The sequence below is a fragment of the Aquarana catesbeiana genome, linkage group LG02, assembly GCF_042186555.1.
Source record: "Aquarana catesbeiana isolate 2022-GZ linkage group LG02, ASM4218655v1, whole genome shotgun sequence".
In the NCBI taxonomy this organism is placed as follows: Eukaryota; Metazoa; Chordata; class Amphibia; order Anura; family Ranidae; genus Aquarana; species Aquarana catesbeiana.
Genome location: NC_133325.1, coordinates 523,658,777 through 523,947,134, shown reverse-complemented (window position 1 = coordinate 523,947,134; position 288,358 = coordinate 523,658,777). Strand labels below are relative to the sequence as shown.

The 288,358-nt window shown below is 43.4% G+C and overlaps 1 protein-coding gene and 1 pseudogene across 2 annotated transcripts; both read left to right on the top strand.

The window, feature by feature from the left end:
• Positions 1-56,163: 56,163 nt before the first annotated feature.
• On the top strand, positions 56,164-249,080 carry MDM4 (MDM4 regulator of p53). 2 transcript variants are annotated; one of them, XM_073615828.1, is made up of 11 exons: positions 56,164-56,423; positions 89,293-89,400; positions 110,471-110,545; positions 165,418-165,551; positions 179,792-179,841; positions 206,590-206,651; positions 208,090-208,168; positions 208,359-208,510; positions 242,742-242,894; positions 246,093-246,176; positions 248,200-249,080. In XM_073615828.1, exons 1-11 carry the CDS (start codon positions 56,403-56,405, stop codon positions 248,728-248,730), a joined length of 1,449 nt encoding a protein of 482 aa, XP_073471929.1. In that variant the 5' UTR covers positions 56,164-56,402; the 3' UTR covers positions 248,731-249,080. The 2 variants fall into 2 exon arrangements, with proteins under 2 accessions (XP_073471929.1, XP_073471930.1); XM_073615829.1 differs by lacking the exon at positions 89,293-89,400.
• Positions 195,523-195,641, top strand: LOC141130794 (5S ribosomal RNA; annotated as a pseudogene).
• Positions 249,081-288,358: the final 39,278 nt, after the last annotated feature.

Below are 288,358 nucleotides of genomic sequence, written 5' to 3'. Positions count from 1 at the left end.
ATGATGTACAAGAAAGCCTAAAGATAGATTGCTGAAGACAAGCAGACTAAGGATGTGGATTACTGGAACCATGTCCTGTGGTCTGATGAGACCAAGATAAGCTTATTTGGTTCAGATGGTGTCAAGTGTGTGTGGTGGCAACCATGTGAGGAGTACAAAGACAAGTGTGTCTTGCCTACATATAAGCATGGTGGTGGGAGTGTCATGGTCTGGGGCTGCATGAGTGCTGCCAGCACTGGGGAGCTACAGTTCATTGAGGGAACCATGAATGCCAAAATGTACTGTGACATACTGACGCAAAACATGATCCCCTCCCTTCGGAGACTGGGCCGCAGGGCAGTATTACAACATGATAACGACCCCAAACACACCTCCAAGATGACCACTGTCTTGCTAAAGAAGCTGAGGGTAAAGGTGATGGACTGCCCAAGCATGTCTCCAGGCCTAAACCCTATTGAGTATCTGTGGGGCATCCTCAAACGGAAGGTGGGGGAGCGCAAGGTCTCTAACATCCACCAGCTCTGTGATGTCGTCATGGAGGAGTGGAAGAAGACTCCAGTGGCAACCCGTTAAGCTCTGGTGAACTCCATGCCCAAGAAGGTTAAGGCAGTGCTGGAAAATAATGATGGACACACAAAATATTGACACTTTGGGCCCAATTTGGACATTTTCACTTAGGGACGTACTCACTTTTGTTGCCAGCAGTTTAGATATTAATGGCTGTGTTGAGTTATTTTGAGGGGACAGCAAATTTACACTGTTATACAAGCTGTACACTCACTACTTTATATTGTAGCAAAGTGTCATGTCTTCAGTGTTGTCACATGACAAGATATAATAAAATAATTACAAAAATGGGGAGGGGTGTACTCACTTTTGTGAGATACTGTATAGACTCCACTTCTGTGATCCACAGGAGAAGTACAGCCAAAAGAGCTAGTGTGCTAGAAGGATAGTGCATGATTTGTGAGAGTAGGTAAATTTCCAGGCTTGGCTGGTGTGTTTTGATCTGGGTTGGGAGTGATACAGAGTACATAGCTCCCAACTGTCCCTGATTTCGAGGGACCGCCCCTGATTTGCAACAATGTCCCTCTGTCCCTCTTTCCTCCTCGTTTGTCCCTCATTTTTGTCTGATCTACAGTGGGGACGGAAAGTATTCAGACCCCCTTAAATTTTTCACTCTGTTATATTGCAGCCATTTGCTAAAATCATTTAAGTTCATTTTTTTTCCTCATTAATGTACACACAGCACCCCATATCGACAGAAAAACACAGAATTGTTGACATTTTTGCAGATTTATTAAAAAAGAAAAACTGAAATATCACATGGTCCTAAGTATTCAGACCCTTTGCTCAGTATTTAGTAGAAGTACCCTTTTGACCTAATACAGCCATGAGTCTTTTTGGGAAAGATGCAACAAGTTTTTCACACCTGGATTTGAGGATCCTCTGACATTCCTCCTTGCAGATCCTCTCCAGTTCTGTCAGTTTGGATGGTAAACGTTGGTGGACAGCCATTTTTAGGTCTCTCCAGAGATGCTCAATTGGGTTTAAGTCAGGGCTCTGGCTGGGCCATTCAAGAACAGTCACGGAGTTGTTGTGAAGCCACTCCGTCGTTATTTTAGCTGGTGTGCTTAGGGTTATTGTCTTGTTGCCCAGTCTGAGGTCCTGAGCACTCTGGAGAAGGTTTTTGTCCAGGATATCCCTGTACTTGGCCACATTCATCTTTCCCTCGATTGCAACCAGTCGTCCTGTTCCTGCAGCTGAAAAACACCCCACAGCATGATGCTGCCACCACCATGCTTCACTGTTGGGACTGTATTGGACAGGTGATGAGCAGTGCCTGGTTTTCTCCACACATACCTCTTAGAATTAAGGCCAGAAAGTTCTATCTTGGTCTCATCAGACCAAAGATTCTTATTTCTCACCATCTTGGAGTCCTTCAGGTGTTTTTTTAGCAAACTCCATGCGGGCTTCCATGTGTCTTGCACTGAGGAGAGGCTTCCGTCGGGCCACTCTGCCATACAGCCCCGACTCTTCTCCCCCGATAGCTCAGTTTGGCCGGACGGCCAGCTCTAGGAAGGGTTCTGGTCATCCCAAACGTCTTCCATTTAGGGATTATGGAGACCACTGTGCTCTTAGGAACCTTAAGTGCAGCAGATTTTTTTTGTAACCTTGGCCAGATCTGTGCCTTGCCACAATTCTGTCTCTGAGCTCTTCAGGCAGTTCCTTTGACCTCATGATTCTCATTTGCTCTGACATGCACTGTGAGCTGTAAGGTCTTATATAGACAGGTGTGTGGCTTTCCTAATCAAGTCCAATCAGTATAGTCAAACACAGCTGGATTTAAATGAAGGTGTAGAACCATCTCAAGGATGATCAGAAGAAATGGACAGCACCTGAGTTAAATATATGAGTGTCACAGCAAAGGGTTTGAATACTTAGGACTAGGACCATGTGATATTTCAGTTTTTCTTTTTTAATAAATCTGCAATAATGTCAACAATTCTGTGTTTTTCTGTCAATATGGGGTGCTGTGTGTACATTAATGAGGAAACAAATTAACATAAATGATTTTAGCAAATGGCTGCAATATAACAAAGAGTGAAAAATTTAAGGGGGTATGAATACTTTCCATCCCCACTGTAGATCAGACCAAAATGAGGGACAAATGAGGAGAAAAGAGGGACAGAGGGACATTGTTGCAAATCAGTGGAAAAAAAAGGAAGAGGAACCCAACCAATAAGGAAATCCTGACAGCTTTTACCACATCCCAATTGTGATTAGGGGATGGTGTGGGTAAAAGGGTGGACAGGATATTGGCAATAGAATCATAGAAGATGTATGTAAAAATATACATTTTATTGGATAAATGTATACAAAATAGAATAGAATATACAATAAAAATTTAAAATCATGAAATTGAAATACATGTACAATAGAAATCAGCAGCTAATTGGATGTTGAGAGTACACAACATTACTAGACTGGAAGTTGATTGAATATGGTGATCACAACAAGTCCCAACATGTTTCGGAAACAGAGAAAAGCCAAAAGGCTAAACAGACTCTGTATTAATTTCCTTCTTCAGGGTTTAGATGGAAGCATGCTAGACAGTGTTGCACAGCATTGTTCGGATAGATGGTCCCTCACGCCTCAGACGGAATGCTAAAATCGCATGGCAATATTCAGCAGATGAAAGCATAAAGGCATTTTATACTTTTAAAGGATTTTGGAAGATTCCCAGAGCACAAATAGTAGGTGGTTGAGGATGATGTTTTCCAGTGGGAGCAGCAAATCAGGGTACACAAGGACACCCTCAATCAGGCAAACCAACAAGTGCCTTAGACAACCGTTTAATAGCCAAGTGTCTGCAATTGCATGGATACCAAGGCTATACAGTATTGTTGCAAATCAGGGACGGTCCCTCGAAATCAAGGACAGTTGGGAGCTATGTACTCTGAATCACTCCCAACCCAGATCAAAACACACCAGCCAAGCCTGGAAATTTACCTACTCTTACAAAACATGCACTATCCTTCTAGCACATTAGAGGGTGCTACAAAGGAAAAGTACAGCCAAAGCTCGTTTGGCTGTACTTCTCCTGTGGATCACAGAAGTGGAGTCTGTTCTGCACTCCTGTGACCTGTTTTCAGCAGACAGCTTCCTGAAGCCCACTGTCGGCTGACATCACAGAGCTGGTCCAGGCTGGGGAAGATTGCCACCATATGGTCAGGATCCACCCAGAACCCTGGACCAGCACCTGGCTCAGCCTCTCAACGAGTCGCTGAGAGTCTGAGCCAGACACTCCCGCACTCTCCACAGCTCAGCTCTCCAGTGACACTGACAGTCACTAGCTCTATGCTCACGGAGCTCTGAAAACTGAGCAATCAGCTGTGTTTGATCGCTTGGTTCTCAGTGTTAGAGCCAGTGGGGGACAGATGCAGCATCAAACTGGTGCTGCATCCACCTAGGTAAGTATGATTCTTGGGAAAAAAAACCACTATACTTCTCTTTTAAATATGCATTTAAAGAGGAGCTTCACCTTAAAAAAATATTAAAAGCCAGTAGCTACAAATACTGCAGCTGCTGACTTTTAATAAATGCACACTTACCTGTCCCAGGGTCCAGCGATGTTGGCAGCCGAAGCCGATCAATCGCTCGTCTCTCGGCTGCCCCCGCCGCCATCCTCGGTCAGGAAATCAGGAAGTGAAGCATTGCGGCTTCACTGCCCGGTTCCCTACTGCGCATGTCTTCACTGGTCCCCATTGTGTTCTGGGAACGGTGTGTTTCTCAGAACACAACGGGGGGGGGGCGAATATCTATACCCGGAAGTGGGTGCAGATACGTGTATTAGACAGGTATCTGCACCCCCCTCCCCCCTGAAAGGTGCCAATTGTGGCACCGGAGGGGGGGAGGAATCTGATGAGCGGAAGTTCCACTTTAGGGTGGAGCTCCGCTTTAATTGTTGCAGAGCGGGGGAGGAGGGTTAGGGGCATTGCAAGGGGAATTTTTAAACTATTCTGGAGTTCAGTACATAGTTACATAGTTAGTCAGGTTGAAAAAAAGACACAAGTACATCCAGTTCAACCAAAAAAAAAATACAGCAAAAAATTCCTTCCTGATCCCCTAAGAGGCAATTGGATTTTCCCTAAATCAACTTTACCTATAAATGTTAGTACAGTACCCAGTTATATTATGTACGTTAAGAAAAGAATCCAAGCCTTTTTTTAAACACTCTACTGAGCTGGCCAGAGCCACCTCTGGAGGGAGTCTATTCCACATTTTTACAGCTCTTACTGTGAAGAAATCCTTCTGTATTTGGAGATGAAATCTTTTTTCCTCTAGACGAGTGCCCCCTTATCCTCTGTGATGACCTTAAAGTGAATAACTTAACACCAAGTTCACTATATGGACCACTTTTGTATTTGTATATGTTGATCATATCCCCCCTTAACCTCTTCAGCCTCGGAAGATTTTACCCCCTTCCTGACCAGAGCACTTTTTGAGATTCGGCACTACGTCGCTTTAACTGACAATTGCGCGGTCGTGTGATGTTGCACCCAAACAAAACTGACGTTCTTTTTTTCCCACAAATAGAGCTTTCTTTTGGTGGTATTTGATCGCCTCTGCGGTTTTTATTTTTTGCCCTATAAACAAAAAAAGATCCCCCAAAAATATATAAAAAAACTATTTTTTTCCTCAATTTAGGCCGATATGTATTCTTCTACAGATTTTTGGTAAAAAAAAAATCGCAATAAGCGTATATTGATTGGTTTGCGCAAAATTTATAGCGTCTAGGGGATAGATTTATAGCATTTTTATTATTAATGTTTTTATTAGTAATGGCGGGGTTCTGTGATTTTTATCAGGACTGCGACATTATAGCGGACAGATCGGACACTTTTGACACTATTTTGGGACCATTGTCATTTATACAGCGATCAGTGCTATAAAAATGCATTGATTACTGTTTAAATTACACTGGCAGTGAAAGGGTTAACCACTAGGGGCGCCCGCAAAACCACTTCTTAAAGGGTACGTACCTGTACGCCCTTTTGCCCACCAGTGCCATTCTGCCGATGTAAATCGCTTTGGAAACCGCAGCTTGACATTGCATGCTATCATTGAGCTTATGGTCTACTAAAAACAGCAGATCCTTCTCCACCATTGATTCCCCCAGTTGTACTCCTGCTAGTGTGTATGATGCATGCATATTCTTAGCCCTCAAGTGCATAACGTTTACATTTATCAACATTAAACCTCATTTGCCACACAGTTGCCCAATTAAACAGTGCATTGCCGGCTTGTAAATTGGAGACATCCTGTACGGACTTTATTCCACTGCATAGCTTGTCATCTGCAAATACTGAAATGGTACTTTTAATCCCAGACCCTATATCATTTATAAAGATATTAAAAAGTTTGGGTCCCAAGACGGAATAGTACATCCCATGGGATTTCAAATAAAAAATTTCAGAATCCACCACCTATAAATAAAAAGCATTAGCCAGTGATCTGCTAAATACAATGCTTACTTTACTAAACTCCATTTTACTGTCATTCACATTCAAGAACCACTGTGGAAGAGGCGGCACATTGGCGCCTATCTGCTCTGTCCAGCGCTTGTACTCTATGGTAAATTGTAACTTCTCTTATCCCGAGATGGGTCTGGCTGCAAAGTGGAGCTCCACTGATGACAGGAAGCATGTGGCCTCCACTCCACTTTTTTTTTATACTGAACTTTATTGTAAATCTCTGCAGCTGGAGCTCCACTACAGGAAGTGGAGGCCACATGATTCCTATACATGTAGTCTGCATCACATACTGAGCCATACTGTTGTTACTATTAAAGTAGAGTTGCAATTAAAAAAAATAAAAATAAAAGTCAGTAGCTAAAAATACTGCAGCTGCTGACTTTTAACCACTTCAGCTCTGGAAGATTTGGCTGCTTAATGACCAGGCCATTTTTTGCAATTCGGCACTGCGTCGCTTTAACTGACAATTGCGCAGTCGTGCGACGTTGTACCCAAACAAAATTGACATCCTTTTTTTTCCCACAAATAGAGCTTTCTTTTGGTGGTATTTGATCACCTCGACTTTTTTTGCGCTATAAACAAAAAAAGAGCGACCATTTTGAAAAAAAAAGCAATATTTTTTTACTTTTTGCTATAATAAATATCCCCCAAAAGTATATAAAAAAATATGTGTGTCCTAGGGAGTGATTCTAACTGTGGTGGGGGGGTGGGCTACAAGTGACACGACAGTGATCACTGCTCCGATGACAGGGAGCAGTAGATATCTGTCCTGTCACAAGGCAGAATGGGGAATGCCTTGTTTACAAAGGCATCTCCCCATTCTGCCTCTCTGTGAAATGATCACGGGTACCAGGCGGACGTCGAGTTCGTTGGACCCACGTGCGCGATCACGGAGCACGCACTGGCAAATTCAAAGGGACGTACAGGTACGCCCATTTGCACAGCCATGCCATTATGCCGATGTAAATGTGCATGTGGTGGTCATCAAGCAGTTAATAATTGGATACTTACCTATCCCAGGGTCCAGCGATGCGGGGGAACGAGGCCCCGCTCATCTCCCCCTCCTCTCTGCGGTGCCCCCATTGTCACTGTGGGCGCCCGGCTGTGGATTCACAGCTAGGCATGCACTGCGCATGCGTGAGCCACGCTGCACGCTGTGACTGGCCAGGCAATCATCTGGGACCTGTGACGTGTCCCAGATGATTGCCGAGAGAGGGGGGAGAGGTGATCTCCCTTCCGGCTCAGCGGAGCCCCGGGAGGAAGTGGGAGATGGAACCCTCTAAAAAGAGTCAGGGGGTCACCTTCCCTTAAAGCGGAAGTTCCATTATTGGGTGGAACTCCGCTTTAATTAAGCCTGGGATTTGCAGAAATACAAGATATTTTTGGGAGGTTTTGTACTCTGTTAAAGTGCTGTCCTTGTAAAAGCAATTGTTTATTATTTACCAATTTACATTTTTGGTGATGATGGAAGTTCATGTTTATGTTGGAAGAAGAATACAATCCATGTCTCTAATCACAATCTCATTGTCCTTGTTTGCTCCACCTTCATGCCAGCTAACAGGGCCAAGATTGAGACACACATAGATCTCCACGTAAAAAATGCTTTACGGTTCTGTCAGAAACCATGAATCGGACCGAGACAGAAGTATAGTTAATCACACTTGTTTAATAATAATAAAAAGGTAAACAGAGTAAGCGTAGTCAATACATAGCCAGAGTTCAGTAACCAGATTAGGTAGTCAATGTCAGAGAGCCAGAGATCAATGTAGTAGTACAGCAAGCAATATCAGGAGCCAGAAGGGACGTCTTAAACAGGAACGCAGGAGAAAGTCTCTGAGATGTGACCAAAGGCGAAGGCAGAGATGAAGTGAGCTGGACGGCTTTAAGTAGCCAGGACTGACGAGCAGATCATCAACAGCTGAGTCACTGTGGAGAGAAAGGAGCTGGCAATTAGCCGACAGCTGAGTGGCCAGCTCAGAGAAGGAAAGGCTGAGCCCAGCTCTGACAGTAGTTTCCCTTGAGAGACAAAACAATGCCACCTAAGGTTTGTCCGTGACAGGACCTCAAGGTTAGGGCCTTCCCTGGATTGGTAGTACAAGACTTCAAAAAGTGACCAGCCTGGCCACAATAAAGGCACAATCTCTCCCTCCTCCTAAGGGCTCTCTCATCTGCAGAGAGGCGTGAAGCCCAAGTGCATGGGTTCATTTTCACAGACCGACTCGGTACCAGGAGGTATGGGAGGTGAGGGAGGCAAGGGTGGGACTGCAAAGCTCGGAGACAAATGTACAGGAGGCTTGCGCCAGCGCTCCTTAAAAGAGAGTCTTTCTCTGAGTCTGGAGTCAATGAGGATGGCAAATGTGATCAACCTCTCCAGCTTAGTGGGTATATCTCGGGCTGCTATCTCATCCTTGATGTTATCTGAGAAACCATGAGAGAAGGCAGCCACGAGGTCCTCATTGTTCCAAGCAACCTCTGCTGCCAGAGTACGGAATTCAATGGCGTAATTGGCAACAGTTTGTCGTACTCTGTTTGATGCACATGAGGCTCTTGGCAGCAGAAGTGGAGCGTGCGGGAACGTCAAATACCCTTTTGAAGGAAGCCACAAATTCTGGGTAACTCAGGATCACGGGTTTTTGCGTCTCCCATGCCCAGGCCAAGGCTCTCTCAGAAAGCAAAGATATCACAAACCCTACTTTGCTTCTGTCCGTGGGAAATGCCTGGGGCAGCATCTCAAAGTATATCTCAACCTGGTTGAGAAACCCTCTGCATTGAACTGGATCGCCCCCAAATCACTGGGGAAGCGGAGCGGAACCAGACATGCCTCTTATAGAGATAATACACGAGGCGGGTGCCTGCACAGAGACTGGAGCAGCAGCAGGGACAGCCTGCAACACAGGTTGTACTGGAGCAGCCATAGTGGAAGATTCCAGGTGAGCCGTGCGACTCAGGAGCGTTTGTAACGCCAAGGCAAACTGATCCATGCGGTGATCCTGGTCATCCAATTCATGGCCTTCGCCTACTGTCAGAAACCATGAATCAGAACGAGACAGAAGTACAGTTAATCACATTTGTTTAATAATAATAAAAAGGTAAACAGAGTAAGCGTAATCAATACATAGCCAGAGTTCAGTAACCAGATCGGGTAGTCAGCCAATGCCAATGTCAGAGAGCCAGAGATCAACGTAGTAGTACATCAAGCAGGATCAGGAGCCAGAAGGGACGTCAGCCGAGCAAGTCTTCAACAGGAACGCAGGAGAAAGTCTCTGAGATGTGACCAAAGGCGAAGGCAGAGATGAAGTGAGCTGGACGGCTTTAAGTAGCCAGGACTGACAAGCAGATCAACAGCTGAGTCACTGTGGAGAGAAAGGAGCTGGCAATTAGCCGACAGATGAGCAGCCAGCTCAGAGAAGGAAGGGCTGAGCCCAGCCCTGACAGGTTCAAAGGTATGTCGGCATTATACCTCCATCTTCTTGAAAATCATATATGTTCTGGAGCAAATTTTATCCACTTAACGAACGCCCAGGCGCATTGTACTGAAGATGGGTGGACGCTGTAGGCAAATCGATGTGCTGGTCACTGCCACCTGTGTACAATGATTCACACCCGGGACCAGCTGATCGGCTGTGTCCAATCACAGCCCAGAGCTCTGTGTTGAAATTCCACACAGGCAGATGTGGCACAAGATATTACCCAGGCCTGTCATTTACAGAGTGTAAATGTCGATTAGACAAATGACATATTTGCTGTGCGGAGAAGTAAGCGTGGATTTTCCGTGCCAGTACATGTGTATAGGAAGAACGGGGGGAAGACTCATGCAATCCATGTATCATGTAAATTTTCTGTAAAGGTGAACTTACACTTTAAACTTTAAAATCCACCTAACTAATCCTGTAATAAAAAATAAAAACTATCCTGTCACAATTAATAATTGTATGTGAGGATGCTAACTTCAAGTGTGCTGTTTTATACTAATGATCACTGACAGATCACTCCCTCTGTACACATCCCAACACAGAGCTCTGGGCTGTGATTGAACACAGCCGATCAGCTGGTCTCAGGTGTGAATCATTGGCCGGAGCACTGTGTACAATCACAGCGGGAGCCGGGTGGGGGTGAACATGCACGCGTTCTAAACCTGGGAGTAGGCAGCGTCGTACCGGCACATCACTTTGCTTACAGCGGCCACCCATCCTCAGTTCAATGCGGTTGGACGGTTGTTAAGTGGATTATTTTTGCACCAGAACATATGTGATTTTCAAGAAGATGGAGGTTTAATGCCAACATACCATTGAACCGTCAAAAAAATTTGCGTGGAGATCCATGTGTGTCTTAAACTTGGTCCTGTTAGTTGGCATTGGGGATGAGCCAAACACCCCCCGGTTTGGTTCACACCAGAACCTGCGAATGGACCGAAAATTTGCATGAACGTTAGAACCCCATTGATGTCTATGGGACTCGAACGTTCAAAATCAAAAGTGCTCATTTTAAAGGCTAATTTGCATATTATTGTCCCAAAAATGGGTTTAGGGACCCGGGTCCTGCCCCAGGGGACATGTATCAATGCAAAAAAAACTTTTAAAAACGGCCTTTTTTTTCGGGAGCAGTGATGTTAATGATGCTTAAAGTAAAAAAAAAAAATATTCCTTTAAATATCATACCTGGGGGGTGTCTCTAGTATGCCTGTAAAGTGGTGCGTGTTTCCCATGCTTAGAACAGTCCCTGCACAAAATGTCATTTTTAAAGGAAAAAAAGTCATTTAAAACTGCTTGCGACTTTAATGTAATGTCGGGTCCTGGCAATATGGATGAAAATCAGTTAGACAAACGGTATGGGTACCCCCCAGTCCATTACCAGGCCCTTTGGGTCTTGTATGGATATTAAGGGGAACCCCGCACCCAAATTAAAAAAGGAAAGGTGTGGGGCCCCCAGGCCCTATATATTCTGAACAGCAGTAAACAAGACAGGGACTGTAGGTTTGTTGTTAAGTAGAATCTGTTTGTAATTTTGAACTGGTTTTTAACATGTTTAGCTCCAGCCAAAAAATCTATTTTAAGCTTTTTGGAAAACATAGGGAAGGGTTATCACCCCTGTGACATTTGTTTTGCTGTCTGTGCTCCTCTTCAGAAGATTTCACCTCACTTTTTGTCCCAATGACAAATGTTTTTTGAAAATTTGGGTTTTTTTGTGAAACAAGGATTGGTAATAAAGCATCAGTGGAAAGGAGAAAAGTTTTTCCCATATTAACTCTTACGCGAAGAGAATTTCCCTTCCTAGGGGTAGATTTCATCTCACTTCCTGTTGTCTTCTTCCGTTTGCAAGTAGGAGTCGTTTGTAAGTTGGATGTTTGAAAGTAGGGGCCTGCCCTATATACTCAGCAGAAATTTGGGCCTTAGGTGTTGTTGTGGCCACAACACTGTAAGCCCTCACAGGGCCCTGCTGTGAAATATTAGATCAAGAATTGTAATTACATGCCCCTGTCAAACAGGGGCAGAAAAATTGGGCCTTTGGTGGTGGTGGTGGTGCTGGTGCCACAACACTGTAAGTCCTCACAGATACTCTTGGAAGAAACTGGCCCTGATGTGAAATATTAGATCAAGAATTCTAATTACATGTCCCTGTTGAACAGGGGCTGAAAAATTGGGCCTTAGTCACTGGTGCTGGTGCCACAACACTGGAACCCCTCACAGATGCTCTAGTTGGAGCGCAGGAACTAGCCCTGCTGCAAAGAATTGCATGAAAAATTGTAATTACATGCCCCTGTTAAACAGGGGCTGAAAAATTGGGCTTTAGGCTATCATCATGATCATTGAGGAGGAAGAGGATAATTACTCAGTATAACAGGATAGTCACTCAACATCAGCATAGGCAGTCTTTGAAGGGATCTGACATTTCAAAAAAATGTATTCGGTTTCATCAGCATCAGGTGCTTGGTAGCTGGTGGTGATCCAAGACTGATTCATTTTTATGAAGGTCAGTCGATCGACCGAGTCGGTGGACAGACGCACCCTGTGATTGGTTACAAAGCCTCCAGCAGCACTGAATGTGCGTTCCGAAAGAACGCTGGATGCAGGACAGGCCAGTAGCTCAATTGCATACTGTGCAAGCTCTGGCCAGCGATCCATCCTCAAGACCCAGTAACCCAGAGGATTTTCAGTGGGAAAGGTGTCCAAGTCAGATCTTGCCCCTAGGTATTCCTGCACCATGTAAAACAGACGCTGGCGATGGTTGCTGGAACCGATCATACCTTGGGGCTGCAGACTAAAAAATTGTCTGAACGCATTGGTCAGACGGCCACCTTCTCCACCGCTCCTTCTTTGACTGACCGAAGCCTCAGCAACACGTTGTCCAGAAACAGGAGTTTGTAACCTCCCAGTCTCTGGGAACGCGTTGCACAGACCTTTCTGCAAGGCCTCCCGAAGATGTTTCATCCTCTGCTCCCTCTGTGACGGCAAGATAAGGTCCACAACCTTACCCTTGTAACGTGGATCAAGGAGGGTTGCCAGCCAGTATTGTTCCTTCTCCTTGATACCACGAATACGAGGATCCTTCCGCAGGCTTTGCAGGATCAGGGAGGCCACGCAGCGTAGGTTTGCTGAGGCATTCGGTCTGGAGTCCTCTGGGTCACTAAGGACGACATGATCCGCAGCCACCTCCTCCCAGCCACGTACAAGTCCATGTGTTTCTTGGGACTGTAAATGATCCTTTGAAGACTGCTGCTGATGCTGAGTGCCAGGCTCCACCTCCATACTGACACAATCCTCCTCCTCCTCGTCCTCTTTCTGTGTGATAGGCGGGCACGCAGGAACACTGTCTGGTTAAAGGGGGCCTTGAGAGCTAAGGAAGTCCTCCTCTTCCTGCCTCTGTTCTGCCTCAAGTGCCCTGTCTATTCTTCCATGCAGCGTGTGCTCCAACAGGTGGACAAGGGGGTCAGTGTCACTGATGCATGCACTGTCACTGCTCACCATCCTTGTGGCCTCCTCAAATGGTGACAGGACAGTGCATGCATCCCTGATCATGGCCCACTGGCGTGGGGAAAAAAAACAAGCTCCACTGACCCTGTCCTGGTGCCATAGTCGCACAGGTACTCATTGATGGCCCTCTGCTGCGTGTGCAGCCACTGCAGCATGGCCAACGTTGAGTTCCAACTGGTGGGCATGTCACAGATTAGACGGTTCTTGGGCAGGTTAAATTCCTTTTGGAGGTCTGCCAACCGAGCACTGGCATTATATGACCGGCGGAAATGCACACAGACTTTCCTGGCCTGCCTCAGGACAGCCTGTAAGCCTGGGTACCTGCCCAAGAACCACTGCACCACCAAGTTAAGGACGTGAGCCAAACAGGGCACATGGGTCATTTGTCCCTGTCGGAGGGCAGAGAGGAGGTTGGTGCCATTGTCGCAAACCACCATTCCTGCCTTAAGTTGGCGTGGCATCAACAACCTCTGAACCTGCCCCTGCAGAGCTGACAGAACCTCTGCCCCAGTGTGGCTCCTGTCCCCCAAGCACACCAGCTCAAGCACCGCATGGCATCTTTTGGCCTGCATACTTGCGTAGCCCCTTGAACGCCTACGGAGCACTGCTGGTTCCGAGGACAAAGCACAGGAAGAGGCCATGGAGGAAGAAGAAGAGGAGGGGGTGGAGGAGAGAGGTGTGTCAGTATCATTAGTAGTGGCATTTTGGAGGCGTGGTGGTGGAACAACCTCCAACACTACTGCACCCTGTCCTGCATCCTTCCCAGCTGCCAGCAGAGTCACCCAATGCGCCGTGAAACATAGGTAACGTCCCTGTCCATGCCTGCTGGACTATGAGTCAGCGGTAATATGCACCTTACCGCTGACCGCCCTGTCCAGCGAGGCATGGACATTGCCTTCCACATGCCGGTAGAGAGCCGGAATCGCCTTCCGTGAGAAAAAGTGGCATTTGGGTACCTGCCACTGAGGAACCACACATTCCACAAACTCACAGAAGGAGGCAGAGTCTACCAACTGAAAAGGTAGCAGTTGAAGTGCTAGCAATTTTGACAAGCTAGCATTCAACCGCTGGGCATGTGGATGGCTGGGAGCGAACTTCTTTCGGCGGTGCAGCAGCTGGGGCAGGGAAATTTGCCTGGTACAATCTGACGTCGGTGTACCGAAAGCAGATTGCCCACAAGTACTTGGCTGTGACACACCTAATTCTACACCTTCATTCCTCTCAATGCAGGTCTCAGAGAGGACTGAAGGTATAGTGGGGTTGGAGATCTCAGCTGATGAGGAGCAAGGAGAGGTCCTCTTTGTTCTTTGGTGTGGGTCTTTTAGATACGCTTGCCAACGAACTGCATGGCAGGTCAACATATGTCTGGTCAAGCATGTGGTGCCCAAGCGGGAGATGTTTTGGCCACGCGAGATAGGCTTGAGACATATGTTGCAAATAGCAGTGGTGCGATCTGATGCACTCATCTCAAAAAAGGCCCACACCAAAGAACTTTTTGAATAACGCACAGAGACAGCAGCGCCCTGCACATGCGGAGCTTTGCGGTGTGATGCAGTCAGTGTGCTGCCCTTAGGCTGGCCCCTGGAGGGCATCCTGCCTTGTTGGTGATGTGCCTCCTCCTCCTCTCTCCTATCAGGCACCCATGTTGAGTCAGTGACCTCATCATCCCCTCCCTCCTCATCACTGGAGCAAATCTGGCAGTATGCTGCAGCAGGGGGAGCATGACTGCCAGATTGCTGTCCTTTTTGGGCACCCCCTCTGTTTGTGCTCACGTTACTGCCTTCATCTAGCTCAGTATCATCTTCAGAGCCTTCTAAACTCTGGGCATCCTCCTGGAGCATGTACCCAACACTGTGGTCAAACAGTTTGAGCGAGACTCCTCAGGAGGACATGGTGGGGCTAGGGAAGGTGTCACTGATGCCATTGAGCCAAGAGAAGAGGCCGCGTTGGCAGCTGCTTTGCCAGACAAAGTACCCTGAGCATAAGTGAGAGAGGATGAGGAGGATGAGGACGGCTTGGTTATCCACTCGACCAAGTCTTCTGCATGTTGCGGCTCAACACGGCCAGCTGCCGAAAAAAAGGCAAAGCGTGTCCCACGGCCATGTGCTGATGAGGATGCACCGTCTCCATGACCAGCACTGTTGCCTGTAGACACAGAGCCTGCTTGCCCTCTTTTATTGGCTTGTGACTGTCTACCTCTCCTTGTTGGCCTTCCAGACATACTAATGGCCTGCAGTGAGATGTAGCTGCACTAAGCTGGGAGATATATATATATATATATATATACACATACTGATACTGCAGCTAGCAAAATCAACTGCCTGCCTGTAGTATGAGAACACCACCAATCTTCTACAGGTAGCTTTAGATGAACACTGTGCAGAGGTCGCACTACACTAACTTGTAGCTTTAGCTGAACACTGTGCAGAGGACGCACTAGACTAATGTGTAAATAATGTAGCTGCCTGCGGTCGTGATAGGATCAGGAAAACACCACCAACCTTCTACAGATAGCTGTAGCTGAACACTGTGCAGAGGACGCACTACACTGATGTTAAAATAATGTAGCTGCCTGCGGTAGTGATAGGATCAGGAAAACACCACCAACCTTCTACAGGTAGCTTTAGCTGAACACTGTGCAGAGGTCGTACTACACTAATGTGTAAATAATGTAGCTGCCTGCGGTAGTGATAGGATCAGGAAAACACCACCAACCTTCTACAGATAGCTTTAGCTGAACACTGTGAAGAGGACGCACTACACTAACGTTAAAATAATGTAGCTGCCTGCGGTAGTGATAGGATCAGGAAAACACCACCAACATTCTACAGGTAGCTTTAGCTGAACACTGTGCAGAGGTCGCACTACACTAACTTGTAGCTTTAGCTGAACACTGTGAGGAGGACGCATTACACTAACTTGTAGCTTTAGCTGAACACTGTGAGAAGGACGCACTACACTAACTTGTAGCTTTAGCTGAACACTGTGAGGAGGACGCACTACACTAACTTGTAGCTTTAGCTGAACATTGTGAGGAGGACGCACTACACTAACTTGTAGCTTTAACTGAACACTGTTCAGAGGACGCACTACACTAACTTGTAGCTTTAGCTGAACACTGTGCAGAGGTGGCACTACACTAACGTGTAAATATATAGCTGCCTGCGGTAGTGATAGGATCAGGATAACACCACCAACCTTCTACAGGTAGCTTTTGCTGAACACTGTGCAGAGGTTGCACTACACTAACTTGTAGCTTTAGCTGAACACTGTGCAGAGGTCGCACTACATTAACTTGTAGCTTTAGCTGAACACTGTGAGGAGGATGCACTACACTAACCTGTAGCTTTAGCTGAACACTGTGAGGAGGACGCACTACACTAACTTGTAGCTTTAGCTGAACACTGTGCACTACACTAACTTGTAGCTTTAGCTGAACACTGTTCAGAAGACGCACTACACTAACTTGTAGGTTTAGCTGAACACTAAGCAGAAGTCGCACTACACTAACTTGTAGCTTTAGCTGAACACTGTGAGGAGGACGCACTACACTAACTTGTAGCTTTAGCTGAACACTGTGAGGAGGACACACTACACTAACTTGTAGCTTTAGCTGAACACTGTGCACTACACTAACTTGTAGCTTTAGCTGAACACTGTTCAGAGGACGCACTACACTAACTTGTAGCTTTAGCTGAACACTGTGCAGAGGTCGCACTACACTAACGTGTAAATATATAGCTGCCTGCGGTAGTGATAGGATCAGGAAATGAATGGCCTCTATGGTAGGTAAAGGATAAACATATTGAAAGCTAGTACTATCATCCAGGAATCTATAATATAAAGAAAATGGGAGCCTGGTCCCCAATCAGGCCACCAAAAGAACATGAGGGCATTTGGACTATTGCGGTACAATAAAAAATTAGTACAAAAAATAGATAATCAGCAATGATATAAAATTTGTACAGTTGATTTTATTGATGCAGAAAATAATCAACAGTTACACGATAAAACATGATAACAATACAGATATCTAACCAACAAAATCATTTAGCCCCGAGGGGGAATTGTACAGTGGAACGATTGTTTACAGAATTAATAATCCTCAACTAGTTTCGCGGACCATAGCCGCTTCATCAGGAGGGATTCTGTAGATTGGTTTCAACTGTTTAATCAAAAAGAAAAACAAGACATGAGCAGTAAAACCTTGTAATAAAGCATCAATTTTAAACTAGGTATTGGTAAGAAATTATTAAAGGGGAAGAGAGCAATTCTGCTTACCCATGTCCCCGCAGATATCAGGCGGAGGACCATCCCACCGAAAATTGATCTCCCGCGGCGACCTAGGGGAGCTATAAACATGACGGATAAGGATCTGGATAATTAAAGTAAAAAATTGAGTATACTGGAATTGCCAGACTAGAAACAAGATGGTATGTGGGATGTGAATGGTGAAGGAAACGATTGTTGGGAAGGTGTGAGGTAATGATAAACATATTACACATAGGAAAAGAAGAGAAGAAGGGAGAAGAAAAGTGAAGGTGAAAGTGTATGAACAACGCTGAAAGCAATAAAAATGTAGAGTAGGTGTAGATTGTGAAAATAATCTAATAAGGTGTGTGAACAATGAAAGTGCAGGAAAACATGGAGGGAGGAAGAAAAGGGGGGGGAGAGGAGGGGAAGGAGAAAAGAGAAAGAAGGAAAGGCAAGGGAGCGAGGAAGCGGAGGGGGGGGGGAGAGGGAGGGGAAGGGGAAAGGGGAGGAAAAAGGGCAAAAGGAATGGGCTGCGGACATGGAAAGGAAAAGGGGGGGGGCGGGGAAAGGGGAGGAAAGGGAAGGGAAGAGAAGAAAAGGTTGTGAATAAAAGTGGGGTGAGTTGGAGGCAAGAAGATACCTGGTACTGGTATAGGAATAAAATGTTGCTGGGAGGACACCACTCGAAGAGCAGAAGCCGAAGTGTGGCCATCAATGGTAACGCTAGGGGCTACTGGCGGAGGGTGGGAACACATTAGAAGGTAACCACCCGACCCGGGGCACCTATAGGGAAGGAAACGGTAACAGGTAAACAATAGTAGCAGTACCTCAAATTGAGGGACTGCAAGGGTAAAGATAGTTACGCTAGTGGTTGATGGATAACTTACTAGAAGCTGGCTACCACATGTTATCCCGGGTATGAAAGTCCAGACCGTCACTGAACAGGCGATGCCTGTTATTTATAGCTCCCAACCGTGCGACGCTGACCAGACGCCAGAGGGGTGCCGGCGCATGATGTCACAGGGTCAGGGATACCACATGACACGAGCGCGAGGAATCGCGCGTGCATGCGCACCAGCCCTAAGGCTAAGGGGAGGGATTCCCTGCCAGAGCTAGTGCAAGAGGAGGGATCGGCCCCGTGTTAATAGGGAAGACCCGTCCGCCAGGGATCCCACCGGGCTGCCGCGGAAGAGCATAGGCGGAAGGTCCTGCGCCGGTGCCCAACATAGGGACAAGAAAGGGGGAGCAGAAGGCTCCGGTATAGAGAGTATTGAGAGGGTTATCAGCAATGTAAATATGTAAACATTGTTAGATAATAAAGGTAAAAGGTATCATATCAAAATTAATAATAAGTAATAAGGGACAAGTACCCTAAAGGACCAATACAAAAACATACATAACAGAGACCCATGGAGAACCTTGCAAACGCAAGGACTGTGTGTATATATACACACAATGGCTAAGGACATGGAACACATGATTGGGTAAATCATGTGTTAAAAAATTGGCGGGTAGCCTATATAGTAATGGATTATGTCCAGCCAAACCAAAGGGCATCTGAAATGAATGGTTGCGTAAGGACTTACTGTTGATACAGTAATATAATAGGGGTAATAATGTATAAAAAAGAAGCCGCCCCAACGGTAAAATAAACCAAAGGGGGTATAGACTGGGGGGTGGGAAAAAAAGGGGGGGTAACAGGGTGGAGCGATAAGCTAGCCGATCCACTCCAAGCGCTCCCTAATAGATCCCACTCAACAGAGTGCCGGGTGTGTTATCCACCTAATGAATATAGGAAGTGAATGGCCTCTAGTGACGGTCTGGACTTTCATACCTGGGATTACATGTGGCAGCCAGCTTCTAGTAAGTTATCCATCAACCACTAGCGTAACTATCTTTACCCTTGCAGTCCCTCAATTTGAGGAACTGCTACTATTGTTTACCTGTTACCGTTTCCTTCCCTATAGGTGCCCCGGGTCGGGTGGTTACCTTCTTATGTGTTCCCACCCTCCGCCGGTAGCCCCTAGCGTTACCCTTGATGGCCACACTTCGGCTTCTGCCCTTCGAGTGGTGTCCTCCCGGCAACATTTTATTCCTATACCAGTACCAGGTATCTCCTTGCCTCCTACTCACCCCACTTTTATTCACAACCTTTTCTTCCCTTCCCCCCCCCCCTTTTCCTTTCCCTGTCCACAGCCCATTCCTTTTCCCCTTTTTCCTCCCCTTTCCCCTTCCCCTCCCTCTCCCCCCCCTTCCCTTCCTCGCTCCCTTGCCTTTCCTTCTTTCTCTTTTCTCCTTCCCCTCCCCCCCCCCTTTTCTTCCTCCCTCCATGTTTTCCTGTACTTTCATTGTTCACACACCTTATTAGATTATTTTCACAATCTACACCTACTCTATATTTTTATTGCTTTCAGCGTTGTTCATACACTTTCACCTTCACTTTTCTTCTCCCTTCTTCTCTTCTTTTCCTATGTGTAATATGTTCATCATTACCACACACCTTCCCAACAATCGTTTCCTTCACCATTCACATCCCACATACCATCTTGTTTCTAGTCTGGCAATTCCAGTACACTCAATTTTTTACTTTAATTATCTAGATCCTTATCCGTCATGTTTATAGCTCCCCTGGGTTGCCGCGGGAGATCAATTTTCGGTGGCATGGTCCTGCGCCTGATGTCTGCGGGGACATGGGTAAGCAGAATTGTTCCCTTCCCCTTTAATAATTTCTTACCAATACCTAGTTTAAAATTGATGCTTTATTACAGGGTTTTACTGCTCATGTCTTGTTTTTCTTTTTGATTAAACAGTTGAAACCAATCTACAGAATCCCTCCTGATGAAGCGGCTATGGTCCGCGAAACTAGTTGAGGATTATTAATTTTGTAAACAATCGTTCCACTGTACAATCCCCCCTCGGGGCTAAATGATTTTGTTGGTTAGATATCTGTATTGTTATCATGTTTTATCGTGTAACTGTTGATTATTTTCTGCATCAATAAAATCAACTGTACAAATTTTATATCATTGCTGATTATCTATTTTTTGTACTAATTTTTTATTGTACCGCAATAGTCCAAATGCCCTCATGTGAGGAGGACACACTACACTAACTTGTAGCTTTAGCTGAACACTATGCAGAGGTCGCACTACACTAACTTGTAGCTTTAGCTGAACACTGTGAGGAGGACGCACTACACTAACTTGTAGCTTTAGCTGAACACTGTGAGGAGGACGCACTACACTAACTTGTAGCTTTAGCTGAACACTGTGAGGAGGACGCACTACACTAACTTGTAGCTTTAGCTGAACACTGTGAGGAGGACGCACTACACTAACTTGTAGCTTTAGCTGAACACTGTGAGGAGGACGCACTACACTAACTTGTAGCTTTAGCTGAACACTGTGAGGAGGACACACTACACTAACTTGTAGCTTTAGCTGAACACTGTACAGAGGATGCACTACACTAACTTGTAGCTTTAGCTGAACACTATGCATTGGTCGCACTACACTAACTTGTAGCTTTAGCTGAACACTGTGAGGAGGACGCACTACACTAACTTGTAGCTTTAGCTGAACACTGTGAGGAGGACGCACTACACTAACTTGTAGCTTTAGCTGAACACTGTGAGGAGGACGCACTACACTAACTTGTAGCTTTAGCTGAACACTGTGAGGAGGACGCACTACACTAACTTGTAGCTTTAGCTGAACACTGTGAGGAGGACGCACTACACTATCTTGTAGCTTTAGCTGAACACTGTGCACTACACTAACTTGTAGCTTTAGCTGAACACTGTTCAGAGAATGCACTACACTAACTTGTAGCTTTAGCTGAACACTGTGCAGAGGTCGCACTACACTAACTTGTAGCTTTAGCTGAACACTGTGAGGAGGACGCACTACACTAATTTGTAGCTTTAGCTGAACACTGTGAGGAGGACGCACCACACTAATTTGTAGCTTTAGCTGAACACTGTGCACTACATTAACTTGTAGCTTTAGCTGAACACTGTTCAGAGGACGCACTACACTAACTTGTAGCTTTAGCTGAACACTGTGCAGAGGTCACACTACACTAACTTGTAGCTTTATCTGAACACTGTGCAGACGTCACACCAAACTAACTTGTAGCTTTAGCTGAACACTGTGAGGAGGACGCACTACACTAACTTGTAGCTTTAGCTGAACACTGTGAGGAGGACACACTACACTAACTTGTAGCTGTAGCTGAACACTGTCAGGAGACCGCACTACACTAACTGTAAATAGTCTAGCTGCCTCACTGTGGTACTAATAGGATCAGAAGAACACCAGCAATTTTCTTCAGGTCGCTGTAAATACTGTAACAACACAAACCTGCCTGTCAGTAGGAAGATAATAACAGGAACTGATCTAGCTAAACTGAATATAGTGTATATATATATATATATATATATATATATATATACATACGACACCTGGGATGCATATATATATACACAATACACTGTAAGTGCAGCTAACTGACTGACTGTCCTGCCTAATCTATCTAACTTAGTAAATCAAATGACACTGTCTCTCTGTCTCTGTCTCTCAACGCCGGAACACACTACACAGGGCCGCCGTGCAGGCGGCCTTATATAGTGTGGGGCGTGTACTAAACCCCCTGAGCCATAATTGGCCAAAGCCACCTTGGCTTTGGCCAATTACAACTCTCTCTACAGATGGCGCTGTGATTGGTCAAGCATGCTGGTCATAGTGCATGCTTGGCCAATCATCAGCCAGCAATGCACTGCGATGCCGCAGTGAATTATGGGCTGTGATGCGCCACACGAATTTAGCGTGAATGGCCCATATCGTTCGCAATTCGGCGAACGATCGAACAGACCATGTTCCAGTGGAACATGGGTTCGACTCGAACACGAAGCTCATCCCTAGTTGGCATGGAGGTGGGTCAAACAAGGACAATAAGATTGTGATTAGAGACATGGATTGTATGGGATCATAGATAGAACTTCTATGTATTTCAATTAAATAATACACAAAACTCAATAACCTGTGGGTTGAATAGGCCGTAGCCTTTATTATAGGTATAATAATAATTTTTATTTATTTTATTAATCATTAAGATATTCAATTTTAATAATCAATAACTATATCATATCTTAAAATTATTATATAACATACGCATAGCTCAGCTATACAAGCTTGAGCTAATACTTAAAACCAACATAGTGTGGGCGGCACAGTGGTGTAGTGGATAACACTTTCGCCTAGCGGTAAGAAGGGTCACTGGTTTGAATCCCAGCCACGACACTACCTGCCTGGAGTTTGCATGTTTTTCCTGTGCCTGCGTGGGTTTCCTCCGGGTACTTCGGTTTCCTCCCACACTCCAAAGACATGCTGGTAGGTTAATTGGATCCTGTCTAAATTGTCCCTAGTATGTATGAATGTGAGTTAGGGACCTTAGATTGTAAGCTCCTTGAGGGTAGGGACTGATGTGAATGTACAATGTATATGTAAAGCGCTGCGTAAATTGACAGCGCTATATAAGTACCTGAAATAAATAAATAAACATAAATTTCCCCACACGCCAGGCTCACATTAATGAGACTGGCACACCCCCCCCCCCCCCCCGAGCCACAGCCAACTCCACACAGGTTTGAACGTCCAGATTAAGTATATCCAGAGCTATGCCCAACAAATGAACCTTATCAGGTCTATACAAACCCGGTAAGCCTCCTTCAAGTTCAATATGTCAGAAGAAAAAAACATTAATGGTAGACATAAATTTCATTAAAGACCTATTAACCCGCTTGCGAATTTTATCAAAAAACTAAGCTCAGCAGACATTGACCAAAGTAATCGAGGAATAATTTCTGAAAAAACAAAAATAGTATTAGGCAGTACTGTATGAAAACATGACAAATCCAATTTCATTTGAGCTATCAAACCCAATTACAATGACCAATATCATTACCAGACAAGTGCAAAATGACAACATGTGGAACCGGCCATTGTCCATGTAGAAAAGATAAAGTGTCATGTAAATCTTTCCAGTGCATACAACGTTTTCCGAACCAATGCACTTTATACACATCATATGGCAAAACCAGATTGAAACTGGTCAGCACGTTTCTTAGCCCAAAATACAAACGAATGGCCGACAATCCACACATTACATAAGTTATCTGTAATTTAAAGGAAAAATTAGGTCGCACATAAGATCTAAAACAATTAGATTTCCATCTACCAATGTTTTTTATAACAGTCTAATTAAAACCCAGCATGGCCGCTTCAGTGGCTGCTCCAATTCTGAAGGAGTGCAAGGTAATATTCAGTTTTTCCAATTTTAATCTGATCAAACACTTCTTCAAAACAGCCGAAAACTGGTACACCGTCACAGGCTTCCCATCTATATAAATTAGAACATGAGACGAAAATTACGTCCGAAAAGCCAAATAACGTGGCAGAAGAGTAAACACACAAAATCAAGAACCCAAGTTCTTTCGTAAAGTGATCCATTGGCCACGACCAAACGGATCAGTCTTACTCTAATGCCGCGTACACACGGTCGGACTTTTCGTCTACAAAAGTCCGACAGCCTGTCCGACATACTTCCGACGTACCTTCGGCGGACTTGCGGCAGACTTTCTTACGAACGGACTTGCCTACACACGACCACACAAAAGTACGACAGCCTAGTACGCGGTGACGTACACCAAGTCCGACGAGACTATAAAACGGAAGTTCAATAGCCCGTACGACACCCTTTGGGCTCCTTCTGCTAATCTCGTGTTTATCTCGTGTTAGTAGAAGTTTGGTGAGAGACGATTCGCGCTTGTGAGACTCGTATTTTTCAGTTCGTTTTAACTGTTGTTCAGTCTGTGCTTGTGAGGTTTGTATCTGCTTTTCAGTGCGTTTGGTCAGTTGGCATTGAGAAATCTTTGTTTTATTGGCCGCTCGTTCCTGATTTTCAGGTCGCTCTTCACAGGCCTTGCTGTTCTTCAGTGCGTTCTGTTTAGTGCGTTCTGACCAGCCGACCGTTTTGAAACCATGTTACCTGTACGTACTCGTCGTCGAGCTCGTGCATTGTATGTGCTTGGTGCTGTAGTTTATTCTTCAGCCCAAGACCAGTCCATGAACAGGGCGAGGAGGAGTTCATGGACCAAGAATTGGTTGCTTCAGCGTGACCAGTTCTGTCACATGCCTTTGCTCCGTGAGATCCGTGAGAATAATCCTGAGGATTTCAGGAACTTTCTCCGGATGACGGACCCCGTTTTTGACCGTTTGTTGGCTTTGCTGACCCCCTATATCAGCAGGCAGGATACCTGCATGAGGCAAGCCATCACTCCGGAGCAGAGGCTGGTCGCTACCTTGCGGTATTTGGCCACAGGGAGAAGCCTGCAGGACCTTAAGTTCTCGACAGGCATCTCCCCCCAGGCTCTGGGGATCATTATCCCAGAGACCTGTTCTGCCATCATCCAGGTCCTGCAGAAGGACTATATTAAGGTAAGATATTTTTCTTTTATTAGCATCACATGTTCTTTTATGTAATCTTTGATAATGTAATGTATTTCTTGCTTCAAACACTACTTACCATCATTGCAATATAGTGTGAATGTCCCCTTTTTATCCTCACACATGCTGGATTTTTTTCCTGTTATTTTTTGTCATGCATGTATATTTTCCTTCAATAACCTCCCCAGCATGAAGTGATGGGAACATATCCACCTAGTCTACTCATTTTGAATGTATTTTGTTTGAGTGTATTTAGTGTGCTTATAATTAGCAATTAGCTAGATTTCCCAACCCCCCCCACCTAAACTCACTCCAAATAGTGTGCTGCTAATTAGCAATTATCTAGATTTCCCAATCCCCCCCCCCACCTAAACTCACTCCAAATAGTGTGCTGCTAATTAGCAATTATCTAGATTTCCCAACCCCCCCCCACCTAAACTCACTCCAAATAGTGTGCTGCTAATTAGCAATTATCTAGATTTCCCAACCCCCCCCCCCTAAACTCACTCCAAATAGTGTGCTGCTAATTAGCAATTATCTAGATTTCCCAACCCCCCCCCCCCCACCTAAACTCACTCCAAATAGTGTGCTGCTAATTAGCAATTATCTAGATTTCCCAACCCCCCCCCACCTAAACTCACTCCAAATAGTGTGCTGCTAATTAGCAATTATCTAGATTTCACACACCCCCCCCCACACCCTCGTAAAAATTAGCTTGAATGTTCTGTGGTGTTGATTTGTCTAAAGCAAATATATGTTGCACTTTGCAAAATGCATGTGCACTCTACAAGTGCATTTGTTCCAGTGCTTTAGTAAATGAGCAGAAGCTCTGCTGATTTCCATCATCAAATCATATGCAAGCCTCAAAGTGTTTTCATTAATTGCCCTTGCATGTGATTGTGTACTCCTTGCAACATGAATGCCTTTTTACATTACCTCATTTACTGTAAGCTGGTTAGCAACTGCACCTGCAGAGTGCGACAACTGCAGTCTTGTAGCCTTTTTAGTCCCTAAATTCCTGCGTGTCCTAAAAGTAATCTTTTTTAGGGATTTCACAACCCCCTAAAATGTAATCAATGTTCCATCAGAGGGGGTGAGCAATCTGATAAGTGTGCCTTTCCATATTAGTTATTCCAGAAGAATTAAATTATTGAATGTTATACTGATGCTGGGGAATAATGTTCTTAATTGTCTAATTTTCTTGCAATGTTAGCTTCCAAATTAATTGATTTTGGTTTTCTTGTTTGATTCCCCAGTTTCCTTCAACGCCACAGGAATGGCAGACTGTGGCATCCCATTTTGCCAGCCGTTGGGACTTTCCCAATTGTGGAGGGGCTATAGATGGGAAACATGTCCACATTGTGCCACCACCCCATTCGGGGTCATACTATTTCAATTATAAAGGGTTCCACAGTATTGTTTTAATGGCGGTGGTGTCGGCACACTATGATTTTTTATATGTGGACGTGGGGAAGAATGGCCGGATGTCGGATGGAGGAGTAGTTGCCCAGACGGAGTTCTACCAGCGTCTCCAGAGTGGTGGCCTGGGATTGCCACCTGATGCGGATAATGTGGAAGGACTCCCCTTTGTCTTCATTGCCGATGAAGCCTTCGCTCTCAGCAAGCACCTCATGAGGCCATTCCCCCAAAGAACCCTCACCCCGGAGAGGAGGGTTTTTAATTTCCGGCTGGCCAGAGCTAGAAGAGTGGTTGAGAATGCGTTTGGAATTCTGGCCAGCCGGTTCCGCCTGTTTCAAACAGCCATTCATTTGGCGGAATACAAACTTAATTTTATAATTTTATCGTGCTGCATTCTGCACAACTTTTTAAACAAACATTCTCAGAATTATATAGGCACAGTTGGGCCTGAGGCCGGACTTATTATAGATGCCAACCTTACGGGCCTGGATACTGTCCGTACTGGCTTGGCCCCCCCAAAGTGCCCGTCAAGTTAGACAGCAATATGTTAATTATTTTATGGGTAGGGGGGCCATTGCAATGGGCCAGGATATTTAATTTTTTACAATAAAAAAAATATTGATGAAATCTTGAATTATATTTATTGCTTGCCTTTCTTTTGGGCTTTCTCCTAGGTTATGGTCGAGCAGTTGTAGTGCCAACTGTATTTTCATTTTAAATGTCTAAATAAGCTCCATTGCCACTGTAAACAACTTTTTGACAATTATAACCAAACTGATACTGAGCATTGAAATAACAAACCACACATTTATTTAATTCCTATAAGGAGATGTTTTTATTAATGGTTGTTATGCATTCAGTTCTGCATTTAGTATAAAATGTTCATAGACAAAAATATAATGATATCTTAATAATGTAGAAAAATATAATTATATTTAAATATTTCTACCTAATCCACAAAAAAATATTTTTGGTCTTTTGATTTTCGCAAACAGGCTTTTTTTTAAATTTTTTTTGTTTTTTTGGTTTTTTAAAATCAAGTTTTTTACTTGTTTTGTTTTTTTGAAAATCAAGTTTTTTTTATTTTTTTTGGTTTTTTGAAAATCAAGTTTTTTATTTTTTTTGGTTTTTTGAAAATCAAGTTTTATTTTTTTTTTTTTGGTTTTTTGAAAGTCAAGTTTTGTTTTTTTTTTGTTTTTTTAAAATCAAGTTTTTTTTTTTTTTTGGTTTTTTAAAATCAAGTTTTATTTTTTTTTTGGGTTTTTTTAAAATCAAGTTTTGTTTTTTTTTTGGTTTTTTGAAAATCAAGTTTTTTATTTTTTTTGGTTTTTTGGTTTTTTAAAATCAAGTTTTTTACTTGTTTTGTTTTTTTGAAAATCAAGTTTTTTTATTTTTTTTGTTTTTTGAAAATCAAGTTTTTTATTTTTTTTGGTTTTTTGAAAATCAAGTTTTTTTATTTTTTTTGGTTTTTTGAAAATCAAGTTTTATTTTTTTTTTTTGGTTTTTTGAAAATCAAGTTTTGTTTTTTTTTTTGGTTTTTTAAAATCAAGTTTTTTTTATTTTTTTTTGTTTTTTTTTAAATCAAGTTTTGTTTTTTTTTTTGTCTTTTTAAAATCAATTTTTTTTTTTTTGGGTTTTTGAGAAAATCAAGTTTTATTTTTTTGTGGCTTTTTTATGTATTTTCGAGAAACAGCCCTCCTTTTTTAAATTAGGTTAAACAGCCATTTATGTTCAGCCAAAAAAATAAAGAGAAGGCCCAGAATGGGGTCAGCAAAACAGGAAATGAAGGACATGATTGATGTTTTGGGGTTTCAAAAAGGGCATTTAGATTCGACCCAAAACATCAATCATGTCCTTCATTTCCTGCTGCATACGATCCAGCCGATTACGCATTTCATCCATGTCCTTATTCCAGGCCATTATTTGACCAATTAGCCGTTGGGCACTTTCTGAGGTGAAATAGTCACTTCTTGTACCTAAAATGGAATGAAACCAAAAAATGTCTTTAGAAATATGCACACATACATAGTTTACCTTACCATAATAAAGCTGTTGTCTCAGACACTGACCTGGTGGGGTGCCCATGTAGCATAATTCCTCCACATCCTCGGGGGTGGCGCTGTTGCTTGAATCAAGCACAACAAGATCCCCTAAAATAGAGTAGAAAAATTACATTAAACAAAAGGCAGCCATGCATAGATTACCGTAAGCTGGTGTGTCAGACACTCACCTGGTGGGGTGCCCATGTCGCCCACCTCTCCTTCCTCCACATCCTCAGTGGGGCTTGGGCTGATTTCCCAATCATGTTTGGCTTGGGGTGGACTGTCTTCTTTTTGGCTGAGTGATTTTTCCCCTATGTGAAACAAAAAATTATTAATCTACTTAGCACACAGATATTTTAGTACATAGTAATTTTCCAACATTTGTAGTGAAGTGGTTTGTGTAGAGTTCCTATTTTACCTCAATATTTAAAATTATAAAGACATATCGGATAGATAGATATCTAGATATCAATATCTCAAAATATAGTTAATAATCTTTTGATCTCTCTCTCTCTCTCTCTCTCTCTATATCTGGAACAAAATCTATAAATATCTAACTAAATGTAAAGAAAAAAAAAAAGATAACTTAAAATATTCAAAAAGAATGTTTTACATTTCTATATCTATCTATCTACCTATCTCTATATTTCTCTCTCTCTATATATTTCTCTCTCTCTCTCTCTCTCTCTCTCTCTCTCTCTCTCTCTCTCTATATATATCTCTATATATATCTCTCTATATATATCTCTATATATATCTCTATATATATATATCTATATCTATATATATCTTTATCTATATATATCTATATATATCTATATCTATCTATATCTATCTATATCTATATATCTATATCTATATAATATATATATATATATATATATAGATAGATCTATCTATAGATATGTAACGAGGTTTATTAAAAGATCGTTTAAAACGATGAACAAAAAATCGTATAGGAAGGAAAAGCACATGGAGCAGTATACAAGGTAATAAACACAAGAGAAAAACACGACAAGTACTTACTTTTTTTAAGAACTTTCCGGATACGTCTGTATTGATCCGGCTCCCTGAGTTTCAGGTCAGACCATCTTTTTCGAAGTTGATCTCTGGAGCGCTGGACCCCAAAAGATGCCTGCAAAGTGTCCACGACCTTCGCCATTATTTTGGCCTTGCGCAAATTTGGCCGTGCGTACGGCCCATACTTCCCATCATAGTCGTCTTTGTGAAGAATGGCCACCATCTCCACCATCTCTTTAAAACTCATATTAGAGGCCTTAAATCTAGGCCTCACAGATTTTGTTGACGTTCCAGCCTCCGGGCTGTCTCCACTACCTGAGGTCGTCAACATGTCAGGTGTCTCCGCCATTATTTACTCCACTACGCGCTGTAACAAAAAATGGGCGGAGAACATGAGTTAAAATCGAACGTCAGGGGCGGGCGACGCAGGCGGAGTTTCACACATGCGTAGTGTATAAAGAGGGGCCTTGCGCACGTGTCGTACGTACGTTCTGTGCGTCGAATTAGGGGGCGGAGAACATGAGTTAATTTCGAACGTCAGGGGCGGGCGACGCAGGCGGAGTTTCACACATGCGTAGTGTGTAAAGAGGGCCCTTGCGCACGTGTCGTACGTACGTTCTGTGCGTCGAATTAGGGGGCGAAGAACATGAGTTAATTTCGAACGTCAGGGGCGGGCGACGCAGGCAGAGTTTCACACATGCGTAGTGTGTAAAGAGGGCCCTTGCGCACGTGTCGTACGTACGTTCTGTGCGTAGGTGATAGTGGACCAGGACGTTACAAAACGAAGGTAATTTTAGATATTTTTTTTTTGGGTTTTATGGTCATGACTTTGTAGCAAGCGGCCTATATGGCTTGATAGATTGATGAGGCCTACATAGGGAGAAGATGATGAGGGGTTAGCAGAAACCTATAATAAAAGTGTTTTTTGTCTTGTGACTTCATCTTTTCCAGATATAATGAATCCCCTATTTAAGGATCCAGAGTTCCTTACAGCTTTTATTTCTAAATATCGAGAGATGAGGAATTTGTGGGAGGTGAAACACCCTCAGTATTATGCAAAGCATGTGAGGAAGTCAACACTGGAGAGACTTCTGTCCTTTGTCCAGGCGACCATCCCGGAAGCAACAATGGAGACATTGCTCAAGAAAATTGGGGTCTTGAGGAACATGTATAAGAGGGAGCATAAGAAGATCCAGGAATCAAGGAGATCAGGAGCATCAGCAGATGATGTTTATGTACCCAGGCTGTGGTACTACAATCAACTCCGTTTTCTTGATGACCAGAATGAAGCCAGGCCATCACTTTCAACCCTTCCCTCCACCCTTCCCTCCACCCTTCCCTCCACCCCAGCAAAGGCTGATGAGGAGCAAGCTGGGTCTTCCATCCTGGATGAACCAGATATGACCATCTGGAGTCAGGTAAATTATTTTAACAAATATTTACTGTACTAATATTAATGATGTTAACTGGATGTTATAATTGTCTAAAATAATTTTGCACTCAAAATTGTGTATACATATCAATTGACAGTAGTGGCTAAATATGTTTGGCACCTGCTTGAAATAATTAGGGTGTCTGATTAGACTCTTTTATTAAAGAGATGTATTCACATTGAATTTGCTATTCATGAGAAGCAAACTGTGTGTCATTGATGAACCCAAAAAAATATACTAAAACTATTGTCCTTTTTTTATACACAGGATGAGTCCATCCAGGAGGAATGTGGGGAAAGTGGCAGGCAGGAGGAGACCGGGCCCATGGACAGCCTGGAGGAGGCCGGATTCACCATCATCCTGGAGGAGGCTGGGCCCAGTGTCAGGCAGGAGGTGGCTGCTCCCAGTGAGGTGGCTGCTCCCAGTGAGGTGGCTGGGCCAAGTGAGGTGGCTGGGCCAAGTGAGGTGGCTGGGCCCAGTAGGAGCCTGACCGAATCCCAAGTGCCTCCCCTCCACCTTCCCAAAAAAAGGGCCAGGAAGGGGATGGTCACACAGGACGCATCCCTGCGCCTCATGCAAGAGGCCACCCGTTTTTTAAGGAGCCCCCCCGAAGCGGAAGAATCCTATGGCTGCTACTTAGCCAGCAGGCTTCTTCAGATGGATTGGGAGCAGCGCCTCATTTGTGAGCGCCTATTTGGGGAAACAATCCATAAGGGGCTGCAGGGCACGCTAACACAAAACACCCAACTACATGAGGCAGCCCCCCCTCCTCCTCCTCCTCCTCCTCCTCCTCCTCCTCCTGCCACAACTGAAACACCAGAGCCACAGCCTCAAAAGAAGGCTACAGGGAAGGCTGCAGGGCAGCGTGGAGGAAAGGCTGCAGGGAAGAGAAGAAAGTGATGACCTGGGTTCAGTCTGGTCTGACAGAAGACGCAGGCTGTTGTAGGACCACAGTCTGGGGACATCTAGATCATCTGCTGGTGCTGTTGATCTCTGGGATTCTTGGACCAGATTGTGCTCCCTCTTATATGGACTCCGCAAGATCCCAATTTTCTTGTACACCGACTTTTTCCAGCGTTGACTTCCTCTTTATTTTATTTTGACCATGAATAAATGGATCTTTTTTGAGTTTAGCAAAAGACTTTATGTGTTTTCTTTTAAATCATTGATTTTACACACAATGTTAAATTAACAAGGGACAACAATCTCATTGAGTTTGGAAAAAACACACCAAAAATACATTACTAATGTTAATAATGTTCAAGTGGTAAGTCTTGAAAATAAAAAAATTTACATAACCAAAAACGGTGCTTTGGGTTAACTTTATCTAAAAACTAAAAAATAATCACTATAAAAAAAAAAATAGAATAATGGGTTCTTTGTGGTAACTTTACAAACCTAAAAAAAAAAAAAAAAAGGGGAAAAAGTATTATTAGTATGGAAACATTGTTTTTAAAATGCATACTATATCATTCATGAGATCAAAGAGAAAAAGAATCCAGAAATCAGTTTGGGAGAACTCTGATTATGAACAGCAAAACACCTTCGTTCTTTAGAGCATTCGTAAAGAAGAAATAAAATGCGCTGCATTCAACGATCACAGATTTTGCAGCGTGATGAATGTGCTACCTACAATACGAACACTAGTTTTACTAGACCGAGTGCTTCCGTTTAGTTTTTGCTTATGAGCATGCGTCGTTTTTTTGTCCGTCGGACTAGCATACAGACGAGCGGACTTCGGGGTCCATCGTAGTTACGACGTAAAGATTTGAAGCATGTTTCAAATCTAAAGTCCGTCGGATTTGAGGCTAAAAAAGTACGTTGAAAGTCCGGAGAAGCCCACACACGATCGGATTACCAGCCAGCTTTAGTCCGTCAGCGTCCGTTGGACTTTTGTAGACGAAAAGTCCGACCGTGTGTACGCGGCATAATAGGGCGTACACATGGTCGGACTTTGTTCGGACATTCCGACAACAAAATCCTAGGATTTTTTCCGACGGATGTTGGCTCAAACTTGTTTTGCCTACACACGGTCGCACAAAGTTGTTGGAATTTCCGATCGACAACCACGCGGTCACGTACACCACGTACGACGAGACTAGAAAAGGCCGGTTCAGAACCAAGCGCGGCACCCTTTGGGCTCCTTTTGCTAATCTCGTGTTAGTAAAAGTTTGGTGAGAGACGATTCGCGCTTTTTCAGACTCGTGGCTTTCAGATCGTTTTCTGCCGTTCAGTTTGTGCTTGTGGGTTTGTGTCTGCTCTTCAGTGCGTGCAAGCAAGTTCCGCGTGACTTTAGTCATTGTATTCTTGTTCGTTCGTTACTGGTTTTCAGGTCGCTCTTCACAGGCCTTGCTGTTCTTCAGTGCGTTCTGTTACTTCGTTCTGAGCAGCCGACCATTTTCTAGCCATGTTTCGTATGCGTACTCCTCGTAGAGTTCGTGCTGTGCGGGGGCTTGGTGTTGGGGTCCTGACCTTGACACAAGTCCAGTCCATGAACAGGGTGGGGAGGAGTTCATGGACCAAGAATTGGTTGCTTCAGCGTGACCAGTTCTCTCATATGCCTTTGCTACGTGAGATCCGTGAGAATAATCCTGATGATTTCAGGAACTTTCTCAGGATGACGGACCCCGTGTTTCACAGTTTGTTGGCTTCGCTGACCCCTTATATTAGCAGGCAGGATACCTGCTCCGGAGCAGAGGTTGGTCGCTACCCTGCGGTATTTGGCCACAGGGAGAAGTCTGCAGGACCTCAAGTTCTCGACAGGCATCTCTCCCCAGGCTCTTCTTTGTGGACATTTACTGCTTGTGTTTGTTTGAGCTGACCCTGACAGAAATGTGTTGAGTGCAGAAAATAGCGTGATTGTGTAACCTTATACAAAGCACTGTTGGCTGTTATTTACTAAATGCAAAGACACTTTGCACTACCAGTGCACTTGCAACTGCACTGAAACTGCACTTGTAGTGCAAAGAGTATTTGCCCTTAGGAAATTACCCCCATTTTCTCATAAAACAACAATTACATCACCCCAAAAATGTTGTAGCGTTGAGACAATAATCCACACATTCTTGATAAACAATCTTTTTAATACCAGCACAATCACATGTGCATTTACCCAAGGTTTTTCTGACAAACCAACATGTTTGTTGTATAACAATTTTTGTGGTGTCATTATCCAAAATGAAAATGTCCATTTTATAGAAAACAGGCCTGTGTAAAACCAACAAGAAAGACACAAATCTTGATCTTACAAAGTTCACATTTGGTAGAACTGGAAGGCAATATCAGACATGAGTATTTAGGAACTGTGTTTGATATAGCGTTCAGATGGGGTGAAATCACCCCAGGAAAAGCCAAATTTGGAAGATGCACACAAATTTCACAATGTCAACATGTGCTAGCTGCCATCAGGGGGGATCAAGGGACGTGTTTTGGGGGAGAAAGTCCTTCCTCACCGCTACTTTATTATTGAGGAAGGGGTTGTACCCCCAAAACGCGTCCATTGATCTCCCGTGATGGCAGATAGCACATGTTGGCACACTGTGTGCATCCTCCAAATTTGGCTTTGGGAAAAATCACAAAAACATTTCGCACATTGTAGCACACAAAAGAAGAAAGTGATTTGGAGGGGCTTTAAACTCGCCCCAAAACATCAATGATGTTTTTATATTTTGGAATAACATCATTGATGTTTTGCTTGATGTTTTCCAATTGTAAATTACACCCCATGATCGCGCCGATCAGGATCTGGGCACTTTCGGATGTGAAAGGATCTTCATCCACAACCTCACGATCACCTAAAAAGAGAGGAAACCCAAAATAAATTTGGTTTGAAAAAAATGCCGCCATCCATCTCTTATCTGAGCCTGTGGTTGCAGACACTCACCTGTTGTGGTGACTAGTTCCACCACATCTTCATCCTCCTGCTCATCTTGTGTTGGGGGTATTTCACCTTCTTCCAGGGGGGGGGGGCTGTGGTCTCCTCGGATGAGGGGTGTCCTTCGAGTCTTTTCTCCCCTATGTCAAACAAAAATGGTATACTTAGCACACAGATATTTAATGTCAGAACTATAAAGATGAAACATTGCTTGGAAGTGGGGTACAATGATCTATTTTAGCCGAGTTCCAAGATGTAGCTTTTTTAGTGTCCTTTGTCAAGCTGCAATACTTTACCTGTTTAGCACAAGCTTCACAGATGTAGCCCCCCCTATAGTATACACTGGAGCACCTGTGTGGCCCCCCTAATAAAAATGGTGTTCTTTTGTCCCACACTAGTGCTCCAGTGTCCAGATGTGAAAACAGCTGCTCAGGGTCCTCTCCTTACACACAATCTAGTTTGCATTTCATTCTAGTAACAAAGCCATCTACACAACCCAATTCTTTGAAAACAAGTATAGGGCCTCAAAATGGTGGCCAAATGCATATGGGCTAAACAATGGTATTTTATAGTCCGAAAGAAAAATGTGTGATCCGAACGAATAATGTGCCCATGAACATGAAAGTTGCCATTTTAAACTGTACAACAGTTCCTAAAAGCACATGGAGCAGCACGAACGTAATAAACACAAAAAGAATAGGAACACAGCACAACTACTTACTTTTTTGCAGCACTCTCCGGATCTTTCTGTACTGCTCATGTTCTCGTAATTTCAGGTCCGACCACCGCTTCCTGAGCTGATCTTTCGATCGTCGTACCCCAAATTTCCGGTGCAGACTCCTGACTACTTTCGCCATGATCTTGGCCTTTCGGATACTGGGGTTGGGGTAAGGCCCATACTTTCCATCATAGTCGGCCTTCTTCAGGATGTCCACCATTTCCAACATCTCCCCAAAGGACATATTTGAGTCCTTTAATCTCCTTCTGGATCGGGACGTTTCAGGCTCCGGCCTTTCCTCCCCCTCCTCCTCGTTGCTACAATTAGCACGATCCTGCTGTCTATCCGCCATGTGCTCTTCCCCAACTGCGCCGAACGAAAAGGGGCGGGGAATAGACTAGAAAGAACGTCAGGGGCGGGCGGAGTTATACGCATGCGCAGTGTGTATAAATCGTAACGCGCGCGTCTTACGTACGATCTGTGAGCGGAGGAAGGAGCATCGGAGACGCCAATCGTGCTAACGAAGGTAGGATCTAAACTTGGGCCTATACTGCTTCGAAATGGAAGCCTATATTGTAACCAGATTAGGGGAGTTTGGCCTGACATTAGGGTTTGTCTTGTGTTGTGTCTTGCAGAGAAAATGGATGGGTTCAACGACCACAATTTCCTGCCCCTGTTTATTGACAAGTACAGGGAGCTGCCCTGTCTGTGGCAGGTGCAGGGGCGGACTGATAACTCATGGGGCCCCCGGGCAATAGGAGATTATGGGGCCCCCAGGCAATCAGAGAATATGGGGCCACACAGTATACACACACAGTATACAATCACACAGTATACACATACATGTACACACAGTATACACAGACAGATGTAAAAAAAACACAGATTTATACATACTGTCCCTGGTTTTACTGAGGCTGACAACACTGATGGGGCCCCCTAGTGGCCCAGGGCCCTCGGACAGTGCCCGAGTGGCTCAATGGTCAGTCCGCCCCTGGGCAGGTGAGACACCCCCACTATAATCACAAACAAAAGAGGCAGGCAGGGCTGGAGAAACTGCTGGAGTGGGTGAAGCCGGTGGTCCCCACAGCAACCATCCCCTATTTAAAAGCTAAAATTGGTGGCCTGAGGAGCACATATCTTAGGGAGCGCAAGAAGGTCACGGATTCCCAGAGATCAGGAGCTGGAGCAGATGACGTTTATGTCCCCAGGCTGTGGTACTATGAGAGACTGCGATTTCTGTCAGACCACACTGAAGTCAGGGAATCCCTCTCCACTCTTCCTTCCACTCTTCCTTCCACCCCAGCTGAGGCTTCCGATGTCCAACCTGGGCCTTCCAGCCAGGAAGAAGTGGAGGAGCCCAGCTGGAGTCAGGTATAGCATTCTTCTACAGATTTCTGGGCAATAAATAAATGATGTTTACTAGATGTTATTATTGATTATTAATTGCAGATTAAAAAAAGTGTTTTACATATCAATAGACAGTAGTGGGCACCCAAAATTGGGACAAGAATGCAAAATGCTGGGCTCAGAATGATAGTCTGTTATATTTGTTAACATTCAATTTGCAGCAGTCAGGAGGTGAAAATTGTGTGTGATTGATGAAAACAATACTAAAACTATGTCCCTTTTTCATACACAGGAAGACCTCAGCCAGGAGGAGGTTGTGGAATGTGGCAGCCAGGAGGAGGCGGGGATTAGTGGCAGCCAGAAGGAGGCGGGGATTAGTGTCAGCCAGGAGGAGGCGGGGCTAAGTGTCAGCCAAGAGAAGCCTGGGACAAGTCGCAGCCTGACTGAGTCTCAGGTTCCTCCCCTCCGCCTGCCACATAAACGAGCCAGGAAGATGACTCCCAGTCCTGTGCAGGATTCAGCATACAGGCTGATCCAGGAGGCTTCGGCGTCCCTCCGAGCCTTCCCCAGTCCTGCAGAGGCCTTTGCCTGCATGGCTGCCACCAAATTGCAGGGCATGCAGGAGGGCCAATGCAGGATCTCTGAGGACCTGATTTATAAAGTCCTACGTAAGGGGGAGAGTGGGGAACTGACACACAAGATGGATGTCATTGAGATCGACGATCCTCCTCCTCCTCCTGCTGCCACAACTCCACCACCACAGCCAAAGCCTGGAAGGAAGCGTGGAAGGAAGACCAAAGAGTGATTGCCCTGGGTTCAGTCTGGTCTGACAGAAGATGCAGTCTCTCGTATGACCACAGCCTGGGGACATAGATGTCATCTGCTGCTTTCCGGATCTCTGGGACTTCTGGACCAGACTGCCCTCCCTTAGATATGGACTCCTCAGGCCACCAATTTTGCTTTTAAATAATTGATGTCTGCCCTGGGGGTCCAAGGCTTCGCCCACTTCAGCAGTTTCTCCAGCGTTGCCTCCCTCTTTGTTTTTTTATAGTTGTGACCCCTTAATAAAATTTTTTTACGTAAATTCTACTCTCCTGTATGTGTTTTCATCCAAAAAGGACAGTTTGTTGGTGAGGATTCAGGTACATTTCTAACATAAAATGTGAAATTAACAAGGGACAACAACACCAAACAATCTCCTACAGATTAAATAGAACAACATATCAATGGTGTTGTGGTAACATGTCACAAAAAACACACAATCAAAATCACCAAAAAAAAAAAAAAAAAGAGAAACACAAAAAAAGATTCTACATTAAAGGCAAAAAAAAAAAAAAAAAAAAATGTTGTCAGATGTGAGAAATCAAAATATATTGAGGGAATCCCGATAAATAGTAACGAAATAAGTTTGTGAGAAGTGTGTGTGAATATGAGCAGCAAAACTACTTAATTCTTGTCACATTATAAAGAAGAAGAGAGTGCGCTGTATTAAACCATTTTGAACATTGCAACGTGACGAAAGTGCTGTATCCATTGCGAACGCTAAGTTTACCAGAACGAGCTGTCCCGTCTCGGAATTTCTTCAGAGCATACGTGGCACTTTGTGCGTCGGAACAGGCCACACACAGTCGGAATTGACGCGATCGGATTTTGTTGTCGGAAAATTTTATCTCCTGCTGTCCAACTTTGTGTGTCGGAAAATCCGATGGAAAATGTCCGATGGCGCCCACACACGGTCGGAATTTCCGACAACACGCTCCGATCGGACATTGTCCATCGGAAAATTGACCGTGTGTACGGGGCATTACGCAACAATACGTGGACACAATCCAGTTTTAACAAAACATCACTGAACAAAATACCAGAATCGTCTCCCAGTTTACGTGGAAGTAACTCAGGAACTCAAAACGCACAAAAATAAGGTAAAAAGTCACCTTAAATAATAACGCCTCATATGGCAAAAAACAGATTACATCAGTAGCATCACCAATTGAGGCTAACAACTCTCCAGAAATAGGTAACCTGGAATCGGGCACTTTCAATCGTTTGCGGTAACCTTTCAAAGCACTTTTTACAGCAAAGAACTGCATGCAAGATCCAAGCCCAGAGATACGAGTGAAAAAAGAAACACCCGCCAAAATTTTCACAATATAAGAGTAAGAATACGAACAAAACATAAGGTAGCAAAGGAAAGATAAAATCAAGCCTTCTAAGAAGGAAGCTTGTTGTAACCCAGACAACTGCAAATAGGAACACCATAACGACCACGCTGCTTTGTAGGATGCCCCCGTGGCAGGAGCTACAGAATTCCTAATTGCCAGAAGTAGAGGATCTACACAAGGTCCCATAAGTGTTGCGGGTAGGACGTGCAATTCGGATCTGCGTCTAGCACCAATTCCTTGAATTCCGAAGTCTGTAAACGGGACAAATGATCAGCGATCAAATTCTCAACGCCAGGCACATAACGGGCTTTAAGCCATATATTTAAAGACAAACATTTAAAAACAATTTGCCACAAAATAGTAATAACTGGAAGGGATTTAGACAAAAGACAGTTAACAGCAAATACCACGCCTTTGTTATCAGAGTGAAGCAGAATCCGCGATTAACAAAATGGATTCCCCACAGCTCTAATGCAACTAGAACAGGAAAGATTTCTAACAGAACAATATTAGAAGTTAAACCTGCTGCCAACCGCCGATCAGGCCAAACTTCAGCCGACCAATGACCTTTCCAAAATGCGCCATATCCACAAGAACCAGCTGCATCAGTATGCAATAAAGCGCCGATGCTGGACAAAACGGAGATTGCCACAGGGAACAACCATTAAAATCATGCCAAAATTGATACCAAACAAGCAAATCATCTTTGATGTCCTTAGTAATCCGGACGAAATGAAATGGTGAAGACAAACCAGAAATAGCTCTATAAAGACGCTTTGAAAAAACCCTACCAATGGGCATCACCCTAGAAGCTAAACCCAGCATTACCAATAATGATTGCAGAACCATCAACCAAACCTTATCTTTAGCCAATACAAATTCCAACAATTTCTGCTCGCGCACAACTTTATCGAACGGTAGGCGGAATTCCATGGAATAATTGTCAATCTGAATCCCGAAAAATTCAATACATGACGTTGGATAAACAGACTTCTCTTGGGCTAAAGGAATGCCGAATTCCCGACATACTATTTTGAATTAAGTAAAAAGATACAAACAATCTGCGGAGTCTGCCCTACCAATAAATAAAAAATCGTCAAGATAATGAAGTAAATTATCAGAACGAGCACGATGACTAATAACCCACTCAACAAAAGATGAAAAAAGCTCAAAATAATGGCATGAAAGGGAGCACCCCATAGGAAGACAGCGATCGAAATAGAATTCATTTTGAAAGTGAAAACCCAAAGAATTAAATGCATCAGGAATTATAGGCAATAACCTAAATGCAGATTTGATGTCCGCTTTTGCAAGAAAAGCGGACCTACCCACTTTTCTGATCTTCAACAAAGCATCATCAAAAGATGCATATTGAACAGAACAAAGATCGGGATCGATGTCGTCATTCAACGAAAAACCTTTTGGATAGGATAAGTGGTGTATTAACCTAAAGGCATGTGGATCCTTCTTCGGTATAATCCCCAAAGGAGAAATCCTAAAATTATAGAAAGGGGGAGCTGCAAAAGGACAGCAACTCTACCACCAGCAACTTCTTTATCAAACTTTTTTCTAACTTCAGCCATATGCAATGAAACAGAAGGCAGGTTAGCAACAACAGTACAACCAGAACCCGGCAGCAGAAAACCGTGCAAAAAACCATTATGCAAAATTAGTGCTTTCTGACGATCTGGATACCGCAGGAGCTATGGCAACATGTTTTGAAGAATCAGTGGTTGCTTTTGAGAAAAATCTCCTTGGCGACACTTGTTGAACCAGTGGACAATTTTTTAAAACATCGCGATGCTGGGTGTGGACCAACACAAAAATTGTACTCATGTTTGTATTTTCAAGAATCAGGCCATTTACATTGGCCATCATTAAATCGAAAACAAATACCTCTCCTATATACAGAAGGAGGAGCTGGATGTGGTTTGACAAATAGTCTTTGAGGCAACAAAAGATTCAGCCATAAGCCTACATCTTTAACTCCCCATTTCATGGACTTATGCACTGATAATAAAAAATGAACTCCCAAGAGTTGATGCGAAAAAATTGCCAGCATCCCTAAATATAGAAAATGGAAAAACCATATATATACACCACCCAACATCCACAAAGCTTGTATTGACCCTTCAACATGCAAAGGAACCCCTAGGATGTTGCAATCCAAAGTCTAAATAAAGTCTCTCTATAACAGCATACCACATGACTTAGGGGTGGCTGCTGTCAGCCGCATCTTACAACAAAAGGCAACTACTGAGTGGAAGTTCAACAAATTCATATTGGAGATGCTGGACTTCATTTTGAGACACAATGTCTTTCTTTTTAAGGGTACCCACTATCTCCAGGTACAGGGTGTTGCTATGGGGATGTGTTGCACCCCTCTTATGCAAACCTGTACCTGGGGGAGTGGGAAAAAGCTTTTCTATCTGATGACCAGCTGATCCCATACACACAATATATCATTCTTTGGCAAAGATATATTGATGATATCTTCTTGGTATGGAATGGTCCAGAAGACATTCTGAAGAGTTGCCTTAAAGCCATGAACCAGAATGCATTGAATTTATTTTTTACTATGTCCTATGATCATTCCATGATCAATTTCTTGGACATTACTATCTACAAGAATGAGGATGGGAGACTGGCCAGCAAGCTTTATAGGAAGGAAACTGCTGGCAACACTCTTTTGCATGCCGACAGCTTCCATCCTGAACCTCTTAAAAAATTCATACCTTTCAGCCAATTCCTACGCCTTAAACGAAATTGTACCACTATGGAAGCTTTCCAGAATGAAGCGGACAAATTAAGCGAGAGATTACTCATAAGGGGATACACAAAATCTTCCCGGAAAAAAGCCTTTAATCGGGTCAAGGACCAAGACAGACATGATTTAATTTTTAAAACCAAAACCAAAAAACAAGATGATACAACAAGAATTATCATTTGATACTCCAATAAACACGAAACTGTGAGGAAGATCCTTACCAAACATTGGTCGATCCTCACGGAAGACCCCATTTTGGGTGGTCTTCTTACCCCTAAACCCCAGATTACCTTTAGGAAGGCAGGTTCGCTTGGGGACATGCTCACCCAGAGTGAATATAAGGGAAATCAGAGACAGGACCCATGTAAAGCATGGGGAACTTACCCCTGTGGATCCTGTTCATTTTGTGGGGTTATTCGTAAGAGGACTTTTTCAGTTACCTAACGGAGAACGTTTCCGCTTAAAACACTTTGCTAACTGTAAGACTCAGGGAGTTGTGTATTTGGTACAATGCCAGTGTGGTGCGTTTTATGTAGGGAAGACACAACAAGAATTTGGACAGCGAGTCAGTAAACATTTACAAAGTATGTAAATTGTAATATGTAATTGGTAATCTATATCTTCCACATGGATACAGGATGCCATCTGTGAATTTTACTGTATTGGATCAAGTGCATGTTCCAATTAGAGGTGGGGATTGGAACAAAATTCTATTACAGCGTGAAATGCGCTGGATTAGATTTTTAGATGCTACTACCCCACCTGGCTTTAATGAAGCTGAAAGTTTTAGGCCTTTTTTGGAAGGCTTTAATTCAGGAAAAAGGACTAAATTGATCAGATTTATATTTTGTTTCCTTTCTTCCCCTTTGTCTTTTCTCCTTTTGTCTTTCTCACTCCGTCTCTTCGCTAACAACTGGTTTAAATGACACTATCTATTTGGGGTGCTACACACAGTATTTGTTATTTAACTATTCAATGATATTTTGGGTTTTTTGGTTGCTCCACCTATCTGGTGGTTAATGTATTCATGATTTTTCATGTTGTATTATACGTGATGAGACTATATCCCTGTATCCCATCTGACATCCTTTTTCTAGGATTGTGGCCACCGACATGCACCCGGCACACGTAGGCTCCCAGGAGAAGTGGGGGCCACTTCTCCTCCCTAACTGTGGTTTTGGTCGCTATTGGCACCAGTCCAACAGTTTTGAGAGGATATTTTCTGTGTCGGGGGTGATTTAATTTCTCCTTCATTGAGAGAAAGCTTTCCCGCAAGGGCTTTCCCTTTCTCTCCTATGTCCCAGCCTCATTTGGTTCCCTTTCTTTGTACTCTTTTTTATTTCTAGGGATGAGTACAATTAAGGTGTCCCCTATATGCTACTCTATATTTGCAGGCTACTATATATTTATTTGAGGCAGTTCCAACCCTTGGATCACAGAGTTGCTCTGAATCTCTGTCATCCTCGGGTTGGTCCGGTCCAGCAATATGTGACAGGTGGCGGCATTCTCACATATTTGCTTCAATTGTACTGGACCTACGGCGGCATTCACTGTTAGCAGTGTTGCCTCCGCCCTTATGTCTGGGATTTGTTGACGGGATCCAGAGGGTGGGGCTCCTCTGTTCAGCCACGCTCTCCCTGGATCATTATCGTCAGCTGTTTGAATGTTTCCTTTTTTTTGTTTTGTTTTTTCAATCATTCCTCCCTACAGCGGCGCCTAGGGGATGACGTCATGGCTCCTGCGCTATGCAGTGTCAGTCTCCACGAGGCTTTGCTTTGTTTTAGCATGGGCTATATAAGGAGAATGCCGGGAACTCTTGAGCTGCCATTCCTAATCTCTGACAACCTAGTTGGATATCTGCTTTTGTGATATGTAAGGCAGAAGATTGATTTCTCTCCCTTACTTAGTTACCTTCATTACCTTGTGGTCATCTTAGGTGGAATCTTTTGAAAATTTGGCAACGTTGGTAAGAATAGCTTCTATTGATATAATCTGTTTAGCGCTTGTTATTCTCTGGGGTCTGATGCTTAGGGCTTTGCAGCCTCCATGCTTGGAGGGGGGCTTATACCCATTATTTGCTTTATCTTTGTGGAATTTCTGTTTAATTAATATTGTTTATAATTATTTTTGGACTCCCTATTGTTGCATTGATATTTCTCCCTGTCCAATTTTTTCAGACGGATGTTTTCTTTGTTCCCCCTATTATCGCTTAGGGTTGGGACTTTCTATTTCTGTCCTCCTGGGTGGCTTGGATCACCCCATTTGGAGCACCCCTTCGCTGAAGGTTACGGCTTGGATTTATCATCCTGTAAGTGTCACCTTTATTAACATCTTTTTTAAGGATTTTGCAGTGGCCGCCCCCACTTTTGTGGCATTGGGGGTTTTTTAGCCTCCTTGAATCCCTTTGTTTTGGAGGGGTTTGTGGAGGATTTGCCCCAGTTTTTGTTCAAGTCTGGAGTGCAGACCCACTTGTTGAACCAACATATATATATGTTGAACCAGCATATATATCTTCTAAATATTTTTTTTTCCCTCCAGTTGAATTGGGAGCCTTATCCTCTGTCTTGATTTTTCTTTCAGATTCCCCTTGCCTTGTTACCTTTGGTCTTTGTTTTTAAGGTGTCACTACGCCTCCATCATTTTGGTGCCTCTATTGGATTGCAACATCCTGGGGTTCCTTTGCATGTTGAAGGGTCAATACAAGCTTTGTGGATGTCGGGTGGTATATAGGAATTCTCTGTTCAAATCACTATTTTCTTGACATGTAAGTTTCTGCATATTCTGAGGGGAATTATATATAACCTGTCAGCCTTGTAGTTCATGAATTGTTTTTGTATTTTACTTATTGACACTGTATTTTACAGTGATGGCAAACTGTCCCTGATGAAGATTATATTTATGCATTTTGAAACGCGTCGGACTCACGCATGGATGATGACCATTTATGTAGTGGGATGTTTTTTCCACCACTGTTAATAATTGTATACAATTAATTCTGTTACTAATGCATTTGTATTTTGCTCTAAATTTGTTTTTGTTTTTTTTTGTATATCAATAAATTGAATTTTACTTTTTATACAATCTATCTCTAATTGCCCTTAAAATCCCACTATCTGAGGTTTTTCCATTTTTTATGCACTGATAATTTCTGACAAAACGATTTGTCATAAGCGAACCAGGAAAGGCCAGGGAAATTCTTGTATGCCTCTAGAATTATTTCCACATGCTGAAACAAACCACAGCACAAATCAGGTCTCTTTTCCCCTAAAACGCTAGCAAAAACACAGAAAGCTTGCAACCAGTTATTAAAAGACCGTGGTGAATTTCTGCGTTTATCATCTCTAAAATCTTCCACTTCTGTCTTATCAGATCTATATTCTTTAGACAAAGGAATCAAAGAGAGAAGATCAATATAATCGCCCCTTCATATTTTTTCTTTCATATTGCTACTCAAGTGAAAACCTAAAGGCGATAATTCGCATGTAATGACCTCTTTCAAGCAAACTTCAGGGACATTCAATAAAGAATTGTCAACAGAAGGAGCATCAGTAACATTGGCAGCCATAGCAACCAAAGTACAAACAGGAGTACCCATAGTCGGCTGAGCAAGCCATACAGGGGCAACACTCGGATTTAACAGGGGTAATGAATCAACATTTTGAAGGTTAGATGAAAATTTCGACATTAAATCAGACATGGAAGAAAAAAATTGTTTAAATTGTAACAATTCACTAGACTCACCCTGGGCAGTCATAACAACAAGGATGGATGCATTATTAGCGTCAGCAGGTTGATCCCGCAATACCATCCCATCCGTGTCTTCTGAGCGACGGTCGGCATCTGCAACAAGAGCAACCTTAGAGCGATTAACTCCATCATTAGACACCATCGATCGATCAGTAAATGAAAAATCATTCGATTTATAAACAAACTCATCTTCAAGATTACAAATCAATTGTTCATCAGGCTTAGATAACCCAGACCGATCATGCCCTTTTTTATTCACTTTACCTCTCTTTGCAGGCACTCGCTGGACTGGGGAGTCTAACCTGCGAGGTCTCTTCAATGATCTAGTAGAATGTCGTCCAGAATTCCTTTGTGCGTCATCAGTCTCTTCACATGGAGCCGAGGGCTGAACGGAATCCAAAGCCGAAGGCGGGTCTGCTATGACATTGGCAGGAGGCGGGACTAAAAGAGGAAACACACTCTGAACCGAAGAGCAGGAACATACAGGAGCAGCCTGGGGGAACTGAATGGCATCTGAACCGGCACCAGAAGAAGAGAAACGAGCCTTAGGATCAGCCACAGACATCCCGGAGAAATGTGGGGAAATTACCCGATCCTCTGGAGCCTCAGAAGGGGAAGACAAAGCCAGGCAGCAGTACATCCACTCGTCCCCGTCTTCCGCAGCAGCACGCTCCATCATCATGTGTAGTAAGCTTTCTTTAGTCAGTGATGCAGAGTAATGCCCCGTACACACGGTCGGATTTTCCGATGGAAAATGTCCGATCGGAGCGTGTTGTCGGAAATTCCGACCGTGTGTGGGCTCCATCGGACATTTTCCATCGGATTTTCCGACACACAAAGTTGTAGAGCAGGAGATAAAATTTTCCGACAACAAAATCTGATCGCGTCAATTCCGAACATGTGTGGCCTGTTCCGACGCACAAAGTGCCACGCATGCTCAGAAGAAATTCCAAGACGGAACAGCTCGTTCTGGTAAACTTAGCGTTCGCAATGGATACAGCACTTTCGTCACGCTGCAATGTTAAAAATGGTTTAATACAGCGCACTCTCTTCTTCTTCATAATGTGACAAGAATTAAGTAGTTTTGCTGCTCATATTCACACACACTTCTCACAAAGTTTTATTTTTGTTTTTTTATTGGGATTCCCTGAATATATTGTTATTAGTTGTCACATCTGACAGAATTTTTTTTTTTATTTAATTTTTTGGGGGATTTTAAGCCTTTTTTTTTTTTTTTTAATGTTTGAATTTTTTCAAAGGCTGATCTTTGTTCAATGTTATTTTTATTTTTACTCCAGAATATTTTTGTGTGTGTTTTGTGTGTCAAGTTACCCCAACACCATTGATATCTTTTATTATTTAATCTCAAGGAGATTGTTTGGTGTTGGTGTCCCTTGTTCATTTCACATTGTATATTTTAAATGTACCTGAATCCTCACAAACCAACTGTCCTTTTTGAAGTAAAACACATAGGAGAGTATATTACAAAACAAAAATCCTTTATTAAGGGCTCAGAACCAAACAAAGAGGAAGGCAACACTGGATCAACAGGAGAAATTAGAGAAATTAGCGAAGCCTGGGACCCCCACGGCAGACATCAATTCTTGAACATCAAAATTGGTGGCCTGAGGAGTCCATATGTAAGGGAGTGCAGTCTGGTCCAGAATTCGCAGAGATCCGGATAGCAGCAGATGACATGTGTGTCCCCAGGCTGTGGTACCACAAGAGGCTGCATTTTTTGGCCGACCAGACTGGATCCAGGGTCCTCACTTTCTGGTCTTCCTTTCACGCTTCCTTCCGGGCTGTGGCTGTGCAGTTGGAGATGTGTTAGGAGGAGGAGTAGGACCTGGAGGAGGACTGGGAGGACCTGGAGGAGAAGGAGGAGGAGGAGGAGGACCTGCAGGAGGAGGAGGAGGACCATCGCAAAGGTGTGTCTGAGCTGTCATTTGGCCCCTCATACCTTTGTTAAGAGCCTCCAATATGAGCGCCTCACACAAGACTTGTTGGCCCTCCTCCATCCTCTGCATTTTATATGCAATGACGGCAGCAATGTCCTCCTCCACAGTCTGTCGTGCTCCCAGGACCTCTGTAGCCCTCCAAAAGAGTCCTCCGGTAGCCTCCTCTAGGGCACTCCTCCTACTGCCACTTTCTCTTTTCAGGGGGGGTGGAGGGACCTGCAGATCAGCCAGCCGGCTCGGCCCGGCCACCTCCTGGCTGAGACTTCCCTGTGTATGAAAAAGGGACATGGTTGTAATGTTTTGCTTCATCATAGGTGTGCGCAGGGGGTGTGCCAGGTGTGCCTGGGCACACCCTAATCTACCGATGCCACGCAGATTCCCCTGCTGATATTTCACCAAAGCCCCCCAATGCAACTCCTAAAAAAATTGTAAGAAGTAATAAAAAAATAATAATTAATTAAAAACTACTGACACCAACTTCTGACCTACTGACAAGTCCACTGCTCTACTGACGCCATCCACTGCCCTATTAACACCATCCATGTTTTAATACATTTTGGGGTGCATATCCTAATGCAATAGGCTGCGCACACCTATGTGCTTCATCAACCACAATCCTAAATTAGTACTCCAAACTAACATCTAGTTAACATCATTGATTGGACAAGCAGAAATATTTAGAGGAATGCTATACCTGGCTCAATCTGGGCTCCTCCACATGTTGCCTGGAAGGCCCAGGTTGGGCGTCAGAAGCCTCAGCCGGGGGGGAAGGAAGCGTGGAAGGAAGACTGGAGAGGGATGGCCTGGGTTCAGTCTGGCCTGCTAGAAAATGCAGCCTGTCGTAGTACAACATCCTGGGGACATAGATGTCATCTGCTGCTCCGGATCTCTGTGAATCCAGGACTTTCTTGCGCTCCCTTAGATATGTGCTCCTCAGGCCACCAATGAAGATCTTTAAATAGGTGATGTCTGCCGTGGGGATCACCTGCTTCACAATTTCACACAATTGCACCAGTGCTGCCTTCCTCTTTGCTTGGTTCTTGTAATGGGTGTGTTTAATCTCCCACAGACAGGGCAGCTCCCTTAAGATATCTATGAATACTGACATGAAGTCATTGTTTTTCACTAAGATATCCATGTTCAATGCAAGACACAACACAAGACAAAGCCAAATGTCAGACAAAACTCTCCTAATCTTGTTACAATAAAGGCTTCAATGTAGAAGCAGTATAGGCACAAGTTTGTCTCTTACCTTCGTTCTTACGATCGGCGCATCCAATGCTCCTTCCTCCTTCACAGATCGTACGTAATACGCACGCGTGTTACGCTTTATACACACTGGGCATGCGTGTAACTCCGCCCGCCCCTGACATTCTTTCTAGTCTATTCCCCGCCCCTTTTCGTTTAGCGCAGTGGGGGAAGAGCACATGGCGGAGCCACAGCAGGTGCGTGCTAATTGCAGGAACGAGGAGGAAGAGGAGGAAAGCCCAGATCCGGACACGTCCCGATCCAGAAGGAGACGTTTTAAGGCCACAAATATGTCCTTTGGGGAGATGTTGGAGATGGTCGACATCATGAAGAAGTCCGACTATGACGGAAAGTATGGGCCTTACCCCAACCCCAATATCAGAAAGGCCAAGATCATGGCGAAAGTGATCAAAAGTCTGCAGAAGAATTTTGGGGTACGACGATCGAAAGATCAGCTCAGGAAGCGGTGGTCGGACCTGAAATTGAGAGAGCCCGAGCAGTACCGAAAGATCCGGAGAGTGCTGCAAAAAAGTAAGTAGTTGTGCTGTGTTCCTATTCTTTCTGTCTTTATTGCGTTCGTGCTGCTCCATATGCTTTTCTTAATTGTACAGTTTAAAAGGGCAACTTTAATGTTCATGGGCCCATTATTCGTTCGTATCAAACATTTTTCTTTCGGCCTCTAAAACACCATTGTTTAGGCCATATGCATTTTCCCACATTTTTTTGGGGCCTACTTGGATGCCAAATAGTTGTTTGTGTAGATGGGTTTGTTACTAGAATGAAATGCCAACTAGATTGTGTGTAAGGAGAGGACACTGAGCAGCTGTTTTCACATCTGGACACTGGAGCACTAGTGTGGGACACAAGAACACCATTTTTATTAGGGGGCCACACAGGTGCTCCAGTGTATACTATAGGGGGGTCTCCATCTGTGAAGCTTGTACTAAACAGGTAAAGTATTGCAGCTTGACAAAGGCCAATAAAAAAAATACATCTTGGAACTCGGCTAAAATAGACAATTGTACCCCACTTCCAAGCAATGTTTCCTATTTCTAGTTCTGCCATCAAATATCTGCGTGCTAATTATACCATTTTTGTTTTACATAGGGGAGAAAAGACTCGGAGGACACCCCTCATCCGAGGAGACCACAGATCCTCCACCTCTGGAAGAAGGGGAACTAACACCAACCCAAGAAGAGCAGGAGGAAGAAGAAGATGTGGTGGAGATTGGCACCACAACAGGTGAGTGTCTGCGACCACAGGCTCAGGTAAAAGAGATGGATGGTGGCAGATTTTTGAGACCTGTTTTTGTTTTCTTTCTCTCTTTTTAGGTGATAGTGATGTGAGGGATCCAGAACGTTTCACATCAGAAAGTGCCCAGATCCTGATCGGGGAGATCATGGGGTGTAATGTCGAACTGCAAAACATACAGCAAAAAATCAATGATGTTATTAAAAAAAATAATAACATCATTGATGTTTTGGGGTGAATTTAAAACCCCACAAAATCACTTTTTGGATTGTGGTCCAATCTTTTAAATATTTTTGCAATGTTTTGAAAAGCCAAATTTGGAGGATGCACACAGTGTGCCAACATGTGCTATCTGCCATCACGGGAGATCAATGGACGCGTTTTGGGGGTGCAACCCCTTCCTCAATTATAAAGTAGCGTTGAGGAAGGGCTTGCTCCCCCAAAACATGTCCCTTGATCCCCCCTGATGGCAGATAGCACACGTTGACATTCGTAAATTTGTGTGCATCTTCCAAATTTGGCTTTTCCAGGGGTGATTTCCCCCCATTTGAACACTATATCAAACCCAGTTCCTAAATACTGATGTCTGATATAGCCTTCAGGTTTTACCTAATGTGAACTTTGTAAGTTCAAGTTTTTTGGCTTTCTTGTTGGTTTTACACATGCCTGTTTTATCTGAAATGGACATTTCGATTTTTGATAATGCTACTGCAAAAAATATTATACAACAAACATGTTGGTTTGTTTTAAAAACCTTTGGTAAATGCACATGTGATTGTGCAGGTATAAAAAAGTTGCTTACTCAAGAATGTGTGGATTATTGTCTCAACACTACAATACAACACTTTTGGGGTGATGTAATTGCTGTTTTCTGCAAAAATGGGTGTTATTTCCTAAGGGCAAATCCTCTTTGCACTACAAGTGCAGTTTCAGTGCAGTTGCAAGTGCACTTGTAGTGAAATGTGTTTTTGCATTTAGGAAATAACAGCCAACAGTGCTTTGTATAAGGTTACACAATCACGACATTTTCTAGACTCAAAACATTTCTGTCAGGGTCAGCTAAAACAAACACAAGCAGTAAATGTCCACCAAGAATTTCTTTTTTTTTATTATAAAAAGGCTTCACAGATTGTCTGGCATATTGATAGCCCCCCTACCAGCAAAGAACTCCAGGTAGCGTAACCGGACATCACGGGCACTCAGGGAGGGCAAGCCAGGACGGCCACTTTCAAGCGCCGTCAGTGTGGTTTGATGTAGGATTGCGGCCTCAGGCCCAACTGAGCCAGCATAGTTGGCCGAATGTTTCCTTAAAAAGTTATGGAGAACACAGCACGCCAGTATAATATGGTTCAGTTTATACTCCGCCATATGGATGGGTGTCAGAAATAGTCGGAACCGGCTGGCCAGGATTCCAAATGTGTTCTCCACCACTCTTCGGGCTCTGGCCAGCCGGTAATTAAAAACCCTCTGTTTCGGGGTGAGGGTCCTCATTGGGAATGGCCGCATCAGGTGGTCCCCCAGCGCAAACGCTTCATCAGCAACGAACACAAATGGGAGTCCTTCAACATTGTCCTCTGGAGCTGGCAAGTCCAAGCTGCCATTCTGGAGACGCCTGTAAAACTCCGTCTGGGCGATGACTCCACCATCGGACATCCGGCCATTCTTCCCCACGTCCACATACAGGAAGTCGTAATTAGCCGACACCACCGCCAACATCACTATACTATTGAACCCCTTGTAATTATAATAGTACGACCCCGAGTTGGGTGGTGGGACGATGTGGACGTGTTTCCCATCAATTGCCCCACCGCAGTTAGGAAAGTCCCACCGCTGGGCAAAGTGGGAGGCCACAGTCTGCCATTCCTGTGGCGTGGAAGGAAACTGTTGAGGAAAAAACAATAAACATTACTATTTTTTCACAGAAACATGGCAAGCAGATTAGGCACAAACATTATGTGGCAACCTCCAGATAGCATTTAGTAAGGGGAATTTAACAAGCCAAAGTATAAGGTACACCTATCATATTCCCCCTCCCCCCCTCTCATGGGCCATTTCTAACATTATAGGGGGGGGGGGAATCTTGGACAGGTAACCCTCTTCACTTCATTGAGAGCTGAATGCCTAAATAATGGGTATTACTTGGAACAGCCCCTCCTTAGTTACGCTATTGGCAGACCACTGGACAGGTAAGAAGTGTCATAATACAAAGATATAAATACACATTGTACACATTTGAGGACATTTGGACATTCTGCTATTACCTATCAAGATAATAATAGAATACAAAAACTTGAAACAGTACCATTGGAAAGTATACAGGCAGGCCCTTGCACTACATGCTTTGGGCAATTCATCCATAAATCTGACCAGTAAAGAGGTGGGTGTAGTGTGTATGGGTTTGGCAAAGTCAGCAGATAGATGATTGAGGATACATAGAGAATTGGGATCAGCTGACTTAGCAGTTGGGGGAGGGAGGGTTACAAAAAATTATTTGGGGACACCAACAAAAAAAAGCCTCTGGCACTCTGCCAGAATTTAAATCAAAAATAACATTTCCAAACATTTTAGGGGGTGTTTGGGGTAAAGCACTATTATAGAGCTGATAAAATACATTGTTAAGTGACTACATGAGGTGAATATAGGGCCAGGAGACACCATGCTGGGGAGGTTATTGAAGGGCAAATATGTATGAAGGACCTACAATAATAATTACATAAAAATCCAGCATGCATGAGAACAAAGGGGACATTCACAGCATATTACAATCATGGTAATTAGGGAATGAGGAAAGAAATACAATATATTAGCAAACATTAAATAATATAAAATGTGATATAAAAGGATAAAAATCTTACCTTCATATACTCCTTCTGCAGGACCTGTATGATGGCAGAACAGTTCTCTGGGATGATGATACCCAGAGCCTGGGGGGAGATGCCTGTCGAGAACTTCAAGTCCTGCAGACTTCTCCCTGTCGCCAAGTACCGCAGGGTAGCGACCAACCTCTGCTCCGGAGTGATGGCTTGCCTCATGCAGGTATCCTGCCTGCTGATATAGGGGGTCAGCGAAGCCAACAAACGGTGAAATACGGGGTCCGTCATCCTGAGAAAGTTCCTGAAATCGTCAGGATTATTCTCACGGATCTCACGGAGCAAAGGCATATGAGAGAACTGGTCACGCTGAAGCAACCAATTCTTGGTCCATGAACTCCTCCCCACCCTGTTCATGGACTGGACTTGTGTCAAGGTCAGGACCCCAACACCAAGCCCCCGCACAGCACGAACTCTACGAGGAGTACGCATACGAAACATGGCTAGAAAACGGTCGGCTGCTCAGAACGAAGTAACAGAACGCACTGAAGAACAGCAAGGCCTGTGAAGAGCGACCTGAAAACCAGTAACGAACTAACAAGAATACAATGACTACTTAAAGTCACGCGGAACTTGCTTGCACGCACTGAAGAGCAGATACAAACCCACAAGCACAAACTGAACGGCACAAAACGATCTGAAAGCCACGAGTCTAAAAAAGCACGAACCGTCGCTCACCAAACTTTTACTAACACGAGATTAGCAAAAGGAGCCCAAAGGGTGCCGCACTTGGTTCTGAACCGGCCTTTTCTAGTCTCATCGTACGTGGTGTACGTGACCGCGTGGTTGGCGATCGGAAATTCCGACAACTTTGTGCGACCGTGTGTAGACAAAAAAAGTTTGAGCCAACATCCGTTGGAAAAAATCCTAGGATTTTGTTGTCGGAATGTCCGAACAAAGTCCGACCGTGTGTACGCCCTATAACACAGAGTAACAAGCTTCTTTCCGTTGTCTTCTTTCTTCTGCCTGCGTAATGATGCATCCTCTGTCTTATATAGGAACCTGCTCATGCCAGAGGACTGTTTATTGGCTAACTGACATTAATTTAAACAAATCTCAGGTAAGTATAGAATTTTTTAATTTATTTTAATAATTATTAATAAAACTTTATACAAAACAATTTTGTCTCTCATGATCCCATATGTGGTGGGGGTGGGGACATGTTATGCCCCACCCCTCTCTTTTATTCTTCTTCCAACATAAACATGAACTTCCATCATCACCAAAAATGTACATTGGTAAGTGTTAACCACTTGACGACCTGCTCACGCAGATATAGTGCGGCAGGTCGGCTCTCCTGCGCGAACTGACCTACCTGTACATTAGTCTGTAAAAGCAGGATAGCGGTCCATGCGCACACCCGCCCACGTGTCCCGCGTACTCAGTGTCCGCCGGCGGACCGCGATTGCGATGAGGAGAGGCAGAACGGGGAACTGCCTATGTAAACAAGGCATTTCCCCATTCTACCTAGTGACATGACAGAGATCTACTGTTCCCAGTGATGGGGAACGGTGATCTCTGTTATGTTTCAGTAAGCCTATCCCCCTACAGTTAAAAGATGCTGAGGGAACACACTTAACCCGTTGATTGACCCCTAGTGTTAACCCCTTCCCTCCCAGTGTCATTTTTACATTGATTAGTGCATATTTTTATAGCACTGATCAATGTAATAATGTCACTGGTCCCCAAAGAGTGTCATTTGGGGGTCAGATTTGTCTGCCGCAATGTCGCAGTCCCGCTAAAAATCGCAGATCGCCGCCATTACCAGTAAAAACAATAAAAATAAATAAAAGTCCCTAAATCTATCCCGTAGTTTTTAGATGCAATAACTTTTGCGCAAACTAATCAATATATGCCTATTGTGATTTTTTTTTTTACCAAAAATATGTAGAAGGATACATATTGGCCTAAACTGATGAATAAATTTGTTTTTTTATTTTATTTTTTGGATATGTATTATAGCATAAAGTAAAAAAAAATGTTTTTTTTTGTTTTGTTTTTTTCAAAATTGTCACTCTTATTTTGTTTATAGCGCAAAAAATCAAATGATCAAATACCACCAAAAGAAAACTCTATTTGTGGGAAAAAAAAAAGGATGTCGATTTTGTTTGGGTACAACGTTGCACGACCGTGCAATTGTCAGTTAGGGCGAAACAGTGTTGTATCGCAGAAAATGCTCTGGTCATTAAAACCCCTTCCCGCCGACCGTACGCAGATATGCGTACTCGGCTTTCCGGGGTTATACCGGGATGATGCCTGCAGCTGCAGGCATCATCCCGGTACCGTTGTTTACAGCGGGCGATCGGCTACCCGTGTATAACAACCGATGCGGCTAAAAGCCGCTCGGCTGTTATACCGGAGGAGCGGGAGGGGACATCCCCCCCCTCCCGCAGCCTCCCGCCGCTGTTACCGGGCCTCCCGTGCGATCGGGAGGCCCGGTGTCTGTTCGGCTGCCTTCAGCGGCTGTGGGCGGGCTGGAACGAAGCTGCGAGCGGCTTCGTTCCAGCCTTCTTGTTGTAAACGCGGAAGCGACATCATGACGTCACTTCCCGTTTACTCGGCTCCCAATGGCGCCGAATTTAAAAAAGTACACAGTATTCAGAATCGCCGTTTTCGGTGATCTGAATACTTTGAAGTGTAAAGGAGGGATAGGGGGTCTTTTAGACCCCCCATCCCTCCATAAAGAGTACCTGTCACCACCTATTACTGTCACAAGGGATGTTTACATTGCTTGTGACAGCAATAAAAGTAAAAAAAAAAAAAAAAATTTTTAAACACAATTTATAAAGTAAAAAAATAAATAAAATAAATAAAAAAAAAAAAAAAAATTTTAAAAGTGCCCCTGTCCCCGCGAGCTCGCGCAGCGAAGAAAACGCATACGGAAGTCGCGCCCGCATATGTAAACGGTGTTCAAACCACACATGTGAGGTATCGCCGCGATCGTCAGAGCGAGAGCAATAATTCTAGCCCTAGACCTCCTCTGTAGCTCAAACCTGGTAACCGTAAAAAAATTTTAAAACGTCGCCTATGGAAATTCATAGGTACCGTAGTTCGTCGCCATTCCACGAGTGCGTGCAATTATAAAGGGTGACATGTTTGGTATCTATTTACTCGGCGTAACATCATCTTTCACATTATACAAAAAAATTGGGGTAACTTTACTGTTTGGATTTTTTAAAATTCATGAAAGTGTCACTTTTCCAAAAATTTGCGTTTAAAACACCGCTGCACAAATACCGTGTGATAAAAAATATTGCAACAATCGCCATTTTATTCTCTAGATTCTCTGCTAAAAAATATATATATATAATGTTTGGGGGTTCTAAGTAATTTTCTAGCAAAAAATACGGATTTTAACTTGTAAACACCAAATTTCAAAAATAGGCTTAGTCATGAAAGGGTTAAGGGACAAAACCTTCCAGGGCTGAAGTGGTTATAAAAAAGTGTGGAGTTGTGGAGGTCACATGTTTCTTGTGACAGCGGAGCTCCAGCTGCAGAGATTTACAATAAAGTTCAGTTAAAAAAAAAAAAAAAAAAAAAAAAAAGTGGAGGCCACATGATTCCTGTCATCGATGGAGCTCCATTCTGCAGCCAGACTCCCTTGCTTATCCCCGCCCAGTGTGTAACGGCCTGGTTTGAACGTTTCCCCTTTACGGACGGAAGTACACTTTGCCGTCGTGTTACGGAGACAGGTCGGGGGTAATGTTCCGGCACCTCTAGTTGCAGAAATTGAGGCAAGAGGCGAGTGTCAGTGGAACAATGCGTTGGTTAGGGGATGTTGTTGGACACGTTTAGGGTAAGACCAAACATCTTAAGTATGTTATTTAAACTTTGACCTGGGATGTGAATCTGACCTGTAAAAGCTGGGCGGATTGCGAGAAAAGGTGGATAGAGGCTGCTGAGTCAAAAAGATTTGGCGAAAGTCGTAAAGTGAACCTTTCGGTATTGTTTACCAGCACGTGGTTTTCTTTACCATGTGAGCTCAGGTGTGTGCTCTGACAGGGTGATCTAGTCACCACAACCAGCGTAAAGCTAAATTTACACTCGTGTCCAAGGCAGGTGTGTTTTTGAAGCCTCATGAACTGTCAATTCCTTGCATTGCAGCAGATGGTGTTCACATGATCGTGTTTGCTTTGCGTCAAAATTAATCTGGCGTGTAATCTTCAGCTGGCTTTCCCGCTACCCAAATGCACCCATTCATGTCAATGTAAATACACGGCAGACATGCCACAAATGCCCTTGTGGTGTTTACAGTTTGTTTGAGATGCGCATAGAAACCATTACTAGCCGAGATGATAAAACAAGAATCCATACAATAGAAAACTAACACATAGGAATCATCTGGAAAGTTCCCCACTTCCGCCGGAGCTCGCCGTGGCGAGGTAATCAGAGGTCCCACTTCCCCTTCCTCCTTCCCCTGCTGCCGAGCCAGCAAGAGAGTGCTTCGCGCATGCGCAGTAGGGACCCAGCCATGAAACCACAATGCTCCATTGCCAGGTTCCCTTATCGGCAGTGGCGGCGGCAGCACCCAACAGCTGATGGAAACATCAGCTGTGGTGCCGACGTCGCTGGGCTCCAGGATAGGTAAGTGTCCTAATATTAATGGTCAACAGCTACAATATGTATAGTTGCTGGCTTTTCATTTTTGGAGGAGGGGGGGTGGAACTCCGCTTTAATGCTATATGCACTTTCGTGGACATCCATGGTATCTAAAATTTCAAAACTTGTCTAAGGGCAGATTCACACTACTCACGGAGAAAAATGTTCATTTTTCTCTTTGGGTAGTGATCACAGCTGCTAGTAAAAGGGACAGGAGGTGGTCCGGTGTCTTGTGTTTTTACAAGTAAGGCACGGTTTCCTCCTTTTTTTTTTTTCTCCCTAAATTTTAATTCAATGTCACGTTCCATTCATCTCTATGCATGGCAGCTCAGTTGCTGTGCAAAAAGAGCAGTGTCATACAGAGACTTTTTGAGCGATGCTAAAAAATACAGACAGCTTTTCTTATGTGGCTGTCTTGTCGATTAGTGCCTCCCGTCGAATAATGCATCCACTACGTCACACCAGCTGATTCCCCTATCAGCTAGCATGATGTAAGACTGCACATGCGCAGTTCGTCGGATGCATTTTCTGACGGGAGTCACAGAAAACATTGGAGAGGCACAGTGTAGGGTTCCGGTTGGGGTACCAGACCCTGGGTGTGGGGGTACCCATAGAGTGTCTCTACATCACCCCCAAGCTTTGTAATTTTGTAACCCATGGTCAGGGAGCACCGGTACCGTGAAGACGTTCAACATTGTGGCCCCGGTAAATCCCCGGTAAAAGGTCCCCAAACCACCACATTTTTATGAGGTGTAGCTGTGATATCTGGGCAAAAGGGGTGCAAGTTTGGTGTCGCTAGGCCATTCGGTCGTCGAATGGTTGAGCGATAAGTGAAATCCGTCACAATTTTGCCTGGTTTCCCCATAGACTCCCATGTTAAGTGAGGGGCTTATTTTGGGTAGTCGGTACTGGCCTTCCTTCAGTTCCCTGGACCCGAAATTTCTTGCATGTTTAGTCATGGCTCTCCCCTACAAGTGTGCCAAATTTGGTGGGATTTGACCTGGTGGGTCCCCAGAAACTGGAGCTCAAATTTGCCCGTTTTTTCCCCCAGGCGGAAAAATGAAGCGAGTGGCCCATTTTGGGGAGTCGGTACCGGCTGCCGTTCGGTTCCCTGGACTCGAAATTTCTATCACACGCAGCCATGGGTGTTCCCTAAAAGTGTGCCAAGTTTGGTGGGTTTTCACTGAGTGGTCCCCGGGAATCGGAGCTCAAAGTATCTCCTCTAGCCTCTCCTACACCGGGGCCTCTCCACTGTTTTCTGTGACTCCCGTCGGAAAATGCATCCGACGAACTGCGCATGTGCAGTCTTACGTCATGCCAGCTGATAGGGGAATCAGCTGGTGTGACGTAGTGGATGCATTATTCGACGGGAGGCACTAATCGACAAGACACTGACCCCCGAAGGATCCCTAATTGTATAATGACAGCAATCGTGTAAGGGCAGGTTCACACTTGTGTGCACAAATAAAAATGCAGATAAATGCTTTCACTTGCGTTTTAAATGCTGCATGTTTTTTATGTTTTTTTTTTTGGGGAAGCTGTCTCTGTACAGGTCAATTATCTGCCAGTTATTTTTCCTTTTTTTTTTTTTTTTTCTTTGCAGCTCTCTGCACCCACAGCTGACAGCTGTGTCGAAGTGTGACCTGAACAGATGAAACCATTGTTTTCTGTGTTCCCTTGGGGAGAGCTGCATTTTTCTTATGCAGAAAAATGCAGCTCTCCGCACAAGTCCGATCCTGCCCTTAGTCATAGTACACACTGGCCAAATGTTGGACAGCATTGAATCGGCCGACATTAAGCCCGTGTATGCTGAAGTCAGGCCAGCTTCTGTTGAAGGAGCATGACCAAAAATGATTTGCCGATCGGTGCTCTCAGCCAATGGCCGTTTCCCCTTTCAAAACACAATAGAACAGCAGGGGAGATCACTGTACTAACATTGTATAGTTAGTACAGTGGCTCCTCCTGAGTTGTCAATCTTTTATTTTGTTCTGCCCTTCTGGGTTGAACAATAAAAAACTATTAGTGTGTACTAGGCTTTGGGCTAGGTTCACAACTGTGCATGTGGGTGCTGCTGCAGGATCCACACAAATTCCCGCAGCTGCAACCACCCGCTCAGTAAAACCTGTAATCCTAATCGTACGCCGCCTACACTGGAAATTGCACCTGCACTGGGAACCACGCTGTAGTTATGGTTCCTGTGCGGGCTGTGATTTCCAAAGTATTGCAGGGACTTCTTTCCTGCTTTTCATGGGGCATGGCAGCCCATTCAAATGTTTGGGCTGTCATGCCCGAGCCAATGCTGGCTACATGAGTGTGAACCTAGCCTTAGGGCTTGTTCACACAGTGCGGTGACTGGTGTTTTTTTGTATTGCGTGTTTTGCCAGTCACCACTAGGGCACATAGCAAACAGTTGCTGTGCATTTAGCCGTGGTAAAATACAGACATGCTGCATTTTACAGCAGTGAACAGGTAAACACTGCATGTTGCTGTGTGGAGACATGAATGAAGTGTCACTTTGTGCACTTGAAATAAAGATAAATAAAAAGAAACGTAAGCTGTGAATGCTGAAACGCCCTCCTACTGTGACTCACTGCAGTCCAAAACTCACAGCTGTCCACAAGCTATAAAGGAACGCTTAGCATGTAGGCAGTGTGAAAGGGCTCAAAATGAACATGGTAAGGGCTCGTTCACACTGTGTGCGGTGACCTGCCTTTCAATGTTTGTGTGATGTGCAGTGTGGGAAGAAAGCAGCATGTCTGCATTTTTTTCCGCAGCACACAAAATGTTACCTCACTAAAGCGCAATGCATCATGCCATTGAGCATAATTCACATTAATAGATGCCTACATGCTAAATCACTGCATTTTACCTTGTGGTCAATGTGCCTCCTAGTCTAAGAATAAAGGACCATTCACACCGGCCATGCATTAACCACTTGACAACTGGGCACTTAAACCCCCTTCCTAACCAGACCAATTTTCAGCTTTTGGTGCTCTCACATTTTGAATGACAATTACTCAGTCACGCAACACTGTATCTATATGAAATTTTTGTCCTTTTTTTCACACAAATGGAGCTTTCTTTTGGTGGTATTTAATCACCGCTGGGTTCTTTATTTTTTGCGCCGTAAAAGAAAAAAAGACCGAAAAATCTGTAAAAAAAATACATTTTTCTTCATTTCTGTTATAATATTTTGCAAATTAGTAATTTTTCTTCATATATTTTGGCCAAAATTTATACCGCTACATATCTTTGGTAAAATTAACCCAAATCGGTGGATATTATTTGGTCTTTGTGAAAGTTAGAGTCCAAAAGCTATGGTGCGAATATCTGAAAATTGATCACACCTGAAGTACTGACGGCCTATCTAATTTCTTGAGACCCTAACATTCCAGAAAAGTACAAATACCCCCCAAATGACCCCTTTTTGGAAAGAAGACATTCCAAGGTATTTAGAAAGATGCATGGCGAGTTTTTTGAAGTTGTCATTTTTTCCCACAATTCTTTGCAAAATCAAGGTGTTTTTTTTTTAATTTTTTTTTTTTTTTTCCCACAAAATTGTCATATTAGCAGGTTATTTCTCACACACCGCATATGCATACCACAAATTACACCCCAAAACACATTGTGCTATTACTCCCGAGTATAGTGATACCACATGTGTGAGACTTTTACACAGCGTGGCCACATACAGAGGCCCAACATGCAGGGGAGCACCTTCAGGCGTTCTGGAGCACCCAGGCCAATTCTGACATTTCTCTCCTACATGAAAAATCATCATTTATTAGCTAGAAAATTACATAGAACCCCAAAACATTATATATGTTTTTTTAGCAAAGACCCTAGAGAATACAATGGCGGTCGTTGCAACTTTTTATCTCGCACGGTATTTGCGCAGCAATTTTTTTAATGCGTTTTTTTTTTTTTAAAAAACTGTTTTGTGCTTTACAAAAACCAAAACAGTAAAGTTAGCCTAATGTTTTTGCATAATGTGAAAGATGAAGTTACGCCGAGTAAATAGATACCCAACATGTCACCTTTCAAAATTGCACGCGCTTGTGGAATGGCGCCAAACTTTGCTACTCCAAAATCCCCATAGGCGACGCTTTAAAATTTTTTACTGGTTACATGTTTTGAGTTACAGAGAAGGTCTAGGGCCAAAATTATTGCTCTCGCTCTACTGATCGCAGCCATACCTCACATGTGTGGTTTGAACACTGTTTTCATATGTGGGCGGGACTTACATATGCGTTCGCTTCTGCATGCGAACACACAGGGACAGGGGCGCTTTAAAAATTTTTTTTTTTTTTTTATTGTTCATTTTACTTTATTTATTTTAGTTTGATGCCTTTTTACAAAAAAAAAAAAAAAAATTTTGACCACTTTTATTCCTATTACAAGTAATATAAACATCCTTGTAATAGGAATATGGCATGACAGGTCCTCTTTACAGTGAGATATGGGGTCAATAAGACCCCACATCTCACCTCTAGGCAGGGAAGCCTGAAATTAAAAAAAAAAAAAAAAAACGATCCTGGCTTCGATCGTAGCGGTGAGTCGGTAGAAGCGCGGGAGGGGGGGACATCCCCTCTCGCCTCCCGTAAGAACGATCAAGCAGTGGAACAGCTGCTATGATCATTCTCATGGTGTAGGGAATCGCCGGCTGAAAAAGCTGATATCTGAATGATGTCTGTAGCTGCAACCATCATTCAGATATCTCCGCACAAAGTCAAGGATGTTGTATGACGGCCGGCGGGCGGGAAGCGGTTAAAACGCTTTTTTTTTTTTTTTTTTTTTTTTTTTTTTTTTAACACAAAGTTGTCCATTTATACAATATTTCTACCACATAATATGTACATACCAAAAATGACACCCCAAAATAGATTCTCCTGCTCCTCCTGAGTACGGCGATACCACATGTGTGAGACTTCCACAGCCTGGCCACATACAGGGGGCGAGTACAGCGGGGTATGGCGGGGGCATGGCGGAGTATGGCGGGGGCATGGCAGAGTATTGCACAGCAGAAGGGATGGCTGGATGTCTCTGTGCAGCGCTGTGGGCACTACACATACAGCCCACAGCGCTGCAGACATCCATCCATCCCCCTCCCCGCTCACTGTGTACCGATCCGTACACAGGAGGGGAGGAGAGGAACCGGCGTCATCAGATGACGCCGGTCTGTTTACATGTGATCGCGCCGTCATTTGACGGCGCGATCGCATGGTAAACGGCCGCGAATAGCGGCCATTTACCGGGATCCGTGATGCGCCGGGTCCTCCGGACCCGGCGGTCACGGATGTGTTCGGGTGCGCGCCCCAGGGGGCGCGCGAGAGGGGAATTCTGAGAGGACGTCATAGTACGTCCTCCCAGAGTTATCCAACCTCCCTGCAGCCGTCATTCGGCTATGGGCCGGTTGGTAAGTGGTTAAAGCAGAACTAAGCCCATTGATTTCACAATTTCCGAAAAAAATATTACATTCAAGGCTTGCCATGAATAACTGTCAGTTCTTAATCGACCTGTCAAGCCCTCAAATGGCTGGTATCATAGCTGATTACATGTACAAAACAATAGCAGCTGCAGATCAAAGAGAGGCAAAGATGACAGCTTCCTTGGCTGTGAAGGATAGGAGAGTTCTGCCTTAAGACCGCATTCTCACCTCTGCAACCGCATAAGGCAGCCCATTCACTTGAATAGTCACCCCTAAACATGACAAATTCACCAGAGTAGCTCATGTACTTTTTTTGGCACGGAGCTAAATGCATTTTCCCCCTTCATCTTCCAGGACAGCTTACTTGGAAGAGATGATTTGCTGCGCCCTCTACAGGAAGCGCAAATCAGAAAAGGTTTAAAAGTCCTCTCCCCTCCCTTGTACCTCAGTTGTTTTGTGTTTCCAGACCCTCCAGGAATACACACAGCAATGTTTGTTGTGATGCTCAGACTAGGTGTACCTATGCTCTGTGCATTTATGCTGCAAGGTTTCCCCATTTTGTCTTTGTTAGATTTGAAGCTAATTACCACAGCTCGTCTGGTAGCCTTGACCTCTGGAGGTGGTTCTACTGAGGTTTTTTAGGGTGGCAGTGGTTGTCCCTCTGCCTTCAGCAGCAGCTTTTTTGAGACTCGTGCTGTCTGCCAGTCCCCAGGTGTACCAAGATGGCGTTGGATGACGCAATTCCGGTTACATGGCAAGATGGTGCCGAAACCGGAAGTGACATGTAGCACTTCCTTGCACAAGGATTTAAAGTGATTGTAAAGATTTGTGTGATTTTTTTTTTTTTTTTATAACCAACATGTTATACTTGCCTGCTCTGCGCAAGGGTTTTGCACAGAGTGACCCAATCCTCCTTTTTTTTGGGGTCCCCCAGCGGTGCTCCTCCTCTTCATTGAGTGCCCCCACAAAGAGCTGATTTCCATGGGGGCACTCCCGAATCCTGCTGCGGCATCCATGGACACAGACAGCAGGACTCAGCCCCGCCCCTGGATCCTGTGTAGCTGGATTTGATTGACAGCAGTGGGAGCCAATGACTCCTGCTGCTATTTATCCAATGAGAACCAGAGACAGAGGTTTCAGCTGCTGGGCTCATCCTCGACGCTGGAGTGATCAGGTTCAGGTAAGAGAAAGGGGGCCTCTGGGGGGATGCAGCAGCACAGGTTTTTCACCTTAACCAGTTCCCGACCGGCTCATGTGTATTTACAGGGACAGAATGGCTCCCCTGCACAAAACCTTGTACGGGGTTCCTTTAAGAGCTGCCAGAGAGCACGCGCCGGCTGCATGGCAGGGGACCCGATGCGCGTGGCTGGCGGTCGCAATTGCTGTCTGCCTTGTGCAATCGCATGCATGAGCACCAGCACGCGGATTTGTGTGTGTAAACACATAAATCCCTGTGCTGTCAGAGGAGACGTGTCGTTTGTTCCTAGTAAGTAGGAACAGCGATATGTCTCCTCTCCTACTTAGTCCTATCCCTATACAGTGGGAACACACATTTTACCGCTTGATCGCCCCCCCCCTAGTGTTAAGCCCTTCCCTACCAGAGTAATTTACACAGTAATAAGTGCATTTTTTAGCACTGATTATTGTATAAATGTCAATGGTACCAAAAATGTGTCAAGTGTCCGATCTGTCCATCGCAATAACGCTAAAAATTGCAGATTACCAGAAAAAAAAAAAAAAAATGCCACAAATCTTTCCCATAGTTTGTAGATGCTATAACTTTTGCGGAAACCAATCAATATAGATTTATTGCGATTTTTACCAAAAATACATAAAAGTGTGTAAAATATATATATTGCCTAAACTGATGAATATGTTTTTAAAAACATTTTTGGGGATATTTATTATAGCAAAAAGTAAAAAAAAAAAAAAAAAAAAAAAAAATATATATATATATTTCAAAATTGTGGCTCTTTTTGTGTATAGAAAAAAAAATAAAAACCGCAGAGGTGATCAAATAAAACCAAAAGAAAACTCTATTTGTGGGAAAAAAAAGGATGCAAATTTCATTTGGGTACAGCATTGCATTACTGCGCAATTACCAGATAAAGCGACCCCACGCTAAATTGTAAAAAGTGCTCTGGTCAGGAAGGGGGTAAAACCTTCCGGGGCTGAAGTGGTTAATGCATAGAATGCATTAAGGTGGAAAACCTTGAGACTTGACTACTTTAATTCCTGGCATGAGGCATTATTTAAAACTTGCAGACTGGTTGACCGCTGCTGCTGGCCATGCGGTTTGCGGGTTGTGGCCTGGCTTTCCCCCATCACGTCTCGATGATAGTGCAGTTCCTCTGGCAGTGGCTAATTGGCCATCCCAGAGGAAGAAAGTACTGGGCACGATGGATCCCAACAGCAACCCAGGAGGGGACGCAGCTCCTGCTTTAGCAGAGCCAGCATCTGCCTCTACTTCCAATCCAGTTCACAAGGTATGTGACCTCTGCATTTTGACAAGGGTTACAGGACTCTGTATTTATAGTTTGTCAGTCCAAGAAATGTTTTGTTCTTCTTTTCCAGCCTTACATGCCCCCTAAGAAAAGATGTGGGAATTGCAGGAACAAACTGCCTGACGCCTCAGTTTGCAGGCAGTCTCTGACTTGGAAGAGGGCGAGAATTTAGCCTTAGACCCCATGCACACTATACAACTTTTGTTGTCTGATTTCCTTTAGATTTGCCAAAACCATGTAGTGCAAAGGCCTGCCTGCTTGCACACAAATTGAAACTCTTCAGGTTTGACCTCATGTTATATGGTTTTGGTAAATCTGAAGACAAAAATCTGCAGAAAATCTAATGTGTTTGGGGCCTTAGAGTCTGGGGGAGGTTCCCCCTCAGAGACTCAAGAGGTTGGTAGCTTTGCTAGGTACCTTTTTCTGACAGAGGAGGTCAATGAACTTTTGAATGTTATCTACACTTCTGAGCAGATAGAAGAACCTGTTCAGTTCGGGACAGGATGTATAGAGGTTTAAGGCGCATAAACAGAACCTTTCCAGTCCATCAGTCCTTACATGAGATGATCTTTAATGAATGGAGGGAACCTGAAAGGAAACTTTTTTTTTTTTTTTTTTTTTTTTTTATCTTTCTAGAGGTCATGCGATTTAAATGCCCTAAAGTGGATGCTCCCCACCCCAGATTTCTAAATTCAGATCTCTCATTTGAGGACTTTGGGGGTCCTTAAGGAAAGCCGATTCCTTGCAGCGTAAGGCTTTGGATTCCTTGGATTTTTCCCTAGGTCCAGCTCTTGCCTCCACATGTGTAGTGATGAACTTTGACGTCTGGGTTCAGAGGCTGCATAGTTTGCTATCCACTGAAACTCCAATAGAAGAAATTGGGGAATCTCTCCCGTTGGTAGCTAAATCCGTGACTTTTATGGCCAACGCCACAGCAGACTCTGTTAACCACTTAAGGACCGGGCCTATTATTTACACTTGGTGTTTACAAGTTTAAAAACTGTTTTTTCTCAAGTCGTCTTCCAGGACGGCACCCTGAGAAATGACTGGTCCACCTGACAGGAAACACAATCCATCAAAGAGGTTAAAGCCCCTGCCTCTCCCCGTGCTCCTCAGTTTTTGATTGTGTTTCCCCACAGCGAAACCGTTTGTTATTTTATCTATAGACCTGGGGCTGGTGGTCTCCCCCCCCCCCCCCCCCCGGGAGCTGGACCAAATGCCTGGGTGGCCTCTGGGTCCAGCCGGATATTTTTTATCCTTCCTGGGTGGGGTTCCCTTATATTTTCCTCAGGGGGGCAACGCAAGCTGAAGAAACCCCCTCTGAGAGCTGAAGGCCCCTGGGTACAGTGGTGTACCCAGAACTTCAGGGGCCTGTCTTCCTGCCTCCTCTCCCTACCTGCACAGTGGCTGTGCAGAAAAGGAGCCTGGTTCTCCTCCCTTCTTGGGCGGTGAGTTTGTCTTACCTTTTCCCCTAGTGCAGAGGTGCTGGTCAGGGTGGGCAGACAGCTGCCTTGGTCGGCAGGGAGATGAAGGTGGTTTGCTTCATGCTCCACGGCGTCGGCACTCTCCGCCCACCCTCCCCGAGCTTGCGCGGTTCTTATCCCCCTAGCTGTGCAGAGTGCCAGCATAGGGGGAAGGTGCCTGCACTTCTCAGTGACCTGTGGGCGCTCGGCGCCATTTTGTTGAGGATAGGGGAGGAGTGGTGTGGTGTTACATCACTTCCTCAACTACACAGGACGTAAGCTCAGCGTGGCCCGTGTCACTTCCGGTCTACGGCAAGATGGTGGCGGCATCAGCATGGTGAAAGGGGGGAAAAGGCACAGCTCATCATAACAAGGAGATATAAATCCAGCTGGAGCAGGCACCCATTTCTCCTACAGACCAGGCTATTTGTGCAGCATGGAACATGAGGAGCGACCTACAGGGTCCACGGCTATAGAGGAGACCACGGGGGGTGAGTCTGACCTGCCGCCAGAGGTTTAGATGGGGGAGGGTATCCCAAATCTTCTCCTCTGAGTATTACAGTGCTGTATTCCTGTGTATTTTGTTTCAGGGGACGATGCCATTACCCGTGAGGTTGCCAGCCGTCCCATTAAGACTACCCGTTCTAAAAGATGCGGGAATTGTAACGATAGGTTACCCCCAAGTCACCCTAAACCTTTCTGTTTTAAATGTATACAGAAGCTAACAGGGAAGGAGACATCCCAGATCATGAAGGATTTCCTCATGGTTCAAACTGAGATGCTCTCCACCTTAAAGGCGTTTCAATCCTCCTTTATGGCAAGGGAGTCAGAGGCCCAAACCAGTAAGGACGCCTGCTCCCAGGAGGGCTCCGCTTCCTCTAGAGGATCTAAATGTGTCAGGGATATACCAAAGTACTCCTTTTCCCAGGATTTGGAAGAGGAACTAGAATCCAAATCTCTTGAGCAGAGATCTTCGGATGAGGGGGTAGCAGACAGCCAGGAGGAGGGTGAGGACTCCAGGTCTAGTAGGCATATTTTTTTCAGCCAACGACATGGAGGGCCTTCTGAGGGCCATTTATGCTTCCGAGGAGATTCAGGAGCCCACTGAGCAGGTCCCTGCCCAGGACAGGATGTACAGCGACTTAATTAGGCCACAAGCTCGGGTTCTTCCGGTACATTCAGCCCTCAAAGATGTTATCTTGAGGAAATGGAAGGAACCAGAGAAGAGGCTCCTGAAATACAAAAGGAAGTGTGGAAGCGTAGATGCCCCTTTTCGGAAGAAAATGAGGAGAAGTTTTTTAAGACCCCTAGATTAGACGCCTCCTTAGCTCTAGTGTCTAAACAGTCCGATCTCTCCTTTGAGGACACGGGCAACATAAAGGATCAGATGGATCGGAAGGCAGAAACCAATTTACGCAGGGCCTGGGAAGCTAACGCTGCGGCTATGAGCCCTGCATTGGCCTCAGCTTGCATCGCAAGAAATGCGGACATGTGGGTATGTAAACTCATGGACCATGTGTCCCAAACCACGAAGTCTAAGGAGGTCTTAGATTCATTGGAAGTCATAGGTAGTGCAGTCGCATACCTAGCGGATGCTGCGGTTGAGACAGTTTCTTCCACCGCTAAATCTGGTGCCTTATTGAACTCAGCCAGGCGAGCCCTCTGGGTTAAAACCTGGGATGGGGATAGTTCATCAAAGACCCGGCTTTGTGGCCTCCCCTTTGAGGGTTCGCTCTTTTTTGGTACTGGGTTAGATCAAGCTTTGGCTAGATCTACAGAAAAAGGGAAAAAGTTCCCTGTTAAACCAAGAAGAGACAGGAAGAGTTTTTTTCGTGGCCCCCAAGCAAAGAACCACTTCTCCAGATAAAAAAAAGTCTCCCCTAATGGGCGTTGGGGAGCTGGAAAGGACAAGCAGAAATCAGGTATTCTCTTTTCCAGCCAGAAGGGGGGTGACAAGTCCACCAAATGACTTGCCAGTAGGGGGAAGGCCTTCCCACTTTATCCCTCAGTGGGAAAGAGTCACGCAGAGCCCCCACATTCTCCAGATAGTAAGAGAGGGTTACAAGTTAGAATTTCTCTCCCCTCCTCTCCAGAAGTTTCTTTTGACCCACCTTCCCAAGGATCCCTGCAAGGCAGGAGGCATCCTACGGAACATAAAAGAGCTGGCCAGTCAGGAGGTCATAGTATCGGTCCCAGTAGACAAACAGGGTCGGGGGTTTTACTCCCACATTTTTGTGGTGCCCAAGCCCTTGGGAAAATATCGTCTTATAATAAATCTAAGGAACCCCAATGTTTTCTTGCGGTACAAGAAGTTCCGCATGGAGAGTGTTTACTCCCTCAGATGACACCTCCTCAAGGATTTGTTGATGGTAACCTTAGATTTAAAAGACGCTTACCTCCACATCCCTATTTTTCAGGGTCATCAGATTTTTCTGAGGTTCGCAATTGCCTCCTCACAGGGAATTCAGCATTGGCAGTTTGCGGCCCTCCCCTTTGGACTGGCATCCAGTCCAAGGGTCTTCACGAAGGTCCTGGCAGAGGTAGTGGCCTTTCTACATCTCCAGGAAATAACGTTGAACCCCTATTTAGACGACATTCTGATTTTACAATCAGAATCTGGACCAGCTGCTTCTGAACCTAGCCAAGGTGATGGAGACCTTAGAATCTTTGGGATGGATCATCAGCAGGGAAAAATCCTCCCTGGTTCCGGCCCAAGTGAAGATGTACCTGGGATTCCTGGTGGATTCAGCGAAACAAAGGTTAATTCTTCCTCAGAGCAAGGTAGAGGCCCTAATTTCAGCTGCCACTTCTCTGCTAGAAGCAAGGACAGCCTCATACAGGAGTATTAAAGGTCGTCATTCCGGTCGAAGTGAAAGAATCTCTTCACTGGTGGCGTCTTCCTCAGAGGCTTCAGGGGGGTCTCCTTTGGGGTCAGCTTCAGCCTCTCAGAATAACGACAGACACAAGTTCCTGGGGGTGGGGGGCACACCTAGAGGATCTAAAAGCTCAGGGGTCCTGGGACTCGAGTCAGAGAAGATCCTCCTCAAACTTTTGAGAGCTTTTGGACGTCGGAAAGGCGTTAAAAGCGTTCGAGGGGAGAATCAAGAAGTTCAGATCCTTTCAGACAATGCCACAGCTGTGGCTTTTCTGAATCGTCAAGGGGGCGCCAGATCCATGGCCCTCCTGGCTCTGTCTCTAGAGATCCTGGGTTGGGCAGAGCACAGGGTTCTCTCTATTTCCGCAGTTCACATAAAGGGAACTCTGAATATAGAGGCTGATTATCTCATTCGCCATCCGATTCTGCACGGAGAATGGATGTTGAATCCAGAGGTTTTCTCCTTGGTATGCCAGCAATTCTGCGTTCCAGAGGTAGATCTCTTCGCCCGCAGGGAGAACAGAAGGGTAAAGAGGTTCTTTTCCCTTGCTCGAGAAATGGGCGTGGAGGGGATAGATGCATTGGCCCAGGTTTGGAAGTTCCGGTTGGCTTATGCTTTCCCCCCTGGGGCTTATCCCGAGAGTTCTGCAAAAGTTATTTCTCTCGGAGGGCAATCTAATTCTGATAGCCCCATGGTGGCCCAAGAGAGCTTGGTTTCCAACCTTACAGCGTTGTTCCATAGCCCCGCCTCTTCACCTTCCTATTCGGCGCGACCTTCTCCTTCAGGGTCCAGTCTGCCACCCAGACCCCGGCTTCTTCAAGCTGACGGCCTGGCTCTTGAAAGGCGGAACCTGCAGAAAAAGGGCCTGTCGGACAGAGTAGTGAATACTCTTCTTAGCAGGAAGCAGGTCACAAGGCGTATTTACGCTAAGACTTGGGGAGTTTTCTCTCGCTGATGTCAAGTGAGAGGAACTTCTCAACAAGAGATCCCCGCCATTCTGGAATTTCTCCAAGATGGAGCAGATCAGGGTTTAGCAACCAAGACGCTTAAAGTACAAGTCGCAGCCCTATCCTGTTTTTTGGAAAGACGTTTGGCATTGGACTCCCTGATCAAGAGATTCCTTTTGGTCAGAGAGAGGTTGTTCCCTGTCAAGATATCTAGCTTTCCACCTTGGGATCTTACCTTGGTGTTGGAAAGTCTAACTAAGGCTCCCTTTGAACCTATAGACCAAATTCCCCTTAGGCTCCTCACCTTTAAGTTGACTTTTCTACTAGCAATCAGGCCTTCTCGATTAAGGAGCCATTTTTTCGTTTATTAGAGGACAGGGTGATACTTAGGCAGGGCCCCCTGTACCTCCCTAAAGTAGCATCTAAGTTCCACAGAACTTTGGCAGTAGTGCTGCATTCCTTTTGCAACAATCCCAAGAATGAAAGGGAAGTTTATTTTCACTGTCTGGACGTCAGACGTTGTTTATTATCCTACTTAGATAAAGTTAAGGTGTTTAGAAGGTCCAGCCATCTTTTAGTTAACTTTTCCGGTCAAAAGAAGGGCCAACAAGCAAGTAAAGCATCCATAGCTAGATGGATTAAGCACACTATTTCTTTGGCCTATGAGCTTTCCGGTAAGGCAGCCCCTAGGAACCTCAAGGCACATTCCACGCGATCTCTGGCAACCTCTTGGGTGGAAAGGGCCGGAGCTTCGGTAAAGCAGATATGTAAAGCTGCTACTTGGACAAGCCAGAACACCTTCCTGAAGCATTACCGGGTGGAGCTACTGTCTCCTCAAGATCTGGTTTTTGGCTGGAAAGTCCTGCAAGCGGTTGTCCCGCCCTAAGGTAGGCCTGAGCTACTTGCTCCTCTCTCAGGGTGCCGTCCTGGAAGACGACTTGTGAAAATGACCAGTTACTTACCGGTAACTGTGTTTCTGGGAAGTCTTCCAGGACGGGAGGCCTACTTCCCACCCGTTCTGTTTAGGTATGTCTAATATATAGAGTGTAGTGGTGTTAGTCTTTTTTTCTTCACTCTCGTCCACTGGTGTGGGTCAACACTTTGTCACAACTGAGGAGCACGGGGAGAGGCGGGTGCTTTAACCTCTTTGGTTGTGTTTCCTGTCAGGTGGACCAGTCATCTCTCAGGGTACCGTCCTGGAAGACTTCCTAGAAACACAGTTACCGGTAAGTAACTGGTCATTTTCTCACCTCGTCTTTCAGGACAGCACCTGGAGAGAGCGCAGCTCCACCCACTTTCCCAGGAAACACTGCAGTCAGTTTCTTTAAAGACCAGTACCACTTCCACCATGACCTCAATTGTAGTGTTTCCTCCACCATGGTAAAAGCGCTGCAGGAAACCAAGGGTGTGCTACGCTCTCTCCAGGTGGGTATAGTAAGGGGCATACCTGTGTGTAGTCTGTGTGTGTGTTGCAGGCCAGCCCAGCATCCCCCCTGACGTCGTCTCTTCTTCATGCCTGGCGAGGGTTCAGGCTGCTGGGGGTCCCCGTTCTCTTTAGACTGGCGGCTGCGGGCTGGAAAGGGGACAGCGAGCTGCACAAGTGGTGGGATTTCTGACCTCCATGCTTTCCGGGTCCCGGGTGGCGAGTGCGTCATTTCCGGCCAGGGGCAGGACTTTCAGCGGTGCGCGCGGCATCGGGTTCTGGCTGCTGGAACACTAGGGGAGGAGGCGGCCTCAGCTGGTGTCATTTTCAGTCCTCGCAGCGGCGAAAGGACCGTGAAAATCAAATAAAGGAGCTGGGTGTCACTGGAGCCTCGGCAACATGGATCCAGAGGACCAAGTGGCAGGAGCAGGAGCCACCAACACCAGCTAGGGGCAGAGGTCCCTGTATCTTATCCTCTATGGGTGTTGAGCTTCCCTCACTCCCCGAGGGGGGGGGGGGGGGTTCCTGCATCACTCTCCTTGGATCATAGCACTAAGGAGAGTGTGTTTTTTGTTTTCTTTAGCATGGTGACTCAGTGGGGTTGTCACTAGGTAAAGCTGCGGTAACAACACAGGGGCTAAAGGGTTAACTCTTCTGCTTGGCAGCCTGGTATTCCCTTGGAGGTACAAGGGCTTTGTTTGACATGTTTGTTACAATAACGGTATATGTATTTATTGAAGTGGGCTTTTGGTGTATTTCAGACAAAAGCCAAGGAAAAAACCAAGCATTCCTCCCCTCCCCTAAGAGAAAATGCTGTCTTGCAAAAACACGTTTGGACCAAAGTGTTATGCAGGACCTGTATAGCGGATTTAATTGAAGAGGAGACGTCCTCCGCTACATCTGCTATCCAGCCTGCAGAACTACTCAGCTACTTCCGGAAAGAACTTTCGGACACGTTTGAAACGTTCTGTTCTTATCTGGACGAGGGCCCGGTTTCACAGCCTAACAGTAGAGACAGTTTGCCATCCTGTTCTCATCCAAGTATTTCTGCACCCAGAGGGGTCAGGGATTCAAAGGATAAAGGGGGAAGTATTTCTCCAGGTTCTGAGGAAGAAGAGGATGAGGAAAAAGAAGCTGCTTTTTTAAGCTACAGATTATCTCTAGAAAAGGTGGTTGATCCATTAAAGACCATCCATACGACTTTGAACATCAGAGGACAAAGCCCAGTTATCTTTACATGACAAAATGTTTCAGGGCTAGGGGGAAGTTAAACATAGTGTATTCCCCGGTCATAAAGTTCTGTCAAACAGTGAAGAGAGAGTGGAAAGAACTATAAAGGCCCCCCCCCCCCTTTTTTTTTCTTCTTCACCAAATCGCTCAAACGGAGAATTCTATTTCGAAGAGAATAGCCCTCAAGTATGGAATAAAAAAAACAAAACTTGATGCAGCCTTTTCACAGGTGTCATGGTACAGACCTGGAATTTGAAGATATGGGCATCCAGGGTGGATTCGATTTAAATCAACTTGTTTTAAAAAATCATTTTTAAAGAGCAACTGTCATGTTTGTCCCTCAGCGGCTTCTCCTCTGACACGCTGTTGACTCACCGACAGTCCAATTTTTAATGAGATGGCTGGTGATGTGCGGCAGTGACACAAAAAGATGAAGGATGTGGCTGCAGCAGGTGAGTGGAATGCTCGCTAACAGGCGCTGCCATAAAGGGTCTGAAATGACAAGTGCTCTTTAAATGTAAGGACTTATTCTTGCTGGTAGTTAGAATCTTTAATATTTGCAAACAAAATGAAGGTTTCCTATTTAAAATAATAAGTTGTCAGGTTATTAAAACAGCAATCTCAGAAGCGATTAAATCATACAGTTTGTAGTGTACATAGATTTGCAAAACAATGGGATAAAGGAATATTTCTGAACTTTGTCTTATCTCATAGTTACTGTAATATTGTGTGAATGTCTCAATGCAGTAAATGTCATCTCAGTTTGCAGAGCTTGGATTCGTTGAATGAGTTTACCAAAAATCTAAATATTGCAGAATATACACCCTCATGCTACATAACTAAGCTCCATTTCATGCTGAATAAACTCAATTATTAATGTATCTTAAACAGAAAACTATCTTTAGATATCTTTAGACTTCAAAAGCATTTTATTAAAATAAATTTGATAAAAAATCAAACCCGATTTTTTTTTTTTTTTTTTTTTTTTTTTTTTAAATCATTGATTTATATCCACCCTGTGGGTGTCCTAAAACGACGCCACAGATAAAAGGGCAGATTCCCTGTTGAAAAAGGCCTGGGACTCGACCTTAGTCAATTTAAAACCAGCTATGGCTTCAACTGTGGTGGCCAGGAACCTAGAGCACTGGCTTGAGCAGTTGAAAAGCCATATTGAAGCAGGGAACCTCCCGCAAAGATCTGTTGGGCACTCTGCCAGTATTACAGAAAGTGGGAGGGTTCATGGCAGATGCCCCTGCAGAATCTATAAAGATGTCTTCAAGATCCTCGGCCCTGGTAAACTCAGCACGTAGAGCACTATGGGTTAAAACATGGTCAGGAGATACTGCCTCAAAGGCCAAGTTATGTGGTCTTCAATTCAAAGGGGATTTAGGGCTCTTTCACATGGGGCGGATCAGTGATGATCCGCCCCGTGAACATCCGATTGCTCAGCGGGGATCGCTCCGCCGATCCCCGCTGAGCAGGAAAATGACAGGTCCATCGCTGTACACTGTGCAGCGACGGACCTGTCAGAGCGACGCTCTCCCCTATGGGGGATCGGGTGATGACGGACCGTAGAGTCCGTCGTCACCCGATCCGATCCGAAAACGGATGGAAAAGTAGGTTTTTCCTCCGTTACACTTTTTCGGATCGGAGCGGGTCGGATGTCAGCGGACATGTCACCACTGACATCCAACGCTCCATAGACCTCCATGGAGTGTCCGTTCAGGTCCAAAAAACCTGAACGGACAGTCCGTGTGAAAGAGGCCTTAGTGTTTGGCTTGGATCTTGAAGCCATGTTGGATAGGACAGCAGATAAAAAGGAGGCCTTCCCAGTAAAAAAGAAGGTAACCCCTCAGTTTAAGAGACATTTTCGTACTTTTCGCCAAACCCTGGACACAAAGGAGACCGGATACAAGAGACCCTGGAGGTTCCACAGAGGGCGGGGCATGTCTGGGGTGCTATTCCGACCTCTTAACCAAACCACTAAAAATCAGTGACAGTCCTCCAGCTGTGGGAGGAAGGCTTCAGTCCTTTTTCCCACAGTGGAAGACAGCAACAACCAGTCCGTTTGTCCTCAAGACAATATCAGAGCTACAGACTGGAGTTCTCAGTCCCCACCTAGTCCGTTTTACATAACTCGGACTCCCCGAGACCAAGAAAAGTCCCTAGCAATGTTCTCTCCTGCAAGAATTTATTCAGCAGAGAGTGATCATCTGTGTTCTCTGGGAAGAGGAAGGACAAGGATGCTATTCGCAGTTCCTAGTCTAGAAGCCATCAGGGAAATTTCGATTAATTTTGAATCTGAAAATATTAAACAAGTCCAATCGAAACAAGAGGTTCAGAATGGACACATTTTTTTTCAGTGAAAAGTATTCTGACGCCAGGCTGCTTTCTAGCGTCCATAGACTTGAGGAAATGCGTACCTTCATGTGCCCATAGCACCAGCATCACAAAAATACCTATGGTTAGTGGTCAGGATTGGAGAGGTAGTCTCGCACATACAGTTCAAAGCTCTTCCATTCGGGCTGTCTTCCTCTCCAAGGATCTTCACAAAAATTATGGCAGAAGCCTTAGCACCCCCTCAGATTAATGGGAATATTGATTTACCATATTTGGATGACCTCCTGCTATTTGCCAAATCAGGGGATCTTTTGGGGAAAGATCTGAAGGAGACAGAGACTTGGAGAATCTCGGTTGGATCATTAACAGAAAAATCAAACATGATCCCGTCCCAAACAATAATGTTTCTGGGGTATACCATCAACTCTATACAGGACAGAATCTTTCCCCCAGATGAAAAAATAGAACGTCCAAGATGCAGTAAAAAAGGCCCAAATAAATCTGCCAATCTTGATCAGGGCAGCCATGTCAGTACTAGGACTCCTCACAGCATCAATCCCAGCAGTGCAATGGGCAAGTATCAATTCAAGAAATCTTCAGCAGGCAATTCTGAGGAATTGGTCCTACGGGGGGTCATTGGAAAGGTTTGTCAAGATTCCCTCTCAGGTTCAGAGGAAGTTGTGGTGGACGAGACAATCAAACCTGGACAAAGGTCTGCTCTGGACATTCCCAGTAGACTAGAGGTTGACAACAGATGCGAGTTCTTGGGGTTGGGGCGCCCATCTGGAAGGGCAGATGGCCCAAGGAACTTGGTCAAACAGAGGCTTAGAGATCCTCCAGTTGGAGGGAGCTAAAGGCCATTAATCTGGGACTGCAGGTCTTCAAGGATTGGGTCACCACATTTAAGTGTTGTCCAACAATGCCACGGCAGTGGCCTACATAACAAAACAGGGAGGCACGAAAAGCAAAAGTGTTGCTGCCCTCGGCTCTTTAGATTCTGTCTTGAGCAGAAGGCATCTTAGCATCCCTGATGGCGGTACACCGTATTTGCGCAGTGGTCTTACAAACACAATTTTTCTTTTTTGAAAAAAGTACACTGTTATTTTTATGGGGAAAAAAACATGTTCTACTTGCCTGCTCTCTGCAGTGGTTTTGCAGATGACTTCTGTCTGGCCACTCTACCATACAGGCCTGATTGGTGGAGTGCTGCAGAGATGTTGTTCTTCTGGAAGTTTCTCCTCTCTTCACACAGAAATGCAGGAGCTCTGTCAGAGTGACCATCGGGTTCTTGGTCACCTTCCTGATTAGGGCCCTTCTCCCCCCAATCGCTCAGTTTGGCCAGGCGGCCCCCCTCCAGGAAGAGTCCTGGTTTTTCCAAACTTCTTCCATTTACGGATGATGGAGGTCACTGTGATCTGTGCCTCGATACAATTCTGTGTCGGAGGTCTACAGACAATTCCTTTTACTTCATGGCTTGTGCCTGTCCAAATCATGTCCAATAAACTGAATTTTCCACAGGTGAACTACAATCAAGCTATGGAAACATCTCAAGGATGATTATGGAAACAGGATGCACCTGGGCTCAATTTTGAGTGCTGTGGCTGTGATTCTATGTGTGTACATTAATGAGGAAAATGAACTTAAATGATTTTAGCACATGGCTGCAATATAACAAAGAGTGAAAAATATAAGGGGGTCTGAATACTTTCCGCCCCCACTGTGTGTGTGTAATATATAAAATTACACATACACAGTGGGGGGCGTAAAGTATTCAGAAAAACACAGAATTGTTGACATTTTTGAAGATTTATTAAAAAAGAAAATCTGAAATATGACATGGTCCTAAGTATTCAAACCCTTTGCTGTGACACTCATGCTGTCTATTTCTTCTGATCATCCTTGAGATGGTTCTACACCTTCATTTGAGTCCAGCTGTGTTTGATTATACTGATTGGACTTGATTAGGAAAGTCACACACCTGTCTATATAAGACATTACAGCTCACAGTGCATGTCAGAGCAAATGAGAATCATGAGGTCAAAGGAACTGCCTGAAGAGCTCAGAGACAGAATTGCGGCAGGGCACAGATCTGGCCAAGGTTACAAAAAATTTCTGCTGCACTTGAGGTTCCTAAGAGCACAGTGGCCTCCATAATCCTTAAATGGAAGACGTTTGGGACGACCAAAACCCTTCCTGGAGCTGGCCATCCAGCCAAACTGGGCTTTCGAGGGAGAAGAGCCTTGGTGAGAGAGGTAAAGAAAAACCCAAAGATCACTGTGGCTGAGCTCCAGAGATGCAGTCGGGAGATGGGAGAAAGTTGTTGAAAGTCAACCATCATTGCAGCCCTCCACCAGTCGGGGCTTTATGGCAGAGTGGCCCGACGGAAGCCTCTCCTCAGTGCAAGACACATGAAAGCCCGCATGGAGTTTGCTTAAAAACACCTGAAGGACTCCAAGATGGTGAGAAATATGATTCTTTGGTCTGATGAGACCAAGATAGAACTTTTTAGCCTTAATTCTAAGCGGTATGTGTGGAGAAAACCAGGCACTGCTTATCACCTGTCCAATACAGTCCCAACAGTGAAGCATGGTGGTGGCAGTATCATGCTGTTGGGGTGTTTTTCAGCTGCAGGGACAGGACGACTGGTTGCAATTGAGGGAAAGATGAATGCGGCCAAGTACAGGGATATCCTTGACGAAAACCTTCTCCAGAGTGCTCAGGACCTCAGACTGGGCCGACTGGTCATTGTCTTCCAACAAGACAATGACCCTAAGCACACAGCTAAAATATCGAAGGAGTGGCCTCACAACAACTCCGTGACTGTTCTTGAATGGCTCCGCCAGAGCCCTGACTTAAACCCAATTGAGCATCTCTGGAGAGACCTAAAAATGGCTGTCCACCAAGGTTTACTATCCAACCTGACAGAACCGGAGAGGATCTGCAAGGAGGAATGGCAGAGGATCCCCAAATCCAGGTGTGAAAAACTTGTTGCATCTTTCCCAAAAAGACTCATGGCTGTATTGGATCAAAAAGGTGCTTCTACTAAATACCGAGCAAAGCGTCTGAATACTTAGGACCATGTGATATATCAGTTTTTATTTTTTAATAAATCTGCAAAAATGTCAACAATTCTGTGTTTTTCTGTCAATATGGGGTGCTGTTTGTACATTAATGAGGAAAAAAAATGAACTTGAATGATTTTAGCAAATGGCTGCAATATAACAGAGTGAAAAATTTAAGGGGGTCTGAATACTTTCCGTCCCCACTGTGTGTGTGTATGTATGTATGTATGTGTGTGTATATGTAAAATATATGTATATTATATATATTATTTTTTTTATTTATTTTAGTTTTATAAAAAAAAAAAAAAAAAAAATTTGCAAAAATTTCAAACCTCTTTCAGGCTGTCATTATGGGGTATTTTTTATAATTTTGAGGAAAATAATTTAATCCATTTTGGAATAAGGCTGTAACATAACAATGTAGAAAAAGTGAAGCGCTGTGAATACTTTCCGGATGCATTGTGTAACTAGTTTGAGACAGCCTAGGTGTCTAAAATGTGATTTTTATCTGTGCCATTAAAAGCTGTCTCTAACACTACACTTAGGTGGCGCTTTCGTATCTACCACCTTCTTGCCAAAACACAGAGCCAACTCTCTGAGGACAGCAGCCACCATTGATCTGCCACGATTAACCCTTGAACTATTTATGGACTTATTGTTTATTTAACGGAACATTTCAGCCAGTGTGTGCACTTACGTACTTGCGCTTACAGTTAATACCACCTTGTTATTGGTACCTGGCTCGTGCTGTTGTGTTTCTATGAATTAAATTGCTCTTCTCCTGCTGCAGTTATGTGCAGTACAAGCTGAACATTTTCAATTTCTTCCTGCCCTGAATAGCAGGCTGCAGGTTCAGACTCTGTGTAAACTAGAGAGGAGAGGTAAGGAGACATATGTCTGGCAGCTTAGGAGGATAGGGATGGGTTTTGTGTGCACACTGTCTGGTCACACCCCCTCTCCTCTTGAGCTGCCACTTAGTAAAACCATTTTCTTTTTTTTTTTGTCCTGTGTTGTCTGATAGCTAGGTGATTGGGCCAGGCTAGGTATCTGACACCACAGCTCAACAACGCCTACCAAGGTTTTGACAGGGACAGATGCTATGTGCATGGGATCCCCTAGGTATTTTAATAAGTTTATTCTTTTTCTGGAGATGGATCTTATTTAAAGAAAATACTTCATGTACCTACACATTAGAGCTGCACGATTAATCGTTAAATTGCGATCTCCTATCAACAACATAAAAAAAAAGTATCATTCTGTTCGTTTACCAGATCAAAGGCATGACCTTTGTCTGTAAATGAGGTCAGTTTAACTACTTAAAGACTAAGCCTTTTGGTGATGCTTGTTGCTTACAAGTTAAAATCAGTATTTCTTATCGTACGTCACGGGACACAGAGCCATAGTAGTTACTATGTGGGTTATAGGCCACCTTCAGGTGATGGACACTGGCAAACCCTAAGACAAGAAGTCCACTCCCTATATAACCCCTCCCACTACTGGCAGTACCTCAGTTTTTTTGCCAGTGTCTAAAGTAAGGATGATCTCCGCCGTGTTCGCGCACTCCACATGCAGAGCCCGCCAGGAAGTCGGCACGGCGCTGCGCTAATCACAGGCAGTGAGACATTTTCCCAATGTGCGGCTGCAGAGATTGGGAAATGTCTCACTGCCTGTGATTAGCGCAGCGCTGTGCTGACTTCCTGGCAGGCTCTGCACGTGGAGTGTGCGAACACGCCGGAGCTCATACTTAGTCTAAAGTGTAGATCATGAGTGAAGATGGGCTGTGCTGATCTCCAGTGGAGCAAACCTTGCTGGGGCTAGCTATGCAGCCGGATCCATTCAAGGTGTCCTTTAGGCCAAATGAAATAGTGCCCGGGCCTCGTATCCGAAGAAACAAGGTTTTGCTTGTAAACGCTACTCTTAGAGAGCTGGGCCCCGGGATCCAGTACTTTTGGTATTTAAGGCCATAAAGTTTTACTGGCGGGGTGCTATTACAGGTCCAGGTTTGTGGGTTCCCTGAGGGTCCCTGGTTCCTGAAGGTTTGTTAACGGAACCCACAGTGAAGGGTGAAGATTGGGTCTGTTGGTTTTACCACAGAAAACCCTGCGATGGGAAAGGTAAGTGGAATTTTCTAAGAAATTTTAGAATTTTCTTAAGAAATGTCTCCTTTTAAGAAGTAAATGTTGTCATGCGTAAGTGTCACCACTGGGGGCTGTATGGAGAACGTACCTTCTCATGCTTGCTAAGGCCTCATGCACACGAGACGCCGGTGAAAACTCTGCGTTTGCGCCTAGAAGCGTCTGCAGAGCAGAGAATCACATTTTGCGATTTGGTATGCTAACACAGTTGGACTAACACTATAACATACCCAAATTTGGGGTTCCTAGCACTATGTTATAGTGTTAGTCCAACTGTGTTAGCATACCAAATTTGGGGTTCCCAGCACCAAGTGGCCCTGAGATATGGGGCCCCAAAGTCGGGTCACAAAATGTCTGTCATTCTCTGCTGCAGAAAAGTGCTTGACATTTTGCGACCCGATTTGGGGCCCCCAAATCGGGTTGTAAAATGTTCCTTTAAAAGCACTTATAAACGCAAACGCCGGTACCGGGGTTTAGCCCCGTTTGGCGTCTGAAACGTGGAAAACTTTTGCGTCTGAACCCATTTCTTTTGCTTCTGGAAAAACGAGGTTAAAAGCAACTGCCTAAAAACACCAAAAAACGAGACTGTGTACATGGACACATAGGATAACATTGAATGGGTTCAGGGGCAATTGAAAAAAGTTTCCAACTGCCTCTGAACGCAAATTTAATAGCGTCTCGTGTGCATGAGGCCTTAAGAGATCACGCTGTGTCAGGAGCAGCAGGCTACTTTTCTCCAGCTAGCAGGCAGACCTCCGGTAAGTCGGGGGGGGGGGGGTTTCTTCACCAGACACCCCCCACCTGGGCTGTACTCTTCCCCTCTTCATGAGGCTGAGCGTTAGGAAAGAGCTGGAAAAAAAAAAAAAATCAGCGATTTTTTTTCTTTTGCCGCCCCTACTCGGTGGCTTCCAAGTCCCCTCCTCGCCATTCCTCCCTCACTAAACGATCCCGAAGGATCAGAGGCCCGCGCTCGCGCGGGAAAACTTTTTAAAAGAAAGAAGCGGGGGGGCTGAATGCGGAGAGGGAGAGGCTTAGCGTTTCGTTGGCGTCCAGCGCGGGAACACTAAAGCTCCATTTGTGCTGCTGCAAGCTGACAGGGGGACGAGCAAAGAGGAGCATGACAGTGGTTTGGTGACACAGGCATTTCCTTTTGACACATTTACTATTACATCAGGCTGAGCATTAATAGCAGCGGCAGGGCTGGACTATTGCTCAAGCAGTGGATGTGTTCCTACCTCTGCTTTGTGCATCGGGCTATGGTCGGAAGGGGGGGTAAAAACACCTCAAAAAAGGACTATAGAAACAGTTCTACAGCCACAAAAAAGCCTAGAACCATCTCAAAAAAGATGGCATCCTCCCCTGAGAGCTCTAAAGTGGCTGGTCAGAGTGAGCCATCAGGGCCGTCGGATGTTGCAGCTGCTCTTAACACTGCAGCTCCCTTTTTTCTTCAACCATTTTAGGCTTGCAACAAAAGATTGATGCTTTAATCGCATCCCAGAGTGGGACTAAGCGCGACAGGTCCCCTTCCATTACCCAGGACCCTCAAACTGAGGAACAGGGGGCGAGAGATGATGAGTTTCTCTCAGGGGACCAGGCTGTTTGGGGCCGGTCTGGATGAATACATCCAAAGAATTTCTAATGGGAAAAGTTCCCTTTTACTAGTTAAGAAGTTTAAGCATTTTGTTTTTAAACACTTACTGCCCAGCCCATAGCAGATGACGGCCGGGCGGTGGTTCAGTTATCTTGACTGGGCGTCATATGACGTCCAGCAGGATAACATGCCGCCGCACGCCCGCGCATCGCAGCGATCGATGTGTCAGTCTGACACACCGCTACACCGACCTTGGTAAAGAGCCTCCGGCGGACCAACAGGGAAAGGGGGCAACATGTGGATGGCCAGGTATGTACCCCATGGCCATCCACATGTGCCAATCAGTGCCCACAAATGGGCACTGATTGGCACAATTATATAGCACTGATGCCAGCAATGCCACCCTTAGGGGCATCAGTGCCATCAGTGTCCATCGGTGCCACCTGTCAGTGCTCATCCGTGCCACCCATCAATGCCACCTACAAATGCCCATCAGTGCCGCCTATGAGTGCCCATCATCAGTGCCGTCAGTGCCACCTCATCAGTGCCATGTCATTGAAGAAGAAAACGTAATAAGAAGGGAAGTTTGGGACATTATATGAAGCAATTGAGTAGTGGAGGTAGATTACAATATAAACATATTTATTTAGTAGCATGAATTTACATACAAAAAAAAATAAGAGAATATTTCATATCATATATACACGAGAGACGTGCACAAAGGCTGAGTATGTAAAATGAAAAAATACATGCATAACATCATATGGTCGAAACAATGAATACATATATGCATAAGAATAATATGTATGTGCCAATAGCAGCAGGCCTACCACCGGCACATGCGCCCACATGGTACATCTGTATCCACCAGATGGTATAAAAAACATCATATATTAAAAATAGATAAATCTCAATCCGTATGGGGTATGTGGCTGCAGCATCATATAAAGCTCTACGCGTTTCGTGGGTATTCCCACTCGTCAGGAGTGGATGTTTGGACATGGCTGGGCTTCACCTCTATCGCAGGAGCTGCAATGCGCTCACTGGACTCTCCCCCTCCTCCCCCTGCACCTTCTGTTTGGGAGAACGGGGCGTCTGCCGCTTTGCGCATCGGCGCCACGCTTGTTACGCTGTTCTGTGTGGCGGCTTCACTCCGTGCGTGTGATGTCAGAAATGAGGTCATTGCGCCGGCGTCTAGCCATAACATCTTGTGTCGCGGTATGGGGAGGTCTCCGCCTCGGTTGTTGTGTCACTCACTCCCAGGTGCGGCTCCCTCGCCTCCATTGGCTCATTAGTGTGGCGTTGGCGGCATAACTACATCCCCCATCCAGGTGAACTGCTCAATCCATCAGGTATGCGATCTGCTTGGGTTTGTTTCGTTGCGGCATTAGGGTAGGCATTCTCCTTTTGCTTTCTTAATCTTTACCTTCTTTTCTTTTCTCTCTCTTGGTGGATTCGCTTTCTGTTCACTCTATTTGCTCTTGATTCCACTTGGTATTCTTATCAGTACTCCTACCACAATCTGTTGTATGTTCATGTTCATCACTTTTACACTCAGATACTTTCACATCTTTGGGCACTATGTGTATCTTCCTCACCTTTTTCATATTATTTATACACCTCTTATATGGAGCTATATTGGGTTCATTTATTTGTATCACCATCTCCTACTATATACTATCATTATGACGAATATATTATAATTACACATATATCTAATTTTGTTCCCAGATATTCTTGCCCCATTGAACACACACTACTTTCTTGGCTACATGGAGCTCTTATCCATACTTCTTGCCCTATCCGATGCTGCAATTCTGTATTATGCCGCCTCAGCTCCCGCGTTGAGGCCATGTTCTCGGCCAGCCCTGCTCCGATCACTCCACTTTGCGGTCTATCTCTGGGTTGGTGAGTGTCAGTGGTCAACCACCCATACTAATAGAAACAAAAAATCTTTTGAACTTTTTTGAGAAGTACGGTTCCTTAAATCAAATCTTTTTATTCCATAGAAATGTCTGACGCATCCGCTCCTGACGAGTGGGAATACCCACGAAACGCGTAGAGCTTTATATGATGCTGCAGCCATATACCCCATACGGATTGAGAATTATCTATTTTTTAATATATGATGTTTTTTATACCATCTGGTAGATACAGATGTACCATGTGGGCGCATGTGCCGGTGGTAGGCCTGCTACTATTGGCACGTACATATTATTCTTATGCATATATGTATTCATTGTTTCGACCATATGATGTTATGCATGTATTTTTTCATTTTACATACTCAGCCTTTGTGCACGTCTCTCGTGTATATATGATATGAAATATTCTCTTATTTTTTTGTATGTAAATTCATGCTACTAAATAAATATGTTTATATTGTAATCTACCTTCTTATTACGTATTACAGGGATGGAGGCACCTTAGGGTGCTTCTTACAAAGTCCCGCGGGATGGAGGCACTTATGGTGCTTCATACAAAGTCCCAAACTCCCCCCATTTTCATATGAAGAAGAAAACGTACTTATTTCCAAAAGTTAACACAAACAAAGAAAAACGAAAATTTTGAAAAAAAAAAAAAATCTTTTTTTATTTGTTGCGCAAAAAATAAAAACCCCAGAGGTGATCAAATACCACCAAAAGCTCTATTTGTGGGAACAAAATGATAAAAAAAAAATATTTTGGGTACAGTGTTGTATGACCGCAATTGTCATTCAAATTGCGACAGCGCTGAAAGCTGAAAATTGGCCTCGGCGGGAAGGTGTCTAAATGTCTGGTATTGAAGTGGTTAAGCAAGCTTCTTCAGTGCCAGGAGCATCAGCCTCCAGGCAGTCACGACGGCCTCCACCGTCAAGTTCAAGAGGTAAACCTCAGGGTCAACCCCAGGGGCAAAAGAGGACCTGGGGAAGGAAACCCACAAAACAAGTTACTAAAACCTCCTTATGAAGGGGCGCCCCCCCTCGCTCAAGTGGGGGGAAGACTTCTGCAGTTCTCAGGGGTCTGGCAGGAACAGTGTCAAGACAAATGGGTGGCTTCCTCAATATCTCTAGGATACAGACTAGAGTTCCGAGAGTTCCTGTCTGCTCGTTTTCTCAGATCAAACGTTCCCAGAGATCCAGAAAAAAAAGAAGTCTCTCTCTTTCTGGCTTTGGATCATCTCTTGTCTCAAAAGGTGATATCGGTGGTCCCCATGGAAGAGCGAGGGTTGGGGTTTTATTCAAACCTTTTCACGGTACCAAAACCAAACGGGGATGTCAGACCCATTTTAGATCTCAAAGATCTAAACCGTTTTTTTGAATATCCGCTCTTTTCGCATAGTCAATCAGATCAGTGGTCTCCATTCTACAAGGTGGAGAACTGCTAGCGCCAATCGACATCAAGGATGCTTACCTCCATGTATCTATTTTTCCCGCTCACCAGAAATAGCTACGCTTCGAGATAGAAAATCTTCATTTTCAGTTTGTTGCTCTGCCTTTTGGTCTAGCTACTGCACCTTGAGTGTTTACAAAGGTCTTGGCTCCCCCTTTAGTCAGATTAAGGGCTCAGGGTATAACGATTCTAGCTTACTTGAACGATCTACTCTTTTTATAGATCAATCGGTAGCCCGCTTAAACCAGAATTTGGTCACCACGGTCAGCTACCTGGTATACCTAGGTTGGATTCTCAACCTAGAGAAATCTTCCTTAAAACCATCAAGGAGATTGGAATACTTGGGTCTGATCATAGATACAGCTCAGAGGAGAGTGTTTTTGCCCAAGGCAAAGATCAGTTCTATAAAGGAACTGATTCAGGTGGTCAAAGCAAAGAAGAATCCTTCTATTTGACTTTGCATGAGATTGTTGGGAAACATGGTGGCTTCATTCGAGGCCGTTCTTTATGCTCAGTTTCATTTGAGACTGCTGCAAAACAGTATCCTATCAACTAGAAACAAGAAGTTCCAAGCTCTGGACTTCCCAATGCGTTTATCCCCAAATGTACATCAAAGCCTCATTTGGTTTTAGAATCTTCAAAAAGGAAAATCCTTTCTACCAGTTAACTGGAAAGTAGTAACAACAGATGCCAGCCTTCTGGGCTGGGGAGCAGTCCTAGAAGAAGCGCCTGCCCAAGGAAAAAATGGTCTAAATCCGAAATGACCTTGTCCATCAATATTCTAGAGATTTGGGCAGCACGCCTGTCCCTGAAGGCCTGGACGCTCAGATTACGGAATTGTACCGTCAGAATCCAATCCGACAATGTCACAGCGGTGGCCTATATCAATCACCAAGGGGGCACGAGAAGTCATGCGGCCCAGAGAGAGGTGAATCATATACTAACTTAGGCAAGGTATGTTGTTTTCTGCCCATCGGCAGTCTTCATCCCAGGAATAGAGAACTGGCAGGCAGACTACTTGAGTCGCCAGCAGTTGTTCATGGGAGAATGGTCTCTTCACCCTGACATCTTTCTATCAATAAGTCAAAGATGAGGAATTCCGGACATGGATCTGTATGCGTCCAGGTTCAACAAAAAGATTGACAACTTTGTGTCAAGGACAAAGGATCCGCTGACATGCGGAACAGATGCCTTTGGTTTTCCCGTGGGATCAGTTTTCACTGATTTATGCATTCTCTCCTGTTCTGTTGCTTCCGCGACTTCTTCGCAGGATCAAGCAGGAAGGGAAGGCGGTGATTCTTTTGGCCCAGTAGATCTTGGTATGCAGAGATTGTAAAGATGGCGATAGGAGTCCCATGGACCCTACCACCACGGCCAGACCTTCTCTCGCAAGGTCCGGTATTCTATCCTACCTTACAAATGCTAAAATTAATGGTTTGGCTACTGAGACCCACATTATGAAGAAGTGTGGGCTGTCAGGTTCAGCAGCATCTACTTTGGTTAATGCTAGGAAGCCGACCTCCAGTGTCATATGTTATAGAATCTGAAAGGCATATGTCTCCTGGTGTGAATCCAGGGGTTGGCACCCCTGCAAATATGTCATAGGTAGAATCCTTTACTTTCTACGAATGGGATTAGAAATGAAGCTGGCCTTGAGTACTATCAAAGGCCAGGTGTCGGCCTTATCAGTATTTTTTTAATGCTCTCTCTGGTTCGTATCTTTATTCAGTGGGTTACGCGGATTAATCCTCCGGTTAGGTCACCCCTGAACCCATGGGACTTGAATTTAGTCCTGTCGGCATTACAGAAACAGCCTTTTGAGACAATACGACTTTCTCCCTTGGTCCTTTTGAAAAGGAAATTAGTTTTTCTGATTGCCATATCTTCTGCAAGAAGAGTATCAGAGTTAGCTGCTCTTTCTTGTAAAGAGCCATATTTAAGGTTGTATTACGTCCTCATTAGGGCTGGGAGATTTTCTTTAAAAAAAAAAATCTTCGATTCTCTTGAAAAAAACTCGATTCACGATTTGAATCGAGTTTTTTTTTTTGGAAACCGCGCCGGTCCTGAGGCGCTGCGGGCATGAACTTTTAGGCGAGGCCGCGGCTTCGGCCTAGTCCGCGGCTACGGCCGGATGCCGCGGACTAGGCCGAAGCCGCAGCCTTGCCTAAAAACTCCGTGCCCGAAGCTCTTCAGGCCTGGCGCGGTGTCAGCGCCGGTCCGGAGGCGCTGCGGGCATGAGTTTTTAGGCGAGGCCGCGGCTTCGGCCTAGTCCGTGGCGTCCGGCCATAGCCGCGGACTAGGCCGAAGCCGCGGCCTCGCCTAAAAACTCATGCCCGCAGCGCCTCGGGACCGGCGCGGTGGAAAAAAAAAAAATCTAAAAAAATCGATTTGCTTAAATTTTGAATCGATTTGACCTCTCAACTCGATTCAAGATTTAAATCGATTTTTTTTCCCAGCCCTAGTCCTCATCCTAATTTCCTACCGAAGGTAGTGTCAGGTTTTCATTTAAACCAGGATATTGTTCTGCCTTCATTTTTTCCAGAACCTCGTTCTGCGGAAGAAAGGTCACTACATTTTCTTGATGTGGTGAGAGCGGTCAAGGCCTACTTGAAGCGACTGCTCAGATTGTTTGTTGCCAGAAGGTCCTAAGAGAGGACAGGCAGCATCAAAGTCTACTATTTCTAAATGGATTCATCAAGTGATTGCTCAAGCTTATTGTTTAAAGAGGAAAATTCCACCTTTTCATATTTAAGCACACTCCACCAGGGCTGTTAGTACCTCCTTGGCAGTGCATCACCAAGCCTCCATCTGCAAGGCCGCAACTTGGTCTTCAGCCCATACATTTACCAGATTCTATCAAGTAGATGTAAAAGGTCATGAGGATATCTCCTTTGGGCACAGTGTACTGCAGGCAGCAGTATAAGTCTTCTAGTCTCTTGGTGCCCTACTTTTTGTTGTCTCCCTCCCTTCAGTTGGCATTGCTATGGGACATCCCATATAGTAACTACTATGGCTCTATGTCCCGTGATGCACGATAAGAAAATAGGATTTTTAAAACGGCTCACCTGTAAAATCCTTTTCTTTTGAAGTACATCACGGGACACAGAGGTCCCTCCCTTCTTTCTGGTATACACGTGTATTGCTTTGCTACAAAAACTGAGGTACTCCCAGTGGTGGGAGGGGTTATATTGGGAGTGGACTCCTTGTCTTCGGGTGTTCCAGTGTCCATCACTTGAAGGTGGCCTATAACCCACATAGTAACAACTATGCTCTGTGTCCCGTGATGTACTTCAAAGAAAAGGATTTTACAGGTAAGCTGTTTTAAAAATCCTATATTTTTTTTTTTTTTTGGCTAGAAAAATTACTTAGAGCCCCCATACGTTATATATATTTTTAGTAGAGACCCTAGAGAATAAAAAGGCGGTTGTTGCAATATTTTATGTCGCACTGTATTTGCGCAACAGTCTTTCAAACGTAATTTTTTTGTTGAAAAAAATACACTTCAGTAAATTAAAAAAAAAAACGGTAAAGTTAGCCCAATTTTTTTGTATAGTTTTCTTAGCAAATTGTGATTCTCATTTTATCCCGACTCCTCCAGCTCTACTACACATAATTTTATATTTTAATTTGTTGGTTGTAAATCATGGTAATAAATGCTGTACTTTTTCATTGTTTTTTTTTTTTTTTTCCTTGTAGGTATTGTTACAATCAGTTATCACTGCCACAATGTCAACTTCTACCTCTTCGCAGCAGTTGCTAGGGCTTCATTCTGCTCATAGCAGGATAGACAGCGATGGGAATGCGGTATGTTACCTAATCTCCCTTTTTAAAATTTATAAAACATTCAAATAAAATTAAGGTGGGGTGTATTATTATTTTTTTTTTTTTTTGCAAATCCGTGCATTATGTTATGTCTGTCCTGTATAATTGTACAATTTTAATCATAATAGCTATCTGGTGTAGGAGATAGTGAGATTCAGAAGGTCATACATAAAGCTAACCAGGAAACATTGCAACAGTGCTCAGCTCTCTGCAATTCACTGCAGCCACAGTACAAACCCATTTACTGAGTTACTAGTAGTATACTTTTTTAAGGGCTGTGCTCTATATAGTTTCCCCTCTCTTTCTATATATAAACAGTCACATTAAGGCCTCCTGCACACAGGGCTTAACTGGCTCCCTAACGGCTCATGTCTATTTACGGGGGCAGAATGGCACCCCTGTGCTAAACTCAGTACTGGATTCCCTTCAAGCCGCCAGAGAGCGCACGTGCCCGCTGCACAGCAGGGGGACCCTAGGTGCGTGGCCGGCTATCGCCAGCATGGGGATATGTATGTGTGTGTGTGTGTGTAAACACGCAAATCCCTGTGCTGTCAGAGGAGAGGAGACATGTCATTTGTTTCTCCGTAAGTAGGAACAACGATATGTCTCCTCTCCTACTCAGTCCTATCCCCCATACAGTTAGAACACACATTTAACCCCTTGATCGCCCCCTAGTATCAACCCCTTCCCTACCAGTGACATTTACACAGTAATCGGTGCATTTTTATAGCACTGTTCGCTGTATAAATGTCAATGGTCCCAAAAATTTTTTTTAAAGTGTCCGATGTGGTGTTCGCAATACTGCTAAAAATCGCAGATCACTGCTATTACTAGTAATAAAAAAAAAAAAATTCCAAAAATCTTTCCCATGGACGCTATAACTTTTGCACAAACCAAGCAATATATGCTTATTGCGATTCCTTATTTTTTGAAGAAAAAAAATGTAAAAGAATATATATTGGCCTAAACTGATAAGGAATTTGTTTTTTAAAAACATTTTTGGGGATATTATAGCAAAAAGTAAATTTATTTATTTTTTTTCAAAATTGTCGCTTTTTTTTTGTTTATAGCGTGAACAATAAAAACCACAGAGGTGATCAAATGGCACCAAAACAAAGCTCTATTTGTGGGAAAAAAAGGACGCAAATTTAGTTACGAACACAATAAGGACTGTATAAGGACTGTAGGTTTGTTCGTAAGTCGGAACACTGCATTTGTAAGTGTAGCTTCTGCTTGTGCATGGAGGTGGAATGTTCCAGGCACTTGTTATGTTACCTGGGACTCTTCTGGCCATGTAGTACTGCAGTGTGGGATGTGTCCGGAGGTGCTTGGAGGTATCCAAGACCAGTGTGCAGCACAAGTGGCCGGCGTTTGAGGCCGTTCGTAAGTAGGAGTCCTTTGGAACTCGGGTACTGCCTGTACTTTTATTAGATCGTTTAAGCTGTGGCTGTATCCCATTGTAATATTGTTTGTGTCTGCCTTGGGGGCAACCTATTATGGGATGTATATGTTGATTATCTATTAGGGGGGGGGGGATTTCTCCAGCAGCCCCTCCCAAAAGGTCTACTATTGGAAAAAAGTTGAATACACCTGTGTCATGCTACTGGTGGAGGTAAAGTTTACCCCTCCCTGTGTCATTATGCAAAGAAGAACTTCCGTATTTATTTTTACTAGTAATGGCGGCGATCGGTGACTTTTAGCGGGACTGCAACCTTGCCATGGACAAATCGGACATGGACCATCACGGACTGTGGAAAATTTTGCATGTAATTTGGAAATCAAGGTCCCAGAGTCTGGAGGAATAGTGGAGAGGCACAGAATCAAAGTTGCATGAGGTACAGTGTGAAGTTTCCAGTGTCAGTGATGGTTTGGAAAGCCACGTCATCTGCTGGTGTTGGTCCACTGTGTTTTATCAAGTCCAAAGTCAGCACAGACCTCCTACCAGAAAATTCTGGAGCACTTCATGCTTCACTCTGCTGACCAGCTTTCATGGAAGTGCTGTTCTCATTTTCCAGCAGGACTTGGCACCTACCCACACTGCCAAAAATACCAATACCTGGTTTAATAATCATAGTATAACTGTGCTTGATTGGCCAGCAAACTCGCCTGAACTAAACCCCATAGAGAATCAGTGGAGTATTGTCAACAGGAATAAAAGACACCGGACCCAACAATGCAGACGAGCTGAAGTCTGCTATCAAAGCAACCTGGGCTTCTATAACACCTCAGCAGTGCCACAGGCTGATCGCCTCCATGTCATACCGTATTGATTCAGTAATTCATGCAAAAGGAGCTCCGACCAAGTATTGAGTGCATACTATACATGGACCTACTTTTCAGTAAGCCAACATTTCTGTATTAAAAATCCCCCTTTTTTTTATTGGTCTTATATAATAATCAAATGTTCTGAGATAGTGAATTTTGGGTTTTCACTAGCTGTAAGCCACAATCAAAATTAAATATATCACTCTGTGTGTAATCTCTATACAGTATCTCACAAAAGTGAATTACACCCCTCCCTATTTTTTCATGTGACACCACTGAAGAAATTACACTTTGCTACAATGTAAAGTAGTGAGTGTACAGCTTGTATAACAGTGCACATTTGCTGTCCCCTAAAAATAACTCCACTCGCAGCCATTAATGTCTAAACTGCTGGCAACAAAAGTGAGTACACCCCCTAAGTGAAAATGTCCAAAGTTCGCCCAAAGTGTCAATATTTTGTGTGGTTACCATTATTTTCCTGCACTGCCTTAACCCTCTTGGGCATGGAGTTCACCAGAGCTTTACAGGTTGCCACTGAAATAATTTTCCACTCCTCTATGACATTATAGAGCTGGTGGATGTTAGAGACCCTGCGCTTCTCCACCTTCCATTTTGAGGATGCCCCACAGATATTCAACTAGGGTTTAGGTTTGGAGACATGCGTGGCCAGGCCATCACCTTTTACCCTCGGCTTCTTTAGTATGTCAGTGGTCGTCTTGAAGGTGTGTTTGGGGTCGTCCTGTTGGAATACTGCCCTGCAGCCCAGTACCCTGAGGGAGGGGATCATGCTCTGCTTCAGTATGTGACAGTACATGTTGACATTCATGGTTTCCTCAATGAACTGTAGCTCCCCAGTTCCCGCAGCACTCATGCAGCCCCATACCATGACACTCCCACCACCATGCTTGACTGTAGGCAAGACACACTTGTCTTTGTACTCCTCACCTGGTTGCCGCCACACGCTCTTGACACCATTTAAACCAAATAAGTTTCTTGGTCTCATCAGACTAGAGGACATGGTTCCATTAATCCATGTCCTTATTCTGCTTGCCTTCAGCAAACTGTTTGCGGGCTTTCTTGTGCATCATCTTTAGAAGAGGCTTCTTTCTGGGACGACGGCCATGCAGACTAATTTGATGCAGTGTGCAGCCTATGGTCTAAGCCCTGACAGGAGCACTCATACGTCTATTTCCCAGCGACAACCTCTGGATATGATGCTGAGTGGAACCTGTCCGTTTAAACCTCTGGTCTTGGCCACTGTACTGCAGTTCAGTTTCAGGGTCTTGACAATCATCTTTATAGCCTAGGCCAGTGATGGCGAACCTTGGCACCCCAGATGTTTTGGAACTACATTTCCCGTGATGCTCTACTACACTGCAGAGTGCATGAGCTTCATGGGAAATGTAGTTAAACATCTGGGGCTGCCAAGGTTCGCCATCACTGGCCTAAGCCATCTTTATGTAGAGCAACAATTTTTTTTTTTTTTTTTCAGATCCTCAGAGTTCTTTGCCATGAGGTGCCACTGAACTTTCAGTGAACAGTATGAGAGAGAGAGAGCGATAACACCAAATTTAACACACCTAAGACCTTGTAACACTAACGAGTCACATGAAATCGGGGAGGGAAAATGGCTAATTGGGCCCAGTTTGGACATTTTCACTTAGGGGTGTACTCGCTTTTGTTGCCAGCGGTTTAGAAATGAAATAAGTATGGGAATGCAAAAATAGGTGGTAAATGCTACCCTCATACCTGCATTGCATTTCTTTCCTCAGCCCTTTCGTTTTTGCAGAATAGTCTTTTGAAATGTCCAGCATCAGCCTCTAACGGTTCTTTCTCAGTGCAAAAGTTTCCTGGGGGTGGATACAGCTTCACAATCAAGCCTATCCTTCACTCCCTCCCTCTGGAGGACATGTGGGTGTGTTTAGTGAAGTGGTGCACACCCAGGCTGCTTTTTAACAACAAGGTTGGTCTTTATTGAAAAGAAAGAAAAGAATATACATGCATTTGGTGCGAGACAATTGTTTGGACAGAAGATAAATATAATCATATTTATATTTATACAGGAATAGAATCATACAGGGGTATTGGCACACATTATTAGGCATCACGGGTGTCAAAAAAAAAAAAAAATTACTCAAAAAATTATTCCTGAGTTCCTAGTAAACATAAGGAGAAGGACTGGAAGAGGAAGGGGAAGGGTAGGAGGGGAGGGGAGGGAAATGAGGAACTCACCTAAGTATTTCCCAAAAAATGACAATTACAATTGCAAACCTCATCAATCGGGGTCTATACTGTGTGTGGGATCTGTCCATGGCCTCCAAATCCGCTCATACTTCAAAGGGCACCCTCTGCTCATATATGTTAACTTGGATAATGGTAATATTGCATTTACGGAGTCCTCCCATGATCTTATCGTGGGGGGCAAAGATGAAGTCCATTTCAGCAAAATCTCTTTTTTAGCGTAAAAAAACAGTAATGAGATCAGTATCTTAGTATATCTTGGTCTCTGCTCATCATCTTGAATACCCAGTAGGGCCAATTCGGGTGTCGCATCAATAGTCAACTGAAGGCGAATATTAATTGCCTCACCCACCTCAGCCCAATACCTCGATAATCGAGGGCAGGTCCAAAACATGTGAAAAAAGATACTGTCTGTTGACTGACACCGTGGGCGGTTCGGGGAGCGTAGTGGATACATTCCATGCAGTCTCTGGGGCGTGTAGTAAACCCTATGTAGAAACTTAGTTTGGATCAACTTGTCCCTAGAGGAGATGACTAATTTAGAGCTATCCTCAAAACATTCCTCCCAGGCCTCTCTATCTAATTCAGGCAAATCTGCTTTCCATTTATTCCACAAAGTCTCCATTTTGGGTGACTCCTTGCGAATAAGAGTGAAGTACATGATCTTATCAAGGGATTCCTGTGTCAGCAATTCCTCAATAAGATCCATTGTAAGACTGGGGAGTAGTGGAAACTGTGCCTTAACTGCATGACGCAACTGATAATACCTAAATTGCATCCAAACTGGGAGGGAAAATCTATCCATAAGAGTTTTAAATGAAAGAATAGACCCTTCTTGGAGCACATCTTTTAACAGCTTAATCCCAAAACGGGCCCAAAGTTGTGGATCTGGGATAGTCCTTAGGTGATGAAGAGAGGGATTCCCCCATAGGGGACAAAAAGGGGACCGCTGATTAGGGTGCATAAACCGTCGCCTAGCCATAGCCCACACCCGCAGGGTCACCACAGTTGGGGCTGGCAGTGATGGACACGCTGATGATTCCCTATACACTAAGTTGCTCAGTTCTGTAAGAGATCCTACTATGGCCGCCTCTAAACACACCGCAGCATTGGCTCTAGACTGCTGAAACCACCACCTCACTGTAACCAGCATAGCCGCCCAATAATACACCAATAAATTAGGCAAGGCCAGGCCACCACTACACACAGGAAGCTGGAGAGTCTGTCTAGCCAACCAAGGGGAAGTACCCTTCCACAGAAAAGAGCCAACGCTACTGTCTATCTCTCTAAAAAAAGAGAGGGGTAACCATACGGGACAATTCCGGAAGAGATAGGTGAACTTAGAGAGATAAATCATCTTCAGAATGTTAATGCGACCCAAAAGATTAAGCGGGAGGTTAGCCCACCGCGAGCAATGATCTCTAAGGTGCCGGACCACTGGCTGGAGATTAAGACGTTGAAAGGAGCCCATGTCCCTCGCTATTCTAATTCCTAAATAGGTGAATTCCTCCACCCACTGCAAGGGAGTACGTGTCCCATTCACCCTGGCTCGCTCATCCAGGGGGAATAAGGTGGATTTGGCCCAATTAATTTGGATCCCTGAAAATTTCCCAAGTTCATCAAAGGCAGCCAGGGCCGCTTCCAATGATGATTCAGCATCCTGCAGGTAGAGTGTCATCTGCATATAAAGATATTTTCTCCTCCAAAGGGCCGACCCGAAGTCCAACAATCTGGTCCGAATTTCTAATCAAAACCGCCAGCGGTTCCAATGCCAAAGCAAAAAGGCTGGGTGATAAAGGACACCCTTGACGGGTCCCCCTTTGGAGGAGAAAATATTCCGACAGGTCATTGTTTATATGTATCCTAGCTCTAGGGGCACGGTATAGCAGATTTAGCCAAAGGAGGAATTTTGGACCAAACCCAAACCTTTTCAGAACTTCCCAAAGATAGCCCCGCTCCACGGAGTCAAAAGCCTTCTCCGCGTCCAGAGAGGCTATGACTCTTGTCCCCGTGTTACTATGAGAATTAGACAGGTTAAGAAACAAGCGGCAGATATTAATATCGGTGCCCTTACCCACCATGAACCCTGTCTGATCTGCATGGACAAGATCGTCCATGATCCATCTAAGTCTGGTGGCTAATATTTTTGCCAACAATTTGGCATCTGCATTAATTAGCGAGATCGGCCTAAAGGAGGCGCACTCCTCAGGGTCCTTGCCAGGCTTGGGCACCAACACCACTATCGCGTCCTACATTGATTCAGGCAGCCTGTCCGAATTCGTGAACTGCTTCAACATTGCCCTAAGCCTGGGTGCCAGCAATTCCTGATATGTGGAGTAGAATTCTATAGGAATTCCATCTGGTCCCAGGGCCTTGCCAGATTGCATAGAGCCTAATGCCTCCTTCACCTCCTCCAAGGAAATGTCTTCCTCCAATTGCTCACTTTTCGCTGCTGCAAGGGTAGGGAGTTGTATCTGGTCTAAATAATGAGACAAATCTGCATTACTATAGGAGACTCTAGAGGAGTACAGGGTCTGATAAAATCTTAGGAACCTCTCATTGATATCAGTTTGTAATGTCAGAAGGCAACCATCAGGTCCCCTTAGATGCCCTATGTGAGTCACTGAATGCTATCCCCTGGCTAGCCAGGCCAGTAGCCTACCATTTTTGTCCCCGAACTCGAACACCCGTTGGGCACCCTCGATCATCTATTTCTTGGTGAGATCCAATCTGCGCAAGGATAGGTCCCTCAGTGTGTCCTGCCAAACTATATAGCTACTTTGCCCCGGGCTTCTCACATACTCCGCCTCCCTCAGCTTTGCCTGTTCCTCCATTTGCCGCAGAGACTGCACGGACTGCCGCTTCAGTCGGGCGATCCTGGTAATAAACTCCCTCCTAAGCCATGCTTTAAATAAATCCCACAACACCCTGGGCTCCGCAGAGTCCAAGTTGTCTATCCAAAAATTGCATAAAGCCTCGGGCATTACCTCCTGAATCTCCGGGTCCGCAATCCATCCCCGGGACAGCCTCCACAACCGCACACCCACCTCCACTGAGGTTCTAATGGTGACCGATAGTGGAGCATGATCGGAGATGCCTCTAGACAGGATCTCCGTAGATATCACTCTCCGTAACATTGCTGAAGAGGCAAAGGCCAGATCTATGCGCGACATAGTCCGGTAAGATGTAGAGAGGCAGGTGTATTCTCTGTCCGAGGGATGAAAATGCCTCCACACATCAGTCAATTGAAAGGCGGCAGCCCAATGAGAGAGACAATGTCGCGGGGGGCCAGAAACCTGGAGCCTTTCCAGGTCCCTGGACGGCGCTAAGTTAAAGTCACCCACCAATAACACATCTACATTATACATCGTGACCTGCTGCATCATCCGATGAAGCACATCACCATCTGCAGAGGGGGGCAGATAGACCCCAACAATCATAGGGGGTCTCAGAGATCAGTGCATGTATAATAACATAGCGACCGTCAGGGTCTAATTTAACATCTTCTAGATGAAAAGGCAAGGATCGATGGATCAAGACACTGACCCCCCTGGCATAATTAGAATAGGGAGCGTGATAGTGAGCACCGACCCATGCCCTCTTAAGACACATAACTCTTGAGCCCACTAGCTGTGTTTCCTGCAGTATGCAGATCTTTGGGTGAATTTTCCGTAAGTAGCTAAGTACTAGTGAGCGTTTAATAGCTGAGTTAAGCCCCTGTACGTTCCAAGAGACTATTAGACATTCAGCCATCTAGAGACAGTACAATGACATATCGTAGAGAAAACCCTGGTCTCCCTCGGGGTCCCTGGACCAAGGGGGTAAAACCACTCCCCCAGGTACAGCAGAGCCCGACAGAACACCTCCTCCCTCGAGTAGTATGATACCCACACCAATACCACTATGGGTAAATATCTTTTGCAATAGACCACCTGAACCTGAACATTAATACAGAAAAATAAAAAAACAAAAAAAAAAGAACATAACCTTGTACAACAACGGTTAACCTTCCCCACCCCCCATCCCGTGCAACTCTAAACAGTGAGTTACACTTAGATCTCATAACCCCTCAGTCCGGAGACTATAATCCGCACAGGATGGGGGCGTGCGAGCAAAATAGGACAGAGTCCAGACTACGTTGAGCTCTAGAGCTCGTGGTAAAAAAAAATATCAACGTTACAGTCCCGAGCTATCGTCCTGGAGTGAAAAAATAGAAAAATTAAACTTAAAACATGTTTTTTTAAGGAAAAATCTCAGCAAAGCAACTGCTATCTCCTGCCAAGCAGGGGCACATACTTAAAGGTCAGTTACAGGAATGGAACAGTACCGTGGAAGCCTGTACATCGGGACCTATGGCTACCGCAGGATCCAATTCCTGATGGAGAAAATCTGCCAAAGAGACAGGCAAGTATACTAAATCATGGGCACAATGTTCAGGGAACACCAGCAGTTTGTATACCGTCCAGCCATTTCTTGCAAACTTGTCGGCACTCAGGTGGGAGATGGAAAGTCATATACTCTTGAAATATATATATATATATGCTGAGTGTCTTACCCGCATCCACGGTAGCTAGAAGGGGAATAACAGCGGCCCTCCTCTCTGAGGGAACTAGTTTCAGTTCAGCGGCAGCGCCTCCAACCATGCAGCAGCATCTTTGGGGGAAGTGAAAAAAACAGTCTCACCATCCACTACCCTCAGCTTGGCCGGGAACATGACACTATATTTAATTCCTTTGGTGCGCAGAGCTGCCTTCACACTGTCGAATGATCGGCGCTGTCGCTGAGTTTCGATCGTGTAGTCCGGGAATATTAGCAGCTTGCCATTGCGGTAGGGGAGAACTCCAGCCACCCGGGCAGCCCCAAGTATCTCATCTCGATCTCTGAAATTAAGGAGCCGCAGTATGAGCGTGCGGGGTGGGGCTCCCTCCGGTCCCGGTCTAGGTGGAACACGATGGGCCCGTTCTACTGCAAAGTACGGGGAGAGCTGGGCCGCTGGTAGCAGGGTGCGCAGGAGCTCCTCAGTGAACAACGTGAGGATCTTCCTTCCACCCCTTCCGGGAGTCCTACAATCCTCAAATTGTTCCGGCGGCTCCTGTTCTCCGCATCCTCCGCTCTATATTCCAACGCCCGTACTTTAGTTTGCAGAGTTCTAATGGATGCCGCATGGTCGGTAACTGTATCTTCCACCTCCCCCACACGCCGCTCCGCTTCTGTCACTCTGGACCGGATTTTATCCAAATCCTGCCAAATCAATCCCACGTCCATCTGTACCTCTTCAATCTTTGATTTGAGGACGGATTGACAGGAGCTGATAGCTGCCATAACTTCTGGTATGCCCGGGGTTGGGTGAGCTGCATCCTCCCAGTGGTCAGTTTGAGACGCCATATTGTGAAGGCGTACAGGGGAAGCAGGGCCGTCAAGAGCTAAAGCGGACTCCGCTAAGGCCTTCGGAGGAAATTTCCGCTTCTTACCCCTCTTCTGACTTCCAAAGGATTTAGAAGGCCTCCAGATACACCAGGATCGTGTCGATCTATGCAGTTACAAGGTACGGATGTATTAATCGGATCACACTCCAGGAGAGCTCAAGAAGCACGTCTGCTCAGTTCGCCATCTTGGCCACGCCCCCCCGGCTGCTTTTTAGAACAAGCACGCTCCTCACATGCCTCTGTTTCCATGGCAGCGGGTCCCCAGTTTAAACCTGGAAGCAGAGAGAGTGTAATACAAGCAGTGACATCCTCACCTTTCCCTGGATTGTATTTGCAAGCTCTCCTCTCCCCTGGGCTTTGATGTTCCTTCCTGTATCCTCTGAATTCCCTCCCCCTCAGTCGTTCAAAGTTCATGTCATTGTCTCCTCCAGCCGATTGGGGGGAGGGGGGATTGTCACTGAAAACTTCTATGAGCACAGGTAATCTCTCTACACAAAGCATGGTGTTAAATCAGAAGAAGAGACATGGTAAGGAGCATGGTGACCTGTTCTCTGAAATGTACACAGTGCTATGTGTTTATATTACATACATGTGTACAGTACATAGGAGAGGGAGACTGACATCTCCCCCACATCTAAAGTGATCCCCGATCTGTCCCCAGGGTCTCCTTTATTGTACATACAAATCATCCCTCTGTCACTGATCCTATCCCCCCACCATCCCTCTGTCACTGATCCCATCCCCAGAGCCACCACGTGCCATGATATAAAGTCCCGTCATCCCCATCCCCTGTATCACTGTACAGTCCCATCATCCCCATCCCTGTACGGCATGCGATGGCACTGTACGGCATGTGATCCTGTAATACTCTATTTACAATGAAGGGAACATTATTGGTATATGGGTACTAGGCAATACACCAATTATGGTGGAGCGGAGCTCTGTGCTTTAGTAAGAAAATAAAAGTAGATGTGAATGGAAGGTTTCATTGTCTGTCTCATTTAAAAATCCAGATAGTCAATAAAAGGATTTATTCACAATGTTAGCTCTGATTTTATTTCATTTTACTATACCAGTAATCCATGAAATCCCTGTGTGCTGTCTCATCCATATGTGTATTCTGCTTTACAAATATATTATTTTCACTCTGGTAGTGCTGTGTAATGTAAACCGCCTCTATATATTAATATCAGTGACTTCCCATAGTCACCGACTGAAGTGCTCTTATCTTTGCTGGATTTGTCTGACCATAGGAACATGCTGCAGGGGGGAAGGGAGGAGAGAGAAGAGGGGGGGGGCAGCTACACTCTGTCAAGTCTTAGGAGCGAGCAGAGAGAGGATATCAATCAAGCAAAATAACAGGAAAGTGGGTGGATCCAGACCATTGTCGGTATTACACTGTATGAAAGTCTGTAATGTCTCCCACGGGTGTTTAGCTTGATTTGAACCACTTGCCGACCGCTGCACGCTGATATACGTTGGCACAATGGCAGCGGTGGGCAAAAATGGGTGTACCTGTACGTCCCCTTTAATTGGGGCTAGCGCGCCGCTGCGTACATTGTGACTGTACCTGCGGACTCAATCCGCCGGTGTCCCGGCGATCGTGTCACGGAGCCACAGAACGGATAAGTGCCTATGTAAACAAGGCATTTCCACGTTCTGCCTTGTGAGATGAAAGATCACTGCTCCCTGTCAGCGGGAGCAGTGATCGCTGTCATGTGAGTGGAAGCCCATTCCCCCCACAGTTAGAATCACTCCCTAGGACACACTTAACCCCTTCATTGCCCCCTAGTGTTTAACCTCTTCCCTGCCAGTGTCATTTACACAGTAATCCATGCATTTTATAGCGCTGATTGCTGTATAAATGACAACGATCCCAAAATAGTGTCAAAAGTGTTCGATGTGTGTGCCATGTCGGTCAGGATAAAAATCGCAGATCGCCGCCATTACCAATTAGAAAAAAATAATAAAAATGCCATAAAACTATCCCCTATTTTGTAGTCGCTATAACATTTGCACAAACCAATCATACGCTTATTGCGATTGTTCTTTTTGATAAAAAAAAAAAAGGAGAAATATACATATCGGCCTAAACTGAGGAAAAATTTTGTTTTGTTTTTTTTTGTGTTTTGTTTTTTTTTTATATTTTTGGAGGATATTTATTATAGCAAAAAGTTAAAAATATTGCTTTTTTTTTTTCCAAAATTATCGATTTTTTTTTTTTTTTTTTTTTTTTGTTTATAGTGCAAAAAATAATCGCAGAGGTGATCAAATACCACCAAAAGAAAGCTCTATCTGTGGGGGAAAAAAAGACGTCAATTTTGTTTGGGTGCAACGTCGCACAACCGTGCAATTGTCAGTTAAAGCAACACAGTGCCGAATCGCAAAAAGTACTCTGGTCAGGAAGGGGGTAAAATCTTCCGGGGCTGAAGCGGTTAACAGAATGGGGAAACTTCTGAGAGGGCTGGAAAGATGTTTAAATATCAGCAGCTCACATAGAATAGATGTAAGCAAAAAAAAAGGAAACCTGTACTTCTCTTTTAATGGCTGTGTGTGGAGTTATTTTGAGGGGACAGCAAATTTACACTTGTAAATTTATGCAATTTATTAAAGTTATACAAGCTGTACACTCACTACTTTTATATTGTAGCAAAGTGTCATTTCCTTAGTGTCGTCACATAAAAAGATATAATCAAATATTTACAAAAATGTGAGATACTGTGTGTGTGTATATAATATTAATATATATATATATATATATATATATATGTATATGTATGTATGTATGTATGTATGTATTACACTTAATACCACGTATTGCCCCCTTTAGTGGTTGTAAACCCATACAAGATACTTTTTGCTACAGGTAAGCCTATAATAAGGCTTACCTGTAGCTACCCTGGATATCGCCTAAACCTGAACAGAGATATCCCCTGTATTTGCATATGCTGACTTCATCGGCACATGCACACTGAAGCCACAGCATGTAAGTGCCGTGGCTTCAGTGAGTGTGCCGTTACCGGCGGCTCCTGCACGCATACGTGGGAGTGACGTCATCGTAGCTCCGGCCAATCACCGCGCCGGAATCCATGATACCCAGAAGTAACTCCGGGAGCTATGTCAGCCGCCGGAGCGGTGTACGAGGATGGCTGCAGGGGCTTCGATCTCAGGTAAGTAATTCATAATGAGCTAGTATGCTATGCATACTAGCTCATTATGCCTTTTTGTCTTGCAAGGGTTTTTTTTTTTTGTCCCAGGGTTTACAACCACTTTAACATCAATGACAGCTTGAAGTCTTTTGTGGTATTTGTGGATGAGGCTCTTTATCTTCTCAAATCGTCAAGCTGCCCATTCCTCTTGGCAAAAAGCCTCCCAGTTCCTGTAAATTCTTTGGCTGTCTTGCATGAACTGCTCGTTTGAAATCTCCCCAGAGTGACTCAATAATATTAGGGTCAGGAAACAGACTGAGATGGCCACTCCAGAGCCTTCACTTTATTCTGCTGTAGCCAAGGACAGGTCGACTTGACCTTGTGTTTTGGATCATTGTCATGGAAGTAGGTCCCATGCGCAGCTTCCTGGCTGATGAATGCAAATGTTCCTCCCAGTATTTTTTGATAACATACTGCATTCATCTTGCCATCAATTTTGACCAAATTTCCTGTGCCTGTTCCTAGCTCACACATCCCCAAAACATCAGCAATCCTCCTCCATACATTTCATCATAGGCCTTGTTGAATCCTCTCCAAATGTACCGTTTATGGTTGTGGCCAAAAAGCTCAATTTTGGTCCCTTCACTCCAAATGACTTTGTGCCAGAAGGTTTGAGGCTTGTCTCTTTGCCGTTTTGGCGTATTGAAAGTGGGATACTTTGTGGCATTTGCGTAGTAATGGCTTTCTTCTGGCGACTTGACCATGTAGCCCATATTTCTTCAAGTGCCTCCTTATTGTGCAGCTTGAAACAGACACCACATGTTTTCAGAGTCCTGTATTTCACCTGAAGTTATTTGTGGGTTTTTCTTTGCATCCCTAACAATTTTCCTGGCAGTTGTGGCTGAAATTCTACTTGGTCTACCTGACCGTGGTTTGGTTTCAACAGAACCCCTCATTTTCCACTTCTTGATTAGAGTTTGAACACTGCTGTTTGGCATTCTCAATTCCTTGGATATCTTTTTATATCCCTTTCCTGTTTTATACAGTTCAACTACCTTTTACTGCAGATCCTTTGACAATTCTTTTGCTTTCCCCATGACTCAGAATCCAGAGACATCAGTGCAGCACTGAATGAAAGATGCAAGAGTAAGAGTCTGTCAGGAGTCCAGAAATGCATTTACCTTTTATACACACTCTAATTACACACACTAATTACAAGCAAACAGATCACAGGGGAGGATAGTTACCTTTTTAATAGCCATTCAAACCGCTTTGTGTCATCTTTTGTGCAAGTTATCAGGCCAAAATCACCAAGGTATGTAAACTTTTGATCAGGGTCATTTGGGTAGTTTCTGTTGCTTTTATGGTTTGAAAAGAGTAAACACAATTGATAATAAATGGCTTCAGCCAAACACTAACAATGAGTGAAAGAAATGTTTGTGTTATCATTCATATTCCCTGTTAACCACTTCAGCCCCGGAAGATTTTAAATCCTTCCTGACCAGAGCACTTTTTACAGTTTGACACTGCGTCTCTATAAAATTGCGAAATTTGCATCCTTTTTCCCCTAATCGTCTTTCTGGACAGCCACCTGAGACCTTGGCTCCTCCCCTCTGTTGGAAACACCGCGCCAGCCTTCTATAAAATTTCCTCCTCCCCTGCTGACTCTTCAGTTATTTGTGTTTCCTCCAGAGGGGAGACACCAGTGGAACCAAGCAGGAGAGTCAGGAGGCTCAGGCAGATGTCCTAAAAGGGAGCAGAGGCTCCTCGGGCAGACCAGGGAAAAAAACTAACCTGGAAGAAAATCTTGTCACCCCCGCATCTGAGTGCAGGCGGAGTTCGGGGGGGCTCCCTTTCAGCACAGAGCACGGTAGCAGGGAGGTACATGGCCAGACGTCTCATACCCTCAGCAGCGTGTAGCACTGGCAGTTCAAACCACACCAGGTATTGAGACCGCACGACGCGGGTGATGTCATGTCCAGCGAAAGGGGCGTGTACTTCCGGGTTCGCAGCTTCCGGTTCCAGCCGCAAATCATGAAAAGGAGCCAGGCATGGCTGGAGAGGAGCCGCACATGGTGTAGAGACAGCAAAGGCTCCGGTGGTGACACCATAATGTCGGACGCAGAAGGAAGAGACCAGACTGGTCCAGCAGAGACCAGCTCCAGCCATGTTAAGGTAGGGGGAACCTAGGGTGGAACTCCCCTGGCCTGAACCCACCACCATCCCCCCTTTTTTTCTTCAAGGGAGTACATGGACGGGGGGGGGGGTAGTTAAAGGTCCCTCTGGTGTCAGAGGCTGGTTCATGGGGCCCCTGGTGAAGTAAGCCCACATGAAGACGCTGTGCACCTGCAGTTTTGCAGGAAAGGATTATGGTAGTGTTAATACTTTGGGGTTTTCTTTTTTACGTCTTTTCAAAAAACAGACAAAACCAGTCCCTCTCAACTCAAAGAGGAGGTGCCCTTCTTGTAAAACTACACTTAAAGATTCCTGCAGGAAAGCATTATGTAAGGAATGTATTAACAAACTAGTACAGGAACATTTGAATGAGCAGGGCAGTGATTTAGCGGCATCTGTTAAGGAACTATCCAGCACCTTTTGAATCCTTTAAGACCTTTTTTGAAGGGTTTCAGATCCCACAACTGCAGACTGCTCCTCATTCAGTACAGACTGCACTACCAAAAGCACAAGCACTACCCTCCACTAGTGCAGGCCCTTTTAGTAGCCCCTAGGGAGGAGGCAGAAGAGGAGCCTGACAGCGCAGTGTCTGGCTCCCAAGAATCAGAGGGTGAAGCTCTGGAAGAGGATTCCAGAAAACCCTCCCAATACAAGCTCTCTTTAGAAGAGGTCGACCATCTCCTGGGAGCAATTCATACCACATTAGGTATACAAGCTGAAAAGAAACCATTATCCCCGCATGATCAAATGTATGAGGGTGTAGGAGAACAGGAAAAGAAGAGTTTTCCTGTTCATGAGGTTCTAGTAGAGGCAATTAAAAAGGAATGGCAGGAACCAGAAAGAAAGCCATTTTTTTTTTTCTAAAGCCTTAAAAAGACTCTTTCCATTTTCAGATGACGAATCATCAGTATGGAACAAAACCCCAAAGCTAGATGCGTCCTTCTCACATGTCTTGAGGCACACGGATTTAGCGTTTGAGGATATGGGGGTCTTATCTGAAGCAATGGATAAGAGGACGGACTCCCTATTAAAAAAGTCATGTGACTCCACAGTGGGAAGCCTAAAGCCAGCCATGGCAGTCACGGTAGTGGCCAGAAATGTAGAGTTCTGGTTGAACCATATTCAGGCACACATCGAGGAAGGAACTGCAAAAGAGCAGAATTTATCCTCTTTTCCCACTCTTCTGCGAGGCATTGTGTATATCGTGGATGCATCAGCAGAGCTGGTACGCATGGCAGCCACATCCTCGGCACTAGCCAACTCTACAAGAATTGCCCTATGGCTAAAGACATGGCAGGGGGACTGCGCATCTAAAGCCAAACTTTGCGGGATCCCTTTTACAGGGGACCTGCTGTTTGGGCCAGGGTTAGAGAAAGTGCTGAACCGTACAGCGGACAAAAAGAAAGCGTTCCCGCTGAAACACAAAGCAACCTGGCGTCAGCCACAGTAGAATAAAAGGAAGCAAAGAGGGGACACAAAATCCAGTTTTTAGCAGCCAAGACAGAGAACCAGAAAAGACCTTGGGTCCAGAGAGGGAAAGACCAGGAACGAGTGGTTTTTCGTCGTCCTGAGCAAACCAGAAATAAACAATGACAAAATAGTCTCAGTGGGAGGAAGACTGGAGGCCTTCCTCTCGCAATGGGAAAGGATATCCTCCAATCAGTTTATTTTGAGAACAATAGGAGAGGGGTATTACCTAGAGTTCTCAAGATCACCCCCAAGCAGGTTTTACACCACCAAGCTTCCAAAGAACAGAGAAAAGGCCAGAGGGTTAATGAGGTCCATAAAGGATCTCGGGAAACAAGGTGTAAGCATCAAGGTACCAAAGGAAGAAAGAGGACAGGGCTTCTACTCCCATATATTCGGAGTACAAAAACCCTCGGGAAAGGTCAGACCAATCCTCAAACTCAAACCCTTGAATATATCCATAGCTTACAAAAGATTCAGAATGGATTCCATATACTCAGTGAAGGCTCTGTTACCCCCAAACTGTTATATAGTTTCCCTAGATTTAAGACGCGTACCTACACATACCGATACAACCAAGTTGTCAAGTTTCTAAGGTTAGCAATAGAAACAGGAAAAGAAACCATATACCTTCAATTCCGAGCTCTACCCTTCGGCTTCTCTCTTTCACCCAGAATGTTTACAAAAATTCTGGCGGAAGCTCTGGCACCATTATGACTAAAAGGCATATCCATCATTTAGTAGACCTTCTCCTTTTTTGCAGAATCTCCCGGGAGATTGCTAGAAAACCTCAAATACACACGGACATTCTTAGAAAATCTAGGTTGGTTGATAAATGTAGAAAAATCCAATCTACAACCCACGCAACAGACAAAGTATTTGGGATATATGATAGACTCAGTTCAACAAAGAATGTTCCTACCCAAGGAGAAGATAGAAAAAAATCAAAAAGAAATAAAAACAATACAGGCCAATCTACCATGTTCAATAAGAAAAATGGCAACGCTTGGGTTGCTAACGTCTGCAATCCCAGCGGTACAATGGGCAAGCCTACATTTTTGGCCACTGCAGATGTTCCTATTAAAGATATGGGATTAGAAGCAGGAGTCACTGGATACACAGGTATTAATACCAGCAAGGGTAAAAAGGACCCTATGGCGGTGAAGAGCAGAAAATATAAACAAAGGACGGCTATGGATCCTACCCATTTCACGAACCCTAACCACAGACGCAAACGGCGTACGGTGGGGAGCACATTTAGACCCCCAAATAACACAAGGGACTTGGGAGAAGGAGGAGAGGACGAGGTCGTCCAATTGGAAAGAGTTGAAGGCAGTATGGCTTGCGCTTCAGTCCTTCCAGAGAGAGTTGAGAGGACATCATGTACAGGTCAGGTTCGACAACAGACAAGGGGGAACCAGAAGTGGAGCCCTGTGGTCTTTAGCAAAGAATCTTGAACTGGGGAGAGGAAAACATACTCTCTTTATCAGCAGTCCACTTAAAAGGGGATTTAAACAAAGTGGCAGATTTCCTCGGCAGGAAGAAAGTGAGGGAAGGCGATTGGGTACTAAAACAGGAGGTATTCGAGCAGATTACAAAAAAAGGGGAACACCTCAGGTGGACTTATTTGCTTTGAGAAAAAGCAGGAAGGTTTGAGCGTTCTTCTCCCTGAGAAGAAAGGATGGAGAGCTCGGTGGTAGATGCGTTAGCACAAAAGTGGCCGTTCAACAAATGTTATACCTTTCCCCCACGAGTACTACTACCAGCGGTTCTAATAAAATTGTGTACAGAGAACACATCACTGATTCTCATAGCACCTCACTGGCCCAGGAGACCGTGGTTCTCTATGCTCAAAGAACTCTCCATAGAGCCCCCCTGGTTGCTACCAATCCAGGAAGATCTACTCTCCTAGGGCCCAGTGTGCTGTCCCCAGGTGGAAAGGTGGAATTTAGCCGTCTGGTATCTGAAGAGCAGCTGCTAAAAGCAAAAGGGATCTCAAGCCGTTTAATAGAGACACTGCTGAAAAGCAGGAAGGTTGAGACATGTAATATCTACCAAAGAGTATGGAAATGTTTTAGCAGATGGTGCACAGAAAAAAACTTCAAAACACAAAGCTCAGTGGCAGTCTTATGCCCTGTACACACGGTCGGATTTTCCGGCGGAAAATGTGTGATAGGACCTTGTTGTCGGAAATTCCGACCGTGTTTGTGTTCCTCACACATTTTCCATCGGAATTTCCGACACACAGTTTGAGAGCATGCTATAAATTTTTCAGACAACAAAATCCGTTGTCGGAAATTCCGATCGTGTGTACACAAATCTGACGCACAAAGTGCCACGCGTGCTCAGAATAAATTAAGAGACCAAAGCTATTGGCTACTGCCCCGTTTATAGTCCCGGCGTACTTGTTTTACGTCACCGCGTTCAGAACGATAGGATTTTCCGCCAACTTTGTGCCACCGTGTGTATGCAAGACAAGTTTGAGCCAACATCCGTCAGAAAAAATGCATGGATTTTGTTGTCGGAATGTCCGATCAATGTCTGACCCTGTGTACAGGGCATTAGAGTTTCTACAGAGTGGCGTAGATAAATTACTAAGCCTCAGTACTTTAAAGAGTCAAGTGTCAGCACTGTCGGTTTACCAGGAAAGAAGTTTAGCATAAAATCCATGGATAATCAGACTCCTTAAATCCGTGAGCAGGCAGGACGATACAGAGTACAGCCTTTCCAAAGTGGGACCTCTCATTAGTGTTAGAAACTATGACAGCAGAACCCTGTGAACCATTAAAAAATTGCAGCCTGAAGATGCTGACGCTTAAAGCAATCTTCTTGGTAGCAATTACTACAGCCAAAAGGGTCTGTGAGATAGAGGCCCTATCAATTAGACCCCCCTTTTGTCAGATTTTCCCGGATCGCATAGTCTTTAAAATGGATACGGTATTTCTGACTAAAGTGGCCTCAATTTCACAGAGGTCAAGAGATTGTGTTACCATCATTTTGTCCAAATCCTTCTAAAGAACAAGAAATAAAATTCCATAATTTAGACGTCAGGAGATAAGTCTTACATTATTTAGAGGTAACAAAAACACTTAAACGGATTCTTTATTCTATTTACTGGAGCTAGGCAAGGGCACAAGGCTTCAAGAGGCACCATAGCCAGATGGTTAAGAGACGCCATTGAACAGGCGTACAAGTTAGGAGGCATGCAGATCTCAGCGGGTATCGGGGCACACTCCACGAGTTCAATGGCAGCGTCACAGGCAGAGAGACTTGTAAAGCTGCAAAATGGTCCAGCTTTGCCACTTTTGTAAGACACTATAGAGTGGACCTGTGGTCAGCCAAAGATCAGACCTTTGGACGCAAGGTCTTACAAGCCGTGGTCCCGCCCTAGGGGTAAGTGCTCGGTTATCCTCTCAGGTGGCTGTCCTGAAAGACGATTAGGGGAAAAACGAAGTTACTTACTGGTAACGTTCTTTCCCGGAGTCTTTCAGGACAGCTGGGTACCCACCAAGATGTATATTAAGACATAAAGATTTCCTTACAGGAAATGTGATTTAGTTAACTATGTGTATCGTATGTTCTTGTGTCTCCCCAGCGGACTGGAGGTGCTCTTTAAAGAACTGAGGAGACAGCAGGGGAGGAGGAAATTATAGAAGGCTGGTGCAGTGTTTCCTACAGAGGGGAGGAGCCAACGTCTCTCAGGTGGCTGTCCTGAAAGACTCCGGGAAAGAACGTTACCAGTAAGTAACTTCGTTTTTTTTTCTTTTTGGTGGTATTTGATCACCTCCTGTGGTTTTTATTTTTTGCGCTATACACCAAAAAAAGCGACAATTTTGTGCTATAAGTATACACTGATTACTGTATAAATATCACTGGCAGGGAAGGGGTTAAATATGTGTTCTAATTGTATGGGGATAGGACTAACTAGGGGAGCAGACATATTTGTGTTCCTACTTAGTAGGAGCAAACGACATGTCTCCTCTCCCCTGACAGAACAGAGATTTGAGTGTTAACACACGCAAATCCCTGTGCTGGATCTCGTGCACGCGATTGCCGGACACGCGCATCAGTTCCCCTGCTGTGCAGCGGGCTCTTGAAGGGAACCCCATACGGAGTTTCGGGCAGGGGTGCCGTTCTGCCCCAGAAAAGAAGACACGAGCCGATCGGGAAACGAGTATAATAGCCAAGAAATCATAAATTCTTGCAGGGTATGTAAACTTATGTGTACAAATGTAATTGTGTGTGTATATATTATTGTATATATTTATGGATATAGATTGTATTATTTAAAAAATAATCTCGTGTATATTTTTTTTACCCATCCATCAGGTACGACCTCAGCCTGCATTACTGAAGCTCCTTCACACAGCAGGAGCAAACGGAGACACATTTACCATAAAACAGGTAAAGTCTTTATCACGTTGCTTTGAGTGTCCTTGTCATTTTTATACTGTATATGCACCTGTGGGATGAGATCAGTATGATTTCTGTGTAGTGGTTTTTTTTTTTTTTTCTTCCCCCTTTTTTGTACTAAAAACTTCAGCTTAGATTTTGCAGATACCATGGTAATCTTTTTTAAGCATTACTAAAATTCAATAAACAGTAGAAGATGGTTGTTTTTAGTTGCACGTGAGTGAAGAGATTTGCGCTTGTACAAAATTTTAAAGATTTGATAGGCAGATCCCTCTTAGCTTAACTAGTTTTATTTTATTTTTCCTTTGGATTCTTCTTCAATCAACTCACCATATGTCTTTTAATACAACAATAGAATGAGTGCATGCCGATCAGTGCAACCTCTGTAAAAACTTGAACTGTACCTTGACCCTACGCCATAGGTAATGTCTGTAATGTTGCTTTGGGTACTGGATCCTAAGTGGGCACTCAACGTGGCACTTTTATTAATGTGTGTGTAGTTAACCACAGACTCTGGAGACCCTTTTGGGGGTATGCCAACCATGATCGGTGAAGCCTGGACCCTATATTGGGACCAGCGATGTGAAGAGGTAAGGCAGGATAACCCTTTATCTCTCACCATATTGTAGCCCCACAATCTTGCATAGTATGTGTTTTTATATATGTCAGAAATATGGGAGTGTAGAAAAGAGCAGAGGGCGTCTCCGCCTGAGTGGAGGCCTTTGCAAATCAGAAAATAATGTAAATATAATAATGCACTCACATGTAGTAGAGGAGGAGCCAGCATGTCATCCATGGAGGACTTTTCATCCCTGCCACAGATTGGCATGCAAGCAGCTGGTGTTATGCAGCGTTTGGCCAGGAATCTGCTGGGTGGATGTGGAGGGAGGCACTGTGGTTTAGGGAGGTGGAACGCAAGCAGCGCGGTGTATGTGCAGCGGCTTCCAGTTGTCAGCTGGCTTGGATTGGTGATGTCACTCCCCAAGTGGACGTGTCTACAAATTTTGGGGTCTCCTCTTTGTCTAACCATAGCTCTATACATGGCATAGAAGATTTCCCTGGCCTGATCAGAAGATAGGAGACGTACAGATTCCAGCTTATCTCTGGCATGCTCTGATGTGCTTACCGAATGATTGGTAATTTAATGACTATTTTGAAAAGGAGTCCCTATTTGTTTTTGATCAGTTAAGCAAGTAGAAAAGACCTGTGCTCTTTTGTTTGGATTCCTTAGAATGAGTAATGACACAACTCTCATTAATGGTTCTAATTTCTATTCACCTGCAGAGATTTGTGGCTCAAAGCCTGGTCCGCAGAAGTTGACTCTCACATATACCACTTGAAGATGTCACACGAGGAATGGCTCTGCTTCCCCAGAGTAAAGTTCTAAAATTCCCTTTCCTCTGGAGTCTGTACCTCCTCAAAACGCAGTTTCTCTGCACTCTACCCAGGCCTCAACTTCAACAAAGTCTTGCCTGAAGATCTCTTCTTGGATCCATACGCATCCAAGATACCTAGCTGCATGTTCTCATTTATCAATTTCATCAGTGATTTTTGCAGTAGGGGACAATAGAGTTGATTTACTAAAGGCAAATATAATGTGCACTTTGCAAGCTCAGTTGCCCTAATTTTCCCCCAGTAGTTGGGGTCCTCTCACACGGGGCGGACACTGCCTGGGATCTGTCTTCTGATCCCTGCTGAGCAGGCTGATGACCGGTCTGTGTCTGCTCTGCTTATTCAGCCCATAAAGCCCGCTGTCCTCTATGGGCGGTCAGATATAAACGGATCGCCTGTCCGTTTGCACCCGACTGCCATCCGATCCTATCCACTTAGACAGAAGGGGGTTTGGATTGGATGTAGACGGGCGTAAACGGACACGTCAGTTCCACCCCCCCCCCTCTGCTTCATAGAGGATAATGCAGGTTCCAACCAGAGCCACCTGGAGAACGTTTACCTGGTGGACCGATTGGCACATCTTGTCCTTCTAAGAACTTGGGGAATCCAGGTCACAGATTATCAAGACCAGAGGTTCCCAACCCCTGGGTCACTGACCGGTACCAGTCCATGGCCTGTTGGCAACTGTGCCATATAGCCGGAAGTGAGTGGCAGGCGCATGAGGCTTACTCTGTACTTACGCTTGCATTACTGCCCGAGCTCCACCACCTCCTCTCAGATCAGCGGTGGCATTAGAAACTCATAGAAGCGCAAACCAGTACTGTAAAGTACACATGCGCGGGATTTAGGTTTTGATGCTTTTTTAAAATTTTTTTTTTTTTTTTTTGATGCTTCAGGCGGGTGATCAACTTCGAAAAATATGCTCTCTGACCTTGCCTGGAGTACTTGGGCTCGATGTCTATATACAGCCCAAGCAAAAGTCTTCCTTCCAGAGAAACTGCTTTCACAACTTGCGATTGGGACTCAGACACCCCTCTGAGATTCTACATAAGTTTTGAGTGTCTTGGTGGCCTTTTTTGAGACTTATTTGCCCAATTTCATTTGGGACTTCCCCCTTCTGCTCAACCCCCCCCCCCGCCTCAGTTTATAGTTGTACACTCAACAAACTCAACTGAATGCCGAACACCCCTATCGGTACTTTGATAGGATTAGCTGAATCTAACCCCAATACACGCCTCCATATCTTCCTAAAACCATCAACTTGCAAGTCCTGATCTTAGACATCTGTTGTATGAGTCAAAAATTGCTCAGCTGGTGGAATTGCCAATGCATGTTCCAGACTGGTTATTAGCAAAAAAAAATGAAAAACTTCAGTAATATGTCTGCATATGTAATATTCAGTTGATGTCATAACTTCTGAAATAACCGTATAGCCAGAAAAAGGTAAGAATATATTTACCCCTTACCGTTAATCAGCAGTGTTTTTAAGTCCAAACTAGGGCTGAAATTAATCGATTATGAAATGAATCGATTACTATTTTTATAATCGATTAATCGGCCAGTAACCTAATGGGGTAAAATAAATTAAATAAAGTTAGTCCTTTATAGTACAAAAAGAGCAAATAATTGCTACTGTAAATATTACTTTCACAGTTCTACAGTAAAAAAATAAACCCCTTACAGTAGCGATTATCTGCTTTTTTTTTTTTTTTTTGTACTATAAAGGGCTAATTTTAGTTTTTTTAACCCCATTATGTTACTAAATGTCTTAGACCTTGTTCGTAGCTATGTGTTTTTTGGTGCTTTTTGAAGAAACGCACTACAGTTCAGTTACATGGTTTCCTATGGGACACGTTCATATCTATGCTTTTTTTTTTTCCGCCGCTGTGTATTTGGAAACAGGGACTTTTTTAACGCAGAGCGGTGCTTTTTTGGTTCAATATACAGTGGCTTGCGAAAGTATTCGGCCCCCTTGAACTTTTCAACCTTTTGCCACATTTCAGGCTTCAAACATAAAGATATAAAATTTTAATTTTTTGTGAAGAATCACCAACAAGTGGGACACAATTGTGAAGTGGAACGAAATCTATTGGATATTTTAAACTTTTTTAGCAATTAAAAAACTGAAAAGTGGTGCGTGCAAAATTATTCGGCCCCTTTACTTTCAGTGCAGCAAACTCACTCCAGAAGTTCACCGAGGATCTCTGAATGGTCCAATGTTGTCCTAAATGACTGATGGTGATAAATAGAATCCACCTGTGTGTAATCAAGTCTCTGTATAAATGCACCTGCTCTGTGATAGTCTCAGGGTTCTGTTGAAAGCGCAGAGAGCATCATGAAGACCAAGGAACACACCAGGCAGGTCCGTAATACTGTTGTGGAGAAGTTTAAAGCCGGATTTGGATACAAAAAGATTTCCCAAGCTTTAAACATCCCAAGGAGCACTGTGCAAGCGATCATTTTGAAATGGAAGGAGTATCAGACCACTACAAATCTACCAAGACCTGGCTGTCCCTCTAAACTTTCAGCTCAGACAAGGAGAAGACTGATCAGAGATGCAGCCAAGAGGCCCATGATCACTCTGGATGAACTGCAGAGAACTACAGCTGAGGTGGGAGAGTCTGTCCATAGGACAACAATCAGTCGTACACTGCACAAATCTGGCCTTTATGGAAGAGTGGCAAGAAGAAAGCCATTTCTCAAAGATATCCATAAAAAGTCTCGTCTAAAGTTTGCCACAAGCCACCTGGGAGACACACCAAACATGTGGAAGAAGGTGCTCTGGCCCGATGAAACCAAAATCGAACTTTTTGGCCACAATGCAAAACGATATGTTTGGCGTAAAAGCAACACAGCTCATCACACTCAACACACCATCCCCACTGTCAAACGTGGTGGCAGCATCATGGTTTGGGCCTGCTTTTCTTCAGCAGGGACAGGGAAGATGGTTAAAATTGAGGGGAAGATGGATGCAGCCAAATACAGGACCATTCTGGATGAAAACCTGTTGGAGTCTGCAAAAAGACCTGAAACTGGGACGGAGATTTATCTTCCAACAAGACAATTATCCCAAACATACAGCAAAATCTACAAAGGAATGGTTCACAAATAAACGTATCCAGGTGTTAGAATGGCCAAGTCAAAGTCCAGACCTGAATCCAATTGAGAATCTGTGGAAAGAGCTGAAAACTGCTGTTCACAAACGCTCTCCATCCAACCTCACTGAGCTTGAGCTGTTTTGCAAGGAAGAATGGGCAAGAATTTCAGTCTCTCGATGTGCAAAACTGATAGAGACATACCCCAAGCGACATGCAGCTGTAATCGCAGCAAAAGGTGGCTCTACAAAGTATTAACGCAAGGGGGCCATATAATTTTGCACGCCCCACTTTTCATTTTTTTATTAGTTAAAGTTTCAAAAATCCAAAAGATTTCGTTCCACTTCACAATTGTGTCCCACTTGTTGGAGATTCTTCACAAAAAATAAAAATTTTATATCTTTGTTTGAAGCCTGAAATGTGGCAAAAGGTTGAAAAGCTCAAGGGGGCCGAATACTTTTGCAGGCCACTGTACTTCAATGGAGAACTGCAGGAAAGCATGCAATGAGTTTTTGCAGCAATTTGTGTTTTTTAATTTGCCCCTAAAAAATGCAAAAGCGCAAATCGCAGCAAAATCACGTGTGCAAAAATCAAAACGCACAGCAAAAAGCACTGCAGAAACAGATTAGAAGCAAACTGCATAGGTCTGTATCGAGCCTTATGCTGGTGACACGGATCAATTTTCAGGCGAGAATATTCAGACGATAAATCTTTGTACATTCGCTGAATGAAAGAATGTTGTTAGAAATTTTCACTTGTTTTTTAACATTCTGTTTTTAAAATGAATTTCATTTCTTAACGAAAACCACATACACTGTCTGAAAATTCCTTTGACCAAGAAGTTTTCTATTTCCAAATTTTCCCCTCACTGTGTTTGAAAATGAACGTCGATTTGACCCCAACGATTAGAAAATCAAACGTTCTTAATTCATTTTTTTGAAGGAAGACATTGTTTTTTTAAGTAAAAAAATATTGCTCCTCCAAAATAGAGGTAAATAAGAAACTGGTAATTCTCACTTCACCAAACTGGCCCAGAAAAACCTGGTGCACAGACGTTCTCGGTCTATTAAAAAATGAACTTTTGTCCCCAACAGGCCAGACCTTCTTTCTCAGGACCCCCTATTGTATCCTGCTTCTCAGTCACTAGCTTTAATGACCTGACTGTTGAAACCCAGGTTTTAGGAGACAGATGGGTCTAATTTCTACTTTACTAAGAGAAAGAAAAGTCACTACCTGAATGATCTACTATCGTACCTGGAATTCCTCTTTTGCTTAGTGTTAACACAGGCACTAGAGATTACGCAGTCATTGAGATTGTTCTCTGCCTCATAATCTGGCCTTTCCACAATTGGGACCTGACCATAACTTGGCTTTAAGCACCCTGAAAGGTCAGGTTTCGACCTTTTTCCATTCTTTTCCAAAAACCTTTGGCCTTGCTTTCTCATGTCAAAAGCCCCTTACCCCCGTTTTGCTTACAGCACCTTGTTCTTCTTTGGAACCTTTAGTTTCTTTGCCCTGCATCCTCATCAGGGATATCTCCTTAGATTTCTTCTGTAAAGTGAGCTTTGCTGTCAGATGCGTCTGAGGTAGTGGCTCTCGTTCTTCAAGGACAAGGTAGTCTTAAGCCCATAAGACCATCCTTTCTTTATGAGGTGGTATCAGTCTTCCACCTCAATGAAGACATTGTACTTAAAGAGATCCAAAGGAAATTTTTCTTCACTGCCTTAATGTAATAGAGCTACCAGAGTCTACCTGAAAATAACAGATTTTATCAAAAAGATGGGACCTCACAAGGATCATCCTGTTTCCAAGTACACCACTGCTAGATCGATAAGACCGCCCTTTAGCAGAGGTTACACTCTAAAGAACCAAGCTCCTTCTATGCTTTTATGTGCTCACTCCACCAGCTTAGTAGGTGTTTCTTGGGCATTTAGCTTTTTCTAACCAGCTGTTTGAGGGTATTGTCTAGTTCTGTCCTCCACACCTTTTTCAAAGTTTACCTTTTTTTTTTTTTTTTTTACATTATTTTATTTAGTCATAGGACACAGTCAAGGACATAGAGCTGGGCATTCCAGAAAAAGTGCAAACAGAGCATTGAGATTAAACATTGCAGATTAGAACCCCAGTATTGGATCGCCAGCCATAGTGTCAACTATTCTGCAATAATGATCTAGAGACAATGTGTTAACTCCTGGCGTACTCAACATATAAAGAAAAGCAAACCATGTATGCTGCCCCACATTCAGTCCCAGGCCAGTCCTAATCAATTTTATGACTTTATATATTAAAGAAAGATTTTGGACCCCAGGAGCCCGGATCCAAGGAGCCAAAAAGGAAAATATACAGGGGGGATAGAAAAAATGCTGAGGAGGTGGGAAAGGGAGAAGGGGTGGGGGGGCAGGTATGCGGCGGTAAACGCTGTGTGAGCTCGCAGAACGCAGGGAGGGATAAGATGAACCCCTTGGGTACCCCAGGAACGAAAGGGCCGTCCTGAAAAAAAAAAAGGGTGAGTTGAGTTTTAGCTATTCAGGTTACTGTCAAGGAGGGTTCTTCCCTCATCCGAAACCAGAAAAACATTCCAGAGTGACCAGATCTTGGCGTAGCGTTCCTGCTGGTGTCGTGCAGAGAGAGCCAATTCTTCCATTTTGCTGATTTTTTACATTACGTAGCCACATCCCTACTGTCAGGGGTAGTGGCTATTTCCACGCCAGAGGAATACATGCCTTAGCGGCATCTAGAAGGTAACGGATAATAGATTCCTTGTATACCTTTTCTGGCATGTGGGATGCATGGAGGAGGAAAAAGGCCGGGTCCTCCGGTATCGTACGGTCTGTAAAAATTTGAAAAATGCGTCTTACCTCTGTCCAGAAGTGCTTTAATTTGGGACAGTTCCAAAAAATGTGTAAAATGGTGCCTCTATATCCCTGGCATCTCCAACACAAATCAGAGGAGTCGGAAGATTCTCTTCAGTCTCACTGGCGTTCTGTACCACCGGGTGAGAAGTTGGTCTCTTGTGTTTTTTGTGCAAATCGATGATTTGTACGTAAGCCTAAGGATACGTTGTTGCTGTATTGTACTAAAGGATTTACTAGATCCCGTTCCCGAACGCAGTTCAGGGAGTGGGTTTCTGCAGGCGTGATTAGTAGTTCATAATTGGCCGATAGCGTGTGGGGCATTGCCCCTGTCTCTGAGCAAAATTCCTCAAAGGTGGTAAGGGGCCTGGTAAACAATCCACGGATCCGGGAGGGTGAAAAAGAAATTAATGATCTGAAGAGCACTCCAAAATCTTAATCTAAACTGGTCCGACTGCCATCAGCTCTGAGATTATCGGCCACGCCCCCGCCTTTATGTAGCGGGATGCTTGTGTACAGCCCGCTCTCAGTAAATGCAGAAAGGCTGCATCACCAAACTCCGGTGGAAAAGGAGGATTTCCCGGTATTGGGTACAGGGGTGAGGTCTCAGATGATATGCCAATCGAGGAGAGCAGGTCCGAACAGTTTGGCAGTGTTACCTATTATAGGGTGGTTGGTAACCTCTCTAGGGAGGGAGGCAAAGCACCAAGGGGCTCTGCCCAAAGGCACGGGCGATTGGGCATGTTCAATCTGCACCCATAATTTAAAGTCTGTGTCTGTTCCAGTCAATTACTCTACTCAAATGTATAGCTTGGTAGAACTTGTGCATATCCAGCACTGCCAGTCCCCCATGTCTCTTAGGAAGCATTGGTTGCGTTGCAGCCGAGGGTGCTTATGGGCCCAAATGAAGTCACAAAATAACTTCTGGCTCTGTTGGAAGTAGGTAGATGGGATACGAACCGGCAGTGTCTGTAGGAGATAGAGAAATTTGGGGAGAATGCTCATCTTAATAATATTGCCACGCCCGAACCAAGAATGGAGACCTGTGTTCCATCTGTCCTGTAGTATCTTAACTTTTTGCAATAATGGGGGGAAATTTAGCTCAAAGATCTTGGCTATGTTGGGTGGAATCAGGGTACCCAAATACGTTTAACGCTTTGTCAGTCCATTTACACTTAAAATTTTGCTTGAGTTGCGCAATTGATATGAGGAAAATTAACCCCCATTGCCTCCGACTTGGTAAAGTTGATGCGAAGGTTAGAGAGCGAGCCATACCTCTCGAACTCCCTCATCAAATTAGGGAGCGTGATCAGAGGGTTCGTGAGAGAAAATAACATATCGGCATAAGACGAGATTTTATGCTGGGTGTCTCGTATCTGTGCTCCAGTAATGTCCTGATTTAGGTGGACTGTGCAGAGAAACTGTTCCAATGACAGGGCGAAAAGGAGGGGAGACGAGGGACACCCCTGACGTGTCCCGTTAGTGATTTGAAGCATATCTGACAATACTCCGTTGGCCCGAACCCGGGCTACCGGGCGAGAGTAAATGGAGGTGATCCACTGCAGCATTTTACTGCCGAAGCCTCATGACGTAAAACTGCCAGCATAAAACTCCAATTCACCCTGTCAAAGGCTTTCTCTGCATCTGTACTAAGAAACCCGCATTGCGTCCGGGATGTTTTAACTGCCTGTAATAGGTTCAAAACCTTTGTAGTGTTAACTCGTGCTTCTCATGTGGAAACAAATCCCACCTGATCCAGATGGATCAGGTTCGGCATAAGATGTTGAATCCTGTTTGCCAATATTTTGGTAAAGAGATCGGCCGATAGCTTCCACGGGAAGCCAAGTCTTTACCCTCTTTAGGTATCACTGCAATGTGAGCTAGCAAGTTGTCAGCTGCGAAAGTTGCAGAAGAGCCGAGTGCATTAAATAGTTTGACCATTTATTAAGCAAGAGAGGGAAGCAAGGTCTCATAATATTGGGCCGCTAGACCGTCAGGACCGGGTGCTTTGCCCATTTTAGTGGCACCTACCGCTCCCTGGAGTTCTTCCATGGTTATGGGGTCTTCGAGGGTATCCCTATCTGCGTCCGATAGTTGGGGCATTAGTGACAATGAAAGATACGAGTCTATCTGAGCTTGGGTGAGGGGACTTACTCTGCAGTTTATTTAGTGATTTATAGAATTCTTGAAATTCACGCGCTATGTCGTGTGGCTTTGTGACCTTGGGCCTATTGGGTGGGACCAGATGTGGAGTATAAGTCATTAATTTCTGCTCTCGCAGGGTTCTGGCTAATTATTTCCCGCATTTATCCCCAGATTCATAGGAAAACTTCCTGCAAAACTGTAATGCCGGCTTGGCCCTAAATTGAAGGAGATCCGAGATGTGTCCATTTTTGACAGGGAGGTCTCTCTCTAAGGAGGGGGATTATGCCTGTTTATGACGGAGCTCCAGGGTGGCCAGGTCTTCAAGTAGTGACTTAAGCTGTTTAGAGCGTTTCCGCTTGATCCTGGCTTAATCAGCATGCCTCAGATTAACCGCCTTATGTGCCTCCCAGACAATTCTGGGGTCACAATCTGGGGTGTCATTAGTGCTAAAGTAAAAATCTAGCTCCTCAATTACATCCCCTAGGACTTCTTTATCCTGTATGAGGCTTTCGTTCAATCTCCAATAGGTAGGCCTGGTCGTCGGAGTCGTGTAAGGCATAGAGCCTATAGCAGCGTCTCGTACTGCGTTTGAGTTCGGCATGTGGGATGAGGAAGTAATCAATGCAGGAATAGGATTTGTGGTTAGGAGAATAGAAGGTATAATCTTTTTCCGTAGGATGGAGTAGTAGGCGCCATGTGTCAATCAATTGACTATTGTGCAGCGATTGAGCAATGCGATTACGAGCACTGAAAGAGATAGTGGACAGTCCAGAGGACGTGTCCTCTACTGGTACTAGTGGGAAATTTAGGTCTCCCCCCTACAATCAGGTGTCCCGCCTGTAAACTCAATCAGCCGCCCAAGCGTCTTACCTATGAAGACCTCTTGGTGGTTGTTAGGGGCGTACAATGTCGTCAGCGTGACCCTAACGTCACCCACCATGCCCTTCACGAACAGGAAACACCGTCCAGGGTCAATAATAGTCTATATGGGACCATGGTACCCTGCCCGAGAGAAGGATGGAAACCCCCCTTGACTTTGCCGATTGGTTGGTAGAATTGTAAACCGTCGTAATTGACCGACCGTTTAGGAAGGACACTTTGTCATCCCTAAAATGTGTCTCCTGTATAAGGGTCCCATCTAACTTGAGAGGTTGCAGGTTGTGTAGGAGCATCTGCCATTTCTTCGGCGTGTTTAAACCTTTAGCATTAAGCAAGATCACACTGAGGACCTCCATAACAGGGATTGGGGTAAGGGAGAATGTGGGAGAGAAAGAAGGGGAAGGGAAAGGAAGAGAAGAGGCAAGGGTAAAGTGAAAAAGAATAGAAATAAAAGAGAAAGCAGGTAATAGAAAAAAAGAGAGGTAGAGAACGGGTAGAAAGATATCCACCCAAAATAAAGACGCAAAATATTGCTAAAACTCTCACCTGTTTAAGACCGGTATTCGGGCCTCAACCTATGTGGGAATATGGACGGAAACAGCCAGAGGTAGAGCTCCGGGCATGTCTGCCCCCCGACTACATAAAATAGTGTAAACAATAGAGCTGACATTCTGAAATATAGAAATCAACAAATGATACTGTGACCTAATAACCTGGAAACAAACCCCCCCCCCCCCTCCATTCCAGGGAGGGACACCTGCCTGTGTTACAGAACACCATTTGGTCGCCCATTTCCCAAGCCCCATGGGGAATCATGATTGAGGAAGGAGGCACGCAGGGTGATTACACTCAAGCAATCTATCCATTAAAGTACTAACTTAAGGAGAGTAAAGTAACTGTCCCCAACATCCAATCACAGAAATGCAATAAACATAAGTACAAGGAGAAAACATAAATGGAACAAAACAGGTAACCGTTGCCCATCTCCAGAAGGCAGGGCAAGGATCAGGTCTCAGTGAGGCTGTCTCTGAGCTGCAGTACTCCCCCTTTCCCCCCGCCCCCTAGCAGCCATATCACCCGGGGATAGTAAGGGATTAGGGGGGATCTTCCACACAGGGGGACAAGTCTAGGAATGCAAATGCTGAGTGTGACAGAAAAAATCAGGTGCCAAAAATCAAAACAAAAAGAGGGGGGATTGAACTTTGTAAAGTGTTGACAAAGAGTAAGACTCCTAAAATGACAGATATGGTGTCAAAGGTGAAAACAAGTGATAAAAGTGAACAATATACGAGCTGCAAAAAAACGCAACAGCGAGAAATGAGTGCTATAAACGTGCAACAGAAAAAAATCAGATTCTAGGGAAAAGGTGAGCGAGTGATAGAAGTGTAAAAAACAAAAAAAACCAAAATAAAAGCAATACAAAAACTGGGGGGCAAATCACTATTACAAATAAGGAAAGGGCACATCAGAGGAAAAGAGAAGAAAAAAAAATTACTATAAAAGTGCAATAACTAGTGCTAAAAAAATGCAAGAGGGAGAAACAAATCCCTAGAAGTGGAACAGAGTAAAATAAATGCTATAGAAAACAAAAAGAATAGGAACAGGTAAAAAATAAATGCTATAGCCAGGAAATAAACATGCGTCTTCTGGCTCCAAACTGACTTATGCAACAAGGGGAAATGCTGAGCAAAGAAAAAAGCAGGAACAAATGAAAAATGTAAAAAGCATAAACCCCTAAATGAAGAGCTGGCAGCTTTCTAATCCCTCAAGTAGTTCTGTTCATTTGGTTCCCCCAAGAAACTAAGGTCAAGTGCCTATAGCTTCACGTCAGGAACTGCAGGGTGAATGTCTCAGTGTGTGAGGCAGGGACTGGAGTTAAGATCCCCCAGGATACCCAGGGGTAGCAGGACTACTAAGGACGTCCGTCGGGGAATGGGGTGTGACCGGATGCTGAGGTGAGAGATCGTTGTGAAGCCCGGACCCTGCGCCCACTCCCATGCTTGAAACGCCTGATACACGTCTGATACAGCAAAGCAGAGTGCGGAAGGAGACGCTGAGGAAACAGAGCAGCTGATTGGTGTGATGGACCTTGTGGTTAGACGATGTATTGACAGCAAGCTCTCCTGTGTCTCTCCTGTGGTATTTTCCAGTGATGTGCGCCTCAGTGAGGAAAGGGGAGGAGGCGCATACCCGGGAGAGAGAAGCCGCCCATGAGATCCATGAACCCCGAGCGGACGCTCCCTCCAGTATGACCAGGAGACGGGTAACGGAGGAGGCGGCCGTGCAGGATGGAGCCGGAGCCCAAATACAACGTGCGCCTAAAGAAAAAGCGAGTGGGGCCGCTGCAAAGCTGGAGCGATTCGCCCACACGCCAAATCGGACACCCAAGAAGGGTGGACAGGCAGGGGGGACGCAACATCAGGGTCTCCAGGCCGGCCACCCTATGGGAAGAAATCAAGGCCCAGCAGCAGAAGCACCATCATCGACAGCAACAGCGGCATCTGTGGTCCTGGAGGGTGAGCATGGATTAAATAATCAAATAGTGGAAGGAATTTCTGTGCCAGTTGTAGTAACAGAGAAGGAGCCATCTTTGAAAGATATCCTTTTAGCAATTAATAACGAAGTCATCATTATTTGAATTATCTGACCAGCTTAAATGTATTAGAGAAGACCTACTATCCTTAAAACATGATGTGCAAGAGGTATGTACACGGACAACTGCTCTTGAGGGGAGACTTAGCCAGGTAGAAGACGATGTGAACCCGATTAGACAAGAGGTACAGCTAATTAGGGAACAACTAAATATGTGTATGCATAAAATGGACGATATGGAGAATAGAATACGTAGGAAAAATATTAGGGTTCCTGGTCTTCCCGAGAGAAGTGATGGTAATAACCCCACAGAATATATGGAAGCTTGGCTTCAGGAAATGTTTGGTAAAGATTCTCTATCAAGTTTTTTCGCAATTGAGTGTGCGCATAGAGACTCCTCTAAGACACCATCTTCATGGGGTCATCCATGGCCCCTTATTATCAAGCTCTTGTACTATAAGGATGAGGTCACTATTCTCCAGAAAGCGAGAGAGATGAAAAGCATACAGTATAAAGGTGTAAGAATCTCAATATACCTGTACTTCTCCCCTGAATTACAGAGACAAAGAGCAAAGTTTATAGAGTGAAAGCGTAGACTGCAACAGCTTAAAATCAATTATGCACAACTCTTATCTGGCACGCTTACGGATAACAGTATTTTGGGAAGTCAGGTTTTTTAATATGCCTGCAGAAGTAACAACATGGCTGGAAAAGAATGAAGGAAGGATTCAGCGGGGTGAAGGAATATGAGAAAAACTGAAAATTGGATAAGTTTATTTAACCCAATGTTTTTCTTCTTTTTGTTAAGTTTTTTTTGTTTGAGACTCCGGGACTTGTTTTTTTTTTTTTTTTCTTCCCTTTTTCTCTTTTCCATCTCAGGACATATATTTATTATTATTATTCAGGATTTATATAGTGCCAACAGTTTACGTAGTGCTTTACAACTTGAGGGTAGACAGTACAAATACAATACAATTTGATACAGTAGGAATCAGAGGGCCCTGCTCCTTAGAGCTTACAATCTAAGAGGGAAGGTCAAGAGATACAAGAGGTAATAACTGTGGGTGATGTGCTGATTGAGAAGATAAATGTACAGTTGTTAGGTGAGGGCCAGATAGGCGTCTCTGAAGAGATGAGTTTTCAGGGATCGTCTGAAAGTGGATAAAGTAGGAGAAAATCGGACGGATTGGGGTAGAGCATTCCAGAGGATGGGAGAGGCTCTGGAGAAGTCCTGAAGGCGAGCATGGCATGAGGTGACAAGGGAGTTTGAGAGCAGGAGGTCTTGGGAGGAGCGAAGAGAACGATTAGGTTGGTATTTTGTGACTAGGTTAGAGATGTAGCTGGGGGCCCGGTTGTGGATGGCTTTGTAAGTTATAGTTAGTATCTTGAATTTAATTCAGGGACTGAGTGGCAGCCAATGGAGGGATTGGCAGAGGGGTGTAGCAGACGCTGAGCAGTTTGTGAGGTGGATGAGCCTGGCAGCCGCGTTCATGATGGACTGAAGTGGGGATAGCCTATTTAGAGGTAAACCAATGAGGAGGGAGTTGCAGTAGTCGAGGCGGGAGATGGCCAGGGATTGGATTAGAAGCTTTGTGGCGACATTGGTTAGGAAGGGCGTATCTTGGAGATGTTGTGGAGGTTGAGGCGGCAAGTTTTGGATAGTGATAGAATGTGGGGTCGAAAGGTTAGTTCAGAGTCCAGGATTACACCTAGGACCTTGGCGTGGGGGGATGGGTTGATAGTTGAGCCGTTGATATTGACAGAGAAATCAGGGGAAGTGGCACTTGAGGGAGGAAATATCATGAGCTCGGTTTTGGATAGGTTGAGTTTGAGGAAGTGATGTGACATCCAGGCTGATATGTCTGCTAGTAAGTTGGTAATGCGTGAGGAGACAGAAGGAGAGAGCTGGGGGGTGGAGAGATAGATTTGGGTGTCATCAGCGTAGAGATGATATTTAAAGCCGTGGGAGGCAATCAACTGACCCAAGGAGGCTGTGTAGATTGAGAAAAGGAGAGGTCCAAGAACAGAACCTTGGGGGACCCCAATGGAGAAAGGAAGAGGAGAGGTGGAAGTAGAGTTGTAAGTGACACTGAAGGAGCGGGTGGGATAGGTAGGATGAGAACCAGCGAAGAGTACAGTCACGGAGACCAAAGGAGTGGAGTTTTTTGAGGAGAAGGGGGTGGTCCACTGTGTCAAAGGCAGCAGAGAGATCCAGGAGAAGTAGTACAGAATAGTGTCCATTGGTTTTAGGCATTAGGTCATTTGAGAGTTTGAGAGCAGTTTCCGTGGAGTGTTGAGGGCGAAAACCGGACTGAAGGGGATCAAGAAGTTTATTCATGGTCAGATGGTCGCTTAGTCGGTTGTAGACCAGTCTTTCAATAAGTTAGGAGGAGAAGGCGAGTAAGGAGATGGGACGTAAGTTGTTGAGATTGGTGGGGTCCAGTGAGGGCTTTTTAAGTATGCGGGTGACTAGCGCATGTTTTAGAGCGTTTGGGAAGGTGCCACAAGAGAGGGAGAGGTTGAAAATGTGAGTTAGAGAGTGTAGAATCGAGTCAGAGGGTGAGCGTAGCATTTGCGAGGGAGCAGAATTCGGGGGCAGGTGGTTAGATGAGTGTTAGATAAAAGTTTAGCAACCTCAGTAATAGTAGCAGGGTTGAATGAGGGAAGTAATGATTGTATCTCTGGACATGGGGTGTTGCATGGGGGAGGTTTTTGCGCATTGGCGATCTCATGAATTGTATCAATCTTAGTTTTGAAGTGATTGTCAATCTCCTGGGCAATGAGTGAGTTGGTGGGTGGAGGCAGTGGAGGACAGAGTAGAGTGTTGAAGGTAGAGAAGAGTTGACGTGGACTGGATGAGAATGTATTAATGAGTGTGATAACGTAGTTCTGTTTGGCAGTGTGAAGGCAGGAATAGTATTTTAGGAGGGCAGATTTATATTGTGTGAAGCGCGGCTACCTTTTCTGAGACTTCTGGTGTCATCCGTTTGCCAGGGTTGTAGCAGTCGGGGCCTAATTCTGCGTGTGGTGAGGGGGGCAAGCTTGTCTAGGGAGGAAGACAGTGAGCTGTTGTAGATTAAGGTGGCTAGGTTGGGGCAGGACAGGGGTGAGATTTTGTCATAGAGGTGATCAGTAGCAGAGTAGAGAAGGGTTGAGGTGGAGAAGGTTTCTACGTGTAACTATTAGGCGGTTGGAGGGAGAAGAGGTGGAAGACAGGGAGAGAGCAAAACTAATAAGGTGGTGATCAGAGAGTGGGAGTGGATTGTTGGAAAGGTTGCACGGAGTGCAAAGATAGGAGAAGACAAGGTCAAGGGTGTTGCCGTTGGAGTGGGTAGGAGCCTGTATCCATTGCTTCAGGTCAATCGATGAGGTTAGATTGAGAAGTTTAGAAGTAATAGTAATGTTAGTGTTAACGGGGATGTTGAAGTCCCCAAGAATAATTGTGGGGATTTCAGAAGAGAGAAAGTAGGGTAGCCAGGCAGAGAAGTCATCAAGGAAGGCTGATGCTAGTCCAGGGGGCCGGTAGATGACAGCAATTCTTAGAGAAATGGGAGAGAATAGACAAATGCAGTGTGCCTCAAAAGAGGAGAGTGTCAGAGAGGGAGGTGGGTGAAGTACCTGATAGGTGCTGCATGGGGCTTGAAGGGTTCCCACTCCACCTCCCTTCCGTCCACTTGGTCTGGGGGAGTGAGTCCAGAGAAGGCCCCCATGGGAGAGGGAAGCAGGAGAAGTAGTATCTGATTCATGAAGCCAGGTTTCAGTAATGGCAAGTAGGTTAAAGGAATTTGTGATAAAGAGGTCGTGAAGGGCGGTGAGTTTGTTGCAGACAGAACTTGCATTCCAAAGGGCACAGGAAAAGGGGGGGCTGGTTTTGGAAAGAGGAATAGAGACCAAGTTCTGTGGGTTGCGGCTCCTGCCAGAGGGTGTAGGGGGATGGGAGCATTGGGCAAAGACAGATGATGGTGGCCCAGGGTTTGGGATATGTCACCAAAGATTAGGAGAAGCAGGTGGGTGAGGGAGGTGATGTGGGAATGTGATTTATGTGAAGGGGCATGTCTCAGAGTATTGGAGATTTTATCAGTATATGGATGTAGAATGAGCAAGAGTTGGTAGGAGCAGTAGTAGGGAGAGGACAGAAGGCAGGGTGATATGTATAAGCAGGCAGGTGGAGAGGGGGGGTGAAGGTAAGAGTTTGAGGAGAGAGGACACAAGTGTCAGAAGCAGTGGTAGAGAGTGCATGTTACAGAGTGGAAGGAGAGCTTAATAGAGAGACAGGGTCACCTGCAGTCTGTTAGGTGCTTTCCAGTGCAGATTGCTGTATTTTTTTGCTTCGTGCAATCGCTGAAGTGCAGAGATTGAAGTGCATATCACTTGTAGAAAGAATCACTTAGAGATAGAAGCCTTAAGGATAGAAGCCACTGCAATGTGCTCCCCCCAGCAATGTGCTGACCCCTTAAGGATGCTCAAATTTATACTCTAAGGGTGGGGTTGAAGTTCGTTAATTAATCATGAGTGAATATAAGAATGCCTAACAATCAAAGTGGACTTTTTGCTTCTAAAGTCAGAATAGTAAGAGGCTAGAGGCCAAATAAGATCAACACATAAAACTTAGGTATGATAGTCCAGAGCAGCAAAAAACAACGTCATGGTTATGCACACAGGGCAACAGATAGAGAAGGCCACATACCAAAAACACACACACAGAGACAGCAAGCAGATCCCAATTTCATTTAACGGTGGAAGATGTGGTTGAGCTGACACATACCAAAGACACACACACAGAGACAGCAAGCAGATCCCAATTTCATTTAACGGTGGAAGATGTGGTTGAGCTGACACATACCAAAGACACACACACAGAGACAGCAAGCAGATCCCAATTTCATTTAACGATGGAAGATGTGGTTGAGCTGACACATACCTGTAAAGAGACAGAGAAGGAATATTCAGGTGAAGCAGAGATTGAAGTGCATATCACTTGTAGAAAGAATCACTTAGAGATAGAAGCCTTAAGGATAGAAGCCACTGCAATGTGCTCCCCAGCAATATATATATATATGTATGTGTATATATGTATGTATGTGTGTATGTGTGTGTGTATGTAATGAGGAAGCTTTGAACATAACGGAGGAAGTGGATTACCAACCAAGGGGGATCTCGGACCACTCACCCGTAGTCTTTTCAATAAAAACAAGGACTAGTTACAGTGGAGGAGGTTGGAAAGTAAATCCCTTTTGGCTTGAAATAGTAGAAAACACAGGGGGAATTGCAGCCAGCCTAGAGGAATTTATAAACCTAAATTTAGGGTCAGCACCACTGGGAATAACTTGGGAAACCTTGAAGGCGTTTCTTTGGGGTGTGTTGATGCAGAAAATTTCCCATGATAAGAGACCATCACAGGCTAAGGAGATCAAAGCAAGAGAGAAAGTGAGACAGGCAGAAGTGCGGTATGTGGAGGAACCAACCCTAGACAGATATGGGAAGTGGGTAGAGAGACCAGAAGAATATAGGAAACTAATGTTGGAGAAAGCAGAAAATAAAAGAATGTTCCAGAGACAGACAGAATTTTTTTGGGGAGGGAGAACGAGTAGGAAGAACCCTGGCCCTGAAGGCAAATAGACCCTCAGCCACCATACCAGCAATATGGGATAAAGTAGGGAAAATCAGAACCACTCTGGAAATAGTGAATGAGTTTAAAAGTTATTATGAAAACCTGTATAGTACATCACAAATTAATGTAGAAGGGGAAATGTGGGATTTCTTTGAAAGGCTGAAAATTCCCTCACTGTCAAGAAAAGACAGGGAGGAACTGGAAGCCCCACTGACATTGGAAGAGTTACAAAAGGCAACGGCAGACATGGCGAATCAGAAACATCCGGGGCCAGATAGTCTGCCAATAGAAATTTACAAGAGGTATGGTGGCGTATTGCTCCCTAAACTCTTGGAGGTGTTTAACAAAGCCGCCGAGGAAGGGAAACGGCCCATATCTATGACGGAAGCTACAATAATTGTATTACAAAAAGAGGGGAAAAACCCGCTAGAGGCGGCTTCGTACAGGCCTATATCACTTTTGTGTTCAGATGTAAAAATTTTGGCAAAAGTGTTGGCAGCAAGGCTAAATAGAATAATTTTTAAGGTGGTACATCCAGATCAAACTGGTTTTATACATGGATAGGTCTACAAGTGTGAATATAAGGCGAGTATATTTAAACATGCAGTTTCCAATAGTAAAATGGAGGGAATAGAGCTGTTCTATCATTAGATGCGGCTAAAGCTTTTGACAGTCTTGAATGGCACTGTGGAAGGTACTGGCAGAATTTCAATTCGGCCCTAACTTCGTCCAGTGGTTAAGAATACTGTACGAGAGACCTAGGGCCAAGGTGAGAATAAATGGTGAGTGCTCTGAATGGATCCAGTTGGAGAGGAGAATGAGACAGTTATCGCCCCTGCTCTTCGCCCTCGCAATGGAGCCATTGGCTATCACATTAAGAACCTCCCAAAAGGTACACGGATTCATAAGAAAGATGGGGGAGAAGAAGGTTGCTATGTATGCAGATGATGTTCTGCTGTTCTTGTGGAACACGCAGTCCTCTTTGAGGGTAGCCATGGAAATAGTCAAGGATTTTGGATATTTCTCTGGGTTGGTAATTATCTGGGAAAAATCCGTACTTTTGCCGATAGACCTCCTTATAGAACCCCTTTCGCAACAGGTTACCCAAATAAGAGTAGTAAGTCAAATGATATATCTGGGTATTAATATAACAAGAGACCCGGGCCAATACATAACAGGAAATGTAGTTCCACTTATGACAAAATTAAAACAGAAATGTCGGGTTTGGAGCCATCTCCCTCTCTCGGTGGGGGCGGTGTAATTTAATCAAGATGGTATGGATGCCACAGATATTATATGTAATACAAAATTCCCCAGTGTGGATCCCAAAATATTGGTTTAAAAAACTGAACAGTGTGTTCAGAGAGTTATTTTGGAAAAATGGAGTGGCAAGGATCCGGTTGCAGGCGCTGCAGCGGCCGACAAAGTTGGAGGGGCCTAGCATTGCCAAATCCAGGGCATTATTTCCTGGCGGCACAAATACGGTATATGAGAGGAAGCAATTTTCCAGCAGAAAGGGCTACAGGAAATAATCTACTGTTGAATGACAATAGCCACAATACGGTGGACTCCTTCGGTTCCAGATGTCCTACAGTCCAGTTAATAGTATAAAGTTGGGAATCCGTTAAGACCATGTTAGGTTATGGCGGATTTTTCCCCTTTATTTTTCCCCTTTATTTTTCCCCTTTATTTTTCCCCTTTATTTTTCCCCTTTATGGGACAACAAAATCTAAAAAGAGCTTAAAGTGATGGGGAAAATAGAGGAATGGGACCGGAGGGCTATCCACTGCCTCGCACAATTGTATAGGGCAGGCAGATTGAAATCCTTTCAGGAGATGAGGGAAGAATATGCGGTCCCAAACTGGTCATTCTATAGGTATTTGCAAGTCAGGCATGCCCTGGATGTACAATTTAGAGGGAAAGAGCCAGAATGGAGTGAAATGTCCTCTCTCAGGAAACTGGTTAATCTCTGACATATATGGGTGTATAAATAAAATGGAACAGGAAAGAGAGGTAGAACCCAAAAACAGGATTAAATGGGAGAGGGACGTTGGGCCAATAATGGAGGAGCAATGGAATTACGTTTTGGCACAGGGGCCTAGGGTTTCGCTCTCCCCTTCACAGATTGTATCTCATTTGTATTTGATACACAGGTCATATTACACGCCTTTGAAGTTGTTTGTTTGGAAGGAGGTCGGATGCACAATGTCAAAGGTGTGGAGCCAGGAGGGGCGACCTGTTACATATGATCTGGTGATGTCCCAGATTGTATAGGTATTGGAAGGGAATTACAGATAAATTCTGTTTTTGGGACATCGTTAGATATGGAGGCCAGGATTTGCCTCCTGAGCCTGATGGAGGAGAATGGTATGTCAGGAGATATACAGACTGCAATAATTAGATGTTTGTTTCAAGGGAAAAAGTTAAAGTGGTGGTCTGGCCGAAATTATACTTTTTAAATAAAAATACCCTTATAATACACAAGCTTAATGTATTCTAGTAAAGTTAGTCTGTAAACTAAGGTCTGTTTTGTTAGTTTATAGCAGTAGTTTGTTATTTTATAAACTTACAGCAGGCTGTGGCCATCTTAAGTGTGGGCATCTGAAACCAGACTGTATTTCTTCCTGGATCTCATCCTTGCAGATCTCGCACATGCTCAGTGCAGCACAAGCAGTGTAATAGGTTTCAGGTCAGGTTTCCATAGCAACGGCAGTGTCAGAGGAAGTTGCCGCCCCTTCCCAGAAGGCATTGCAAACAGGAAATGATGCAATGGGCCACGGCCAGGGAGGAGGAAGTGAAAAAAGAATACAGCAGATATACAGTAGGTGCTGGGAAAAAACTTTAAAAATATCCAATTCGTTTACAGTGCACAGTTTAGTGAGGGATGCTGAAGAGTTGTAAAAGTGGGTGGAACTCCACTTTAATTGCAGGAAATGGCAAGCAAAAGATCCCCCGACGGTAACAGAATGGATGAAAGAGGTAAATGATACGATTGGGAAGGAGAAATACATATATAAGAAGAGGGGTAATGATAAGAAATTTCAGAGAATATGGAAGCAATGGTTGGAAGCGGAACAACCCAGTGATTGAATGATGAATGTGAAGGGGGGTGGGAGGGAAGGAAGAGAGGTTGGGGTATGTAGTGTGAATGAGAAGAGAGATTGGGTAGATAGGACGGGGAAAGGGGAGGGAAGGGAGAGGGGTGGAGGGATAAAGAGGGAATATGGTTGTTTTTTTGTTTTTTTTTGTTTGTTTTTTTTATTCTTTCGGTTATTTGCTAGTTTGTAAATTGGCTAATTATTGTTTAAGAATTTGAAAATAAGTGTACTTTCTTAATAAAAAGTAATTGATTTAAAAAAACGTCCGCCTATATCTCCACTGTCACCTACCTCACTCGTTGAAGATGCCGGTAAGGATTGTTCATGAGTCCCAGTTCTGATCCAAAGGGGGGCCTTGGGATCCATGTCGGGACTGTTGTTGGCGTGCTTGAGAGCGACTCCGGTGCCCTTGCGCGCTCGAGGGGCCCGGGCGACCCCCCCGTGCGTGGGATAAACGAAAGCCACTTAAGGATCTGGATGGGTGCCGCGCCTAGGAATGCAAATAGTCCTGAGAGGTCTGCAGGTGTGTGGAGGAAAAATAAGGATGACGCCCTGTGGAACGTCACCGCTAGCGGGTATCCCCATCTGTATGTGCAGCCCTGATCACTGGCTAGGTCTAAGACTGGGCGCAGACGGGCTCTGCGCTGGAGAGTGGCCCGGGATAAATCTGGTAAGATCTTGTTGAGGGCCCTATCGAAAACAGTGTCACCTGCTTCCCATGCCTCCCTGAGTATCTGCTCCTTCAGTGGGTAACGGTGGAGGTGGCAAACATCCCTGGGTCTCTCTGCGTCACTTGATCTAGGGCCTAGGGCTCTATGCACCCTATCCAGTTTTACCGTCATATGAGGGGACTTCAGAACCGCCTGAAAGATGGCACTCACCGTTGCCTGGAGGTCCTCCACACCATTCGCTTCAGGAAGGCCCCTGGAGCTGTAGGTTGTTCTGACGGCTTTAATCCTCGAGGTCCTCCATGTGAAGCTGGAGGTCCACCGCTGTGGCTGCATGGGAAGTCTGTGCTCTATCAAGGGCCCTCTCCCGCGTCACCCTCTCTGCAATTAAATTAATGTCCGTCCTTACTGCCTGGATGTCTTGACGATGCTTCTCCTCCACCTGAAAGATCAAGGCCTCGATATCCTGGCGTGTAAAGCAGTGCCCTCAGTAGTGCTCGGATGTCTCCCTCCAGTCTGCCTGTAACCTCGGCTTGCGATTGGTCGGCTGCTTCCGACGATTCAGGGTGAGAGAGCGCCGAGGTTTCTGACAGGGAGTTTGACCTGGAGGATAAGGTAGGAGATGCTGGAGGGGCTGGCCTGGTGCTTGCAGCACGGCCCGAGCCACGTGGTGCCGCCACTATGGCCCCTGGGGATGTTTGTGGGGGTAGTGTGAAATATTGCTGGCTATCCCTCTGAGAGGTACGAGGATGGGGTGGTCTTGTTGAGGATCGGGTCTTGTACCTTCTGCCTGCGCTCATGCCGCGGTATCGGCTACAAGTCGGCGATTACTAGCTGGGGCAGGCATGGGAATCCCGGAGCTCTTTTAAAACATGTCTTCACGCCACCATGTTCCCAGCCCCCTCCCCTAAAATATTGCATGTATGTTTGGAATTTACTGTTAAACTGGTAATAAAGCCAAAGCAGATGTTATACATTGTAACTTTCCAATTCTTTGTTGTCCTTATTGCATTTGTATGTGTGTGTGTATATGTGTGTGTGTATATGTATATATATATATATATATATATATATATATATATATATATATATATATATATATATATATATATATATATATATATATATATATATATATATACACATACAGTGGGGACAGAAAGTATTCAGACCCCCATACACTCTGTTATATTGCAGCCATTTGCTAAAATCATTTAATTTTTTTTTCCTCATTAATGTACACACAGCACCCCATATTGACAGAAAAACACAGAATTGTTGACATTTTTGCAGATTTATTAAAAAAGAAAAACTGAAATATCACATGGTCCTAAGTATTCAGACCCTTTGCTGTGACACTCATATATTTAACTCAGGTGCTGTCCATTTCTTCTGATCATCCTTGAGATGGTTCTACACCTTCATTTGATTCCAGCTGTGTTTTATTATACCGATTGGACTTGATTAGGAAAGCCACACACCTGTCTATATAAGACCTTACAGCTCACAGTGCATGTCAGAGCAAATGAGAATCATGAGGTCAAAGGAACTGCCTGAAGAGCTCAGACAGAATTGTGGCAAGGCACAGATCTGGCCAAGTTTACAAAAACATTTCTGCTGCATTTAAGGTTCCTAAGAGCGCAGTGGCCTCCATAATCCTTAAATGGAAAACGTTTGGGATGACCAGAACCCTTCCTAGAGCTGGCCGTCCAGCCAAACTGAGCTATCCGGGGAGAAGAGCCTTGGTGAAAGGTAAAGAAGAACCCAAAGATCACTGTGGCTGAGCTCCAGAGATGCAGTTGGGAGATGGGAGAAAGTTGTAGAAAGTCAACCATCACTGCAGCCCTCCACCAGTCGGGGCTTTATGGCAGAGTGGCCCGACGGAAGCCTCTCGTCAGTGCAAGACACATGAAAGCCAGCATGGAGTTTGCTAAAAAAAACACCTGAAGGACTCCAAGATGGTGAGAAATAAGATTCTTTGGTCTGATGAGACCAAGATAGAACTTTTTGGCCATAATTCTAAGCGATATGGAGAAAACTAGGCACTGCTCATCACCTGTCCAATACAGTCCCAACAGTGAAGCATGGTGGTGGCAGCATCATGCTGCGGGGGTGTATTTTCAGCTGCAGGGACAGGATGACTGGTTGCAATCGAGGGAAAGATGAATGCGGACAAGTACAGGGATATCCAGGAAAACCTTCTCCAGAGTGCTCAGGACCTCAGACTGGGCCAAAGGTTTACCTTCCAACAAGACAATGACCCTAAGCACACAGCTAAAATAACGAAGGAGTGGCTTTACAACAACTCCGTGACTGTTCTTGAATGGCCCAGCTAGAGCCCTGACTTAAACCCAATTGAGCATCTCTGGAGAGACCTAAAAATGGCTGTCCACCAAGGTTTACCATCCAACCTGACAGAACTGGAGAGGATCTGCAAGGAGGAATGGCAGAGGATCCCCAAATCCAGGTGTGAAAAACTTATTGCATCTTTCCCAAAAAGGCTCATGGCTGTATTAGGTCAAAAGGATGCTTCTACTAAATACTGAGCAAAGGGTCTGAATACTTATGACCATGTGATATTTCAGTTGACCTTTTTTGGATTTATTAAAAAAGAAAAACAATTCTGTGTTTTTCTGTCAATATGGGGTGCTGTGTGTACATTGAGGGGAAAAGAATGAACTTAAATTTTTCCTTCTTTGTTATATTGCAGCCATTTGCGATAATCATTTAAGGGGGTCTGAATACTTTCCGTCCCCACTGTATGTATGTATGTATGTATGTATGTGTGTAGATATAGATAGATAGATATATAGATATATAGTGGCTTGCAAAAGTATTCGGCCCCCTTGAACTTTTCAACCTTTTGCCATATTTCAGGCTTCAAACATAAAGATATAAAATTTTTATTTTTTGTGAAGATTCACCAACAAGTGGAACACAATTGTGAAGTGGAACAAAATCTTTTGGATTTTTGAAACTTTTTTTAACTAATAAAAAAATGAAAAGTGGGGCGTGCAAAATTATTCGGCCACCTTTTGCTGCGATTACAGCTGCAAGTCGCTTGGGGTATGTCTCTATCAGTTTTGCACATCAAGAGACTGAAATTCTTGCCAATTCTTCCTTGCAAAACAGCTCGAGCTCAGTGAGGTTGGATGGAGAGCGTTTGTGAACAGCAGTTTTCAGCTCTTTCCACAGATTCTCGATTGGATTCAGGTCTGGACTTTGACTTGGCCATTCTAACACCTGGATATGTTTATTTGTGAACCATTCCTTTGTAGATTTTGCTGTATGTTTGGGATCATTGTCTTGTTGGAAGATAAATCTCCGTCCCAGTTTCAGGTCTTTTGCAGACTCCAACAGGTTTTCATCCAGAATGGTCCTGTATTTGGCTGCATCCATCTTCCCCTCAATTTTAACCATCTTCCCTGTCCCTATTGAATAAAAGCAGGCCCAAACCATGATGCTGCCACCACCATGTTTGACAGTGGGGATGGTGTGTTGAGTGTGATGAGCTGTGTTGCTTTTATGCCAAACATATTGTTTTGCATTGTGGCCAAAAAGTTCGATTTTGGTTTCATCGGACCAGAGCACTTTCTTCCACATATTTGGTGTGTCTCCCAGGTGGCTTGTGGCAAACTTTAGACGAGACTTTTTATGGATGTCTTTGAGAAATGGCTTTCTTCTTGCCACTCTTCCATAAAGGCCAGATTTGTGCAGTGTACGACTAATTGTTGTCCTATGGACAGACTCTCCCACCTCAGCTGTAGTTCTCTGCAGTTCATCCAGAGTGATCATGGGCCTCTTGGCTGCATCTCTGATCAGTCTTCTCCTTGTCTGAGCTGAAAGTTTAGAGGGACAGCCAGGTCTTGGTAGATTTCCAGTGGTCTGATATATAGATATATATATATATAGAGAGAGAGATATATAGATATAGATATATAGATATATAGATATATAGATATATAGATATATATATATATATATATATATATATATATATATATATATATATATATATATATATATATATATATATATATATATATATAGATCTATATATATATATAGATCTATATATATATATAGATCTATATATATCTATAGATCTATATATATCTATAGATCTATATATATATATATATATATATATATATATATATATATATATATATATATATATATATATATATATATATATATATATATTATAAAATATATTTTTTCGCTTTATTTTTACTTATCGATTCTGCTGGGTAAGTTTGTTCATTTCCAACAGACTACGGTGTCCAGCAAAATTGGCCGATGGAGGGTTGAGAGAAACCATTTCACACAGATAGGGTTGCTTGCAATGGTCCATGTTCATTTATGTAAGCCTAATTAAGTGTTCTTGCATAGCAAGACCACTTACTGTTATCTCACATATATATTATTCTTATTATAGCCAAATTTACCACCCTAACTCCTCCCACAGTTTTTACACTACATAGACAAGTAATATACCGAAACGTGCGGATTGTTCCCGAATGGTGTGCTATTACTTTGTGGAACGTTTCACCAAATGGTTCACGAAATATCGTCATTTTTGCGGCGAAATTGGTCCCATAGGAATGAATGGGGAAACTAGAGTGGGAGATGACAAAAGCTGGAAAATCAGAACATGATTTCTAAACTGCCGCCACTCCCTCATTTTCAAGCCCACCTACACAAATCTTATATCAAAACGTTCAGCTATCCCTGCTGCCACTAAACATGTCCACGGCTAAACCATAGTCCTGATAGTTTTCACAATATGACCATTTGTTTGCAACTCACGCCGTCCATTGACATTCATTGAAACTACACTCTAGCCCCCTCTAAATTTGAAGGGCAATTTCTAAACTGCGACTGTGCCTTCATTTTTAATATTTCAGAGACTATACATCAAAATCTAGGTCTGGGTCTTGTGATTCTCACAATATAAAGATCTTCGCTGTAGGATGTATAGTTTTTAAAATACGGCCATTTGTTTAGAGGTCATTTCAGGAAATTTTAGCCATTAATCAGAGTGTACTGTTAGTGTTTGTTTTGTTGCCATGGTTACCAAAGCTTCTGTTATACACAGGGGGTGGAGGTGGCTGGAGCATCTCAGCTGATTACAGAGCCCGGGGGAGGGGACAGACACACCATGTACTGATTTATAATAGAGGAATATGATGGGGCAGTTTTGATGGGGTAATTCTGATGGGGCAGTTTTGATGAAGTAGTATTTGGGAAGCATAAACAGGGCATGAGCGTTGCTAGGAAACAGTGGTTGTAAACACAAGATGCTGAGACACCCCAAATGCATGTGACTTCATCTGCTAGACTTGATAATGCTTGTAGACTCCTCCCACATTTTCCACACTACAGAGACAAGTAATATACCGAAACGTGCGGATTTTTCCCGATTGGTGTGCTATTACTTTGTGGAACGTTTCGCCGAATGGTCCACGAAATATCGTTGTTTTTGCGGCAAAATTGGTCCCATAGTAATGAATGGCGAAATGTTCAAAACTAGAGTGGGAGGTGACAAAAGCTGACAACCCCATGATCAGCCAAAACATTATGACCACCCCATGATCAGCCAAAACATTATGACCGGCCCATGTAAAAAAAAAAAAATATTTTTGAAAAAAATAAAAATTAAAAAAAAAATCATTTTTGAAAAAAACAAAATTCATTTTTGAAAAAAAAAATTTCATTTTTGAAAAAAAAAATCATTTAAAAAAATCATTTTTGAAAAAACAAAAAAACAAAATCATTTTTGAAAAAACAAAAAAAACAAAATCATTTTTGAAAAAAAAAAATCACAAAGCTCTGAGGGGAATTATAGCTCCTCTCACACAGCTCTAAGGACAATTATAACATTATAGCTCCTCCCACACAGCTTGGAGGGAAGTTATAGCTCCTCCAATACAGCTTTGAGGGGAATTATAGCTCCTCCCACACAGCTCAAAGGGGAATTATAGCATTATAGCTTAGCATTATAGCTCCTCCCACACAACTCTGAGGGGAATTATAGTTTCTCCCACACCGCTGTGAGGGGAATTATAGCTCCTCCTACACAGCTCTGAGGGGAATTACAGCTTAGCATTATAGCTCCTCCCACACAGCTGAGGAGAATTAGAGCTCCTCCCACACAACTCTGAGAGGAATTATAGTTTCTTCCACACCGCTGTGAGGGGAATTATAGCTCCTTTTAAACAGCTCTGAGGGGAATTATAGCTTCTCCCACACAACTCTGATGGGAAATGTAGCTTCTCCCACACAGCTCTGAGGGGAAATATAGCTTCTCCCACACAGCTCTAAGGGGAATTATAGCTCCTCCCACACAACACTAAGGGGAATTGTATCTCCTCCCACACAGCTCTGAGGGGAATTATAGCATTATTGCTCCTCCCACACAGCTCAGAGGGGAGTTATAGCTCCTCCCACACAGCTCTGAGGCGAATTATAGCTCCTCCTCCAACACAACTCTGAGGGGAATTATAGCTCTTCGAACAAAGCTCTGAGGAGAATTATAGCTCCTTCCACAAATATCATCATGCCATCTAAAGGAAAGAGATCTAAAGCTGCAAAGATACGCTGGACTAAACTGGATCCGGAGCCCCACAGCAGCATAGTGGATATGGAGGTTTGTGACAGTGAATGTGCCCAGGAGGTACATAGTGAACCTGTGGTGTCATTTTCATGTTCAACTCAGTGTCAAGTTCAAGAGCACAGTGACAGTGTGATGGGCACTTCTGAAAACCATGGCATGCAAGAACCATGTGTACCAAGTGAGATTTCTGTGCAGGCATCATTTCATCAGGGTCATCATGGCTATGGAAGGTTAAGGAACAAACAGTGTACATGCATGGCTCTGACATTTTTGGCATACCACAGTGAGCTTGATGATGTGAGAAAGGGTGATCTTGATCAAATACTGAAGAAGGGCAACAGCTTGTATGGCTCAACAATAAAACCGCTAAAACAAAGAAATGTCTATCAGCATCAACACTTGACAATGGAAGAAGTGCCCCTCAGAGTCAACACTGACAAATATGAGTATAACGTTGTTAAATCTCCAGTGTTATCGGGATGTATGAGAGACACGGTAGACGGTGACTACCAAGGTTGGTTTGTTGACCTCTCCACAAGACTTCAGTGCCTCAATGCAGATGTTACACATGCACTTTTTATAGTAGTGCCATATTGCATTGCATTGTTCAGAGACAAGTCTGGGAGATATGGACTGTTTGATTCTCATAGTCGAAATAAGGATGGACTTCCTGCCACTGGAAAAGGAAAAGCTGTTATGATCACTTTTACACATTTGAGTGATATGGGGGCAAGGATTTATAAGTTGTATGAATTGCTCCTTACAGACACCAGAGGCCCTATTGATGGACTGCAGTATGACTTCATGCCAGTCTCATTTCATCGTGCAAGACGTCTGTCAGATGGTTTGCTGTCCCCACTGGTGCAATCTGACAAACCACATAATGCAAAGCATGTGGAGAACAAAGTGACACAGATGACCAAAGATGTAACACACACTGGATTCCCAGCCAGCAAGCATTCTCCACGGTCAGTTGATGCGAAATCCTCACAGGGCATATGGAAGGACAGTAAAGCATTGTCCAAATTAAATGCACAGAGACGACAAACTGAAGACAAGACACAGAAATGAAAGAAGGCGTGATTTCAAGGCTACAAAGATGTCTGTCACCAATAAGAAAAGGACATACATCACCAGCCGATACAGAGCAGATGCTGATTTTAAGTTGAAGCAGAAGCAATATATCATTCGCAAATATGCAACAGATGCCAATTTCAACTTGAAGCAGAAGCAATACATCACCAGAAAATATGCGACAAATGCAGATTTCAACTTGAAACAGAAGCAGTACACCACCAGAAAATATGCGACAAATGCAGATTACAACTTGAAGAAGAAACAATACATCACCAGAAAATATGCCACAAATGTCGATTTCAAGTTGAAGCAGAAGCAATACATCACCAGAAAATATCATAATGATCCTGCTTTCAGAAAACGTCACTTGCAACATTGCATGAGTTACATGAAAATGAAGCGTCAAACTCAAGCAGATTTTCGCATAACCCATAAGATGCAATGTGCCTTCAAAATAAGAATGAAATACAGACGATGGACTCGTGTCATGCGGGAATGCAGTCAACCAGTGGACAACAGCCTAATGCAGACAGCTATATCCACTTTCCATGAATGCATTAAAGCTGGGCCAACATTTGTGTGCACGATGTGTCATCGCACCCTTTTCCCTAACCAAGTGTAACATTGCATTCACAGCAATTACAAGAAGAATCTACACATTGTTGCTGCCTGTTTGACAGGGAAATATGTCCATGTGTGCAACAATCACTGTCAAGGACCTGAACAATGCACCGTACCAGATGAAAGGACCAAAGAATGGATTTGTCACAACTGTGATTTACATTTAAAAGCAGGACACAAATCATCCATCGCTGTAGCTAACAACATGGAGCTGGCGCCCATTCCCCCAGAGCTCTGCGATTTGAATGTGCTGGAAAGACAACTTTTGGCCAAAATACTGCCATTTGCCAAGATCATCACACTTCCCAAAGGTTGACAGGCAGCTATACATGGCGCTGTAGTGTGTGTGCCATCCGAGGTGGAAACCACGGTCAATACTCTACCAAGATCGCACAGCAAATCCCAGTTACACAGAGTCAAGCTGAAAAGACGTCTGACTTACAAAGGCCACCAGCTGTTTCATTATGTCAACATGGGAAATGTAGTAGCAGGTCTGTCAAAACTCATTGACACACACCCCGACTACAGGGACATTTCAATTAGAGTGGATGAGACAGTCGCTGATGATGATGATAATGATGATGGGATGGAACTCGACAGTTGTGACGAAACTGAAATGATGGAGATACTTGAACGCATCGAAAATTGTGATCCATCAGAGGTACAGTCTGCATGTTTACCGGCTGCTTCTGAGCAACAGGAAGGCCATGACCAACAACCTCCCAATGCAGAGGATGAGAAGGATACACTAAGACCTGGAATTGGCCTAGACAGTTGTTTGCAGCCATCTGACCTTGGAGAGGAAGCACTGACACACGGTGATGGAATATTCAGCATTGCACCTGCACAAGGAAACACACCTGTGAGCTTCTTTAACCACTTGCCGACCGCCTAACGTATATATACGTCGGCAGAATGGCACGGGCAGGCAGAATCACGTACCTGTACGTGATCTGCCTCCCGCGGGCGGGGGGTCCGATCGGACCCCCCCCCCGGTGCCACCGGCGGTCGGCATCTGACTAGGAGCGTCGGGAGGCGAGGGGGAGACCATCCGATCGTGGCCCCCCCCTCGCGATCGCTCCCAGCCAATAGGAATCCTCCCCTGCCTGTGTGTAGTTTCACACAGGCAGAGGATGTGATGTCATCTCTCCTCGGTCTGGCAGTTTCCGTCCCAGCGCCGAGGAGAGAAGACATGTAAGTGCACACAACACACACACACACACACACAGTAGAACATGCCAGGCATACCTTACACCCCCGACCCCCCCCCGATCGCCCCCCGATCCCCCCCCCGATCACCCCCCCCCCCTGTCACAAACTGACATTAGCAGTATTTTTTTTTTTTCTGATTACTGCATAGTGTCAGTTTGTGACAGTTACAGTGTTAGGGCAGTGAATATTACCCCCCTTTAGGTCTAGGATACCCCCCTAACCCCCCCTAATAAAGTTTTAACCCCTTGATCACCCCCTGTCACCAGTGTCACTAAGCGATCATTTTTCTGATCGCTGTATTAGTGTCGCTGGTGACGCTAGTTAGGAACGTAAATATTTAGGTTCGCCGTCAGCGTTTTATAGCGTCAGGGACCCCCATATACTATCTAATAAAGGTTTTAACCCCTTGATTGCCCCCTAGTTAACCCTTTCACCACTGATCACCGTATAACTGTTACGAGTGACGCTGGTTAGTTCGTTTATTTTTTATAGTGTCAGGGCACCTGCCGTTTATTACCGAATAAAGGTTTAGCCCCCCGATCGCCCGGCGGTGATATGCGTCGCCCCAGGCAGCGTCAGATTAGCGCCAGTACCGCTAACACCCACGCACGCAGCATACGCCTCCCTTAGTGGTATAGTATCTGTACGGATCAATATCTGATCCAATCAGATCTATACTAGCGTCCCCAGCAGTTTAGGGTTCCCGAAAACGCAGTGTTAGCGGGATCAGCCCAGATACCTGCTAGCACCTGCGTTTTGCCCCTCCGCCCGGCCCACCCAAGTGCAGTATCGATCGATCACTGTCACTTACAAAACACTAAACGCATAACTGCAGCGTTCGCATAGTCAGGCCTGATCCCTGCGATCGCTAACAGTTTTTTTGGTAGCGTTTTGGTGAACTGGCAAGCACCAGCCCCAGGCAGCGTCAGGTTAGTGCCAGTAGCGCTAACACCCACGCACGCAGCATACGCCTCCCTTAGTGCTATAGTATCTGATCGGATCAATATCTGATCCGATCAGATCTATACTAGCGTCCCCAGCAGTTTAGGGTTCCCACAAACGCAGTGTTAGCGGGATCAGCCCAGATACCTGCTAGCACCTGCGTTTTGCCCCTCCGCCCGGCCCAGCCCAGCCCACCCAAGTGCAGTATCGATCGATCACTGACACTTACAAAACACTAAACGCATAACTGCAGCGTTCGCAGAGTCAGGCCTGATCCTTGCGATCGCTAACAGTTTTTTTGGTAGCGTTTTGGTGAACTGGCAAGCACCAGCGGCCTAGTACACCCCGGTCGTAGTCAAACCAGCACTGCAGTAACACTTGGTGACGTGGCTAGTCCCATAAGTGCAGTTCAAGCTGGTGAGGTGGCAAGCACAAGTAGTGTCCCACTGCCACCAAGAAGACAAACACAGGCCCGTCGTGCCCATAGTGCCCTTCCTGCTGCATTCGCCAATCCTAATTGGGAACCCACCGCTTCTGCAGCGCCCGTACTTCCCCCATTCACATCCCCAACCAAATGCAGTCGGCTGCATGAGAGGCATTTTCTTTATGTCCTCCCGAGTACCCCTACCCAACGAACCCCCAAAAAAGATGTTGTGTCTGCAGGAAGCGCGGATATAGACGTGACACCCGCTATTATTGTCCCTCCTGTCCTGACAATCCTGGTCTTTGCATTGGTGAATGTTTTGAACGCTACCATACACTAGTTGAGTATTAGCGTAGGGTACAGCATTGCACAGACTAGGGCACACTTTCACAGGGTCTCCCAAGATGCCATCGCATTTTGAGAGACCCGAACCTGGAACCGGTTACAGTTATAAAAGTTAGTTACAAAAAAAGTGTAAAAAAAAAAAAAAAAAAACATACAAAAATATAAAAAAAAAAAAAAATAGTTGTCGTTTTATTGTTCTTTCTCTCTCTATTCTCTCTCTCTATTGTTCTGTTCTTTTTTACTGTATTCTATTCTGCAATGTTTTATTGTTATTATGTTTTATCATGTTTGCTTTTCAGGTATGCAATTTTTTATACCTTACCGTTTACTGTGCTTTATTGTTAACCATTTTTTTGTCTTCAGGTACGCCATTCACGACTTTGAGTGGTTATACCAGAATGATGCCTGCAGGTTTAGGTATCATCTTGGTATCATTCTTTTCAGCCAGCGGTCGGCTTTCATGTAAAAGCAATCCTAGCGGCTAATTAGCCTCTAGACTGCTTTTACAAGCAGTGGGAGGGAATGCCCCTCCCCCCCCCAACGTCTTCCGTGTTTTTCTCTGGCTCTCCTGTCTCAACAGGGAACCTGAAAATGCAGCCGGTGATTCAGCCAGCTGACCATAGAGCTGATCAGAGACCAGAGTGGCTCCAAACATCTCTATGGCCTAAGAAACCGGAAGCTACGAGCATTTTATGACTTAGATTTCGCCGGATGTAAACAGCGCCATTGGGAAATTGGGAAAGCATTTTATCACACCGATCTTGGTGTGGTCAGATGCTTTGAGGGCAGAGGAGAAATCTAGGGTCTAATAGACCCCAATTTTTGCAAAAAAGAGTACCTGTCACTACCTATTGCTATGATAGGGGATATTTACATTCCCTGAGATAACAATAAAAATGATTAAAAAAAAAAAAAAATGAAAGGAACAGTTTAAAAATAAGATAAAAAATAATAATAAAGAAAAAAAAAAAAAAAAAAAAAAAGCACCCCTGTCCCCCCTGCTCTCGCGCTTAGGCGAACGCAAGCGTCGGTCTGGCGTCAAATGTAAACAGCAATTGCACCATGCATGTGAGGTATCGCCGCGAAGGTCAGATCGAGGGCAGTAAGTTTAGCAGTAGACCTCCTCTGTAAATCTAAAGTGGTAACCTGTAAAGGCTTTTAAAGGCTTTTAAAAATGTATTTAGTTTGTCGCCACTGCACGTTTGTGCGCAATTTTAAAGCATGTCATGTTTGGTATCCATGTACTCGGCCTAAGATCATCTTTTTTATTTCATCAAACATTTGGGCAATATAGTGTGTTTTAGTGCATTAAAATGTAAAAAAGTGTGTTTTTTCCCCAAAAAATGCGTTTGAAAAATCGCTGCGCAAATACTGTGTGAAAAAAAAAAATGAAACACCCACCATTTTAATCTGTAGGGCATTTGCTTTAAAAAAAAAATATAATGTTTGGGGGTTCAAAGTAATTTTCTTGCAAAAAAAAATTATTTTTTTATGTAAACAATAAGTGTCAGAAAGGGCTTTGTCTTCAAGTGGTTAGAAGAGTGGGTGATGTGTGACATAAGCTTCTAGATGTTGTGCATAAAATGCCAGGACAGTTCAAAACCCCCCCAAATGACCCCATTTTGGAAAGTAGACACCCCAAGCTATTTGCTGAGAGTCATGTTGAGTCCATGGAATAATTTATATTGTGACACAAGTTGCGGGAAAGAGACAATTTTTTATTTTTTTTATTTTTTTTTGCGCAAAGTTGTCACTAAATGATATATTGCTCAAACATGCCATGGGAATATGTGAAATTACACCCCAAAATACATTCTGCTGCTTCTCCTGAGTACGGGGATACCACATGTGAGACTTTTTGGGAGCCTAGCCGCGTACGGGACCCTGAAAACCAAGCACCGCCTTCAGGCTTTCTAAGGCCGTAAATTTTTGATTTCACTCTTCACTGCCTATCACAGTTTCGGAGGCCATGGAATGCCCAGGTTGCAAAAAACCCCCCCAAATGACCCCATTTTGGAAAGTAGACACCCCAAGCTATTTGCTGAGAGGTATAGTGAGTATTTTGCAGACCTCACTTTTTGTCACAAAGTTTTGAAAATTGAAAAAAGAAAAAAAAAAATTTTTTTTCTCGTCTTTCTTTATTTTCAAAAACAAATGAGAGCTGCAAAATACTCACCATGCCTCTCAGCAAATAGCTTGGGGTGTCTACTTTCCAAAATGGGGTCATTTGGGGGGGGTTTGTGCCACCTGGGCATTCCATGGCCTCCGAAACTGTGATAGGCAGTGAGGAGTAAAATCAAAAATGTACGCCCTTAGAAATCCTGAAGGTGGTGATTGGTTTTCGGGGTCCCGTACGCGGCTAGGCTCCCAAAAAGTCCCACACATGTGGTATCCCCATACTCAGGAGAAGCAGCTAAATGTATTTTGGGGTGCAATTCCACATATGCCCATGGCCTGTGTGAGCAATATATCATTTAGTGACAACTTTGTGCAAAAAAAAAAAAAAAAAAAATTTGTCACTTTCCCGCAACTTGTGTCAAAATATAAAACATTCCATGGACTCAACATGCCTCAAAGCAAATAGCTTGGGGTGTCTACTTTCCAAAATGGGGTCATTTGGGGGGGTTTTATGTCATCTGGGCATTTTATGGCCTTCAAAACTGTGATAGGTAGTGAGGAGTAAAATCAAAAATGTACGCCCTTAGAAATCCTGAAGGCAGTGATTGGTTTTCGGGGCCCCGTACGCGGCTAGGCTCCCAAAAAGTCCCACACATGTGGTATCCCCATACTCAGGAGAAGCAGCAGAATGTATTTTGGGGTGCAATTCCACATATGCCCATGGCCTGTGTGAGCAATATATCATTTAGTGACAACTTTTTGTAATTTTTTTTTTTTTTTTGTCATTATTCAATCACTTGGGACAAAAAAAATGAATATTCAATGGGCTCAACATGCCTCTCAGCAAATTCCTTGGGGTGTCTACTTTCCAAAATGGGGTCATTTGTGGGGGTTTTGTACTGCCCTGCCATTTTAGCACCTCAAGAAACGACATAGGCAGTCATAAATTAAAGGCTGTGTAAATTCCAGAAAATGTACCCTAGTTTGTAGACACTATAACTTTTGCGCAAACCAATAAATATACACTTATTGACATTTTTTTTACCAAAGACATGTGGCCGAATACATTTTGGCCTAAATGTATGACTAAAATTGAGTTTATTGGATTTTTTTTAGAACAAAAAGTAGAAAATATCATTTTTTTTCAAAATTTTCGGTCTTTTTCCGTGTATAGCGCAAAAAATAAAAACGGCAGAGGTGATCAAATACTATCAAAAGAAAGCTCTATTTGTGGGAAGAAAAGGACGCAAATTTCGTTTGGGTACAGCATTGCATGACCGCGCAATTAGCAGTTAAAGCGACGCAGTGCCGAATTGTAAAAAGTGCTCTGGTCAGGAAGGGGGTAAAACCTTCCGGGGCTGAAGTGGTTAAAGTTCCTAGGCTTGAGGCAATGGCTTTCCCTGTTCAGTTCCCTACTGGACAGAATACATTGGACCAGGCAAGACAAGTCAAACTGTCCCCGAGCATGTATTTCAATGCAAGGCTTTTTTGTGTTGATACTCGTTTTGCAAGAGACACAAGCTACCTCTTTGCGCAGTTTGTCACAGAAACACACATGGCCAAAAGCAGCATGTCCATCCAGTTAAGGAAAGGAAAACCCAATACCAGGGATGGACGGAAAATATCCAACAAGCTGCTACAGGACAAGTGTGAGGTTGAGAGGTTGGTGCGAAACCGAGATGCCACAAGGTTCATGCAACCACTGAGAGGGAGTCCAGCTTACTGGGATAAAAATCTGAAGAATTTGCTAGCCATGGTCAGACAATTGGGTAAGCCAACATTTTTTCTTACCTTCTCTGCTGCAGAATTCAGATGGCCAGAGGTAATAACGGCAATAAAGGCACAACAAGGTCAAAAGGTGGATTTTGCGGGGCTAGACTGGGCTGAAAAGTGTGACATTCTTCGAGGCAACCCAGTGACCACCATGCGCATGTTTGACAAACGGGTTGATGCTCTGATGCGAGAGCTGCTGTTGGGTCCTGCACAGCCAATTGGTGAAGTTATCGATTACTTTTACCGGGTTGAATTTCAGGCGAGAGGGAGCCCTCATATACATTGTCTCTGTTGGGTAGCAGGAGCTCCTATATTTGGACAAGACAGTGATGACAAGGTGTGTGCCTTTATAGATCATAACATCTCATGCCAGCTGCCTGATGAAGCCAAACAGGCCTTACTTCACAGATTTGTAACAGAACTTCAAATGCACAGCAGATCTCATTCAAAATCATGCAAGAAAGGTAACAGAGTATGCAGATTTGGATTTCCAAAGCCACCTATTAGAAAAACGAGGATAACTTACCCGATGCCAGAAGAACAAGGAGATTGTGCAATGAAACCACAAGCAGCCAAAAACAAACTGAAACCAGTCTGGGATTTGCTTAATAACCCAAAAGTGCAGCTTGAAGACATGTCACAGCTACTGGCACAGTGTGATATGACTTTGAATCAGTACAACTCCTACATTCAGGCATTGACCTCCTCAAGCGTGATTCTAATGAAGCGTGATGTCAAGGACTGCTGGGTGAACAACTATAATCCACATTTGCTGACGGCCTGGAACGCCAACATGGACATCCAGTACATTCTTGATGAGTATGGTTGCATCATGTACATGTTGTCCTACATATCCAAGCCAGAACGGGAGCTGAGTGACTATCTCAAAACAATAGTCAAAGAAATGAGCCCAGAAACAGCGACAGAACGAGAAGAAATGAAAGAGGTTCTTCAGGCTTATTCAAAACACAGAGAGGTCAGCGCCCAGGAGTCTGTGGCCCGTACGTGCAGCCTGAAAATGAAGTCTTGCTCACGTGAGGTTGTTTTTCTGCCAACTGGTGACAACGCACTGAAAATGAGTCTCCCGCTCAGTGCATTGCAGAACAAACCAGCCGATTCTCTTAATGTGTGGATGACGAGTTTTGTCGACAAATACAGAGCCAGACCTGAAACACCAGAGTTTGAGTCCATGTGTCTGGCAGACTTTGCATCCCATTACAGGGTTGTCTATGGCAAGCAGAAGGAAGATGGCAAGCAAAAGGAAGACAGCAAGCGTGTCAGCCTATTGAATGAAATGGGAATGATTCAAAAACGCACGAGAGGGAAGCCTGCAATCATCAGGTACGCACGCTTCTCAGAGAAGAAGGACCCTGAGAACTACTACGGCAGACTGCTTAAACTGTACCTCCCCCACCGTTCAGAGTCATCACTGAAAACTGTAAGGTTCCCAACACACCAGGATTTTTACAAAGGCGCCTGTGTGAGCTTACCAGGAGAAGAAGCAATCCAAGCAGTGTCTGCAATTGTTACCAGCAACCAAAAGAAGTTCGAACAACACAACAAAATTGTGGAACAAGTCTTGGATGACTTTGTAAAAAACGGACCTGTTGAAGATGCTTGGAACACCTTTGCCCCAGAAGCTGAGTTGGATAGGTTGGAATGTGTAGAGGAACGCAAAGAAGGGGAGCCACTTCATGAGAATGAACAAGATGATGTTCCGGAGTATACACGTCACAAACAAACAGGTGGAATTGCGCTTACTGTGAAAGCCCCACAAATGTGCCCTGATTTCCTTCGGAAAATGTACAGAAACCTTAACCGGACAAAAGCTCAGACATTCTACTCAGTTTGTGACTGGTGCACTAACCGTGTGCGTGGCCTAAATCCTGACCCATTCTATTACTTTGTCACTGGTGGTGCAGGGACAGGCAAATCACACCTGATAAAGTGCATCTATGCTGAGGCGACAAAGATACTCTGTAAACTTACCAGACTACGTGAGGAAGCAGACATATCCATGCCCAGCGTTTTACTAACTGCATTTACAGGAACAGCAGCTTTCAACATTTCAGGCAACACATTGCATTCTCTGCTGAAGTTGCCAAGAAGCTTGAAGCCACCCTACCAAGGACTTGGAAATCTAATAGATGAAGTGAGGGCACAGCCGTCAAATGCGGAGATCATTGTTATTGACGAGGTGTCAATGATTTCAAAGCCCCTGTTTGCCTACATCAGCTGGAGATTACAGCAAATCAAAGGCAGTAAGAAACCTTTTGGTGGTATGTCAGTACTAGCAGTAGGAGACTTTTACCAGGTCCCCCCGCTGGGAAAAAGTAAGCCACTCTGCGTGTTTGAGGAAAATACCAATGACGTCTGGAAAGACAACTTTCAGATGATCACGCTGACAGAGATCATGCGACAGAAGGAAGACATTTCATTTGCTGAGCTTTTGAATAGAATCAGAGTCAAGCAGAAGACTGGCACCTTAAGCAATGATGACAAAGCTCTGCTTGCTCAGGCTTTTACAGATCCCACCCACTGCCCTAATGACGTGCTACACATATTTGCCACCAACAAAGAGGTTCACAAACATAATGCTGCAACTGTGTCTGTTCTCCATTCAAACGTCACCAACATAGATGCCGACGATTACAGAAAAGACCCTAAGACAGGAGTGATGCTGAGGCAACACCAACCTTTCAAAGGACACAAAGACAATCTGATTGACACACTGCAAGCAGCTGAAGGTGCCCGTATCATGATCACAAGAAACATTGATGTAGAAGACGGGCTTGTTAACGGGTCATTTGGCAAGATTGCAAGAATAATCATCCAGACTGAGAATGGTGCTACTACGGTAAACAAGCTTGGGCTTGTGCTGGACAATCCAAATGCAGGACAGAGATACCGTAACAAGTCGTCTTGTGATGCTGACAACTTGGTGTACATAGAAAGGGTAGAGGAAAACCTGAGACAGAAAGGAGTTGTTCGCAGGCAGTTCCCCCTGAAGTTGGCTTTTGGATGTACGATTCATAAGTGTCAGGGGATGTCGATACAGTCGGCAGTGGTCTCATTGAAACGGGTCTTCCAACCGGGAATGGCCTATGTTGCTCTGAGTAGAACGACTACACTACAAGGACTGTACATAACCGACTTTGATGAGAAGAAGATCTTTGCTGATCCTGAAATCACAGCTTCCCTGGATTCAATGAAGAATGCATCACTGGAAAGTGTTATGCCCCTCTTAAAGTTTCTACAGACAACAGACAAACAGCAAACATTAACAATTATCCATCACAACACGGAAGGATTACCAGCTCACATTGAAGATATCAAATCTCACCATGAGTTGACACTTGGAGATGTTTTATGTTTCACTGAAACTCATCTCTCAGGCTCTTCTGTTGCTGAAAGTCTCCAGCTGGAGGGCTACAACCTGTTCAAACGCAACAGACACCTCTCGTACACAAACCTTCCTGACATTGCAAGTAAAAGTGGCGGAGGTGTCGCCTTGTATGTCAGAAACCATTTCAAGGCCTATGAAAAGCAGTATCATCACAATGTGACTGACTTGGAGTTCTTGGTTGTCAAACTGGAGTCCCCTGTACAAGCTTTGATCGCTGTCGTTTACAGGCCACCGGATTACAGTATTGGCCAATTCCTTACTAACCTGCTGGGCCTCTTGGAATCTTTGGAAATAATAGATTGCCAACCTATAATACTCTGTGGAGATTTCAATGAAGATTTTCTGTGCAGAGAAAAGAAGCCAATATCTGACCTTCTTCACTCAAGAGGATATACCCAACTGGTCTGGGCAGCCACCACAGAAAAAAACACACTGTTGGATCACATTTACATCTCCAGGGTGCAGCAGTGTCTCCAGTCAGGAGTACTGCACAGTTATTACAGCTACCATTATCCTGTGTATTGTGTTTTGAGCAGTGGTTGTGAACACGCTTAGAGCCTGCATAAACAGGGCATGAGTGTTGCCAGGAAACAGTGGTTGTGAGACAGTGGTCATCAAACAGATAAAGTGGCAATGAGGGTCAGTTTACGTGGCCATAGTTATGTGGGACCATTTACAATTAGCTAAACATCATTCTCTATATTTCATGTTCGGTGTACTTGTTAGACACTGAACTCACTTACTCCCCCCCATCCATCACAGACATCTGTCCTCATCATATAGTAAGAGGAATACCGCGCTGTAGTGCACCCAAAAAGGGTACCTGTTCGTGAAATATTGTGAATGACCAAATAGGGGATAACCAAAATAGTGATGAAAATAACTTGGTGAAAAAAAATTAAAAAAAACTACATAATAACAAAAGCAGCCACTCTATGTGAGATACACACACTAATACAACAATATAACAAATATAGCAGCGCTGTAAATAGGAGTAAATACTAGTACCAGTGTTGAATAGGACTAATTGGTTAGAACCCAAATTAAATAACTAACACAGTTCTTGAAACCTAAATCAATAAGTGTTCACTGGACAGTCCTAACACAGTGAATAAAGTCCAAATAAATGTTGTGAAAATACATAGGCTCAGACCCCATTTTTTTAAAGCAGGAAATGTAAAATAGAAAAAATTCCTCCACCGCACCACGGTGGTAGCTGAAAATAAAATGCGCGCTTACCAAACGGCAAGCACAAGGGGGCTTGCGACCTTAACCCGGTCAGGGCCTTTCATTGGATGGGCTTCTAGGAAACGACATGCCACTTCATACAGCCAAAGGGTGATGATACCACTAGTCCACCAAGTCACAGGAAATCACTCTTATCATGGAGATTAATAAAAGACTCCTAGCTGGGGGGTTGTTCTCATTTAGGGGTACCCCGGGAAAAGAGAGGGAAACAACATAGCGTAATCCTGGTTTTGAGGTTTATTAAAAGAATTAAAATAACACTTACAGTGTAGCAGATTCAAATAAGCATAAGAAGCCGGCTGGCTAAAACGATCACCCGTCCTACAGACGGTAGATGCAGCACGTCAGCTCGCCCTATCACACTGTCCTCATCACACTCACCCTCTCCTTCCTGTGCTATAGCCTGCTTGCTGATTAGTAAGACAAAGAAACAGCAAGGAGCAAAACTGCAGAGAAACTGAAAATTTGTAAGGGTTTAAAGTATATGCTTTAATGAATTGCCTTGTATCCAAAAAGTTCAAAAAGTTGACTGTTCAAAATGTTAATGTTAATGTATAACGGAAATATACCGCCAGTTTGCTTGTGATGCAATATATTGAAATTATATGTACACTGTGTAAACTGTTTTTGACACACTTGATTTTGGGACGCGAGTCCGTCAGGTGCTATGCTTTGGCTGGGGCGGAATAAATCCTGGTAACCCTTAAGTCTGTGTCCGACAAAGTCATTTACCGATATTTCTACCTTCTACATCATTAGCACTTGTGCACTTTTTAAATTTGATCAATCAATTGGTTAGTGTAATGTTTACTATCTTTACTCACTACAAACACTCCACACAGTTACTCTGCCCATCTGCCCAGTTCAACCTTTCCACAGTTACTCCAACCACACAACAGTTACTCCAGGCACTCCCCCCAGTTACTCCGCTCACTCCAGATGTAGAGGCAAGAACACTTTTCACAATTTCCCCAGAAATTGTACCTTTTCTAGTTTTAAATTAGAATACAACTGTTGCTGTAACTACTCTTTACTACTAGTTTTAGCTGGAACCATAAAACCGTGGTGTTCACTCGCGTATTAGATTGGTTTCACCACTCTTCAACTAAGTTTTGTGTTCACTTGGAAAGCTATATGAACCCAATTGAACTCTCCCATGGACCTTGCCCATGCGGAGGGGGGAGGGTTTCAGGCCCCCTCAATGACCTTATTTGTCAAACGATTCAGATCTGGGATCGCATGCTGTCCAGAAGGGGCCTATCGAACCACATGGGGCATATGACGCCCTTCTTTGGGACCCCGGCCTACTACCCGCCAGCTATTCACGTAACAGGATTTGGACGAAAAGAAGATCATAGGAGACTTGCCCAAGTCCTTTGAGCAGACCCTGCTTCAGAGGCAACAGACCGCTTCTTATATCCGAACTTTCCTGTCCATTCCAGACATGCTTGCTGAATCAACAGGATTTGAGGAACTGCTCATGCAGGCAGAACCTCCAACACTTGGTATCTCAACTTTACTCCCTGTTGCTCAATATGACCCTCCTCCATTTACGGAGGCCTGGGAGGCAGAACTACGTCACTCTGTCTCCACTATTAAATGGCAAAAATGTTTTGTTCTGATGCACAAGCTATCCCTAGCCACTAAGACCGAGGAAAGGATTTAAACTGGTAACGAGATGGTACAGATGCCCTTCGACTATACACCATTTCAACTTGGCAGTGTCTTGGCTCCCGGGGGACCATGCTCCTAAATCTGGTGGGAATGCCCTCCTGTACAGGGATTTTGGTAACTGATCTTAACTTAATCATAATCAATACTGTAAATTGATAGCGACTGCCATTCAACCTTCACCTGAGGTGGCTGTCTTATCTTTACTCCCTGGCAAATTCAAATCCATCAAAAAATATGTATTGCAACACTTTTTGGCAGCTGCTAGAGTAGTGATTCCCTGTCACTGTATATCGACAACCATGCCTTATCTAGGGGATCGGGCCACTGAAGTGGACGGCATAGGGGACCTTGAACTTCTGTTGGCGGAGAAATATGGTCAAGACTAGTGCCCTGTACACACGATAGGATTTTCCGATGGAAAATGTGTGATAAGACCTTGTTGTCGGAAATTCTGACCGTGTGTAGGTTCCATCACACATTTTCCATCGGAATTTCCGACACACAAAGTTTGAGAGCTTGCTATAAATTTTTCAGACAACAAAATCCGTTGTCGGAAATTCCGATCGTGTGTACACAAATCCGACGCACAAAGTGCCACGCATGATCAGAATAAATTAAGAGACGACTGCCCCGTTTATAGTCCCGACGTACGTGTTTTACGTCACCGCGTTCAGAACGATCGGATTTTCCAACAACTTTGTGCCACCGTGTGTATGCAAGACAAGTTTGAGCCAACATCCGTTGGAAAAATTCCATGGATTTTGTTGTCAGAATGTCCGATCAATGTCCGACCGTGTGTACAGGGCATAACCGTTTTCTTTTATTTGGACTTCATGGTCCATGTTCTGATACTACTGAGTTTATCTCCTGGGCTGAGAGTGGCCTAGATGACGCCGCCTTGGGGACTTTGATGAAGTGCTTCTTTACACCTATGTTTCTGCCACCTCTTTTCTGCTCCTATTCATTTTCCTCTGTCTAAACACACCATTAGGAATCCATTGAGTAAATGTACCCTGCCTTTGACTTATCCATTGTTACTGATTCAGTGTGTGACCCCTCCGGCATATTTTTCATAATGACAGGTTTTTCATATAACCTTTCCTGATACACTACATACGGGACACCTATTCACCTTTTCTGAAATGGTGGTGAAGGTTAATTTAATTTTTAAAGTTTTCAGGGGTTGCCATCACAGATGGTCTCCTGATGTGCCTTTTTATAAACATGTTTTTTTTTCACTCCTCTATTTTGTATGTAACCTGGACATGCATTTGTTCCAACGCAAATAATAATTATTGTTGGTGTACCTTACCACGGTTTGTATTGTTTACATGTTTTCTATTTATCTCAATTTCTATATGAATAAAATAAGGTTTATTTATAATTTAAAGTTTTAGCTGGAGTTCAGCTTTAGTTTTGTTAGTCATGTCCATTTTTATAGTGTTAATAAACCCCAACTATGAAAAAACTCATTGCATGTTATATTAGTGTGTGCATACTCAGCCACTAAAGCATTAGTTTTGTGTAGAGTGAAATTTATCTGGTTGGTCCTGCCTTCAGCTGTCCCTCCCTTCTTATGTTGTCCCCATTGCAGCCTAGAATTGTGTGGACTAGCTGGCGTCCTCTACTGAGCATGCTCATATTTCAGTTCCGTTCTGAGCTCTTCATTTCCTCCTCTTTCTCATCTGTGCAGCCCACGTGAGTATAGAGTCACACGTGGGCATATACACAGTAGTAAATGACACTCCCCTCCCTCCTCCTCCATGTTATCCTCTTGCTAAACACTATGGGACAGGATATAGTATGCTGATTTGAGTTACATTACTTGAGACTCAAAAATGCTTAGTTTTAATTGAAATATGTATGTAATGTAAAATTGAGTAAAAAAAGAGCCTTGGATGCATGATGCCATGTGAACAAAATGAAAGCTAGTGTCGGCCATCTTTGACTCTGCCTACACCATATTAACTAACTCCCCGCCGTATAGACAAATGACTGAGGGCGGGATCCATCTGTTCTGGAACTAAGTCATATGATGTTGCCCCAATCTCACTGCACTTGCACGCCGCAAGGCGATCGCCCTGGGACACAACGCGACCCCATTCTCGGTAAAGAGCATATGACGCGACTCTTTACCCATTTGACCAGCTGTGTCCAAGGAAACAAGGAAATTCCGGTGATCGTCTCTCCTCGCCGCACACTGACTGAGTGTGAGGAAAGGAGAGCCGATCAGCATCTCCTCACAGGGGAGACATGTACAGATAATCAGGGCACTGATCATCAGTGTCCTGATGATCAGTGATGCCAATCTGTGCCCGTCAGTGCTTGCCCATAAGTGTATCATTGTCCATCAGTGCTGCATTGTAGTGCCACCTAATCGGTGCAGCCTCATCAGCGCACATTAGTGAAGGAGAAAAATTACTTATTTACAAAATTTTCTGACAAAAAAAAATTATACAAATTTAATTTCGGTATAGCTTGCATGACCACATAATTGTCAAAAGTGTGACAGTGAAAGAAGTTTGGGAATTTAAAAAAAAAAAAATTATACTTGCCTAGGTGGATGCAGCATCGGCGTGATGTCCCCTGCTGAACCTAAGGTTGAGAACCAAGTGATTAAACACCGCTGATCACTTGGTTCTCTGTGTTCCCTGAGCTGAGAGCTGGTGACTGTCGGTCACTGCTTTTCTGCAGAACGAACTGCACTCCTGTGATCCACAGGAAAAGTATAGCAAAACACGCTTTGTCTGTACTTCACCTTTTAATGCACAAAAGTTACACATAGTTACATAGTAGGGGAGGTTGAAAAAACACACAAGTCCAAGTCCAACATATGTGTGTGATTTTATGTCAGTGTTACATTGTGTATCTCTGTATGTTGTGGTCGTTCAGGTGCTTATCTAATAGTTTTCCCCCTAAATATGGATGAAACCACCGCCTGTGGAAGGGAATAACACATCCTTGCCGCTCTTACAGTATCCCTATTGTGGGGTCACCAGTATGGTATTTGTAAATTGAAATCATAATCCCCTCTCAAGCTTCTCTTCTCCAGAGAGAATAAGTTCAGTACCTTTCCTCATAACTAAGATCCTCATAATGAAGATCCTCCAATCCCTTTATTAGTTTTGTTGCCCTTCTCTGTACTCGCTCCCTTTCCAGCACATCCTTCCTAAGGACTGGTGCCCAGAATTGGACAGCATACTCTAGGTGAGGACGGACCAGAGTCTTGTAGAGTGGGAGAATTATCGCTTTATCTCTTGAGTTAATCCCCTTTTTAATGCATGCCAATATTCTGTTTGCTTTAGCAGCAGCTTGGCATTGCATGCCATTGCTGAGCCTTTCATCTACTAGGACCCCCAGGTCCTTTTTCCATCCTTGATTCCCCCAGAGGTTCTTCCCCAGTGAGTTGATAGCATTCATACTTTTGCCACCCAAATGCATTATTTTACGTTTTTCCACATTAAACCTCATTTGCCATGTAGTTGCCCACCCTACTGATTTGTTCATATCTACGTGCAAGGTTTCCACATCCTGCGTAGAAGTTATTGCCCTGCTTATCTTAGTATTGTCTGCAAATACAGAGATTGAACTGTTTACCCCATCCTCCAGGTCGTTTATGAACAAATTAAATAGGATTGGTCCAAGGAAAGAACACTGGGGGACCCCACTTTCCACCCCTGACCATTCCGAGTACTCTCCATTTATCGCCACCCTCTGAACTCGCCCTTGTAGCCAGTTTTCAGTCCATGGACTCGCCCTATGGTCCATGCCAACAGACCTTAATTTGTACAGTAAACATTTATGGGGAACTGTCAAATACTTTTGCCAAATCCAGATACACCACTTCTATGGACCTTCCTTTATCTAGATGGCAGCTCACCTCCTCATAAAAGGTTAATAGATTGGTTTGACATGAACAATTCTTCATGAATCCATGCTGATTACTGTTAATGATACCGTTTTCATTACTAAAATCTTGTATAATGTCCCTTATTACCCCCTCCAAGAGCTTGCATACTATTGATGTTAGGCTAACTGGTCTGTAATTCCCAGGGATGTATCTTGGTCCTTTTTTAAATGTTGGTGCTACATTGGCTTTTCTCGAATCGGCTGGTACCATTCCAGTCAGTAGACTGTCAATAAAAATTAGGAACAATGGTCTGGCAATTACTTAACCGAGTTCCCTAAGGACCCTTGGATGCGAGCCATCTGGTCCCGGTGACTTATTAATGTTAAGTTTTTTCAAGTCTATTTCTAATTCTGTTCTCTGTTAGCCATGAGGGTGCTTCCTGTGATGTGTCATGGGGAAAAACACTGCAGTTTTGGTTGCAGAAGCCCCCCGATTCCCCTTGTGAAGACTGAGAAGAATAAATTCAATACCTTCGCCATCTTCAGAAAACATCTTATGTATAATAAAAATTCATAGGTAGCTATAAAACTGTTTCATATTTATAATTTAGTTTGAATTACTCTTCTGAAGCTTTTTTTTTTTTTCCCATGTGACTGGCACAGCACCAATCAGAACTAGCCAGACACACTCGTACTGTAGAGAGCAAACATCAGCAGAGTATTAGACCCTACCAAGGATCTTTCCCTGCAGATGCCAAAGAGCAGGGAAAGATCATATGACCACACAACAGGAGTAAGGTACTTAGAGGATTTTTAAAAAATACAGTGGCATGATATCTATGGTTTATGAAAATTAATACTGTTTAGTATCACTTGAATTCTGCTAGTGCATCTAACACCACCTTCCCTCCAGATTGACAGTGCTTCTGTCCAAAGGAATCTTCGTTGCTCCTCAAGTGGAGCCGAGACACCCTAAGGCAGGCCATGTTACTGGCTGGATTACCGGCCAGAAATGAAGGTGGTTAAGCCAAAAAAAATGCAGCTGTCACGTTTAAGGATTGATAAGCTGCAATATATTTATTCGTGGGTTTATTGCTGCTGGAGCTGCAGTCTGCTCACATAATTTGTAATAAAAACATATTTGCTATTCTCAAGCTTCCCTCCAACCACTTTGCATATATTAATATATACTGTGATTCTGTACTTGCCAAATATGCTGCAGAAATCTCCCTCCACTGAGTCTGTCTGCAACCATTTTAACCATGGGCAGCTCAAGCTGCTGCCTGTTTGCTTCCTGGATTTACAGAGTCACACACCTCCCAGCTCTGCAGCAAGATTTGATAGATGGAAAGATGAAAAAATGACTGAAGTTCTGCTTTAAGCTGTTAACAGGATCCTCCATCTGAACTTTAGAATACTCTGTACAGCTCTAGAATCGATGTTGGACAGCTGCATCAAAACCCTGTCTGTTAGCAGTCTTCTGAGCATACGGTTAAAAAAGAAATCCTTTCCAAATCATACGTTGGCAAAGCTACTTCCTTTTTTTTTCCTGTCTTTTATCAAGATATTTCTTTTCTCATGAGTCCTTTAATGCCAGCCCCTCCGGCACAATGGTGTAGGGAGATTTCCTGCTTGCAATGGATCCTCTATCCCCTGCTTGCATTGGGGACCATGTTTCATTGACTTTAGTGTGGGCCTGTCTTACTGACGCCAGCTTCTGGTGACGTTTATATAATCGAAGTTGGGGATGGTTTATCCCAATGTCTGTAATTCATAGCCTTCTGGTCTTATTGCTTCCTACTTGGTGACAAGAAGGCCAGGGACAGTTATTTGAGCACCCCATCCATCCTGAAGGCAGTGAGTGGGGTGCTTTTTCTCAGTCATTTAAGACTGGCCTTTGGACCTCTGAGTTTTCTGGGTTCAGTGACACAAAATTTTACTCTGCTGAAAACTGGGTACGAGACTTGCAAGTTAATTTTCTGTTTTCCATTGCTTTCACAAGCTCTTAACGATTGGGTAATGGTTAAAACTATTTTGCTGTATATTTCTTTTCCTTTGTGACACACAAGATGAGTGAGAGAGAATAGAGTACACATCTGATACATTTCATTTGTCTTCTACCCCTTGATTGGAAATTTCTACCCAGAGATATGAAATGCAAGCCTTTTTCCTATGTTGATTCTATACAACCTGCCGCAGGCAGAAGGGGCATGGGTTAATAATTTTTCTTCCTTTTTTTTTCCCCCCTCTTTGCCATGAGCCTAGTTATGTAGGCCCTAATACAGAACATTTTTGTCTCTTGCTTTTTTTGGGCCTCCACTGTGCAACCTTGCTCGGTCCCATCTCTCCTACCTCACCCCAAGTAGGCAAAGATATCACACAATGCAGTAGCTACAGACTAATTACATAATTAGTCAGGTTGAAAAAAGACACAAGTCTATTTGGTTTAACGAATAAAAAAATAAATCCTACCATCCCATGTACACAATTTTATACCCACAGTTGATCCAGAGGAACTACGGCAGGGGAAAAAATTCCTTCCTGATCCCCGAAAGGCAATCGGGTTTTCCCTGGATCAACTTTACCTATAAATGTTAGTATCCAGTTATATTATTTACATTCAGGAAATAATCCAGGCCTTTTTTAAAGCAATCAACTGAGCTGGCCAAAACCACCTCTGGAGGGAGTCTATTCCACATTTTCACAGCTCTTACTGTGAAGAAACCTATTTGGAGAGGAAATCTCTTTTCCGGTGCCCCCTTGTCCTTTGTGATGACCTTAAAGTGAATAACTCGACACCAAGTTCACTATATGGAGCGGTGCCTCCTCTGTTAGTTTCGGCCGGACGATAATCGACAGCGGCTGAGAATCAATCACTAGTGCGCTACTGCCTGCACTGTGATATGGGAAGATGTGGTGGTGGGTTAGCTGGTGCAGTGGACTCGAAATTGATGGGCATGGTGAGGCTGCGTTTGACGGGCACAGGTGTACAGACCCGGGAACTCAGCACAGTGATGGTGGGAACCCCTCATTTTGGGCGGCACAGTGGTGTAGTCGATAGCACTTTCGCCTAGCAGTAAGAAGGGTCGCTGGTTCGAATCCCAACCACGACACTACCTGCCTGGAGTTTGCATGTTCTCCCTGTGCCTGCATGGGTTTCCTCCGGGTACTCCGGTTTCCTCCCATACTCCAAATACATGCTGGTAGGTTAATTGGATCCTGTCTAAATTGTCCCTAGAATGTATGAATGTGAGTTAGGGACCTTAGATTGTAAGCTCCTTGAGGGTAGGGACTGATGTAAATGTACAATGTATATGTAAAGCGCTGCTTAAAGTGACGGCCCTATATAAGTACCTGAAATCAATAATAGGCACAGTGAGGCTGCAATCGATTTTTTTTTTTTTTTCAGAATTTTTCAGTTTGTTTGCACCACCCCAAACTGGTGCCCAAAACTGAACAGCATATTCCAGATGGGGTCTTACTAATTATTTGTACAGGGGAAAATTGATATCCCTCTCTGGAGTCCATACCTCTCAATACAAGAAAGGACTTTGCTTGCTTTGGAAACTGCAGCTTGGCATTGCATGCTATTAAGCTTATGATCTACCAAAATGCCTAGATCCTTCTCCGCTATGAATTCCCCTAGTTGTACTCCACCTAGTAGTTATGATACATGCATATTCTTAGCCCCCAAGTGCATACATTTACATTAATCAACATTAAACCTCATTTGCCACATAGTTGACTAATGAAAGTGCATTAAGGATCTGCTCAACATCCTGTATAGACGTTATTCCACTGCATAGCTTGGTGTCCTCTGCAAAGACTGAAATGGTAAACTTTTAATATGCTTTATAAAGATATTAAAAGGTAGGGGTCCTAACACTGAACCTTGAAGTACACCACTAATAACTTTTAGACCATTCAGAGTATGAATCATTAACTATTACTCTCTTAAGTGTCTTTTATCAAGTTTTTTTTAATCCATTTACAAACTGATCTTTCCAAGCCTGTAGACTTTACCTTACACATTAGCCGTGTGTGTGGAACTGTCAAAAGCTTATGCAAAATCCAAGTATACTACGTTGTCCAATGTTTATCTTACCACCTCATAAAAAGAAATTTGGTTTGTTTGACAACGTTATCCTGTCTGTTGCTTAGAATATTACTTATTTAACAAGAACTCTTTTTATGTGGTCTTTTATTAAACTCTCCTGTAGAGCTGCACGATTCTGGCTAAAATGAGAATCATATGATACATTGTCCCCCGTCTCTGCACTGGAGAAAGTGCAGAGAAGGGCAACCAAACTGATAAGAGGCATGGAGGAGCTCAGCTATGAGGAAAGATTAGAGAAACTGAATCTATTCCCTCTTGAGAAGATTAAGGGGGATATGTTCAACATGTACAAATACATAAGGGGTCCATATAGTGAACTTGGTGTTAAGTTATTCACTTTAAGGTCATCGACAAGGGGGTACTCTTTCTGTCTAGAGGAAAAAAGATTTCATCTCCAAATATGGAAAAGATTCTTCACAGTAAGAGCTGTGAAAATGTGGAATAGACTTCCTCTAGAGGTGGTCTGGGAAAGTTCAGTCGATTGCTTTAAAATCGGCCTGGATTTTTTCCTAAATGTACACAATATAACTAGGTACTAACATTTATAGGTAAAGTTGATTCAGGGAAAATCTGATTGCCTCTCGGGAGATCAGGAAGGTATTTTTTCTTCTGCTGTAGCAAATTGGAGCATGCTTTGCTGTTCTTTTTTGCCTTCCTCTGGATCAACTGTGGGTGTAGGTCTGTGTATATAGGATTGTCTTTTTTTTTTTTTTTTTTTTGGTCGTACTTGATGGCCTTGTGTCTTTTTTTCAACCTAACTATGATCTCCCTCTGGATATCTCTTTCGACCATGCTTTATCAAATCTTCCCACAATCCTTTAATTTATGTTGGTCCTAATATCAAGAAGAGAGTTTTTTTTACATGTATTTTGAAGTTGCGCAAAAATTAAACCCATTTATGGAACAAATGAGACAGCTAGTACTTAAGCTTACATCTTTGGAATTGGGCAGCCTCCCTATGAGTTATTTACTTGTTAAAAGTCCCCACTTACCGTTTACCTTTTAAATACGGCCAGGGCCTGCATTCCAGCCTTATGCAGACATCTCAAGTCTCCCGGAAGGTGCGGAAGACTCCCGCATTTCTGCAGTGGCACCCGCAATCGCCTCCCGATCTCATGGGAATGATCGGTGCGGTGGGGATCAGCTGTGATCACGATCTCCTTTGTATAGATTTTTTAGCTGACAGCCGCTTCTCGTTCTCTCCCTCCCGCAGCTGACGGCTAAAAAGCTATACAGGGAGATCGGTGATCACAGCTGTCCCTCCAGCCACACTGATCATCCCCAGCTGCTCCCTGTGTGCTCCTCCCCCGGGCCCCTCCATGTCCTTCTCTGCTCCCCCTTGTCCTCGCAGCCAGCTCCCCTCCTCTCCCTCCAGCTGTGGGGGGGAACTAGTAATAGTGAGCGAGATTGCTCCTGTGTCCTGTGATTACTGAGCAGAGTAAACTGTTTACTCTGCTCAGTTTATGAATGGACAGGAGCCTCTGTCTCCTGTTCATTCATCTTTAGTGCTGAGAAAGGGACTGGGGAATGTGTCCTCAGTCCCTTTGTCTCAAAGGGGAGATGTCAGGGGTCTGTTAAGACCCCTGAAATCTTACCAAAGCCCCCAAAAAATATTGTAAAAAAATTCTAAAAAATGAAAGTGTAAAAGAATAAAATAAACTACTGACACCACTCTCCCCTGCCCTACCAACACTGTCCACTGCCCCCTGCCCCAACCACCTCCCCCCAAAAAGCATTGAGAAAAAAAATTAAAAACAAATTGTAATTATTATTAAAAAGAAGAAAAACTACTGACACCGTGCACTGCCACCCACCCTCCCCAGAAGCACTGCGAAAAAATATTGAGAAAGTGATTTAAATAATAATTTACCGTGGGGGGGGGGTGGGGGGGGGCTGTCAGGAAAGCCTTAAAGAGCAACTGCAGGCTGCTCACGTAATTTGTAATAAACACATCTTTGCCATTCTGAAGCTTCCCCCCAACCACTCTGCATATATATATATATATATATATATATATATATATATATATATATATATATATATATATATATATAACACTGTGATTCTGTACTTGCAAAATATGCTGCAGAAATCTCCCTCCACGGAGTCTGGCTGCAATCATTTTAACTGTGGGCAGCTGAAGCTGCCGTCTGTTCACTTCCTGGATTTACACAGACACACACACCTCCAGCTCTACAGGTCTCATTGGCCCTCTTATGACTCATTCCTCCTCCCTTCCTGGCAAACTCTCACAAGAGAGAGAGAGATGTGCGTGATGTCATAAGCCTAGGCTTTTTACCGGACAAGAAACGAAGTGGGCTGTATAAGGTATTTACTGGCAGAAAAAAATGTTTTACTATCCAAAGTTAAAACAGGGGGAGTAGATTTAATAGATGGAAAGATGGGAAAAATGATTGAAGTTCCACTTTAAGCTACGTTCTGGATAAATGTCACCCCGAGGTGTTTTGGGCCTTCTGCTGCAAGTTGGGCACACGAGACATTGACTTCCTGGCTTCCAACTTCAACTTTTATAACTTGTTTAACTGTGCTGAAATGCTGAATACAACTTTATTTCAATAGCTTTATGTGGTGTAGTTGCTCTGTATATCGGTTGAAAAACACTGTAGATCATAGTGGTGTGCTGCTAATTACAGATGTTGGCTCAATCTACCTAAATATTCACCTTTTTGTCTGTAACGTACAATTAAGAAAATTACATTTTTAGCCTGTTGTAAAAATTTTCTGTGAGAACATTACATGGACACATGTCCCTCTTTTCCTTTTCTTGCTTGTTGCTAGACTGAGACAGGCTGGGAATGGGAGGTGTTATTTTCGGCAGCTCTTTCAGCTATGTTTTGCCAGTGTCTAGTCTCCTAAAGGCAGCCATTGGCAACCCAGTGTACCTGAATACTCATTCTGTGGCTCTTAATGTACTCCCAAGAAAAGGATTATAGGGTAAAGCAAAAATTATATTTTCTTTTTAGGTAAATACCGTGGATGCAATTGCTTTAGCATTTTTATATCTTAGAAGTGATGTGTACTGAATGAGTTGGTCTCCTTGCTCTATATGCATTACATGCATTGTAAACCTTTAACTTCTTTTTAGGTCATGCATTATTTGGGACAGTATATTATGGTTAAACAACTGTATGACAAGCAGCAGCAGCACATTGTTCACTGTGGCACCGATGAACTTGGAAAGTTATTAGGCATTACAAACTTTTCAGTAAAGGACCCAAGGTAAGACGTTTCTGAATAAACAAATTTTTATCAAGGTATATCAACTTAAATATGCTATCACTGAAATGTAAACCTGAATAAGCAGTGTGGGTTAACACCAGAATGTTTTCAAGTTTTTAGATTCCCAGACCAAGCCTAGCGTCACTGTGGGTCAATAACACATTTCTCTGACTTCACACAGTTGCCCATTTTTAATTATTTGCTGCAAAGGATTTTTTTTTCATTAAATAAAAAGGTGTATGGTAATCTTAAATTATGTAAGTATTCCAGAGGCCAATATTTTTTGGATTAACTATAGCAACAATAGAGGCTGCAGTACAGTGGAGATTTTTAATTGATACATATTATTTTTTTTTTTTTTTTTTTTAGAGAAAAAAACCCTATTTCACCTTTTTTAGTTTTTTTTTTTTTTTTGTTTTTCTTTTGTTTCTTAGACAAAGTCTGGATGTATTAAATGTTTCTAAATATTTTTTCCCCCTGCATTAATAGTACTCCAGCGCAACCCGTAACTCTCTTTCCCCAGCAGCACACCAGAGATGAGAACTGCTGTGTTCTGTGTGAGTTCAACTTGGCTTTTTCATAGTCAAGTACAACTTTTCTGTCATCAGAGAGCAGCAGTTGTGACTGTGCAGGGGGCATGGGACAGCTTGTGATAGACAGGATGCTGTTTGTGTGTGCTTCCATCTTCAAGGTGCTGCCGGGGAAGGGGAGATTGCCTAAGGTGTAAAACCTAAGAGCCCTTTCACACCGGGCCGCCCATAGCGTCGGCGGTAAAACGCCACTATTTATAGCGACGTTTTACTGTCGGATTAGCGGCGCATTTCGGCCGCTAGCGGGGCACTAGCGAGAAAGGGTTAAAACCGCCCGCAATGCGCCACAATAGCGGCGTTTTGCCGGCTGTATCCTAGCGCTGCCCCATTGATTTCAATGGGGAGCAGCGGTGGAGGAGCGGTAAACACACCGCTCCAAAGAAGCTACTGACAGGACTTTTCCTGACGTCCTGCCAGCGCAGCGCTCCGGTGTGAAAGCCCTCGGGCTTTCACACTGGAGACAATGCTGCAGCTGTTTGAGGGCGGATTGCAGGCGCTATTTTTAACGCTATAGCGCCTGCAAAACGCCGTCGGTGTGAAAGGGGTCTAAAGTTACAAATGAGCTTTAAACGTTAGTGGATCTTTACCCATAACTTGATAAACAATGTTCTTTAGCAAGGAACATACACTATACATTAATAATTATGGTATCAAAATTAGTGTGTGCTGTACATTGCCTCCAGCATTGCTCCTGTCTGTTCTTGCTGGAGGCTGCCATTTTGCTGAAGCCGAAAACCCCAGCAGTAAATTGTAAAGCAGAACTAAACCCATCAATTTACCGGTTTCCAAAACTAGTTACATTCCTGGAATGTTGAAAATGCAAACTCAAATTTGCTTGTGTTTTCAACCAAACTGTCACTGTCACTATCAAATGGCTGGTGTCCTAACTAATCACATGGCACCATGGCAGTTGCAGTTCAAACAGACGCAGCTTCATTGGCTGTAAAGGATAGGAGGGTTTAATTGCACTTTAAAGGTGAAGTCCATCCTGAGCTCATTTGGCTGGGCTTCCCCTATGGGTCACAGGAGTGCAATTTGATTTGCACTCCTATGAGCAAGTAAAGAAGCGGGCATTATACCAAAGGTCCAGCAGGTGGCATCATATAATGGGTCTCAATGGATTGTTAATCCTGGGTGGTTGTTGGTGAATAGGCATGAGAGAAGACACTGTGGTCTTATAATATTCTGGAAACCAGGAAGGACCCGTACTGTTCATGCTATTGGAGGCCAGAGTGGATAGCAAAGAAGCGATGTCTTGGCTAAGTGCACACAAGCATCTAGGGAAACTAATTCTTACGGCTGAGGTTGGTGGCTTTATGTGGAAAGCTGCGGCTGCCGAGCCCCTACAGTGCATTGACAGGCTTTTGGCAGCTGAAGCTATTTTTGTGACACTTCGCTAGCAAATTATCATCATGCACTAAAAAGGGTATAGGTTCAAGAGCGAAATCAATACTTATACTCCTTTTACAAAACTGGTTCGGTTTCACCTTGAATATGCAGTTCAAGGGGACCTCAGCTTTAAGGATCGATTACATAGTTTAGAGTTATGCAGTCTGGAGAAGAGACACTTAAAGTGGTTGTAAAAGCAGAAGGGTTTTTTTTTTAATCTTAAATTGATTGTAAAGTCTCGTTTGTTATACTTACCTGCTCTGTTGCAGTGGATTTGCACAAAGCAGCCCGGATGTCCCTCTTTGGCTTTCCTGGCCCCTCCCTTCGTGTTCCGTGCCCCCACAGCAAGCAGCTTGCTATGGGGGCACCCAAACTAAGTCACAGCTCCCTGTGTCCATTCAGACAGTTTTAGGGGGACTGAGGGGGGCTGCTGCACACAAAAGGCTTTTTATCTTAATGCATAGAATGCATTAAGACAAAAAACCTTCTGTCTTTCCAACTTTTTTAATGCTTTAAGATAAAAAAACCTTCAGTGTGCAGCAGCCCCCCTTAGTCCTGTGTAAGTTCACCTTACAGATTTTTCTGTAAAGGGGAACTTGCCCTTTAAGAAGGAATATTACAATATACAAATATATTAAAGTTGACTCCAGTAACCGTAATAAATGGTGTACTCTAAGCTCTCTGAAAACGACACGCAACCATGATTTGAAGTCAGAAGAAAGGAGGTCTAACCTAAGGCCCTGTTAACACCTGGGCATAGCAGAAGTGCGGGCAGAAACAAGTCACCTCCTGGCACCTTAGACCCTCATCAGCACCAGTTACTTGGGATTAGTGGTGCAGGAAATTAAAAATCTGGAAACCGAAAATTCAGGATGCACTTGGCCAACAACCGAAATTAACAGTTTAAAAATAAAAAATGTGTGTGTGTGTGTATATGTCAGTTTTAAATTCTATGTATGTTTTCACACTAGTCTGTTGCAGTCTTAAAAATTCTGCTTGCCGCATTTTTGGTGCAGGTTTGGTCAGTTAAAAAGGTAACGCACCTCCATGTTGAAATGAATTGAGAACGCGACGGCACATCAAAAATGCACCTGTGTTGCGTTCTTGATGCCGTTTTTGAGTCCCATGAATAATTCACCGTAAACATGGTAAAATTGCGCAGGTTTTTTGGTGGGCATTATCTACACCATTTTTATTTTTGGAATCATAAGTAATTGAGGACTTGCCTCATTTTGGGCCTAGTTCTCTGTGGTGCAACGTGTGTTTACAAAGACCACCGAGCCTACTCCCATGGGTGACCTCGATCCATGCTTCCTTAACCACTTCAGCCCCGGAAAGGTTTTACCCCCTTCCTGATAAGAGCATTTTTTGCGATACGGCACTGCGTCGGTTTAACTGACAATTTGTGCGACATTGCAACCAAACAAAATTGACGTCCTTTTTTTACCCACAAATAAAGCTTTCTTTTGTTGGTATTTTGATCACCTCTGCGGTTTTTAATTTTTTTTTTTTTTTTTTTTTTATAAACAAAGTGACAATTTTGAAAAAAAAAAAGCAATATTTTTTACTTTTTTGCTATAATAAATATCCCCAAAAATATGTAAAAAAATAATTTCTTCCTTCGTTTACGCCAATATGTATTCTTCTACATGTTTTTGGTTAAAAAAAAAAAAAAATCGTAATAAGCGTATATTGATTGGTTTGTGCAAAAGTTATAGCTACAAAATAGGGGATAGATTTATAGCATTTTTTTAAATATTCTTTTGTTTTTATCAGTAATGGCGGTCTGCGATTTTTTTTTTTTTTTTTGCCCCTCGTGACTACAACGTGTAAATGACACTGGCAGGAAAGGGGTTAAACACTAGGGGGCGATCAAGGGGTTAACTTTTTCCTCAGTGTGTTCTAACTGTAGGGGGGATGGGATTACTAGAACATGACAGAGATCACTGCTCCCAATGACCAGGAGATCCCTGTCATGTTGCTAGGCAGAACAGGGAAATGCCTTGTTTACATAGGCATCTCCCCATTCTGCCTCTCCGTGTCATGATTGTAGGCCACCGGCGGACATCGGGCACGCTCATACGTCATGCCCTGCTAGCGTTGGGTGCGTGCTCACTAGCCTGCGATTTTAAAGGGGACATACAGGTACGACCATTTGCGCAGCCGTGCGATTGTGCCGATGTATATCCTCGTGCACTGGACGGCAAGCGGTTATTGTAAATAGAAGTAATTACGCAGTATTCCCAAAAGAGATCACCTGCAACATGGATCCTGGAACCCCTGTTGCTCTAGTGTAATTTCCTATGTAGTTTTGTATAGCTTCACAGCATGAGATTTGAGACCTGATATACTTCCCCAGGAACTTTTTAACCACTTCCCTACCTGCATATAGGGAAATGACACCAGCAGGAACCTTTTCTCCCCCGTGCGTGCGTCATATAACGTCTGCTCGCTCTCGCATGCCCCTGGGGGCACGTGGCGATCGGGAATGAGGGTTGTCCCTTGGGATACAGCCTATCTCTAATCAGGGTAAAGAGCCAATGAAAATGGCTCTTTACCACGTGGCCGGCTGTGTCCAATCACAGCCAGTCACTAATGTCAACGAATCACAGTAACTAGCTATTAATGGGTTTTCCTCACACAGTTGTGTGAGAAGGAGTTTGCAGTAACAACAAGTTACCGCTTACAGTGTACAGCACAAAACACAGATTGCCCATCTGAGTACCTGTCTCCAGCCCATGCCCCATAGAATATACAATGGGGTGTTTGCTTCCAAATTGGGGTCATTTTGTGGGCATTTCCATTGTCCTGTTGCTCCAGGGCCTTCAAAAATGTGATAGGTTGTCAGGAAATTCGATATGGAATTTATGCTCCTATAACACCTGATGGTGCTCACCTGTTCTCATCTGTTAGTTTTTGGAGCCTTCACAGCATTCTTGTGTTTCAGCATGCCTCCCCATATAGTTATATAGTAGGAGAAATACCCCAGCAAAGCATGATCCAATTTGCTACAGCAGGGGTAAAAATTCCTTCCTGATCCCCCGAGAGGCAATCAGGTTTTCCCTGGATCAACTTTACCTATAAATGTTAGTATCCAGTTATATTCTGTACATTTAGGAAATAACCCGGGCCCTTTTTAAAGCAATCTACTGAGCTGGCCAGAACCACCTCTGGAGGGAGTCTATTCCACATTTTCACAGCTCTTACTGTGAAGAAACCTTTCTGTATTTGGAGATGAAATCTCTTTTGCTCTAGACGTAAAGAATGCCCCCTTGTCCTCTGTGATGACCTTTAAAGTGAATAACTAAGTTCACTATATGGACCACTTATGTATTTGTTGATCATATTCCCCCCTTTATCTCCTCTTCTCAAAAGAGAATAAATTCAGTTCCTCTAATCTATCCTCCATAACTGAGTTCCTCCATGCCTCTTATTAGTTTGGTTTCTCTTCTCTGCACTTTCTCCAGTTCCCCGAAAACCTTTGCGAACTGGTGCTCAAAACTGAACTGCATATTCCAGATGAGGTCTTACTAATGATTTGTACAGGGGCAAAGTTCTCTCTCTTTCTCTCTCGTCCATACCTCTCTTAATACAAGAAAGTAATTTGCTTGCTTTGGAAATCGCAGCTTGGCATTGCATGCTATTATTGAGCTTATGATCTACCGAAACCCCAAGATCCTTCTCCACTATGGATTCCCCCAGTTGTACTCCACCTAGTGTGTATGATGCATGCATATTCTTAGCCCCCCAACTTTACATTTCTCAACATTAAACCTCATTTGCCACTTAGTTGTCCAATTACAGTGCTTGTAAATTTCAGACCTCCTGTAAGAATGTTATTCCACTGCATAGCTTAGAATTATTGATTTCGCTCTGATTGTGGCATGTTTGCACATGTGGTGTGTAAACATGGTTTACATATGTGGGCGCGATCTACAACTGTGTTCACCAGTGGTGCACTAAAATTTTGGCCGAAAGAATAAAAGGTGCCGATAATGGCACCGAAAAGAGGGGCGGGGTCCGCCTTGGGTGCCACACATTGTAGGGGTGTCATCATATGACCGTTTCACACAAGTTTTTTTGAGCCTCCTTTTTAATGTACTGCATTCTATCTTAAAAATAGGTGATCAGCCTGCTGTTTCATGCGTTGGCTCTTATAGAGCTGTGTCTTTAAATATCTTTCTTTATGAAGCCTGGAAACAACCTGTGTGGGGTCATGGCTCCCTCAATGTTTAAGGAGCTTTTTCTTTTTGACAGGGAATTTATTGGTATGTTGTCTCTCAAGTCATGCACCTTAGTGAACATACCTCAAGGCCTTCTGTCTTCCTGAGGTGGTGTCAGCCTTCCACCTCATTGAAGTTGGGGTGTGGGGCAGGCCGCAATTGGCACATGTAGAGATTATTCATTATAGCAGTCTGTAAGTAGGAAGCCGGTATACATCTATACTTCTCATTACCCTGCAATTTTGTCAGCAAATGTTTCAGGAGCCTCTGAACTTTCCGAGTACTTGCAGATAATGTGTCTTACTGTACCACATAGTGAGCTGGTGTTTATCCATTAGGTTGCCTTGGTTGCCATTTTGTGATTGCAATGAATATCTTGCTAGGAACAGGCATCATTAATGCCTCTCCTCAACCTTCTTTTTTTTATACTAGCATCTTTACTTTGTGAAAAGCTGACTGTGGAATGTGGCACAAGTAGTATGATTTTTAAAACAACTTTAATGACAGTAAAGCCAGCCCTACATGGATCAAAATTTGGCTGGCTCTGCAGGAACTGGCTGCATTCCGATCCATATATGGGCAGGCTGGTTGTACACAATTTGATCTATCGACTTGTTTACAACCAGCATGATGTGTTTTTCCCGAGTGATCAGTGCCACCGATATAGCCAACAACACTGTTCGTTGTATTCTGATGGTGAGGAAGGCTCCCCGTCGTCAAAATACAATACCACAGCGGGAAGCATTCCTCCATCCACATTGAGTATGTGGATGGGGAATCGGATCATTTAATTTTTATTTTTGAGATATGGTGAGTGTGGAGGCCATTGGAGCATAGTGAACTCCATCGTCCTATTCAAGAAACCAGTTTGAGATCATTTGATCTTTGTGACATGGTGCATTATTTTGCTGGAAGTAGCCATCAGAAGATGGGTACACTGTAGTCCTAAAGGGATGGACATGATCAGCAACGATACCCAGGTAGGCTGTGGCATTTAAATGATGCTCAGTTGGTACTAAGGGGCCCAAAGTGTGCCAAGAAAATATCTCCCACACCATTACACCACCACCACAAGCCTGAACCTTTGATACGAGGCAGGATGGATCCATGCTTTCATGTTTATGTCAAATTCTGACCCTAACATCTGAATGTCACAGCTGAAATTGAGACTCATCAGACCAGGCAACATTTTTTCAATCTTCTATTGTCAAATTTTGGTGAACCTGTGCGAATTTCAGTTTCCTGTTCTTAGCTGACAGGAGTGGCACCCGGTGTGGTCTGCTGCTGCTGTAGCCCATCTGCTTCCAGGTTCAATGTGTTGTGGTTCCAGAGATGGAACAAGGTATTCAAGCGTTCAAGGTATTTTGCATTTCTTTGTTGTAACGAGTGGTTATTTCAGTTACTGTTGCCTTTCTATCATGTCGAACCAGTCTGCCCATTCTCCTCTGACATCAACATTTTTGTCCACACAACTGCCATTCACTGGATATTTTCTCTTTTTCTGACCATTCTCTTTAAACCCTAGAGATGGATGTGTGTAAAAATCCCAGTAGATTGGCAGTTTTTGAAATGCTCAGACCAGCCCGCCTGGCACCCACAACCGTGTAACGTTTAAAGTCCCTTAAATTCCCTTTCTTCCCCGTTCTGATGCTCGATTTGAGCTTCAGCAAGTCGTCTTTACCATGTCTAGATGCCTAAATGCCTAAATGCATTGAGTTGCTGCCATGTGATTGGCTGATTAGTAATTTGTGTTACCATGCAATTAAACAGGTGTCGGTAAGTGTGTACTCCTTTTGTATATAAAACATTGCAATACAAATATAGGTGTAATGGTCTATTTAGATTAAATAAAAGCTGGTATAGAAAACTACACATTTAATTACTGAATTTTGCCATTCCTTTGTTGTGCACAAGCAGGCGATGGGTTTTTCTTTACATACAAAATTAAGACCGTTATTTTATCCTTCTTCCTTTTTTTTATTTTTTTTTAATAGAGCAGAACACCTGACAATTTGGAGTCACAATCAGTAAGCAGGTTACCAAGCAATAGATTTGGCCAGGGTGGATAAAAATAATTGATTTAAAAAAAAAAACAAAAAAACAAATTGGATTTTTTTTTTGTTTTTTTTAATCAAATTTATTTTAATAAATTGCTTTGTGAGTAAAAATGTATACAAAGATTTCTATTTTTATGATACACTAATTTAGTTTATTTAGCACGAAATTGAGTTAATGTAGCATGAGGCAGTATATTCTGCAATATATAAATTTTGGGTAAACTCATTCAATGTATCTGAACTCTGCTAGCTGAGAGAACATGCACTGCATTGATACATTCACACAAATTCACAGTAACCATAAGATAACACAAAGTTCAGGAATAGTCCTTTATCCCATTGTTTTTCAAATCTATGAACACTACAAACTGTATAATTGAATCAGTTTTGAAATAACTATTTTACTAACCTGACAGCTTATTATTCTAAATAGGAAACCTTATTTTTGTTTGCAAATATTAAAGATTCTAACTACCAGCAAGAATGAGGCCTTACATTTAAAGAGCACCTGTCATTTCAGATCCATCATGGCAGGACCTGTTAGCGGGCATGTCAACAGCGGGTCAGAGGAGGAGCTGCAGGGGGACCGAGATGGCAGTTGCTCTTTAAAAATTATGATTTAAATCGACTTTATTTAAATCAAATCCACCCTGGATTTGGCACATATAGCCATCTCTTATCTCACCCAGGCAGACTGACTAAAGGCTCCTAAAGGGGTGTTAGGTTTGTTACAGCGTAATTGTGGTGGTTTCTGTGATCCTGCCATTTTTGAGCCACTGCAAATGGTTAATTGTCACAAACTCACATAGCAGTTTTCTAGTATTGGTAGTCAGAATGTGCTCCTTCGTAGTGTGGTGGGCACCTGCTAGGGTCCAGGCCCTAGCAGGTGCCCAGCTATCGATTTGAGGCCTGCTTGTGTGGTCTCCTTGTGCTTGCATGGCTTTCCTCTGGGCAATCTGGTTTTCTCCCACATGCTAAAGATATGCTGGTAGGTTAATTGAGTGCACCTAATGCTGCGTACACACGATCGGACTTTCCGGCAGAAAAGGTCAGACGGAATCATTTCATCGGATATTCCGATCGTGTGTGGGCTACATCGGACTTTTTCTTTCTAAAATTCTGATGGACCTAGAAATAGAACATTGTTTTAAATCTTTCAGACAGAATCAATTCCTATCGGGAAAACCTTTCGTCTGTATGCTATTCCGACAGACCAAAAACAACGCAAGGGCAGCTTTTGGCTACTGGTTATTTAACTTCCTTTTTCTAGTCCCGTCGTACGTGTTGTACGTCACCGCGATCGAAACGATCGGATTTTGGTGTGATCGTGTGTGCAAGTCCGTTTCAGCGGGACTCCGTCGGAACTCAGTCAGAATAACTGTCAGAGTTTATTCTGACGGCAAAACTGGTCGTGTGTACGTGGCATAAGGCAGCTGAAAAGCATTAGGCCCCTTTCACACGATCGGACCGTTCAGGTCCGCCTGTCAGTTTTGACGGGGGACCTGAACGGGCGCTCCATGTTAGTCTATGGAGCATCGGATGTCAGCGGAGACATGTCCGCTGACATCTGACCCCGTCCGTCGCTATCGGACATGCTGTCCGTTTTCATCCGATCCCTCCATAGGCGGCAGCGGCGCCTGACAAGCCCCTCCCCGCTCAGTGAGCAGAGAGGGACCTGTCATCCACCGGCTCAGCGGAGATCAACGGACAGATCTCCCGCTGAGCCGGCGGACCGAGGCGGGCTCCGTAGAAACGGAGTCTGCCTCATGTGAAAGGGGCCTTAGAGATATGCAGAAGTATAATTTGGATTATGGTATCAAATGGGCAATATCTGTCTGAGCTGTATCAAAATTGGCTAGGTTGACTGCAAAGAAGGCCAGCCATTGTTAAATTGGTTGGACTTGATTTATACAGGTTTAAGGTGTGGGAGAGTTATTAAAATGGCGCACCCGAATGGCTTACGCAGTATGTGGCTTATTGTAATTACCATGTTTATGTAACAGTAAAAGTATGCTTTTAAAAGGGTGTGTTCACGCAAAACTAAGTAGTTGAGTATAATTGTTTTTCTTTTACTGTCTAGTGTAGAAACAGGTGTGATTTTGGGTTTGCTGTGGCATGATTTCTGGTGGGAAGGTCATCCTCTGGAGTCCTGCAAATTTATTACTATCAAGTAGTTTATTTTGCTGGTGTCTACCTAGAACTGCAATTTCAGTTTTGTAAAAAAACAAAAAGCCTCCAAAGACCTAAAAATTATACTCCTTTTAAAGAGTTTTTTTTTTTTTTGCCATGTAGCAGTCCTTCGTTTTACATACCCTATGCTCTGATCTGGTGCCCTCTGACGTCATTAGGTCCAGTGCAGAGCCTATAGCCCTGCATTGGTCATAAGGACACCTAGGAACACTCCACCAATGGAGTGTAGGGGAGGACTGGGTAAATCTGATTTTCCAAGTCCCCTAGACGTAAATGAGCATTAAAGTTTTTCCCTTAGTTTCTGATGGGAAAACTTTGAAAATTATGTATTCTGCTACATTTCTTTAGTTTAAAAAAGCCTAATAGTAATAGTAATTGCTATTGTAACAATAGCGATGTTGGACCCCCCTCCCAACATATTTAGCGGCATGGCTAGTCTTTGGAAGATCGTGTTTTTTGCCACAAGTTTTGGAAAATCCGTAAAGAATATTTTTTGCATTAAGTTGTCAGTTTTCTACAAGATTTTTCACACAGAACATGGATATACTTAAAAATTCCACCCAAAACGCATTCTGCTGCTCCTCTTGAGTCTCTGGGTATAACATGTGTGAGATCTTTTCAATGTTTGGACTGATCATGTACTGGACATTGCATCTTGCTTATCACAAAAATCAACCAACACTGCATAGAAACCACTGTACTATAATGGTCGCCTTTGTACGAGTGGTCAAGCAATATAGCTTAGTGTAAGTCACCAATAGCGGTCTCCATTCCCATACAGTGTCTCACAAAAGTGAGTACACCCCTCACATTTTTGTTAATATTTGATTATATCTTTTCATGTGATAATGCTGAAGAAATTACTTTGTTACAATGTAAAGTAGTGAGTGTACAGCTTGTATAACAGCGTAAATTTGCTGTCCCCTCAAAATAACTCTACACACAGCCATTAATGTCTAAATCGCTGGCAACAAAAGTGAGTACACCCCTAAGTGAAAATGTCCAAATTGGGCCCAAAGTGTCAATATTTTGTGTGGTCACTATTATTTTCCAGCACTGCCTTAATCCTCTTGAGCGTGGTGTTCACCAGAGTTTCACAGGTTGCCACTGGAGTCCTCTACCACTCCTCCATGATGACATAACGGGAATTGTGGATGTTAGAGAACTTGCGCTCCTCCACTTTCCCCCCACAGATGCTCAGTAGGGTTTAGGTCTGGAGACATGCTTGGCCAGTTCATCACCTTTACCGTCAGCTTCTCTAGGAAGGCAGTGGTCATCTTGGAGGTGTTTGGGGTTGTTATGTTGGAATACTACCCTGCGGCCCAGTCTCCGAAGTGAGGGGAATCGTGCTCTGCTTCAGTATGTCACAGTACATGTTGGCATTCATGGTTCCCTCAATGAACTGTAGCTCCCCAGTGCCAGCAGCACTCATGCAGCCCCAGACCATGACACTCCCATCACCATTCTTGACTGTAGGCAATACACTCTTGTCTTTGTACTCCTCACCTGGTTGCCACCGCACACGCTTGACACCATCTGAACCAAATAATTTTATCTTGGTCTCATCAGACCACAGTACGTGGTTCCAGTAATCCATGTCCTTAGTCTGCTTTTTTTTCAGCAAACTGTTTGCGGGCTTTCTTGTGCATCTTTTAGAAGAGGTTTCCTTCTGGGATGACAGCCATGCAGACCAATTTGATGCAGTGTGTGGCCTATGGTCTGAGCACTGACAGGCTGACTCTTATGGGTGTACTAACTTTTGTGGCCAGCAGTTTAGAAATGGCTGTGTGTTGAGATATTTTGAGGGGACAGCAAATTTACACTGTTATACAAGCTTTACACTCACCACTTTACATTGTAGCAAAGTGTCATTTCTTCATTGTTGTCACATAGAAAGATATAATAAAATATTTACAAAAATGTGAGGGGTGTACTCACTTCTGTGAGATGTTTTTAAGCCAAACAAGCCTAGCCTGCTGGTATGTGTCTGCCCCAGAAAATGCCATGTTCACTGGCTAGGAAGTATATAGGGCTGAACAAAATGTGATTTCTTTGGTCTTGTGACCCCCCCCCCCCCCAAATCACATATCACAGGGCGCTTGAGAGTGGGAGGACAACAAATTATTGGTTTTCCTGCATGCTTTATGGTGTCTTTTTTTCAGCTGCTTCATGTGGTTGAGTTTTGATTTCTGAGGACTATTGTATATATCCTATATAACATTTCTGCTTGCAAGCAGTGATAATGTAACATGAGGGGCTTTCCTGTACTTTCTGTGTGCTTCCTAAAACTCCTATACAGCACCTGTGCAGTATAGTTGTAGTACAGACAGCAGGCTCTGTGAAATGGGTGACACAGCAGTGTTTATATACAGGACATAGTGTCACTTCAGTAAAGAAAGTAAAGCTTGTGGGATTCTTCAAAAATTTAATTTACAGACTTGAGTAGGCTAAAAATATAAAAAAAATTAAATGTGGAAATTAATAATTTTTGCTTGCTGACCATAGGTAGGCTTTAATACCTTGCAACCTTGCCTTTGGGTGTCAACTGTCTCCCAATTTTACTCCTGCGGCATGCATTGTATAGGCATGGTCCACCATTGTCACGACCTGGAAGACTGAGTAATGATTTGTAGACAACAATTGAGTGCACGTAAACAGGAAATGGCCAAAAGAGGTGTAAAGAGTTCAGCGGAACTGAAATACAAGAAAGGATAAAAATCGCTGTGTGAAGGGAGTCCCTTTTGGGTGGGGGGCCCGTGGAACCCAGAATCCCTTGGGGAGGTTGGGAAACCCTTGTTTCAACTCCCCATGCACCTCCTATGTCTCTAATAGAGGCACTGGGTTACCGAGAAAACACAGTCTGATCTGTACTAATCAGACTCACTGTACAAGCACACTGGAATGTTGTGTGTATATATTTGTATATATATATATATATGTGTGTGTGTGTGTGTGTGTGTGTGTGTATATATGTATATATATTATATATATATATATATATATATATATATATATATATATATATATATATATATATATATATATATATTTTTTTCTCATACTATGGTGTGCTCTGTGTTGGGTTGTTTGGGATGTGGCTGTATTCCATTGTTCTATTGTGTTTGTCTGCCTTGGGTATTATGGGATGTGTATGTAGATTAGCTATGGGGGGGGGGATTCCTCCAACAACTCTTCCTGCTGATTGGACAGTCTACTGATGAGATGTTTGAATATCTCTGTGTACCTGTGTTTCAGTAAAGAGTTCCATGTTCAAACTGTGTAACTGAGCTAGGCTCGCCTGATTCTTAGTTACACAGCTTGAACATGGAACTCTTTATTGAAACACAGACACAGAGATATTCAAACTTCTCATAGCACAGAACATAGCTTTTAAACCTGATATCATTGAGAGAGCTCAAAATATTTCACGGATAGTGGACATCTATGTCCTTTTACTTACAGTGTCCAAATGAAGCCTAGTGGGAGCCTTTGAAAGGTATAAAAGTTTATGCTTCCGTGGAGAGAAGTTATGTGAGTTTACTTTTCTCTGTATGAATGCATAGTTATGCATAAGGCATACATTGCTTACTTCAAGTTCTTGTAGAGAACGCAACCACAGAATAATAATTAAATTTGGTCATATCCAGTGTTTATATTGTATGCGATACTAGGAGCATAATCTTTTGAAACATGATCACTCTACTGAACTTCTGTAAAGCAATAAACAGACCTTTCTTGAGCAAATTTCCTTTTCCTTTTAATTTTTCTTTTTTTTTTTTTGTCTTTTGCAGTCCTTTGTATGAAATGTTGAAGACGAACTTGTATAGGGTGTCTTACACAGGTAAATCTCACTGATACTTCTCATAATAGAACACATTTGATTTAATTTTTCAACCCTATTTCATTTGTGAGCTACAAACTAAAAATGTTTTTTTTTTTTTTTAATGTTTTTTTGTCTGGAAATTCTATCCATTTCTTCATATAGGTAAAAATGTTCAGTTTTTAGTAAGTTACAAAGAAGGTGAATTGATATTAAAGGTCTTAAGGGGGCAGCTTCTGTATTTCACTGATGTTTTCTTTATTATTTTGTGCAAATACAACTCTAGATTCTTAAGATTCTCACTAATGCTAGTCATACACAGCTTGGCTTTCATCTAATTCCAGCTGAATTGGCCAGTACTTGAGGTGTGGGTGGCCCTGTAAGCACCAGCTGAAGAGTGACTGCATCCAGTCAGATGAAGTCATTGCTCAGGTATTCAGACAACTGCGGGTTGCAGGCTCACTATAATAGCGAGTGGGAAAGATTTTTCCAGCATCACAGATTTTAGCATACATGGACAAATCAAGTCCCTTCTCTCGTTCAGCCTCTGGGGCTGAAGTAGAAAAATCTAACTGTGTATAACTAACCTAAGATTTTTATCAGGGCATTCGAAATGAACAAGTCCCTTTTAGTTGTTTAAAGTAATGGGATTTTGCTGCCCCTATTGTTTGAAGCATCCATGTTTGTGGTCGCCCAAGTAAAAATGCCATACATTTTAATGTGAATGTACTTGTTGTAAAGTTAATGTTTGTTTTTTTAATAAACATGTCATACTTAGCTGTAATGGTTTCGCACAGTGCAACCCCTATCCTCATCTCAGGTTCCCCTCTGGCTCTCTTGGCCCCTTCCTCCTGCTGAGTACCCCCATAGCAAGGGGTCACTCGTGCATGCTATGGGAGCACTCGGCGGCTCTGTGTAAGTCAGCAGCTGCAAATACTGTAGCTGCTGACTTTTAATAGCACCCTCTCCTGTCCAGGGATCCCACGATGTCGGCTCTCAGGTACTGCTGCCACCGCCATTCCTTTTAAGGGAAACCAGCAGTGACGCCTTGCAGCCGCAAGCCTCACAGCCAGTTCCCTACTGCACATGCACGCTGTGGTTTGTGAGTGGCCTGGCAGCAGGGGAAGGAGGAGGGGGGCTGAACTTCCAGAGGAACTCACCGCGTCAAGGTCACCCGGAAGTGGGGACAGGTACCTTTCAACTCCCTGAAAGGGGCCAAATGTGGCAGTGGAAGGGGGGGGGGTGAGCAGACAAGCAGACCTTCCCCTTTTGGGTGGAGCTCCGCATTAAGTGCATTTTTGAGCCTATGAGGAATAGCTGCTATATCGCATGGATTGAGATTGGGCCAAGGCAAGTATTTAGGGGGGGGGGGACTGCTGCCACAGGGTTGTTTACCGTAATACATAGAATGCATTTAAGTTAAAAAAAAACCTCCTGCCTTTAGAACCGCTTCAACTTCTGATGCCAGCAGGATATGTATCATCAGCACATGGTGTTTTGTCATGTTTTTGGGGTTGTGTTCGATATGTGCAAAGAGATCACATAAATGCTTAAAAGTAATGACCGATACATATAAAGAAACTATAACAAGGATACTTAACTAAAGATGCATGTTTCCCGCCATGGGTCCCCCATTAAATGGCGTGGTGCAGGTGACAACAGACTCATGCATGATTGCAAGCTCTGAAAACGAGACGCTTTTTACAAGCTGTCTGTGTTATATAAAGAAATGACCAACCCATCCTCCACTGGAGGAAAATGACCTCTCATTCCTAAAGGAGTGGGCTGGCTTTTCAGTATAGCCAGTTTACACTCGCTTCACTTGAGTAAACTAAACTTTGTCCTTGTATAATCCCTTAGCCAAGGCTTGGAGGCATTCTTAAACATTTGTGAGACCACTAGACAGCTTTAACCAACATGTAGTATGCGATTTTCACATTGTGTCTGTACGTTTTAGTCTGTAAATATGTAAGGCCGGTTTCTAATCCTAAATTTTCAATGCAAAGACATGCTAAATTATGGACCCCTATAGTAAAGGCAGGCATAATAAAGATGACTTAAATGCGTTATGAAGCAAAGAGAACTCCACCGCTCAGGTAGATCTAAACCAATAGACAAATGGATGGATTCTTTACCTCCAAGAGAGAAGAGCCCCAGGTGCTGGCTAATGCTGAGACAGGCAGGAATGAACGAAATGATCTGGATGGCCACACACTGGACGAAATAACGTGTGCCTTTATTGATAAAACTGGATCATAAAGTACACAGGACACTACAGCAGGAACATACAGGAAAACAGCTAAGCTTAGCTGTTTTCCTGTACGTTCGGTGTGTGACCATCCAGATCATTTCGTTCATTCCTGCCTTACATGCGTTATAGCCAGACTATGGACATTAAAAAAATCTGACTGCTAGAACTTGAGAAAGAGCAACACCTTGTTGTTAGAAAAAATTGCGTCATAAATTAATGGAATATTGAGCTAGGGCTACAGTCACAGTCTACACTGCACACACATGGCACAGGCCCTTCACCCAGAAAAACATTACTGTATTTGTTACTGTATTCATTAATTACTGTGCTGTGAGCAAGAGTCTTAACGATGCACATAAACCACAAGGGTTTTAAAAACATATAACAAAGTATATACAGAGAGCTAACTGTTTGTCCAGGTCTAGCTTAAAGCTGGACCTAATAGAATTAAAAAATGCTCCCTTGTAGTGGACATTTCCAGCAATGCAACAGTTCAAGTCCAACTTTAGTCAAAACTATTTTTTTTGTTTTTTTTTTTAAATCGGCACAAGGAACTGTACTTGGTCAATGTTTTCCATTGGCCAATGGCTGTAGATTTAGTTGAAATCCTCCTTCCCCTGACTCCCCCACCAGCAGCCATATTCTACCAGTGCCATCCGAGTTATGAGGGCTAAGGCTTATCAAGAATGCCAACTGTGCCTGTCCTTTCCACCCCCCCATTCTACATTCATAGAAGCTGTAATTTATCTTCCATAAATGAAAAATGATCTATGAATGAAGGACAGGCAGATGAATGAAAGGTCCACCTTCTACATTCATAGATGACAATAATACAGCTTCTGTGAACAGAGGGGAGGGGCAGAAAAGAAAGTCCGCACCCTTGATGAGTACCTGTGATGGATCCCTTGGATCTATAAACTCCCATAGCACGGAAAGATTATAGCTGTAGGTGGTGGGGATGGACAGTCAGAGACACTGTACAAAAAGTATGGCAAAGCTACAGTGCCTTGCAAAAGTATTCACCCTCTCTTGGCATTTTTCGTGTTCTGTTGCCTCACAACCTGGAATTAACAAGGATTGTATGAGGATTTTATATTGTGAAGCAAACAACAAATAGGACAAAATAACAGAAAGTCAATGTGCATAACTATTCACCCCCCTATTCAATACTTTTTAGAGCAACCTTTTGCGGCTATCACAGCTCCAAGTCGCTTTGGATAAGTCTTTATGAGCTTGCCACATCTTACCACTGGGATTTTTGCCCATTCCTCCTTGCAAAACTGCTCTAGCTCCTTCAAGTTGGATGGTTTGTGCTTGTGAACAGCAATCTTTAAGTCTGACCACAGATTTTCTATTGGATTGAGGTCTGGGCTTTGACTAGGCCATTCCAACACATTTACATGTTTCCCTTTTAAACCACTCAAGTGTTGCTTTAGCAGTGTGTTTTGGGGTCATTGTCCTGCTGAAAGGTGAACCTCCGTCCTAGCCGCAAATCACACACAAAAAGGTACAGGTTTTGCTCAAGAATATCTGTATTTAGTACCATCCATCTTTCCCTCAACTCTGACCAGTTTCCCAGTACCGACTGCTGAAAAACATCCCCACAGCAGGATGCTGCCACCACCATGTTTCACTGTGGGGGTGGTTTTCTTTGGGTGATGTGTTGGGTTTGCGCCAGACATAGCGTTTTCTTTGCTAGCCAAAAAGTTAAATTTTAGCACTGATTACTGTAGTAATGTCAGTGTCAGGTGTCTGATCTGCCTGCCGCAATGTTCCAGTCCCGCTAAAATTTGCTGATCGCTGCCATTACTAGTAAAATAAATAAAAATACCATAAATCTATCCCCTAGTTTGTAGACGCTTTAACTTTTGCACAAAACAATCAATATACACTTTATTGTTTTTTTTGTTTTTTTACCAAAAATATGTAGCAGAGTACATATTGGCCTAAATTGATAAAGAAATTGGATTTTTTTACATTTTTTTTTTTTTTTTTATTGGCCATGTTTTATAGCAGAAAGTAAAAAATATTGGGTCTTTTTTTTGTTTCTAGCGCAAAAAAATAAAAACCACAGAGGTGATCAAATACAACCAAAAGAAAGCTCTATTTGTGGGAAAAGGGACATTAATTTTATTTGAGTACAGCATCGCACGACCTTGCGGTTGTCAGTTAAAGTAACGTGGTGCCGTATCGCAAAAAATGGCCTGGTCATTAAGAGGGTAAAACCAGGCCTGAAGTTAATTTAACTTTTCTTTTTGTAGCTCAGGTTTCCCTGTCAGCAATAGTTTGGCAGCTAAGCCAGTCTAATTGTTAAAGTTCGCCTTAAAAAAAATAAATAAATAAATAAATGCACATATTTTTGCATTTTAAAAATGTGCATTTAAAAAAAAAAAAAATTTTTTTTTTACACTGCGGACTGTAAGGCATTTCACCCATGATCTGAAGATCACGGGTGCAATGCCAGTATCCTGCAGAGTCCGTACCTTCCATACGAGCAGGCAGTCACTGAACTGCAGGAAGAATCCATAAACTACAAGAGCACTCGCCAGTGCCCTGGCAGTTCATTGAGAACTATAAGCCATCTGCTGCAGCTTCCAATGGTACTTTGAGTTCATTCGTTCACAGGAAAGAGGAGTCCCGCACAGCTGCACTGTTACCAAATTGTGATAGCAGGTGTAGGGGGAAAATCCCCCTACACTGTCAGAGCGGGGAGCGTGGAAGGTAGGTGTACAGGAGCATATTGCATGTTACACCCTAAATAATGGGTATAACATGATCCTAAAGTGAAATTCTCGTTTAATCTATAAACACAGCCAATGTAGAGTTAGAAGAGACCACACTTGAAAGACTTCATTGCTTGTATTGTGTGTTAGTGTTTAATATAAATCTCAGTTTACTGCTCATTAATGTAGTATGCTCAGTGAATGTGCAATGAGGGGTAGGGATGTAGCTGCATTCCATTGAGACAAGTGAACGAAAACAGGCACAGTTCAGAAAGTCTCCACTGAGTAAGTCAGCATGTATGGTGGGGCAATTTTAAATGTGTTTACTGGTTATGGACTAAAGTCTGTCCCTCCCCTTTCACTTTTTGACATGGTCATTTGTAGTTGGCTGTGGACTTTGACCCACCCTACATTACTTTTTAATGCCCTCAGCCATGAACGGCATTGACCTGCACCTCTGCCTGCACTTCCTTGTATGCTCAGTAGCAAATATTTACAGACCTTGCCTCTCCATACTGACTCCATGGTGACCGACTGTGAAGGCTAACATCTTTCACTACTTATGTTTAGTGGTGATGAACTGTGAACTGGGTTGGTGTAAACTCTTGTAAATTACTACTGAGAATGTGAGGAAGTGAAAGGGGACCCATGGTCCAAAAACATTTACCTATGAGCAAGCCAAAAAGTAAAGAGGGAAAAGGTGCCGTCCACACAGTTACCACAAGGTGTTCCAGTAAATTAGTTGAGTGGAAAGTTAGTTCAAAGATAGTCACCACTGAAGATGTTAGTAAATGCGGGAGAGTAAGCTGAAGTGGGGGTTAGAGCTGGCTTTAGAAGCCTGCACACTAGAGACCAAACAGTATTTTGAGACTGCAGTTAACAGATGCCATTTTGCTGAGGAAACAAAGCTGTTTGATCACTAAACTGTAAATATTTCCACAATGAAGTCCTTTCTCATTGTCTGCCATGCCAAAATATCCATTAGACAAACATACAGCCTAGACCCACTTATGGAACCACAAAATACAGAATACAAACTAAACACACAGGTTAAACTGGATGGACTGTGTCCCTTTTTTTCCCCCCAACCTTATAAACCAATAATATGTAATAAAAGCTATATAAATGCATGAAGGGCTGTACAGTTGAAATTGCTAGAGGGAACTGTAGGGGACGCATACACACTCACACACACCACATGTTGCTTTTTCTTCATTATTTTTTACTGAAAGTAAGTAGTAGGTAGAACATTACACAATAGTCAAAATGGTAAAATGATACCAGCATTTATATCATCTGTACATATTCATGGAAAAGATGACTGATTTAATACGTTGACGGCAACAGTTCATCAAGAGGAATAGGAAAAAAGGGAAGGGTAAGCTCCCCATATGGTGTGGATGACATAAATATACATGACAAATCATACTGCAAGGAGTCTGGAATGTTGATAAGAACCAATGGGGTAAACGCATAAGGCCATAACCACTTGTCCTGAGTAGAGTAAAGAAGAAAAGTATGAAGGTAGAAAGAGGAGGAAGTCAAGTAGGCCGGTAGAGTGGGAGAGGGATCCTGCAAAAAAAGGGACAAGGAGTGAGGCTGCCCATTCACCAACTGGGCAGGGGGCTATCCAGATGTTATGACAAGTTTCGTGAAACTGGGGTTTCAGAAGGGTGGAGTCAAAATGTGGAGGGAAGAAATGATCCACCCATGGTTACCAAATTTTTAGATGCCGTGGGTTCTTCTCCAATATAGTCGCCTCGATCTTACTATAGATCATAGCTTTTATTTTTTATTTCTACAGGGCAGAGTGATGGGGATTTCCAAGCTTTTGATATAGTATGCTTGGAAGCTGTCAGAATTTAAATAGCAAGTCTTGATTGTGCTTTTGTAAGGTCAGGAGGGTAGCGATTCAACAGCGCAAAGACCGGATCGGGACTGATTGACTTATTCATCAGTGTGGAGAGGATTCTGAATATTTCAGCCCAAAATTGCTGCATGCACAAGTTGCATTTTAACTTATTTGTCTTCCATCTCTTTTTAGTTTTTTTTTTCTCCATCTCCATTATCCAATTTTCTTTATGAAGTGTGGGAACTCTTTGACACTTTCACAGACATCTAGCCATCTTGGGCTTGCTTGCACGTCATTGCATTATAAAGATTGCTTGAGGTTGCTTGAAATGTATGAGTTGTTTTTCTTTTTTTTTTTTTTTGATCGTTTTGTCCGTAAAGTTACACCCAAGCACATAAAGTCCACCCCCCCCCCCCCAAAAAGCACCCCCACATGCACGTACAAAGGTAAACACGCTCGTCGGGGCACCTACGCATGAAAACATTGATTGCGATACACGTGTTGCATATAGCCGCGCACAAACTGGCTCCTAACTTTTTTGGCTGGCTCCTAGATTCAGAGCAAATTTATCAAGCCCTAATAATCTGATAGTTTAAATGATGATAATCCTCTTAGCTTAAATGATGCAAACAAGAACATTTTACAGTAAAATGCCGTGTTGGCCGATTCTGTAGAGATGCAATAAAACTGTGCCATCAAAATGTATTAAAAATTATCAAAAGTTGCATCATTAATTATATAGTATGATGTACTAAAGTAAACTTTACGTACAATCTGATTACAACATTTTAACATTTTGAAATATGTAATTGCACTGTAATGTGTGTGTCTTTCTTAATGAAAAGGGAGTAGGTGTAAACAGAGAATTTTTTTTTTTAATAGGCTACTGTCATATCATCCAGGCTGGTATAAAGCTGGTCAAGAGCCGAAACTTTTTTTTTTTTCCCTCTCCTACTTTTTTTTTTTGAGGGAGACCGCTTTTGACTTTATATCAGTCGGTAGCAGTGGGTTATTAGTTTAGACTTGTCTGAAGGTGTGGTTCATGATCCATGTTTTGGCACTCATGGAAACGCTATTAAAGAAAAAAAATAAAAAATAGACATGTATCCCCATGCTACTACAACCACCTAATCCAATAGCACATAAACAGAAAGCTGCTCACACCTTAATCACCAACTCACAAAAGAAGTATAATTCAAATAACTAGTGCTGTGCTTTTCTATCACCTATACAGATAAACATGAACCATGAAAAAAAATAACAGATTATCTGGAAATACTTTAGCCTTTTACTTCTCCTAAAAACCAAAAGGCAACCAAGGGTTTCTGAGAAAAAAGCGGAAGAATCTGCCATTTTTTCTCCATTCCTTCCGAGCTCTTAAATTTTCGCACATCTGTTGAACCGTCTTGGATATCCCCTTCTCCCTTCTTGCCAACCTCCACTTCTGGGTGTATGTATCAGAAACTTATAACCTTGGAAGGAATGGAGATAGAAGATGGGAAAACCCAAGTATACCTACGTACAATAGATATTCCCTTCTAAAAAAGTTATCTGGTTTGTGCTGGTGACCACACTGGACTGACTGGATCAGTCAATGGGTGGGTGATTGTGTGGGCAAATAGGAAGAGGCCCCTTCAAGTTGGTCGTGCTTAATCGTGGACCCTTTTGGGGTCTTTGGCGCTATCTTTCCAATACGGCCTGATGGTCGTTTCAGTGAGAAGTCTTGGGTAGGATAGAAGGAGCGCCAGAACATGGCGACCTTGATATATGGTTCATAAGACTTTTATTAAAAGTATAAACATTGCAGAGGACGAGAAAGATGATTGTATATTTTCCCTCTTTTTTCATGGTATTCAGGCAGTTCGTGAAACTCTTAAAATGGTGTATTCTTCTGCTTTTTCCTCAGAACCCTTTTGTTGCCTTCTGGTTTTTAAGGAAAAGCACAATGCTTAAGTGTTTCTATATCATTCCTTTTTTGACAACTTTATTTACAAGGAAAGCAAATGTTCTAATAAAGCATTTATATTCCTAAAATGCTTTCTGTCTAAAATTCCTTTGCAGAGGATATAACTTAAGTGGTTTACTCATATGGTAGATCTGCCCATTTCGCTAATTAAATAAGACTACTATGATCTCATGTTTTAAAGAATCAACTGACTGCCAAATGGAAGCATTTATCTGTTCTCAGACCAGACAGAGTGGGGTAAACCTTTATCTCAAGACCTTGTTATGGAACAGGCGCTGTTAGCTTTGAAAGCTTTGCGAGACCTAAATGTACATGCTAAAATAATGTTTGCGCAAAAATCTTGTTGGACTCATTAATTTAGCATCTCGTTCTATGCTTTTGTGGTGGTTTTGTACAGAACGTTGTGGCTCAACAGCTGGTCTGCATATTAGTCCTTAAAAGAAAAAAAAAAGAAAGAGTTGACCATATTTTTGTAGGCAAATGCCACAACTCTGGAAATTGAGAACCATACCGAAAACAAAAGTATCATTCTATCCCATCTCAAGTAGTCTCGTGAGCAAAAGTGTAAACCTGAACCCTCTTTAATTTTTCACAGGCATGAGAAATGGGAGCTGACAAGTGAGCTTATCTCTAGCCATTCAGGATCTCCTAGCTCAAAGTGTTGTACCAGTTGTCCTCCAGGAAAGGATCAAGGGTTTCTATTCAAAGGGAAAGGGTTCAGAATAGTCTACTACCTTGATGCTTGCTCCAAAATGGGGAGATTTCCTGGCGTTAGTCAACTTCCAAGAAGTCTTTCTTCATGTGCCAGTTTGTCAGAGCCACCAGCATTTTTTCTAGTTTGCTGTGGGAGACCATCATTACCAATTTGTAGCGCTTCCTTTCAGTAGTGCCTCTCCTTTTTCATTATTTACAAAGATCTTACAAAGGTTCTTGCTCTTCTTCATCTCAATTGGATCCCAGTTGTCAGCTATTTTTATAATCTTCTCCTGCGAGCAGGCTCCTGCTAGAAAAAGGAGAAGTTAATGGACTTTAAAGGTAACCACTATGATCCCAAGTTGGGGAAAAAAGTACTTACAAATGTATAAAATTCACATTTTATTTTGGACAAATATAAAAATCATCATAAAAACATTTGAATATTTAAAAGTATGTGCATACTCTCAAAATCCCCCTCCTCCTTCCCCCACAGTCTGCCCAATCAGCGCAGCGCACCTCACGCATGCGCAGCAGGGAACCGGCTGTGAAGCCGCAAGGCTTTACTGCCGGTTTCCCTTAGTGAAGGTGGCGGTGGTAGCACGTGATAGCCAGTTGATAAATTGGCTCAGGTGAAGACAGCGCTGGATTCCTGGACAGGTAAGTGTCCTAATATTACGAGTCAGCAGCTACAGTGTTTGTAGCTGCTGACTCTTCATTTTTTTCTGCAGAAGCCTGGAGCTACTCTTTAACTTTATTGTTATCACAAGGTGGCTGACAAATGTGATGGCACATTTTTGATAATGAATGTTCTTTATGGCAGAATCAGGGCTCTATTGCTGTTGCCTGTCCAAAGACAGTCTGGTTCTGACCGCTTTGGAACTGTTAGTGCTCAGAGCAAACTGCTTCCAGGTTCAGGCTTTGGAGGGGAGATAATGGATCATAATGGATCAGAGGATCCCATTACTTGGCATCCTGAATTATTATTATGGTTATTATTTATTTTATTTTTTTTAGATGTTTTGGGAGGTTTAAGGTTTAAGGTGAGCCTGGGGCATATGGTGAAAGGAGTCCAGAGAAATTGGGATGCGCCATGCATAAAGTGTATGTATTAAAAATAAATACAGTATATCTCTGCAATGCAGTCACATTTCCTAGTTTTTATCCCACCAAGGATACGCATATCTATATGACCTCACTGAACTGAGCTCTTTTCCGTGGGGCCGCATATATGCTTTATGGTCATTGAACTGGGAGCACACTGCACCGCTCGCTCCCAGCACAGAGACCGGGAGCTCTGGGTCCCGTACTAACGATCGGGGACCAGAACGCTTGGTTCTGGGTCAGCTGATCTCTGTAATGACCTCTGATTGGCACAGTGATCAGTCAGTGTGCAGCCCGCCACTGTGTTTTATTTCTCTCTGAATGGACGAAGAGATGCGCTCTCTTTTTCTTTCTCTTTCAGGAAGAAAAACGTGTGTATAAAAAAAAATTGCTAGATTAAGGTTTGATCTAGGTTAGTGTTTGGGTCAGGATTAAAGCTCATGGTCAGTCTTATGGGTGAGTGGTGGTACGGTTGGCATCAGCAGGCAATTTCTTGACAATTTTATGAAGATGAAGGATTAATAACATATCCTAAATATATTTTATGCTATATTTACTGATTTGTATCGTTTTACTTTAAAATATTCCCTGAGGAAGCCCACAGTAGTGAAACATGTCAGGATAAATCCATACTTGCCACCATCTACACGACAAGATACCTTCCATTATACGGCACAACCATACACAAGCTATACTAATGTATTAGCTGTTTGATAACAGCTATCTTGTGTTTGTGTTTTTAATTTCAATGTCTTAAAAAAAAAATTGGTTTTATGCAAATCTAATGCTTTATCACTATATCAGCACCTCAAAAATCCTGCCAAAAATATTTCTCTGTTTACACTTGTCTATTCAGGGATGTTGGTGCCTGCTTTGAATTTGTCACCAGCCCAGACCACCATCTTTGTCTCATGGTCAGTATATTTTTATGCAGGTTTAAAAAAAAATCAAAAATTAGGAAAAGTAGTAATGGACTTTGTAGGTATAATTAAAAGTGTTTTTACATTTTTATTATAGCAAAATAATTTTATTTTAACATGGACAAGTATCAAAGCACATATACCATAGAGCTAAAAAATTCCACTGACCATCTAGTGGCCAATTGATCCTCAACCAATATAGAGCTAAGATATATAGGATCATAACATCCCTGAGACTGCTATGTTGTCCAATATAAGGACACAGTAGGTAACCTGAACAGGTACTATCCTGTGAGAATATTGAAGGGGGTCAATATAGCCAACTCGGGGTATGTCAGTAGTACTCGATATTTGTTCAGCCTAAGCTCGACTAGTTTTTCGCAACAGTGCGCTTCCTCAGGAGCTAATCATATAGAACTAGTGGTAATAACACTTATTGCCAATAAAACAGAGCAGCTGGATGGGTGTGGGGATATCAAGGAACTGTGCAGGTCTTAATGGCCGATATGGGGGCACAATTTAGCAAAGTGTGTATATGTCTGTATAATCTTAAAAATCCTATATACCTGGAAATCCTATTTGACTGATCTCAGAGAGGATTATACAGCCATATATGCACTTTGCTATATTGCCTTGGTAGTCGCTTCCTGTAGATTGCGCCCCCATATCTGCCTTTAAGACCTGCACTGTTCCTTGATAGTCCCACACCTGTCCATCTGCTCTGTTTTGTTGGCAATAAGTGTTATTACCTCAATTTCTATATGATTACCGTATTTATCGGCGTATAACACGCACCCCAAGTTTAGGAGGGAATTTTAAGGAAAAAAAACTTACATTTAAATGCTCATCAATGCAGCCTTATCGTGTCCATCTGCAGCCTTGTCAGTGTCATTGCAGCCTTTTCAGTGTAGCCTTGCCCCAGTGTCCATTGCAGCCTTGTCAGTGCAGCTTTGCCCCAGTGCAGCCTTGTCAGTGCAGCTTTGCCCCAGTGCAGCCTTGTCAGTGCAGCTTTGCCCCAGTGCAGCCTTGTCAGTGCAGCTTTGCCCCAGTGCAGCCTTGTCAGTGCAGCTTTGCCCCAGTGCAGCCTTGTCAGTGCAGCTTTGCCCCAGTGCAGCCTTGTCAGTGCAGCTTTGTCCCAGTGCAGCCTTGCCCCCAGTGGTCAGTGCAGCTTTGTCCCAGTGCAGCCTTGCCCCCAGTGGTCAGTGCAGCCTTGCCCCCAGTGTTCATTACAGGCTTGGACAGATCGCCGCCGACATACACAAAGCGTGTAGTTTTAAAAATGGCGCCGCGGAGTTCAGAGGGACTCGGCGGAGCTGAACGAGCGCCGCCGAGAACACAGTGACTGGGCGGAGCCGAGATACACATAGCCGAGGGTTCTCGGCTCTTCTCGGCGCCGTTCACAGCAGGCCCAGTCCCTATGATGGACATAGCACAGGTCCAATGGCGGGACTGAGCGTGACTGTGAACGGCGCCGAGAACCCTCGGCTATGTGTATCTCGGCTCCGCCCAGTCACGGTGTGCTCCGCCGAGTCTCTCCGAACTCCGCGGCGCCATATTTAAAACTACACGCTATGTGAATGTCGACGGCGATCGCTCCGATAGATCACAAAATAGCGGGGATCGGCGTATAACGCGCACCCACGATTTTCCCCTAATTTCAAGGGGAAAAAAGCGCGTGTTATACGCCGATAAATACGGTATCTCCTGAAGAAGTGCATTGGTGCACAAAACTAGTCAAACTTCGACTGAACAAATAATGAGCAGAACAGAACTGACAAACCCCGAGTTGGCTATATTGACCCCCTTCAATATTCTCGCCAGGATGGTACCTGTTCAGGTTACCTACTGTTCTTACCAGTCTTGGGGATGTTATGATCCTTTATAGCTTAGCTATAAATTTGTTGAGGATCAGTTGGACCACTAGACGGTCAGTTGAATTTCTTATCGTACATCACGGGACACAGAGCCATAGTAGTTACTATGTGGGTTATAGGCCACCTTTAGGTGATGGACACTGGCACGCCCTAAGATAAAAAGTGCACTCCCTATATAACCCCTCCCACTGGTGGGAGTACCTCAGTTTTTTTTTGCCAGTGTCCTAAGGTGTTGGTCACGAGTAAAGATGTGCTGTGCTGAGCTCCACTGGAGCAATCCTTGCTGGGGCTAGTCATGCTGACCGGATCCATTCAAAGTGTCTCTTTTGGCCAAATTGAATGGTACCCGGGCCTCGTATCTGAAGAAACGGGGTTTTTGCCTGTGAATGCTTCTCTTTTTAGAGAGCTGGACCCTGGGATCCAGTACTTTTGGTAGTAAGGCCATAAAGTTTTACTGGCAGGGTGCTGTTGCAGGTCCAGGATTGTGGGTTTCCTCTAGGATCCCCAGCTCCTGAAGGTTTAACGGAACCAACCGTGAAGGGTCAATATTGGGTCTGTTGGTTTACACAGAAAACCCTGCGGCGGGAAAGGTAAGTGGAGTTTTCTAAGAAATTTTTTTGAATTTTCTTATGAATGTGTCCTTTAAGACAGTGGTCATCAACCATGTCCTCAGGGCTCACAAACAGGCCAGGTTTTATGTATTACCTTGGGGAGATGCAGACTAGAATACTGCAATCTCTGAGCAGAAAATTATATCACCTGTGATGAATTTCAGTTATCTTGCAAACCTGGCCTGTTAGTTGGCCCTGAGGACAGGGTTGATGACCACTGCTTTAAGAGTCTGTAAAATGTTGTCATGCCTGTGTGTCACCACCAGGGGCTGTATTGAGCACTCACCGCCTCATGGTTGAAACAGCGCCCTGTCAGAGAGCTGAAATGCTTCCTCCTCCTTCAGCCAGACAGCAGGACCTCTGGTAAGCTTGAGGGGGGTTTTTCTTCCCGCTTACCACCCCCCTGTGCTGATAATCTCCCCTTTGTGGGGAAGGAGTGCTCAGTCTTTTTTTTTTTTTTTTTTAAAAAGAGGAGGAACAAGTGCGACCAGCTTGGCGCCTTGCAACCCCCCTCTCCCCCCCGCGCCATGCTGTCTCTTGGTCTGAGAGGACCTGTAGTCCGCTGCTCGCGTGGGAAAACCCTTGCTTTAAAAAAAAAAGTGAGAGGTGCCGTAGACAACACTGGGGGGTGGGGCATGTCAGCTCTCTCCGTTGCCCAACATGAGGATGCACGTTTTTAAAAGCACATTGTGTGTTACTGCAGGCTGTGGAGGGACAAGAGCAAAGAGTTGGCGTTAAAGGTTTGGTGACACAAGCATTTCCTTTGACACATTTTTACTACTGCATCAGGCTGGGCATTAATAGCAGCAACTGTGCTGAACTATAGCTCAAGCAGTATATGCATTCCTCCTTGTACTTCTGCTTGTGCATCGGGCTATGGTAGAAGGGGGGTAAAAACACCTCAGTAAAGGGCTCTAGAAAGACTTATTTAGTCACATGGAAGCCTAGATCATCCCAGTAAGATGGCATCCTCCCCTGAGAGTAATATGGCTGGCCACGGTGAACCGTCAGGAGGGGCAAGTGTTGCAGCTGCTCTTAAACACTGCAGGCCCTGTGTATATTACTAAGAAGTTTTTTTTCTTCAACCATTTTAAGCTTAAAAGTTTAATGCTTTAATCGCATCCCGGAGTAGGACTAAGTGTAACAGGTCCCTGTCCATTGCTCAGGACCCTCATATTGAGGAACAAGCGAGAGATGGTGAATTTTCTCTTTAGGACCAGGAAAAGGCTGATGTCTCCTCTTCCGTAGAACCTGATTCGAAGGATTAAGCTCACAGGAAAGGTTGTTTTCAGTCACTCACTGAATTGGTCTGCTCCACATTTTTACTGCCAGTAACGCAATCAGTTGATGAGCCCACTTCTGCTTTGGGTTCACTAAAAGCCCCCCCAATCTGTTCATGCTTTTTTTTTATCCATTTATGGCTAAGAAAGCTTATGTATTCTGAGTGAGAGCACCCAGATGAAGTTTTTTTTTTTTCCTCTGAAAAAGTTCTCAATACTTTATTCCATGGAGGAAGGGTTTTATGGGGAGTTCCAGCAATTTACACTGCTATATCCTCTGTAAACAAAGACCTGACTTGTCCAGTAGACAATGCTCATATGCTAAAGGGTCCAACAGATAAGAAGTTGGAGTTCCTTTTTTAAAAGAAAAAAAGAAAAACTATTTTGCCTACAGGTTCAGTCATTCAAACCTGCACTGGTGTTCAGAGGCCTACGGCCACATCACCCTGAAAGCACCCGATCTCATCTGATCTTGGAGGCTAAGCAGGGTCAGGCCTGGTTAGTACCTGCATAGGAGACCGCCTGGGAATTCCATGTGCCATAGGCTTCTAGGACCAGTTTATAGAGGTACTCCAAGGTTATTCCTGATCAGCAGGCCCAGGGTTTGGCTGGCGCATCAGAAGCATTTTTTTTTTACAGTTGACGCTATGAAAGATTCTATTCTCCAGGCCTCACGGCTCATGCTAAGGCTGGTACGTGAGCATAGAATCCTATGGTTGAAAGATGGTCAGCCGAAGTGCCATACAAAAAGTTTCCCTTTTTATGGTGAACGGTTATTTGGAGACAATCTGGATAAGTATATCCAAAGATTTCTAATGGGAAAAGTTCCCTTTTTCTGGTTAAGAAGTTTAAGTATTTTTCTTTTAAATGTGCTTCTTTTCCAGTGCCAGGGGCATCTGCCTCCAGACAATCACGACGGCCTCCACCGTCAGGGTTCAAGTGGTAAACCTCAGGGTCAGTCCCAGGGTCAAAAGAGGACCTGGGGGAGGTAATCCACAAAACAAAATGCTAAAGCCTTATGAAAGGGTGCCCCCGCTCGCTCGGGTGGGGGCGCTTCTACAGCTTTCATGGGTCTGGTAGGAACAATGTCAGAGTTCCCATCTCCTCGTTTTCTCAGATCAAAATGTTCCCAGAGATCCAGTGAAAAGAACTCTCTCTTTCTAGCTTGGATCATCATCTCTTGTCTCAAAGAGTGATATCGGTGGTCCTCTTGGTAGAGCAAGGATTAGGGTTTTTCAGATCTAGACCGGGTTTGAATATCCATTCCTTTCGCATGGAGTCAATCCGATCAGTAGTCTCTGCCCTACATTGGGGAGAACTTCTGGCGTCAATCAACAACAAGGATGTTTTTTTCCATGTGCCCTTTTTTTCCCTGCTCACCAGAAATTTACATTTCAAGGTAGAAAAACTTCATTTTCAGTTTGTAGCTCTGCTGTTCCGTCTAGCTACTCCACCTCGAGGTCCTGGCTCCTCCTTTAGCCAGGGTAATGGCTCAAGGTATAACAATACTAGCCTATTTGGATCTTCTCTTCGTAGATCAATTCGGTAGCCCACTTAATTCAAATTTTGGTCACCACAGTTAGCTACCTGGAATACCTAGGTTGAAATCCTCCTTAAATCCATCGAGGAGATTGCAGCACTTGAGACTGATCATTGATACAACTCAGAAGAGGATGCTTTTTCCCCAGGAAAGGGTCAGTTCCATAAGGGAAATTATTAAGTTTCTCAAGTCAAAGAAGAATCCTTCTATTCGGCTTTCCATCTTGTTGGGAAAGATGGTGGTTTCTTGGAGGTCGTTCCTTATGCGCAGTTTAATTTAAGACTGCTGCAAAACAGTGTCCTGTCAACTGGGAACAAGAAGGCCTAAGCTCTGGGCTTCCTAATGCGTTTATCCCCCAATGTGCGTCAGAGCCCCAATTGGTGGTTGATATCCAAGAATCTTCAAAAAGAGGAATCCTTTCTACCAGTTACCTGGAAGGTGGTAACAACAGATGCCAGCCTTCTGGGCTGAGGAGCAGTCCTGGAAGAAGCATCTGTCCTAAGGAAATGGCCCAAATCAGTGTTAATATCTAAATTTTAATTGGCTTTATTAATAAGAATATGCATTTTCCATATTTGTGTGAATGATAGGACTTTGAGCTAATGATATTCAGATGACGACTCATTGACTGAAAATGCAGGTCAAGACCCTGTCAGAATTTGATGGATTTTGTAAATAATATATGTATGGGTTGAAAATCTTCCTATGTAACCGATACTTTGTTTGATATATGCGTTTATGTTTTAAATGGTCTGATGTTTAGTCTGACACATATATCTGGTTTCATGTTTAAAAGGTTTGGTTAAGTTAAAAACAGATGTTGCTCTCTGTTAGCCCCCACTTTTTGGAAGGAGGAGAAAGGGGAGTGTATGGGAGGGATTTGTGTTTGGGCGCGAATTTGAAAGACTGAGTTCATATATTCAAAGGATAAACAGCATCCTGGCTCTTTGCACACATCTACTGCTTCCAAGACACATCTCCCTCTCCAAGACACACAGCTATTCTATGCATACAGAATTACTTCCAGGACACAAGAAGTTAATCGGCCATTTTTAATAGGCCATGACAAAAGGGAAGCACATGGTCTAATGACTTTAAGTACTCTTTTCAGATCTTTGAAACAAATGAACTATATTTGAACATTTTTTGCATATATGAAACAACACTAATTCTGAATATGAATGTACTATTTTTGTAAGTATTTTCCAAGTTTATGTGTGTACAATAAAACACACGGTTTTGATTTAAGCTGACTCAAGCAGATATAATTCCAAAATTCGTCTCACGAGAAATCATCATTATTGAAGGCTTTTTATACAATATTAAGCCATTTATTTCAATCAGTGATGACCTTATCCATCAATATTCTAAAGATTTGGGCAGTACGCCTGGTCCTCGAGGCCTGGACGCCCAAACTACGGAATTGTCCTATCGGGATCCAATCTGACAGTGCCACAGCTGTGGCTTTTATCATTTACCAAGGGGGCACAAGAAGTCGCGTGGCCCAGGAAGAGGTGAATCATATTCTATCTTGGCAGAAAACAACATTCCTTGCCTATTTACAATTTTCATTCCAGGAATAGGAGTTGACAGACGGACTACTTGAGTTGCCAACAATTGTTCCTGGGAGAATGGTCCTTTTCACCGCAACATGTTTCTGTTGATATACCAGAAGATGGGGAGTTCCGGATGTGGAATTTTGTGTCAAGGACAAGGGATCCGATGGCATACGAAACAGATGCCTTGATTTTTTTTCTGTGGAATCAGTTTTTTTTTTTTTTTTTACTGATCTATGCATTCCCTCCTGTTCTGCTGCTTCCGCGCCTTCGAAGGATCTACAAGAAGGGAAGGAGGTGATTCTTGTGGTCTGCCAAGATCGCAAAGATGGCGGTGGGGAACCCTTGGACCCTACCACTATGGCCAGACCTTCTCTCGCGAGGTCCGGTATTCCATCCTACCTTACAAATGTGAAATTTAGCGGTTTGGCTATTCTGCATGAAGAGTATCAGTGTTGGCTGCTCTTTCTTGTAAGGAGCTGTATTGGTTGTTCATAAGGATGAGGCTGTATTGTGGCCCCATCCTCAATTCGTACCGTAGGTAGTATCGGGTTTTCATTTAAACCAGTATATTGTTCTGTCTTAAATGTTCTAATAGGGGAAAGGCGCTGTTCACAGATAATGGAAAAATCAAAAAACGCAAAAACACAACCCACCAGAAAATGGGAATGTGAATAAAAAATGTGAAAAATTAATGTACAATAAATGTGCAGTGTTCACCAAAGTCCACAGCAAACTATGTGAGAGAATCTGACTAAAATCCTGTAAGTTAATCCATTACATATATTACATGAAGTGTGAATATGCAAGTCACTACCATAAGTGAAAAGATGCAAAATCATACATGGTACAAGATGGATAAAGATGACATAAAAGTAATATCAGCATTTAAAAAACCCACTCACGTGCCAAATACCATAGACAATACATAAAAAATACATGTAAATGGGCCAAATAAACATCTGTGATCTTACTGATATAAATAATAACAAATCCATATGTATGGAGAAACAAGGAATCCTCATAGTGTAAGTCATGTTTGCAGGTTTTCCTTCATGTTGCACAGGTGATTTGAATCAGTCTTCTGATTCAAATCACCTGTGCAACATGAAGGAAAACCTGCAAACATGACTTATGCTGGCCATACACTATACGAAAAATCGGCCGAAAAATCGTTCGTATGGACACTTCGTTCGTTTTTCGGCAAGTTAGTGGGTACAAATCGATAATCGTTTGTGACGTTTTTGTGGAAAAAAAACGAACGGCATGTTTGGAAAATTTCTGCCGAACGTACGATAAATTGCAAGGTTAATGTGTTTCCCGTCCGAACTGCCTGCACTAGGTATATGTAAAAAAACGAACACAAAATTATTTATTCATGTCCACTGAACAGATTATCGGACATTATATGATGGCACGATCGTTTGCGGTCACGGTCGAACGTTCGTTTTTCGAAAATGGGTTCGGCTGATTTTCTGTATAGTGTATGGCCAGCATTACACTATGAGGATTCCTTGTTTCTCCATACATATGGATTTGTTCCGGTGGATACTTATGTAAAGAACAACGTGGATCTAGTTGGAAGGGAATCGCTGAACCTGAGAGGGGGATTCCGGGTCTCCAGGATTCCGGCCACAGGATTTATTCATGCTCTTCACCCCTGCAGGGGTTGGGCTTTCTGGTGAGTGAGGGCACAAGAGGGGGCCTGCCAGACACGGATACACTAACATTGAAATTCACTGGGGATTACATACCTGTCTGATATACCTTCACTGGACAATTTACATTGGACGATTTTGATTGTATCACATACACCAACTTATTTAATACTTGTTTGATTGCACATATCTATTACTCTCATTTTTTGATTAATTCACCTCAAATTACACAATTTTTTTTATCAACATTTTTTACTATTTATATCAGTAAGATCACAGATGTTTATTTGGCCCATTTACATGTATTTTTTATGTATTGTCTATGGTATTTGGCACGTGAGTGGGTTTTTTAAATGCTGATATTACTTTTTATGTCATCTTTATCCATCTTGTACCATGTATGATTTTGCATCTTTTCACTTATGGTAGTGACTTGCATATTCACACTTCATGTAATATATGTAATGGATTAACTTACAGGATTTTAGTCAGATTCTCTCACATAGTTTGCTGTGGACTTTGGTGCACACTGCACATTTATTGTACATTCATTTTTCACATTTTTTATTCACATTTTCACATTCCCATTTTCTGGTGGGTTGTGTTTTTGCGTTTTTTGATTTTTCCATTATCTGTGAACAGCGCCATGCCCCTATTAGAACATTTTTGTTATGTGGATTTCACTTCAGTGTTTCCATTTTGCTTGGGGGGCTGCAGTTCCTTGCTAATACTGATCCTAAGCGCGGAATATTTGATTTTTTTATATTTTATATTGTTCTGTCTTAATTTTTTTACAGAACTTCGTTTCTGTGGAAGAAGGGTCACTACATTTTCTTGATGTGGCGAGAGCGGTCAGGGTCTATTGAAAGTGACCGCTCAGATTCGTAAACAAAGGTTTTGTTTGTGTTGGCAGATGGTCCTAAAAGAGTACAAGCAGCATTGAAATCTACTGTTTCTTAAAGATTCGTCAAGTGATTGTTCAAACTTATGGTTTTTAGAGGAAAGTTCCTCCTTTTCATATTAAAGCGCACTCCACCAGGGCTGTTAGTGCTTCTTGGGCAGTGCATCACCAAGCCTCCATGGCTTAAATCTGCAAGGCCGCAACTTGGTCTTCAGGCCATACATTTACCAGATTCTATCAAGTAGATGTAAAAGGCATGAGGACATCACCTTTGGGCGCAGTGTACTGCAGGTTGCAGTATGAGTCCTCTAGTCTCTTGGTGCCCTACTTTTGTTGTGTCTCCCTCCCTTCAGTTGGCATTGCTATAAGACATCCCACATAGTAACTACTATGGCTCTGTGTCCCGTGATGTGAGATAAGAAAATAGGATTTTTATACCAGCTTACCTGTAAAATCCTTTTCTTTGAAGTACATTACGGGACACAGAGGTCCCTCCTTTCTTGGTATACACGTGTATTGCTTTGCTACAAAACTGAGGTACTCCCACCAGAGGGAGGGGTTATATAGGGAGTGCACTTTTTAATTTAGGGCATGCCAGTGTCCATCACCTGAAGGTGGCCTATAACCCACATAGTAACTACTATGGCTCTGTGTCCCGTGATGTACTTCAAATAAGAGGATTTTACAGGTAAGCTGTTATAAAAATCCAATTTTTTTAGCTCACAATGTATGGTATATGTGCTTTTATACATGTCTATGTTAAAATATATTCTTTTGCTACATAAATTATGTAAACTCTTTTAGGCCCCTTTCACTCTACCGCAATTTTGCTGCCATTTCAGGGAATGCCTGTGTGATGGAGTTTAGGTCCATAGACCTCAAGTTTAAAGTCAGACCAAAGTAGTACAGGGACTACTTTGAAATCACACAGATATGAATGGTACTCATTGGAAATCATGGGGTACGACTTGACATGCGGCTTTGCAGTCTCAAGTCGCAGGACAAGTCGCACAAGTGTGAAATGGGCCATAGTTATGCCTACAAAGTCTATTCCTTCTTCATTTTCAATTTTGCTTGATAACTATTAGGACGTTGGCATAGTGTATCTTTTTGGTGTCCGCAGTACCACCCTGTTAGGACATCACTATTTGGACCATTAGGATTAAAAACACAACACATTTTTAATTGGTATCAGTATTCGTATCCCTGTCAGTATGTTTTATGTAGGGGCAAAAAAAAGCAAAACTATTGTTTCTGCGCTGTACTACAGGTACAAACAACACTATCACGTGTAGTATACTTTTTTTTTAATTTTATTTTTTTTATCCCATCAGTGCAAAAGTATAGAAGGGTTTAGTTATGTTTTAACTGCTTGCCGTCTAGCGAACGACGATATACGTCAGCACAATGGCACGACTGCGCAAATGGGCTTACCTGTACGTCCCTTTTAAATCGTGGGCTAGTGGGCGTTTCCCTGTTCTGCCTAGCAACATGACCGGGATCTACTGCTCCCTGTCATCGGTAGCAGTGATCTCTGTCTAGTGAGCCCATCTCCCCCCTACAGTTAGAACACGCTGAGGGAACCCCTTGATTGCTCCCTGGTGTTTAACACCTTCCCTGCCAGTGACATTTACATTTGCATTTTTTTAGCACTGATCGCTGTTTAAGACCCCTTTCACGCGGAGGGCATTTTGCCGGCGCTATAGCGTTAAAAATAGCGCCTTCAATCCGCCCTCATACAGCTGCAGCATTATCTCCAGTGTGAAAGCCCGAGGGCTTTCACACCGGATCGCTGCGCTGGCAGGACGTCAGGAAAAGTCCTGTCAGCAGCTTCTTTGGAGCGATTAAGGAGCGGTGTGTTTACCGCTCCTCCACCACTGCTCCCCATTTAAATCAATGGGGCAGCGCTGGGATACCGCTGGCAAAACGCCGCTATTGCGGCGCATTGCGGGCGGTTTTAACCCTTTCTCTGCCGCTAGTGGGGGGGGTAAAAGCGCCCCACTAGCGGGCAAAATGCGCCGCAAATCCGACGGTAAAACGCTGCTAAAAATAGAAGCGTTTTACCGCCAAAGCTATAGGCGGCTCGGTGTGAAAGGGGTCTAAATGTCACAAATGGTCCCAAAATAGTGTCAAAAGTGTCGCCGCCAGTACTACTTAAAAAATAATTAAATAATAATAATAGAAATGCCATAAATCTATCCCCTATTTTGTAGATGCTATAACTTTTGCGCAAACCGATCAATATACACTTATTGCAAATATTTTTGATAAAAAAAAAAAAAATGTATAAGAATATATATTGGCCTAAACTGAGAAAGAAATTTGTTTTTTTTTTTTTGTTTTTTTTTTTTTGGGAATATTTATTATAGCAAAAAGTAAAAAGCTCTGTGGTGACAAAAGGACGTCAATTTTGTTTGGGTGCAACATCGCACGACCGCACAATTGTCAGTTAAAGCCACGCAGTGCTGTATCGCAAAAAATGCTCTGGTCAGGAAGGGGGTAAATCCTTCCGGGGCTGAAGTGGTTTGCGTGTATTGTGTAGGTTGCCTTTGCTCACTCCTCTTTTGAGACTATTAGTTGCCTAGCTGTCATGCTGATGCTTTGACTTGCTGATGCTTTCACAACATTTTTTGAGTTGCTGAACCACCAGTAGAGATTATGAATTCTGATGCTCGTTTACAGCAAGCTTGTTCTGGCTATGTGACTTAAAAGCATTAAAGCCAGACACAACCTTGGCTTTTTTAACCCACCCAAGGATACTAAGAGCCCTTGCACACTGGGGCGGCGTCGGCGGTAAAACGCCGCTATTATTAGCGGCGTTTTACCGTCGGTATGCGGCCGCTAGCGGGGCGGTTTTACCCCCCGCTAGCGGCCGAGAAAGGGTTAAATACCACCGCAAAGTGCCTCTGCAGAGGCACTTTGCCGGTGGTATAGCCGCGCCGTCCCATTGATTTCAATGGGCAGGAGCGGTAAAGGAGCGGTATACACTCCGCTCCTTCACCGCTCCGAAGATGCTGCTAGCAGGACTTTTTTTACCGTCCTGCCAGCACACTGGATACACAGCAGTGGCACTTTCAGGTCGGTTTGCAGGCGCTTTTATTAGCGCAATAGTGCCTGCAAACCGCCCCAGTGTGCAAGGGCTCTAAATAAAAAAGTGTGTGTATGTTAATGCATTAAGCTTCATCCCTCACCCACACATTGCCTTTAACAGTAATAAGATGTTAATAAAACCCCAAAAAATTTAGTTTATGCAAGTTCTGTATATATGTGGGCACCTTTTACCCACTTTGTGATCCTTTTGTAGGTAAAAATTATATATATATTTTTTTTTTTTTAACTATTTTTATACATTCAGTTTTGCTTGTTTTGTGTAAGTAAAGTCAATTTATTTAATATTCGATATTGAAAAATGCAGTAAATGTATTGTGCTGTTAGGTTGTCACAGTAATATGGTTTGTTATAAATATATAGTCACTATCTCACAAAAGTGAGTACGCCCCTCACATTTTTGTAAATATTTTATTATATCTTTTTATGTGACAACACCGAAGAAATGGCACTTTGCTACAATGTAAAATAGTGAGTGTACAGCTTGTTTAACAGTGTAAATTTGCTGTCCCTTCAAAATAACTCAACACACAGTCATTAAAGGGGTTGTAAACCCACGTGTTTTTTCAGCTTAATGCATCCTGTGCATTAGGGTGAAAGAACTTCTGACACTGACCGGCCCCCTAGCTACCCCGCCCCCACCCTCTCTGCCCGGGGTTCTCGGCTCTTGATTGGATAGATTGATAGCAGCGCATCCATTGGCTCCCGCTACTGTTAAATTTAAATGATGCGGGCTCCGGGAGGCGAGGCCGAGTCCGGCATTCTGTGTCTATGGACGCAATTGATGGACTCGGGACGCAATGGGGTTTACGGATGCGAGGAGGAGCCGCGAGCACAGTTGGGGGAGCCCAGAAGACAATGATCGGGGCCACACTGTGCAAATTAACTGCACAGTGGAGGCAAGTATATGTATGTATGTTTAAAAAAAAAAAAAAGAGGGTTTATCTCTTTAACCCCTTTAACCCCTTTAATGTCTAAACTGCTGGCAACAAAAGTGAGGTAAGTGAAAATGTCCAAATTGGGCCCAATTAGCCATTTTCCCTCCCCGCTGTCATGTGACTTGTTAGTTTTACAAGGTCTCAGGTGTGAATGGGGGGAGCAGGTGTGTTAAATTTGGTGTTATCGCTCTCTCTCTCATACTGGTCACTGGAAGTTCAAAATCACACCTCATGGCAAAGAACTCTCTGAGGCTCTGAAAAAAAAAATTGTTGCTCTACACAAAGATGGCCTAGGCTATAAGAAGATTGCCAAGACCCTGAAACTGAGCTGCAGCATGGTGGTCAAGACCATACAGCGGTTTAACAGGACAGGTTCCACTCAGAACAGGCCTAACCATGGTTGACAAAAGAAGTTGAGTGCACGTGCTCAGTGTCATATGTTGAGGCTGTCTTTGGGAAACAGACGTATGAGTGCTGCCAGCATTGCTGCATAGGTCGAAGGGGTGGGGGGGGGGTCAGCCTGCCGGTGCTCAGACCATACGAAGCACACTGCATCAAATTGGTCTGCATGGCTGTTGTCCCAGAAGGAAGCCTCTTCTAAAGATGATGCATAGAAAAGCCCGTAAACAGTTTGCTGAAGACAAGCAGACTAAGGAGTTTGATTACTGGAACCATGTCCTGTGGTCTGATGAGACCAAGATAAACTTATTTGATTCAGATGGTGTCAAGCATGTGTGGCGGCAACCAGGTGAGGTGTACAAAGTAAGACAAGTGTGTCTTGCCTTTAGTCAAGCATGGTGGTGGGAGTGTCATCGTCTAGAGCTGCATGAGTGCTGCCAGCACTGGGGAGCTACAGTTCTTTGAGGGAACCATGAATGCCAACACGTACTGTGAAATATTGAAGCAGAGCATGATCCCCTCCCATCGGAGACTGGGCTGCAGGGCAGTATTCCAACATAACCCCAAACACACCTCCAAGACGACCAGTGCCTTGCTAAAGAAGCTGAGGGTAAAGTTGATGGACTGGCCAAGCATGTCTCCAGACCTAAACCCTATTGAGCATTTTATGTGTCACATAAAATGCAGCCTGTGTCACCACCAAATTGCAGCAGCGTGTGTCACCACCAGATTGCAGCAGCGTGTGTCACCACCAGATTGCAGCAGCGTGTGTCACCACCAGATTGCAGCAGCGTGTGTCACCACCAGATTGCAGCAGCGTGTGTCACCACCAGATTGCAGCAGCGTGTCACCAGATTTTTTTTTTTTTTTTTTAAAGGGCCAGCTTTAAAATTTTTTTTTTTTTTTACTTTTTTTTTTGAGACAGCCTGGAGGGGGGGGTGGCGCCCTCTATGGACGGGCCACCACTGCTTTGGGCCCAATTTGGACATTTTCACTTAGGGGTGTACTCACTTTTGTTGCCAGCGGTTTAGACAGTAATGGCTGTGTGTTGAGTTATTTTGAGGGGACAGCAAATGTACACTTTTATACAAGCTGTGCACTCACTACTTTTATATTGTCACAAAGTGTCATTTCTTCAGTGTTGTCAAATGAAAATATATATAATAAAATATTTACAAAAATGTGAGGGGTGTATTCATTTTTGTGAGATACTGTATATGTATGTAGCTGCTCTACATAGTCTGTGAGGGTGCGCTGTGGCAGTGCTTGTTCTTCCTTGCAGTAACGAGCTGTTTTGGGCTTGGTAGTTTCAGTCCTGAGGGTTAAAATTTACATCACATGGATTAAACACATATTACTAGGGAAGGGGTTGTTTTTTTTTCATCCAATCCACAGATGCTGCTCAGAGTCCCTCAAGAGACCAAAGGCAGGATTCGGGCGGTTTGGAGCATCAGAAGGTAAAACCTGGTATTTATTGACCTTGTACAGAGCCCCCCTTCTCTGTACCTGCCAACGTTGGATCTCCAGGCTGCATTTTCAAACCGTTGAGGTTCCACTGGAGTCCATCGAGCAGGGACAGAGTTACCCATCTCTGTTCCTTAATACACGCAGCTTTTTTCAGAGCTGTATAAATGATGCAGCAGTTTTGTACCGGCCACCAGAATAGCTACGTTTTTATTACCCTCTTTTCAGTTAGTTCATAGTTACATTTTGTATGCCAAAGTCATCTACTCAAATGTTTCTCATGTATTTAGATTGCTGTGGGCAGACATTATAGTTGATGTTGTGCTAGGGGGGTTTGTGGATGAGTACAGTGAATGCATTTTGGATGTCAGCATCCCTCTTGTACTTACCATTTGGATGAAATGTGGTTATTAATTCCAAATGGCAACGAAAGAGCAGTTAAAGTGATTGTAAAGACTCTTTTTGTTTTTTGTTTTTTTAAATGACAAACCTATTCTACTTACCTCCTCTGTGCAGTTAGTTTTGCACAGAGCAGCCCGGATCCTTCTCTTATCGGGTCCATCTTTGCTAGCCCTACCCTCCTTTGAGTGTCCCTCAGCCAGCAGCTTGCTACAGGGGGCACCCAAGCCGAGTCAGAGCCCCGACCTTGCCCCGCCACCTCTCTCCCCTGATTGGCTGACTGACTTTGACAGCCATGGGAGCCAATGGCGCCACTGCTCTGTTCCAATCAGGAGGAGTGTCCTGGATGGCTGAGGGGATAGTGGATATCGCTGGAGAGAGAAGGGGCTCAGGTAGGTTATTAGGGGGTGCTGGAGGGGCTGCTACACACAGAAGGTCTTTTATCTTAATGCACAGAATGCATTAAGTTAAAAAACCTTCTGATTTTACAACTCTAAGGGAAATGTAGGCCAGGCTGTCATAAGCTTGGTGCCAAGGAGTTGTAATACACCTATGGTTTGCCTACGTGGTAAGCATTTCATCTGATGAATTCACACAGCTCACATGGTTTCATTATGGCATTTTTCATATACATTATGGTTATTGTCATTTCAGAAGTTTCTTTTAATGTTGCCGTATTGATATTGCTGATGTTTGAAAACACTGAAATGATCATGTCTGAAATCTACCATCTTTTTTTTTTTTTTCTAATAATGATGCTCATCTGCTTAAAAGTGCCAATGTACTGTGCTTTAAAGTAGATGTGTAATAGAGCAGTGTTGCTGTGTACCAGAAATTAATTAAAACTTATATATGCTTGAATGCTACGTACAGCTGCAAATAATCTAATATCTTCTCCCAGGCTGTGTTTCATTTGCAAAGTGAATTTAGAGTTGCCTAGCAAGGTGGTCGGTACAGAATTGCTGCATCTCTTTTGTCCATCTCCATTAAAACAGTGCTAATTTTTTCTTCTATAATTTTCTATTCTCTCAGAATCCTGATGAAAATAAATTACAGGAGATAGATGAAACAATTTTGGCTTCTTCACTTTGCAAGCGCCTTGCAGAAGAAGGTATGTTATGTTTAGAGCTTCTAGTGCAAATTATTTGTAATACATCAATACTTTGCAAGTAGATTTAATTCAGATAATTTTGCTTCTTCACTTCAAAATAAGTTTTGGGTTTTATAACTGTATTAAATATAAAATCATAATTTTACTTTTATTCTTCTGTTTTGAATGAATATCATTTGCTTTTTGTTAGATGGTGAAGATTCTGCTGTTTGTAAGCAAGCTCGCCTGGACCTCCCATTTGAAGAATGGGATGGTGCTGGACTACCTTGGTGGTTTTTGGGAAATCTCAGGTCAAACTATGACCCTCGAAGTCATGGATCTACAGATATTCCATCAAATCAGGTGACATACACATCTTGTTCACACCTTTGTGATATCGTTGAAGTGGAATTCCAGCCAAAATTAAAAAATCTAACCTTTGTTTACCTAACAAATATAGTATACCTTTGTATTAGGCGCTATTTGAATTGCTAAATGTATGATTAGAAATTACAATCTAATCTAGACATTCGGCAACCTTCTGGCCTTTTACTGACAGACACTTCCTGGTACCGTTGTCAGTATCTGTTCATGCAGCTATGTTAAAGTCCTGCCCAGCCCTGCCCCCATCCAGACATCACAGGCTCTCTCGCGAATGAAAGTGTAAGAAATAAGAGACTGGTGGATTAAGAAATAATAATGTTATGCAGATCTTTGAATCAAAACTGACAGAGGGTAAAGGGAGCTGGATGCCAGCAGAGCTGTCAGTGTAGCCTGGAGTGCTCTGGGGTTCAGCACAAATCGCAGTCCACATTGCCCACTGCTGTACCTTTTTTATGATCCAGGAGTTCAGTCCAGGTGAAGAAAGTAACTAAATGTAAGGTTTAGGCTGAGTGCAGAGAAAACCTTCCCAAGCTGGCTGGAGGGTCTGAAGGAGTAGAAAGCCAAGCAGCCAATCACATCCTGCCTGCTGTGCAGAGTGCTACGAAATTTATAAAACAAAGGCACAGGCTGGGTACCTGCTTGTACAAGGTCGGTTCAGAAGTTGATGACCAGAAAACAGTCACAGAAGAGCTAGTGGTACTTGAAGTGGGGAGCTCACTCCAGCCCTTCTCAGACAGCTCTCCCTGCTTTCAGACTCCAGGGCACAGCCAGCAAGGATCCACTAATTCTTGTTGTCCAACTCCTGAACCAGACCTTGTACATGTGGGTACCCAGCCTGTGGTTTTCTTCTTCCCTTTCCGTAACACTTTGCACAGCAGGCAGGATGTAATGGTCTGCTCAGCTTTCTCCTCCCCTAAAGTCTCCAAGCTAGAATAAGCTAGAATATCTCACTTCATACTGTCTCACCTGCCAATGATTAGCAGCCCTCCATGCTGCCTTGCACAAAGCCTCTCTAAGTGTCTGTGCTCCTTTCTTAGAGCAAGAATGTTTTTTACTCCCAATTTGTTCACTGCCCCAAAGGCAAGAAAGGGTATCTGGTTTATTTTTGACATAAAAATGCTAAAAATGTTATTTTTGTATAAAGATTCTGTATAGAATCTATCCAACCTTTGCTTTCCACCTTCCAGGAGACTTTGTGAACTCGGACATCAAGGATGTCTACCTGCATGCCCCATCCTTGCAGCACGTTATTAACTGCTTCGATACTGGATACGTTTACCCCCTTCCTACCCAAGCAAATTTTCAGCTTTCAGCGCTGTCACACTTTGTGTGGTCATGCAACACTGTACCCACGTGAAAGTTTTTATCTTTTTTTTACACAAATCAAGCTTTTTTTGGTGGTATTTAATCCCTACTGTTTTGTTTTTTTTTTAAATTGGCTTCTAAGTAAACTAAAGACTGAAAACTATGGAAAAAAAACTGTTTTTCTTGGTTTCTTTTAGATTTTGCAAATTAATAGTCCTTCATATATAATCCAAAATGTATACTGCTACATTTCTTTGGTGAAAATAACCCAAATCAGTGTATATTATTTAGTCTGTAGAAAAGTCCACAAACTATGGTGTATATACAGTATATCTGAAAACTGATCTAATTTCTTCAGGCCCAAAAATGCCAGGACAGTACAAATATCCCCCAAATTAGCCCTTTTTGGAAAGTAGACAGTCCAGTGTATTAAGTAAGAGGCATGGCGAGTTTCTTGAAGTTTGTAATTGTTTTTTTTCTCAATTTTTTTGAGCAATTTTACATAGTCAGCAGTGCAGTAAAGAAACATAACAAAGCATAAAAATTATGCAATGTATCCATCCTATAAAAAAATATAATTAACTGTCCTTAAGTACTTAAATAAACAAATTGGCGCTTTGGTAAACATATAATAAAGTGTGTCCATTAGTGAAAAGTAGTCCACATTCTCTTTAACCCCTGGTTAGCAGACACTGTGACTTAATCACCATGGTGCAGCCCACCACCAGCTCTTGGGCATACACCAGACAATGATGTCCCAAAAAATCTTAAAAACCATAGTGTAAGACTGTTTTTATGAGTGCATATTTTTATTAAAAGCAGCAAGTTGATTTTACAATCGGCTTAGTCAGATTGCAGTGTAGCGATCCTCACTCCTCCTGGCAGCGTTACCATGTGAATGCGCCCACTTTCACAACACAGCCTGCTGCCCATCTGCATTGCTCATTTCCACTAACACGCACATTGGACAGCCACGGTACTAACGTGTTTTGTTGGTTTATCGACTGTCTTAAAGGTTGAGGCCAGTCTACGTGCGTGTTCTATTTATCCCCCCGGAATGGCAGAGCACCGACGTCTTAAAGCGGTATATTGCTAGATTGCATGTATCCACAAGTGCTAAATCTACTCGAAATTCTACATATCAACCCTAATGTTTTTAAAACCGCACAATAAAATGAATACCGACAAAACACGCTAGGGCGTGGCTTTCCTACATGTGCGTGTCAGTGTGGATGGGTAGCAGGCTATGTTGTAAGATTGGCTGAATTTAAATCAAAACAAACACTGTCAGCTGTCAGGAAAAGTGAGGATCACTATATTGCTATCTGATTTCTGATTAAGGAGATTGTTTTTATGTGAGTGCATATTTTTAATAAAAGAAGGAAGTTGATTTTACAGTATTATACTATGTGTTTTTTAAAATCTTTTGAGGCATAATCTGGTTAACATTCTCTCACAATGTGTTGTAAGATATTTGGAGAGAACCCTGAACTGGGGGATGCATTGATGCATCTATCCGTTCATTTGATGTCTCATGCTGTTTGAGCCCAATTTTTTACATTTTGGGAAATTCTAGCTGGCGAGTGTATGTCTGAGAGCTGGTGATAGGCTGCCCTCCCTTTTAGTCACAGTGGTGGAAATAAGAAGCTTTGCAGTCTACTGACAAGGGGTTGAAGCGATTTGGACTGCTTTTCACTAATGGACACTTTGTTTTTCATGTTTACCACAGAGACATTTGTTTAAGTATTGAAGCACAATTTCTTAGGGATTGATGCATTGTATAATTTATTTTATTAGGCACTGTATTAAATGAGGGTTAACCTTATGCACTATCATATTAAAGTTTTTTTTATTATGGCTGCCTGTATTCATTATTGATTGGGCTTCTGTTTTCACCATTGAGTGCAGACTGGGAATAGTTTTGATCTATTACAAGTTAATTGCCCTTCCCTTCGGGCTGTTTTCTGCACCTCACATTTCTAACAAGGTGCTGGCTCCAGTTCTAGCCTTGCTATGCTCTCAGGGCATTCTCAAGCTAGGATACGTGGACAACCTCTTACAGAGGGAACAGTTGGCACAGATTTTATCAATGTCCACTGTACTGTTCAGACTTTACAAAATTTCTGTTGGATCCTGAACTTTCAGAAGTCATTGCTAAAGGCAATCTATCACGTGGTGTTCCTAGGTCTCTCTTTTTTTTTTATGGATAATTATCAGTCCAGGAGAAACTAATGACCTTTCCGTTCCCAGGTTCAGAGCTTGCATTTAAAGATGTCCTACTCTGCTTTTGTGTTAGTGTTCTGAGTTTGATGGTGATCTCCGTTAAGGCAGTCTCCTTCACAGTTTAACTCCATATATTTGCAGATCGACATTATGGCTGTGTGGAACAAGAATGCGCACTCTCTATATAATCATATGAGCTTGACTCTCAATACCAGGTTATTCCTGGCCTGGTGGCTCACAAATCCATCTTGACAATCCTTTCCAGTCTTGTGCTTATATTTGATCTATCCTCTGCTCCCAGAGTCTTCACAAAGGTCCTTGCACTGCTTCTTTTCATTCTATAAGCTAAGCACATCCAGGTCACAGGTTATCTAGGCAATCTGCTTTTTAACCACTTGCCACCAGCTGTGGACTTTGAGTGGTTATACCGGGATGATGCTTGCAGCAGCTTTTTTTTTAGAGAGGGCAACACTAATTTCTTTTAAAAGCAATCCTAGTGGCCAATTAGCCACTGGATTGCTTTTACAAGCGGAGGGAGGGGGTCCCGCCACTTTCTCAGGCTCTTCCATTCCATTGAAGAACCCATGCTCGCAGCCAGCACTTCCACCAGCTGACCCTAGAACTGATCAGGGACCAGAACAGCCTCAATCATCTCTGTTGTCTAAGACAGTGGTTCTCAACCTCAGTCAAGTACCACCCCCAACAGGCCATATTTGCAGGTTTTCCTTTTATCTTGCACAGGTGCTTTAAGTCAGAGTCAATGGCTTGGTATTTTGGACAGCTTCCCAAAACATGGCCTGTTGGGGGTACTTGAGGACTGAGGTTGAGAACTACTGGCCTAAAACTGGAAGCGAGGAATATTTCATCACTTCCCAATCCACCAGTTGCGAACAAACCATTACTGCCTTGTAAAAAGTATTGGATCATACTGATCTTGGTATGATCCAAAACTTTTAAGGGCAGAGGAGACGTCTGGGGTCTAATAGACCCCAGATATCTCAGTAAAGAGGACCTGTCGCTACTAGTTGCTGTTACAAAGGATGTTTACATTCCTTGTGTTAACAATAAAGAGCTCTTTCAAACTGAGGCGCCTTTCAGGCGTTTTTGCGCTAAAAATTGCACCTGAAAACTGCTTCCCGTTCATTTCAGTGGAAGCTTTCCCACTGGGGCAGTTCACTAGCAGGGTGTTGCAAAAAGTCCTGCCAGCAGCATCTTTGGGGCATGTTTGGAGCTCTTTAACTACTTCAATACAGGGCACTTATTCACCTTCCTGGCCAGACCAGCTTTTAGTGCTGTTGCACTTTGAATGACATGACAATTGCGCGGTCATGCTACACTGTACCCAAATTAAATTTTTATCATTTTGTTCCCACAATTAGATCTTTCTTTTGGTGGTATTTGATCACCTCCTGGGATTTTTATTTTCTGCTAAACAAATAAAAAAAAGACTGAAAATTAAAAAAAAATATATATTTTTTTTGTTTCTTTTACAAAACTTTGTAAATGTTTTCTCCTTCACTGACCGGCACTGATGGGGCTGCACTGATGGGCACCAATGAGGTGGCACTGATGGGGTTGCACTGATGGGCACCAGTGAGGTGGCACTGATAGGCGACATGGATGTACACTAATGAATGGTACTGATGGGCATCACTGATTGGCAGGCATTGTTTGGCACTGATTTGCATCCATTGTGTGCACTGATTGGCATCACTGATGGTCCTGGTGGCGTCCCTGGTGGTCCAGTGTGGGAATCCAGGGGGGGGAGGGGTGCGCTGCGCTGATCGATCAGCACAGACCCCCCCTGTCAGAAGAGCAGCCGATCAGCTCTCCTCTACTCGTGTCTGACAGAGTGAGGAAAAACTGATAAACGACTTTTCCTGTTTACACGGTGATCACGTGGTAAAGAGTCTCCGTCAGAGAGACTCTGGCAGTGTTTCAGACTGATAACCGCGATGCGCGCCCCCGGGGTCACACAGCGGCTTGTTATCCTGAAGGACGTCATATGACGTCCGGTCAGGATAACACAACCACTTTGCTGACGTCATTTTACTATGGCGGGCGGCAGGTGGTTAAAAAGCACCTCAAAAATGCCCCTGTCCATTAAAATGAATGGGAAGAGCTGCAAAACTGCTTTTTTTTTTTTTTTTTTTTTTTTTTTTTTTAATCGTGCCGTTGATTCTGCAAAAACAGAGCTAAAGCACCACAAAAATGTCAGACTTTTTATGGGCATTTTTTTGAGCGCCTCAGTGTGAAAGGGGTCTTAAAGCACCTTGTACTTCCTTGGGACCTTAGCTTGGTTCTCTGTCCTGCAGAAGCCATACTTTGAAACCATCAGGGAACTTCCCTTGCCATGAGCTCTCCTGCAAAGTAGTTTTCTTAGTGGCTGTCATGTTAGTCAGATGTGTCTGAGTTAGCAGCTCTGTTTTTGTCTTTGGAGCCATTCCTTGCTCTCCACTGGGACAGAGCAGTCCTGTGTCCAAGACTTAGGTGGTGTTAGTCTCCCACATCAACAAAGACCTAGTCTTTTCTACTTTGTGAACACAAGAAGAAACCGAGCATCCAGCTGGCCGCTCAGTGCAACGCTTAGAGCTTTAAAGCATTTGTTACCCTAGAAAAAAAAATAAAAAAATGTATCCTGTTCCCTTAAAGCATGAACAACAGCACAGTGTTTGTGCTGTGTCATTTGCCCCCCTGTATCATATAAAATAACTGTAGTCCATTTTACGTGCCTCTGTTATCAGCTGCTGTCCTCTTTCCCACCCCCCCCTTTCCCCCCCTCTGCCTGTCAGTTGTCAGTGCCCGCCCCTCTCCTCCTGCAGAAATAATTATTATTTTCAGGCACTCACCTGCCTTCCTTAATGCTCTGTGCCCAGTGTCTGTTTTATTAAAAAATGCCATTCTGTACCGTATTTCTGAGCGTGTCCAGCCGCCCCTCTCCTCCCGACTGACATCAGCGGGGGGATGGGGATTCTAGGCCCCTCCCGCTGTAGCTGTCAGATCGGGAGAGGGAGTAGCAAGCCGGTCACGTGAGCAGCGCTGGGAAATACAGTATAGAACGGCATTTTTTAAAAATAAAACATACACTGGGCACATAGTATTAAGGAAGACAGAGGTGTGTGCCTGAAAATAATAAAGTGGTGTTACGACCACTTTTACTGACAGAAGCTAACCAGCCAAAATGCAACGAGTGTTCAGGCTGACTTGTAGTGATTGCAACGGGAAACCCACAATTGAGACAAAAAAATAAATGTATAAATAAACATTTAATGTGTAATAACATTCAAGCGGGTAGCCTTTTAACCTAGATACACACTATACAATTTTTTCTCTTAGGTTTTTTTTTTAGATTTACCAAAACCATATAATATGAGATCAAACCTTTAACAGTTTTAATTTGTATGCAATCAGGCAGGCACTACATGGTTTTGGTAAATCTAAAGACAATCAAACAACAAAAGTTGTATAGTGTGTATCCAGCTTTAGGCTAGACCGAGAAAACTATCACTGAGAGTGTGCTGCTGTCAGAGGAGAAGGAAGGAGTCCAGCTGTGCAAAAAACAAACAGGCAGAGGAAAAATACAGCATGACCGCTCTGGTGTAGTATAACCATGACAAGCCTTTATTACATAAAATGGATAAATCCTATTCACAAAGGTGGAAACCTGGACAATGATAAACAAAAGACACAAGCCACTGTCAGTTTACTATCCCAGTGTGCAGGGACAAGACAGTTACAAACTCGGCGTCCAGATCGCAGTGTGTATGTCGGCTCCACAATGCATCTAAAAAGCCGCTCTGACCCCTGGCATGTAACACTGGGGTGTTAAAATTCATAGCAAAGAACTCGAAAACTGATAAATTATTTGATCACTGTCTCATAAAAACGACACATGTAAAACCTCATTAGCCTTTAAAAGATTAAGTTACTGACAATCTATACTCTCCATACCCTATGGTACCTCTCTGTCCATAGGATCCATTTCCAAAAAAAAACTAACTTAAGACATATAGATATATGAATAATAATGTAAATATCATTAGGGATAAGGGTCCCCACATGCATAAACCTCCTTCATGCAACGTATGAAAAATATATTACCCACTAAAAAGAATGTGGGACTATAACCGTGATGGTATCAAAGGAGAAGTACAGCCAAAGCTTGTTTGGCTGTACTTCTCCTGTGGATCACAGTAGTGCAGTTTGTTCTACTTCTGTGACCTGTTTTCTGCAGGCTGAAGCCCACTGTCAGCTGACCTCAGAGTTGGTCCAGGCTTGGGCAAGATTGCTACAATGGAGTCAGGATCCACCCACATGCCTGGACCGGTACCCTGAGCCAACCACTCCCTCCCTCTCCACAGCCCAGCGCTCCATTGAGCGTGGGGGGGGGGGGGTAGGCAGAGCAGAGAGCTGTGAGAACCAAGCGATCGGCAGTGTTCGATCATTGGGTTCTCAGTGTTCAAGGAGTCAGGGGGACAGATGCAGCATCGGACCGATGCTTCATCCATTCTGGGGGGGGAAAAAAAACCCATACGCCTTTTAAGTGTCTTCAAAGTCTGCCTGAAGAATGAGTGTAATAAAAAATAAAAAAATCACAACTGAAAGCAAAACACATTTTACACTAAATGATCCATAGCTAAACTAAAATCATGGCATGTAAAAAATTAATTTATAATGTACAGTAGCCGGAAGGTATAAAGGCAAATACCAATTGAAGGGAAAGTTTCATCAAGAAAAGACTCCATTAGAGACAGTCACCAACAGAATAATGCAATGAGGACTGGCTTTTTGAACCCCTCTCCCTCTGGATGGTGTCAGGGGATGGATTCTATGGCCAGAACTTGTAAGTGGCTTGTATCCTTCGCATGAAAACACCTAAAATGTCTAGCAACACTGTACTTTGAGGAACCATTCGACTTTGATGCTTTTCCAATTCTCCCCAAAGCGTGCCCTCAGAGACCTGATTGTTCTGTGCACATATTGCAATCCACAACTACAGGTGATGCAATAGATGACAAAAGTGGAAGAATGTGTGCGGAATTAGTTTATGGTGAAAGTCCTAATCGATCATGAAAAGTGGGCATATCATTCTTACGACCAGACGTGAAAGAGTGAAGCCGGCTGGGGGCGGATATTATTTTTAACGCTCATGGCTCTCCTGTATACCACCGTGGGTTAATCTAAGATGTTTGTATTGAGAAAGGGGTCGCGTTGAAGTATTCCCCCATGTCTATTAAGGAGTTTGCTCACTAATCGAAAGTTGCAGTTGAACACGGTAAAAAAGGCTGGACATTTTTGAAGGGCACCACCTGATCAACAACTTGGTCCACAGGCACCTCCTGTGACTCAAAATAACTGGACTGGTATTTCTCAAAAGCTATCTAAATATATTCCAATCTTTTTTTTGGCTGAATTCCTCAATAAGAACCTGACTCTCTGAGAGCAGTAATCTTAAGATTTGGTACAGTTCCTGGCCAACTGACAGAAATAGCTGAAAGATATGTTGCTTTTCCATGCTGGGTGATGACAACACTTCATATGAACATAGGAATTCCCTGCTGTTGGCTTGAAATGAACACTGGAGCAAATCTTCCCTGTGCGGTCATGGAATAGGTCCACATTAAGAAAAGTCAACACTTCTTTATTAATAACAAACCTAAAACTGATACCATGGGGGTGGAGTTATCATAGATCTTATTCTCTTTTCCCTGACAAATTAATATGACGTCAATATTTCGCCCATACAGAGCTCCTCGAAGGCTAAATACCCCATGTAGATGTTGGCATAGCTGGGGGCAAAACTAGCCCCCATAGCGGTACCAACCATCTGCAGATAGAAATAATTCGTGAAGCAAAAGTAGTGACTCAAAATTAACCTCACAGCTTCTACCAAAAACGAAGCTTGTCGGCTATGAAGTTCTTTGTTTGGCAAGGAAGTACTGCAATGCTTGTAGGCTGACTAGATGAGGTGAACAAGTATGTTGCGCTTAAATGAAATAAATAATATAAACAAGTGAGTCCAAGAGTCACAAACGTGACACAATAGTAAAAGTTTGAATGCTGTGTCACCAACTTCCTCCACCTTGTGTGACCACCACCAAAAAAATAGGATGTGCCCTTACCAAAGAGCGTGGACCACCTATTAGAGGGGGTCAACATAGGCTTCTATGTCTGTAAAAGCTCCACGTCTGTAAGGAGGTCCGCTCAACAGAAACTTCAAGCCACCACCGGGGAAAACATCAGGTTTCTTTAGCTCCAACCGCGACATCAGGTCATATACCCCAAATGAGAGACAAATGCCACAATAGTGTAATACCTTTTTTGCCAGTATTTAATAAAGGTAATGCACGTGCATGAAAAGACAATTAAAACAGCATGTACTTTTCACAGTGGTTTCAGCGGTAGATTCTCCAAACGCAATGACAGGAAATGATGCTATCGCTCGACCGGTTTTGACGCCAATCAGACTTCTTCTGGAGCATAAGCATCATTCCTCCTCATCGCAATAAATACCCTCTCTGTGGGTCAGAGCCTTGTTTCCATCACCAGCTCCGTGTGGTTCTTCCTGTCTGACCAAGCCTCATTCTGTGTGATGCTTCCTGCATAACCAAGCCTCACTGTGGCCACGGAATGTTACTTCCAGTGTGATGCTTCCTATATAACCAAGCCTCACTCTGGCCACTGAGTCCTGTGGTTCAAGGCAGACAGCCAAGCCTCATTCTGGCCGGTCATGACACCAGCCATGATAACAGGTATTAACCACACAGACCTATCGCAGAAGCACATCGGTCACATGGAGGGAGTCTCAAAAGGACATTACCTTCAAAATCAAATGCAATTGTACATCTTCAGAAAACTTTGAACGTCAAGCAGGAACCCTGGCCCAGAGATTAAGTGAAAAGTACTATGATCCCATCACGCTAGAAGCCACAATGAATCAAGTTAGAAATACAGATAAGGACACACTCCTTTTAGATAGATCAAATGAGCCTGTGGTTGAGGGTAACTATCAAAATAATCTCTCTATGGTCACATCTTCTTCCACACAACATTTGGCCATTAAACGACATATCCTTCTGAACGATAGAATCGTAGGCCCTGTCTTTCCTCCCAAACCCCAAGTCCCTTCCTTAAACATGTTAGTACACAATGTTCTTGACCCTCCAAGATCTCATCTGTTCCATAATCTTACTGGATATTTTAGGTGTGGTGGCTGCCAGGTGTGTAATTTAAATCACTGTAAAAAAGAAAAATGTTAGAATTCTCCTCTGGAGTGACGTCCAAGAAGTATACAATTGGGTCTCTTATCACTTGAAAAACTACCCATGGGGTATATTTGCTTCAGTGCCCATGTGGTCTGCAATATGTGGGCCGGGCACTGAACATAAGATTAAACGAACATATAGCAAATATCCGTAAAGGGTATAAAAACCACAGTGTATCCAGACTCTGCAATGTAACACGTTAGGGATACAGCTGGAAGATTATTTATGGGCATAGATAGTTTCACTTCCCATTGGAGGGGTAGCCTTAAACTCAGGGAGTTGTCAAGAATGGAAACTAAGTGTTTAACACACATGGGTTAAATGTTGATTGGGACGTCAACTGTTTTTTGGATAATTCATAATTTTTTTTTCTTTTTATATACAGTTTCATTTTTGTCATTGTTTTTATTTTATTTTTCTGCATTTTTTTTTTTTTGTTTTCAAAAAGTTTTTATTTTAGCATAAAGGTAAAACAAATATAATACAAAGATATACAGAGCCATAAATGCAGGGATCAAAGATTATATGCCAAGACTCATACATTCATTAGAGAGCTAATAAATCTATTATAAAAGACATTATAGACTTAAAGTCTAGGCAAAGTCTAGTGGATAAAATATGGCTAAGGATTAATCGAGAAGAAAGTAAAGCATTTAAATAAGGAAAAAAAACACAAAAAGGAAACACACAGAGGTAAAATAAAAGGGGAAAAGAAAAATAAAAAACCGTCATGTTTGGAGTCTAAAAAGAAACCAAGGATTCCAAATAGCATCATACTGAGGGATAGTATCATGCAAGGTGTGATAAATCTTGTCAGCCAACATCATACGGTCTATTCTAGCAATCACTTGTGCATACGGAACAGAAGGTGATTTCCAATGCGAGGCAATCACCCATTGCATGGCTACACAGATAGAATGGATCAGTTTTACCAATGGTTTAGTGGAATCTGGAGGAGATTGAAACAGCAGGCAATGTTGATAGGAGATGTTGAGGGGTTTGTCTGCCAGCTTGTCTATCACTTTCAAGATCTCCGTCCATGTGGGACGTAATTTTTCGCATTCCCAAAAGGTATGGAGAAAAGAGCCTTGTTGAGCACAGGTGGGAGGATTGTGGGAAGATCTTGTGGATACGCGTTATTTTTCTGCATTTTTTATCGTAATGTGTTTTTGCTTTTATATTGTATTGTTACAGGCACGGTTCACCTTTTGCCAGTGCGGTTTTCATTAATCTCGCACAGGAAGTGACTTATCATTGGGAGGGAGCCACGGTGTCAGCATTTCCTGTTTATTGAACCATGTGACTGATGTGCTTCTGCGATAGTTCTGTGTGGTTAATTCCTGTTGTCATGGCTGGTGTCATGACCAGCCAGAACGAGGCTTGGTTGTCTGCCTTGAACCACAGAAGGACTATGTGGCCAGAGTGAGGCTTGGTTATACAGGAAGCATCCCACAGAATGAGGCTTGGTCAGACAGGAAGAACCGTGCAGAGCTGGGGATGGAAATGAGGCTCTGACCCACAGAGAGGGTATTTTATTGCTATGAGGGGGAATGACGCTTATGCCATGAAAAGTCCGATTAGCGACAAAACCGGTAAAGCAATGGCGTAATTTCCTGTCAACACGTTTAAAGAATCTACCCGAGAAACCTCTGTGTCCAGTACATGCTATTTTAATCATCTTTTCATGTAAGTGCATTACCTTTACTAAATCCTGGTAAAAAGGGTTTTACACTATTGTGTTTCTGTTGAGCGAACCTCCTTACAGACATGGAGTTTTTCCAGACATACAAGCCTATGTTGACCCCCCCAATAGGTGGTCAACGCTCTTTGGTAAGGGCACATCCTATTTTTTTTTGGTGGTGGTCGCACAATGTAAAGGAAGTTGGTGACACAGCATTCAAACTTTCACTATTGTGTCATGTTTGTGACTCTTGGACTCACTTATATTATTTATGTACTGTTTATTTTATTTAAGCGCAACAAACTTGTTCACCCATTTCATTTTTGTGATAATATCACACTTGATTGTTGCAGCTGCAATTTTTTGTTTATCATAAGCGCAATTTTTATTTTTTTTTATGACTAGATGAGGTATCGATGTATAAAGGGACAAAACATCCAATGAGACCCAGATATAATCTGATTGCCAAGTGTAAAGTGTAATGTCCAGAATCTCAAGAATGTCACCCGTATACTTGATATAAGCAGGCAGATTAGTGGCAATGGATTATAAAAAGTAATCAACATAATCAGACAAGCCACTTGTGAGGCTCACAATTAACGCTATAATGGGACAACCAGGCAGAACCTTTAAACTTTTGTGCACCTTCAATAGGTGATGGCATATGGGGTGCAATAATACTCCCTGCACAAAAAAGACCTGTTCTCCTTTGATCAACATCCCTTCCTTAGCAGTTTGCCTCACCAGTTCAAACAACTTTATTTAAAATTTCCCTAGGTAATTTTTTTTGTAGGTATTCACATTGGAAAGTAGCCTGAGGGATTAATTTGGGTAATCCCTGTGGTTTTGGGTCATCTAACTGCCACCCTTGTAAAAAAATAAAAACAAGGAAACGGCGCCACATATATTAATCTAAAATATTCTAATGCAGCACCAAAAATTAGTAATAACTAATAAAGCATGTGTAAAATCATTTATAAATAAACAATATATTATAAAAATAAACAAAATATTAATTTGGGTCTTCTGTGCAAACTCCAACACCGTGCTTCAATTCTTGACAAAAGTGCTTCACCTGAAGTGACATATAAATGTGCTCACCAGACATCTAAGTTCACAAAGTGACCACCAGGCATATAAATGAAAGGAATCCTCCTTCCATTGGCTAGATACTTCTAAGCCACACTTGGCCTCTATCAGCTGCTTCCAAGAATAGCCCGGACCACACTCCAGTCATAAATGGCATGAAATAGTATAGACTTCAACTTTACTCTTGAGTATGTATCAACAGCTCCCTTTCATTCAATCTGTAAAGTTAGGCTCCACCATAAACGAGCCACAGAAAGGCATAAATAGTGTAATATTGTCTTTAATTCCTTTAAAAAACACAAGTTGTATGTAAGGTACAGCAGATTGCAGCACAGCTGGGGGAAGAGGCAGAGGCCGGTCCATCACTGAATGTGTGATACAAGAAGCGTGGCGTGCGTCTCAGCTGTCGGTGGGGGCGGAGGACTCCTGTATCATGCGTGTCAAGCTTCAATTCTTGATGCATTTCTCGCTCATGCGCGCGTTATCAGGAAAATGGATCCCCCGCCATGATACCGGAGTCTAAATACTATACAAATCAACGCCATTGGTCAGTCACGATTGTGTATGAGAACGGAAAAATATTTCCATAAGGGTATCTAAATATCAGAAACGGACAAGCCCCTATCATCTCCAAGCCGTGCTTAACATAACATTTACATTGTACAAGATTATTTTAAAAATGAAACACACAAGCTATGTAACATTAATATAAGCCCTATTTAACGCAGCTAAAAATTCTAAAAAAACGAAGAAAGCTTTCTAATGGGACAAATACCATCCTGTCCCATAATATACATAATGGTTTATAACAAAATCCCATGATTAATATACTGAGCAAGCCATGTGGGGAAATATTAATAAAATAAAATAAAGTGTATAGATTATAACAAGGGTATAATAGGAATACCACCACCCCCCCCTAGTGGTGGTGTTCTATATCCCAGTATTATACCTCAAAGGTACATCTCAGGATTGGGAATCCGAAATAAAATAAACATAAAATTGTGCCTATACCGGACACATATGTAGATGTATGGACTCTAATTTAAAATGTAAAATTCCAAAGACCCATTCCCTATTATTTCTTTTCATAGTCACAATTTAAATAATTTTTTATCAAAAACCTTCCTATAAGCCTAAATTAAAAATCAGTCAAAAAACAATTTAAATCTATATCAATATTTAACCCAGCTGGCATAAGGCACCCTAACTCAAAAATCCACCTGGTTTCAGCTTGGGAGACACAAATTCTCATATCTCCCCCTCTCCAGTGGGGTACTACTTTATTTATTCCATAAAACTTTAAAAGGGCTGGGTTTTGTTAATGATGGGTTCTGAAATGATTCGATACGCTATGTTTCCTAAAACCGTTTGTAATATTAGTAACATGCTCATTCTTTTATATAAGCATCTTGTGGTCCTCCCCACATAAACCAAACCGCATGGGCACTTGAGGAGATATCCCACATACAGTGGGACAAAAAAGTATTTAGTCAGCCACCAATTTGTGCAAGTTCTCCCACTTAAAAAGATGAGAGAGGCCTGTAATTGTCATCATAGGTATACCTCAACTATGAGAGACAAAATGTGGAAACAAATCCAGACAATCACATTGTCTGATTTTTGAAAGAATTTATTTACAAATTATGGTGGAAAATAAGTATTTGGTCACCTACAAACAAGCAAGATTTCTGGCTCTCACAGACCAGTATCTTCTTCTTTAAGAGGCTCCTCTGTCCTCCACCTGTATTAATGGCACCTGTTTGAACTTGTTATCAGTATAAAAGACACCTGTCCACAACCTCAAACAGTCACACTCCAAACTCCACTATGGTGAAGACCAAAGAGCTGTCGAAGGACACCAGAAACAAAATTGTAGACCTGCACCAGACTGGGAAGACTGAATCTGCAATAGGCAAGCAGCTTGGTGTGAAGAAATCAACTGTGGGAGCAATAATTAGAAAATGGAAGACATACAAGACCACTGATAATCTCCCTCGATCTGGGACTCCATGCAAGATCTCACCCCGTGGGGTCAAAATGATCACAAGAACGGTGAGCAAAAATCCCAGAACCACACTGGGGGAACCTAGTGAATGACCTGAAAAGAGCTGGGGCCAACGTAACAAAGGCTACCATCAGTAACACACTACGCCGCCAGGGACTCAGATACTGCAGTGGCAGACGTGTCCCCCTGCTTAAGCCAGTACATGTACGGGCCCGTCTGAGGTTTGCTAGAGAGCATTTGGATGATCCAGAAGAGAGGATTGGGAGAATGTCATATGGTTAGATGAAACCAAAGTAGAACTGTTTGGTAGAAACACAACTCGTGTTTGGAGGAGAGAGAATGCTGAGTTGCAGCCAAAGAACACCATACCTACTGTGAAGCATGGGGGTGGCAACATCATGCTTTGGGGCTGTTTCTCTGCAAATGGAACAGGACGACTGATCCGTGTACATGAGAGAATGAATGGTGCCATGTATCGTGAGATTTTGAGTGCAAACCTCCTCCCATCAGCAAGGGCATTGAAGATGAAACGTGGCTGGGTCTTTCAGCATGACAATGATCTCAAACACACCGCCCGCGCAACGAAGGAATGGCTTCGTAAGAAGCATTTGAAGGTTCCTGGAGTGGCCTAGCCAGTCTCCAGATCTCAACCCCATATAAAACCTTTGGAGGGAGTTGAAAGTCCGTGTTGCCCAGCGACAGCCCCAAAACATCACTGCTCTAGAGGAGATCTGCATGGAGGAATGGGCCAACATACCAGCAACAGTGTGTGACAACCTTGTGAAGACCTACAGAAAACGTTTGACCTCTGTCATTGCCAACAAAGTATTGAGATGAACTTTTGATATTGACAAAATACTTATTTTCTACCATAATTTGCGAATAAATTATTTCAAAAATCAGACAATGTGATTGTCTGGATTTGTTTCCACATTTTATCTCTCATAGTTGAGGTATACCTATGATGACAATTACAGGCCTCTCTCTCATCTTTTTAAGTGGGAGAACTTGCACAATTGGTGGCTGACTAAATACTCTTTTGCCCCACTGTATCTTGTGTTACAGGATATAAATTTGTCAATCTTATACTCCTTTCGATTGCTACCTACAAAGACATCTGTTTCTTTTTTTTATCTGCGGTGGTCCTGCAAGATTTACACCTCCCACATCTATAAAAACCTATGGTGTCAAGGAACGTTTTCTTTCTAGTCTTCGAGGGTTCTACTACATTTTTAGCTATCATATTTCTACTGCTTGGGGCCATCCTATAGATAAAAGATGGCTTGCGGGGCAAAATCTTGTTTAAGGTGTTATACTTCAACCAAATAGGCCAAAGCTTTTTCAGGGGCTTCTCAACCTTTTTGTAGTCCAAATTAAAACCAGTCACAAAGGCCAACTCAAATTTGTTCTCCTTTCTCTTAGCTCGCTCTGTCAGATCTCCTCTGTTACTGTTAGATACCTCCAATCTGACCTTCTCGAGGTCACACTGGTTGTATCAATTCTCCAAGAATCTCCTCACCAATACCTCTGATTGAGCCCAGTAGTCCTTGTCAAGATCACGGTTTCTCCTGATCCTGACGAACTGGCCTTTATCCATCCTGGATGATAACTACGTGTTGAGATATACCCATTTTTGTCAACTTCTTTAAAAAAAGTTCTAGTCAGGAGTTTATTCTGCTATTTGAAGATTTCAAGATCCAAATACTGTATTTCTTCAACACTCCATGTGCTGGTAATTTTGATGCTGCATCGGTTTTTGTTCCTATGGGCCATGAAGGAATGAAGATCCTCCAAAGAGCCCTCCCATATGAAGAACAGGTCATCAATATACCTCCAATACAGCATCAACTGTGGCCATTCATCTGTAAAAATATCCTCACTCTCCCACTTATCCAGAAAGATATTGGCCACACTGCCACCCTTATCTGCCTGTCTAATCACTATATCTCGACTCTTCTCAAGAGTGTTTAAGGCTGAATGGTACTCAGAGGAAAAATTCCAAGATATCCTTTTGGATTTGCAGAGGTGCATAAGATCCTTGTAAACCACTTGGTAAAAGGCTGCAATGTAGGGGCCTTTGGCCTAGCGAGGATAAAAAAAGTGTGGATAATGATGTTCTCAAAGGCACCCAAGAAATCAAGGGGCTGAGAATTCAGGGCACATTTCAGAGTAGAGTGGCATCAAGGTCTTCAAAACCTGTCAATCAGCCTCTTCCCATTCGAGGGCATGCTCAGAAACCATATCAGGATCAACAAGGTTAGCTAGCAGAAAACGCGTCTACAGTGAGGGGACTGAAATGCTATTATGATTGCCTTTCCTGTTCTTGTATATCTGGACATAAAACCTATGGATTATTACAAAACGTATGAAACGGGTAAGGTCCTTGAAAAGGCTAAATAGATTAAGTGTAGTCGAAGGGGCAAAATTAAGCTTCTGTAATATCGAGAGTTCAACTCCAGACAACACTGTCATGGAGATGTTGTAAATTTTTATTTTTATGGGGTCTCTTTTCTTTCTTTTCTTTCTTTCTTTCTTTCTTTCTTTCTTTCTTTCTTTCTTTCTTTCTTTCTTTCTTTCTTTCTTTCTTTCTTTCTTTCTTTCTTTCTTTCTTTCTTTCTTTCTTTCTTTCTTTCCCTCCTTTACAGCCCCTCTAGTGAATCCGGACTTCGTTTTGTTAAGGAGCATAGGGGAGTTTTCTGAAAAAGGCTATCCGAATCGACATGGTTCATATAAATGTTGGGATTTATCTCCCCCAAGGGTTGAATATTTGGGGACCTGGCCAAATCAGGTGAGGGTGCATTTCTGTTGTGCATCTGCTTCCCTCCTTGCACAGCTGTCTGGGAGTTTTTACCTGATATTAAATGAGCCAGTGGAACTCTCATTACTTGTCCGTGGACAGGCCCTGTGTCATCCTCTGCCAGAAGTTGATTGACCATCTTTAGTATGTTGCCGATTGCGGAAATGCGGCTTTACTTCGGGAGCAGATGGTCGTCAGGGTGGACCTCCAGACATAGTGGTGGGGTCTATGGTGGTAGACTGCCCAGAGCTATCACCACCAGTCCTCCTGGAAGTAGAACCGGTCTGGCCATGGACACTGAGATCTATTTGAGCCCCCAGGGGCACTGTAATAACTATTCTCAACAGCTCAGGAGGTGTCCTAGACACCTGCTCTCTGGAGCACTTGGCAAACACAGGAGGAAAACCTGTTTTCAATCAATGTCCTGGAACTTCAAGGATCTGCTCCTATGCTAGATTTATCTCTTTTCCAGGTACCCAATAAGGTTGCAGTCAGGCAAGTGACTTTTGTCAACAATCAAGGAGGAACTAAGAATCCCAATGATGGCACTAGATGTTTCACACCCTGAGAGAGGCAAAAATACATGTTTTGGTCCTCTCGGCAGTGTTTTTTCCTTGTCAAAAGAAGTTTATTGAGTATACAATGTTATAAAGATACATAAAGTAAGTTTACAAGGATCTATAAAGTAAGCTCATTGTTTTACAGTAGGGTTTATATAGGTAAATATCATGAAATTTCAAATATTAAACATTGGGTTCACGTAAACCTAAATTAAAGATATATATAATTTCCTTAGTTACTTTTGTAGGTATTTAAATGATTTATACCTACTATACATATTGTTTACAAGTAGAGTGTATATAGGTCAAATAAATTCTGATAATGAGCTTTAATCGTAAGGTGGAGAAAAGGAAAGAGAAAGAAGAAAAAGGGTTGAAAGGTAGAGGTATGGTCCACAAGGTTGTCCTGCTCGTCAGTTTATTATTCTTTTTAGTTCTCTTTGAAGCCTTAGAATGGGTGTCTCTGTAAGTCATTTAATCTGTTACCATGGCAACAGGACAGAGTCATTGAAGTTTGACAGGAACTGTTGTTTTATCCAAGGATGCCAAAGTTTTTCAAATTTTGGAATTTGATTTTGATCAATGGCTACCATCTTCGCATGGGACATTGTATTATTCATTCTGTGAATTGTTTCTGCTAGTACCAATGTAGGAGATTTCCATGCCTTGGCCACTGTTTGTTTTGCAGCCGTTATTAGTTGGATCATAAGTTTGAATTGAGAGAGTGTTAACCATTCCGGTTTTAGATTAAGTAAAGTTAAATATGGATCTGGTTGTATTATTTTTTTAAATATTTTAGATGCAATCACGAAGACTTCCTTCCAGAAGGTTTGGATTACTGGGCACGTCCACCATATGTGTAAATATGTGCCTATTTCTGGGCATCCTCGAAAACAAAGAGCTGAGGTATTAGGTGAAAATTTTGCCACTCTAGCGGGTACAAGGTACCAGCGAGTTAGGACTTTATAATTTGTCTCCAGTGCTTAGATGTTGGGTGAAGATGACTTAGATGTGAGCCATATGTTAGACCAGTCCGTGTCTTCTAAAGTTCGTCCCAGGTCCTCCTCCCACCTCTGAACGTAAGAGGGTCTATTAAGATTTGCTACTCCATATAATTGATTATAAAGTGATGAAATTGTACCTTTAGCAAATGGATCTTTTGTACAGATTGACTCAAAAATGGATAATTGGGATAATGGTGTATCCCCCTTTAGGAATGGTGTATAGAAATTTTTGATTTGGAGATATCTAAATATCTCAGAGTTTGGTAGATCATATTTTTCTCTAAGCGATGGGAATGAAAGGAATGATTTAGATGCTATGAAGTCATTTAGTGTCTGAATGCCTGATGTTGTCCAAGCTTTAAAAGAATTTGGGTAGATCCATGCCGGATAAAAGGCCGGATTTCTGATAAAAGAAAGGAGAGGATTGTGTGGAGATTGTAACTGATATTTGGTTTTTAGTTTATCCCAGAGAGATAAGAAGTGTTTAGTTATGGGATTATGAATTTTAAAGCGGTCTTTAGGATCAAGCCATAATAAATTTGATATTAATAGAGGGTCATTTTCTGAAGCCTCTATAAATACCCATAATGGGATTTCCTGTTTTGCATGGTATTTGGACAGACTGGCCAAATGTGCTGCTCTGTAGTAGTTAGTAAAATTAGGGTATCCCAGGCCTCCTTTATTTTTGGGAAGATGTAGTGTGTGTATAGGTATACGTGGTTTAGAAGAGCCCCATATAAACGAAGTTGCTCTTTTTTGTACTATTCTCAAAAAATAGGAAGGAATTGGAATAGGGAGGACTCTGAATAGATAAAGCAATTTGGGTAGAATAGTCATTTTGATTGCATTAATCTTCCCTATCCAGGATAAAGGAAGTTGCGACCATTGTTTTATTAGACTTGTGATCTGTCTTAATACAGGAGGATAATTGGTTGAGAATAAGTCAGAATGAGATGCTGTTAAATGAATTCCAAGATATGGGATTGATTTTTCTGCCCATGTGAATGGGAGTGCAGCCCTAGCCGGGATCAATTCCATGTTTGTGAGTGAAATATTAAGCACTAGGCATTTCTTAGGATTAATCATAAGGCCGGATAGGGCTGCAAATCCATCAAGAGCTGGTATTAAGTTAGGACCAGAGACCTGTGGTGATGATAGAAAAAGTAATATATCGTCTGCAAATATACATAATTTGTGTGTAATACCTCCTACTTCAATGCCAGTTATAGTTTGGTTTGTTCTGATGTATTGGGCCATGGGTTCGAGTATAAGGGCAAATAATAAGGGAGATAATGGGCAACCCTGTCGGGTACCTCTTTCGATATTAAAGGCTTCAGATTTGTATCCAGCATATTTTATATAGGCTTTGGGTTTATTATATAATGCTTTGATCCATGTTAAAAAGTGGGGTCCAAAACCCCATTTTTGTAATGAATATTGCATATATTGCCAGGATACTGTGTCAAATGCCCTCTTAATATCGAGAGATAGAAAACATAAAGGGATTTTCCGTTTTTTAGCAATATGTGCCAATAACACTGCCCTGCGTATATTATCGCCTGCCTGTCTATTTGGCATGAAGCCTACTTGATCTCTATGTATTAATTTTCCTATAATGCTATTGAGGCGTTTTGCTATTATTTTTGCTAATAATTTAATATCGAGGTTTAACAGAGGCCGATAATTCACACAGGAAGTATCATCAGAAAGGGGTTTTGGGATCATACAAACAATTGCCATTAGTGTTTCTTGCCGAAAAGAATGTCCATCTAGAAGTTTGTTAAAAGTTTCAGTGAGAATGGGAGAGAGTATTTCTGAGAATGTTTTATAGTATAAAGCCGAGTAGCCGTCTGGGCCTGGTCTTTTGTTAAGTTTTAGGTCTTTTATGGCGTTAGCAACTTCATCTATAGTTATAGGCTCATCCAAACTGCTTTTTTGATTCTGAGATAACTCAGGTAAGGTTATTTTTGAGAAGAAGGATTCAGCCTCTGTAGGATTAAATTCATTGTTTGTCTTGTATAAAGTTGCGAGATGTGAGTGAAATTTATGGACTATTTTAACTGGATTACAAGTGTAAACATTTTTTGATAATTTCAAACGTATTGGTTTGAAAGATTTGTTTGTTGAATTTAATGCCCGAGCCAAATATGTACTTGGTTTGTTTGTATTCATGTAGAAATTGTGTTTGGAGCGTTTGAGGGATTTATCAACTGACTCAGTGAGAAATAGATCGTATTCCAATCTAGATTTTTCAAGATGAGATTTTGTACTCTGAGATGGATTATCTTGAAATGATATGTAGGCTGCATTAAAATTGAGTTCTAGTTTTTTTGCTAGATTTTTGCGTTCCCGTTTAAATAGTGCCATTTGTCTTTGTATTGTACCACGCAAGACAGGCTTATGAGCTTCCCACAGTGTTATTGGGGAGATGTCTGTTGTATTATTAATTGATATGTATTCCTTTAAAGCTTGTTCAATGGCCATCTGATGTAGTGGGTGTTTGAGCATTATGTCCGGTAAGTACCACGTTGGGTCATGCGCTTTTGGTATGGCTGAGGCTATAGTAGTGTATACTGCATTATGGTCAGACCACGGAATCGGAATTATATCTGATGCAATAATTTCTGGTATCATTCCTATTGTTAGAAAAATATGATCTATTCTGGTGAAGGTTTGATGAGGGTGCGAGAAATAAGTGAATTTCTTTTTCATTGGGTTACTTTCTCTCCATGAATCTACCAGATTGTATTTGGAAAGAAGGTGAGAAAAAGGTAATCTAGAGGTTATTTTGGATGGTGTAAAAGGTGATTTATCTAGAAATGGGAGGAGGACCTGGTTCGAATCCCCACACATTATCACTGTTCCTATTTTGTGTGTATTAATCACTTGTAATATATGTGAGAGGAATGGTGTAGGTTGTTTGTTAGGAGCGTAGTAGGAAATCACCGTGATTGCTGTATCCATTATATAACCCATGAGTATCAGGTATCTACCTTCTGGATCTTTAATTTCTGATAAGGTGAATGGTGTGGATTGGTGAAATGCAATTAGAGTTCCCCTTTGCTTGGTACAGGCAGAAGCCGTGTAAATTTGTTGATAAAAAGGAGAAATATATTTTGGAGTAGAATCTTTGGTGAAGTGTGTTTCTTGGAGGCATACTATGTGAGCCTTCTTGTTATGGAAAGTACGGAAGGCTTTGGTCCTTTTTTGAGGGACATTTATTCCCTGAACATTCAGGGAAAGTATATTCAGTGGTGCCATGGCAATAGATCAAATAGTTTTGACTTACTTTTTGTTATGCAGAGCTGACTGCGCAGATCAACCTGTGTGGACTGAAGAGATGAATAGATAGAAAAGAAACCAGTGAATTCTGGAGTAAAGAGTAAACAAAAAACATATGAGATTAGATGATACATTGTATAAATTATTTTTTGCAAGTAATCACAATTTACCCGTGAAAGAGAATAAATATCTCTCTCAGGGGAATAAGTGCCTTCGTCACACTCCCACATAATATGGTTGGGAGAATGAGGAGGGCTAATGGGGGTACACGGATCTTCCGCTTACAGGAGAGAAGTGCTATGTCAAAAGACATCAAAATGATGTTTCATTAATTGGAGTGCAGAATATAGTTTTTGTTGAAATTATTTATTCCAGGGTGGTTGTATATGGTTAGTCTTGCCCTAGGCTAAATAATTCAGTTAGAAAGGTACTGTTAATAACATTGGTATTGATGAAGATAGTTTGAATTATTTTGGGATTTTAACCCTTTTAGAGTAAACAATTACATATTTTATTCATATGTAACTGTTTAGATATGTTAACTCATAAAATTGAGGTTGTATTGCTTCAGATTAGAATAAACAAAAACATAATTCTAGGAACTAGTTAGGTAATAATATATTTGTTTTAAGAAAAGAAAGAAAAAGCTTCCATTACTTCTGGATTATTGAACATATTTGTCCTAAAAAGTAATAAATCTATTGTTATTACCTGATGATAATAAATAACTGAACAAGAATTTCCTTATTTCACTTATATATTCTAAGGCCATATGAATCAGAAGTAATAAGAAATATAACTGGAATGTAACATGATCCCACACAGTGTGTGATTATCAGAATGTAGTTACACTCAGTTATAAATATAGTTTTTTTTTTATAGAGAACCATCTCTTAGTATAATAAATGAAGAGATATCAGGAATTAGGATGTCAGTCCATTGAATCTTCTTGGTCCATGGATGATGTGGCATAACGGCCTCTTTTGTGAGAATGATGATTCCCATTTTGTTCTGAAATTTTCTGGGTGCTGCCTGAAGGTGAAGATGATGCCATTCTTCTGCATGTGGGAGTGTTGCTGCTTGTGGGTTCTGTCAGATTTAATTTTAAAAGGGTTTGTTGTAGTTCATCTGCTGATCTGCTTCTGTAAATTGTACCTTGGTAGTTAAATCTGACTGAAAAGGGGAAGCCCCATTGATACATAATGTTGTGGCGTTGCAGTTCCATTAGTTGGGGTTTCATGGATCGTCTTTTAGTAATAGTAAGTTTGGATAGGTCAGCAAAAATTTGATAATTGTGTCCTTGAAAATTAAGTTCCTTTTTTTCTCTTGCAGCAATTAGTATTTGTTCTTTCGTTCTGTAATAATGAAATTTTGTGATTATATCACGTGGGGGTCCATCTTTCTTTTTGGCTGTGAGGGCTCTGTGTACTCTGTCCAGTTCTAAACGTTCAATAGGGATATCTGGCTTTAGTTCTTGTAATAGAGCAGTAATAGTAGATTGCAGGTCTGTCACAGTTTCAGGTATTCCCCTTATGCGCAAGTTTGAACGCCTGGCTCTATTTTCGTAATCTTCAAGCTTAGTTTGAAGTATTAAATTCTCTTTTTTTAATTGTTCCAATTCTGTTATATTTTCTTGGGTTGTAATTTCAATTTCATCCATTTTTATTTCTAAGGCTGAGGTGCGGTTTCCCAGCTCTCTTATTTCTTTGGTTAGGCTTTTTGTTATTTGGTCTGAGGTTTGTTTTAAAGCCTTATGAAGCATCTTTTCAAATTGTAATAATATTACTGGGGATACTGAGGAGGCTTGTGGAGAAGTTTGTGAGAGGATTTGTTCTGTATCTGACTCAAATGGAGAGTCTTGCTGTGACATTTTCTGTCTGTGAGAGCGCCCTGATGCTGTATCTTGTGAGGTGACTGGAGCTGCTTCAGCTGCAGTGAGTGCCTGTGAGCTCTTTGTGAGGTGATTTTTATTTCTGCCACGGTTTCCTCCCAGTACCATATTTCCTGCCCAAACTTTCACAGTTTGTTCCCTGGGGCAAAAAGGTTCAAATGGATACCTTTTGAGCCTGCAGGCTCCGCTTTGTCCTTCTCTTCTCTCCTCAGCGGTGTGGAGCTCTAACACTGCATGTCTGCTCCGCTAGGCTCCGCCTCCTGCCCCCGGCAGTGTTTTTTCAAGGCATACAAAATTGATAAGCAGACTACCTCTGTTGGCAAAGCATGGATGCTAGAGGATGATCCTTACACCACAAAGTGTTTTGACTGCTTTATCTCAGGTGGAAACCGCAAATATGGAGAGGTTTGTTGACGAAAGGTACTCCGGATAACTCTGTGGAATCAATGAAGCTTAATGAACTCGTTTCTGTTAGAGACTTATGCCATGATTGCTTTTGTATATCATCATACTTGAAAAGCCTACTTTGGGTGGTGTGAGTCTTTGGGAGTTTACCCTGGTTCCTTTTTTGACTGTTGTAAAAAGTACCGAATCCTTTCAGAAAGTGGAATAACACTACTGACCCACAGGTCTCTGCCTTGACTATGCTTTTTCAACATCACTTGGCCAACCATTGTTTTGTGTATTGTTATACACAGTGTGACTCTTTGTGATTACCGCTTGGTCAATATTTGCTCCATTGGACATTAAGTTGGTTCTTTTAGCCTTACAGATACCTCCTTTTAAAAATATTTTGAAGATGCCCTTTTTGACCGTGTCACAGAAAGTGGCCTTCCTAGTAGGAACACATCTGGGCCAAGTCTTGTCCTGCAAGACATCTTTTCTTCTTGCATCCAGGACTCACTTTCTTGCCAAAGAATGTTTCCTTGTTCCATCATAAAGTGGAGCTGAACTTAGAAAAATATACATTTACAATGTTAAAGGGAACATTTAGAAATGCTATTTGTGCCTAAGCAGTGCACTGAAAGATTTGTTTTTGTCCTAAATTTCGCATGAAAAATAGCAGAGCACTCTTGGTAATGTAAAGGTGCCAAGGCAATCCTGTACCTACAGCTTCTAAGCTGTATAAAATGGCGAAAATAATTTATTTGATCCCCCTGCAGATTTTGTAAGTTTGCCCACTTACAAAGAAATAATTGTTATAGGTGTATTTTAAAGGAAAGAGACAGAATATCAACCAAAAATCCAGAAAAAAACACACAATACAAATGTTATGAATTGAGTTGCAGTTCAGTGCATAAAATAAGTATGTGATCCCCTACCAACCAACAATAATTCTGGCTTCCACAGACCAGCTACAGTGCTCTGAACAACCTATGTGTATAGAAGACATCTGTTCACAGAATCTCTCTTCATTCAAACCTCACAATCATGGGCAAGACCAGAGAGCTGTCAGAGGACATCAAGGGCAAGATTGTAGACCTGCACAAGGCTGGAATGGGCAACAAGACCATCAAAGAAGCTTGGTGAGAAGGAGACGACTGTTGGAGCAGTTATGGAAGAAATACAAATTAACCATCAATCGCCCTTGGTCTGGTGCTCCATGCAAGGTTTCGCCTTATGGGTTAAGGATGATCATGAGAATAGTGAGGGATTAGCCCAGAACTGCACGGGAGGAGCTTGTGAATGAGCTTAAGGCAGTTGGGACCACAGTCACCAAGCTATTGGTAACACAATACGCCACAATGGATTGAAATCCTGCAGCGCCCACAAGTTCCCCCTCCTCAAGAAGGCACATGTACAGGCCCATCTGAAGTTTGCCAGTGAACATGTAAATGATTCCGAGAAGGATTGAGAGAAAGTTCTGTGGTCAGATGAGACCAAAATTGAGCTTTTTTGGCATTCACTCAACTCACTGTTTTGAAGGAAGAAAAATGCTGACTAATGACCCTAAGAACACTGAAGATGGGTTGTGGATGGGTCTTCCAGCATGACAATGACCCAAAACATACCACCAAGGCAACAAAGGAGTGGCTCAAGAAGAAGCACATTAAGGTTATGGAGTGGCCTAGCCAGTCTCCAGACCTTTAAAGTGATACTAAAGTCTCGTGTTTTTTTTATTTTTGGAAAAAAAAAAATTACTTACCTGCTCTGTGTAGTGGTTTTGCACTTTGACAGCAGTGGGAGTTAATGGCGCTTCGCTGCTGTCTCAGCCAATGAGGAGGGAGACAACCGAGTCTATCATGCAACATCGCTGGATTGGGATGGGGCTCAGTTAAGTATTAGGGGGGCTGCTGCACACAGAAGGCTTTTTATCTTAATGCATAGAATGCATTAAGATAAAAAAACACCCTGCCTTTACAACCACTGTAATCCTACAGAAAATGTATGGAGTGAGCTGAAACTTCGAGTTGCCAAGCAACAGCCAAGAAACCTTAAAGAGGAAGTAAACCCTGGTTGGTTTTACTTCCTCTTTATTTCCCTGCAAAGGTAAAGCATAATGGGCTACTATGCATCGCTTACCTGAAACCGAAGCCTGCAATGTCACTGCTGTCCCCACTAGCAGTGAGCGTCCATCTTTACCCCTATTCCTTCTGGGGCCGCAAACTCCGGCTCTGTGCCTGGCTGGAGTCGCGTGACGTCACTCCCGTCAGTCACGGCCTGACTCCTATTAGAAGCGACATGCTGTGCCCTTTCTAAAGTGCGCATGCGCCGTAGACATCGGCGCTCAGATTTTTTCAAAATATTTACAAAACCGTGGAGGTTTAGGAGATATTTCAAGCACCCATAGGTAAGCCTTGATATAGACTTACCTGTAGGTAAGTGGTTGTACAGGGTGTACAACCACTTTAAGGATTTACATAAGATCTGTAAAGAAGAGTGGGCCAAAATCCCAACTGAGATGTGTGCAAACCTGGTAATCAACTACAAGAAAAGTCTTACCTCTGTGTTTGCCAACAAGGGTTTCTCCACCAAGTACCAAGTCCTGTTTTGCTTGGGAATCCAAATACTTATTTTACTCACTGAACTGCAACTCAATTTATAACATTTGTATTGTGTTTTTTTTTCTAGATGTTTGGTTTATATTCTGTCTCATTTAAAATACACTTATGATAAAAATTGTATAGACCCTTTATTTGTAAGTGGGCAAACTTGCAAAATCTGAAGGGGATCAAAAAATTATTTTCCCCTTTGTATCTGCAGTGTGTGACTGAAGGCACTGCTGCCTCTGCTTCCAGTCCAGTAACATTTTAACTGACATTTAGAAATTTCACTACTATGTTGCCCGAGGTTCCTTTTTGCTGGAGGCTCAGACATGAATAAGGAAAGCCCTTTCTCTGCCAAAATGGCCACCTCCACACAGCTCACTCTACCACAGCATCAGCAAGCAAACTTTGGCTGTTAGGCGGCATCCGCGCTCCTATTTGGTATCTAAGATCCCTGTGTTCCTGCAGCGTGGGGTTGATTAGAAGCTGGCTTTGAACACTATCAAGGGGCAAACATCGGCTCTTGCTATCATTTTTTTGTGCTCTCAGTACTTCAGAAGCCACCGTTTGAGAACATTAGGGAGATCCCCTTACTCACGCTCTCTCAGAAGGTGGTCTTTCTAGTGGCTATATTATGTCCACTCTGTGAGTTTCTGAGCTGGTGGCCTTGTCGTGTAAGTCTCCTTATTTGGTTCTCCACAAGGATAAGGCGGTGCTGCGTACGCGTCCCTCGTTTCTCCCGAAGGTGGTATCTGCCTTTCATCTAAATGAGGACATCGTCCCTTCCATACTTCCTCCCTTGTGTCCTCGACCGTCTCACCCCAAGGAGGTTGCTTTACACTCTTCGGATGTGGTTCGGGCTCTCCGTGTGTATCTGTTGGTTATGGCTCCTTTTTCGGATTTGCTGTTTGTAATTGTGGATGGCCCGAGGAAGAACCTGGCGACCTCGACGGCCACTATTTCTAATTGGATCAGACTATTGTCCCAACTTATGCCATTAGGGGGCAGGTGCCCCCCTTTCCTATCACTGCGCACTCTACCAGGGCGATTTAGTGCTTCCTTGGCTTTCCAACATCGAGCGTCTGTTTCTCAAGTGTGTAGGGCGGCTAACTGGTCTTCCGTGCACACTTTCACCAAGTTTTACAGGGTGGCTGTTTGAGCATCTTTGTAATGCATGTTTCGGCCGCAAAGTTTTGCAGGCGACCGTCTGAGGTTTTTGGCTCCCCTTACCGGGGGTTCTGTTTGGGTGGAGGTTGTTTTTCCTTTTTTCTGTGTTCCCACCCCTCGTTGTGGCACTGCTTTGGGGACGGCCCTAAGGTCAAGAATGGAAGTGCTGTGCCAGTCAATAATGAACGAAAGAGAAAACAGGATTTTTTTTTCTACTCACCTTTAAAATCCCTTTCTCTGAGTTCATTGATGGACATGGCACCCACCCCTCCTGTTTGTGTTTTGTACTGCTTTGCAGTGAAATGAGTTGCCTGTAGCAGAATGTGGGGTGCTTGCTCTTCTTTTTTTTTTTTTTTTTTTTCTGCCTGGTCCTGTTCCTGAGGGTGGTGATATAACCCTAAGGTCAAGAATGGAAGTGCTGTGTCCGTCAATGAACTTAGAGAAAGGGATTTTACGGTGAATAGAAAAAAATCCCCCCCCTACAAATAGAGCTCTCTTCTGGTGGTATTTGATCACAACTGCGTTTTTTGTGGTTTTTTTTTTTTTTTTCATTTTTTGTTCTATAAACAAAAAAAGATGGACCAAAACAATATTTTTTACTTTCTGCTATAAAACATAACTGAACGTCATAAAACTGAAAGTCTCGTCTCGAACCCAGAACACTGTGCGATACGCTGTATGTAGCCTGTGCTACATACATTTTATACCGCGGGACATAGTTCAGGACAAGAGACCCATATTTATATAAAGTGCATCCAAAGCTCAGCTTTATTGGTACTTAAGGCCACTTTTATCTTTACTCCCAATTGGAGAAAGACAGACAAAATTCTCCCTATCGTATATCTCCGCAGATGCCATTTTCTGACTTCACACCAGGATATATTATGGTCGTGTAGTAGATGCACCTTGGAGCCAGCTTCCTGGCATTCAACAGTGTGGAGATAACTGGACCAATGACCCCCCCCCGTTTAAAAGAAAAAAAACACTGGAACTCCGCTTTAAGAAGCTGGAAGTTTAGTTTACCTCTTTGAATGTGGCCCCAGGAGTAAAAATTATACCAGAGCAGAAGGAAAGAGAAAATGGCAGGCGCAGAGCCAGGGAAAACTTCCAAACATAAACTGAAGTTCTAGGCAATATGCACTCATCGGCCACTTTATTATGTACACCTGTTAAAGTACTTGGTAACACAAATTACTAATCAACCAATCACATGGCAGCAACGACTTGCTGAAGTTCAAACCAAGCATCAGAATGGGGAAGAAATGGGTGCCAGACGGGCTGGTTTAAGTATTTCAAAAACTGCTGCTCTACTGGGATTTTTATGCACAACCATCTCTAAGGTTTACAGGGAATGGTCTGAAAAAATGCCTTGTTAATGTCGGAGGTCAGAAGGGAATGGACAGGTTCGAGATGATAGGCAACAGTAACTCAAATAACCACTTGTTACAACCAAGGTATGCAGAATATCATCTCTGAATGCACAACACATTGAACCTTGAAGCGGATGGGCTACAGCAGCAGAAGACCACACCAGGTGCCACTCCTGTCAGCTAAGGACAGGAAACAGACTCAAATTTGCACAGGCTTACCAAAATTTGGCAATAGAAGATTGGAACAATGCCTGGTCTAATGAGTCTTAGTTTCAGCTCTGACATTCAGATGGTAGGGTCAGGCTTTTGTGTAAACATGAAGGCATGTGTCTATCCTGCCTTGTATCAACGGTTCCAGCTGGTGGTGTTGGTGTAATGGTGTGGGGGACATTTTCTTGGCACACTTTAGGCCCCTTAGTATAAAATTGAGCATTGTTAAAATGCTCTACCTGATTTTTTTTTTCTTTTTTTTTTTTTTTCTGTCCATGTCCATCCCTTTATGACTACAGTGTACCCATCTTCTGATGTCTACTTCAAGCAGGATAATGCACCATGTCACAAAGCTCAAATAATCTCAAGCTGATTTCTTGATCATGACAATGAGTTCACTGCACTCGAACGGTCTCCAGTCACCAGATCTCAATCCAATAGAGCACCCTTGGGACGTGGTGGAACAGGAGATTCACATCATAGATGTGTAGCCGACAAATTTGCAGCAACTGCATGATGCTATCATGTCAATTTGGACCAAAATCCTTAAGGAATATTTCCAACACCTTGAATTTATGCCACGAAAGAATAAAGGCAGTTCTGAAGGCAAAAGGGCGTCCAACCCAGTACTAGGAAGGTGTACCTAATAAAGTGGCTGGTGAGTGTGTATCCATGACTGATAACACCATCCATTGCTTTTTGAGGGACTGTGCCCCAGAGACAGAACAAGTAGTAATACTAATAATAATTCTTACCAGAACAGGTATTTCCTTTGGAAGAATTCCCCTTACCTCTTTGTTCTTGGTACAACTGTAAAATTTTGGGTTTTCCATCACTTTTTTTTTCGGTAAGAGGGGTCATCGGTACATGTAGAGGGGTTAAACCTCCTCAGTAAGGACACTTAAAGCATTCAAAACTTGACCGCCGGCCTAACCCACCGCCACCTCTTTCCAAAACTTAAAAAGAAAAAAAAAAAAGTCTCTTACCTGTAGATACTTAAATACCTGCAATATCCAGTTATGTAACCCAGAGGATATCTAGACTTTTTGTACATTTCTAAAAGGCAATCTTATTATTTAGTCATATCAAACTCAACATATCTTTTTCTTGTTTTCACATAAGGACACCTTTTACACATCCACACATTCTTGCTTATTAACTTCTACAAGTTGGAAGAATTCAAGCAAAGACACCAGCAAGCCTATAGCTTGACCAACAACATGTTTGTAATTCCCCAACAGAACTGATTACTTCTGATGTATTTTAAGGAAACCAGTGCTCTCCAATTCTTGCTACTGACAAACATCACTAGCATTCCCCCCCCCCCCAAGGTAGTATTGCACAAAATATGTATCAAAAATTACCGCGCTACTCCCTATAAAAAAGCTCGGTTATAAAACTAAAAAAGCAGCAGTCTTAATGTGAGGCGTGCACATATTAGACAAAAATAATCAAAAAAGACCGCGCTAAGAACAATGACATGTGACGTAACTAAACAGACATGATTACGTGCATAGAAATACAATTCATCAAATATAAAAAATATTGAAAAATATTAAAATATTGAAACACCAAAATTCTAATGAAAGTGAAAATAGAACAAGTGACTAAAAAATAAAAGTCCCAAATGAAGTAGGAAAGTGACTAAACAGTCACAAAAACACACAGTCCTCGGAGCCAAGGCAGATGCAATCGGTGATTATATACATATAACACCCAGTGAGAAATCCTCCACCTAATAAGATGTGCGCTTACCAGAGGTAAGCTGTAAATCAGCTTAATATGAACCTCCACTCAGGGGAAAAACAGCTCCTCAGGTCTCCACACAAGGAAGGGGGGCGGACAGGATCTTCCAATGAGATGGACTCAATCCGCATATCTTGAAGCAAATGTCTTCAAACACCTTCTTAAAATCCACATTGCTGAATGCTTAACAGTCACTACTGACCATCTGTTGCTTGTGTCTCAAGTCTTCTGTGCAGGAAACAAGCCAGGGACTATAGGCACATGATCAGTATTGCACAAAAAGCCTGCCCAATACATCCTACAGTGAAGATGTCTACTATGAGTAAAGCATATCTCAACATTTTGAAAACATCTTATTTTGTTCTAGTATGCTTTATTAAGCATATGACCTTTTTAGGGCTGAAACAACTAATCAATTAATCGACAACTAATCGATTATGAAATTAATCGATTACTATTTTCATAATCGATTAATCGGCCAGTAACATAATGTGGTTAAAAAAAAAAACTAAAATGAGCCCTTTATAGTACAAAAAGAGCAAATAATCGCTACTGTAACAATTTCTTTCACAGTTCTACGGTAAAAAAAATGAACCCCTTACAGTAGTGATTATTTGCTTTTTTTGTACTATAAAAGGGCTAATATTCGTTTTTTTAGCCCCATTATGTTACTAAACGTCTTAGACCTGGTTCACATCTATTTGTTTTTTGGTTCTTTTTGCAGAAACGGACTACAGTTCATTTACATGGTTTCCTATGGGACACGTTCACATCTTTGCTTTTTCAGCCGCTGCGTATTTGGAAAGCGTCAGGGACTTTTTTAACGCAAAACAGAGCTTTTTTGGTTCAACATACTTCAATGGAGAAGCTGCAGAAAACCATGTAATGCGTTTTTGCAGCAATTTGTGTTTTTTAATCTGCCCAACAAATTGGCCAAAAAATTGCAAAAACGCAAATCGCAGCAAAATCACGTGCGCAAAAATCAAACCGCACAGCAAAGAGCACTGCAGAAAAAGATCAAAAGCAAACTGCATAGGTGTGTATTGAGCCTTATGCTGGCCACACGGATCAATTTTCAAATGAGAATATTCAGATGAAAAATCTTTGTACTTTCGATGAATGAAAGAATATTTGAAATTTTCACTTGTTTTTAACATTCTGTTTTTAAAATAATTGTAATTTCTGAACAAAAACCACACACACTGTCTGATAATTCCTTTCACCAAGAAGTTTTTTATTATTTCCAAATTTTCCCATTACTGTGGCTAAAAATGAACGTCGATTTGACCCCACTAACGATTAGGAAATCGAACGAACGTTCTTATCTCTCCTCTAATAGTATATACAGTATATCTCTTCTGTCTGTTATTCTCAGAGTGGATTAGATATTTTGCTCCCTAACCATATAGTTGGCTATTTTTTTTACCACTGCATAGAGATATTTAAGAATATTTTTTTAAAACTTTACATATTAACTAAATTATACACCACACTTTTTTTTTAAGGTTATTAACCGATTAATCGATTAATCGAAACAATAATCGGCCAACTAATCGATTATGAAAATAATCGTTAGTTGCAGCCCTAGACCTTTTTAGCCTAACAAGAACCCTCTTATGTTGCAGGATATAGATACAGCCCTTGTTTCAGACACAACAGATGATTTGTGGTTCTTAAATGAAAATCGGTCAGATCAGATTAATGTAGAGGTGAAAATGGAACATACAGACTCCCAAGATAGTGAAGATGAGGATGTAAGAGAAGACGAGAGTAAAAAAGTGAGTACTTTCCTCCATACCTAAATGCCATATATGTATTCAATAAACAATATTTGTGTTTTTTTGTTTTTTTTCTTGTCCATTGATTTAAACAGGAATTATTATTATAATGTTTACCTATTTTTAAATGTGGATGATCTTTTCCAACTTCAACCAGAAGTTATAAAGCCCCCCCCCCCCCCCTGCACTCCCAGTTGAGAAAACATCACTGTCAGCCCCTTCTCATACACCGCTCATCCTGTGTAAGCTTCTATATACCTCAATTAACGGCGCTCTCTTGTGGACACGGCCATGTGACTCTCCTCTGCTGTTTAATTGATGGCCACATGACTGCTCTCTTCCAATCATAAGCTGCACTCGAGGAGGCGGAGCGGGAGGAGAGCGGCCAGAATGAGTGGCGTTACTTGAGTAACTAAAGTATGGCAGTGCTGTCCCAGGGCCAGGAGTGGCGGGGCGGCCGCCTGACACCCTCCCAATGGTTGGCACCCGGGCGGATCGCCCGATCCCTGCCCAACCCCCCCTCTTTGTAAAAATAAAAATGTATCGACGTATAACACGCAGGCATGGTTTACCCTCTATTTTCAGGGTAAAAAAGTGCATGTTATACACCGATAAATACGGTAGTTTATATTTTTGGCCTATGTATAGGACATTTCTTTAATTGTTGTTGCAGGAGGGTTTTCCTAAATGCATACTTGCTAATGACTAACTATGGTAGTCGTGTTCCGTTTGGACCCAGTTTTTGGGAGATGATCAATGGATGACCTGTGATAGGTGGCCTTTTTGGTAAATGTTTGAGAGACAAACTCCGCCATCTTTTTAGTCATAGGAAATCTATAGTATTTTGTGCGGGCGAGTTTGTTGGCTCAGATACTGAAATAGAGTGTGTAACTTGGAGGAAAGACAGAGCATATCTAATAGTAGTCTGCATGAAGCATCAGATTTTAGGAAGAAGGTGGATGCACACTTTAAAGATAAGTTTATTTGGTTGATGTGTAACAGTGTCCACCAAAATAACAGTGCTATTAAAGAATTTTTACTTTATCCATCTGTTTCAAGCCCTATGGAGTGCTCACTTAATGTGCTGGCTGATTTTCTGCTAGGTGATACATACTGAATGTGTGTGTGTATAGATCACAATCGTGTCCTCATGGTGGGGCACCATGCAAAAGGAATGTCTGATGTAGAATATTGTAGAATATGGCAGTTTATTAGAACTGCACTTGGTATATAACCTAGAAACTAGAATTTCAAACCAAACTGTTTGTGTGTGTGTGTGTAGATCATTAGAATATTAAATAGGACTGCTTTCTATGGGCTGCAGTGGTCAATGAATAATACCTTCAGCTTTCAGGCAATCACTATATTATAGCTGACATGTTTGAAAACCACTCTGGTTACTGATCATTAGTGGGGCCTGGAGCTGTTAGGGACAAGGGGGTTTGAAAGCATTTTAGCTGTGTAGTGTCAGCTGCTAGCTATCAAAAGGAAGCGGATAGACGATCATGTCCTTATGGTGGGGCACCATGCAAAAGGCATGTTTGATGTAGAACATTGTGGCAGGAAGGAGTTTATTAGAACTGCACTTGTTATAACCTAGAAAATAGAATTTCAAACCAAACTTGAATAACTTTTTGGGCAGAATATAGAAATGTTAGGGTTCAAGAATGATTTCTTATAACTGTCTAGAATCATTGAAACTCAATCATCCAAATACAAACGTTTAAATTATTTAAATATTACTCAAACAAAAATTTCTTTCATGGAACCAGTGTCTCCTATTTTCTTCACTTGAGTAAATCGGTATATTTCAAGTGGGGAATTTTATGTGACATTTATTTCAACAGTTTGATTTTATAAACATTTAAAACAAAAAAAATCAGATTTTGTTGTTTGAGAACACAGATATAGGCCAGCCTAGAATATTATATAAAATGTGTAGTTGAAACAAGTGACGCAAAGGTGTCGGCAATCAACAATTTACAGGTAACGACATCTATAGCGTGAAAATGCTTCACGTATTATAGACTGAAGCTGTTCTCAAGCAGCCATAAATAAATGGAGTTTAACCACGTCAGCCCTGGAAGGATTTGCCCCCTTAATGACCAGGCTATTTTATGCGATTCGGCACTGTGTTGCTTTAACTGACAATTGTGTGGTCGTGCGATGCTGTACCCAAACAAAATTTATGTCCTTTTTTCCTCACAAATATATATATATTCTACTTTTTGTTTAAAAAAATTGCAACAGGCGTAAATTGATTGGTTTGCACAAAAGTTATTGTGTCTACAAACTATGGGATAGATTTAAGGACTTGTAATTAATTTTTTTTAATTATTGTTTTTACTGGTAATAGCAGCGATCTGTGATTTTTAGCGAGATTGTGGCAGACAAATCTGACCAGTGACATTATTACATTGATCAGTGCTATAAAAATGCACTGATCAATGTAAAAATGACACTGGCAGGGAAGGGGTTAACACTAGGTGGCGATCAAGGGGTTAAGTGTGTTCCCTAGGTGTGTTCTAACTGTAGGGGGGATGGGCTACCAGGGACATGATCGAGATCACTGTTAACAATCACTGGGAACAAAAGATCTCTGACGTCATCTGACAGAACGGGAAATCGCCTTGTTTACATAGGCAGTTTCCTGTTCTGCCTCTGTACACAGATCGAGTCTGCCGAACCCGTGTGCGTGCCCGCTATATCCTATGCAAAGACCAATGTACACTTACGGCGGTTTGTGCAGGAGTGCCGACCTGCCACAGTATGACGGCAGCTGGTCGACAAGAGAGTAAAGTGGTATTAAGCGCAAAACCAAAAATGTAATATTACAGCTTACCAATTCTTAGATGTGGTGGCTGCATTTGTTATCTTTTTTAGGCTTTTCCCCCCTCAGTTTTCACCTGGTGATCTGGCCAGTAACACACATCCTATATTAGAGTGCCCCCACTCTGGATTAAGGAGTACAGTGGGCACCTTTGGACAGCAGCATTGTCAGTTTGGAGGGAGGGGAGTGTTAGATATACTAGCAGGTTTAAATACACTATCAAATTGAATTGTTTTAGGATGACAATGCTGCTGCTTCATACAGTACAGGAAGTGAGCATTGTTACTCTAGGGTTGGACATGTGTTACTGTTAAACTGTAACAAATTGTTTTTACAAATTTCTAAAACTTTATTTTCCTGGTTACTAGGTATTTGAGGTGACTATTTACAAAGAGGATTTAGAGGACACACAAAGCCTGAGCGATGATACAGATACTGATATTGGATCAGAGGTTTGTTGTAGTCATGTTATTACATATTGTTTCTGACATGTTTCTCAGTTCATAGAAAGCTTTGTTTCCTGAAATTTTTGCAAAGAACTTTCAACCGACTAGTGTACAAGGCATACTTTCACATGGATATCAACATTTTCATGGATGATTAATTTTGTTTTGAAGTCATGAACCTGGTGGAAAAGCTCAGTTTGCTCTTATACTTTCTTTGGTTTGCAAATGTTTTTTTTTTTTTTCAGAAGTGCGTGCAGCTTTAAATTTTACATCTTCATGTGGTTTACTACTTTTTGAGATAATTACTGAGTAAAGTGAAAACCGTTCCAAATTATTAACTCTGTTTCGATCTCTAATATGGCACTTCTCCACCGCCAGAGTGAGACTGGAACAGCTTCAGTGGCCTAAGGTGGTTGGCACTGCCAAATCCATGGCTGTACTACCTGGCCTCCCAGCTACAACACATAGCCAGAGCGATTAACCCAGACCCTTCCCCAGAGATGAACTTAGCGGATTCCACTACTAAACTCCTTCGGCTCACGATTGGGAAGGTGGTCGATAAGGGATTTGAAGCTTTGCAGTTCGGTAAATCAAATAAATTCTACCCCACATATAAACTAATGCAAAAAATTTGGAATAGGGTCAGAACACTACAACAGGTCACCGGGTTTACTAAGTTTAGCCCTATATGGCAAAATGACCGGTACACTGAGAGGTGGCAATTGCAATATGGTAAAAAATTGTAGCAATACAGGATTAACTACTTATATCAAATATTCCGTGATGGAGAGCTGTGTGCCTTTGCAGCTTTTCAGACGGAATTTCAGCTCTCCATGTCCATGCAGTTCTACTACTTCCAACTCCAGCACGTGATAAAAGCCCAAAATGATGTGGATTCATGGGTACAAAACACTCCTATCTTTAATTACATATCAGAGGTATCGTCTTATAAGGGCTTCATATCATGCAGTTACACTATGCTACTTAATCTGTTCTTACCAAATTTACCCAAAAGGTGATATCCCAGTGGGAGCGGGATGATGGGCCTTTTGAGGAGGAACAATGGGAGGAGGTGCAATTGGCGGGTTTCACAGTGTTCTTTTAAATGTTGCTCAACACCTGTCCCAGTTGTGTATATACTTCTGCGGGTCCATTATACTCCTGCCAAGTTGGTTAAAATGGGAGTGCGCGATGATCCCTCATGTACTCGCATGTGGGATCACGGCGATTTGATACGCCTTCTGTGACGTTTCCCCAAATTACGGAGGTTATAGGGGTTATTAAGCTTTCCAGGTTCAAATTAAAAAGGATCCCAAACAATGTCTGTTGGGTATTATAGATGATGGCTTGATGGAGGAGGCCCCTAGGCAGGCGATAGCCAGGGCCCTTTTCCCGAAACGTATTTTACGGCACTGGAAATCAAAACAACCCCATACAGTGCGGGAGTGGATAGAGCAAATGGGTAACACTTTAAGGCTATAATATATCTACCAACATAGGGGCAGTACAGCAAAGTTTGCCAAGCTATGGGAACCATGGCGGAACGTTTCCGGGTTGGCCACTGTGGAACTTGTATTGGACCGTTTGCTATAAACACTTTGACATGGCAATACCAGTTGCTGGGCCCCCAGCTCATGCTCAAAGTGTAGGGGGGGGGGGGGGGGGAGCTGTGCCTCCATACCTGTACAACTTTGTATGGATCCAAATTGGATCTCTGCACATATGTCACATGATGCTGCCTATTGCTTCCATTGTGTAGATGTATACACTGTACATGTTCATTTGAAACTTTCAGTAACCTATGTGGAACTAAGGTCTGTAAATGTGTAACAAAGTGTAGTACTCTGAAGTCGGTAATGGATGTACTATGCTTGTTTAATAAAAACTTGTTTTGAGATAAAAAAAAGAGTAAAGTGAAAAAAATACCTCAGTGTGAAAATGATGTACAAGTAGCACATTCTGTTTTTGTCATTTCATTTTACACATTACATTTTAATGGTCTAAAGCATTTTTCTGCATCTCTTTTCAGGATTGTTGGCAGTGTACAAATTGCCATAAATTTAACTCCCCAGGCAAACGTTACTGCTTCCGCTGCTGGGCTTTACGCAAGGACTGGTATGCAGATTGGCCCCGTCTTGTACATACCCACTCCACACCAACACTTCCTGCCAAGGCCAGTTCCCAAGAAATCAACAGTGCTGTTGACATTCCTGACTGTCGTAGAACAGTGTCTGCCCCCATGGTTAGAGTTCGAGGACCTGAAAGTGTGTCACACTTCTTGGAGCCACTAGACTTGGCATCTAATATTGGAAGCCTTTCAGAAAGTACTGACACTCTTTTCAGCTATCAGTCAGAGGAAACCTCATTGGAGTCTACCCGTCCTCTTTTGGAGCCCTGCACGCTCTGCCAGCAACGTCCACGAAATGGAAATGTGGTACATGGGCGTACAGCTCACCTGGTGACATGTTTTCACTGTGCACGTAGTCTGCAGAAGACTCATAGTGGATGTCCAGTGTGCAAAAAACCCATACAGATGGTGATAAAAACATATGTGGCATAATTAATGTGCTCCCTTTTTTTTTTTTTTTTTTTTAGGTAATGCTTGATGAGGCTCTTGGAGCCTATCACTAAATGGCTTTCTAATCTTTAATCTTTCGCAATATACAACATGTTTTGTCTTTTTCTTTTTAAAGCACCTTTCTTCTTTAAGAGAAGCAAGAGAGTGATGATGTGAAATCTTTGTAGTGTTTACTTGGGATAATGGAATGTTGCTTATCCCAGTCTCCAATTTTTTGACAATGCCTTATCACTGCCATAAATAATTGTGTTTTTTTTCCATTGCATTGTTTTACTTTGTGACCATCAAAATATTTTGCGATATTTATAAACATTTGACACCATTGCAGAGAATATTTTATTTATATCTAGTCTTTGTTTTACACTGTATATCTCAATTTTTTTTTTTTGTGCCAGTGGCTACAGCTTTCTGACAAGTCTAGACCACGCTTGTAAAGACAGCTAAAAATGTTTTAGTACTAACTGCTCAAGTGTTTTTTGTTTTTTTTGTTTTTTTTTTTTCACCATCTGTATTGTAAAAAAAAAAAAAAAATTGCTGACAGCCACATTTCCTGGAATAAATTTAATGGGCAAAATGTTCAGCATAATTTTTTTCTTTACAGTTTGAAGAGTTCACTTTGTGGAGGGAAGGATCTTTTCTAGCATGGTTTAATGGAAATTGTATAATGCAGAAACTAAACAGCCAAAACCAGATGCAAGTAGACATTTATTTATTTTCAAGAGACAATCTTTTTTTTTACATGCTATCTGCATGCATGTCACGCAATTTACAGATATTTTTGCACTTACAAAGATCATATTACTGTCCCTGATGATGACCTGATCTGCTCATCAGTAAGTTGGAGATCACAGGGCCCCCATGACAACATTTCTGACAGGCCCTCCCCAAACACCAAAAAAATGCCAGTGGAAAATACCCTAATTACCGCACTCTTGTAGCACAGTGCGTGAACTACACGTGTTAAAGCATATTTTCTTTTTAACCAGATAAAGGAAAAAAAAAACAGCGTGTACTGCAGTCTTTTTAATAACTTTTTTGTAAAGGCTAGGCATGATAAGTTATAACAGACAGATTAACAAGATGACAACCTTGTAAGGGATAGAGAAAATTTTGCATTTGGAGTACTTTCAACCTGACAGAATCTGTGGGAGCTGTACATAGCAACCAATCCACTTCTACCTTCATCTTCTTCGATTAAAATCGTAAAGTCACATTTTCAGTTTTTTATTTCTTGAATAAACATGATACCAGTATACTTGAGTGGCTACAGATAAGCACAGAGCTGGATCGAGTGAGGGCTCAGGTAAGTATGAAGGGGGGGGGGGGTGTAAGGGCGCGATGCTAATGCAATAAGGTAAAAAAAATGTTTTTAGGTCTTACAATCACTTTAAGCTTTGAAAATGAAGGCTAGAAGCTGGTTGCCATTCACATCTGCTTCAGATTCTGACTGCACCTGTCTTGGAATATTTCACCTAAGTTTGAATCGAAACAAATTTGCCTGTGCTAGCAAGATTTCATTATTTCTGTCTTTTTCACAATGACTTCTGAAATTGGATAGGTCTTCCACAGCTGTCTAAAAACGAACCACTTCTGACATGTCCATGCTCTTAGACTGGTGGAACTTGGACAGAGAATTTACATTGCTGAATATTTTGGTTGTAGACCGATTGAAAGGGTTCAGTTTTTTTCAATCCCATTGCCTCTTCTCTTTTTAACTTTTTATTTATTTTTTTGCTACAAGGCTTATTTTTGATAACTGTACATCTGGATATCGAAAGTGACCTTTAGCGAGATGACCACCATGTTGGACCCAGTTTCCTCAGGGTAACAAAAGATTTGCTGGTAAATAGACAGGGTCTTCATATGCTTTTCACTGTCTCCGAAAAAGTGTTTTATTCTGAAGCACACCCATGAAGTTTGAAACCTCGGTAATATCTGCCACAGCTTCTTGAGGAACTAAATGTATATTGTGTATTGCATAACAAGCATTTTCCTCTAATTGCAAAAATTGAGGCTGCACACCAACAGTACCACTCACTGTGGCTCTGTCATCATAACCCTGACCATGCCACTTGGTCCCAAAATTCCTTTCTGATCAAAACATGTATTTTAATGGCATGAAATCTAAGAAATGCCTCAGGTATACTGAATTGGTTATTTCTTTTATTTTGATCTCTGTTCAAAGAAACATATATTGGATCGACTTTTGAGAAGTCCTGAGTAGTATCTATAATCAATAAGTAGAACTGGGCATCCTAAACTTCAGATAAAATGGGGGGTCATTTACTATAGCACCGGGAAGTACCGAGCGCCATTGCATATAATAGCGTCTATTTCAGGCAATTAGGAGTTAAACTATGTGAACATGTAAATGAAAAATTGCACTATTAGCGGCAAACATGCCTTAGTAAATTTGGAATTAGCGCTAATTGGCGATTCCACGGATATGCAAGTTCCAATTTCTACCAAGTTATTGCTGTTACGTACCGTGTAGTAGAGTCTGACTTGTAGGAGGACAGGCCTGGCTCAGGAGCCACTGGAGTGGGAGCAGTAGACTCGAGAGCGCAGTGAGGTAGGAGTGCCTGTGAGTATTGTGGTGTAGGGATGGATGGATGATGAGCCACCAGATAGGTCCGGGAGGCTGGTGTCAGCTGGGGCAGATGCAGATCAGCGACCTGGAAGATGGCAGGTACAGACTGGAGCAGGGTGAGACAAGCCAGGTCAAACACAGGTAATCAGTAGAGCAGATCAGTATGCTGGAACAGGGTGAGACAAGCTGGGTCAAACACAGGTAGTCAGGCAGATAGGGCTGTAAGCTGAAGCAGAGTCAGATGAACAGGCAGAGGTCGGCAACAGGAAATCAACAAGGAAGTCCTTTATAACAGGGTCAAGGCAAGCCGAGGTCAGAGTTGGAGATTTTGGGTAAGTCAACGGAGCCGGGTCAATACAGGTGATCAGAAGGCAGGTACAGGTTTCCAGGACATACTAGCTGCAGATCAAACAGCACTCCACTTGTGCAGCTGCTGTCCTTTTAAATGCCCATTGGCGCCAAGCAGCTCACACGCATCCGACGCGTGCCCCCACACACGTGTCCGGCGCGCGCCCTCACGTACACGCCGCTGTCCGGTTTGTTGTACTGGCACCTGTGTATGCACGGTGATCACATCAGATGCCAGTCTGACCAGCTAGGGGGAGGGGGGTTCTGGGCATTCTGTCGGCCCAGTGCCGCTGGTCATCAAGAGGAGTCTCGTCTATCAATCAACATTCTGGAATTGCGTGTGATCAGGTTATGTCTCTCCATTTGGACGCAGCTGCTGCACAGTCGATCCAGGATCCAGTCAGACAATGCCACAGCGGTGGCCTATGTCAACCACTGGGGTGGGGGACGAGGAGCTCGGCAGTGGCACTGGAGGTCTCTCACATTCTGCGGTGGGTAGAACTTCACGTGCTAGCTCTCTCTGCCGTATACGTTCCAGGCATAGAAAACTGGCAAGCGGACTACCTCAGCCATTAGTTGCTGGATCAGGGGGAGTGGTCGCTACATCCGGAGGGGTTTTGTCTCATTTGCCTGCAGTGGGGCACGCCAGACGTGGATCTTCTGGCCTCTCATCTCAGGTGCAGAGTCGTGGGCAGAACAAGGGATCCCTTGACGGATGCGTCAGATGAGCTGGTGGTGCCATTATCAGCTCATTTATGCCTGCCCACCACTCAAGCTCCTCCCTCGTCTGCTGCATAGAGTAGAGGCCGAGGGGATACCCTTTGGGTCTGGTATGGATTTTAAGGGGAACTTGACCCCAATTTTTTTTTTTAAATTGGCGTAGGGTCCCCCCCAAATCCATAGCAGGCCCTTTGGGTCTGGCATAGATTTTTAAAGGGAACCCCACGCCAAAATCAACAAAAAATCCATACCAGACCTTTATCCGAGCATGCAGCCTGGAGGACAGAAGGGGGGGACGAGCGAGCGCCCCTCCCCCTTCCTGAACCATACCAGGCCACATGCCCTCAACATGGGGAGAGTGGTTTGGGGTGCCCCCCAAAGAATGTTGATGGGGACAAGGGCCTATTCCCGATACCCTAGCCATTGGTTGTTAGGGTCTGCAGGGGGATTTTTAGCATTTTGAAGCCCCTATAGCCTTGTCCCTCCATGTGAATAAGTATGGGGTACATTGTACCCCTAATCACTCACCTTAAAAAGGTGGAAAAACCAACAAATTAAAAACCCACATTTTCCCAACTAACTTCCACAAATCAAACAAAAATACCACCAATGTGAATCCATCAATCCCAACAGCTGCTGGACACCAAAAATTTGATTCCAAAACATAAGCTCCACCCCCAGCAAAGCCTATCCACTAACTGCTTCTCCATCTGTCATTTGTGAAATAGGTAAGGGGTGGGGCAAACTGGTTATGTCACCAAGGGGCCCTGCCACCTTCTGATAGCACCAACCGTTGCATGCCTTTCCATGTCTGCAGGTGCAACAGGGTTGGGATTGACAATGGCTCTACATGGGGGAAAGAGATATACAAGTTTAAATTAAATAAAGGGCATAAGCTGTGTAGCACCCTCTACTTGGGTAGGTGCTAGAGGTTAGGATTTTGTGAGAGCAGGTAAAATTTAGGCAGGTTGAGGAAGAGGGAGAAACACAGGAAGCGCCAACCTGAGTGTAGTATATAAGGTACGATTTATTAGCAAGGAAGTAATGCACTTACAGGAAATAGCATAAAAACAGGCTCATCTGTAAATGGTGGTGTCTACAGGTGTAGGTTGGCATCCAAAACGAGCGTCCACAGATCTGGCAGATGACTGGGGGAGCCTCAGTCTGTCCTGTGGCCACCAGGAAGTCGGTCTGCGCCACTGTGGTGCGCAGGGAGATGATGACACAGGGGAGAAACAACTGACTAAAATTTAGGCAAGCTTAGTACAGCTAGGCCTGTTTCTTTTGGATTGAGAGGGCTGGGAGTGATCCAGAGCAGCAGCTGGTGACAGTATCACCTCACTGTCACCTCCCTCTTTCTTCTAGAGCAGTGGTTCTCAACTCCAGTCCTCAGGACCCACCAACAGGCGAGGTTTGCAAGATGGCTGAAATACATCACAGGTGATATCACTTGCTGCTCAGTGATTGCAGTATTCTAGTCTGCAACTCCCCAAGGTAATACTTAAAATCTGACCTGTTGGTGGGTCCCGAGGACTGGAGTTGAGAACCACTGTTCTAGAGGATTCTAGAAGGGAGGAGGGGAAGTGGGGGGAGCTGTCTGGGGTGTCTCGGGGAGCCCTGACCAATCCCCAAATAGGATTGGCAGGGGGCAGGCCTCTTTGAAATACCCAGTGTCAGCCCAGCTGGGGAGGAGTTGTTGGTTTGAAGAACTGGAGATGGAGCACTAGGTTGTCGGGGGCCTTTGAGGGCGCTCCCCGGTCTGGAGGAGGGGGGGTGACCTTGGGCCTGGGGTTTGTGTGCAGGATGGAGCCCTTCTGAAAAGACAAGAAGGATCTGGACAGGAGGCACAGAGATGACAACAGGAGCTAGTGCTGCCGGGCAAGTCTTCAGGAGGGAACCACTTGTCCCAGTCAGGAGGGCTGGTGAGTGACAGGCACAGTTGAGAGGACAGGGGAGGCACACTGGGAGTATGCTGTTTGGGATGGGTGCAGAGCCAGCAGTAAGGACTGTAATGTCACGGGCAGTGGAGTAAGTCAGCTGCAGCCAAGAGGGCTGGCAGAGCCTGGAGAGGACTAGCTGGGAGCAATAGTCTGCCATTAGGACAGCTAGCACACAAGACTTTCTTTTTCTGCTACATTATAGGAGCCCCGCTGTCCCTGCCTGCTAAGGGCGGTTGCTGAGGCCTGGCTGAGACAGTCAGGCCTAAGCATGTGCTAGCTGTGCCTGGAGAAGAGTGTTGTGCTGGAGAGAGAGAGAGTAAGGCCCCATACACACTATTAGATTTTCTGCTGATTTTTGTCTTCAGATTTACCAAAATTATAAAATGTGAGGTCAAACCTTAACAGTTTCAATTTGTATGCAGTCAGGCAGGCCCTTGCACTACATGTTTTAGTAAATCTGAAGACAAAAATCTGCAGAACATCTAATGGTGTGTATGGGGTCTTACAGTCTGCAAGCAAGAGTTGTGGTACAGTGTATAGAACCTTTCCGATTGATCGCAAATTGGTCTGCCAATTTATCTCTGGGCATCCCATATGCCCCCTTACCCATCCAAGATCGAATCCCCTCAAATCAACAAAAACAATCACATGGACTGTTCATTGTCTCAAGAGTGTCCGGGAGGTGAATGCTGGGCAGGGTGACAGGTGGGCCATAACATTCAGCAGCCCCTACGGGTGTACTGTTACATGTGTGTTTGGTGTTTTTTAAATGTGGCCAATTTTTGGGGCCACAATGTACCCTATAATCATTCAAGTGGGGGGGTGATCTGGGGGCCCCCATTAACAGGAGGTGTCCAGATGTCGGTAAACCTCCACAAACATGTTCATGGTTCTGGGGAAGTGGCCCATGTCCCCATTCAACATAAGGACAAGGTGCCGTGGAGATGCAGAGACCCACCCACACAACAAAACGCCCCCCACATGCTGAGGACATGTGGCCTGATCTGGCTCAGGAGCAGGGGGCACTCAGTTGGCACCCTCCATTCCATGGCCTGCTAGGCTGAGTGCTGAGGTCAGGATCTGGTATGGATTTTGTATTGGGCCCCCATGCTGTTTCTTTATGCTACAATTGTGGCTGGGGTTCCCCTTTAAAACTCATACAAGCCCCAAAGGGCCTGGTATGCAATAAGGGGAGAGACAGAGCTATGTTAATTGTGGGGTATTCCTGCGCTATCGTGAACGGGGTTGTGGAGAGAGGAGGAGGGACACCCAATCTCAATACAAACAAGGAAAAGCCGCATACACCGAATGGGGTACAGCCTGTCCCCAGTTAAAACAAAATGGAATAAAGTGTGGTGCTGCGCTAAACCCAATGAGATAGGCGCATATTGGCTCTGTGCTCGTGAGCGTCTTATAGTGCACCAAAATAGACTTTGCAAATGTAACCATAAAAAGATAACCTCCTATGACAAATGTGTCCTTATGTGCTGATAGTGTGTATGGTCAAGAAAATCGTAATAAATACACAATAAATAATAATAAATATAACGTGCAAAGTGATTAGTGCTTAGGCAACACAGTAGCAAACATAAATGTATGGGTGAATATAGCTCAGATAAAAATAGCAGCTGGCTAAGACTATCACCAATCGCCAACTAGCTAAAAACAAAATAAATCAACACATACATAAGTGCATATATAGCCAAAGTGCATCCAGTGCAAGTTAAATGTGGCTACGTGCTTAAAAGTTCATAAACATGCATGCAAAACTGCGTGCGAAATATTATCAGGTGCAGTGCTCCTTGCGGCGAAAAACAGTCAATCAAAAGTCCATAAAACGTGTATTGCCTTCCGTGCTAAACATGGGTGACAGTAGTGGTCAGTCTTCATGCAACAATGTGCACATTAGCGGGCAGTGGCCCCTTACCTGAAGGTAATGGGGTAATCGCGTTTAGCCAATCAGAGGCATGGCAGCCTTTGTAGAGACAATGGGTATATTCTGTAATGGAGGATGGTGGAAATATGGTCCTATCCTGATCGCTTCTATTGTAGGGGCGTCTGGTCCTTCCAAGTAGTGTCCCGGGGTCACCCAGATAGATTAAGAAAGGAAGCCCACAATAGTGTAGTATTGCATGGAAGCGTATCACTTTTATTACAACATAAAATACAGTACTCACATAGAACGTTAAAAACCGGGTGGAGATCCGACGAGCGGCGAGCTCGTAATGCAAATAACAGTCAGAGAGTGCCTGTCCCGTCCCTACGCGTGACGTCACGGTCACGTGACTTCTTCAGGGGATCAGTCACGTGACCGTGACGTCACGCGTAGGGACGGGACAGGCACTCTCTGTTATTTGCATTACGAGCTCGCCGCTCGTCGGATCTCCACCCGGTTTTTAACGTTCTATGTGAGTACTGTATTTTATGTTGTAATAAAAGTGATACGCTTCCATGCAATACTACACTATTGTGGGCTTCCTTTCTTAATCTATCTGGGTGACCCCGGGACACTACTTGGAAGGACCAGACGCCCCTACAATAGAAGCGATCAGGATAGGACCATATTTCCACCATCCTCCATTACAGAATATACCCATTGTCTCTACAAAGGCTGCCATGCCTCTGATTGGCTAAACGCGATTACCCCATTACCTTCAGGTAAGGGGCCACTGCCCACTAATGTGCACACTGTTGCATGAAGACTGACCACTACTGTCACCCATGTTTAGCACGGAAGGCAATACACGTTTTATGGACTTTTGATTGACTGTTTTTCGCCGCAAGGAGCACTGCACCTGATAATATTTCGCACGCAGTTTTGCATGCATGTTTATGAACTTTTAAGCACGTAGCCACATTTAACTTGCACTGGATGCACTTTGGCTATATATGCACTTATGTATGTGTTGATTTATTTTGTTTTTAGCTAGTTGGCGATTGGTGATAGTCTTAGCCAGCTGCTATTTTTATCTGAGCTATATTCACCCATACATTTATGTTTGCTACTGTGTTGCCTAAGCACTAATCACCTTGCACGTTATATTTATTATTATTTATTGTGTATTTATTACGATTTTCTTGACCATACACACTATCAGCACATAAGGACACATTTGTCATATGAGGTTATCTTTTTATTGTTACATTTGCAAAGCCTATTTTGGTGCACTATAAGACGCTCACGAGCACAGAGCCAATATGCGTCTATCTCATTGGGATTAGCGCAGCACCACACTTTATTCCATTTTGACAGAGCTATGTTGCCTGCTTTTTTTTTGTGGTTATATTGCAGCCAGGGAAAACTATTCAAATGTAATTTTTTGGTGTTTAAATATGTCATTATTGCTGCAGCAGGTTTGAGACAAACGCAACCCCCCCTCCCCTCATTACACTTTCTACTCAATGACTTGTGTGTGTGCACAACCAAATATTTTAAGAAACTAGATTTACTAAAGATTTGAAGGGGTATGAATAGTTTGCATGTAGAAAATATGTATTTGTAATCTGCAAAAGTCAAAGCAAAAAAGAATCAACTTTTTATTTCAACATTAGTATAAACATTTGGAACAATAATATACCCCCCCCCCCCCCCCCCCAAAAAAAAAATGCATGGAAATGATGCTCCAGCATTTGACAATAATAGGAGGGTGATGGACAACACTGGATGAACTCAGTGCTTAAAAATGCTTACTAAATAGTGTGCAAACAATATTAAATGCGATAAACTTGTGAAAAAATATGGAAAGAAACTGAATTGTGAATAATGATTGGATTGTTGAATGATAAATATAAATAGTTAATAGCAATCCCTAATGCGTGATCCAAACAGTGAAAATGGAACAAAGATAGTTATAATATAGTCCATGTATCAGGCAATGCAATTCATATTCCTGTGTAGCTACTCTGACAGGTACAACTGAGAATTTAAATGCTGTGGTAAAGGGCGCTCCCAATGCAATCATTAGAATGCAAAATGTGAGTTATACAAATAGTATGTATACATTCAAACCCGTGTATTAGTGCATGGCTTCACTTTATACATGTGCACAAATGTCTTAAATTCTTTCTAACTAAATCCACTCCAACACCATGTGAGAAATAAAATCCGTGTTCCAAATAATATTTGTGACTTTTCACCCAAGGTTACAACAAATTGTGCTCACCAGATGACCCTGGCCAGCAAGTGACCATAAGACATGAAGTTCCTCCTCCTCCAATCCTGGAAACCATTTAACGATCTTTTTCCAATCGATCGTTCACATGTATGGTGAACTTGGTCGAATGAGCCCAGGAACAGCCAGATCAAATCTTTATCTGTCCTCCACTCCAGTCTCCCACATCTGAAAATCAAGCTCCTTGAATCCTGGAAACCATTCAATGATCTTTTCCCAATCGATCGTTCACATGTATGGTGAACTTGGTCGAATGAGACGGGAACAGCCAGATCGAATCTTTGTTATCTATCCTCCGCTCCAATCTCCCACATCTGAAAATCAAGCTCCACCAAAAAGACCCAGGGAAGGCAGATATAGTGTAGTATTGTTTATTGTTAAAAAATAGAATTTTTATAACAGCTTACCTGTAAAATCCTTTCCTTGGTGTACGTCATGGGGCACAGTAATAACTTAATGGGTTATGGGCCACTTTCAGGTGATTGGACACTGGTATACCCAATAAAGGAATTTCACTCCCCTATATAACCCCTCCTCCTTCCAGAAGTACCTCACTTTTTGTAGCAAAGCAATATACTTAAACCCCATAAAAGAGGAGCGGGACCTCTGTGTCCCATGATGTACTCCAAGAAAAGGTTTTTACAGGTAAACTGTTATAAAAATCCTATTTTCTTTTATCGTACATCATGGGACACAGAGCCTAAGTAATAACTTAATAGGACGTCCCATAACAATGCTATTTGAGGGGAGGGAGAGACAACCCGTAGGGCACCCCCAGACCTGAGGACTTATAGTGCTGCCTGCAGCACACTGCACCCAAAGGCGATATCCTCATACCTCCTTACATCCACCTGATAACATTTTGTGAATGTATGTACTGAAGACCAAGTTGCGGTCTTGCAGATCTGAGCCATGTAGGCCTGGTAACGCACTGCCCAAGAAGCACTAACCGACCTGGTAGAGTGTGTCTTAACTTGAAAAGGGGGAATCTTACCCCTTAAATCATAAGTTTGAATTATAACTTGCCGAATCCGCTTAGCAACAGTGCATTTCGATGCTGCCTGTCCTTTCTTAGGACCCTATGGCAGAATAAATTAGACATCAGTCTTATGAATCTGAGCAGTTGCCTTTAAATAGATTTTCACTGCTTTTATCACATCAAGACAATGTAGTGACTTTTCTTCCCTGGAAAATGGTTTTGGAAAAAACGATGGCAGGACAATATCTCAGTTCAGGTGAAAACCTGAGACCACTTTTGGCAAAAAATCTGGACGAGGGCGTAACACCACCCTGTCCTCATGAATAATCAAATATGGCTCTTTACAAGAACGAGCAGCCAATTCCGAAATCCTCCTTGCTGAGGATATAGCAACCAAGAACACCAGATTCCTTGTCAGAAGGACTAAGGGAATATGCTGTATTGGTTCAAATGGCTGTTTTTGTAACACTGACAAAACTAAATTCAAGTCCCAAGGGCTCAAAGGTGATTTAACTGGCGGATTAATCCGCATCACCCCTTGCATGAAACCCTGGACTAAAGAATGCGTAGCAAGCGGTCTTTGAAATAAGATCGATAAGGCTGAGACTTGGCCCTTAATAGTACTCAAGGCCAATTTCATCTCTACGCCTAATTGTAGAAAGGCAAGAATTCTGCCTATGATATATCCCTGAGGGTGCCAACCCTTGGATTCACACCAGGAAACATAAGCCTTCCAGATTCTATAATATATAGCTCTGGACGATGGCTTCCTTGCATTAATCGAAGTAGAGATAACGGACCCGGAAAGCCCACGTTTTTTCAGAATGTGGGTTTCAATAGCCAGGCCATTATATTTAGCATTCGTAAAGTAGGATGGAACATCGGCCCCTGTGAGAGCAGGTCTGGCCTTAGTGGAAGAGACCATGGATCCTCCATTGCCATCTTTACGATTTCTGTATACCATGACCTTCCAGGCCATGCTGGTGCTACCAGAATTACCAGCTTTCTTTCCAGCTTGATCCTGCAAAGAAGTCGAGGCAGCAACTGAATAGGGGGGAATGCATAGATCAGTGAGACCTGATCCCACGGGGTCACCAACGCATCTGTTCTGCATGCGAGTGGATCCCTTGTCCTGGACACACAGTTGACTAACTTCATGTTGAATCTGGACGCTAGAAGATCTACTTCTGGAGTCCCCCATCTTTGGTAAATAGCCCAAAAAATGTTGGGGTGAAGAGACCATTCCCCTGGAATAACTGCTGGTGACTTAAGTAGTCCGCCTGCCAATTCTCTACTCCCAGAATAAAGCCTGCCAATAGGCACGGAACATTCCTTCCTTCCCAAGTTAGAATATGGTTCACCTCCTCTCTGCGCTGAGAGACTCTTGGTGCCCCCTTGGTGATTAATATAGGCCACAGCCGTGGCATTGTCGTATTGGATCCTGACAGGACAATCCCTTAACCTGGAAGTCCAGGCTTTCAGAGCCAGACGCACTGCCTGAATCTCTAGGATGTTAATGGGCAAGGTTCTTTTGATTTTTGACCACTGTCCCTGGACAGTCGTTTTCTCTAGTACTGCTCCCCAGCCTGAGAGTCTGGCATCTGTCGTTACTACTTTACAGATAATTGGTCTGAAGGATTTTCCTTTCAGCAGATTCTGGGTTAGTAACCACCAACTGAGGCTTTGGGACACTTGGGGACAGCCGCATTGGCAAGTCCAAAGCTTGGATCGTTTTGTTCCAAGCAGGCAGGATACTGTTTTGCGAAAGTCTCGAATTGAACTAGGCATAGGAGACTGCTTCGAATGAATCCACCATCTTTCCGGACAACTTCATGCAAGGCGAATTGAGGGAATTCTTTTCGACCTGACCATCTGCACCAGCTCTCGTATGGAGCTGATCTTTGCCGGAGGCAAGAACACCTTTTCCTGGGCTGTGTCTATGATCAGGCCCAACTACTCCAGCTTTCTTAGCGGTTTTAAGGAAGACTTCTCTAGGTTGAGAATCCAACCCAGACTTTCCAGGTAACTGGTTGTAATGCATACACTTTGCTCCAAGCGGCCCAATGACTGGTCTGTTAACAATAGATCATCTAGGTATGCCAAGACTGTTATGCTCTGTGCCCGTAACCTGGCTAGAGGTGGGGCCAGTACTTTTGTGAACACCCGGGGTGCTGTAACTATCCCGAAGGGCAAGGCTACAAACTGAAAGTGCTGCTGTTCTACTTCGAATCGCATAAACCTTTGGTGAGCGGGAAATATAGGGACATGCAGATATGCATCCCTGATGTCGATGGACGCCAGAAGTTCTCTTGCCTGTAGGATAGAAACTACTGATCTGATTGACTCCATGCGAAAGGAGCGGATTTTCAGAAATTGATTTAGATTCCTTAGATCTAGAATGGGTCTGACACCGCCATTTGGTTTTGGTACCGTAAACAGGTTTGAATAAAACCCCAAACCTTGCTACTCTGTGGGGATCTGTATGATCACCCCCTGAGCCAATAATCGGTCTACTGCTTGAAACAGAGATTGCTTTTTCCCTGGATCTTTGGGAACATTTGATCTCAGAAAACGAGACGGTGAAACTTGACGAAATTCTAGTTTGTATCCTAGAGACACCGTGGAGACGACCCATCTGTCCTGAGTTTCCTTTTGCCAGACTTCACAGTATTTCAGAAGTCTTCCTCCCACTCTGGTGAGGGGGGGGGGGCGCACCTCTTCATGATGAGGCTTTAGTATTCTGCTTTGCCCCCGGGTCTTCTTTTGTGCCTGGGTCTGACCCTGAGGTTTTCCTCTAGAGTCTGACGGCAGAGGCCATCGCCACTGTCTAGAGGCGGATGCCCCTGGCGCAGGAGAAAAAGTCAGTTTTAAATGAAGGATGTTTATACTTGCATTTGACTGGCAAAAGAGTACTCTTCCCACTAGAAATCGTTTGGATGTATTTATCCAAATTATCGCCAAATAGTCGCTCCTCATGAAAGGGGAAACTAGTCAGAAGCTTTTTGCAAGGTGCTTCGGCTGACTAATTTTTTAACCAAAGGGTCTGTTTTTAACCATTTAATAATTTTTTAACCAAAGGCATGTGTACTAGCACAAGCGCAAGGCGGGACGCCTGGTGAATAGAGTCCTTCATAGCATCTATGGCAAAACATAATGCCTTTGGTAGTTCGGCCAACTCACGGGCCTGTTGTGCAGGGAGCTCTTTAAGAGCCTCTGTGAACTGGTCCTTTAGAAACTGACAGATGCTTCTTACTGTGACTGCAGGCTGAGTAACGGTCCCTGCCATAGAAAAAGATTTTAACAGGAATTCCATCTTTTTATCTGTTGGATCTTTAAGCATTTGTGCATTGTCTACTGGACAAGTTAAACTTTTATTCAAACTGGAAATTGCAGCATCAACTGCTGGAACCTTCCACTTTTTGGCGAATTTCTCCTCCATGGGATAGAGAACTGAGAATCTCTTTGAAAGGAGAAAATGCTTATCCGGATGATCCCAGTCAGCATAAATAAGCTTTTCTAGTAATGCATGGACCGAAAACGCATGAAAAGACTAAAGGTTTTAAAGAACCCAAGGAAGAAACCAGACTTTCAGCTGACTCTGTTAGGGGTAGCATGAAAGTGGAACAAACAATTTCCGTAAGGATTTGTACCTCAGAATGCAAAGCTGAATCATCAACTGTTGTTTCCTCCGCCGAGGAATAATCGGCTTGTTTTTCCTCTCGATCGCCTGAGGGTAATACCTCATCCTGTCCCCATTGTTCCCTTGGTAAAGGGTCTAAGGTGTGGGAGGGGGATCTAGCACGCTTCCTATCCACTTGGATAGAGGATGCGATTAAAGCTGCTAATCTTTCTTCTAGACCCTGCAGGGGAGAGGAAAATGCATCTTCAGTCACGTATACAGGGGCTGAAGTGTGAGAAGCAGTTGCACCACTAATTGGTTCCAAAGACTCACCCTGGCTTGCCATGTCTGGTATCTCCAGAGAGGATGACAGTGTGGAGGCATGACTGGAGTTCCCAGCACCTGGGGGTGGAATTTTTGGCACTTTAACGGTAGGTCTGGAAGTCATAGTGCTAAGCACAAAAGCAGAGGCACTTAAGAAAAAATATACCACTTGCTGAGCAATAGTTTAGAAAAACAATAAAGATCAGCTTTTGGTGCTGAATAACAATTGTATTTCCTGTACTGGAAATGCCTGTATACACCCCTCAGGTGACCCAGTGCTCCTGTGTCCTCTAGTGTGTCAGACTTCCTCTCCTCAGTTACTCTTAGAGGTTTCTAATATGAGAGCGTCTTTTTTAAAAGCCTCAGGTGAGCCTGATCTAGCATTTGTCAGCGTTCTCCGCCCCTCAGCGTGTGCTCCACGAGGATGCTACATCCCGCACAGAATGCCGCCTGTTAATTAGACCACTCCCCTCTCTAATACCTGCCCCCCCTCCTTCTTTAAAAAAAAAAAAAACTAGTTTGCGACGAAAGGCATTCGGGTCTGCAACTGCAGACCCAAAGAGGGGGAGGCTGCGAGCGTCATCTGGCACCTTTCCAGAGCGGCGAGCGTACTGCCTAAGCACAAGAACTGGCGCGCAGCCTGTCCCAACAATCCCTTGCTGGACAGTGTTCACAATAAAGACAAGTTTGAAATATACAAGTAGTATATGTGAAGCCGCAACCGCACCACTCCGGGGGGGGAGGGGAGAGTTTTATCAACAGTGTTGGGCTCCCTAATCTGCAGAATATATACTAACTTGCTTAGTAGGGGCCATTTATACATAAAAAAAATGTCAAAACTGCTGCTGTACCCCCCACTTAGTTCCCTCAGAAGAGGAAACGCCAACTGTTCAGTTAGAACCCCCACTGACTGCTGGGATCACACGTGCTGTTATAGCTAGGACACACAGCTGCTGAGAAGCAACGCACCAAGGTATGTGTAATATACTCCCTCTAGTGGAGATCTTAAGGCATACAATGTTTAATATATGGAAGAAAAGGCATAGGTGGACTTTTTACAGTTCCTAGGCTTCTTTCCTTATCTTATCCTCGCTGCAAGATACTGCTGAAACAAACAGATCCAAACTTCACCCATTACGGCGGGCTGCGTTAGTAAACCTTCAAAGACCGGGTCCCTTAATAGAGGTTCCACTCCTTTGGACCTGTATAGCACCCCTCTGGAGCAACTTTAGGTAATGTAGCAAGACCAAAAAGAGTCCTGTTTCCTGGGGTCCAGCCCTCAAAGAGAAGCATTACAGGCAAAACCTCGCTCTTCTATGCGAGGCCCGAGTACCATGCTGTGGCTTGGATGGATCCGGCTGTGGAGGTTATTTAAATCCAGCATGGATCCCTCCTGGAGCTCCTCAGAGCACATCTTCACTCATGACCAACAACTTAGACATGGCGAAAAAACTGAGGTACTCCTGGAAGGAGGAGGGGTTATATAGGTGAGTGAACTTCCTGTATTGGGTATACCAGTGTCCAATCACCTGAAGGTGGCCCATAACCCATTAAGTTATTACTTAGGCTCTGTATCCCATGATGTACGACAAAGAAAATGTCACTTACAATATTTCCTGCAGGGGAGTGCATCAATATATCGGAAACAGTGCAGTGGAAGTCCGTTCAGACAGCGCTATCTGACTAATATTTTTTTTTTCTGTTTTGACTCCACAGTTTCCTTCAACGCCACAGGAATGGCAGACTGTGGCATCCCATTTTGCAAAGCTTTGGGACTTTCCCAACTGTGGAGGGGCTATAGATGGGAAGCGTGTCCACATCATGCCACCACCCCATTCGGGGTCTTACTATTATATTTATAAGGGGTTTAATAGTATAGTGTTGATGGTGGTGGTGTCGGCACAATATGAGTTCCTCTATGTGGACGTGAGGAAGAATGGTCGGATGGAGGGGTGTTCGCTCAGAGGGAGTTTTACCAACATCCCTGGTGGCCTGGCATTGCCACTTGATGCGGACAATGTTGAAGGACTCCCATTCATCTTTATTGCTGATGAAGCGTTCGGTCTGGGCGAGAACCTGATAAGGCCATTCCCCCAGGGGACCCTCACCCCGGAGAGGAGGATTTTTAACTACCAGGTGGCCAGAGCCAGAAGAGTCGTTGAGAATGCCTTCTGGATAATGGCCAGCCGGTTTCACCTATTTCTGACAGCAATACACATGGCGGACTACAAAATCAACCATATCATCTTATCCTGCTGCATATTGCACAATTTTTTAAGGAAAAATGCCCAAAATTATATTGCCTCAGTTGGGCCTGAGGCCGGACTTCCTGAGAATACCCTGACGGGCCTGGATACTGGCCGTCCTGGCTTGGCACCCCAAAGCGCCCGTGAAGTTTGGCAGAAATATGTAAATTATTTTACGGGTGGGGGGCCATTGCTATGCCAGACAATGTGTAAATATTTTTTTAATTAAAAAAAATATATATATCTGATAAAATCTTGAATTTTCTTTATTGCTTGTGTTTGTTTTTGGCTGTCTCCTAGGTTCTCCTGGTGCACTTGTAGTGCCAAGTGGATTTTCCTTTAGTAAATAAGCTCCATTGTCACTGTAAACACAAAATTACTTCAAAAACTGTTATTGAGCATTGAAAGAAGAAGCCACGCATTGTTGATTATCAAACTTTTTACTCTGTGCACATTCACATGTGCGTTATAAAATTTTGATACAAATTTTTTTTTTTTTTTTTCTCAAGTTTTTTGCAATTTTTTTTTAGAAACGCATGTTTCTAAACATAACATACACAACTCTGGAACTTACAAAGTTCAACGTAGAAAAACGGAAGGCAATATCAAACATTATAGTGCCAAAAATGTCTTGATATTGCCTTCATCAGATGGGGTGATGTCACCCCTGTAAAAGCCACATTTTGAAGATGCACACAATTTGGGAGTCAAAATGGGTATTTCCCTCCTGATCCCATGTGTCACGGAACGTCCCACACTCCGCTTGAGTGCTTCCGTCAGTATACCGCTTCCTAAGTTCTGGAACACGAGTCCAATGGATCTGGCTATAGGAACCCCCAAGAACTAGACAACACCAGTCTTGGAGTACATTAGAACTAACTCTTTATTTGAGATCTCGCACTCATTTATACAGCAGGCTGACTCAAAGCTAACCTAATTAACATGAGCTAATTTACTAAAAAATTTACCCAGACCAGATGACAATACTGCAGGAAGCTTTCCCGCTGCTTGCCACCAATGTCATGGAACGTCCCACACTCCGCTTGAGTGCTTCCGTCAGTATACCGCTTCCTAAGTTCTGGAACACGAGTCCAATGGATCTGGCTATAGGAACCCCCAAGAACTAGACAACACCAGTCTTGGAGTACATCAGGACTAACTCTTTATTTGAGATCTCACACACATTTATACAGTAGGCTGACTCAAAGTTAACCTAATTAACATGAGCTAATTTACTAAAAAATTTACCCAGACCAGATGACAGACTTGTGGGCACCGAGCTTCACACAGTAGTATAAACACAATAGCTGGAGCTAATTACAATTAACAATACAAACAACAATCTCCCCCTTCCTCAGCTTAGACAGTTCGTCTCCTAGCCAGCGCTGGTGGCTAATGTGATCAGCTCATTCAATTAACACACATTACCATAAACATCAACACAGGGTTAATTAGAACAAACAACAATGAGTTGAATACCCTTAGAACCTAGACTAAACTTATTTACGTTAAACACATTATAGCTGACATCAGACAGGTGAGTGGAGTTGATGACATCAGTATGAGCCCCAACAGTATGGCTCAGTCACTATTGCTACTATGGCAAATACAGGGTCCCCAGAGTCTGTGTGTTTTGGGGAGACATGGAGCTGAATCCAAAGTAACACCAACCCCAGGGTCCCCAGGCATACAGCTCACAGAGAGCACCATTTCCCCAAATGCCAGGGCCCAAAATCTGTTGGCAAGAGGCTAGCGTTCAGTCCCCTCCAATAGCCTCTGTCTCGAGTGAGTCTGTCACATTTCTCCCCCATCAAAGGTTGACTAACAAGGTCCCAGACCCCCACCTGGTCTGGACATGCGTTAGTCAGGCAGAGTGAACTCACATAGTCTTCCCGCATGATCTCCGTTCTTGGCTGCAAGGAATAGTTGACCTCAGTAGGTGTGGGGCAGAGGTCATTTACTCTGTCTGGCTGCCAGGGCTTCAGCTGGATTGTTTTTAACATTCCTGGGCTCGGTCTGCTGCTGGGCAGAGGGGCCAATCACCCCTGCTTCTTGAAGCTGTAGAGAGACACTAGGTGCTAGGCAGAGGCCAGCGGTGCTCTGCCCTGTTGCCAGCGATTCAGCTGGGAATAGCAGCTCCACTACATCAGCTTGTCGTCGGAGAGAGGGGCCAACTGCCCCGGCTCCCTGGATCTCCACAGTTGTTGCCGGTGCTGGGCAGAGGTTGGTAACACTCTGTCCTGTTGCCAGCACTTCTGCTGGGGACTCCGCATCCTCCGCTCCGGCTAACCGTTGGGGCAGGAGGCTGGCTTCCTCCACTCCCAAACTGTGTAGCTGCCATTGGGGAGGTGAGCTGGCTGCTTCCTTTTCCATTCCCTCATCTGGTTGCTTGGACGACATGTCTATGGTACTGTCTCCTAGGTGCACTGATCTTTGCTGGGGAGGGAAGGCCGCTTCCTCCACCCTGGCCAACTGTTGGGGAGGGACAACACACACCTCCTCTCCCTTCTCCCCCTGTATCTGCTGCTGGGAAGTGATTGCCACCTTCTCACCCTGGGCCTCTGAAACTGCCACAGGTATGGGGCAGAGGTTTTGGACCCTCTGGTTGCCAGCACTTCTGCTGTAGAAGTTTGTTGTAACTCCACAGATACTGCTGTTGGTGCTGGGCAGAGCACAGTAAAGTTTGGCCCTAATACCAGCTCTTCTGCTGGAGGCTCATCAGGTTGTTCTTCCTCAGCAGAAAAGTCTATTAAATACCCTATCTCTATAACTGGTGTCTGGGGATAGAGGTTCACCATCTCCTGTTCATGGAACCCAGAAGATGTTATCAGTGCTGGACAGAGGTTAGCAGAACTCTGCCCTGTGGTCAGCACTTCAGGTTTGGGGACGGCAATCTTCAGATTTTCCACTGCCGATTCTCTGGCATGCTGCTGAACGTGTTCTAGCAGTTTCCTGTATGCCCTTTCCAGATGCTGTTCCTTCCTTAGCCAATGGTCCAGATCAGGTTTGAGCTCTGAGACCCCTGCAAGACCAAGCATAGCCTCTCTATATTCTCGCAGGTCCTCAAGGTCAGGTTCCCCTACATCACCAAACATAAAATGATCTGTAAGGCTCTCCCACAGCAATCCAGGGCCTCCAAAGTCATATCCCTCCGGAGGGCATTCTGTTGTCTCCCCTAAATATCCCTCCTCTGCGTGCCATTGCAGAGCCCAATAACGATTGTCCAGCTCTATCTCCTGCTGCACCAGCCTGTCCAATTTAGTCACTCATTGCTCCTGGGGCCGCTCTCCCAGGAATGCTATCTGCAATGCCCGTTGGTCACTGGCCCGTTGCTCTTGGGTTGGAAAGCACTTGCCCTGTTTTATACCAGCGAGCTGAAGGGCTCCAATCCAGAGCTTCACCCGAATCAGCTGCCTGAGCTCCAGGTATTCATCCTCAGACACCGTTCTGGTGTATGTTGAAAGGATGATCCGCAGCAGCCCCGGGAACTCTGATGCCAGGTCCATATCTCCGCTGGGGTGACTGAAGTCTGCTATGCTGATCTTGGATCCAGTTGGAGGTTTGGATGTCCCAGACTGCAGGAAGCTTTCCCGCTGCTTGCCACCAATGTCACGGAACGTCCCACACTCCGCTTGAGTGCTTCCGTCAGTATACCGCTTCCTAAGTTCTGGAACACGAGTCCAATGGATCTGGCTATAGGAACCCCCAAGAACTAGACAACACCAGTCTTGGAGTACATCAGGACTAACTCTTTATTTGAGATCTCACACACATTTATACAGTAGGCTGACTCAAAGTTAACCTAATTAACATGAGCTAATTTACTAAAAAATTTACCCAGACCAGATGACAGACTTGTGGGCACCGAGCTTCACACAGTAGTATAAACACAATAGCTGGAGCTAATTACAATTAACAATACAAACAACAATCTCCCCCTTCCTCAGCCTAGACAGTTCGTCTCCTAGCCAGTGCTGGTGGCTAATGTGATCAATTAGAACAAACAACAATGAGTTGAATACCCTTAGAACCTAGACTAAACGTATTTACATTAAACACATTATAGCTGACATCAGACAGGTGAGTGAAGTTGATGACATTAGCATCTTCTCACAGTATGAGCCCCAACAGTATGGCTCACTCACTATTGCTACTATGGCAAATACAGGGTCCCCAGAGTCTGTGTGTTTTGGGGGGACATGGAGCTGAATCCAAAGTAACACCAACCCCAGGGTCCCCAGGCATACAGCTCACAGAGAGCACAATTTCCCCAAATGCCAGGGCCCATAATCTGTTGGCAAGAGGCTAGCATTCAGTCCCCTCCAATAGCCTCTGTCTCGGGTGAGTCTGTCACACCATGCCTAATGTCAGCATGTGTTATCTCCCATCATGGGGGGATCAGTGGACGTGTTTTGGGGGTGCAACCCCTTTCTCCTACACCTACTAGAGTTACGAGGAAGTGGTTGCACCCACAAAACGCATACATTGATATCCCCTGATGGCAGATAGCACATGTTGACACACCGTGTGCATCTTCAAACTTTGGCTTTTAAAATATCAAAAAAAAGTGTTCGTAAAGTCCAACAAATGGTAAAATGGTAGCATTTGGAAGAAATTCAGATTCTCCCCCACACATCAATCATGTTCTTCATTTGTTGTTCCATAACATTGAGTTTCTTCCTTATGATGTCAGTTTCACCATTCCACACCATGATGTCGTTGATTAGCCTTTGTGCACTGTCACTTGTGAAATGTTCAGCTTGCTCTTCAACAACCAGCACATCACCTAAAAATTTGAGGAAAAACATGTATTAGAAATATGCAGGCATACATATATATATTGTGGTGACAATCTCACCGACTTCCTCCACCTCTCCTTCCTCCAGATCCTGGGGGTGTGTTGTTGTTCGGAGTTCCCCTTCTTTCTCAGGTGGGGGGTTCCTGGTGTCCTCTGTGTGGGGTCCTCCAAGTCTTTTCTCCCCTATGAGAATGAAACACAAGGTATACTTAGCACACAGATATTTGAGCCCAGAAATAGGAATATGAAACATTGCTGGGAAGTGGGGTACAATTGTCTGTTTTGGGCTGAGTTCTAAGCTGAAGACATGATTATTTTACCTTACCAAAGCTGGAATACTTACCTTTTTTGTGATGATTTTCACACATGGAGACACCCCAAGTATCCACTGGAGCACATGTGTGGGACACCTTAAAAAGTTTGTTCTTGTGTCTGTAGTGCTCCGGAGTCCAGATGTGTAAACAGCTGCTGAGTGTCCTCTCCTTAAACGGAATCAAGTTTGCATTTCATTCTAGTTACAAACACATCTAGACAGCAATGTACAAAACTTACTTTTAGACAAATAGGCATGACCAAATGATTTAACCTGTATCTGCCCATAACATCATATGTAATGAGCGAACAATGTTTCTTACGACCGATGAATGTGCCCACGAACATGAAAGTTGCCATTTTAAACTGTACAACAGTAAAGAAAAGCACATGGAGCAGCATGCAAGTAATAATAATAATCGGAACACACGACAACTACTTATGTTTTACAAGCACTTTCTTGATCCTTCTATACTGATCCTGCTCCCTCAGTTTCAGGTCTGACCAGCGTTTCCTCAATTGCTCCTTGGATCGTTGTACCCCAAAATTCCTGTGCAGACTCTTCACAACTTTAGTCATGATCTTGACCTTTCTCACATTTGGGTTTAGGTACAGTCAATGCATCCCATCATAATCAGCCCTCCTCAAAAAGTCCACCATCTCTATAAAGGCCATATTTGAGGCCTTAAATCTTCTCCTCCAGGATCGGGACGTTTCGGACTCCAGGCTTTCCTCCTCCTCATTACTGCTATTATCACACACCTGCTCTGTCTCCGCCATGTCGCTCCTCCTGCGCACTGAACGAGAAGGGGCGGGGAATATTCTCAAAAGAACGTCAGGGGCAAGCGGAGTTTCACGCATGGGCAGTGTATATCAAGCTAACACGCATGAGTCATATGTACGATCTGTGTGCAGAGGAAGGAGGAACGGAAGTGGCAAGCGTCCTAAACAAAGGTAAAATTTGAACTTGGCCCATCAGTGGCCCATACTGCTTCAAGATTGAGGCCTATATTGGGATAAGATTATGAGAGTTTAGGCTGACATTAGTGTTTTTGTCTTGTGTATTGTCTTACAGGAAATATGAATCACTTTAAGGACCCAGAATTCATGGCCAGTTTCATAGACAAATACAGGAAGATGTGGAATTTGTGGGAGGTGAAACAGCTTATATTATAATAAACAAGCTAGGAGGTCAAAGCTGGAGAAACTTCTGGAATTTGTGAAGACTCAGGTCCCTAATGCAACCATCATGTTCTTGGAAAAGAAAATTGGGATCTTGAGCAACATGTGTAAGAAGGAGCATAATAAGATCCAGAAATCATTCAGATCAGGAGCAGCAGCAGCCCAAGTGTATGTCCCCAGGCTGTGGTACTTCAACAAACTGCGGTTTCTGGACGACCAGACTGAAGTCAGGGAATCACTTTCTACCCCTTCCCTGCAGCCTTCCCTCCACCCTTCCCTCAACCCCAGCAGAGGCTGACAAGGAACAACCTGTGCCTTCCATCCTTGAAGAAGTTGATGCGCCCAGCTGAAGCCAGGTTTATTATTTTTCGACATATTTATTGTCCTAATATTATTGATGTTAACTAGATGTTATAATAACAAATTAATGATTTAAAACAAAGAGATTTACATATCAATAGACAGTAGTGGCCAAAAATGTTTGGGACAAGAATGAAAAATGCTGAGGTCAGAATGATAGTCTTTTCTATTTTTTAACATTCAATTTGCAAGTCATGAGCTAAAAATTGTGTGTGTGATGAACCAAAAACTAAAACTATGTCCCTTTTTTATACACAGGATGAGCTCAGCCAGGAAGGAGGGTCTGGAAAATGTCAGCCAGGAGGTGGCTGTGCCCAGTGTCAGCCAGGAGGTGGGCGGGTTCAGTGTCAGCCAGGAGGTGGCTGGGCCCAGTAGGAGCCTCACCCAATCCCAGGTGCCTCCCCTCCGCCTTACAACAAAAAGGCCCAGGAAGGGGACGATCATGGAGGAGGCAGCACTGGGACTCATTAGGGAAGCAACTGATCTCCTCAGAAGCCCCCCCCCTGATGCTGAAGAGGCCTATGGCTGCTATCTAGCCACCAGATTGATGAAATTGGAGGAGGGCCAATTCCTCCTCTGTGAGGGAATTTTTGGTAAGGCCCTGGGGTTGAGGGGCCAGCTGACTGAGAACAACCACATATATGAGCTCGGTCCTCCTCCTCCTCCTCCTGCCACAAGTCCACCACCAGAGCCACAGCCTCCAATGAAGGCTGCAGGGAAGTGTGGAGGGAAGGCTGCAGTGAAGAGAAGAAAGTGATGGCCTGGGTTCAGTCTGGTCTGACAAGACGCAGGCTGGTGTAGTACCACAGCCTGGAGACATGTCATCTGCTGCTGGTCCTGATCCCTGGGAGTCCTGGACCAGATTGGGCTCAAAATTATATGGACTCCTCAAGCTAACAATTTTATTTTCCACAGACTTGATGTGTGCCCTGGGGGCCAAAAGGCTTCACAAATTCCAAGAGTTTCTCCGGCGTTGCCTTCCTCTTTATTTTGTTACCCAGAATAAATGATGGAGATTTTATTTTCTGAAAATACTTGCCCATGTGTTTTTAAAATAATAGGACAGTTTGTGAGTAGATAGGTACATTTCAAAAATACAATGTCAAATTAACAAAATTATTTATTGCGCTATAAACAAAAGAAGAGGGACAAGTTTAAAAAAAACAATATTTTTTACTTTTTGCTATAATAAATATCCAATTTTCTTTTTTGAAAAAAAAATTTTTTTCCTAAGTTTAGGCAGATACGTATTCTTCTACATATTTTTGGTAAAAAAAAATCGCAATAAGCGTATATTGATTTGTTTCCGCAAAAGTTATAGCGTCTCCAAATGGGGGATAGATTTATAGGATTTTTATTATTATTTTTTTACTAGTAATGGGGGCGATCTGCAATTTTTATTGTGACTGCGATATTGCGGCGGACACATTGGACACTTTTGACACATTTTTGAGGCCATTTACATTTATACAGCGATCCGTGCTATAAAAATGCATTGATTACTGTGTAAATGTGACTGGCAGGGAAGGGGTTAACACTAGGGGGTGATCGAGGGGCTAATGTGTGTCCTGGGGAGGCGATTCTAACTGTGGGGGAGGGGACTGACTGGGGGAGGTGAACGATCGGTGTCCCTATGTACAAGGGACACACATCGGTCTCCTCTCCTCTTTGACAGGACGTGGATCTGTGTGTTTACACACACAGATCCACGGTCCTGCTCGGTTGTTGGGCAATCACGGCCGCCGGGCACGCGCATCGGGTCCCCAGTGACGCGGCGCGCGCCCCCTAGTGGCTCGGGAAGGAGGTCACGTCATATGACGTCCGCCCAGAATGAGAGCTGCCTCGTCCCGCAGTCATATGACAGTGGGCGGGCAGCTAGTGGTTAAAGATATCTTATAGTCCTGCCCACAAAGGGTAAACCACATGTGCAAGATAAAAGATACACCACATATTTTGTGTTGCAAGAAATCAATTTATCCACAGTGTACTCTTTTCCATTATAACCAAGAAATGTTTTCGTTTTTCTTTTCGGCTGTGGTTTGGCAAGGGGATGCATCTCCCACACCTATAAAACCCAATGGTGTCCAAAAGAGTTTTCTTTCTCACTTTAGGGGGGTCCACCATGAGACCGGGCACTCTTCTATAGATAAAGGAAGGCTTTTGTGGCAACATTTTCTTTAAGGTGTCATCTTTTAGGAGGATAGTCCAGAATTTTTTGAAGGATTTTTCCCACCTGTTTGTAATCTAGATTAAATCCAGTAACAAAGGTTGACTCATGTTTGATTTCCTTTTTATTTTTGTTATCCAGTATTTCTTCTCTATTCTTGTAGAATACATCCATTCTGACCTTCTCTAAGTCAGACCATCTGTATCTTTTCTCGAGGAACCTATTCAATAAAATTTCTGATTGGACCCAATAGTCATCATCTAAGTCGCAGTTCCTTCTGATTCTAACAAATTGGCCCATAGGGATCGCCTTGATCCATTCTGGATGGTGACAACCTCTAGTAGAGATATACCCATTATTGTTTCCATAAGAAATAGTCTCTAAAATAAGCTGTGTTTTTGGACAGCCGTCCTTTTTTAATGCCATTGCCCCCAATGATATTTTAAATGTACCATATTGTTTTATATCTGTTATTAAATGGGATTTCCTAGCAGCTGTGGAAGTCAGTGGTTTACAATAGAATATATTTTATATTTTAAGAGTAATTTTAGGTTTTAGTTCATGTTTTGTTTTGGACCAATCATGTCGGCTGGACTGTTATTTAAGCTAAGAAAATCTGTGTCAGACCCACTTCCTGATGAAGCGTGCTGGAACGCGAAATTCATAGAGGCTAGGTTTGACACACACTCTACGTCACTTCCGATGGGGGGGTTGCCTAATGCATAGCATACATCGCTGGTCAGATAGCGCTGTCTGAACGGACTTCCACCGCACTAGGTGTTTCCGATATATTGATGCACTCCCCTGCTGGAAATACTGTAATGCCTCGCACACACGGTCAGACTTTCCGACGGCAAATGTGTGATCGGAGCTTGTTGGAAATTCTGACAGTGTGTAGGCTCTATCGGACTTTTTCCATCGGATTTCTGACACACAAAATTTAAAATCTGGATCTCAAATTTTCCGACCACAAAATCCATTCTCGTAAATTCCGATCGTGTGTAGCCAATTCTGACGCACAAAATCCCACGCATGCTCTAAATCAAGTATGAGACGGAAGCGCTCGTTCTGGTAAAACTAGCGTTTGTAATGGAGATAGCACATTCGTCATGCTGCAAATTTTTAAATCTTTTAATGCTCGAATAATGAAGTTTTACTGCTGATATTCACACACAGTTCTCACAAACTGATTTCTTTATTATTTCTCGTGATCTCCTGAATAATAATATTTTTTTTTTTCGTCAGATCTCCATAATAATGTTTAGAATTTTTTTTTAATATATATTTTTTTTTAATCAAGATCTCTTATTTTTTTTTTTTATAGTGATCTCCATAATATTATTTCTCGTTTTGTGTGTCACGTTACCACAACACCATTATTATCTTGTATTTTTTAACCTCAAGGAGGTTGTTTGGTGTTGGTGTCCCTTGTTAATTTGACATTGTATTTTTGAAATGTACCTGCCTACTCACAAACAAACTGGCCTTTTTGAAGTAAAACACATAGGCAAGTATTTCTGAAAAAAATAGCCATTTATTCTGGGTGATAAAATAATGAGGAAGGCAACACTGGAGAAACTGCTGAAATTAGCAACGCCTTTGTACCCCAGGGCACACCAACTATTTGCCAGCCAAAATTGGTGGCCTGAGGAGTCCATATAATAGTGAGCACAATCCCATCCAGGACTCCAAGAGATCAGGAACAGCAGCAGATGACATCTATGTCCCCAGGCTGTGGTCATACAACAGTCTGCATCTTTTGCCAGACCAGACTGAACCCAGGCCATCACTTTTTTGTCTTCCTTACACGCTATTTCAATGATGTGAAATAGATGTTAATAATAACATCTATTTCACATCATTTATTTTATGACAAGAAATATGTTGAACAATGCTATACCTGGCCTTAAGCTGGGCTCCTCCACTTCTTCCTGGCTGGAAGGCCCAGGGTGGGTGTCGGAAGCCTCAGCTGGGGTGGAAGGAAGCGTGGATGGTAGGGTTGAGAGGGATTCCCTGACTTCAGTCTGGTCTGTCAGAAAATGAAGTCTCTCATAGTACCACAGCCTGGGGACATAAATGTCATCTGCTGCTGCTCCTGATCTCATGGATTTCTGGACCTTAGTACGCTCACGATTATATGGGCTCCTCAGGCAACCAATTTTTTTTTAAATAGGGGATGTTTGCCGTGGGGACCTGCGGCTTCACCAACTCCAGCAGTTTCTCCATCGCTGCTTGCCTGTTTATTTTGTTATTATAATGTGGGTGTTTCATCTGCCACAGGCAGGGTAGCTCCCTGTATTTATCAATGAATATTGGGAGGAAGCTGTGGTCTTTGAACCCATCCATTTTCTCTGCAAGACACAACACAAGACAAACCCTAATGTCAGGCGAAACCCTCCTAATCTTGACCCAATATAGGCCTCAATCTATAAGCAGTATAGGTCAATGATGCACCAAGTTAAAATTGTGCCTTCGTTATAACGATCGTCGCTTCCGCGACTCCATCCTCCGCTCACAGATCGTACGTACGATGCACGCGTGTTATGCTTTACATACACTGTGCATGCGTGAAACTCCGCCCGCCCCTGACGTTCTTTCTAGTATATTCCCCGCCCCTTCTCTTTTGGCGCAGTGGGTAGAGAACACGGCAGAGACACAGCAGGTGCATGCAGAGGAGAGCAGCAACAACAAAAGCCCGAAGCCATGAATGTCCCGATCCCGAAGGAGATTTAATGCCTCAGATATGTCCTTTGTAGAGACGGTGAAGATGGTGGACATCTTGAAGAGGGCCGACTATGATGGGAACTTTCATGTTCATTGGCACAGTAATCGGTTGTAGGGAACATCGTTCGTTCGCCCACTTATAAGATGTTTTGGGCAGATGCAGGTTAACCACATTTGTTTAGGCCTATTTGTATTAAAAGAAGTTTGTTGTCTAGATGGGTTTGTAACTAGAATGAAATGGAAAATTGATTCAGTGTAAGGAGAGGACACTCAGCAGCTGTTTACACATCTGGACGCAGGAGCACTAGTGTGGGACACCAAAACAAACTTTTTAGGGTGTCCCACACAGGTGCTCCAGTGGATACTATAGGGGTGTCTCCATGTGTGAAATTTATACAAAAAAGGGAAGTATTCCAGCTTTAGAAAGGAACTAAACATTTCTTCAGCTTGGAACTCTGCCAAAACAGACAATTGGACGACACTTCCAAGCAATGTTTCATATTCCTATTTCTGGCCTCAAATATCTGTGTGCTAAGTATACCTTTTTTTTATTCACATAGGGGAGAAAAGACTCGGGACATCTGAGGACACCAGGAACCCCACACCTCCTAAAGAAGGGGACATGGGATCAGGAGGGAAATCCTCATTTTGAATCCCAATTTGTGAGCATCTTCAACATTTTGCTTTTACAGGGGTGACATCACCCCATCTGATGAAGACAAGATCAACACAGTTTGAACATACTTATGTCTGATATTGCCTTCACTTTATCAAAGTTGAACTTTGTAAGTTCCTGAGTTGTGTATGTTGTTTTGAAACATGCCCGTTTAACCAAAAAAAGGTTATTTCTAATGTGACAAAAATGTTATACAACAAAGATGTTGGTTTGTTCAAAAACCCTTTTCTAACGCACGTGAATGTGCTTTGAGTAAAATGTTTTCTACTCAACAATGTGTGGCTTCTTATTTCAATGCTCAAAAGCCGTTTTTGTAGTAAGTTGCTGTTTACAGTGACAATGGGGGTTTTCTTTATCGTACATCATAGGACACAGAGCCTCAAGTAATTACTTAGTGGGTTATGGGCCTACCTTCAGGTGTTGTATAACCAATACAGGAAGTTGACTCCCCTATATAACCCCTCTTCCTTCCAGGAGTCCTCAGTTTTTTCGCCAGTGTCTAAGGTGTTGGTCACGAGTGAAGATGTGCTCTGAGGAGCTCCAGGGAGGGATCCATGCTGGATTTAAAAAAACCTCCATAACCGGATCCATCCTCGCCACTATGGCCATAGGATGGTACCTGGACTTTGATTCAAGAACTAGGTTTTGCCTGTAAGCTTCTCTTTGAGAGCTGGATCCTAGGAACCAGGACTCTTTTGGTCTTGCTACATCACCTAAAGCTGTTCCTGAGGGTGCTATACAGGTCCAAAGGAGTGGAACCCCTATTAAAAGGGCCCCAGTCTTTAAAGGTTTAACTACGCTGCCCGCCGTGATGGGCAAAAGTTGGATCTGTCTGTTAAGTCAGCAGTATCCTGCAGCGAGGAAAAGGTAAGGTAAAAGGCTAGGTACTGTAAAAGGGTGCCTATGCTTTCCTTCCATATTAAAAAGTATGCCTTTAAAATGTCTCCTCTAGTAGGAGTAAGTTACACATACCTTAATGTGATGCTTTAAGCAGCTCTATGTCTGGCTATCAACAGCCATGTGTGGTCCCAGCAGCCAGAGGGGGGTTCTCAGTGAACAAAGGCCTCTTCTAGAGGAATCAAGGGGATACAGCAGCTACAGAAGCAGCATTTTTTACAGGTTAAGGTACTCTGGCGGCAAATGCAGCACAAACTTAAGTACACAAGCCTGGGATTTTATCCAGCTACAAGTTCCTATGAGTTCTGCTTCATGTAAATCATGTTATGTATTAATAGATACAGCTACTATTGTAAAGGCTATATATCTGCTGGTAATATTCCCCTCCCCCCTTCCACCGGGAGGCACGGTGGCCAATTCCAGTTTTTTATATATAAAACTTGCCCTCATATACTTAGCTTTGCTGGGTATTTTTTATGCAAAGAATCGCCAGCCTGTTGCTACAGGCAATACTTGAGAGAAATCCTCAATTTAGGTACAGCAGCATTGCAGGCTCTCGTCGGCAACGCTGCCTCCTTCCCTCGTGTCTGTGTTTAAGTTAAGAACAGGGCACGCACACAGACTATGAGGAGGAGGGGGCGGGTTTGCTAAGGGGCATGTTCTTACAGTCAGGCGGCGCCATGTGTAGGATGTAAAGACGTCCACACAGCTTAACAGTCTGGAAACACACGGTGCTAAGGGCGGAACACGCTGAGGACACCAATCAGGTTTTTTCACCTGATGCTTGTAACACAAACGCTCTCAGTATGCAAAGCTAAACTAATAAAAGAGTCTGTTACAGCCTACGGCCACATCACACTAAGGAGACACAGCAGCGCTGGGCACGTAAGGGGTGTAAAGCAGGCATTTCCAGTACAGGAAACATATTGTTATCAGCATTTTAAGCCTGATCCTATGGTGACATTGTTTTCTTGAAAATTGTTGTTAAAACAAAAAAGATATATTCTGTTACCTCTGTTTTTGTACTTTGCACTGTGACTTCCAGAGCTACTGTAAAGGTACCTAAGGTGCCACCCCCAGGCGCTGGGAAGCCCAGTCATACCACCATACTGTCATCCTCTCCGGAGATACCAGACATGGCAAGCCAGGGTGAGTCATTGAAAGCTAGCGGTGGTGCAACTGCTTCACACACTTCAGCCCCTGTATATGTGACTGAAGATGCATTTTCCTCAGCCTGCAGGGCCTAGAAGGAAGAATAGTGGCTTTAATCGCATCCTCCATCCAGGTGGATAAGAAGCGTCCTAGGTCCCGCTCCCCATCTTAAACTCTTTACAAACAGTGGAGGTATTACCCTCAGACAATCTAGAGGAAAGACAAGCCGGTTATTCCTCTGCAGAGGAAACAATACTTGATGTTTCAGCTTCACAAACTGAAGTACAGAGCCTTAATGTAATGGTTCGCTCTGGCATCATGCTACCCCTAACAGAGTTAACTGATTAGGTCTGGTTTCCTCCCTGGGTTCCCTGAAACCTTTACAGCCTTTGCATGCATTTCCCGTCCACGCATTACTTGAGAAGCTTATTTATACCGAATGGGATCATCCAGATAAACATTTTTCCCCTCCAAAGAGATTCTCAATTCTCTATCCTATGGAGGAAAAATTCACAAGAAGATGGAAAGTTCCAGCAGTTGACGCTGCGATTGCCAATGAATAAAAATTTAACTTGTCCAGTGGACAATGCGCATATGCTTAAAGATCCAACAGTTAGAAGTTGGAAGGTCTGTTAAAATCCTCTTTTTCCTTAGCAGGGAGTGTGACTCAGCCTGCAATTGCAGCTATAGGCATCTGTCAGTCCTTAAAGGACCAGTTCACAGATGCTCTTAACGAGCTCCCTGCACAACAGGCCCGGGAGTTGGCAGAGCTACCAAGAGCATTATGCTTTACCATAGATACTATGAAGGATTCTATTCATCAGGCTTCTCGAAGGACCCTTTGGTTAAAGGGTTGGTCAGCTGAAGCACCTTACAAGAATCTTTTAACTAGTTTTCCCTTTAAGGGAGAACGACTATTTGGCGAGAGTTTGGATAAATATATCCAAACAATTTCTAGCGGAAAGAGTACTCTTTTGCCAGTTAAAAGAAAATATAAATGTCCTTCATTTAAACGCACTTTTTCTCCCACGCCAGGTACATCCACCTCTAGGCAGGGGCGACAGCCTCCACCGTCAGACTCTAGAGGAAGAGCTCAGGGTCAAACCCAGGCACAAAAGAAGACCTGGGGACACAAGTCTGCAAAGCAGAATACCAATGCCTCATCATGAAGAGGCATCTCCCCTCACCAAAGTGGGGGGAAGACTTCTGAGATACTCAGAAGTCTGGCAAAGGGAAATTCAGGACAAATGGACTCTCTCCACAGTCTCTCTAGGATACAAGCTAGAGTTTCGAGAGTTTCCACCTTCTCGTTTTCGGAGATCAAACGTTCCCAAAGATCCAGGAAAAAAGCAATCCCTGTTGCAAGCATTAGACCGATTATTGGCTCAAGGGGTGATCATACAGATTCCCAAACAAGAGCAAGGTTTGGGGTTTTACTCAAACCTGTTTACGGTACCAAAGCCAAATGGGGGTATCAGACCAACTCTAGATCTACGGAATCTAAATCAGTTTCTGAAGATCCGCTCCTTTCGCATGGAGTCAATCAAGTCAGTTGTTTCCATCCTTCAAGGAGGAGAACTTCTGGCATCCATCGACATCAGAGATGCATATCTGCATGTCCCTATATTTCCTCCTCACTAGAGGTTTCTGCGGTTCGAAGTAGAACAAAAGCACTTTCAGTTTGTAGCCTGGCCCTACGGGCTTGCTACAGCACCCTGGGTATTTACAAAAGTACTAGCCCCACCTCTAGCAAGGTTAAGGGCACAGGGCATAACTGTCTTGGCTTACTTAGACGATCTATTGTTAATAGACCAGTCGGTGGCTCTCTTGAAGCAAGATGTAACCATTACAAGCAGTTACCTGGAGAGTCTGGGTTGGATTCTCAACCTTAAGAAATCCTCCTTAAAGCCACTAAAAAGGCTAGAGTATCTGGGCCTGATCATAGACACAGCCCAGGAAAGGGTTTCTTGCCTCCCGCAAAGATCAGCTTCAAACAAGAGCTGGTGCGGATGGTCAGGTCAAAGAGAAATCCCTCAATACGTCTTTGCATGAGGTTGTTAGGAAAGATGGTAGCTTCATTCGAAGCAGTTCCCTATGCCCAATTCCATTCGAGACTGTTTCAAAACAGTATCCTGTCTGCTTGGAACAAGATGATTCAAGCTTTAGATTTACCAATGCGGCTGTCCCCAAGAGTGTCCCAAAGCCTCAGTTGCTGGTTACTAACTCGGAACCTGCTAAAGGGAAAGTCTTTCAGACCAATTATCTGGAAAGTAGTAATGACAGATGCCAGCCTTTCAGGCTGGGAAGCAGTACTAGAGAAGACAACTGTCCAGGGACAGTGGTCAAGAACAGAAAGAGCCTTGCCCATCAACGTCCTAGAGATTCAGGCAGTGTATTTGGCTCTGAAAACCTGGACCTCCAGGTTAAAGAATTGTCCTGTCAGGATCCAATCCGACAACGCCACGGCTGTGGCATATATCAATCACCAAGGGGGCACCAAAAGTCTCTCAGCTCAGAGAAAGGTGAACCATATTCTAACTTGGGCATAAAAGAATGTCCCATGCGTATAGGCAGTTTTCTTTGCGGGAGTGGAGAATTGGCAGGCGGACTACTTAAGTCGCCAGCAGTTATTCCCGGGGGAATTGTCTCTTCATCACGAGATTTTTCAGGCTGTTTGCCAAAGATGGGGGACTCCATAGTAGACCTTCTAGCGTCCAGGTTCAACACGAAGCTAGTCAATTTTGTGTCCAGGACAAGGGACCCACTCGCATACAGAACAGATGCGTTGGCGACCCCATGGGATCAGTTCTCACTGTTCTCATTTCCCCCAATTCAGTTGCTACCTCGACTTCTTTGCAGGATCAGGCTGGAAAGAAAGTCGGTAATACTGGTAGCACCAGCATGGCCCAGAAGGTCATGGTATGCAGAGATTATAAAGATGGCAGTGGAGGGTCCATGGCTCCTCCCACTAAGGCCAGACCTGCTATCACAGGGGCCGATATTCCATCCTACCTTACAAATGCTAAATTTAATGGCCTGGCTATTGAGACCCACATTCTGAAGAAACGTGGGCTTTCCAGGTCAGTTATTTCTACTTTGATTAATGCTAGGAAGCCAGCTTCTAGAACTATATATTATAGAGTCTGGAAAGCTTATGTTTCCTGGTGTGAATCCAAGGGTTGGCACCCTTGAAGATATATAATAGGCAGAATTCTTGCCTTTCTACAATTAGGCGTAGAGATGAAGTTGGCCCTGAGTACTATTAAGGGCCAAGTCTCGGCTTGACAAGTCTTGACAAGCCTCCTTGTCAATTTTATTTCAAAGACCACTTGCTACGCATTCTTTAGTCTGGGGTTTCATGCAAGGAGTGATGCGGATTAATCTGTCAGTTAAATCATCCTTGGCCCTTGGGAGTTGAATTTAGTTTTGTCGGTGTTACAAAAACAGCCATTTGAACCGATACAGCATATTCCTTTAGTCCTTTTGACAAGGAAGCTGGTATTTTTGGTTGCTGTATCCTCAGCAAGGAGGGTTTCAGAATTGGCTGCTCTTTCCTGTAGAGAGCCATATTTGATTATTCATGAGGACAGAGTGGTGTTATGCCCTCGTCCAGGCTTTTTGCCAAAAGTGGTTTCAGGCTTTCATCTGAATGAAGATATTGTCCTGCCATCGTTTTTCCCAAAACCATGTTCCAGGGAAGAAAAGTCACTACATTGTCTTGATGTGGTGAAAGCAGTGAAGATCTATTTAAAGAAAACTGCTCAGATTCGTAAGACTGATGTCTTATTTATTTTGCCAGAGGGTCCTAAGAAAGGACAGGCAGCATCTAAATCCACTGTCACTAAGTGGATTCGGCAAGTTATAATTTAAACTTATGATTTAAAAGGAAAAATTCCCCCTTTTCAAGTTAAGGCGCACTCTACCAGAGCGGTTGGAGCTTCTTGGGCAGTGCGTTACCAGGCCTCCATGTCTCAGATCTGCAAGGCCGCGACTTGGTCTTCAGTACATACATTTACAAAATGTTATCAAGTAGATGTAAGATGGAATGAGGATATCGCCTTCGGGCACAGTGTGCTGTAGGCAGCAGTGTAATTCCTCAAGGTCTGGGGGTGCCCTACGGGTTGTGTCTCTCTCCCCTCAAGTAGCATTGCTATGGGACGTCCCACTAAATAATTACTTGAGGCTCTGTGTCCTATGATATACGATAAAGAAAATAGGATTTTTAAAACAGCTTACCTGTAAAATCCTTTTCTTGGAGTACATCATAGGACACAGAGCTCCCGTCCCTCTGTTTTATGGGGTGAGAGTATATTGCTTATAGTGCTTGGCTACAAAAACTGAGAACTCCTGGAAGAAGGAGGGCTTATATAGGGGAGTCAACTTCCTGTATTGGTTATACCAGTGTCAACACCTGAAGGTAGGCCCATAACCCACTAAGTAATTACTTGAGGCCCTGTGTCCTATGATGTACTCCAAGAAAAGGATTTTACAGGTAAGCTGTTTTAAAAATCCTATTATTTATTAAAGGCAAATCCACTTTGCACTACAAGTGCACTTTCATTGCAGTTTCAAGTGCACTTTTGCAGTGCACTTGGAGTGCAAAGTGGAATTTCCTTTAGTAAATAACTCCCACAGTGCTTTATAATTTGCCACAATCAGGCCATTTTCGTGACTCCACAAATTTCAGTCATGGTGCTGAAAATGATGAATATTTTTATCAGTAATGCATTACATACATTAACAACAAAAACAAGGTGTGTGTGTGTGTGTAGCAGACCCACAACATAATAGTTCGCTGAAGAAGAGATTGTCACCTCATGTATCCAAAAAATTACGTTTGCAATATTGAACAAAAAGGGAAAAAAGAAAAGAACATTGGATAACCTAGGAGCCAGCTAAAAGAAACACAAGCAGTAAATCAAAGTAAATATTATTTCCGTTTAAATAAAAAAAATTATTTTTCACATGTTTGTTAAACATTTTGTGGCATATCAATGGCCCCCCTACCTACAAAGTACTCTAGATACTTTTCACGAACTTCACAGGCGCTTTGGGGGGGCAAGCCAGGACGGCCAGCTTCAAGAGCCATCAGAGTTGTTGTTAAACATTTTGTGGCATATCAACGGCCCCCTTACCCACAAAGTACTCTAGATACTTTTCATGAACTTCACGGGCGCTTTGAGGGGGCAAGCCAGGACGGCCGGCTTCAAGAGCCATCAGGGTTGTTGTATCTGGTAATAAGCCGGCCTCAGTCCCAACTGAGGCCACGTAGTTCGATGCATTTTTTCTTAAAAAGTTATGCAATATGCAACATGCCATAACGATATGATTGATTTTATATTCCACCATGTTTATTGCAGTGAAGAATAGGCGGAACCGGCTGGCCATTATTCCACCACTCTTCTGGTTTTGGCCAGCTGGTAATCAAAAACCCTCTGCTCCGGCGAGGGTCCTCATCGGGAACGGCCGCATCAGGTGTTCACCCGGACCAAATGCATTCATCAGGGACAAAGACAAATGGGAGTCCTTCCACGTTCTCTTCAGCAGGTGGCAATCCCAAGCCACCATTCTGGAGCCGTCTTTAAAATTCGGTCTGGGTGATGACTCCGACATCCGGCCATTCTTCCCCACATCCACATACAGGAACTCATATGTCGCCGACACCACCGCCAACAACACAATACTATTAAACCCCTTATAGCTATAATAGTATGACCCCGAGTTGGAGGGTGGGACGATGTGGACGTGCTTCCCATCTATTGCCCCTCCGCAGGTGGGAAAGTCCCACCGCTGAGCAAACTGGGATGCCACAGGCTGCCATTCCTGTGGCATTAAAGGAAACTGTGGAGTCAAACAAGAAAAAAAAAATATTCATTTTGCACATAAATATTGCAAGCAGATTAGACACAAACATTCTTGGCCAAAATCAGTGTTTACCATTTATTTGAAGGAGTATTTAAAGACAAAAAGAGAAGGTCTACTTATCAGATGCCTCACCCCCTCTGATGGCCCATTGTACAAATTTTAGGGGGGGGGGATGTTTTGGACAGGTAACCCTCTCCACTTCATTGAGAGCTGAATGCATACATAATGTGTGTTACTTTGACCAGCCCCTCCTTACTTACACTATTGGCAGCCCACTGGACAGGTAAGAAGTGTCATAATACAAAAATATGAATACACACTGTAAAAATTGAAGCACTTTTTTACATTATGCAATTAACTATCAAGATAATAGGAGAACAAAACTTCAAACAGTACCATTTGAAAGTATTTAGGCAGACCCTTTCACTACATGCTTTGGTGAATTAATCCATTAATATGACCACAAAAGAGGTAGGTATAGTGTGTATGGGTTTGGCAAAGTCACCAGATAGAGGATTGGTATTGTTTGACTTAGCGGTTGGGGGGAGGGAGGGTTCAAAATGATTTTGGGACCCCTCTGGCACTCTGCATGAACTTAAGGACACAAATAACATTTGTACACATTTTAGGGGGTGTTTAGGGTAAAGCACTACTATGGAGCTGCCAAAATACATTAAGTGACTAGACTAGGTGTGCATGGGCCCAGGATAGCATGCTGGGGAGGTTAGTGAAGGCAAATATGCATGAAGGACAAAAAAGGAAGTTTAAAAGCTTCCAGCATGCATGAGAACAAAAGGGACATTCACAGCATATTACAATCATGGTAATTAGGGAATGATGAAAGAAATACAATACATATAATGTGATGTTAAAGGAGAAATCTTACCTTAATATAGTCCTTCTGCAGGACCTGAATGATGGCGGAACAGGTCTCTGGAATAATGATCCCCAGAGCCTGGAGGGAGATGCCTGTCGAGAACTTGATGTCCTGCAGACTTCTCCCCGTCGCCAAGTACCGCAACGTGGCCACTAGCCTCTGTTCAGGAGTGATGGCTTGCTGCATGCAGGTGTTCTGCCTGCTAAAATAAGGGGACAGCAAAGCCAGCAAACGGTGAAAAACGGGGTCCGTCATCCGGAGATAATTCCTGAAATTGACAGGATTATTCTCACGGATCTCGCGCAACTAAGGCATGTGAGAGAATTGGTCACGCTGGAGCAACCAATTCTTTGTCCATGAACTCCTCCCCACCCTGTTCATGGACTGGGCTTGGGTCAAAGCAAGAACCCCAACACCAAGCCCCCACACAGCACGAACTCTACTATGAGTACGTAACTGCAACATGGCTTCAAAACGGTCAGCTGGTCAGAACTAACTAACAGAAAGCACTGAAAAACAGAAAGGCCTGAGAACAGCAAGCTGAAAATCAGAAACGAGCGGACAAGAATGCACTGCAAATCAAATACGTACTATAATAATAATAATAATACACACTGACAAACAAATGCAAACTGACTACACGCACTGAAGAACAGATGCAAACCCACAAGCACAAACTGAAGAGCAGTAACGATCTGAAAAACACGAGGCTGAAAAGCATGAATCGTCTCTCACCATACTTCTACTAAAACGAGATTAGCAGAAGGAGCCCAAAGGGTGGGGCACTTGATTTGAAACTTCCCTGTTATAGTGCCGTTCTACGTTACCACATTCTTGACGTTCGGAATTTCCAACCAACTTTGTGTGGCCATGTGTATGCAAGACAAGTTTGAGCCAACATCCGTCGGAAAAAAAACATGGATTTTGTTGTCAGAATGTGCGATCTTGTGTACGCGGCATAAGTGACATTTATTTAACAATAAACAAACGATACTACACTATATCTGCCTTCCCTGGCTCTTTTTGGCGGAGCTTGATTTTCAGATGTGGGAGATTGGACGGGAGGATAGATAACAAAGATTTGATCTGGCTGTTCCTGGGCTCATTCAACCAAGTTCACCATACATGTGAACGATCGATTGGAAAAAGATTGTTGAATGGTTTCCAGGATTCGAGGAGGTACTTCATGTCTTGTGGTCACTTGCTGGCCAGGGCCATCTGGTGAGCGCAATTTGTTGTCACTTTGGGTGAAAAGTCACGAATATTATTTGGAACACAGATTTTATTTCTCACATGGTGTTGGAGTAGAATCATTTAGAAAGAATTTTGGAGCTGTTTTGAACTTTTCATGATATATTTGTTTGAGCAATCATAAATATATTATGTTTTCTGAGACATTTGTGCACATGTATTAAGTGAAGCCATTCACTAATACATGATTATACATGGGTTTGAAAGTATACATACTATTTGTATAAATCCACTTCTTGTCATTCTAATGATTGCATTGGGAGCGCCCTTTACCATAGCATTCACTCTTCATTAGTCTTCACTAATTTCAGGTGCAGCAACCCTTTTTTCCTTTTTGTTTTATTATTGGCGTCGGTTCCATTTATTTATTAGTGTGACCCGTTCCTTCCCACAGTCAAAGATGAGTCCCTA

Bases quoted from the DNA above. Each gene is read 5' to 3' on its own strand.
- MDM4 (XM_073615828.1), top strand. From the start codon at position 56,403: ATGTTGTTGGACACGTTTAGG. The intron at 89,401-110,470 runs GTATGTTACCTA...CCCATCCATCAG, and splicing joins TAGACAGCGATGGGAATGCG to GTACGACCTCAGCCTGCATT. The intron at 242,895-246,092 runs GTGAGTACTTTC...CCTGGTTACTAG, and splicing joins GAGAAGACGAGAGTAAAAAA to GTATTTGAGGTGACTATTTA.